At 37.9% G+C, this 242,565-nt stretch overlaps 1 protein-coding gene across 1 annotated transcript; it reads right to left on the bottom strand.

Annotated features, from left to right (window-relative positions):
• Window positions 1–545: 545 nt before the first annotated feature.
• On the bottom strand, window positions 546–217,882 carry LOC306883302 (netrin receptor UNC5A-like). The gene is made up of 16 exons (XM_079438470.1): window positions 217,390–217,882; window positions 106,704–106,925; window positions 76,773–76,916; window positions 70,926–71,029; window positions 69,813–69,993; window positions 66,653–66,820; window positions 53,791–53,955; window positions 37,797–37,985; window positions 36,787–37,086; window positions 35,097–35,184; window positions 34,387–34,555; window positions 29,270–29,503; window positions 6,497–6,646; window positions 3,959–4,123; window positions 2,936–3,114; window positions 546–857 (listed from the first exon to the last, which is right to left on the bottom strand). Exons 1-16 carry the CDS (start codon window positions 217,478–217,480, stop codon window positions 692–694), a joined length of 2,715 nt encoding a protein of 904 aa, XP_079294596.1. The 5' UTR covers window positions 217,481–217,882; the 3' UTR covers window positions 546–691.
• Between the last annotated feature and the right edge of the window lie 24,683 nt (window positions 217,883–242,565).

Genomic DNA, 242,565 nt, shown 5'->3' with positions numbered 1-242,565 from the left:
ATGAACACACACATTAAGTGCACAGGGGCAGAGGAACAAGTGATGGCTCTCACCAAAAACGCTTTACTTCCTTAAAGTTTTTTCGACCTGAAATTTAGCAAACGCTCTAAAATTTTAAATGCTTTGTGAGGTAAGAAACGTGTCGGCCAAAGGAAATTGTCATCGATATGCGTGTTTGCATATTGCTAAATGGTACACATTTACAAAATGCATGTCTCAAATCTGAATTAGCTTGCAAAATATTCACCTTACCTACATAGTGTACGTTTTCCGCTTGATATCTTTCAAACCGATTCGTTTTAGTTTCCAGTCTGATATTAATATATCAATGTGCCTAACACAAATGTGGTTAGAAAGTACATATTGGTCAGTGATTGAGGGCAGGACCAGAATCATAGAATCTGCGATTTTCTATACACCATTATTTTCTAAACAAATGGATTTTTGTTCTGAGAAAGGGGCATTAGTCTCAGTCACAGTACATCTAAAAGCCCTGCCAGGTTCCTCCTGAGCCTGGTCTTGTTTTCTTTTTTTTTTCTTTTATTCCCTATTCACTAGGGAAGTGGCCTCATATAGTTGGGTAAACCCTGTTCTTTGATTTGTTTCTCATCTATGGTGGGGCGGGCAGAGGGTCGCGTCCTTCCCCCACCCCATCACTCAGAGACGGCCGCCGTGCTCCAGTTTTAATGTGTCAGCACTCCCCGTCTGACACCAGGAATATCATGGCCTCCTGCTTGCCAATCTCAGCCATCACAGCAGCAAGCTGATTGAGATTACCGCTGTGGAAGTGCTGGGTCTCCCATAAGTCCAGAATCACTGATGTGGGGCTCGCTTTGGATGCAAAGAAACTCATGTGCCTGGGGAGGCAAACAGAGGAAAGGAGATTGTCAGTCCTATTGTAGTCTGGATTGACAGATTGAGTCTGGTTTCATATTAAAAAGTCTTGCAGTTTATGTCTGACTTTTAAGCATCATAAGATATGCATATTATTATATTGCAAAACTAGAAAAAATATATATATTACTGATGCACAGTCTCAAGTTTTACATTTAATTTTCCTTCATGCATTTAGATGAACTTCAGCGCTTTTACTTTAGCTTTGGTTAGATTTGTTGACATAGAAATTAGATTGAAAATATTTGTCCATCAAAATTAGTTTGAGATTACATAATAGTTGGGAAAAACTCGTTGCAATGGATTAGAAAATAAAATAATACGAAAAATTGCAATATCATTATATTGATAACACTACAATAAGGTCTCATTTGTTAACAATAGATAACATGCATAAAATAACATGAACTAAGAATGAACATTAACAAAAGTTAGTAAATGCTGTAAAAGTACAATGTTACTTGTAGGGTTATATATAGGGTTAACCTAACCCTAACTCATATTCATGTTAGTTCACAGTGCATTAACTAAAGTCAATGTAAACAGATACAATTTTTGATCTTAAAAATTTGTTAGCAGATGTTTGGATTAACATTAGCTAAGATTCATAAATGCTTTAGAGGTATTTTTCATTGTTAGTTCATGTTAACCTATTTATTAACTAACGCTAGCAAATCAAACATTATTGCAATGACAGTGTTAATGACATTTAAATTTCAAAATAATAACATGATAGCAAATGTTGCACTAAATCGAATATACAAATTAAACACCAAAAAAGCAATGCTTGTTGTCTATGCAAATCACACATACACACAAAATATTTTAAATTTAAGATGAAATATGATCTGGACATTTTCAGAGAGATTCACTCAGCTATAGACTTCTGTTTTTGCTTCATAACCAGATACAATAAAAAAAACATATTAGAAATGCAATGAATATGCTTCACAATGCATGGTTTGTTTCATTGTGAGAAGTAAATCAGGATTGCAGGAGAGTCATAAGTCATTACTCCCTGAAATGAAGTAAAACATTAAGAAGCTTATCTTGCATTGTAAACCAAATACATCAACCTCTCTGTCACTCCATTCAAAGCGAGAGTAGAAAACCTATGCATGCTGGTCAAGGGAGACACAATAGCTGGACATAGTTGTTCCATGGAGGAATATAAAACAGTATTATTCATTCCAATATACTAAACCAATGCACGAACGCTCAAGTCTTCCGAACACGTGCTTTACACCCTTTTGTTAACTCCTAGACTAAAGCAGCCCAGCATTTTCATTTGATGAATTATCTACTGTGGGTCTCAGTCCTCTAAAAGGGTAAAGCCCAGGTTGCATGTGACCTTTTCCATTGACCAGGCTGAACCTTTCGGATCAAAGCTGATCAATAAGAACAAAGCAACCCCTTTTTGCAGCGTATTAGATGTTGCGAGATGCATCTCCCAAAGGAAGCTGAAGTGGGTTGTTCGATCTAACGGCCTTTTTCTGTACCTCAAATGCCTGGGGCTTTAAGTATTGTTTTCTACATGGTCTCTGTTCTCAGTGAGAAAAGGTTTACAGTCGGGGTTGTATTCACTGGCAGCACTGCTTTCAAGTCCTAAAACATTTTCTGAGGACAGTGTCTTGAGTAAAAAACCATTAAGAACGTTTCCACCTGTGTGGATTCTGTGCTTTTCCTTAACTAAGCAAATTAAAATTGATCGTTTTGGGCTAGTGTGCTAATTGAACACACACCACAACACTTCAAATTGTAATTAATTGGAGCAAATAAACATTATTGGACAAATGAAGTCTGCCCATTATGTTCCATTACCTGGAGGAAGTTCAACGGGACAGTAATTAAATCACTGCCTTGTAATTTCCTGTGAAAGTCTATATTTAATATGCAAGTGGAGAACTGCACAATCTGCTCTAGATATCGGCACTCTGCAAAAAACAGTTTCCGCAACTCACAACAAGAATCCTCATATTTATTCAACAGGATCCATTCCAGACCTTAAGAGATAATAGCTTCTAGCACTGAGAGATCTTACCTGTCAAGCTTCAGTCTCTGGGCCAGTAGTCTCCAATCTGCTCCGTTGGGACAGGGGGTGTCCAGACTGCTGCAGATCTTCTGTCGGATGAGGTAAGGGATCTGGAATGCGCTCGGACCAGCCAGGGCAGGGGTGCAGTTGTCCATTAACAGGAAATCAGAGTCCAGTGGTCTGATGTCCTGGAGTCAAGAGTCATTTCAACCTCATGTGTTACTCATTCCAACGGCAGACAGACTTAAAGATCTATGGAGAAGATCTACATTTGCATGAGAACAAGTTTGGTAAATAAATTTGTGGAATGTGAGAATTAAATTGAACTGAATTCAAAAATTAGTTGCATGAGTAGACTATAGTTAAATTCAAAAACAGTCTACATGAGGACCACAGTACCAAGTCTATTACATTTATTGAAATGAATGAATGAATGAATTCTATGCCAAATCCAAATTAGCTAAATTTAAATTCCAACTAATAATTTAAATTTAAGTGAAATTTCAATTCCAAAATCAATTTCAATTCTTATTATAAACCAAATTCAAAATCCAATTGTTTGCAGCAGAATCGGTTTGGAAAATAGTTAAAGAGAATGTGACATTCATAGCTTTTTGAGAAATATTTAAAATATGCATGTGTAGACTACATTTCAATTCAATTCATATTCATTTCACATTGAAACTCCAAATTCAAATTATAATACAAAATTAATATGTGTGCATATGTTTATGTGCATATGTGCAGACCACAGTATCAAGTCTATTCAATTTAGTTACATTTTCAACATGTCCACTTAAAAAAAGAGTCTATTTCAATTCTGTTCTAAATCCAAATCAACTGACCTAGGTTTTGGAGAATGTCAAAAAAGAATCTTAGGTATGCACACAATACAACATCAAATCATTTAAATTCAAGTCAAATTCTCATTGTAAACCAAATTCAAAATCACAAAACATCTCGTAAAGGAGCTTTAATAATACTAATCTCTACTGTTTACTGGGATATCATACTGCAGGTGGTCTCAGTTACCTTTGAGATGTTGAAGTCAAGGGTGAGGCTTTGTCCTTCTCCTTCTACCTGCCACACACACAGCGTGCAGGTGAGATCACAGGTGCTCAGGCTCTGTCTCTCCAGTGTGAAGGTGCAGTGCAGGGTCCGCTGAGAGCCGCTCCAGATGTGATAGAACGGGATCTCCTAAAGGACCAAAGACATGTCACTGAATTGTTACTGTCCATAACAAATCACTTCTGAAATCTACTCTCAGCCTTGTCAGAACTGATTGTTTAAAAAACATAAGCCAAATAAATCAGCAATAAATATATATTCTTATAATTCTTATAAGACAATGCGAAATATACAAATATAGAGTTAAGTGAATAGCTTTATGCATTGCCACATTTCAGTGCCGTAGAAGAATGCAGTTACATTTTTTCAACATGAATTATGCAAAAGTTTCCACGTTTTGGCAACCTTCGTCAAACTTTGGATCTGACATAAACCAGAGAACAGTTCTGGCACTTGGTAGATAATCCACACCTTCCTTTTCATTAAAAGTTCTCCACTTGAAAACAATAGATACAGCTGAATTTGACGGTCAGTAAGAGATGCAGACAAAGAAAAAGTCCAACACCTGATGATTTATGATGCTGTGTCTGCCGGTGCGAGTCTATGAAAGCGCTTCTAAATCTATTGTTGGCAACATTTTCACATGAAGCAGCAAAATAGTTTCTTTGTCTCTGCCAACAGTAGAACGTTCTTAAAAGCTAATTGTTCACAACCGGGGATTTGGATTTAATTTATGAAGGAGCACAATTCAGGAGATAGAGCAGATATGATATGATATAGCAGTCAAATAAAATAAGGACACGTACTAAAACAATACATTTAGTCTGTCAAATACAACACGTTCAGCATGACAGTCTGATTAGACTTATTATTTAGCTTTATAACATGCTCTCGTCTCATACCGTCTAATTAATTGTGAAGAGCGACACAAAAAACAAAGATAAGATCACGTTATTTAAGACTACACATCAATCATGAACCAATCAAACTGCAAATCAATAAAAGGCAGCGTTATTAGTCAATATGCAGTACCTCAGCTTACTCAAATGGGGGAGCTGTTACACAGACTGAAAAACCAAGCCTAGCAACATACTTATCTAAAAAATAGGGGACGTTCAGGTGAGAAAGTGTTTCCTCTATGCACATTTGTGCTGTAACACTGTTAGCTGGCATCTCCAAATCCTCGGAGGAGCTTTTTACGCCAAGATTCCTCCAGAATCCAGAGACGTTCCTCTGAGGCCCAGCATGCATGATCCAGGAAGGGAAATACGAGAAAAATCAGGTGTTGCAGCCTTGAGCATTTACATATTGGTCTATATTTAATCTCCTCCAGTGGGACAGAGTCCTGAGATGGGCAGAGTGGGTGAGGAAGCCGTATGAGAAAACAGCAGCGCTCTCAATCCTTCTTTACTCAAGAAGCCGTTAACTCGTAGCCAAGGCCGTGCATGTTATTAAGAGCAGACGTTCTAGGGTCCCTGCTTGCCAATTCACTCTATAATGGGCTTCTTTAGCAGTCCCGCACGTTCAGAAATACTCTAATGAGGCGAAACCAAAGAAATTTCCAATTACAGCAATCCGGAGGACATACCAGATCACACACCCTGTTAGAAAGCTCAGAGCAGCCACAGAGCACAGCACTTCAAATTTGCCCCCAAGAAAAAATAACTTGGCTAGCTAACTCTAACTCGTTCAATTACGCTTCGAAAAGACTTTGACAACAAAGATCAAAAAGACAAACATAACATCCACAGTACACGTTATAGAGGCAAAGAATTTCAAACAGAGGGAAAACTTTTTGCAGCTACTTTACCCTTGACTTCTTGTCACAATGCCAGAACAGTTTGGGCGGTTGCTAGGGTGTCGTTATGTGGTTACAAAATTGTTCTGCATGGATGTTAGCAGATAGTCATGTTGCTAGGACTTTTGCCTACACTCTCAGTAATAAAGGTATAAAAGCTGTCATTGGGTACTCTTTCAAAAGATATTATTATTTACCATCCAGAGCAGACTTAGCACTGCTTTTGCTCTGTTAACTCCGCATTATGGTACTAAATATGTACAGTGTGAAACGATGTGGTGTTAGAAGGCATGACACAAGAAAGGGATATTTGCTAAGGTTATTTGAAAACATACTTTATTTTTGTAGTTCTGATGACACTAGTAGTGCATAAACTGCCTAATCCACCTTTAACTATTACATATGTACAAAGCCCTCTTATATGTAGGTACTAATATATAGGCTACTTTTTGTAAGTGTGCACATTTTGAAAGGGTTTCACCCCAGTGACATCATTAGTACCTTTTTTTCTGAGAGTATATTTATTGTCTTCCAGGCCTTTTTTTTAAATTTAATGTTTCATATTTAATATTTGAGGTTGTGTGTTTTGAAAAACCGCTAACTCCAAGTATTAGCGCTAGCAATAGAGAAGCTCACTGTAGCAAACACCATTAATACAAGAAGTGCTGCTGCTGCAAGAGAGAAGGTGTTTTATAGAAACCCACCTGATAGCCGGCGAGTAGTTTGCTCCTCCAGTGTGCCTGGGGCATGTCGTGAATCGAGAGGCGCAGGTTATGGTAGCTGTCTTTGAAGAGCAGGACGTGAGGCTCGTCAATCAGTCGACCTCCCAGCTGTCCTTCCATCTGCATCACCTCCTGTGGAGCAACACAGCACAGCACAGTCGGTCAGGCCACGGCCCTCGTAACCCGGTTCCTTTTCCCCTACGCTGCTTTAATGTCACGCCAAGGTCAAGACAACTCTGGCGAACGCATCCACATCCAAGGGTGCTGGGGCAATGAAGGTTCGAGCTGAGCTATTCGTCAAGCGCTCATTTTTCGTGCATCAAAGATCCGCTTAATTTAATTTCTGTGGTTGTGCCAGGAGAAATTTGTACTCTCACGTCTAATATTTTCTTCTCAGTGGGGTTGGTATGGCAAGGCCATTTGTTGCCATCAGAACGGCCATCTGGAATTAGGTAATAATATCCACGCAAATCCTGGCTGATCTATCAATTCTTTTTCAGAGAACATCTCTCATGCTAAAGGAGTGCGCAGAGCAGAGGTCTCTGAAAGCCGAAAGACTCCCATCAAAAACCTCGGCTCGCACAGAGGAACTACAGCTCAAACAACATGATGAATTGGATGCCGAGGTTAGAGGACTGGCAGACCTTCCCAATCAGGACGGCAATCTTTCATAATATTCAAACTTGCTAACAAAACAACAGCACAAAGGTAAGGACTAAAGGAAAACGAAACAGGTGAAGCGTTCCCGAGAAGCGAGCTGCGGTGTGTATAAAAGAAAGCTACTTGAACGAATAGACAACAAATGGAGGAGAGAGGTGGGGTTGCGGTAATTGCCATATGTTTGATTCTTTTCAGTATGAATGTGGATGCACATGAATTGTGTTTGAGAGCGCCTCTAATTAAGATGGAGAATCTCAGTGATTTTTATCTGCACATGGACGATTCAATTTTCTGCACTCTTTACCAAGTATCGGCAGGCCCAGTTTCAATTAAAACGGTATAGATCCTGTTAATTATTCATTTGCAATACCTTCTGTACAAGTACCATATTATCTGCTTAACTACAGTTTCAAAAGCAAGTGAGCTTCCCAATGTCTGTTTCTTACAAGGAGACAATTGAAGGCAATTGCATTTGAGGAAGCTAAGCTAAACTAAACTAAACTAAAATAAAAATACAATACAATATAATACAATACAATACAACACAATCAATAAAACAAAATAAAATAAAAATACAATACAATAATAAAATAAAATATATCTTGTTGACTGTCTGTCTATCTATCTATCTATAATTATGATCAAATGTTACTTATTTTTAGCTTGTCACAATGCATTATGTCTTAGAATGAGGCCAGAACAAAGTATCTTTATATAACAAACTAAGCTAAAAATAAAAATTCTATACAAGTTTTGTCTCTGGTCTCAGGCATAAAACACATTTTTATCTTTTTAAAGACCACGAGTGGTTTCATGGGAGATAATGAAAGTAGTTTTAAACATTTTTACTATCGAGAGTCGGAAAGTCAAGCTACAGTCTTTCTCCATTAGCACAGCAAAGATAGAGACGTTGACATCTTTCACGGTTCTTCAGCCCAACCACTGAGGTGAATTTTAAGAGAACTGAATAGGTTAGAGGTCAAGATTTATCTCATGCCATTAGGCCGTATGTCAGTCAATGGCTAAGCGCACTCTAATCAGAAGAGGAATATAATCTCTCCTTCACAACAAAAGACACTTTATTTAGGCTACAAGCATCTCATTTTACGTCGTTCTCTTAAATACAATCACAATTGGAGGAATTAGCATTGCAAATTGCTGCTTATGGACTTTGATCCTGATTCTGACCTATCAGCACATCTAGCTGCCTAGTAATGGGAGACACAGAAAAGCACGCCAATTATCCCATTTGAATAACTAAGAGCATGTATACCAATGCAGACACAGTCCAGCCTGTCCACCCTACGTATATTAACAAGGCCAGCTCGAAATGATGAGCAGAAACATGTCAGTCTTGGCCCGCCGCTGCTGCATCTCAGCCAAGAACTGAGCTTGCCATGTGTGTGTTTGCTTTCAACATATGTCTCAGGCTGAGCGAATATTGGCCCTGTTTACACCCCATTGTCTTGTTAATAAATTGTCACAGAATTTCATTAAAACAATCCAAACATGACTTCTTTCAATGAAAAACCACTTAATTGCATGCAAAATACACTTTAAAAACAATATATCATACAACATACAATATATATATATTTACACAGTAAAAAAATAAAAAAATAAACTACAATAATATTTTTTAAGCATTTTACACGAAAGGAGATCCTATATCAATTAATCTGCTTTACAATAGTATTTTTGAGCCAAAAATATAAACATAATAATAATACTAAATGAATATAGAAATAATAAAAAAATTATACATCACTTTTTATTTAATAAAAATAAAATTTATATTATTTATAATTACAATATATGGTTTAAAATAATAAACAAACAAACAAATAGGGGATTTGAACTCCCCTAGCACAAAAATAACTACTGATTTTTATTTATTTATTTTCTCTTTGGTCATGTCTTTTCTTGCTTGAGGCACCAAGAAAGCCAGAACTGCCACTTGTGCGTGTGCATTACACCCTTGACAAGAACTGTAGTAACTACACCATTTTGGCAGAAACTGGTCTCCACTGTATTTTTGTAAAGAGTCGTTTAAAGTATATAAGACAAAGTTAAGTTTTCATCGATGAAGACAAGATGGTGATGACTTAGCCATATAAAATACTTGGGAAAAAAAGGATTTTCTATTCTTTGACAGTGACTTTAGACTAAAAAAAACAACAACAAAAAATAGGATGAAGCCCACCCTCTGTCTTTTTCATACTCACTGGAAAACTAAGAACTGTAGGGTGAAAAAGAGAGCGAGCGATATAATACAAAAAACGAATGGAGAGGAGACAGAGGCAGCTTAACACTGGTGTCTTCGGGTCAGAAGAGTGGTAAGCTTTAGAGAGACAGATAACAGGATTATGGGAAGCATGGCCACAGTCCTCCGGAGCCCACAAACCCTTCATCCTCACAGGCCTGGACAGCTCCTGTGGTGTGCTGAGCAGGGGCTCTGACGGACTACTGCTACACTGCATTTGGGAATACAAGAAACTCTTCTATAGTTTATCTCCCCTCGCCGTCTTTGACAGAAGGAGGTTAGATGCTCTGCTACAACTCACACGCTACAAACGCTCCTCTACCAAACACACACAAGCTAAATATTTAAAAGCCATTCAGGCAAAAGGGCAATGTGTTTACAAAGTTCACAGTCACCCAAACGTCCATTAAGATAAAACACTTAATGTCAACTCTCAGAAGATTGAACCGCAGCGGTCAAAAGTTCATGTTTTTTGCTTTTTGTTGTGAGGTTGCTAGGGTGTTCTGGGTAGTTGTTAGGGTGGCCAAGTTTAGTACTTATCGTTATGGGTTTGTTCAAGTCCAAGCCCCCAAGTATGAGCAATAATAATGATGATGCATGCTTTAATAAATTCCTTCTAGTAAATCTATCTCAGAGCTATTCAAATAAAAATCTATTAAACATGAATGTGGGCAGAGTGGGCTCTATCCATTTTGTCCCCACCGGCTTGCCAGTAATAAGGTACAAAAAATAACCATCATACCATATAAAATCAAAATGAGCACGCCATAAATTAACAACCACGAGACAAGTTTGTTATGCAACATCTTAAATCAGTGAACTAAATAAAAAGGCTTTGATTTTAATGACAGTATAGATCTGCAGTAATAAAAGATTTCTTTCAGTCTGTTTTACAACTTAATCTCAACTGTCTCACAGCGCATAAAGATATGAGAGCATAACAACGTTGACTAATTTCCGCATGGCGTCTTCCGCGACTTCTCAGCCGTGAGAAAACAGACCTTGCACTTTCTGAGCTGATGAGCAAGTCAGAAAAGTCAGAAAAGAGATCTGAATGATGGAGGCAAACATTTCACAGATGTAAATCATCTAGACATATGTCTGTGAGTTTTCTCCAGCTGGTGACGAGGTTATTTTTCTCCTTTCCACCCAACACCTCAAATATTTATCTCCCTTACCTCCTCTCTCTGATTAAAAACTAAGAACACGAGCGATGTACGAGTAGCTTTCCAAACAAGCATTCCAGAGAAACGAATTTGACATACAGAGCAATCAGAGCAACACACAGGCTTTGTTTTGTCTCGTTCTCTCTCGTCGTCGGTTGATGAAACCGACTGTCTAGTTAAATGTTACGTCAGTGATCAAAGCCATGCACCATTTTTGGTTTCTCCCCCCGACAGTGTGAATGCATGCACATACGTGCAAATTATGCTCAGATGTTAGGTCAAATATGAGAATGCTTGCTCTCCTCTCTCTCTATTTGTTTCTAGCCCAGTCAGCAGATAGAAAACACCAGACGTGGCTCCTCAGACATTTGGCTGCTGGGTTGAAAGATCTGGAAGGAGAAGAGAATATCACACGGGTCTTGATTAAATGTGAACAACGTTTGGAAAGACCTTTGGCACCAAAGGTCATCGCTCATTCATCTCTGAAACGAGAGGATATTTTATAATCCACTGCCTGGTGACAAGCCAGATAAACCAGTGAACCCAAAACGTTCCTCTGCTGGTGCTTCAAACCGTTTTGCAACATGTTAGTGCACTATAATCTGGATCTTTATGCTCATTCTGCAGTGGATGCAGACACTGCCAATCTTGCTTTGTTGAAAGGTCAAATACTATGGTGAGATCACATCAAGAATGAAAGGGTCAGAGCCTTGGCGTAGTGGTTTGTGTGTGTCCAACACTGAGGCTCAAATAAGGTCAGCATGGTCTAATAAGGTCAGGTTTACATTTGGAGGTCATGCATGTTAATAAGCACTATAAATAACCATTTCAAAGGAGATGTCTCTTACAGGTCCTGTAGTTGAGCTTTAGGAAGGGCAGCTATGATGGGTCCAGCTACAGTAAAACCAGCAGTGGAAGCAGTTCTGAAACAGGCAGCTGTACATTAAATATTTATCTAATTGGTCCCATAAGACTCACAAACATATTGGAAGCATCTTTGCTGAAATGTCACTGACTCCCAAATGTCAAACTTATGATTAAAGACAATTATTGTTTTAATGTGGCTTAATTGGGAGATTAAAGATTTATGTTGTTTTAGGCACAAGCAAAGCTTGTGAGAAGGAAAGCGTGAATAGGAAAGAAACCGGAAAGGAGAAAAAGTATTTGTATAGTGTGGCAAGTTCTTAGCTTAACGGAAGAGAGACATCCACCAAAATTAATAGAGGTATCCTTTTCATTTGTGGTGCATTACCATTTCTCGAAGTAATGTAGTAGCCCTGCGGCAATCAAAATGCAATTAATATTCACCTAAGATGATGGTGGAGAAAGATGTATAAAAAAAAACCAATGCATCTTTGTCATGACCGATGCTTCTAATGTTATGCTAATTCCGAAATCCTCTTCTGTTATCAGCAACGATTAGCATAATAATTCCATCACAATAAATCAGCCTTGCATCTTTGAAGGAAAGTCAATCAGGGACTCAGATGTGGTTCTCAGGGGGTGAAACACCTGTTAGACCACAAACATCCCAGCAGGCACACAACGTCATATGACGTTAATATTAGGTTGGATTTAGGTCGCGACGTCAGGTGACCAAAATTCAATGTCAAGCCAACGTCTAATGACAACGTTGATTTGACGTCCAGGACCGACGTCAATTGACGTTGATATTTAGTTGTTTTCAGGTTGTGTTGGGAAGTAACCAAAATCCAACGTCGAACCAACGTCTAAAGCCAACGTCATATTGACGTCAAATACTGATATACAGTCGTCGGGTATGGCAACCAAAACCCAACGTCGCCTAGACGTCATAATGGTAACGTCCACACAACGTCAGATTCTAACATCATTTGACGTTGTTTTTAGGTTGTGGCATTAACTAACCAAAATCCAACGTCGAGCCAACGTCTTAAGCCAACGTCATATTGACGTCAAATACTGATATACAGTCGTCGGGTATGGCAACCAAAACCCAACGTCGCCTAGACGTCATAATGGTAACGTCCACACAACGTCAGATTCTAACATCATTTGACGTTGTTTTTAGGTTGTGGCATTAACTAACCAAAATCCAACGTCGAGCCAACGTCTAAAGCCAACGTCATATTGACGTCAAATACTGATATACAGTCATCGGGTATGGCAACCAAAACCCAACGTCGCCTAGACGTCATAATGGTAACGTCCACACAACGTCAGATTCTAACATCATTTGACGTTGTTTTTAGGTTGTGGCATTAACAAACCAAAATCCAACGTCGAGCCAACGTCTAAAGCCAACGTCATATTGACGTCAAATACTGATATACAGTCGTCGGGTATGGCAACCAAAACCCAACGTCGCCTAGACGTCATAATGGTAACGTCCACACAACGTCAGATTCTAACATCATTTGACGTTGTTTTTAGGTTGTGGCATTAACTAACCAAAATCCAACGTCGAGCCAACGTCTAAAGCCAACGTCATATTGACGTCAAATACTGATATACAGTCGTCGGGTATGGCAACCAAAACCCAACGTCGCCTAGACGTCATAATGGTAACGTCCACACAACGTCAGATTCTAACATCATTTGACGTTGTTTTTAGGTTGTGGCATTAACTAACCAAAATCCAACGTCGAGCCAACGTCTTAAGCCAACGTCATATTGACGTCAAATACTGATATACAGTCGTCGGGTATGGCAACCAAAACCCAACGTCGCCTAGACGTCATAATGGTAACGTCCACACAACGTCAGATTCTAACATTATTTGACGTTGTTTTTAGCTTGTGGCATTAACTAACCAAAATCCAACGTCGAGCCAACGTCTTAAGCCAACGTCATATTGACGTCAAATACTGATATACAGTCGTCGGGTAAGGCAACCAAAACCCAACGTCGCCTAGACGTCATAATGGTAACGTCCACACAGCGTCAGATTCTAACATCATTTGACGTTGTTTTTAGGTTGTGGCATTAACTAACCAAAATCCAACGTCGAGCCAACGTCTTAAGCCAACGTCATATTGACGTCAAATACTGATATACAGTCGTCGGGTATGGCAACCAAAACCCAACGTCGCCTAGACGTCATAATGGTAACGTCCACACAACGTCAGATTCTAACATAATTTGACGTTGTTTTTAGGTTGTGGCATTAACTAACCAAAATCCAACGTCGAGCCAACGTCTAAAGCCAACGTCATATTGACGTCAAATACTGATATACAGTCGTCGGGTATGGCAACCAAAACCCAACGTAGGCTAGACGTCCTAATGGTAACGTCCACACAACGTCAGATTCTAACATCATTTGACGTTGTTTTTAGGTTGTGGCATTAACTAACCAAAATCCAACATCGAGCCAACGTCTTAAGCCAACGTCATATTGACGTCAAATACTGATATACAGTGGTCAGGTGTGGCAACCAAAACCCAACGTCGCATAGACGTCATAATGGTAACGTCCACACAACGTCAGATTCTAACATCATTTGACGTTGTTTTTAGGTTGTGGCATTAACTAACCAAAATCCAACGTCGAGCCAACGTCTTAAGCCAACGTCATATTGACGTCAAATACTGATATACAGTCGTCGGGTATGGCAACCAAAACCCAACGTCGCCTAGACGTCATAATGGTAACGTCCACACAACGTCAGATTCTAACATCGTTTGACGTTGTTTTTAGGTTGTGGCATTAACTAACCAAAATCCAACGTCGAGCCAACGTCTTAAGCCAACGTCATATTGACGTCAAATACTGATATACAGTGGTCAGGTGTGGCAACCAAAACCCAACGTCGCATAGACGTCATAATGGTAACGTCCACACAACGTCAGATTCTAACATCATTTGACGTTGTTTTTAGGTTGTGGCATTAACTAACCAAAATCCAACGTCGAGCCAACGTCTTAAGCCAACGTCATATTGACGTCAAATACTGATATACAGTCGTCGGGTATGGCAACCAAAACCCAACGTCGCCTAGACGTCATAATGGTAACGTCCACACAACGTCAGATTCTAACATCATTTGACGTTGTTTTTAGGTTGTGGCATTAACTAACCAAAATCCAACGTCGAGCCAACGTCTAAAGCCAACGTCATATTGACGTCAAATACTGATATACAGTCGTCGGGTATGGCAACCAAAACCCAACGTCGCCTAGACGTCATAATGGTAACGTCCACACAACATCAGATTCTAACATCATTTGACGTTGTTTTTAGGTTGTGGCATTGACTAACCAAAATCCAACGTCGAGCCAACGTCTAAAGCCAACGTCATATTGACGTCAAATACTGATATACAGTGGTCAGGTATGGCAACCAAAACCCAACGTCGGCTAGACGTCATAATGGTAACGTCCACACAACGTCAGAGTCTAACATCATTTGACGTTGTTTTTAGGTTGTGGCATTAACTAACCAAAATCCAACGTCGAGCCAACGTCTTAAGCCAACGTCATATTGACGTCAAATACTGATAAACAGTCGTCAGGTATGGCAACCAAAATCCAACGTCGAGCCAACGTCTAAAGCCAACGTCATATTGACGTCAAATACTGATATACAGTCGTCGGGTATGGCAACCAAATCCCAACGTCGTCTAGACGTCATAATGGTAACGTCCACACAACGTCAGATTCTAACATCATTTGACGTTGGTTTTAGGTTGTGGCATTAACTAACCAAAATCCAACGTCGAGCCAACGTCTTAAGCCAACGTCATATTGACGTCAAATACTGATATACAGTCGTCGGGTATGGCAACCAAAACCCAACGTCGACTAGACGTCATAATGGTAACGTCCACACAACGTCAGATTCTAACATCATTTGACGTTGTTTTTAGGTTGTGGCATTAACTAACCAAATTCCAACGTCGAGCCAATGTCTTAAGCCAACATCATATTGACGTCAAATACTGATATACAGTCGTCAGGTATGGCAACCAAAACCCAACGTCGACTAGACGTCATAATGGTAATGTCCACACAACGTCAAATTATAACATCGTTTGACGTTGATCTATAGTTAGTATTAGGTTGTGGCATAAAATAACCAAAATCCAACGTCAAGCCAACATCTTAAGCCACGTTCATATTGACGTCAAATACTCATATACAGTCGTCAGGTATGGCAACCAAAACCCAACGTCTCCTAGACGTCATATTGGTAATGCCCACTCAGTGTCAAACTCTAACATCATTAGACGTTGGTCTTTTGTTATTTTCAGGTTGCGGTATTAACTAACTAAAATCCAACGTCGAGCCAACGTCTTAAGCCAACGTCATATTGACGTCAAATACTGATATACAGTCGTCGGGTATGGCAACCAAAACCCAACGTCGACTAGACGTCATAATGGTAACGTCCACACAACGTCAGATTCTAACATCATTTGACGTTGTTTTTAGGTTGTGGCATTAACTAACCAAATTCCAACGTCGAGCCAATGTCTTAAGCCAACATCATATTGACGTCAAATACTGATATACAGTCGTCAGGTATGGCAACCAAAACCCAACGTCGACTAGACGTCATAATGGTAATGTCCACACAACGTCAAATTATAACATCGTTTGACGTTGATCTATAGTTAGTATTAGGTTGTGGCATAAAATAACCAAAATCCAACGTCAAGCCAACATCTTAAGCCACGTTCATATTGACGTCAAATACTCATATACAGTCGTCAGGTATGGCAACCAAAACCCAACGTCTCCTAGACGTCATATTGGTAATGCCCACTCAGTGTCAAACTCTAACATCATTAGACGTTGGTCTTTTGTTATTTTCAGGTTGCGGTATTAACTAACTAAAATCCAAAGTCGAGTCAACATCTAAAGCCAACGTCATATTCATGTCAGTTACTGACATTCAGTTGTTAGGTATGGCGACCAAAACCCAACGTCACGTAGATGTTATAATGGTAATGTACACACAACGTCAAATTCTTACATCATTAGATGTTGATCTTTTGTTAGGTTTAGGTTGTCGCATTAACAAACCAAAATCCAACGTCGAGCCAACGTCTTAAGCCGATGTCATATTGACGTCAAATACTGATATAGTCATGAGTTAAAAAAATAAAATAAAAATTTCACAAGAGAACTGTACATTTAATGCTGTTTTTACAGTATTTTTCTGTTATTTTAAATTATTAGCAAAATTCTTTAGAACAACTTCTATAAATTAACAAATGTTATTTTAAGTAGCTATAATGTTATTAATCACAATTTTTTTAAGACAGGAAAATGGTTGTATTATTTATACTCTATTTTTTTCTGTTGTCTTAAATTGCATATAAATTAATGTAAATTCATACAAATAATCTGTAATATGTAGCTCATTAAAGGTTTATGTCCATAGCTGTTTAGCATTTTTCTTTGTAACTTTAAAGCACATCATATCAGTTTTATATTTAGGTGTTTTTACATTTAAACTCTGCAATTCTGAACACAAATATAGCTGACTTATTTCATTACATCAAAATATGCATAGTCTGTTTTTTAAAGCTGCACTACTCTCCAGGTTGAAACTTTCATGCCTCTGCTCACACACCAGCTAATCCAAATAGCTTTGCAATGGAAATTGTGAACAGAGAAAAGTATGCATAATCTTTAAAAGCTCAAACAAAAACAAACAAAAAAACATTGACTTCACAAACACGTCATACAGACATCGAAAAATATTGGTTTGCTATCTGATCAGAGTATGCATTTGTTATTTGTGTGAGAGAAACCCTATATCTACTGAGAAATTTGAAATGAGAAAAAAACAAGAGCATAGAGAAAAGGGTCTGAGAGGACTGGAATGCATACATTCCATGCAATGTGTAGAAAACATACTTTCAAATATGGAAAATTTAGAATCCTCAATTTGTCAAATGTGCATGTCTGCGTTATGGAAACACCTTGCTGTGAGGTGACTGCATAACCACGGAGTAATTTGCTGTTGCAAGCAATACAGTGATGAAATTAATAAGAGTACATTCATTATCAAAGGCCTCAATTATTGTTGAATTAGTCGCACATCAACATTTACAGTTTACATTTTCCCATACCACAAATGCTGTAACAGCATTGCCACTGCAGTCAGTGTAGACAAATGTTGCAATTATGATAGTGTTTGTAGTAAGTGTTACTGTGGACAAAGGAATAAACCTAAACCAACAGGTGGTGTAACACTTACAGCAAAGGGTCAGATATAGAAAATGCCACAGTTGTAGGCACAGCTGCATTTAGGCATAAGAGTGGTTATACAGTTGAGGCAAGGGATTTGTTAAAGTTCAAAAGGGTCATCATTGGTCATGTGAATGTAACTGTAATTTACAAGTATAGCCAGACATGTAAACACCTTCTCTGTACTCCTAAACCTAACCCTATTTTAACTATAAATTCATATGGAAATTATAGGTGAATAGTGAATGGCACAGATGTACCTGACCCTGGTTTTGAGCATAAGTGAAAACACAATTTTACCAATTACTTACATGTAACAGCCTAAAAAATAAAAATCAATACATATTTGCTATCTTTTGTTTAAAACATTTTTTTTTCTACAGTTACAATGTTGTTTGACGTCTCTCTATGTTGCTTTGTTCGTGATTGGTCAGATTCCTGGATGACATTCAGATTAACCAATGACAGCAGGGCACGCCTCCTCCCGCTCAGATTTGAATATTGAGCTCAGTCGTTACAGCAGCTCTGTTTATCTGCAGTCCTGCTCCGTTCAGTGCTCTAGGAATGGCTTTCACATGATTGTCTCATATCTGACAGATGAGTTATTATTTTGACCGATTTTGAGTTATGCGGTGTCGATTGAGAACACAGACACAATGGCTATGGACACATAATGGAAACACAGAAGGTACCTCTTATAATTGTTTTTTTGTTACTGTTAAAGTGATATGATAATCGCGATGACATAATCTGTTACTGTGTTTTGTGATTATGTTTTAATACTGTCCAGATAAGGCTGTGTGACGATGTCTTGGGCATGATTAAAAGTGACTCGTTGTTGTTGTTTTTATATCGCGAAATGTAAATATATCCGCGTAGCGTTAGTACTACAAGTTCTGGAGGTTTATGTAATGGATAGATATAAGTTACATGAATGACAGAATAAATAGCGGGAGCTTGACCTTAATACGAGTTAAGTACTGAAGGCCGCCTTTTGCTGATCTTATTTTTAATAACAGAATGAAATAGTAAAAATAACGATATTGTTATTTTATTGTAAAATAAAATGTCTCACTCTGGAACATGAACAACTGACGTGTTCAACAGAGAGATCATGAAAGCACCTGAAGAATACTATGCAAACCATGCTTTCGGATCCAACTTACTGCTAAGTGTTTGTATAAAGCTGGTGAGTAAGTTAGCCAAACTTTTTGTAAGCCTGTCTGTCTCTGTCAGTAAGTCAACAATTACTATTGTTTTATTAAACCTGTTAAATATTTGTGTGTGTGTGTGTGTGTTTTCCCTCTCATGGTCCAGAGGTTTTGGGATTGAAAATCTTCTGCCATATGATCTTCTGTAAAAGTGAGTATTCATAATGCTTTAATGATCATGTGCCGTTATATGTGCTGAAATGTGAACATGGGCAAAGCAGGCAAACTCTGCACCAAGGCACCACTCTGATTCAGACTTAATTCTTGAGTTTAGCTCACTCAAAATCAAAACTCCCTCATCATTTTCTAACCCTCATGTCTTTTTTAATCTTCTTTTGTGTTCCACAGAAAAAAAAGTCAGTTATGCAGGTTGGAAAAGACATAAGTGAGTAAATGATGACATCATTTTCATCATATCCACCTTATTCTTCACATAAAAATGGCCCATTTATAGATTTTATGGGTCTTGCTTCCAGATATTTTTACTTTTTTAGCTGTACAGAACTGCTCGTTTAGGTGTTTGATATTGCAAATTGGTTTGTCATACCATATTATTTTAGTGTATTATCTTAATTATGAACACACTGGTTTGTAATACAAACAGTTTTACTATTTACTGCATGTTGTTATTGTTATTTAAGGCTAATGAACTTGAAGTCTCGCCCAGGCTTACTTCTGCGTTTAGGAATAAGGTGGATGAAGTATGAAGATACTTGAGTAATTTAATGATCTCCTCAAGTACATTTGTTAGACATCACCCACGTGTGATAGAAAAGCAGTGTAAACAGATTAATAATTTTATTAGTTATAAATATACAGGTATTAGCATTTTAGCAATTGATAAAATATTATTATTTTTTTTTTAGTGTACTAATTGCCATTTTTTTACATCTGGGAAAAGTTGTTATTTGTTGTGAATACTCATTTCTTTATTTGTATTTCCTGTAGCTCAAATAGTAGAGCATGGCGCTAGCAACGCCAAGATCATGGGTTCGATTCCCAGGGAAAGCAAGAGCTGATAAAATGTAAAAACTGTAACTTGAATGCAATGTAAGCCGCTTTGGATAAAAGTGTCTGCTAAATGTAAATGTATTTACAATTACAAGTAGGGTTAACTTGTAACTTGCTCAAGGGTAACTCAAGCCCTGTTTACACTAGTGGGTTTCCTGCCAGGACTGAGACTCGAACCCATGACCTTCAGGCTACGAGTCTGCCTCTCTAACCATTAGGTCACAGCTAAATAAATAAATTAGTCAGAATATCTCATAATGTCAAATGTTGTTTAAAGAAAAGGTACATAAATGGAATCCTCCTTTTTAAGGACTTTTCAATAAATCTGTTGTCTTTTTTTTTTATATATTTTTTTTTATTTATTTAACCCCCAGATGCAGCAAGGATCCAGCTGATTACTTCAGATTTGGAGGACTGCTCTTTATCTACTGTGTCTGTCACTTCTGGTGCAGAATCATGGACCTTTATTTGTATGTTTTGATTTTACTTTTTATTACACTTGTGTAGCTAGTATTCAGGATTAAAATGCAATGTAATTTTTTTTCCACATATATTATCAGAGCTATATTGGAGCCCAAAAGGGTCAATCGAATATTGATAAAAACACTATAAACCTGATTGGGATAATACAAGCTAAAGTACAGTTCCCTGCACAATCTTTTTAAAAGAAAAAAATTATGATACTAACCCAAATTTTTTCAATTGCTTCTCAAGAATTCCTCTTCAGGAAATGTGCTTACACAAATTTACATCTGAATAATGAAACAGTTTTAAAGAGATACTCCACCCCAAAATGAAAATTTTGTCATTAATCAATTACCACCATGTCGTTCCAAACCCATAAAAGCTTTGTTCATCTTCTGAACACAATTTAAGATATTTTGGATGAAAACCGGGAGGCTTGTCAATGTCCCATTGACTGCCAAGTACATTACACAGTCAAGGTCCAGAAAAGTATGAAACACATCGCCAGAATACTCCGTCTGCCATCAGTGGTTCAATCATTATGTTATGAAGCGACAAGAATACTGTTTGTGTCAACGTAGCGCCATTTTGGAGATTATGCCCTGGACACAAAATGTGTACACTCTTCTGTATCAGCCTCGACACAGGGATGCGTCTTCTGCGTTGATTTATGCTTTGATTTGAACGCAAACAGCGCATCCCTGTGTCAAGGCTGATACAGAACAGTGTATGTGTTTTGCGTCCAGGGCATAATCTCCAAAATGGCGCTGTGCTGATGCAGAGGAGACGTTACGGTGCCTAATTGTTGAATAAAGTCATTATTTTTGTTGTATTTCTATAAAAGTATTCTCATCGCTTCATAACATTACATAACATATTCTGACAATGTGTTTCATACTTTTCTGGACCTTGACAGTGTAATTTACTTGGCAGTCAATGGGACAGACAGAAGCCTCCCGGGTTTCATCCAAAATATCTTAAATTGTGTTCCGAAGATGAATGAAGCTTTTACAGGCTTGGAACGACATGGGGGTAAGTGATTAATGACAATTTTCATTTTGGGGTGGAGTATCCCTTTAAGCCTGGAATACACTACACGACTTTTAAAAATCTGAACAGCTTTTTAAATCACCAGGCATCATACACTTACCGATTTTGTAAATAATGACAAAGGAAAGCTGGGCATCATATATAATTAGGCCTGGAATACACTACACGTTTTTTGTCCTGATTTTCCGCCAATTTACAGTCTGGAGAAGTTGACACTAGTTGCCGAAAGTCAGAGCCAGTCTGCAGATTTGTTAGTTGACCGATTCAACAGAAAATGGCATAGTGTATGATAGTCACAGACTCCGGTTTTTTAGCTTCAGACTCCGATTCTATCCAGTTGGAGGATATCAAAAATGTTTGATATTTTCAGCCGATTTTAGAACGCATATTGTTTCCATTTGTCACGCGTCTCCAAGGCTCATGTTTCTGAGTGAGTTTGTTGTGCTCGGAACAACTTTAAAGTCTGGTAGTGTATGATCCTCGGTCATGTAGTTTATGATGCCCAGTTTTCCTTTGTCACGATTTTCAAAGTCCGTATACAGCCAGGTCCATAAATATTGGGACATCGACACAATTCTAACATTTTTGGCTCTATACACCACCACAATGGATTTCAAATGAAACGAACAAAATGTGCTTTAACTGCAGACTGTCAGCTTTAATTTGAGGGTATTTACATCCAAATCAGGTGAACGGTGTAGGAATTACAACAGTTTGCATATGTGCCTCCCACTTGTTAAGGGACCAAAAGTAATGGGACAGAATAATAATCAAATCAAACTTTCACTTTTTAATGCTTGGTTGCAAATCCTTTGCAGTCAATTACAGCCTGAAGTCTGGAATGCATAGACATCACCAGACGCTGGGTTTCATCCCTGGTGATGCTCTGCCAGGCCTCTACTGCAACAGTCTTCAGTTCCTGCTTGTTCTTGGGGCATTTTCCCTTCAGTTTTGTCTTCAGCAAGTGAAATGCATGCTCAATCGGATTCAGGTCAGGTGATTGACTTGGCCATTGCATAACAGTCCACTTCTTTCCCTTCAAAAACTCTTTGGTTGCTTTTGCAGTATGCTTTGGGTCATTGTCCATCTGCACTGTGAAGCGCCGTCCAGTGAGTTCTGAAGCATTTGGCTGAATATGAGCAGATAATATTGCCCGAAACACTTCAGAATTCATCCTGCTGCTTTTGTCAGCAGTCACATCATCAATAAATACAAGAGAACCAGTTCCACTGGCAGCCATACATGCCCACGCCATGACACTACCACCACCATGCTTCACTGATGAGGAGGTATGCTTAGGATCATGAGCAGTTCCTTTCCAAGTTGATCTTGGTCTCATCTTGGCTTTTTTAGATGTCGTTTGGCAAACTCTAATCTGGCCTTTCTGTTTTTGAGGCTCACCAATGGTTTACATCTTGTGGTGAACCCTCTGTATTCACTCTGGTGAAGTCTTCTCTTGATTGTTGACTTTGACACACATACACCTACCTCCTGGAGAGTGTTCTTGATCTGGCCAACTGTTGTGAAGGGTGTTTTCTTCACCAGGGAAAGAATTCTTCGGTCATCCACCACAGTTGTTTTCCGTGGTCTTTTGGTGCTGCTGAGCTCACCGGTGCGTTCCTTCTTTTTAAGAATGTTCCAAACAGTTGTTTTGGCCACGCCTAATGTTTTTGCTATCTCTCTGATGGGTTTGTTTTGTTTTTTCAGCCTAATGATGGCTTGCTTCACTGATAGTGACAGCTCTTTGGATCTCATCTTGACAGTTGACAGCAACAGATTCCAAATGCAAATAGCACACTTGAAATTAACTCTGGACATTTTATCTGCTCATTGTAATTGGGATAGTGAGGGAGTAACACACACCTGGCCATGGAACAGCTGAGAAGCCAATTGTCCCATTACTTTTGGTCCCTTAACAAGTGGGAGGCACATATGCAAACTGTTGTAATTCCTACACCGTTCACCTGATTTGGATGTAAATACCCTCAAATTAAAGCTGACAGTCTGCAGTTTCATTTGAAATCCATTGTGGTGGAGTATAGAGCCAAAAATGTTAGAATTGTGTCGATGACCTGAATGTATGTATGATGCCTAGTGTTTTAAAAATCTGTTCAGATTTGAAAAGTCATGTAGTGTAATCCCGCCTTTAGAATTAATAGTCGTTTGAAACTTGTAGATATTTTGTATTTCTTGTGCTGAGAATATTTAATTCAACTCATTAACTTCTCATCAAACTGTTCTGTTAATTGGTACAGTATTTTAAATGTTGAAATGTATCTGAAATGTAATTCCTTTCAAATTTGCACTGTTTTACTTCAAAAACTGAATGATTGCATTTTCAGTTTTGTACAGTATATGTAGAGACTTTGTATTTTGTCTTTCAAAATAAAACTTTTAATTTACAATTGTCAGCATCCTTTAACACTATAATTTTTTGTTTTTTAATAACCTGTAAAATAAGAAGTCTTTCTCTATAGACTAGTATTTTACTTTTAGCACTTTATTGAATGCGTTTGATCATAATAATCTAGGAAAATCTGTGAAAGGACAGTGTTCCTCTGTACACGGTTTAGTGCTATCACTTTATTTAATTGGTCAGTAAAAAATCCATAAAATAACAGTTTTACACTGTTAAAAAAAAAACAAAGAAACGGTCAAATGACTGGCAGTAACGGTTGCCAAACATAAAACTGAAGTAAATAAAAAATGGGACAAACCACGCTCATATTGATGTAATGTGGAATACCATTCATATGCCTTAAATATGGGATGATTCTATGTTAATGTCAAGCCTTGTTTGCAAATATGTGCTAATATTGCCAACTTACAAAATAATGACAGACTGCTGATGTTACTGAACTCATAGTGTGAAATATCCAAAAACATTGCTTTTGGTACCATATAAGAGTCATAATTTGCTCAGTCAGTTGTTTGTTCTCTCACTTTTGTGTACATACAACAGACCCAAGTAAATGTTTAGAGATTTTTCCTCACTGCCTTTTAGCATTAACACCAGGAAGGTTTTAGGTTTCGAAATTGTGCAATATCAGTTTTGTCTTCAGAAGATAAAAGCATAGCAATTTGGGTGGGCCCATGATCTTCCATCTAGCACCACAGTAGAACCAATGTGACATCTACATTAGATATGACAAACATAACACAAACTACAACAAGCGGTTCATAATGTGTTATGTATAATTAATTATTTGGACATTTAACTCCTCTTCCTTTTGTATTCACAGGTTGATAACAAATGTGGTAATGGCCAGTTTCGATAGGGATGTAATGCAATGTTAGTCCACTGTTGGAGGCTGAAAAAAATCAGGTTGACATCAGAACTTAATGTAAGATTGACGTCAACCTCTAATGTTGGATAGATGTTGTATTTTTCATTCTGACGTCAATCTGACGTTGGGTTCTGACGTCAACCCGATTTTCATTTTCAACCAAAATACAACGTCTGTCCAACGTCGGAGATTGACGTCAACCTGACGTTGGGTTTTGACGTCAACCCGATTTTCATTTTCAACCAAAATACAACGTCTGTCCAACGTTGGGTTCTGACGTCAATCTGACGTTGGGTTCTGACGTCAACCCGATTTTCATTTTCAACCAAAATACAACGTCTGTCCAACGTTGGGTTTTGACGTCAATCTGACATTGGGTTCCGACGTCAACCCGATTTTCATTTTCAACCAAAATACAACGTCTGTCCAACGTTGGGTTCTGACGTCAATCTGACGTTGGGTTCTGACGTTGGGTTCTGACGTCAACCCGATTTTCATTTTCAACCAAAATACAACGTCTGTCCAACGTTGGGTTCTGACGTCAATCTGACGTTGGGTTCTGACGTCAACCCGATTTTCATTTTCAACCAAAATACAACGTCTGTCCAACGTCGGAGATTGACGTCAATCTGACGTTCGGTTCTGACATCAATCTGACGTTGGGTTCCGACGTCAACCCGATTTTCATTTTCAACCAAAATACAACGTCTGTCCAACGTTGGGTTCTGACGTCAATCTGACGTTGGGTTCTGACGTTGGGTTCTGACGTCAACCCGATTTTCATTTTCAACCAAAATACAACGTCTGTCCAACGTTGGGTTCTGACGTCAATCTGACGTTGGGTTCTGACGTTGGGTTCGGACGTCAACCCGATTTTCATTTTCAACCAAAATACAACGTCTGTCCAACGTTGGGTTCTGACGTCAATCTGACGTTGGGTTCTGACGTCAACCCGATTTTCATTTTCAACCAAAATACAACGTCTGTCCAACGTCGGAGATTGACATCAATCTGACGTTGGGTTCTGACATCAATCTGACGTTGGGTTCCGACGTCAACCTGATTTTCATTTTCAACCAAAATACAACGTCTGTCCAACGTTGGGTTCTGACGTCAATCTGACGTTGGGTTCTGACGTCAACCCGATTTTCATTTTCAACCAAAATACAACGTCTGTCCAACGTCGGAGATTGACGTCAATTTGACGTTGGGTTTTGACATCAGTCTGACGTTGGATTCTGACGTCAACCCGATTTTCATTTTCAACCAAAATACAACGTCGGAGATTGACGTCAATCTGACGTTGGGTTCTGACATCAACCAGACGTTGGGTTCTGACGTCAATCCGATTTTCATTTTCAACCAAAATGCAACGTCTGTCCAACGTCGGAGATTGACGTCAATCTGACGTTGGGTTCTGACGTCAACCCGATTTTCATTTTCAACCAAAATACAACGTCTGTCCAACGTTGGAGATTGACGTCAATCTGACGTTGGGTTCTGACGTCAATATGACGTTGGGTTCTGACGTCAACCCGATTTTCATTTTCAACCAAAATACAACGTCTGTCCAACGTTGGTTTCTGACGTCATTCTGACGTTGGGTTCTGACGTCAATCTGACGTTGGGTTCTGACGTCAATCTGACGTTGGGTTCTGACGTCAATCTGACGTTGGTTTCTGACGTCAATCTGACGTTGGGTTCTGACGTCAATCTGACGTTGGGTTCTGACGTCAATATGACGTTGGGTTCTGACGTCAACCCGATTTTCATTTTCAACCAAAATACAACGTCTGTCCAACGTTGGTTTCTGACGTCATTCTGACGTTGGGTTCTGACGTCAATCTGACGTTGGGTTCTGACGTCAATCTGACGTTGGGTTCTGACGTCAACCCGATTTTCACTTTCAACCAAAATACAACGTCTCTCCGACGTTGGGGTCCAACGTCAATCTGACGTCATATTGACGTCCGGTGCCTGCTGGGATACTGTACACGAGTTCACAAATGCTTGGCCAATACATTGCAAGACTGCAAACACATTGCTTTACAAGCATTCTTGCATCAATGAGGCAGTAAAAAAATGTATGATGGAGTTTCATAAATCATTGCTTCAGAACGATTTGCCAAAGAAGTGAGTCCAACAATACTATTCTTCTGTCGTTATTATTATAATTCTATCATGACAACTTTCTGAGAGTTTAGTCTTGGTGGAATAGATCTGCTAGACTTGCTACTACCAATACATCCACAGACATACTAGTGAGCATGTAGGAAATACTGCTGTTGCTGCACATATGACATTTGAATTCACCCCCATATATAACAGACATGAAATCACCCCATAGTAGAGATGAATACAGCTGGAGCTGGGGAAGGTGAAGGGTTTCTGAAGTGTGCTGCACCTGCTACAGCAAGCACTAGCCGAGTATTTGAATGTTGAGCTGCAGGCTCATTGGTTGCTGATACGAAAATGAACCAATCAGCTGCGTCATGTGAATAATTGTGTCATTATGTCAGATTAAGGTAGAACCTATCGGCCTGCACGATCTATTGATTCATGACAGAACTTTGGATTTGTAGTGTGGACTTTCCTATTCTCATAGAATTTTAACGATTATTAAAACTTTATAGTTACAGCTGGAGCAAACTAGAATTTTTCTTTACATTAATTAATTTGGCAAATTCTGTTATCCAAAGCAGCTCAAATGTATAAAGAATATAATTTAAACAATTAATTTGTGCAGCAACTCAAAACACCAAGATTGTTTAGAAGTACAAAGCAGAATAGGCATTTTTACAAATTTAAAAATGCACATTTCCAGGTTTGACATGATATTCAGGAAACAATCACATTCATGTACTTGTATACAGTATGTTTCTGGCTCTTGGAACAAAACTCTCCCTTTTTTATATGGACAAAGATCAGCATACAGTTCACTCGACTCCCCGCTAAAACCACAGAGTAAAAACTGCATATCCTATAAGGGCATTGTGGCTCACCGCAGCAGTCTGTGCATTTGAGGGGAGTGAAAAATGCAGATAGGGTAGATTCATAGAAAGCAGCACCATACGAGAGCATTGGATGACTGAGTCTGTCCACGTATGAAGATTCCCCTGGAGCGGCCCACTCCTGATCAAAGGCAAGGTTAGTATGAAAGGAGGTCATGGGTTAAAAAAGCATCTATATTAGAAGCTCAATGCCCTAACTATAGAAAATAGCACATCACACATCCACACCTTCAATCTCTAAATAACAGCAACTGCTGTAAAATAAAAAAATAAATAGGGCTTTTTTTGGGGGGCCAACAAATCACCACTTCAACACTTCACTTTAAAATGACAGAACAGTCAGCGTTCTTGTGAACCCTTTGGAGAGAATTGGAGGGGAGGTGTTCACATCCATCATACACTGGAGCACTTCTCATCTCTGCATGGCTAAGAGCTCATTTTAAACAAACCGGGCAAATTCCTGGCATCTCTTTCCTCCAATAGCCCACACTAGTGGGGCCCAGCGGGCAGCATTGGGTAGGGCAGATCATCTTTTCTGGCAGGCTCTCAGAGGCTGAAGTGGGCAGAGCAGGGAATGGACCCTCTTACTTTGAAAGTGAGAGCCGAGCCGAGCTCAGGGGCCATGGCCAGAGAGTCTCTCCTTTTCATTTACTAATTAAGCATGCAAATGAAATCTTAACAGTCTGCTCAAACGTGCTCCTCGAGGGAGGCTGCTTTGGCATTAGCTCTTGATTATTCCTGATCTTTGGGGAGCAAAAGAAAATAAGTGTAAGTGTAAAAAAAAAGAAAAAGAAAAGGGAACAGAAAAAGAAAAAGAAAAATCTGCATTTATTTTATTTTATTCTTATTTGTTAAACAGCAAGACATATTTGGTTAACCAGCAATTTAATGGATAGTTCTCCCAACAACGAAAATTATGTCATCATACAATTTACAAATTGATCTGAACACGTCTGACTCTTTCTTTCACATAAAACAAAACATTCAAAAACTTTTGCATGAAAACATAAAATTGTTAATTGAAAACATCCTCTAATTTTCTCCTTTGGTTTTCCACAAAAGAAAGAAACAACATGAGGATGAGTAAATGAGTAAATTGGGTGAACTAGTGCTATCAAACTTGTATAAGTTTGTTCTTTCAGCAGGGTTCAAGAAGACTGGGGTTATTTATGCATTTTTCATGGAACGTTTTTCAGAAACTTTTTTTGTTGGATATTTGTTGGACAAATGTTGGACAACATTTTTCAAATATGCTTATTTCCGAATGTTCAGAGGACATCTAATATTAACATTCCCATAATGTTTGCAAAATGATAAAATTGAATATTTCCTTAACATTAACACAAAACCAAGAAACCTAATGGCAACATTAGCAAAACATACATCATATTTTTGTTGGCTGGGTAATTGGCATAAGTATAGCTACTGTATATTCTGAATCAAAGGCCTCACCTTTAGCAGGTCCTGTGTGTCGTCCATGCAATAGACGCGGATGTTGTACTCTAGTGTAGAGCAGTAGGCGGGAGCAAACAGCAGCAGTTTTAAGCGTTTAGCAGCAGCCATGCTGAGGGACTCCCCAACCAGAGCAAAGCGGCCCAGCTGCTCAGTGAACACCCGGAACGTCTCCGCCTCCAGCTGGCAGTAGTACGGCTCCGAAACCACTTCCTCACCAAGCTGAAGTACATCCTGAGGAGCCAATGAAACAATGACACAGGGATCAGAGGGGAGGGCAGAGAGCGGCTGTGTCAGTGGAGTTATTGGAGAGATGGTCAGCTCCTGCCCTGAGGATGTTTCTGTGACAGATTTTAGATTCAGTGAAGCGATCTGGCTGAGCAGAAACGGAAAGATCTGCATAATGAGCTGTGTTCTGTGCGCTAATGAGACACTAATAGCAGGAGTTCATCCTGAATGCTTACATGTGGAAGTGCCCACTAAGTGATCAGGGCTTCCTGTTCTTCTGCTTACAAGCAGGGAATAAATCTTCTGAAATTTCTACAGCTCAGATTTACTTCTTATGTGAAAATACCAAAAGTTAAATACAGGATTAGCAGCAATTAAAATTAATATAAATTAATAAAAATAAAATTGAATGAATGAATGAAATGATTATATATTCCATTCATAAGCCTATATACAGTGCCCTCCAAAAGTATTGGAACAGTAAGGCCAATTCCTTTATTATAGCATTTGGGTTTGACATCAAAATATGAATATGAGATGAGAGATTAGCATTTCAGCTTTTATTTACAGGTATTTTCATCTGGACCTGATACACAACTTAGAAGATAGCACCTTTTGTTTGAACCCACCCATTTTTCATGTTACCAAAAGTATTGGAACATGTGACTGACATTTGTGTTTTGTTGCCCTGGTGTGTCCTATTCATTGATTATTCAAACAATAAATAGCACTGAATGTCTGCGCTCAGTTTCAGATCCGTGCAGACTGCATTTATAGTTAGTTAGACGTGTAACCAACATGAAAACCAGAGAGGTGTCTATGGGTGAAAAACAAGCAATTGTGAAGCTGAGAGAAGATGAAAAATCAATCAAAGCATTGCACAAACACTGGCAATAGCAAGTACAACCATTTGGAATCTCCTGAGGAAGAAAGAAACCACTGGTGTACTAAGTAACACACCTCAAACGGGTAGATCAGTGAAAACATCTGCAGTTGATGACAGAAACATTGTGACAGCTGTAAAGAAAGACCCTAAAACAACTGTTAGTGACATCAGCAACAACCTCCAGAGGGCAGGAGTGAAGGTATCACAATCTACTGTTCGACTTCATGAACAAAAGTACAGAGGCTACACCAGAAGATGCAAACCACTCATTAGCAAGAAGAATAAGAGACGAGCCTCAAACATTCTGGGACAAGGTTTTATGGACCAAAGTGATGGAAAGGCTAAAGTTTGGAGAAAGAAAGGATCTGCTCATGATCCCAAACATACAAGCTCATCTGAAACACAGTGTACACAGGTGTACATCATAGTAAATATTACACAAGTAATGTAATGGCTTGTGCTTTCATCGCTTCTTCTGGGACAGGCTCATTAATCTTCATTAATGATGTAACACATGATGACAGCAGCTAAATTAACTCAGAAGTCTACAGAAATATTTTGTCTGACAATTTACAGAAAGATACAACCAAACTGATTGGGAGATCCTTCATCATGCAGCAAGATAATGACCCAAAACATAGTGCCAAAACAACAAAGGAGGGGGCAAGAAGTGGAAGGTTTTAGACTGGCCAAGTCAATCTACACACTTAAACACTGTAGAGTATGCATTTTACCTGCTAAAGAAGAGACTGAAGGGAGTAACCCCCCAAAACTGAAAGAGGCTGCAGTGAAAACCTGGAAAAGCATCACAAAAGAAGAATGCAAAAGTTTGGTGATGTCAATGGGTCACAGGCTTGATGCAGTTATTGAAAGCAAATGATTTGCAACTAAATATGAAGTCTTTTTCACTTTAATCTATGTTAATTCTATCTGTTCCAATACTTTTGGTAACATGAAAAATGGGTGGGTTCAAACAAAAGGTGCTATTTTCTAAGTTGTGTATCAAATCCAGATGAAAATACCTGTAAATAAAAGCTGAAATGTTAATCTCTCATCTCATATTCATCTTTGATATCAAACCCAAAAATAAAGGAATCGGCCTTAATGTTCCAATACTTTTGGAGGGCACTGTATATAGCAAAGCTGAACTTCCAGCATCATTACTCCAGTCTTCAGTGTCACATGATCCTTCAGAAATTGTTCAAATATGCTGATTTGGTGATCAAGAAACATATTTTCTTATTATGAATGTTGAAAACAGTTGCACTGCTTGATATTTTTGTGGGAACCATGATTCTTTTTAAGGATTGTTTGAAGAACAGAAGGATCAAAACACTTTTTTTTCTAACTAAATGTCTTTACTGTCACTTTAATGAACTGATCAATTTAATGCATCTTTGCTGAATAATGTCTTAATCAACTAAAAAAAAAGATCAATCAATCAATCATGACCTCAACTGATCCTACATTTTTTAACTTTCTCCACAAAAAGCTGTATTGCTTATTGTTCATGTTCAGTGTGGAATAAGTTTCATACTTTGGAGGTTTGTTCAAATTTCAAATAATTAAGTATGACCATTAATAATTAATTTTAAGCCACATCCATTACTTCATCCATTGCAAAGTCACAATCGATCTTACGTCATTTTGCACCCCACTGTTTTGTGGTAATCAATTAGTGATTTTGACAGTTTGAGGTGCTTCTCTACTAATAACCATGACAATAAACTAATTAACAGGTTGCCATGCACAGTATGGAGCTCGTCAGGGCATGGCAAGATAATTACTTTAATTGGATGTAAGAATCCTGACAGACATCAGAGATGCCTTCAAGTGTGTCTCGTATATGCTAATGCAAAGAAAAATATCCTAAAATCAAGAGAAAAAGCATTCTGTCAGAAAACGTGACTCTAGCAAAGACCAAGGCTTTTGTGAGGAAACGTGCCATTTTCTCACCGTCTCTGGTCAGATACAATCACATAATGGCTCCCCAGAGTGGCTTTAATTAGAGAAAAGGCAAGTGGGATATGTGGCGACAGAACTTTCTACAGGAAGCTCATCAGAAAGATTCCTCGCACACCGTCTCTCTCTTTTTCTCTCGCTCACACCATTATCTAATCAAATACAGAGAGGCGGCCCTACTGTCATGCACCTCGGGATCCAGGCCAGGAAATTACATCCAGCAATCAATAAAATAAGCCACTATCTTCATCGGTGAAAGTAGTATTGGCACTAGCTGTTTTCCATTTGACCACAATGAAGTCTGTTTTTTTTTTTCTTTTCCATTATCATTTTTTTTTAAATGATTCAGAAAAAAAAAAATAAATCCTCCCGCAGTTCGATAACGACACAGACTATATTTCATTCTCTTCTGCACGCGTTTTGCTGATCTGCGTCCTCTGGAGAAATTAATTGCTGCGAGTCTGTCTGCCAAGGCTCCTTCCAGGACAAACTTCCCTGTGTTTTTCCCCCCTTTTGTCTGCTGTACCTGGCCAAGAATGGCGACCTGCCGCCGATGGGCTATATTTGGGGCAGGGGATGATTAAAAGTGCTGCTCTACCCTCTATCTAAGACAGGCCTATTCATTCTACTGCAGCCCCATTGCTGCCACACCAAGGAGCCTGAATAATTTATGCACAGTATCAAACATGAAAGAAGACCTTCACTCTCTCTTCCTCCGCCCTTCCTCTCTAGGTTCCTCCTCTTCCTCGTCTTTGAGCCTGATGTATCTCGCACCAACCTGATGCGGTTCAGAGGAGATTTGGAAAAGCCATCAGGTGTAATGAAGGATTCACCCCGGCTCGGTTTAAAGGTGGGTGCTGATGGCCATCGGATGGAATGAGCAAAAGATCCATACAATTAAATGGAGATTAAATGTGAAGGTATGAGAGATAGGTGAAATGAGGAGTACGCTGATGGAGACACTTCTGGGCTTTATTGTCTGAGAGGCTATTTGAAATGATTATGATGATACAGCCCATTTGCCTCCATAAGATATTCAATTCAGTAGCGGGATGATTGGAGAGAAAGAGATGGGAAAGGGCAAGAAAGGTGAACGTAAAGCATGAATTGCACCTACATACAGTTCAAAGCTAATTAAAATTAGGCACAATCATATAGAACAGAATCTTTATTTATGATGGAATTTAAGGCTTCACAGGAGAAACTTAAGTACTCACTCAAGTATGTAAATCTGGCAAAAACTTTCAAGAAATGTTCACCCCAAAATCGAACAAAATGAATTAAAACTATTTTATATAAAGACAATGGTGCCTATTTTCAATTTTTTTTTTGAAATAATTATTTTTGCATTGTGATATTATATTCCTGCATATTTAAATACAGTTTCGTCCCCGCACTCCAATTCTCCACTGTAAATCAATTTATAGAAAAGTAATTACTGTAAAAACACCAAATTTGTCAAGTACATTTGACAAGATTTCAAGAAAACATGATGGTAGTATTTTTTTATTAAATACATTTATGTAAATTATATGAAATAAATGCTTTACATGCAATTTTATATGTATTAAGGCCATTCAGATTTTAACTGCAATTTTCCCAAAAAGAAAGAATAAATAATTAAAAATAAAAAGTAATTTAAAAAATCTAAAATAAAGTATATTAATGTATGTATATTCATGTATATATATATATATATATATATATATACACATACATACATACTGTATGCCATTTTATATATTGCATTTGCATTTGTAATACATATAAATACAATAATTCTTTATATATATAAATACAGTATATATATATATATAAATACAGTATATATATATATATATATATATATATATATATATATATATATATATTAAAGCGTTATAGAAGACAATCACAATTTAGGTTTTCAATGAATGTTTTATATAACAATTTACATTTAATAAAAATAATAAATAAATGCTATACACTATTTACTAATATATTATTAAATAAAAATTATATAGCTGGACATTAACTCACAAAGACACAAACAAACACTCACCTCCCATGTTCCCTCATATGACTGCTTCTTGAGACGGATGGCCCAATTCTCCAGGCACGCATCAGAGCAATGTTCCATACTGAGGATGACCGGCCGGGTGAGCATCACACCGGGCGGTCCGCAGCTCACCACGGGACTCAGCAACGTCTGACACCCAGCCAGGGGCAATCTAGAGAGAGGCAGAGGGGGAGCACATGATCAGGATTCAACTAACAGGGCCTGGATGGATGGCCAATGTCAAGCCTAGAGCAGAGCCTTTAACAAGATGAGGTTCCACTATTAATCAGGGCTCTGGTGCTCTGATCTGACTTTTAACACTCTGCATTCAAGCCCAGTAGGGAGCTGGTCTTGAACACTGCATGAATGCATGAGCAAAAAATAGCCAGACCGTTACCTGGTGCTTCACTACGACAGGAAAATCTAAAACAGGAGAACATTTCCCTCTCTACGGCCCATGGCTCATTTACATATAACAGACAAGACACAACACATACACACAAGCTTTTGATATCTCAAGCCAGCATTAGTCATAAATCTGAGCAAACGGCTTATATACACACACACACACACACACACAATCATGCACACCAGCATGTGGAGATTGACTTCAATTACATTCGACCCTCTGTGCCGGGCCTTTTTAAAATTTGATTCAAACTGTGCATCCTTTCTTTGTGAGGCAGATCCTCAGATTGGTTCCAGGGACCTACCTCATGTCTTCGTTCTTCTGAATGGTGAGATAAATCTCATAAATCTTCCCTCTGGGGATGGCCTCTGGCGGGATGAGCAGGCTGATTCCTAATGTAGATAGGAACAAAAGAGACAAGGTAGGCTCATTTGTTCCGTCTGAATGCTGCTTTTGTCACAGCTCACAGCGGGTCTCTATGTGACAAAAGTAAATATGGTTAACACCATACAGATGCACTGTCAAGCTCAAAGATGTCATCTATCATGTGTACTTTCCAAAACTCTTTCACTTTATGCCCGGGAGATGTGGACAGTGGCAGGAAGTACCTAAACAGGGGTATTCGATTAAAGTTACAAGTTACATTGTTTCATAAGTCAATGTCAAACTTTCAGAAAATGTATTGTAAATTTACTTTCAGAAAATGTTTTTTCATTCGCAAAATACCTTAATAAAACTAAGAAATAATAAATCCTAAACAGTCTTATCTAAACTTGTATTTGACTGGAACTGGATTTGAAATAATTAATTCAAATTTTAGTAAATTCAAATGTATATAACAATTATAATTTTCCTAAATAAATAAAAACAAATAAATAAATAAATAAGAACAATGAGTTACTCTGGGCCATTTGTAACAGTGAAGATGATATAGATTATATTTTTTTCTTTCGCAAAATACCTTGTAAAAGTAAGAAATAATAAATCCTAAATCTAAACTTCTGTATTTGACTGGAATTGGATCTCAAATAATTAATTCAAATTATATTAAATTGTTTTCCAAAGTAACTAACTAACTAACTAACTAAATAAATAAATGTGAAGAAAAATGTAAATGTGAAGATGACATGCATGCATGCATGCAAAAAAAAAAATAAATTGAAAAATAAATAAAAAAAATAATAATATACTATTATATGCAATTCTAATTATTATATAATTAGCAAACCCCTAACTCTATACAATAAACTTTGCCATGTGACTTGTCTAAGTCTAAAATAATCGCATTTAAGATGAACGCATAAAAGCAGCATAAGCCATAAACCATCCTCAAAATAGTCACGGATAACAAGTATCAGGCATTATATTTTGAAGTCGAGGGAGCCCTGGTTATTTCATTTCCACTGCCTCGTGAGCTGTCTCTTTGACCGGGAGTGATTCATAATGTGACAGCCTGATGAACCCTCTATCTGTGATTAAGGAGACTAATTGGTTTGAATATACTCTGGTGGTGTCCTTGGAGTGGATAGAGTTGCAGGCACTATGAATGTGCATGCTGCATATCGGCTTACAGTGCCACGGCTGACAACTAAGTCACTGGCTCGGCACAGAGAAGATGCAGTGAGGTATCCTTCAAAAATAAGAATGGGAAAAATAAAAAGACGTTCCCCAATTACAGCTATTTTCGTAGAAAAAGTAAAACGGTCGTCATTGTCATAACACAATCATTAGTATATAAATGGAAGTGCTTCTTTGCCTGCTCTGGCTCGTTACTTAAAAAAAAAAAAACCTCTTTAGAAGGTGTTCGCATTCGCTCATGTTCCGATTTACATAAAACTGCTTGGATTACCGTGTAATTGGATCACTTCACCCTTCCATTTTGGGCCATGTCGGTATAATAATGTTGCAGTTTATTAAAGCTCCAGAGCTCTTTCACAACACTCCTGACTAAACACAAAAAACATTTTGTACTGTTTGCTCTCATATAATCTTACCAGTGCTTGGGAGGGTTAGGCGACCACCAAGGAAATTGAAAGTGCCGTAGGAGGTGTTGACGTTGTCTCTCGGTAGCGTTTTGAAATACGTCTGAGAGGACAGGCGGTTCATGAAGTCGTTGGGGTCGCTGGGCAGTTTGCCGTTGTGCAGCGTGTGGGAGCCGTTAGGAAGAGGCTCCAATAGGGGGCCGTTGCTCACGGAGAACTTTCCGGTGACTTCATGGCGAGAACGCAGCGTTCCCTGGTAGCTTGTCGTGGTGGTGGTCAAATCGGGCTGGATGGTGAGCAAATGAGAATTTTCTGTAGAAACAGAGAAAAAGAAACAAGTGAAAAACGATTCGAAAGGTCACAGTGGTTAAAAGTGCACAACACAAATTGAAATTCAGCGCAAATGCACAAATCCATGGATGTAGCCGGGCCTTCGGCGCTGAGAGAGACTCACTCGTAAATAAATCAATGCCTCCTCCTCCTCCTCTTTAACAGCCACAATCAATTCTATACAGAGTTTAAAGAAAGCCTGGCAGTCACAGTTTAATTTTTTCAGGTTCAAATCCCCAAAATCCAACTCCATATTTTGCGATTTCAGAACCGCTCTCATTTTTTTCAACGTTAAACAATTTACATATGTAAAAATAAAAGTGCACAGCAGTAGGCAGATTTGTTTCGTGGGAGGATTAATGGAAATCAGCTTAATGCTACTATTACCAAATCACTTCCCACGGTAGCAGGCGGACAAGTGAAGGTCTCCTCTCACTTATGACTTCAAAGATGATTTAAGTAAAACCACAACAATCGTTTGCAACTGTGAAGATGACACACAAAACTATGACTACCGCCATTTAACGTAAACATCGCACACACACGAGACTGTGAGTTGCTATATCCACAGGTGGCACAGGAACACGGGCACTGGGATGAAAGGATGGGTGTGAAACACCGTGACGAGGGGTGGATAATGTAGAGAAACAATAGCCTACTGCTGCGGGCTGCCCTGTGCGGTGCCCACACACCTGGCTTTGTGGGCTTGATGCCCATGGGCTGGAAGCCAGTGGTGAGGATGGAGGAGTCGGCCACATCTGCATCGAGACCTTCCTTCTTCCTGCGGTAGACCAGCACCAGTACGATCAGCAGCAGAGTCAGACAAAGAGCCACCGCTACGATCCCCACGTACAAGGCCACATCCTCAGCACCTGATGCCGCTGCGCAGAGACAGAAAAAGAGACACACGTGTCAGTAACAGTCACATAAAATATTGGTTACCATATTTTGAATATTAGCATTTTTGTATTTGTCAGCAATGAGTAGGAAGCCATAACTGAAATATTTTATTTCAAGCGTTAACTTCTGGATTGTAGATCTGGCACAGAATGTAGATCTAGTTTACAGTCATAATATTTATAATATCAGCAATGATGTTGGTTAAAACGGATATATAAAGAAGCTAGGTTCCCTCTGTAACACTTTAATATATATATATATATATATATTTTTTTTTATCAATTATTTATATTAAAAACATTAACATAATTGTGTTACATAATGCCAATTTCTATAGTGCTGGGCAAGGATTAATCGCATCCAAAGTAAACCACCCAAAACAAGTTTTTGGTTTATATATGTGTGTGTGTATTTATTATGTTTATATAAACACACATGCAGTATATCTTTAGAAAATATTTACATGTATATATTTATATTATATATAAATATTTAAACATAATTTTTTCTTAAATATATACATGCATCTGTTTGTATTTATATATACACATAAATATACACAGCACACACACATATATTATGTACAAAAACATTTATTTTGGATTTGATTAATCGTTGCCCAGCACTACATTACTCCAGTCTTCAGTGTCACATGATCCTTCAGAAATCATATGTTTTTTTAAGCATGTTTTTATTATTATCAATGTTGAAAACAAATGTGCTGCTTAATATTTTTGCAGAAACAGTGATAATTTATTTCAAGATCTTTGATTCTTTGAGCAGAAAGTAAAAAAAAAAATATATATATTGTATCTATAACTCTCATGTAACATTACAAATAGTTAATAAATAAAAGTATTAATTTCCTGTATGGCCCACTTAAATTGCCATATTGTGCAGTAAACAAAGGAGAACACTGCATAAAATACCTTCTCTTCTTGACTGGGGAAACAAAACATCCTGGGGATGATCATTTGAATCAAGCATACAACACAAAGAGGTAAATGAGGTCAACATACATTCTAAATATGTAATATGTATGCATTGCGTACAGTACTCGCCATGCAGTACTGCACTCCAAACATTTGCCTGAATAGATGATTTAAAACTGCATAAAGTGATAATCAATGTCAATTTAAGAATGAAATACCTGTTCTTCCCATGTATTACTTTGTAATCTGACGTTAACCAAATTTTGCCAGATGCCAGTGTTTTTTTGGTTTTTTTCCAAGCGTAAAATTGTTAGCAAACAGAATTACCTAAACCTGACTTGGCTTGCATTGTGCATAAGGGAATTAACTGCTGGGAAAACATTTCAGTAGATGTGCAGCTTCCCTACCGCCGCCTCCTTAAAAAGGTAATCATATCTGTGCTTCAGTGGGTTGTTCTGCAGTTGGAAAGATGGGAGTGTTTGCTGGCAGTCTGCTACATCAGCATTCTTCAAGCTGCTGAATTTATGGCCGCGATTTTTAAAGACACTTCCTTCCAAAAAGAGAGAGAAAGAGAGACAGGGAAAGAGAGTGTGTGTGTTTCTGACACAAAAGCAGATTTCCTTATGAATCCACATAATTTCATGGGCCCACTCTCGTTGTGGCCTGCAGCTTTATGGCTAAGTACCCAGAAACAATCACATCCAAAATTATTCTAATCAATTGTGTCGGTGGGAAATGGGATTTGTGAAGGTTGTCTTGCTGTGGCGTGCTGATTTGTTGGGTGGTAGAGGTGTCTGCGCTCACCGCTGGGACAGACCCAGTGGCTCTGTATTGTGATGAGAGGCTGCAGAAGCGTATTCAGGCCTATTTAGATGCTCCGTGGACTGACAGCTAAAAGCTACGAGGAATCGCTCAGCCAAAGCTCCTGAATGCTGGGGTAGAGTCACAGCTGTGCATATGGCCCATATCACTGAGCATTACGCCCTGCATCATAGTACAACCTCCAAGTGGGGTCAACAGGAGGGCAAATCAAGAATAAATGTGCACGACTTTAACGATCTAAAAACTTCAGGGAGAAATTAATGAGAAATTATATCTGCTATCCAGTGCTTTAGAGTAAATAACGCATCTTAAACTATATCCAAATATTATGGTAACACTTTAGTATAGGGACCAATTCTCACTATTAACTAGTTGCTTATTAACATGCCTATTATTAACACAGTGGCTGTTTATTAGTACTTATAAAGCACATATTATGTATGATCATATTCTACATTCCTAATCCTACCCAATACCTAAATTTAACAACTACCCTACTAACTATTAATAAGCAGCAAATGAGGAGTTTACTGAGGCAAAATTCGTAGTTAATGGTGTGTTAATGGCGAGAACTGTATCTATCTATCTATCTATCTATCTATCTATCTATCTATCTATCTATCTATCTATCTATCTATCTATCTATCTATCTATCTATCTATCTATCTATCTCATTAGATATATATTATCACATTATTTGTTTACCTTTTTAGAATAATTTTAATTAACAATATAAGTATTTTTGTTTATATTTACAGAAAGCAAAATCTACAAGGGACAGAAGTTCTATTTTACGAAATTTGTGTTAGCTTGTAAAATCATTCTTGTGTATATTGTGTTTAATTTACAATTTACCTTTGAAACCTTTTTTTTTTTTAGCCCTTAATTAGCCTTTTATTTACTTTTCATTAGTGTGAACAAAACTGCACAGGAAGTTAGAGTCACAATCACACTTACGTACATCCTCACACTCTCTGCTTGGTTTGTTTGGACTAAACGAGAGTGAGATTATCAAAGGAAATTATTCAGTTAGAATCATCCCAAAGCCCAAAATCACACAGACAATTAAAACAGGGCTGTCAATTACCATTATGCCAGTTCGTCACTCTAATTAAGCTGTCTTCTAATTGTTCATCACACTCTTAATCACCAGAGTCGCAATAAACACCCTCATTGCCATCAGTGGAATTGTTACTTAATGCAATCTACACTTTTTAGGACTACAGGTGCCTGGTCCGGCTAATTTCATCCAAATATAGCTCCATTATTCCGACGTGACTACAAAGTATTGCTAACGTCGTGCGGGGGTCATCGGCAACATGTCTTGACATGTTTTGTTGAACGCGTCTGACTGATGACTCTGTCAATACGACATGATACCGTGCAAGCAGGAGGGTGGCCGAGCTCCAGGAAGTGGCATTACATGAGGGCTTGTTTCGTGACAGCTGGTCAATGGTGAATGACTGAGCGCATGCAAACAGGAATTGCTCTTGCGTCTCTGTATCGGCGATGCATTAAGTATGTCTGCGGGAAGTGACTTTGTCATGATTTAAGAGGACTTATGATATCATAAACGGATAGTTGACGCACCAAAACACGATGGGGGCTGGGTTTGTGCCTGTAGCGTGTGCACTCCAGGTGCTGAACATAGCATGAAAAAAAGAAGATTAACAGGCTGAAGAGTCTGTAAAACCCTCCAGGACGAAAGCAAACTTACTCTCCACTGAATCATGAAATGCAGTTTCTGGGAGAGAGGGAAACTAAATAAATAATACAAATAATAATAAATGGAGTGAAATGCTAAAATGTTAAATGATTGAAAATATAAAAAATTATATGGTAACATATCAAATCTGACAACACTTGAATTAAAGTTTTTTTATTGATTTTTTTATAAATATTATTTTTGTGAATTTGTACAACAAAATTAACAAGTTGTCACTCATATAACCAAATCAAATAAAAACAAAAACTAATATTAATACTAAAATTAATGATTATGCATTTCATTTATTGTGTTTTTTTCCAGAGCAATCAAACATATTCAATATAAAATATTTATAAATATACTACCAATAAATTCACAACCTGTTGCTTGAACATGTAAGAAATACTGCTGCTGAACATATTACATGAATAACCCCCATACTATACATTATCACCCCGTAGCAGATCTAAACAGGTGGAGCTGGGGAAGGTGGAGGGCTTCTGAAGTGTGCTGCAACTGCTACCACAAGGATTAGCCAAGTATTTGAATGTTGAACAGCGAGCTCATTGGCTACAGATGCAGGAGAGAACCAATCAGCTGTGACGTGATAATTATGTCATTATGTCTCACTGAGATCTGTCGGACTGCACCATCTAGAGTTTCATGCCAGAACATAAATACATAGGCCACGTACACACTCCAAGTTTCAGGAGTGACAACCGCATTTAAATGCAGGAGTGAGTCCCGTAAATTATCGTTCCATGTGTATACAGGACAGCAGTCACGCCTGCATTTGTAACCATAGCAACATTTTGGCGTCTTGCAGGAATTTAGCCATTTGGTATCTTCCATTTTTTTGGCTAAAGACTCTTTTTGTCCATCGATTTTACTAAACTACCAGTGATAGACGTGCTATGCTCGGGAGGCTGCTTTAGGACGCTGTCTTGCAGTGTTGCCATGTCGTCATATTTACAATCACTTTTAGGCATGTTGTTTGGTCTTAGCTAAAAAAAAGCCACTTTATGGAGTTAATAAGTGGTCTGCTGCGGATATGAAATATATATTTTTTTTGTGTGTGTGTTGTAAAACATAAAACATTTGGGTGTTTTAGTGTTTTTTGTGCTTGTTTTGTTTTTTTTTCTATAAAGACCTGGCAACACTTACACTACCACAGGGCTCGTGAGCGCAACTCCCGTGTCAAAATGTGCTAAGGTTAAGATTTCTTTCATTGTAATTCTCTTGCATATCACATACAGATGAAGACACATTTCTGATGCACGTTCAAATACATCATTAACAACTAGTTGTTCAGTTCGATTCCGTAAGCACTGCGTAGAATTTCTGTAAATGCGGTTTTCACTACCTATATTTTTCGGGAGTTAATGCGGTTGTCGAATTCAGTTGTCACGGCCATATTTTAGTGAATTAAGTGTATACATAATGCGATTAAGGAGCAAAAGGTAAACTGACAACCAAATTTATCAACAGTGTGTAAGTGGCCATACATATATACAATACATACATATATATGTGTGAAATTTTAAATTGTATTTATTAAATAAATACATTTTGTAAATTTATATACCCAAATTACTAATAATTACTGATACACAAGCAAATAAACAAAAAATAATATAAATATAAACCTTAATACATTTTTGTATATAAAATATTATAAATGCAGATGCATGATCAAACACATTAAGCTGCAGTGCTCAGGGAAACCCATTCTAAAAATATAAATCAAATACAAATATATAACTTAATGTGTGTTATATCACTTAATCCAACCACAGCTACAAATGGTTAAATTATACATGTTTTTTTGTGTGTGTGTGTTTAGTTAACTATACACTTGCTGAAAAAAACAATTTCCACTTTATATATTTAAATGTTCAATTGTGAGAGATAGAAGATATTATATTACTTTATACTTATACTTATTTTTACTATATTCAATTATATTCACAACATAAAGAAGTGCTATAAAACTGATATATTTAAAGAAATAAACTGAAATATCATATTATATTGAATTAAGCACATCTTAATGTTCAAACTGCTGGCCACGACTCCTACAAAATGCTGGATGTGATTCGTCCCTTAAGTTTCTCTCCCCATCTCTCCACCTGAACCGATCTCCCTCACCCCCTCTCCCTGCTTTATTTCACCCTGTAACCTCTTTGCACTAATCAAAGCCTCCTTGTGAAAATTTTTTATCAGGTCTAACAGATGTATTGAAGTTGCCTATAGACCGGGCTGGCGTTCCCTCTGCCCTGCTCAATAAATGAACAGACATCCATCACGCTTTAATTGACACAGTTAATCAGCTTTATAATTGGATGGATTCTGCCTGATTCCGCGCGGCAGTATTCTGCCTCCACAGCACCTCATCTCTGCCTCGCTTTCAAGCGCCTTGACGTGGAGGCGGTGGGGAGAAAGGCAGGCGAACTGCTTTCGGTATCATATTCCCCTACCCTTGCTCCCTTTTTGCTGTAATCAACACAAAACAGAGCGAGCGATGTTCCTGCTGTTCCAGAGGCTGATGTAAGGTGTGTCGAAACACAGGTTTCTGGAGGTGTAACAGAGTGGGATCCGAACATATTGTGCTGTCTAACAGTGGGGTGTCAGGCCTGGCCTGAGGGGACCAAACTCCGCCTGTGGGTAAATCTCAGAGAGTGCCTCCCCTCCTCTCACGGTGGGATACAGCCGACAACCGGCAATTCTCCTATCGTGGCTGACAGAAACAGGTTCAGACTTGCAACAGTGACATTTTAAGATGGTAGTGATTCTGGCAGGTAGATCCAGTGTTGAAGTTTATGCTAGGTCTCTGTCTGTGTTGTGCTAGAACTGATAAAACACTAGTATTTGGTGTTATAGGGAATCGTATATCAAAGAAAGGTGGAAATTGATAGCAAAATTGGTAGTTATTTGTAGTTATTTATGAAAATAAAAATGTGGAGGTCATAAGGTCATCAAAAAGGTCTAAAATTGAATCTGTTGAATCTTATAACACCTATTTTTTCCATTTTCAATTTGTACAGCTATCAAAGAATTAGTCCCTTATTATAAAAGACAAAGAGCTGATTTGAACTCAAATGTTACAATGTTATTTCCATTATTGCTAAATGGCTAAAAACAAGGTGTTTTTAAATGTCTTAATTTACTCTATTCCACAAATTAGCCTGATTATCAGTGCAGGCTTCATTAATTCAGCAACATGACTTTTTCTTCCTATCATCACTTTTTACCCAGCAACACCTAGGTGTAATTTCACCAGGTGGCGATGCGCCAAACTGTTAATTATCCTGACTAGGTGAATGGAGGTTATGAGCATCCACACTGTAGTTATCCACTGATTTGTGAAAATCAAACAATAGACACCTTTAATAAAATAATATTTGGTGACCGTGATTTTGAATCAACACCCTTGTACCAGGAAAAATATTCCTTTTAACTAATTAGCCGTAAGCTCAATGCTAGTCTTTAGAAATATTAAAATAGATGAGTTATTATGCATCTTTATTTTCACTGGAAATACATTGGTATACTTGTATTGGTGTAAAAAATTACTTGTATTGTCAATTCATTGGTATAAAAAATCAATGTTTTCATGATATCAAAATATTACTATTAATTGGTATTTAATATTTTAAAAAGCAAAAATAAAATAGATAATTGCATAACATATAAAGTCAGTATTGCTATAACTGTCTATCCGTAAGGGTTAATCAATGGTTTGCCGTGCATTAAAGGATTTTAAATGCACAACGCAGAGGCAAAGAACCACCCGATGCGAATCGTGGAACCCTGTGGACCATGGAATCCTGCTTATTCCATGGCCATTTGCCAAGTCATAGACAAGTTAAAACTAGTATTGCTCTTTGCAGCTCAATATTTGACCGAATGGGTAAAAATGACAGTTATTTTCGTCAGTTATGACACATTAGCTCTGTCCGCTTCGAATCAGACACAGAGATGAAGTAGTGCAGTAAGATCACATTTATTTGAATGAATTATAGCATTTATTTAAATTAATTATCGAGAGAGAGAGATAACAGTTGTGTGCGCGTTACCTGCGTACTGCGTCTGCACGTCTCTCTCTACAAACAATTAATTACTTAAAAAACAGCAATTTTACCACATCGTTGCTGAGGAATATAATGTAGCAATCTAGTATCTAGGCTATTTTATTAATAAAAATGGCGGAGTAGCATTGACAAAAGGTTGTGTGTGCGCAGCACAATCTGTAATCTCTGACTTCTCTCTCTCTCTTTGTGTGTTTGTGTGTGAGTGATGTGTATTGGTTAGTCTGCATCAATAGTAAATTGGTTAGTAGCACATTAATAAAGAACGGTGATTAAACTTGGATTAAAATTGGAACTACCTGTGCATTAAACAGTTTTACTGCATACCTGCCAGCCAAACAGAATCCAGTATACAGTAGACAGACCATGGAATAAATATGGTAAATACATATATATATAAATAAGGGGTGGAACGGTAGTGGAAGTGACCATTCCTATCCCCTTGGAGTGGGGACTTTGGAGTGAACAGGGCACATTGTGTCATTATGTAGTCGTTTAGAATGCACTTGGCAAAGTGAGAGACGTAATTTCCTCATTATCTTCAGCTGGGATGTTCCCATGACATCCCGAGCTGCACGCAGGGTGGATCCCGCGAGATCTCATTCAACATTTCCCCTCCCCCACGCGCTGCATCGCGCCGGCGCCATTACTCACTAATTTTCTGGAGAAGACGTTTGCCTTCAGTGTATCCAAGGTAAGAATTTCAATTTTTAAAACTAAAAATGTAATTATATTGTTTACCAACCATAATGTTAACCAAAGTATAGTTTGGATTTTTGTCTCGTTATATTTTAGACATCATACTCCGATCGCGCCATATTTTTCCTCTTATTTCTGGCGCCAATGCCTGAACGATAATGCTGTATGTCTTGGTGTTTCCTACTCCCTCTAAAAGTAAAAGACTTAAAAAAGCTCATACTTAATCTGCAAAGTGTGTGCTCACGATACAGGATGATGAGGTCAAATGGCTGAAATAACAGAGAAGCTAGTGTAAATAAGGTATGTTAGCCTGGGACAGATCTCGATTTGAAGAGTAAACAATAAGGCTGTTGTATGTTTAATAATACATAAAATACAATATTACAACAATATTTAATATTTGTCATGCAAACAGGAGTTTCTGCCTTACAGAAATCTGCATCAGTTTGCATTCAGGTGTTATTACAAATCATACAAATTGCCTAAATGTTTGCCTAAATTAGAATTTAATGTTTTTTTTGTTTTTTTTTAAGTAATAAGAATTTTTCTTACAGAAAGTAATTAGACGGTCTCGGATGTTGATGCAGTGGAGCAGAAATTGGCATACCCCACCTTCCAGAAACAAGAGGTATGTTCTAACATAACCATTAGCAGGTTCACAGGCCTGAACTTTAACGGTTTTGAACTTACAGTACTGTGCAGAAGTCTAGGCCACCATTTTGTTTCTTTCTGTTTTTTAATACTGCCTATAAATAAAAAATAAATTTCCTGTATTTTTTGGTTGTATTCTAATAAAATGGTATAGTCATTATACCATTCCTAAAACAACAAATATAATGGTGGCCTAAGACATTTTCACAGTCCTGTATCTTTTCTGCTACAGAGGCAGAATGTTTTTGTACCACAGGCAACACAATTGTAGTACAAGTGTAAAATATCTGTTACAGAGGCAACTGCATAGGAATTATAGGAGTGTTCCATATGAATTGTGAGTAATATATATATGTATGGACTCGTTGCACATAGTAGATTACAACTTCCAGTGTAAAACAGCAGTGCACCATCGATTAACCTATGGCTGCATGATTTGGGGGAAATGTAATTGCAATTATTCAGGTTAATTATTTTGTGTTGTCTCCCATAATAATGATAATCTTGTTTTCCGTTAGGTTGCTGTGGTGGCAGAAATTGGAGGGAGTACTGTGGATGAAGCCACAAGAAGAATGATGGCCTTCCTTTTGGACCACCCCTTATCAAGAGAGTTCAATTTTGTTGGCTGGCATGGTAAGCGAGAGTTTCGGGGGCTCAAACTGCTTGAGGTTGTGGAAGGTATGTTTACTTGCTGTTGGATTATTTATAACATTCAGTTTGTTCTTCGTAAATCAGTGGAATCAAATGAGTTTGATTGTATGCAAATAATTATCCATACTTGGACAAACAATACCCCAAATTATGAGAATATGGACCAGGTGTACTGCTTATTTTAGTGATAAGTAACTGTTAATTTGTGGTGTAGCGATCACAAAACTCAGTTTATAATAAATAATAAAATTCTAACTTTATTTAAGAAAAGTACATTCTTAAAAAATGCTGGGTTAAATACAACCCAGCGGTTGGGTTACTGCTCAGAAGGTTGGGTTAAACAACCCAGCATGTGTTCTATCCAATATTTACCCAGCACTTGGTTGTATTTAACCTAGCATTTTTTTAGAGTGTACACTAATGCAAGTGAAGTGATACTAAAATAAGAATAAATAAAGACATCAGATGCAAAAACCTTCTGAAGTTTTCTTCTAAAAACATTTTTATCAGGCTCTTATGTTTATATTCAGTTTTTTCACTTTAATGGCAATGAAAATGACCTATATTTGCCTGATAAAAATGATAATTGTTTAAAAGAATTTCAGATGGACAGATTTTTACATTTGTGATTAAATGAGGCATTTAATTTTTGTGTGAACTATGACTTTAAATATTGCCCTGTGCCCTTGTTTACACAGAAATCATTTTTTTATGATAGAATATTATATCCGATACCATTATTGTATTTCCTGAAAAAAATGTAAAAATGGAGATGACTGCATATTTATTGCAAGGGCTTAAATATGGAATTTAATCTAACTTTGCTCTTTGTGTTTTACAGGAAGCTTGAAAAAAAATGTCTTACAAAGCAAATTACCAGAAAAGAGGCAGAAAAGTCAGTGTCAAAGTGGTTAATTGGTGACGGGAGGAAACTGTTCTGCGAAAACACATAGTGGAGAGCAAGATGGGTAAGTCTTAAGATATTCTTGATTTCCAAATGGAAATATAATCTTTAAAAAGACAAGAAACATCTGTTTTAACTGAAAAAGTGGCACAGTGGTTGATTATTTGTTGTCTTTTCAAAGGGCCGTTGTGAGAGCGAGGAGTGAGGAGCTGCACTGTTGGTTTGTTTGTTTGTGAAATGCATTTTAGGGTTTTCAGATATGAATATACAAACGATACAAGTTATGCCAAATAATGTTTGTCAGGAGCTTCACTTTAACTTTAAGATACTTATGTTTTGTAAAGTTGTAAATATACAACTTTTTACAAATATACAAAGCTTTAATGGTCATGTTCAAATTATTCCAACGAAACCTTGCTTAAATCGTTCAGAATAAGTTATATAGTTTTTCAGGAAGCTTAATTTTTATAGATACTTGTGTTTTATAAAGTTATAAATGTACAAGTTATGATAGTTTAAATTATTCTCAATCAACTTTGCTTAAAAGCATGGACTACTGTACTGGTTTCTGTTTATTGAATACCTTTAGCATTTTAGTGGATTTAATGTAATGTTTGTGTTTAGGGGTTTACTGTAAAATAAGGTAACCCAAGCAGACAAATATGTTAGCCCATGTGAATACCTGTTATGGCCCATAAGAGACCTACATAAGGCCTAGCTGGGTCCCATCACTAACCCATGTAGGCAGACTCATGTAGGCACAAAATGGGAGATACCTGGTTAACCTATATGGAGCCCATCATCAGCCCATCTGGGTTAACCCATGTAGGGCCACCTTGGAAACTGAGGACAAAATTAGCTGGGTCCCAGTTGGTTAGCCCAGGTGGGCCCCAGATATCGGCCAAGTTGCAACCCCTATGGGCCCCACATGGATGTGTTGGCTGGGACGGTTCGATACGCATACCGTTCCACCCCTGATATATATATATATATTTCTGTCATGACAACTCTCGGAGGGATTGGCATGGTAATGTACATGACAATGTTAATGTATTTGGTCTTGGCGGAATAGATCTGCTACGCTGCTGCTGCTGTGGCAGAGCAAGTACTGAGAGTTGCTACTGCCAATACATCCACGACATGCTGCTGTGAGCATGTAAAAAATACTGCTGCTGCAAATATAACGTACATGAAATAACCCTCTATAGCATACATGAATCACCTCGTAGCAGATCTATACAGGTGGAGCTGGGGAAGGTGGAGGGTTTCTGAAGCACACTGCGAACTGCTACAGCAAGGACTAATCATATATTTGAATGTTGAGCAGAGAGTTCATTGGCTACCGATACAGGAGAGAACCAATCAGCTGTGCCATGTGATAATGATGTAATTCGGTCAGACTGAGTTAGACCTATAGGACTGAGCCATCTAGAGTTTCATGCCAGAACTCTGTACACACACACACACATATACTCTAAAAAATGCTGGGTTAAATACAACCCAACGCTGGGTAAAATATGGACGAACCCAAAGATTGGGCTGTTTAGACCCAGCAGTTGGGTTACAGCCTAGAAGGTTGGGTTAAACATTTAACCCAACTGTTGGTTGAAAAGAACCCAGCATGTGTTCTCTCCAATATTTACCCAGCACTGGGTTGTATTTAACCCAGCATTTTTTAGTGTACATATAAAAATATTTATTGATAATGAATATTTTTATTGTGGAGTCATTGTTATGAAGTGAATGTTATTATAAAGTATACATAAAAAAAGAAAAAAGAAATTCAGTCCAAAAACATCACAGCATGCTTTGGTGTAAATTATATTTATGGAGACCTAAGATATTTATTATTAAAAACTCTGCCCCAACAGATACATCCATTATAAATATTTTAATTCCCCGGTAAAAGGCGGCATTTCTTGTTCTGCTGCTTGGTACATCTGCATTAACGGATTTAGATGTTTTTGCCCATCCCATCCCAAACAGTACATGAAATCACAGATTATTATTACACTAACAATTAGAACTCAAGGATTGTTTGAAAAGCTAATCCCTTCTTACGGCAATGTCTTTTCAAGGACCAACTTAAGAGACACTTTTGATTTAGAAACATAACATACCTACCAAAAACAGTAATTCTATTAGAGGAACATTATATGAATATCAACCTGTTCTCCTTGACCATATCCACATCCTCAAGTAAACAGTCAAATCACACAGATGCTTTGGATTTCTGTGCTTTTAACTTGCTTTTAACCCACAGCAGGTGCTCTAGGGCTAATCTCCACCTTGAATTACGAGGACACTAAATGCTACTTTTATTTCAACAAGAATTTCCTCTAACAACTAATTAAACACTACGAAGAAGCATTTCCTGTGCAGCAGAGTAGCCAAAGCAGGCAGTATTTTCTGCTCATTACTGTATAAAACAGGTCTATTGTCTGGCGAGAGACATCTGCTGAGAACAGATTGGGACAAGAATTTTTCTGCGGCCTGAATTCCAATTTTAAAGGATTTTTGCCTATTCAGTGGGCCTGTAAGTGTGGGCTTTAAAGAGTTTGAGCTGGTAAATGATGTGTGGGAGGGCACAGATTAAAATCTGAAAGGTGCAAAAACCAAAAGAACGAGGGGAAGGACTCCCATTTGACCCCAGTGCAAAAAAAACAAAACCCATCCTGGAGGTGGACTACTGTACTATATGTTTACAGTGCAGAAAAACCCTGAAATAAAATGCCAATCCCAACACTTTTATCGAAGAGAATGTGAATACAACACTTTGATGCCCATCTGCTTGGCCGGACCTCCAACTGAGCACATTTCCCCATGGCTGCCATCGTACCAGCTTCTGTGCTTTTAATTTGAGCAATATGGGCCAATTAATAACCTCCCAGAACAGAGAAATGTAAACATCTAATGATAACAACTAGGCTTTGGACTCGGCTGGTGGGTTGCAATATTCAGTATTTTCCTTCTTTTGTTGTTACCGTTTGCAAAATTTGGCATTTTTTGCACGTAAAACCTCAATGCTGCAGATATGCTGGGGAGGTTTGAGATGATGCTATGATTGAACATGCCTCCATGTGGCCCTTAGAAGAAAAGCTAAAGATTCTAGATCTGTATCGACTCACAGCATGAGGAATACAAACTCTTCACTCTTGACCTCTACTTCTGCACATACTAATGGGAGTGTTTGCTCACATTCTGCCTCTCTTTATCTCTGTCTCTTTCTGTCGACGATCCGTATCAGCAACAGTCGTGGCCGTAGCAAGATTAAACGGAATAGCGTGTGAAGTGAGTTGCTGAGACATGTCCCTGATTTCTGCTGGGAGTGAAACGGCCTCAAATTAACTGTTAATAAAGAACAAGTGTTCGGCTCACCACATTTCATGATAACCAGTGGGTAAATTACAGGGTGAGACATCAAAAGCGCAGCTCTTTTCTGTTGTTCTGCTGTCTCTATGGGAGGCCTTTAAACTGCGGTTCCTCACAGCTGATATCACACAAAGCGCTTTGGATGACAGACAGGGTAAATAATTCAACTGTGATATGGCCAAACATATGCAAGTAAGTCAATGCAAACACTTCATCACTGACTATGAACACGATTAATGTGTTAAAGGGATAGTTCACCCAAAATTACAATTCTGTCATTAATTACTCACCCTCATGTCATTCCAAATCCGTAAGACCTTTGTTCATCTTTGGAACACAAATTAAGATATTTTTGAAAATACGAGAGCTTTCTGACCCTGCATAGACAGCAAAACAACTACCATGTTCAAGGCCAGAAATGTAGTAAGGACATTGTTAAAATAGTCCATGAGACATCAGTGGTTCGATTTTAATCTTATGAAGCTACAAGAATACTTTTTTTGCACAAAGAAAACAAAAATAACAACTTCATTCAACAATTTCTTCTATTCAGTGTCAGTCTTTGATGTGCATTCATGAGAGTACCATGACACATATGATTCAAATTAGATTTTTGCTTTACACTGAATCAATTTGATACAGTACTACACAACTTATAGGAATTTTTAAAATATCTTAGGGAAGAAGAAGAAAGATGTACTAACACAAATTCAAACTGTTTATCACAATCCAAGCCACCCTAGAGAATATTGCTGAACTATTTATTTGCACTTGTAACAGAATTTATTTTAATTTATGTATATACACTACTGTTCAAAGGTTTGGAGTCAGTTTTTTTTTAAGAAATAGGATTCATTAAATTTATCAAAAACCACAGCAAAGACATTTATAATGTAATAAAAGATTACCCAAAATTAATTTTCAAATAAATAATACTGTGCCAAAGGTTACATGACAAATCAGCATCTTAGAATGATTTCTGATAGATCATGTGAGACTTAATACTGGAGAAATTTTGCTTTCAAATAAATAATAATAAACTAAATTTTTTACTGTTTTTATACTGCATTTGTTATATAAATGCAACCTTTGTGAGCATAAGAGAAAAACATAAAATCTTACCAACCCTAAACTTTTGGTGATGTAAATATAAATATAGTACACAAACAAATCAATTCATTCCTATTTTAGAACTGTCTGGCCAACGCAAACATTTTAAGATTTAAAAGTCATATTTCAAGCAGGATTTTTCTAGTTGCAACACTTTTAGCACATAAAGACTGTAAAGCTGAGAAAGCACAGCACCATTTGGTCTAGAAGCTCTTCTGCCCCCAGTAAGTCACACAGAACCATCCTGAAATCACACAAAGCTATGACGTCTCCATAGTCTGCCCTCTGGCATTTATTTGAATCAATTTGAATCAATCGTTTCTCACGGAAACAGTTGATAATGGCCACCAGAAGCTCTTATATAAAAAACAATCATCGGAAGAGCGGCAATAACGCTGCCACTCCCGAGGACGCCCATGTCAGTACTGCTGTGGTACCATGGCAACAGCGACTGCAGGACTGAGAGGTTTAAAATCATTAAAAGAACAGATGAACAAGAGGAACTGGAAAGGGTGTGTGAGGAAAGAGAAGCTGGAAAACAAACAGAGGGAACGCAACCCAGGGGACATCAAGATCTTGGACAACTCAAGATTCTCTGATCTGGAAAAGTGACCTTCCTGGGAAAAAACACGACCCAATGATACACAAACCCTGCCTGAAATACTAAACAAAGCGTGGTGTTAATGTAGACTTCCAAGGTGCCCTTCCCAGATTCTTCCCTCCTGTTGTGAACTAGTTAATGGGACTCTCACTGATGTATCCCAGGCTTCACGTCACATTTAGTGATCAATAAAGGAAGCCTGTGTTTAATCGATTGACTAATCAAGGGGCAGAGATGGTGGTACTCACTCTGTGGGCACTGCTCACTGGTGCAGTTGAGAGATTGGAGATCCAGCCCCTGGCATTCTTTCCCACCCGTGCTGGGTGAAGGTTGGGTACATTCCCTGCTCCTCCACATGTTGCAGTCAGCTCCGCATGGCGACCATTTACTCCACTCGCTCCAACCTCCATCCACTGAACACAAACATACATATACACATAGAGGAAGTATATTTAGCAATCTATCACACATTAGGGCACAAACATGCTCAAAGTTCAGTCTACAAACATAAATGTGAACACCTCAAATATCTGTATGTGCAGTAACAACACTGAAGGACAAAAGTTGTTTTTGAAAGATGTCTCTTATGCTTACCAAGTCTGCATTTATTTGATCACAAATACAGTATAAAGTAATATTGAGAAATATTACAATTTAAAAATATCTGTTTCCTATGTTAATATATATTTAAAATGTAATTTATTGCTGTAATGCAAAGGTGAATTTTCAGCAGCCACCACTCCAGTAATAAGTGTCACATGATCCATCAGAAATCATTATAATATGCTGATTGGTGCTTAAGAAACATACCAATGTTGAAAACAGTTTTTGCTGCTTAATATTTTTTATGGAAACCATCCCAGCAGGCACACAACGTCATAAGACACTGATATTTGGTTAAATTTTGGTTGCAACTTCGGGTGACCACAATTTTATGTCAATTCAACTTCTAATATCAATGCTAATTTGATGTTCAATACAGACGTCAGATGACGTTGATATTTGTTGTTTTTAGGTTAACCAAATTCCAGCGTTAAGTCAATGTCAGCTTGGCATCAAATACTCACGTCAACCTGATCTCATTCTTAACCAAAATGCAACATCTGTCTAACGTCATGTCCAATGTCAACCTAACGTTATATTGATGTCCTGTGCCTGCTGGGATGATAACCCAAACTTTTGAATGGTAGTGTAACTATAAAAAAATTTTTCAGCAACAGTGCAGAAAATTGATCAAAAGTGACAGTAAGACATTTATAATTTATATATATATATAAAAAAGAAAAATCCAACAAACTTCCTATTAATCATCAAAAAATCCTAAAAAAAAGTATCACAGTTACCACAAAATTTAAAGCAGCAAAAACTACTGCAGCCTTGATATACATAAGAGACAACGTTCAAAAACATGTAAACATCTTAATTATCCCAAACCTTTCGATGCCAGAGTATCTCAATACTCGAAGGGAAGATACCATTCAACTAGCTTTTGTTGTTCAGGTAGCTAGCCACAAATATTTCACCAGCTAACCTATCTCAGCAACACACGTGCTGTATAACATTTACGCATATAAACTCTACATACCTGTCTTCTGCTCATGTCAGTCACAATTTTTGACATTGCGATGTATTAAATAATGCAGCTTGAGCACTGTCATACTGATGGATGCAATGCCTGTCTCTATGACATACTACAACTACACGCAGACGTGCAGTTTCACATGCAGCACATCAACCACCACATTTGAAAACACTATTGCTAGCTTTTTAGTTAAGCATTAGAGACTTGAATATAGCTATGAAATATGATTTTTTTTTCACACTTGTGGCATTTAATTTCTTTCCCTGAAGTCCAATTATGTGTTAGTAAAGTTTTTTTTTTTTTCTTAAAAGTTCATAGTCACATTTCTGTTATACCTGACCATTTTCCACCTTCTCTCTAAAGATATCTTAAAAGCACAGTAGCAAACAATCTAGTTAAATTATGGTATTAAACAGATTGTTCTGCTACTCTGCCTTCCTTTAATAATATACCAACGTTGTTCAGAAGTTTGGGGTTGTCACATTTTTGTAATGTTATGCTCACCAAGGCTGCATTTATTTGAATAAAAATACAATAAAACAACAGTAATATTACTTTTTAAAGTAAAGTTCAAAAGAATAGCATATATTGGAAATGCAAATTTTATTATAAATGTCTTTATTGTCACTTTTGACATTTAATCAATTTAATGCATCTTTGCTGAATTAAAATATTAATAAAACAAATCTTAAATTATCTGGGTTGGCCAAGAATAGTCCAAGAATGGTCTGTGTGGTACAACAACGGAGCTTTGCATTCACAATTTTAAAGAACGTCTACGATAACCAGATTTCAAGTGTGAAAAGCCCATAGGAGGATAAAAGGCAGGTGGAAAATTCTGTATGTGTGTTTGTGCCTAGTCTAACGACACTCAAATGTCCTATTTCCTCCCAAGCCATGGAAGAAGTATTTTATTTCCATTTCTCATCCTCACATGGCCGCGTTATTCGTCAGCTGGACCGGAGGCCATTTTGGAAGTCTTATTCGGGCTGACGTTGTGCCAGGTTGGGGAAGGTTACTACAGGGCTAATGTGAGCAGCTCTGGTAATGAGCTCTCTAGGGGCGCTGAGCTGCGCCCTCACAGGACCAAGAGCAGGGGTGAATTATGGTACTTGGATACAGAGATACTGATGACTCCATTCGACAGACCGAGGATCAGACATGCTGGGCTGTTCATTAACCCCTGGCTTTATAGCATATTCACTGTGTAGTTCTGCTCCGCTAACCCGACCCTGACAGTACAGTGAGGTCACTGCTTGGCCAAACAACCAGCTAATAAAGTACTTGCGTGCCTTAGCGGTAAGAAAGATGAAGAGTCGGCCGTCATAAATGGCTGTGAATAAAGGCAATATTTAGTCAAAGCCTGCCATACGAGAGTGGGTTTTTCATATTTAAATATACAAAGAGATTATTAAGCAACACAGAATGATATTCATACTAACTAAGAATGTAAGGCGTGCATCTAAAAGAGATGCTGACACAGCTTTTGATCAAACATTTGGCAGGGAGAGTGGCGAGGCAATGAAATAATTGTCCTTGTTTGCCATTGAGTGGACTCATTTGCGAGCAAGGCAGGCTTATATCATCACACTAGCCTGAACAGGGAACTGATACTTAATGAATACATTACAATAAGAAGCATGTTCCTGTCTCTGATTCTCTGTATGAATTTTAAAAGGCAGGTGATGAGAGATCAACAGCTAAGAGATGGAAAAAAGATTCTCTTTCTTCTCTTGGAAAAACTGTACAAAGCAACTAAGAAGAAGTCTCTTGACTCATCTGAGAAGAAAAGAGTTGCAGATAAAACACAGCAATATAGCAATATAGACATTAAAGTCAACATAAAACGGCATTCTCAACCCATTTGACTTTGATAACGACATATTTTCAAATAAAATGATTTTTATGAAGCTGAAAAAAATAGTAGGGCTTTATTTAATCCCTTGGGAATTGATTAGATTATGAAAAGTGGACATTCTGAAGCAGAACAAACCTGGAAAAACTTGCAGTCGATTGTGAAGGACTACTTGACCACTTTTAAGCAACCTAGGCCCACTGGAAAAACATGCCTGCAGTGTCATTTGTTGCTTATTGCATGTTTTATTGCCACTTTCAGAGTGAAATGTTTAGTGAGTGGTGCTAAAATTGTGTTCAGTTTTACCCAAAACCGATAAATGTGAATCTGGCAATGTTTAATTATGCTGACTGCACTAAAAGGTTAATGCTCTATCACGCTTGAACATAACATACTACCTACACTAAACCCTACTCTAAATCTAACCAATAATGTTAACTAAAGCAAACGAGATAAAACACATTTGTTGAAGCAAATTCTTTAAACGCTTTGTGTTTCACAGAAGTTTTTCGTCGCAAGTGCAATGCTGTACCAGGTGAGCTACTGAGCAAGTTTACTACATCAGAACAGCTATAGATATGGAGCTAATTATATAATGGAAACATCATGTATTAGGTTACAAATCATACGCTATGATAAAAGTGTTTTGAGGTCATAACATTGCGCAAGGAACTGCATGAAAATACGAGTTTTTAAATGAATAATCTGCCCCTGTAATCATAATTTATATGAATAGTAATTTGTAAGTTGTTGGTGTTTTTTCTCTCCTAAAAATGAGTACCAATCCTGTCCCAATGAGACAAGATTTTATTTGATAGGTACATTGAATCTAAAGCGCAAAGTGCAACCTTGAAAGTCTCTTTGTAAAATGTGTCATAATTTGCTATTTTTGCGGTGAAATTTATTACATCAAATTATATTTAATCACTAGATCTACAGCAGCAGCCTAAAACAATGCTTAAACAGCTATTTGGTTATTAGTTCATATTTACCAGTTGGTTAGCACTGACCAATAACCTGCCATAAGTGATATCTGCCAAAAAGGAAATGCATTTCATAGGGCACTGCAAGTTATTGATGAAAGATCACAAATATTTGTTTTCCTTTATAATAACGTGCACTGATGAATCATGCAAAATAAGAGCAGGAACATTTGTTGAGAAAGTAAATAGGGTCAATTTTGATTTCATGTTGACTTTAAACATGAAGTGATGAGAAGCAGAAAAAGACAGTGATGGCCAATTTCCCCTTCAAAAAAATGCAACAATCATATCTTAAAACCTGCTTAACATGAGTGAAGTATGCAATAATAAGAAACCAAAGCCAGCAAATAATTGTCCATTCTGCTATTAAGATAATATCTTTGATTTGTGTGTGTGTGCGTGTATGTGTAGGGTGCCTGCAACAAAATAACACAGTGGCAGGTCTATTTGGACGTCTTATCAAGGGTACATTTAAAGGGCATCCAACTGCTCTTTACAAGGGCTGCAGGAAGCCCCATTTCCACTCGCCGTTGCACGAAATCACAATGGCCAATGCTGGACGCCTCCAGCTGCCTCGTCCTTGAGCAGGAGAGGCACACAATTACCTTTCAGATCAGCGGGGATGAGACAGAGTCAACAGTCACATCTGTAATCTCACCTGGACCTAAACATTCCATGTTCAATAAAACAGAGACAACAAGATTACTGGTGATTCAGTGGGCGGGGCCTGAGCGGGTCAGAATGATGTCACAATGCTCTGCTGCTTCTTTCTTGTATTCAAATGCATCATGCAACATTAACAAAAAGAACAGGTCTTGCAGGAATCTAAAAGGGTTTTGGGATGCAAAGGATGTTTTTTTAAGAAGCATACTTTTACATGCGAAACATTGCCTAGGCCAAAGTGCCTGCCAAAAAGGGGCTTAGGGTACTTTCACACCAAAAAGAGGTTAGGCACAACATCTTCTAAAAAATTCAGCAGTCTTGCGCCTTTGTATTGTTTGGAACAATATTTAAGTGTCCTGGACAACTTTATATGCTTACATCTATGAAGTGGGGTTGGGTCCTAGTGGGACCTTCCCAAAGACCTCCTAGACTCATGACTTATTACAAAAGAGACATTTATATGACATTTATCGTCATATAACTTATGACTTAACAAGTCTGCACATGTGCATTCTCTTCTTACAAATTACACCGTAGCTTTGAATCAATTCAATTGATTCATTCAAAAACAATGACTCACAGTTACTCTTTATGAGTGAGTCCTTGAATCATTCATTCAAAGCGCTGATTCATGAAACAATGGGTGCTACAGTTTTTTTTAAATTGGTTTGGTACTATTTTCATAAGGTGTACATTTTCAAAACTCTTAGTACAAAACTTTAAACTGATCACACTTGTAATACCACTAGTCATTCTTTCAAACCCTGATCTTATGATTGCATTATAGTTGCACATATTTTCATTCCACATAATCAATGATTCAGAACACAAGATCATTGTGATATGTACTGAAAACATTTGGCTTAATTACCAAAACACAACAGTAAGATCTTCTTTCAACTTAGTGCTTTTAACATTCAGTTAATCCAAGAGCCAAGAATGCAAGATACATGTTTCAAATCACCTTTGTTGCTGAAATAATTACAGTAATAGAGGCAATAACTGTCATGTTAGGAAATACATTACCTAGCTTGCATAACTCGCATAAAATGCATAATGTTTGTAAAAGTATTTATACAGTGTGTTACTGGATCAAAAGGTGTGATGAAGATATGATATGGCCATAAGGTTTCGTGCTAGACAGAGTTTACTGTCAATGCAATATGACATATGACTGAATCTACACTGTAACTGCACAGATGAGTTATAGTAATGCGCAGTCTCTACCATGGTAATGCCTCTATATACAGTATCACATGGCGTAATGTAATGTAAAATGCTGTATTTGATGCCATCTGTCTCCCTTCTTCTGATACATCTCTGATCAATCTCTGATCAGTTCCTCTCCCTTGTATACTGCTGTATGTTCACAAATTGCAAAACACACAGTTTTACAAATGAGGACGTCTGTGTGTGATTTTGTCAGGTTTTGCTCACCTCTGGGTAACAATTTGTCCCCAAAATATGGGTAAGTAGGTACACACACACACACACACACACACACAGGTATTCCTATCATTATGATGATATTTCATAGGAGTAATGGGTTTTACAGCATACTGTACAAACTGTATATTCTATCCCCCTACACTAACCCTACTCCTAAACCTACCCTTACAATTTATTTATTTTTTTCTCATAGAAAAAAGTCTCCCACAAGGAAAAGGATTTCAGATATTGCCATCTTTGAGGAACATTTTGTTCCCATAACATAGGGTTTACCTGAACCACACACACACTCATGTACAAAATAGTGGTTATCATCTAAGATAAATCACTTATAGTGCAATTAATTACAATAGTGCAATTAATTATTAATTACATTTGATTGCCCCTAAAACAAGTTCTTTAGAAACTATATCTATTGAATCTATATCTATAGAGATATATAGCTGCACCAAATGATTGACTGATTAACCATTAAGATGAGTTAGATTAAATAATAGACAAATGTATGAACCTGAATGAGAAGACATGCAAATGAAAAGTTTGATAGTAAGAGCGTTATGAAAAGCAGTTACTGTGAATGAAACATTTATATAGATGAAACAATTATTTTGTGTAGTGAAAAGGATACTTTGTGACTGTGTGTATTGTACTAAGACAATTGAAAATATGCTGAAATGTTTGAAAAAAGTGCACTTTTGATGATCTGTTGTGATATTAGTACTAAGAGTTTTGAAAATGTACCAACTGCTTGTGAAAATAGTACCAAAGCGAATAAAAACAAAACTAAGCGATAAAGAGCAGCGGAATAGGCTAGCATGCAGAGAAGAGGAAAACATTTGGTGTGAGTCCTGAGAACATACTGCAACGTAAGCTGGAAGGCCTGTTTGTTCTCCACTAGTTAAGACACTGGCATGGTTTCATGCTGAACACATAAGATTAACGATAATGCATCAGTGAAAGAGAAAACTGGAGCATTTTCTGATGTTAAGTTTTGTTTTGTATTATTTTGTATTAATATTTCAATTTCATGTGAAAAGTGCTAGTTAAGAATCCAAATTAATCTGCACTTGCTCTGAGTTTGTAAAAGTGCTCAAAATAGAAAAGTGTTGTGTGAAATGTGAAGGTGTCTGAGGGATTGCATTCTATATTAGACAATTTGCTCCTTAGAGACCATTAAAGTCACGAGGCTCTCCAGTCATAGGTAAGGATTGTCTTTGTTGTGCGTATGTGCTAGATGAGAAGTTTGACGTCTCTGACGTGTGGGGTTTAGATGAAATAGCCTCTTCACCGTGCTAAAGGTCTAACCAGCCAGTGATTCAACAAGAGCTGGTACAAGAGGCTCATCAGGGTCAATTATCCCTTTTAAGCCCACTTATTACATTAGACTCTTCACAGCTGAACTCATTCAGTTGATTGGCCAATTGTGTTAAGTTACTGGTTTGTTCCTTTTGAAAAGATTTGAAAGAAAAAAAAAAAGTACTATTGATTCTTGAGAGTATGGTAATAATTTCCCATGAGAAAAGGAAGGAGAGAGAGGGAGAAATGGCAAGCCAGCACATCATGCAGATGAGTCCTCAGGTTCAGAACTGAACTGTACAGTTTGGTTTTGGGATTATATGGACACATAATGCAATGGTGATTTAAACTGCAATATGATAAATATTTAACATTTATTATTTATCCTTCTAAGATATCAAGGCTAAATGTTCAAAAGACATAAAATTCATAATTAAACACACTGAATAGGATGTGCAAAACACTAAAACTCCCAATAAGGTTGTGCTCTGCTTCCAGTAGAAAGACTTAAACTTCAAAGGCTCTCTTTTCATTCACACTCTCCTTGAACTTGTGAGTGTATCTCTTTTTGATCTACTTTAGTTATTATAGTGTTTCAGTACAATTTTGAATTATTGTACTTAATGTACATTTAAATTTAATTTCTAAAACCCATTTAAATTGTCTTACTGAACAACTTCTTAAGATTCAATACTACTACTACTAATAATAATCCAATAATATAGTCACACCACTATAGATATGTAATTACATTCACAGCCTAATGTCGTTTTTGTGGTTAATAATAATCACATTATTTTATTTTAATTGGTTGTGCAGCCTTGGTGCTGAGGATAACATTTTGATCACCTTGGAAACATTAGTCCAACGTTTTCACATTACAAAAAGAATCCAGCTTCTTCAGCATTCACACGCCATCGCATGCTCGCCGCATTACACAAAGAATCACGTTACGTCCTTTAAAGTCGCCCTGTCCTGAGGATCAGTAGAACAGCGGCGATGGACTGTGTTCACATACAGAGTCGTTTATCAAAGCTCTGCTGTTTCTCTTTCTGTCTCCTGCTGTCTGACTGTGCTCTGGGAACACGCTGACTCTACCTGCAGCTAGTCAGTAAATGATGATTTATACCTCCTGCAGTCAGAAGTCACGTTTTGATAAATCGGGATGAAGTCTCAGATCTAATTTTTAGGGCCTGCAGTTGTCCGTGCATGTCTTTGTATAGTGATAAATGGAACGGGATGGTCACTCTCTCTCCTTCTCCTTTTCTCTCGCTGGATTTGGGGTCCTCTGGTGAGCACACTAAAGCAGGCAGGTGCTCGTTTTTGATTGGGAACACAACTAAGTCATCCTTGGCCAGGACACCACAGCTCCCTTGCTGCGACCCATGTCAGGATTAATCAGTCGGAGTGTGAGATACACAAGGAGAATAAAGCCACCACGGGAACAACGTCCAACTCGCTCGCTCAGCATGACCCTTTTCAAAAAAACCTGCACTGGACACCATTGTGAACCTCTTTTCTTCCGATTTTTTTTCACTGATTTTTTTCAGCTACCCTCTCTAAGTTTCCAGCAATAAGCAACTTATTTATCTGCTCTGAACAAATCCGAGGTGTAACTCAATACAATGAGAACCAATCAGAATGCATTCAATATAGCTGAGAAGCAGGACTGAAAACAAATCTTCGATGGCAGGTTACATTTATTAGTAACAACTATTGGAATAAACAATTATTGGTAACACTTTAGAATAGGGAACACTTATTAACTATTAACTACAACTTTTCCCTCAATAAATTCCTATAGATATAAATTAACAGTTCTAAAGGTAATAATAGTTAGTAAGGTAGTTGTTAAGTTTAGGTATTGGGTAGGATTAGGGATGTAGAATAAGGTCACGTAGAATAAGGCATTAATATGTGCTTAATTACTACTAATAAATGGCTAATATTCTATTAATATGCATGCTAATTAGCAACTAGTTAAGAGACCCAAAAATAAAGTGTTACCCAATTATTTTGAATGAAATATAGCTAATTTACTTTTGGCTTCAAAGCAAAAGCGGCATCGATTATAGAATACAATAGCCTCAAATGAGGCACATCCAGTCAGAACTTCTATTTGCACTTTGTTTGAATGAAAAATATCTTAATAATGAAAAGATTATTGACAAACAAATCAATTTCTCAAATAATTGTTGTATACTAGAAAAAGGTTTGTAATTTTAACCTTACAGTAAAAAAAACTTTTAATTTGTTAACAGTAAGTTCCCTTAATATATACAGTGAAAAGTTGTATAGTACTATAGTAGATCTAACATTATATTTTATGTAATTTTACATTAAAATACTGTTTAATGTACAGTTTGAATTAAAATGTACAGTAAAAACCATAAACTGTCAGGGTTCTGTCACTTCGGTCTAGTTTATTCATGGTTTTGTGACGGTGCCCTGACACTCCCTTCTTGTCTTGTTTTCTGGTGAGCGCGCGGCTTCGAGTGTGCTCGAGCTGCGCGCTCTCTTGTCTGCGTGCTCTGTTTCATGTTGGGGCGTGGTGTTCGGATCTCGGCACTCCTGTCTTGTTCAGACTCTGTTCTGGTTTCGTGTCGGGGTTCGGACACTCACGCTCCAGGTTTGTTCTTGCTGGGGAGCGTGCGATTTCGAGTTCGCTCGGGCCGTGCGCTCCTCTGTCCTCTGTGTGTGTGTTTTGTTCGGCATGCGGTTCGGTTTCGGCCGCGTGCTTTCTCGTTTTGTTTTGCTCCGTGTTGCACGCAGCTGGTGTTTTTTCACTGTCTGCGTGCTTTCATGTTTGTTTTTTGTGAACACGCGGCTTATGAGTCTTCTCATTAGCTGCGTGTTCGTGTCCTGTTTTGCACATGGCTAGTGATTTGTTTTGCTGGCCATGTGCTTGTGTTTTTGTTTTGTTTGAGCACATGGCTGGTCTTGTTTAGTTCTATGCTCTCATGTCAATTGTCTTGACCCCACCCACCTTGTTTCCTGATTATTGGTTAATTTGCCCCACCTGTTACCTCATTACCCTTCTCATTTGCTCCCCTTATAATTTCCTTGTGTTTGCAGTCCTGTGCCGGTTCGTCATCGACCTTACCCTTGTGAAGTCCTGTCCTGTCCTGCCTTGCCAGTGTGTTTTCCCCTACGGGGTAGTTCTTGTTTGTTTATTTTATTTTTTAATTAATAAAGCCCTATTTTCCTCCAGCAATTGCGTCTTCGCTCTATCCCTTCACTCAACCCTGACATAAACTGACATTCCCATAATTGTGGAAAGGCTACTTGATGAAATTTAATTCATCATGTGCCTCTTTTATCACTTGTATTATTATGCTAGTTATGTTATACAAGTACAAAATATCTTTTATTGCATTGCATGGAATACAAAATTATATCAGTTTTTACTATAAGTTTAAGTTCAGCCCTGTAAAACCTAAAACATTGCTATCTTATTTTTACGGTAATGTGCTGCCATATTTTTTTATAGTAAATTTTAGGGGATTATTTTTTATAGTACACTCTCTACTTCTCATCACTGCTTTCCTACAAAAATTCTACTTCCAGTGTTTCTCTTTAACAGTGTTCATACCTATATTTCCTTCCCCGTCTCTCTTCTCCCCCAAAGAAATACTATTTAAGTCGTAATCATGTGAAATCCATCCCCACAGAGCTCTGCCAGAAGCGTTCCCCCATGCTTTGTGTTTTTGCTCATCAAAAACGCCATATTTTGAGAGCACGTTACTTACAGAGCAGGGTGGCGTCTTATTAAATTTCACTGGATGCTTTGTAATGAAACAGGAGATTGGCTTAAGTAGATAAACCCTCTCACTGGAGAAGTGGAGGAAGAGAGGGGGCGAGCAAGGGAGACGAGCTGCATCTGACAAAAGCTTCGATTTCCTCTCCTGTTTACTAAGCGTGGATATTTTCCGCCGGTCAGCAGCGCCTGCATAATGCCATTTTTGTCCCTGCTGAAATACACTCACAAGCCTATCGCGGTAATCAAGAGAATCCCTTCCCCCATCTACCTGAGTCTAATGTCAGCCTGTAAATGAAGCGGCCTGACTTTCATTTTAAACTGCATGCGATCGATAAGCGCTGAGGAAAAGCAGCCGTGCTGCTTCCTCTTCCTTTCTCTGTTCCCTCTCAAGCCTTGAAAGTACTACTAACAGCAGTGAAGGAGGTCAGGGAAACAACTTAAGCAGCGACACAGCACGCTAGCATCAAATCATTTGCTAATCTTTGAATTTATAAAATGTGCAGTACTGTAATATCACTCTGTGCTGCCCTGTCTGACTGTTTAAAAGACAAGCCTTTTTAGTTTTCTGCCACCAGCTTTGAACAAGGGTCCAAAATGAACTATTTTTATATAGTTTTCTGTGAAATTTTGTTTAAACAACATTAAAACGTTGTTTTCCTAGTTAACATTTTAGTTTATTTAAATTTTTCTAATTACACTTAACATTTTATTTTCATAAAAAATTTTATTCAGCAAGGATGCATTAAATTGTACAAACAAATGCTTCAAAATATAATAAAATATAATCTATCAAAGAATGCTGAAAAATATTTATTATAAATATTAAACGATTTTTAATATATATATATATATATATATATATATATATATATATATATATATATATATATATATATATACATATATATATACATATATATAATAATAAATGTTTCTTGAACACCCAATTAACATTAAAATGAAGGATCATGTGACACTGAAGACTGACTGCTGAAAATTCACAGAAATGAATTACATTTTAAAATATAATAAAAAAGAAATCAGTTATTTTAAAATTATAATAATATTTAACAATATTACTGTTTTTATTGTATTTTTTTATCAAATAAATGTAGCATTGGTGAGCATGAGACGTCTTAAAAAAAAAATTCATACAAACCACCAAATATTTAAACAGTAGTGTACATTTAAATTTGTAAAACTGCAAGCTAAATATTGGACCCTGCTTACAACCGAACAGAAAAAGACCTCATGCAACAAAAGCGAAAGCAGCACAGGGCACAGCGAAATCAACATGATGGTCGGAATGGACACACAAGCACTGGTTTAGCTATGAATAATTCAAAAGAAAAAAAAACATGAAAAAGTTTTGCTTAAGCATAACAAAGCTAATGCCAATCAAGCTAGCCGTCCTATAGAGAAGGGGCTACTGGTGCCTTAGAGCAAGGGGACCGTGCAAGGGTCTGTGCGCTAATGCTAATCTAGCTCTACTCTGCAGTGAGCGACGCCCGGTGGACGTTACCTGGACAGGTGGCAGTGCAGGCACTTTTCTGGACACTCTGGCCCTCGCAGGACGTCCCACCGTTCAGGGGAGTAGGGTTGGTGCAACTCCGGCTCCTCTTCTGCCACCCCCGACCGCAGACAGCACTGCAGGCCGACCATGTGGCCCACGTGGACCAGCCACCGTTCACTGCTCGTGCGCCCAGTGCAAAGGAGAGGGGGAAACGAACACAGCGAGTCAGGATTACCCGACAAGCACGAGGATGATAAACAGCCACAAACATGAGCTCTGTGCTTAAAGGCAGGCCATGGGGACAACAGCAACACACAAAAGCTGTTAATGTCAAAAGTTATCGATGCTATGCTATCTCTACTGTTGATTTGAGGTAGTTGTGTAGCAGCTGCCATCTCTATTGGTTTTTTTTTTTCATTCAGTCTAAATTCATGTTCAATTGATGTTTACACAGTTTCTGTGTCAATGAAACAGCACTTATCTTACACTAAGAAAAAGCAACTATTTGTATGCTGCCACAGAGGATTCCTTGTCTATTTTTTTCTTTAAATGAATTATTCAGCCAGTACATAAAAAGCATTAAGAACTGAACTGATCTCTTTTAATTCAATTACCAAATTTTTAATTAAGGTAGCAAAAAGGATCTTGTAATATTTGTTTACATGTATTGTTAATTATTTTCTCATTCAAATTACTTGCTGCTTCTGAAAGAAAAAAAAAAAAAACAGAACCAAACATAATTTTCCCCGGTTGCCTTTGTCAAGTTGCAAGACTATCAGTCAATCACCTTTTATAAGCTGTATATTAATAAAAGTCATCGCTAAATCTACTGAGCAAACTGGGGGACACATGGGAGGTTGGATGTCTTAAAGGAAACCTAGATTTCATCTGGCAACGTTCACGCGGGGTGTATATTGGTTTTCTGCTTTACACCGATACACAGTATGGTTTTTATAGCACCAATATCCTGGCTCGTGAAATGCATAATCCTGCAAGGATTCCAAAATGATCCCGAGTCCAAAGTTCACGCAGGGTTTTTAATCAAGTTCCCAGCCTCCTCACTCTTGGTGGGAGAATTCAGAGCAAATCTGATTTCTTCTTCCCCCGGTAACTCGTCAGACTTGTTGTCCTGAAGCCTTGATCAGCGGTCAGGCTCTATATTGTGCCTGGAGCTGCTCCGTAATTCTGTTCTGGTCAGACCAAATCAATTCTTTAGCCTCTCTTCTACCACTGATTGCTCACCACGAAGAAGGAAATTGCGCAGCAACTCGGGTCCTGATTACCTCTTAGCACACCGTTGTGTCAAGTCAAGTCCAGCCTTGTTAAAATTCATCTCGGCCTCTGTCCAACAGCACTAATAACAGCTTTCACACCACCTATGGTTCAGCCAATAAGCAAGCTTGCAAGACTTCAAATTAGTAAACTGACATTTTAATGTGAAGCCATGGGGAAAAAAAGAATAGCATAAAGGACCATGCCTAATAGTTCTTTTGATCAAAAGGTATTCACATGGGATTTTTCTTTAATTAATTTCTACAATGGTAGCAAATTGCTTGGGGAACGTTGCACAATTTGAAACCTCCAAATTGTAAGGCACTGCACCTAGCATTCATGTGCCATTTCTCTTTTTCCCTGTGTGAGGGCTTTATTGATTGACAGCATAAAGAGCAAACAATAGAGTGAAAATGTTCTAGGCTCACTTTTGCAGAGCCTTCCGTCAAAAAGTTCCCAAATTAGGCAATTCTAACAAAATGCAACAACTTATCTAATCTCGCTTTGTCTGAGAAATAATTGTCAGTTTAGTTCCTCTATTAAACACAACACGCTGATTGCTCTGATTGACTTGCAGTCCCTGTATTAAAAAGCACGACCGCATTGATTCTTGTTTAATGCAAATCACACAAATGTCCCTTGACTTATTATCTTTAGGCTAGTCTTCATAATAAAACAAATACATTATCTCTGACAAAAGAGTTCAGATTCTCCAGTGTTAACATGTCAGTTAACAAGAAGTATTCTCAGTAGATCTGTCCCAGTACTGTACTATGTGTCGTGTGTGATTGATTCGGCCCGGATCAGTCGAGAGCGTGTACAGGGTTGTAATGCATGCTACCTTTAGAACGGCGCTTGTCCTGGGACCCCTCCGGGGTTAGCGATGCTCTGCCGCTGTGCATTTTAATAAAGGTCAGCTAGCTTATAAGCCCCATTCATTAGTCACTTTCTGCCATTAATTCAACAAGCCCAACTACAGTGTGAGTGTTTGTCAGCTCTGCTGAGATTTCTGAGACACTGTCTGGCTGCTTTGCTCCCAAAGAGATATGTTGTAATGTCGCTGCAATCATTCACAGCATGGACAGTTTTAGAGGAGCTAAGCTAAAGCTAATACGAAATAACAACAGAATGTGGCCATGCTATAATGCTTAGTTTTAAGATGGCTACAAGAAACATAATGGCCTCAAATGTATTTGGGCACTTAATCCACATCTACAAAGTGCATGTAAATATATGTTATAAAACGCAAATTAATTTATATTTATATTATGTAATAAAATATTAAAGAAAGTAACATTCACCTTCAATAAAATTATTAAAATAACAAGGTTCTCACACTTTCCGACCAATTGCTGAACATTTTCTTTTCTAGTCAATTGTGACTGAAGAATTAAATTTTTTTTTTAAAAAAAGGTAACACTTTCTAGATATTCTCCATATTTAAAGAAAATTATTCAAAAAATATATATAAATATATATATATATATATATATATATATATATATATATATATATATATATATATACGTATATATGTGTGTGAGTGATCTCACACACAACTTTCTTGACTAAACAATGGAAAAGATTGAATTAATTGCCATGTTTTTTCAGGCCTATAAATAAATAAATAAAAATAGATAATGTTTAAAATCCACTGAATGGAGACTACAGATAGTGCTGTTATAGTACAACACTGATAAACCTTCGCAAAGCAGTAAGGATTTTTTTTCTTAAAGTCTGATCAAAATAGAGTTGTCCATCAAAGCTAGCCTAACTGTCTCAGTAAATTACCCCTGACTCTGGGTCAAAACCATCCCAAACTTTTGTCAGGCTGTTGAAAGGTGAAGTCCATGTATCAGTGATTTAAGAATGGAACAAAGTATGAGAAGAAACACACCGTAGACAATCACAGTAGCCGAGGAGCTCTTTCGTCGAGCCACAATGTTCTTGGCCACGCAGGTGTAGTTGCCTGTGTCGGCCAGGCGGGCTTGTTTGATGATGAGATTATGGTCCACGGTGATGAAGAAATTGGGGTCAGTCTTGGGGTCGATCAGCTCCTCGTTTCTCTGCCACTCCACCTAGAGATATACACAAGAGAAAACATTTCACAGCTTCAATCTGGCTCAAACGGATGGAAAACACTCTTTATGCTCCCGGATACAGCGGCCATTCTGGGCAGCTCCCAAAGACCCTGCCTGGGCTGAAGATGTTAAATTTTGGCAGGCACTGCATGGCAGCACAGGGCAATAGAAAAGTGGATTAGCATTTTCCTGTTTTTCTTTCTTTTTCTTTTTTTGGTACAATAAAAAATGAAGAAATCAGAACATTTCTTTAGCACTTTGAAATGAGAAATAGAACTAAAAGCAGGAATTGGGATTATGATAATACTTTGCTAATAAAGAATAAATATTTGTGATTTCATTTTTACTTATCGTGATTTAACATTGATTATCACAAAGTAAAATTTATATAGTTTCATTTTTCTGCTTTTAAACTAGGCAACATTCATTGCAAGAATTAGCTTCAATTGTAACTATGATTTATAATTAATGATAATAATCTGATGAATTAATCAAAATTATTTATCATAGTAATTTTAATTATGCCAAAAATGCTGAAATTGTCTGAAATAAAAGAACGAACAAAGTCAAACATTATAACAGTATCAGTCACGCTGGTAGAGAAATTGGAATTGAATATTTAATATGACAACACAGCACAAATACGTGCTTGCTGTTAAGTTTGGATGGCCATTTTGAGCTGCAACAGCTGGTCACAGGCTGGTCTAGTCCTGCACCAGTGCAAAAATACATGTATTATTAATGGGACTCCCAGAGCTGCCAAATCACATTGTGTGGTTCCTCATCCAAGTCCAGCTCATGGAACAGACGGAATATGGTGAAATACTCCAGATCTCTGGCTCTGGCTCGTTATATTTGTGCGAGTACATTAATGAGAGGGATAATTAGCAGAGCTGTTGGGTGTTAAAATGTTTACTTGTTGCTCTCACCTCTGCAGGAGGAACACCTTCAGGAGGATGACAGCGCAGAAGGACTTCCTGATCCAGTGCCACTTCCTTACCCAACGGTTCCTCCTCAAAGTTCTTCCTCAGATCTGCAGAGCAAAATCATTTTATTTATTAGTTATTAGGTCCATTTGGAACATACATGTTCAAACTTACAAGCACAACTGTAACTAAAACATGTAAGCTTCCCGATGTGCATAATAAACTAAAGATAAATGTAATGGTTGCATATGCCACGCAATACACAAAAAAGCACAGAACTTGCAGTGCACAGTATAATTAATATTAAACATGTTTAATAATTAGTGTAACATCAATTTGGTTAGTATTCTCAGAGGAGTGGCATGGTGGGTAGTGTGTGTTCTGATATGCGGTGCATGATTTGATGCATTATGCACAACTGGAATGAGCAATATTCAGTTAGTTAAAATACATGAGACTGAAACTGCATGATAAATGCATGAAACTGGTAATTGTGCATTTAAAATTAAATTGTATTAATACTACTACTATTAAAAAGCACCGTCTTTCGGATGAGACGTTAAACCGAGGCCCTGACTCTCTGTGGTCATTAAAAATCCCAGGATGTCTTTCGAAAAGAGTAGAGGTGTGACCTCGGCATCCTGGCCAAATTTCCCATTGGTCTCTGACCGTCATGGCCTCCTAATCATCCCCTTACACTGATTGGCTTCATCACTCTGTCTCCTCTCCACCAGTAAGCTGGTGTGTGGTGGGCGTTCTGGCGCACTATGGCTGCCGTCGCATCATCCAGGTGGATGCTGCACACTGGTGGTGGACGAGGAGACACCACCCCTCACAATGTAGAGCGCTTTGAGTGCTTAGAAAAGCAGAAAAGCGCTATATAAATGTAATGAATTATTATTATTATTATTATTATTATTATTATTATTATTATTACTACAGAAATATTCAGTTTAATTTTTGCATCACTGACAAATTTGCATCAGGTTTATTAGTTTATGTTAAAACTGTGTAATCCAAATGTACATACATTTTATTTTCAATTCAAACATATAAGTCTTAAATTCAGGCCTGTGTGTGTATGTGTGTGTGTAGATTTGACATACAGTGCCCTCCATAAGTATTGGAACAGTAAAGACAAAATTGCTCTGTTGGCTGTGGAGTCAAGACATTTGCAAATATGATTGAAAGATTAATATGAGACAAAACTACAGAATGTCAAATTTTATTATTAGCCGTTTCAACACATATGTTTTACTAAATAAAAAGAACAGCACTTTTAGAGTTCATCCCACTCATTGATGTGAGCATAAGTATATAAAAGATTAAAAGCTATTATTTAGTTGCAGATCCCTTGCGCACAATCACAGCAGTGAGTCTGTGACCCATAGACATCACCAGCCAACCTTTGAAATGCTTTTCCCAGCCTTTAAATGCAGCCAGTTCCAATTGTTGCTTGTTTGGGGAGTTTCTGCCTTTACTCTCCTCTCCAGCTGGTGAAATTCATGTTCAATCGGATTTAAATCTGGAGATTGACTTGGGCAATCTAAGACTTTCCATTTCTTTGCCCTTATAAATTCCTTGACTGAACTGGCAGGGTGTTTTGGGTCATTGTCCTGATACAATATGAAGCACTTCCCAATGAATCTGGTGGCATTTTCTTGAATATTGGTAGGCAAGATGGTTTTATACCCTTCCAAATTCATTCTGCTACTGTCATCATACATTAAGTCATCAGTAAAGTTGAGAGGGCCTGTTCCAGATGCAGCCATGCATGCCCATGCCACGACAACACCTCCACCATGCTTTACAGATGAGGCTGTATGCTTGGGATCATTTGCAGTTCCCTTTTTTCTCCACATTTTTGCTTTCCCAACATTTAGATAAAGGTTCATCTCTGTCTCATCGGTCCATAAACACAGTTCCAAAACTCTTCTGGCTCACCTTTGTGCTTTTTTGCAAACTCTAATCTTGCCTTTCTATTTTTGGTGCTGGTCAGAGGTTTGCATCTTGCTGTGTAGCATCTGTAATTCTGTGTCAAAGTCTCCTGAGGAGAGTAGATTGTCAGAGCATCACCCCAGCTTTCTGGAAGTTGTTGGTGATTTTACAGACACGTCTTTTAGGGTTCATTTTCACAGCTTTTATGATTTGTCTGTCATCAACTACTGTTGTTTTCTCAGCCGATCAGGTCGTTTTTGGTTGCTGGTGGTTTCCAAACTGTTGATTTCTCCATGACCTTTGTTTTTGCTATAGCTCTAATTGACTTCCTCTTTTCTTTTAGCATCCAAATTTCTTGCTTTTCTCTCAAAGTCAGCTCCCTTGTCTTCATCCTGGTTTGTGTGTGTCATCATCAAATGCAAGATTCAGAATACAGAAGTAATGGATATAACTGATACGACACATTCCCTGTTTTTAATATCTGAAGAATTAATGCAACAGGACACAGCTGATCACTTAGAAAGACCTGTGAGGCAACTGTTCCAATACTTATGCTCACATCAGATACAGGGATGAAACTCTAAAAGTGCTGAACTTCTTAGCTGGTAAAACATCTATGTGTTGAATCACCCAATAATAAAATGTGACATTCTGTAGTTTTGTCTCATATTCATCTTTTAATCATATTTGTAAATGTCTTGACTCCACAGCCAACAGAGCAATTTTGTCTTTACTGTTCCAATACTTTTGGAGGGCACTGTAGACAGATTTTCACTTTGCCGCCTTTAGTTTTAAAATTACTGTCAGTGTGAAGAAGGTATTAGTCAAAAGTCTAGGGGAAACCACTGCGATTTTAAACGGATTGCATGTTTCTATTTTCTTCTCTATGGGCTCTCAAGCCAAAATATCGGCTAAAATCCTCCAGTAGTCATCAGAATGTGTACATGTATCACCAGGAAGGTAAACTGCCAAGCCATTTAATCTAACATTATCTCTGTCATATTTAGCAATGTGTTTTTTGGGCTTCAGAGCTCCTCTATATATAACTCAGGGCTTTGTTTGCACCATGTACGTTTACCAGGAGCCGTGAGCGGCCTTTCTCTCTTGGAAGGATCCATATCACAGACCCGAGCGCTTATTAGACCCTGCTTGGTTGCTTCAGAGAATGGTTGTCTGCAGCCCCCAGGCAAAGCATCAACAAATAGGAATTGCATTATCTTCCTCCGCTACTCAATGCCGCACCGAGGCTGTGGTATCCGCACGACCACCCACTCTACCTAAAACCCCTGGGACAAGTGTTGATGCGAGTCAAATTTTATTTGCTTGTCAAAATTGCATTACTCTTGATGGAGGGCTTTCTTGCCCTCCTGACTAGGGATGGCACAATTTCAAAACAATATTTGCATAAACATTTATAGCTGTTATGACACGAAAAAGCTTTTGGAAGAAGGTGTCCATTGAGACAGCGAACTCGTCTTCGGTTCAGATGCTGGGGAATAAAATCTCTCTCAATAACAACGGCACTGCCAGTCATTTCATTTCCTTAAAACAGATGTCATGCCTGTCTTCAACAATCAGGCCTTGGCAAACATTAAGAGGTGAAGAGGGGTCTTTGACATTCGATTTAATTAAATAGGATTTAATGGGAATAGGAGAGGCACAAAGGATTAGATGGCCATCAAGTCTTGAGATGACATTGTCATGACTTTGAGAGGAAAACTCTCAAAGTAAAGAGGTTTGATAAAAGAATATTTCACCCTAGTGGAATTACAATGAATAGGGACCAAGGCAAAAAAAGACTGAAGCACCATACAAATGACACAAAAGTGGTCCATATGAATCATGTGCTATATTGAAAGTGCTCAGAAGTTGTACGGCACTTTGTGTGGAGGAACAGACTGAAAGTTATGTTGCACACAAACCGTTTGAACCACTTTTATAGTACCTTTTCAGAGCCCCTGGTCGCTGTAATCATTCTTTGGTGAGCCGTTTTTTTTTTTCTTCTTCTAAGGGAAGCATTTCTTTAAAAGTCCTTCTCATTACCCAAAAGTGAATCGGAGGTGAATATAGATAAATATCCATTCAGAATATTTATAAGCACCATACTGAGACAAATCCCAAATCCAGTTTAATCGCACAATGCTTTAATCATTGTTTTAGACAAAATATATACTGTATACACATGACTGTATTGTATCTTCTTTTAGATGCTACTTTAAAGTAAGGACGTCTTCTCCTCTGTTTTGTGCTGACGTTTGTTCTGAGTGAGGCGGTGCGGTGGTTCGGTTTCCTGGTGTTTAATCACACAGAGATATCAAAACCACCAGGCCTCTTGAAGCAATTACAAAGTGTTACATTGCAGATTAGCAGATTTCCTTGCCACAGGCTCTTCCTGATCAAACTTCCCAATCAAATATTAAATAAGTCATATAAAACCAACTGAATCAATCAGCCTTGGGGAAAAATGGAACATAAATGGTTAGATTGATTGGCTAAATGGAATTCCTAAATACATTTTAATAGAAAGTATATCGTCCCTCTATGGTGGAGTGATAAAAAAAGAGCAAATGCTACTGTGATGTAGAGCACTTTAAAGACATTAGAGACAAATTAATTTGGTTAGTCATGCTTTTTACAAAACACACTGTTTACACAGTATTTGAGTATAAAGGTATTCAAATAAATGGAGTTAACCTCTATGGGAGGAAATGTGTTTTCCACTCACAGCACCCATAGAGGTCAGCTATTAATGTTATTTTGTCCTTTCAGGGTCTGATTTTTTAGTGGAAGATGGAAATTTGCTTTAAGCCGTGATTCTCAATTGTTTTGCTTTGGGACTTAGATTTTACATTGGGGATGAAATTATATTCACCAACATTTTATTTAATTCAGTATACAAAATAACTAACTAACTAAAATAAAAATACTGAAATTAATTATTATTATTTTATTATTAAGGCAATAACCGATGGCACAAAACATTTATCCATCTAAACCCATATATAATGTAGTCTTGTTTTGTGAAGTTTCTTTGAATGCACAAAATTAAATTTCGGTAATAAGAAAAATACTGCAAATGTTTTCTTCCAGTTTTGTTGATAATCACTCAGTATGTGTTTTTTTTTTGTTTTTTGTTTTTTAAGACATTAATACATTTATACAGCAAGGATGCATTAAATTGTAGTCTTAAAAGTAAGACTTTTATATTGTCATAAAAATACATTTTAAATAAATTTGATTCTTTCATCAAAGAAGCCTATATAATATAGGTATATCATAAAATTATATCATGGTTTTTACAAGAATCACAACTGTTCTCAACATTGATAATGTTAACAATGTTTCAGCAAATCCGCATATTAGAATGATTTCTGAATAATTATGTGACACTGAAGACTGGAGTAATGATGCTGAAAATTAATCTTTGCCATCACAAGAATAAATTAAACGAATAAGGATTAAAGGAAAAAGGAATTAAAGGAAAATTTAAGGAAAAAGGAATAAATTAAATTAAAATAAAACAGAATAAAACAAATGAACAATTATTCTAAATGCTAATATTATTTCACAATATTACTGTTTACTGTATTTTTTACCAAATAAAAATAAATAAATAAATAAAAATATTACCATCTCTCTCTGTAATATAAATATTTATTTTGGAACTGTATCTTTATTATCTTTTTATTGTATCCGCATTATGCTACATGATAAGTTGCAATTTATTATTTGCATTTAGCTTTTGCATTTATTTTTTCCCTCCAATCCAGATCAACACAGACCTGTGACCATTTTGGGGAAGCCTCCCTACCAGTTAAGAACCACTGTGCTCACATTTATCACACCATCACAGATTATAAGACAGAATTCAGTCAAAATGTTTGTGTTGTAAGATAACAGAGCTGAACTCACAGGCGATGCGCACATATGCCTTTTGGCTCTTCTGGGTTCCTGTAGTGCTCCAGGCCACACACTGACACCAGTAATCCTCCAGACCGAAGATCTTCTCCACCTGCTGTCTGGAGATGTCAATCTTCACCTGCATCACCGGCAGTCCTGGGACCAAACCAGACAAAGCAAACATGTTCAGCTCAGCGCCATTGACAGAGACAGAGAGAGGCATCCAGAAACAGTTCTTCAACTGAAGCGAACTGAGGACAGGCCCTTGTAAAAACTGTTTATTTGCGTCAAAGTTGGTTAATGTGTGGCAAATTAGTTGGCAGAAATTTGCAGCTCTTTCCTGGCAGTGGTGCATCAAAACTTTGGCAACAATGCAAAATGTATCACAGCTGTCAGACTTTTCACAGACGTGGCAAACTGTCCACTGTTTCCAAAGGTTTTTTGCAGGTTCACCATGTCCAGCGAAGAGCTGCCAACCATTTGAGATGAGGTCAAACAAATTAACAAACTAAGTTTTGTGCAGATAAACATTTTTGTTGCTTGGCTAATTCATGGACAATCATACTGACAGATGATTGAACGCTGTCACAATCATTGTTAGCTAAATGCAGGAAGTGTATGACATACGAAACCACCTCGAAATAGAAAATCCCAAACTCTAATACGCTTTCTGGGATGAAATAATAAATAAATAAACAGATATTAATATTTATGTGAGCTTCCAGTGGGAGATATTTTTCCTGGTTACTCAGTCTGTGCGTTTCCATTCAGACATGAGTGGCTAGGATTATCCCATCAAAGCTCAGAGGTCTTTTGTGAAAACAAAAATTAAAAGAGGACAAGAAAAAAAAAGAGGGATGAAGTGATAATTTGTCAGCTGCAGCAGGGTGAATAATGTCTATACAACTGGTGTGAAGTCATCCAACAAAATGACTCATTTTCAGCTGACAATTACAAATGAACATCATCAGAGGTAACCAACACCAACAACACAAACTGTGTAAAGCATAATAAAGCTCTCTTTGAGGATGAAGGGAGGGGGTTAGACAAAGATCATTTTTCTTTTCATTATCTCTGAACCATCTCCTCAACCCCTAAGCCTCTCTGATATTTTCTTCCATAGCTATCGCTCATCTCAACATGAAAGCGTGACCTTGAAGATGTCCACATCCCCCTCAAAAACCACCTTCCTCCTAATTTTTCCCATAATCTCTCTCCCTCCAAACTTGTTCATCCCTTTTTCTCCCTTTTTCTCATTTGGCTTGTAGGGCCCTATGAAATCAGTTGTATTTTTCCCAAATTCCCTTTCATGCTTTTCCAAATTCAGTTTTTTTTTTTTCCATTTAGATTTTTTCTAGACTCTTATTTAAATTTATTAATTAAAAAGCATGACTAATTAATTGAAATCACAAAACTTACACAATTTAACAGCAATCTATTTTAAAAGTTTAACAAATATTACATTTTTAAGCCCCTATGAAATACTTTTTTCTTTTCTGGCATTTATTTTTTATTTTTACCAAATTCCGTGTTTTCCATTCATTTTCTGGATTTCATTTGAATGGTTTTATTAAACGTTAATAATCAAAAGCATCATGTGTTCTGTATTTACATTTTTCTGGTAAATAAATACAAGTAAATAATTTTCTGGTAAATATTTCAGAAAAATGTATTATTTCTGGCAAATAAATAAAAAAAATGTTTCAGTAATAATTTTATTATTATTATTATAATTAGTATTAGTATTGTCATTATAATAAGTAATGTATTCCTGTCCCAGTTTCTTCAAGTTAAACCAAACTTTTATTTTGACAAGTTGTTGTGAAGACCTTTAACTCTGTTTATATATGATAATAGTTTTTTTCTCAAAGAAATGATTAAATGATCATGAAGTGACTCTCAGAGCAGTCATAGACAGTATTCATGTGTTCATGTACTCATATATTTTTGGCATCACGTTGTATTCAATTGTACACTTGTATTCAAATGCTTAAACAGATTTCTGGGCATTTCAAATCTTTGCCAATGTACCTTTGCAATTTTGCAATTTTTTGAATTGATGTTTGTGCATGAAATGAACATTCTAAATAATTTGTGGGTACCATTCTAATGTTTAAATACATTTTAGTGCATCATGTGTGCCTTCAAATGCTCAAACAGATTTCTACCCATTTCAAATGTTTTCTGTGCATCATAGTTGTGTTTGAACTCATAATTTGATTTCTTTGTGTATAATTAAACATTTAAATACAATTTAGCGCATCATATATGTTCTGACACTGAAAGTGCTTTTGGGGCATGAGACAAATGTTCAAAGCAATTTTTTTTTTTAAATGTTCAAATTGATTTCTGTACATAATAGGTGAGGTCAAATGTGTAAATCTATTTTTGTCTGGACATTCAAAATTGTTTCACATGTTCTTTGGTAGTGCATTATAGGTACATTTAAAAACATTCAAATCAATGTTTGGGTACAATTAAATGTTTGAATAGATTCTTGGGCATCATTCCAACCTTATAATTGTTTTTTTGGGCATCATTTGAATGCATTAAATAACTTCTTTTTTTTTTGAGCATCAGAGCTGCATTCAGATGGATTGTTGGACATCATTTCAATGTTCAAATTGATTTACATTTTTTTGCATCAATGAAATATTCATATTAAAAAAGTGTAACCCCCCCCCCCCCCCCCCCCCCCCCATGCAAGGTAGACCATAGGTTCTGAACTCATACTGCGCTGCATGAGCAGTCAAGCATTTAATGTCAATGTGTCATAATAAGCACAAAACATTCTGCAATTAGCTGTGGTGTGGTCAGACGCTCCGGCAATATGACAGAAATGCATCATCTCAAATCCTGTTGGTCATTTGAGTTCTTGCTCCAACCTGTCTGTCACAAATCAGTGTACACCACATCTATCACCACTTGGCAGAGAGTCTCTGGGAGGAAAGAAATAGGGCAGCACAGAGAGCTTGTGTCTCACTATCTTGGCAGACATTAGGAGCACATGCAATTACTGTTAGATTTAAACCACCCTCCAGTGTTACTCAGGGTGTCAACATCAAAATGGACCTCTCAGACAATCTCGCTCTCCTCTGACACAACGTCTGGACTTTAATCCTTGCTGATGGCTCGAAACACTTTTGCAACAGGTCAGAAATATGGGATTCAATGCACAAATCTCTAATCCAGACAAAAATAAGTGCACTGAAAATAACACACTCTCAATTAATTGCTCTGTATAGCATTTAATTCAGATTGCGTAACCAATTCAATATGAGCGGAAATAGTTATGATATTAGACCACTAAAAGGGGTGATTTTTTCAGAGAATGTAATTATCGTTCGCATTAAATCGTAAAATACAATTAAGGGAAACAGGCGTAGTCCTGAACTAGTCAGAGGAAAAGCTATCTTAAACACTGATTGTTTTATTAATTGCTTTTTGTTTCTTTTAGCAGCAATTACCCGGATTTCTGACCTCATACTCTCTCTGCGCTTCACGATGAACCTCTGAGTCCGCCACATTCGGTTTCATTCACTTTTGTGAATATGCCACATGGCCTGCACCGCTACTCAGGCGTGAAAATTCACTTTTCCTGCATGGCAGATTTAGCTGCATGATAGGCCAGGATAATACTATAATGCAGATTTGTATAATGAGTAATTAACCGAGTATGAAGTCTTTGACTAGGAACACCATTAAAACCTTCACCCCTGAGCCCTTGAGCGAGGTCGCTGTGGTAACCCTCCCTTTGGGGTCTGAGAGGTCACACGGTTAAAGAATAATTGACTCTTAGATCGCACACAAACACTTCCAATACTGTGTGAAACCCCCACAGACGGAGGAAATTATTCCAAAATGAAGTCACATTTATTAGACCCTCAAAAAAAAAGGCCCTGTGGAGATGGGATCGTAATTCTGAGTTATTGCTTTATGCTTTTGTCGTGTTGTGCGTCTGCATACTCAATACATGCGGCACACGTTCAAAATTAATTGTAAAAAATTCATAACCCATCCCATTTTTCTACGTTGACATCTAACAAATTATTAAATACAGACGTAAAAATTCAGAAAAAGAATAATAATGATGCTGCTTTCCATTCTGGGGTGAGCTGAACCGAGTGCATTTTTCATAACAGACCACAAGGTCAGCCAGTTCCCAGGCATTTCCCAGAATTCAATGCATGCATCATAAGGAATACTGAGAATGAATAAACACACAGAAATACTTTTTTCCCCATTTTGTTTCTTTTTTTATTTTAAACGTACATATACAGTGTTTTAAAAATTCAACACTGAGAGATGATGCAAAAAAAAAAAAAAAAAACAGTGAGACTATGCAAACATCAGTCTTTAACTCATGAAGTTTTATTTTTGGTGAGCTTAACCTTTTAAGCCAGGGCCCACTAGAGGGCTTCAGCAAACTTCCATGACTAAAAAGTAATTAATAAAATATTTTAAAACAATCTAACTCTAAATTAAAATACTAAAAATGTAAAATGAAATGTATTTTTCGAATAATATTATATCATAATATACTAAAAATTATATAAATAATAAAATATATATTTTTTATTATTGAATAATATTCTGTTCTTTAAACATAAAAAAACATAAAAAATATTCCTAGTACTCTGTACTACTTGCTTCTGTTGATGCAAAATTGACTAAATAAAATAAAATAAAATAAGGTAAAAAAAGTTATACATTTCCCAACACTTAGACCTATTGAAACTTACTATAATTGTTGCATAGTTACCATTCTTTATAGGGATACTTCACATAACCCCCCCCCCCCAAAAAAAAAAACAGCCATCATCTATTCACCCTCATGTTCTTCCAAACAAGAAAAGATATGGTTTGCAACCAAACTAAATAGTCTCTAGACAAAATTACACTTCTCAAAATATCTTTTTGAGGTCTGGAACAACATGAGAGCGAGTAAATCATTACAGAATTTTCATCATTTCGGTCTTAAACTATCCATTCAACTGTGGTATTTGTAGAAAGCCCAGAGTCTCACAGGATAAACCATTGATGAGATGTTTCCTACAGGGAACAAGCAGGGTCCTGGTCGGATTCGACGGTGCATTTACAGTAGAATCCAGGGATATGATAACATCCCGTTCCAACACACTACACCATAACTTTATCTCAGTCCCAGCGTGACTTTGCAGTGACTGCTCTACATATTATTGCAGCGGTGAACATCTGTTCCTTGTGACTGCAACAACTGTTCCCAAAAGGAGCGGCACACGCTGCTAGAAAAGCGACTAGGTGGCAAAGAGATGCATAATTCAAGTATGTTATCCTTCCAAATGTGTGAGTAACAGTTCTCATTACTGCTATAAAGGACTTTTATTGTGAGGAGGATGAGGCTGCTAAATCAAACAGCATGTGTGTGTCTAGAAATACAGACAAGACTCACGGACCTGCAGTGACATTGTTGCTCTTATTCTCTTGTGAGTCGATACGGAGGCTTGACTGGCGCAGAGACTTTATTTTTTTCACTCACTCTTGTTTTTGCTGCCGGTGACCTCAATTCCACAGGGGTCATTTGCTTATCAAAGGCGCAGCCCAAAACTGTCAGGTTGGAGTAAGTTTTCATTGTGACGGAGGAAATTCAATTAGGCCGCATCTAGAGTGCGAGAAGCTAAGATTCATCAATGGAGCTGGGATTAAGGGGGAACCGACTTACACTAGAACGACAAACAACTAGCAGTCAGAAGGTCAGCGTGTGGACTTTCTATTTTTCTATTGGCTTGAAATATAGTGTCATTCTCCGATGCGCTGAATCTTACAGATAATTGCTTCCATCACCTGTATGGACACACTAGTGGCAATAATGATGTTTATCATTAGTGTTGAATTAGAGAGGTAAATACGCATTTAAAACACATTAGTGTTTTGAACTGTGTTGAATAATGTAATGTTTACCATGTTGTTTGACAAACATATCACTCTCTTTCAATGCATTACGCTCTTTTCATTACCCGTTATCGCTTTTGGACGTCTGAGCCCTGAAACAGCAGCCAAAGCTTGAGAGGTAAACAAACAAATGAGTAATCAGAGCAATTCGAAAAATATCATTAAAACACTGACAAAATTCAGAGCTGTGCGCCGACACATCGAGCCATGGTGCTTATGAGGTCAACATGAGTTCACATCTGCCTCTTCAGTCTTCTCCACTCTTCTCTCTCCAATCTTATTCCAAAAGTAATTAAACAAATTAAGATAGATTACATTAATTTAAATATTAAATAAAATAAAGACAATAAAAATAATGAAACAATAAATACAATTTATAAAATGTATTATTTAATACACATGCTTAAGTTCGAATCTGACCAAAAATAAATAATAAATAAAATAAATAGATAGATTAAATAGATGCATAAAATTTTAGAATTAATACAAATTCTGAAACAATAAAATGTGATATTACAGTAAAAAAATATTAAAGTAAAAATTAAAGAAAATAAAAAGTAAATACATGAATAAATAGATCTAGGCATACAATAATAAAATTATTGAAATTAATAACATTTTTTAAATATAAAACAAACATTTATTTAAATTATATAAATGATAAAAAAAAATTCTTATTACAAATGTAATTAAATTAAATAAATTAAGATATATTACATTAACACAATTATTAAATTAAATAAAAAATAATACAAACAATGAAACAATAAATAAATGCACATGCTTAAGTTCAAATCTGACCAAAAATAAATAAAATAAATAGATAGATAGATTAAATAAATGTATAAAATTATAAAATTAATACAATTGTGAAACAATAAAATATAATATTATAGCAAAAATACTAATAGAGAAAATAAAAAAGTAAATAAATAAATTGATATATGCATAAATTAATACTACTATTAATATTTAAAAACAATTTTTAAACATAAAACAAACATACAAAAAGTAATAAAATAAAATAAAAATAAAATATTATAAAATAAACTAAGCCCACTTCAAGTATCAATATATGGTTTGGGTTCCTCCTTCACTAAATCTATGATAAAAGTAAGAAAGGAAAAAAACTCCAAATGTACCTGTCCTCAACAAGCCAGATGATTTGAGGTATCCTTCAGAGCATAAATGGTGCATAGAGGTAGGGATTTGAGCACCACTTATAATAAAAAGTCCCAAATAATGCCGCACACAGACAAAGAATCAAAACTAGAATCCATCCTACCCCCCAAAAAACCTTTCAAACTCTAAGTAGCACATTAAAAAAAAGGCATTGTCCTCAGGCGCTCTGAAGCTGGATGTGTGTTCCATGTGGACCAACAGGCAGGATGACTCAGTGAACGGCTGTCTCTTTTCCTGCACTAATAAGATACTGTAATCCCTGGCTCACTCCAGTGAGCAGCAGTCTATGAAGAAGAGAAGAGACAGACGAAGTCTGTTTCAAGGGCCACATTAAATCCATCAGCCACAGAGGGGCCTACGCAGGCACATCCAGAGACCTCCAACCAGTGCACTTTTTGGGTCAAGGCTTGGCTCAAGGATTTTAGTTATTACAGGAATATTTTTTTTGCTAGTTGTAATTTGATTGAACTGTCCATTTGCGACTGTGAATGTGCCGTTCAAGGCCCCCCACTCGCGCTCGCCGTTCTATTATGGATTATTTAAGGCTGGTGACCCAGCATGTGGCTGCGGCACCAATCAATCCAGTCTAGTTCAGGTCAATGCCAGCTCAAGGTGAAACGACTCACAGGTAGGTTAGAAAAACACCTGATACGCATGCTAACGTGTCAATCTGTGGCATAATAAAGGGAAAATAGACTAATATTCAAGTCTACAGAGTACTGAAATGGACTGTGACACGAAAAAGCAAGCTAGAATGATAATAAGCACCATGAAAGACAACACTATGATTTTATGTCGACTTTTATGTGATTGATATTAAATTAAATCCTAACTGTCTGTAACCTGATAAAGCAACAGTGAAAAATTTGTTTGTCTGGTAGACAATTTCATAACAGAACATGAAAACACACCTGAGTTTCCTTTCTTTATTGTAAGACTCCTTTGTTTTGTAAGATTATTTCAACAGGCAGCTATATTGAAGGTTACTCAAGGTGTAATTTGTCATTCGTCTGCTGATTGATTTTTTTTTTCTTATGGCATCAACACCCTGATCTGTGCGTAGCACCATATTGGCATGTCACTGTTTATTGCTGTTATTCATTGGATGTTTGATGCTAAATTGCCTCTGGAGAGACTCTGTTTGTTGTGATGTAAGATCAGCATGCGATGATGATGTACTGCAGCAGAAGGGGGCTCTGTTTTAACACTCGTAGCATCTTCAGTGAAGAGAGGACAGGAATTCACAGATCCACAGAGGCTGATGAAATGCTAATTTGCTTTAGTATTTTTAGAAAGTTGAGTAAAGAAAACACTGTCAACACATACTAACATCATTCGCAGGTAACAATTGTATCAAACAAAATGGTGCCGCTGATGGCAGCTATTGTGCGTTGCTCCTCAGTGTTTGTATTGTTTTTGTTTGTTTTTCCTGTTTTTTGTTTTTCAAATAAGATCAGCTTTACCAGGGATGATCTGCTGAACATTCGGCAGAACACACCACAAAATCTTCTACCGGTTTTTGATTTTTCGGACGTTTTGCTGGACATTGTAGTTGGCGGAGCCGTAGCTCTGGTCAAACGCTACATGAGGCGCAGACGGGGAAAGAGAGCCGGCGCGCTCGTGAAACTTCGTCAGCGCGGATTTAGAACGGCGTTACCTAGCATCCATCTGGCGAATCTCCGCTCTCTACCCAACAAAACGGACAAACTCCTTCTGCTCTCCCGGACAAACAAGGACTTTTCTAACTCTGCTGCTCTATGTTTCACGGAAACATGGTTGAATGGCGACATACCGGACAGCGCGATTCATCTGCCTAATTACCAGCTGATCAGAGCAGATCGGGACACAGAATCAACGGGAAAATCGTGCGGCGGCGGGACATGCTTTTACATCAATGAGAGGTGGTGTACAGATGTAACTGTGTTAAAGAAGATGTGCTGTTCAGATCTAGAAACGCTCTTCATTAACTGCGAGCCGTTCTATTCGCCGCGGGAGTTCTGCTCGTTCATTCTCGTGAGTGTTTACATTCCACCGCAAGCGCACGTGAGCACAGCTCTACAGAAACTCGCTGATCTGATCACAGAGAGTGAACAACAACACCCGGACTCTGTTTTAATCATTCTCGGGGACTTTAATAAAGCAAATCTCTCCCGTGAACTGCCAAAATACAGACAGCACATCACATGCCCCACCAGAGACAGTAATATATTGGATCACTGTTACACAACAATAAAGGATGCATATCACTCAGTTCCACGAGCAGCTTTAGGACTCTCTGATCACTGTTTGGTTCATCTTATTCCATCCTACAGGCAGAAACTTAAGTCTGCGAAGCCTGTATTAAGATCTGTTAAAAGATGGACTAACGAAACGGAGCGGGATTTACAAGCCTGTTTCGACCTGACTGATTGGACTGTTTTTGAAGCTGCGGCAAATGACCTGGACGAGCTCACAGAGACTGTAACATCTTATATCAGTTTCTGTGAGGACATGTGCATTCCTACCAGGACTCATCTATTCTACAACAATGACAAACCATGGTTCACTGCCAAACTCAGACAGCTCCGTCAGGCCAAAGAAGATGCTCACAGAAAGGGGGATAAAGTATTGTACAAACAGGCCAAATACACACTGGAAAAGGAGATCAGAGTGGCAAAGAGGAATTATTCTGACAAGCTCAGGAACAAATTCTCTTCCAGTGATCCGGCTTCGGTGTGGTTAGGATTGAAGGACATCACCAGCTACAAAACACCACCCCCCAGCACTCTGGAGAATCAACACCTGGCAGACGACTTAAACGAGTTCTTTTGTCGTTTTGAACGATCACCCCACACCCGCCCAGAACACCCCTCCACACAACCATTCACACCTCCAGCAACCCCTCTCTCCCCCACACCTACAATTCAAATCAGCGAAGACGATGTGTGCCAGGTCTTCAGGAAGAACAAAAGAAGGAAAGCACCTGGTCCAGATGGTGTGTCACCAGCCTGCCTAAAAATCTGTGCTGAGCAGCTGGCCCCCATCTTCACACAGATCTTCAATAGATCACTGGAGCTGTGTGAAGTCCCCTCATGCTTCAAACTCTCCACCATCATCCCCGTTCCAAAGAAACACAAAATTACTGGACTTAATGACTACAGACCTGTGGCCCTAACGTCTGTAGCCATGAAATCATTCGAAAGACTGGTTCTGGCTCATCTGAAGGACATCACTGGACCCTTACTGGACCCCCTGCAGTTTGCCTACAGAGCAAACAGGTCTGTGGATGATGCAGTCAACATGGGACTGCACTTCATCCTGCAGCATCTGGACAGACCAGGGACTTATGTGAGGATCCTGTTTGTGGACTTCAGCTCTGCTTTTAACACCATTATCCCGGAAACCCTTCAAAATAAACTAACTCAGCTCTCCGTCCCCACCTCCGTCTGCCAGTGGATCAACAGCTTCCTGACAGACAGACAGCAGTTAGTAAAGCTTGGCAAATTCACATCCAGCACTCGAACCATCAGCACTGGAGCTCCTCAGGGCTGCGTACTCTCCCCACTGCTCTTCTCCCTCTACACCAACGACTGCACATCTAAAGACCCCTCTGTCAAGCTCCTGAAGTTCGCAGACAACACCACACTGATCGGCCTCATCCAGGACGGTGACGAGTCTGCTTACAGACAGGAGGTTAAGGAGCTGGCTGTCTGGTGCAGTCTCAACAACCTGGAGCTTAACACGCTCAAAACTGTGGAGATGATCGTGGACTTCAGGAGAAACCCCCCTGCTCTCCCCCCACTCACCATCATGAACAGCACTGTGACTGCAGTGGAGTCATTCAGATTCCTGGGCACCACCATCTCTCAGGACCTGAAGTGGGATATTCACATTGACTCCATTGTCAGGAAGGCCCAGCAGAGGTTGTACTTTCTTCGCCAGTTGAGGAAGTTCAACCTGCCACAGGACTTACTGAAACAGTTCTACTCTGCCATCATTGAATCCATCCTCTGCACCTCAATAACTGTCTGGTTCAGCTCAGCTACCAAATCTGACCTCAGAAGACTACGGAGGGTAGTCCGGACTGCTGAGCGAATCATTGGTACAACCCTCCCCACTCTCCAAGAACTGTACTTTTCCAGAGTGAGCAAAAAGGCTGGTAAAATCACTCTGGACCCCTCACATCCAGCACACAACCTCTTTGAACTTTTACCATCTGGTCGACGCTACAGAGCTCTGAGCACCAGAACGACCAGACACAGGAACAGTTTCTTCCCTCAGTCAATACATCTCATGAACACTCAATAAATAAACGTAGAACACACAACTAATACATTATCCATTCACCACACTCACTTATTTAATTTTTATTTTCTCATTTTTAATTTGCACATACTTGACCTGTACATACATAGTCGCCTATATTATATATTGTGTATTTTTTTTTTTTTTTTGCTGCTGCTTTGTACATTGGTTATTGGCTATTTCCTGTTATTTTGTTTCATTACCTGTGTCCTGTCCTGTTACTGTCTTTCTGTTGCACTGTGGAGCTTCTGTCGCTATAACAAATTCCTTGCATGTGTAAACATACTTGGCCAATAAAGCTCATTCTGATTCTGATTCTGATTCTGAAATTGAAATGTCTAATTTAACCTGGCTTAAAAAAGTAATGTGTGTGAAAAACACGACAAAAGCATAAAGCAATAACTCAGAATTACGATCCCATCTCCACAGGGCCTTTTTTTTGAGGGTCTAATAAACAACCCATACAGTAATAGTAATCAGTTAATTAATTGGTGGACAAATTCCTGAATACTGAATAGTTCAGTATCATAAAAGATATATATATATATATATATATATATATATATATATATATATATATATATATATATATATATATATATTATGACTACCACTGCATAATATTATAATGTGCACTATATCAATAAACCTATCCCAGCTAAATATGGCATAACAACAAGAACAAAATAAATAAATACATAATAATAATAATAATAATAATAATTTAGTGGTCTTATTGTTATTTATAAAAATGAAAAGTTCCAAAACTATTTTATATTTTAATATTTAAGATTAATATTAACTTAACAAACTAATTAAATAAATAAATAATAATAATAAGTATTATTATTATTACTATTATTATTATTAGTAGTAGTAGTAACTAAATAAATAGTAGTAGTAATAATAATAATAATATTAATTATTATTATTATTATTATTATTCGATATGTCAACAAAGCCTCAAAGAAAATTCTACATTTTGTGTTTCTAATTATTGTGTGAACAATTTCCAAAGGTGTGGATGCATTAAGCTTAAACTGTGAAAACAATCAAATCATTAATCACAATTACATAATTAATCGCCAGGCAACATTTCATATAATCATAACAGCACTATATGAGTCATATGAGAAATATGATTATGTTTCCTAAGGGTCACAGACAGGTGGGCTGCACCTACAGTAAGATTTCACAGCAGCTTCTGTAAGCGTGTGTGTGTGTGTGGATGCATGCGAGTTGTTAGTTAATTCCTCTTCCAGCTACATTTTCTGGCCGCATGAGCCATGGTTGGCTGTAGCAGGCCAGCAACCAAGAATAAATCCAGCTCTGACAGAAGGTATTCCTCTGTTGACAATTTGCACCTCAGGTAATAAATTATCAAAGCTACAGATAAGACACTGAGACGGTCCATCTGCTAGCTGATAGCACTGGAGCTAACAAAAATCACATCAGCCTCATTAAACCTCCATTTCTGTCAAGCTTTTTAACCAGAAGGCATATCTGTCAGCAAGTAGCTGTTAAGGTAAACCAATTAAAGACTGAGTACGGCCAAAATATTCTAAATAGCTCCAAGCTAAAGACCTACCAACCCATGAAAACCAGCTGGCATCACACTATCTTTTGGGTTTATCTCTCTTAAAAATGTTTGCTAGCAGACAGGCGTTTGACAGCATTGCAAAATAAGTGTTTTATTAACCAAATGACAACTAAGACAACTAAACGAGTCTCCTGTGACCACTTGTGATCAGATTTTTATGAAGGGAGGGTTGTGCGACTATATACATCACTTAACTCATCAGAATGGCATATTGACAAAGCAAAAACAAAAACAAAAAAAAAAGTTGGTATACAGTAACAAGGTTGTTGGCTATGTAGGCTATTTAAGAAGAAAATGACCACCAGATTAAAAACTAGTAATTAATGAAAAATTGCAAGAGAATTGCTGCTCAATTATCATCAATCATTACTGGTGCTCAGTTATTAATAATCAAGTTTCAACAGATTTTTCTGATTAATATTTTTGTGAAAATTTGAATAGAAAGTTCAAAAGAACAACATTTATATTAAATAAAAATTTGGATCAATTTAATGCACCTCTGCAAAGAAAAATATTATTTTATTGTATTTTGTAATACTTTTTTTTTAAATATATATCTTCCACAAAACATTAGGTTGTAAAAATAATTTTGAACATTTATAACTGTAAGAAATGTTCCTTGGCCAGCAAATATTAGAAGTGACACTGGTGAAAATTCAGTGTTTCTATCACAGAAAAAAAAAAAAAAACATTTAAAATATATTGAAATAGAACACAGTTCTTTTAAATTGTAATAATATTTCACAATATTACTTTTTATTGTATTTTTGATCAAATAAATGCAGACTTTGTGATCTAAGAGACCAAGAGGGATGTCACTACCAGATGTAAACGTGCCGGAAACTGTTTTTAGATAACATGATTGATGAACAAAGGATATTTCTGAAAGCATGAATCTTTAGGGAGCAGTACACTGACTGTCACAACCGCTTTCCCGAATATCATGTGGCAATCTAGACCTACTCCAAATCTGTTCAGAAACCATTTCCTGTCCCAAACTACCTCCTCTGTCATAATCCAACATGTGATTGGAGCTCAAGCTGACAAGGAAGAGCCGTATGTTTTGATATTTGTTTGAGTGCTAAGTGAGTTTATACTGATTCGTTCCTAAGGGCTAGTGCACACAAAGCACAAACTGTCTGTCATCCACCCGGTTTCTCTACCTATCCAAAATCTTCACAGACTAAGCTGTCACGTCCCCTCCCTCCTCTCCCAGCGGCTGATCTATTTATAAAGCAACGTGAGCTGAACAGGTGTTGATCTGCATCAAAAATCATCTTTCTTGATTGGTGACAGTTAAAAATTGTCTTGGTGGATTGTTTATGTTTGGAAAGGCTTGAGTGACAAGCAGAACTAGTCACAGAAGCTTTTTTATTTGTTTGCATATATATAATGTATTACAGGGCTCCAGACAAAAAAAATCGAGTAAGGAGCCATTGGCTCCTATAAAAGAAAAACTTAGGCGCCAAATAATTTTTTTAGGTGCCACAGAATAAAAGTGGTTTATTTTATTATTATCATTTTATTTTTCCCCCTTATTTTAACATTTCAATCATTTTGTCATGTGTTTATGTCTTATCTTTTCTAGGCTTTATCAGCATTTTAATCCATCTTGTAGATGATCAGGTCGATCGGGGGACTAAGGTTCACTTAAAGTGTGAATTAAATGTCTTTTACAACTTGAAATATACAGTCACAAAGAATTGTTCGTTACACAGAATCTGTACCAATATCATGGACCATAAGCATCACTTGGCAACTGAGTGCAGTGCAACCTATAAATGTTGTCACATCTTTCACACATTCAGTCTGTTTTTCTTCATTAGTAAAATGCAATTTTATAGGAGATGAATCATGTACAACAGAATAAGTAAAATATGAATATGCAACAGCGCATAAATATAGCAAAACGCTCCTCTTTATAGTTATTTTTCTAGCTGACTGATGAGTTTATGGACACTGAGTGGTTATTCTGAGGTAAATGTATTACAATGCAATGTTTACAAGCTTTATACATTTCCTCAGTTTGAAACACTGAATGAGCTTTTACATAAAACATTTCAGTAAGTTGTACTATAGGCTTTCTTATTGCCTACCTTTTGATCATGTTCATTTCATACTATAGTAGTAAATCGAAATATATAATGGGTTCACTTGCTGCTTTAACTGAGGTGCTAAAGAGATCGCGCCTGAGCATTAAGTGCGATACTCTCCGCTCGCGCGATCCGGGCGCATACACGGACCGTGTGGACGCGGGGTACTGGTGTTTATATTACCGAAAGTGTGCGCTTGTGGTCCGCATTAAAGAGCACCCAAACCGCATAATTTGAATTTCGTAGCATTTTAAAGCTGATACTTTGTTTATTAAAAAGTAAGACAGCACAAAGCTTTTTGCGATTACTGGATGGCAAGTGCGCTTCAAATAACAGGAAGTCCATGCATTAACAGAACATAGACTAAGATCTCGATAAGAAGAAGCCATAGTAGTAATGATTATAAATGAGAATTGTTGACGATATTGCCAGTATCCACAGAGCTGACAGCTTTACCTGTTGAAGTTTGTTCAAGTTGTGCATGAAATAGACATGGCTTTTCTGCACTTGCACTTTGGGGCTGTTTACACCTGGTCACTTCATGCATTTTTTTCCTGATCGGACAGCTATCTGATCCTGAAAAGACCAGGTGTAAATGCCGTCCGAAACGCATTCGAGACGGATATAAATCCAATCGCTCGAACCACTTCAGGAGGTGGTCTGGGCGAAACCGGACAAGTGTAAATGCATCTGGTTGTTGAAACCACATATGGTAATTTTACTCCTCCCATAATATTAAAATAATAGACGTGTGAGAGCGTTTTATAGGCTATATGGCATGTTATAGTCAGATATGACAGCGCAATGCAACAAGCATCACCGCGGATGAGTAGCGGAGTATTTCTTCAGCAAGCGACGCGCAAACTGAATTAACCTGAAAGTAAGTCGCAGACGCTCAACACACAATCTTCTTCATTAAAAGTAGCGAGACTAGCCTATCTTTCCAGTGCTGATGCCGCGCGCTCTCTTATCGCGGTCTCTGATATTGAAATTAGCTGATAATTAATAAAATTATCCATTGCTTTCATTGACGTGAACTCCGTTATATTTGCATATGAAGCGGGAATTGAAGAACGGATTTATATCCGTTTTGCGAAGAAACATTTATGTGGCCAAGTGTAAATGGGGAAACGTTTTAACAAATCATATAGATATCCGATCAGAGAAAATGCATGAAGTGACCAGGTGTAAACAGGCCCTTTCAGGTCTCTCTCACTGCGTTCAGCAGACTGTGTGCGGCAGAGACGAGGACTGTTTGAAACTCTTTTCCAGTAAAACTTTGATGCGCATCGTCTTATGTAAGTTTAATACGTGAACATAACAAAAGACGTGAGCGCAAAACAATCGGGAAAAAAGTCCTTTCATGCAAATTATATATAGTCGCCAGTGGCGACCTCAGCAAAAACTTCACTCGCAAATTAATATTTTTGGTCGCAAATGCGACCATTTTAGTCGCAGTTTGGAGCCCTGTATTAACACCCATCTTCACCTGCACAATGCTGTTTTACAGTGTTTCTACACACTAAATATGAGCAAAAATATCAGTTTCGATCTTTCTCATTAGGGGTAGATGGTATACAAGATAAAGACAGAAAACAGTAGAAATTTCCAAATATTGTTTGCAAAATGGTCATGATGCAAAATGCTGTTACATGGAAGGGAATGAGAATTGCAATCAGAGATGGAGGAAGAAGGCGGAGCAGCAAAAGATGTCAATCAAATTATTCGCTGTTGCCCTTAGTTACAGCTGCAATTTCTGTAAAGATTTCCTAGTAGCATTTGTTCTGCTTTATGAAATATGTAGAAAAAAACAACTGGATTGACTGAAATAAAATCTCAAGTACATCAAAACGCTAAATCAGGCAGATCATTTTGAATCAGGTTTATCATTTTGAACTAAATCAAATTGAACTAAAAAAGAAAGACTCATTTTTGTTTGGACAGAAAGAAAATATATAACATAACATATATAACAAATAACACTTATTAATAATATATTTTAAAACAATTATTTTGATACAGTATACAGAATTTTGGGAGCCATTTATAAAAAAAAAAAAAAAAAAATCTGTATGATACTTTGGACTCTAAAAATGTATATGGCAATATCTTTATATATATTTGATTTATTTTTGTGTTTTACTATTATTATATATATATATATATATATATAAAAAAAAAATTCCCATTATAATTTTTTTTAAATCACTCATCCCTTATTATTCTTGAATGCTTTAAATCAAATGGCCAAATGGTTGATTAATAAAATAAAAAATAAATAAAATAAAATAAAATAATTGATATTATGACTTAAATATGGATCCAATTTAAAGCATAAAATTCAATGGCAAAACCTTCTTTCACCAATTACTGTGCTTCTGTGTACGCTACGGTGCTACATGGCAGCAAAACGACAAGCATCCATGACATGTGTCACTGGAAACCTCCCAATGTATGAATATTCCCATCACCGGCCCTGAGGATGCCACATACCATTTTCTATGCCATTCCATGAGCATTTTTCAAATCCTGAACTACATTTCCTCTCTTCACTCCCATCACTGCCATTTTAATTGTGAAGTAAACAGCTCTATGGTGTCAATCTTCATTTCCTTCAACAAAAAGCAACACATCTTAATGGTACAGTATTGATAATCCATTGATCTCCTAGTGCACAGTGAGAAAAAATAAATGCTTGAATCACTTTCACAGGCATGTTGTTAGTCTAGATTGCATTCTGTGCAACAACAAGGGCATAGCTCTTGATCAAAAAGTAATTACTTACTAGCTGTAAGCTATGGGCTGAGCTGAAATGGATTGTGGGAGTGCAGACTGTGTGTACTGAGAGGAGCTGTTTTCATCGTCCAGCAGGACTTCTGTTGTGCCAGACATTTCCTCTCAATGCAGAAGATTTTGGGCACATCGGGTCAGTGAATTAAGCCAGCTTGAGGTAGCCAAAACAGCCATAATCACATCTGAATAACTCAAAGATCAGAGCAGCCCTCTATAAACCATCACAGCATCACAAGGTTATTTAGAAAATGTGTATGTTAAAAAAGAAATATATTATTTTCTTTTTTTTTGTATTTGCTTTGAAATGGTTCAAAAGTGTGTGTGTGTGTGTGTGTGTGTTTTCCCCTCAGTCAAAGGAACCATGATTTCTTCTAAATAGCTATTGTAGCTAATTTGATTACAATCATTAAGTAGGCTATAATGGATTATTTAAATGATTATTTAGTTGGTCTCACTTTATTTTATGGTCCAAATCTCGCTATTAACAAACCATTAACTATGATTTATACCTCAATAAACTCCTAATTTGCTGCTTATTAATAGTTGGTAAGGTGTTAAATCTAGGTATTGGGGATTAGGGATGTAGAATATGGTCATGCAGAATATGTGCATATTCTATAACATTATTCTTTAAATTGCTTATATGGGCTTAGTCATAAATGCTTTAAATCAAATGACCAAATAGTTGATTTAAACAATAGATAAATTAATAAATAATGTATTTTTTTTAATAATAGGCATACTTATAAGCAACAAGTTAGTGAGAATTGATCCCTATAGTAAAGTGTTAGCAGATTTTGTCATTAAGAAACACTTATTTTTATTATCAATATTGAAAAAAGTAGTGCTGCTTAATAATTTTGTGGAAACAATCTACTTTCAGTATTCTTTGATGATTAGAAAGTGCAACATTTATTTGAATTGGAAACCTTTTGCAGAAACGTGAAAGTCTTTAGTGTTTTCTTTATTTTTAATTAATTAATTATTATTATTAGTAAATCATTATTATTATTTGCAGAATAAGTTTTAATTTATTTATGAGCAAAACGTTTAATGCAAGTCAAACTATGGCAAAACCAGAAAGTATTCCTTAGAAGCACAGCACACATTCCCCGTTTAACTTTTAAAAAGGAAGCACGGCAGACTAATAAAACCCCGCACACCCTGATTTCCTATAATTATGAAGAAGCCTGCAATCAGAGTTCAAATTTGCAAATTTGGTAAAAAAAGCTCTGGCATTTTAGTCTCAATCTACAGTGCAATCTAGTGCAATCTACATAAGACACTTGGTAAATGGTTTGTTTGTGGTCCATGGCATGCCATCTGAACCCAAGATTAATTTAGGCCTGAATCCAACGTTAACAAAAACTTATTCTCACAGATTGATGTGATTTGATCCTCAAGACAGCCTGTCCTTAAGGAAACTGATTTACAGTCAGCAACTGCTTGCGTGTGGTCGGTTTCTACAGTTCCTTTATGAAATATTCGCAGTAATGCAGATCCTCTCGCTGGTGCTGACCCGGCTAGGCCAGTTAATGGATCTGTCTGCTCGCTGGATTACTGGAGCTGTTGACCTTGCCATCTGCTCCTGATGCCTCAACGCCAAACACTCTCCCTCTTTGCCATTCAGACAGGATGAAATACAATTCCCATTAAAGGGAAAGTTGCTAATAATGCCTTATCAATTAGCCCCATTGCAATTGATTGATGTCTAGCAGGTGGCACGAGACAATTATGTTCATTTAGAGGTACACTGACTGTCCTCGCCTCCTACTCATTCTTTCGATGCTCATTATAGCCCCGGCTGTGGAGACATCAGCTACTGACTAAATCAGCCCTCTAACAACCCATTAAAGATTGCTTCATCACTGTTGAGTCTCATCTTTTTATTTCTACATTGTTAGCAAGATGTTCTCAGATGTGTGATAATCTTCATTTGTAGTCTTTATGATATTTGCTCTAAAAGTAGCTGTATAATACAAAATAATAAATGCATACTGCTCAAAAGTTGTTTTTGAAAGAAGTTTAAAGAAGAATAAATGCAGCTCACCAAGGCTGCATTTATTTGATTAGAAATACAGTAAAAACAGTAATATTGTGAAATGCTGTTACAATTCAAAATAACTGTGTTCTATTTCAATATATTTTAAAATGTAACTTATTCCTGTGATAACAAAGCTGAACTTTCAGCATAATTACTCCAGTCTTACTGTCACATGATCCTTCAGAAATCATTCTAATATGTTGATTTGGTGCTCAAGAAACATTTATTAATATTACCAATGTCGAAAAACAGTTGTGCTGCATAATATTTTTATGGAAACCATGATACATTGTTTTTCAGGATTATTTGATTGATAGAAAGTGAAAAAAACAGCATTTATTATTATCATCCTCTATAACATTATAAAGGTCTTTTCTGTCACTTTTGTTTAATATAATCCTTGTTTAATAAAAGTATATATTTTTTTAATCAATCAATCAATCAATCTTTCTGACCCCCAAAATTTGCATTAAATATCTTATAACATAACATTAATGAATGCAATTTTTTAAAATCTTCTCTTCAAATCACCATGCAGTCCAGATTAAACTCCTCCATGGTCATGTTTGACAGCTCTGTTAGACTTTTACGTTTAACGAAAAATTTATATTATTTAATGTCTTCACATCAAGTCTATAAGTGCTTTTTCCAGGTAGGCCTAGTTTCAATCCTGAAAAAAAAACAATGAATAATAATGATTTCTGTAAATGGAACCCTGTGATTTCTTTTCTTTCTGTTATTCAGTAAATGTATGACCAGGAGGCCTGATGTTTCAAGAAATATCCTAGCATGTCAAAGAATGGTTTCATTTAATCAAAGACAATAGAGTCTGCATGAACTTAATTACACTGTTCAAAAAATCAATAAATGAAGGCAATCAGATCCAAAGGAACTTAATTTACTTAAATTCATTTTCATTTGATTGAGAAAATATTATCAAAAATTCATGCTTCAAACTATAATTCAGATTTGACCAAGAATCTCATATAATCAAAACCAGGATTTCCAAGAAGTCAAAGAGGCTCATGGGAAAATTTTAATTTAATGCATATATACTAGTCAGTGAGGTATCTTTTGCAAAGAACTATCTCTAAAGAGACAAATATTTCAGATTTTTTGACAATTACTGTCAAAGTGTTGCCACAAATGACCGTATAAGTGGGAAATGAGATGGTGTCAGGTAAGACAGATTGTATGCAATAAAAGTGATCACGTTCAAAGCATATTCATCTCCTATGAAAGCCTTTTGGAGGCATCAAATCAAATATAATCAGACAATCCGAAGCATTTGCAATCTTTCCTGCCTATTTCTGAGACTGCAGTTAGTTAAACGAGAATATTGCCATAATGGATCAGCCGGCATCCAGGTCTGGTCCATGCAAATCCACTGTCATCACTGATTTCTCTTTGAATGGATATGTCTTCATCTCTCCCCTGTCTTAGCTTAGTTTCCTCAGACGATGAGAAACCTTTGTGTGTGTGTGTGTGTGTGTGTGTGTGTTAAAGCAGAAGGGAAGAAGCTTTGAACTGGCCAAAGAAATACAATTGAGATAAGTTACTGGAGACAGGTAATGAGAACCAATAGACTCCCAGGAAAGAATCGATAGTGGACACTGATACACTGGAGAGGAAGGACACATCGCAGCATTATTCTTCATTCGAGTAAATGCTGCAGATATAAGGGAAACGTGCACCAAGCAGACAGATAGTTGTCGATAACTTGATATTTGCAAACTAAAACATCCATCGATGAGATCAAACTGCCTCAAGGTACCAATGACTGAAACCCTGATAATAAAGAAGGACTATACAGTCTGAGTCTTAATGGTGAGGGCAGAAATATGATGAAGGCTGTGACATTTTGAAGTATTGATAGTAAATATAACATATTGATATTGTGGGGGGAATCTCATTAAGAAATATACAGATCATTTTTCACCCCAAAATAAAAAAGACAAATGCAATTTTTTTTTTTGTATTCTGATTTCTGATTTTCTATTTTTTTTTTCTATCTACTTTTTTCTATTCTATTTTTTTCACATTTTGAAACAATCTCATTACTGTAATACAGTAATAGTTAAATGATCCTGTCTGGAATCAATTTCTTAAATTTAATTATGTACTACAAATACTACCATGATGGGCAAATATTTTAAGCACCCTTAAATCATACTGTAGTGAGTGGGGCGGGGCCGAGAGCCGTGGGAACGGAGCGAGGCCGGTGGAGTTGATGATAATGAGCGACACCTTTTGTCATTTTTATTTGTTTTGTGTATTATAATTATTACTATTTAAGGTTAATTTATTATTTTTTGTTTCAGTTTTAGTTTTTAGTTATTTTAATTCCGTTAGGAATTTTAGTTCTTCAACTTAAATTAAATGAAAATAACTTAAGGTGTTTATTATTATCAGTTTTGGAATTTCAGCTTTATTTCAATTAACAAAAAATGTTTTAATAGATTTAATTAACGATAACCCTGACAGCACTTTTTTTGTAGCATTCCCTCAATTATAAAACTTTTTGCATAAAAGCATCATCTACATATAAAAATGTAAATGCCATGACAACTAAGGACAAAAACATGTTTAGCACAATGACACAACCTAAGACACAATATCCATATAACACTGATTTCCTTTGCACCTGAGCTGGCAAGACAAGAGGAACTACTTTGTACGCTCCGCTTCAAAGAGCTGACATATGTTTGAGTTGTTTTTCTATTCAAAAGGAAAAGTCAGGAGTCTAGTTTACTTCCCAGCACTAACTTTGAGCCAGACTTTTTGAAACTACACAGGAGACGATGCCTCCCGCTGCTCGCCTTTCAAAACACTGCTGACAGCACAATGTGGAAGTTGGGAGAGATCAATGTGGGTACCTTCGGAAACCTATACTGTTGGACATCTGTTTGTCCTTCATCTCTGGCCAAACGCTGGCCATTCATCAGCAACACACAGGCAAGAGGAATGGGGTGTCATGTTGAGACCTTGTACTGTCTCACTGTTGACAACAGACTGTATTTAAACAGAGCGACAGTTACCAAAGTCATGCAATGCTTCAGCTAACACACCTCAAAATAAAAAAAAAGAATCTTAATCACTTAATAAACGTAAAATTTCTAAAAATCCAACAACATGAATTTACTTGAGGCAAAATATAGTGACAGTTACAAACAAACTGCAAACTGTTCTTATATTAAAAATTGTTTTCCATTCATTTTCAAGTTTTTTTTAGTTTTCAGATAATATATTGAATCAAATATGTCTCACCCCATTAGTGATTTCTTTTTTCTAGTTTAGGCAAAAACCTCATTAATGTATGTCTCAGAATATAAGCCTTTTACATTTTTTTTCATTCATTTTTGAAGGATATTTATTTAAAGTATTCACATGATGCGATTTCAAATTTTCCTTTCTCTTTGGAGTGTCAGAAAGCTGTTCATGCATAGATAAGATCCCTGAAGTTGCAAAGACTAAAGTCTCAAACCCAAAGAGATATTCTTTATAAAAGTTAAAATAAACTTATTCAAAAAATCACTTTTATAAGGTGTTTGAACACAGTTGTGTGGCCACAGTGTGTGAAAACAACCAGCCTATAATGTTAAAAATCCACCAACTAATTTTTTTATAAAACCAATAAATCATAAACAGTCTCTGCAAAAGAGCTGTTTCAGATTCTCCCTCTGTTCACGTCACCGAGGGGAAAAAGTCCCGCCCATTTGTGACGCTCTCTACCCTATTAGCATAAACACAGCCCTGAGTGAGAAGCTGTGGTCCGCCATTACTGGAGATATATACAATATCAGCACCAAAGAGGCTTTAAAAGTGTTGTGTTTTGGGATTCACTAATGAACATAGGAGTCGCCATAATCTCCCCTCATCTGAGCCGAGGACACTGTGGTTAAATTTTACTTTGAAGGAAACATCCCGGAAAAAAACGGTAGCGTATGTGTTTAGGAATCAATACCTACGCTTCGTGTGCGAATGTCAGCTCTAGACAACGTATCACATGTTTGTTTCCCAAATTGCCCTTCTGAAAGAGCTTCTTGGCACTCTGTAAGGCTTATTGCTAAAGCTATCATTGTCTCTGCCTGTTTTCACTGCTGCTGCCAGAATGATCGTGAATAGGAATGTGGTAGTTAAAAGTTGCACATGAAAGCAATGTGAGTCGATCGGTTGAAGTTGTCGATCTCTCATAATCAGAAGTGGGACTTATAAAGTTTGTGATAGCATGAGACCAGCTATGTTGTTATTTTTATCCCACCGTGCTCCCCGTCTGTATAATTCATAAACGTGAATTTATTATGCACAGTATAATCAGATGACAGACTTTGAAACGTTAGTGATATTACGTTCAACATGGAAGCTCCGAAGCTTGTATCAAAAAAACAACACATTTCACATTGAAGCACTGTATCGGAGTTTGATTCGTTTTGAGAAAAGCACGTGATCTATGAAGTTTGAAGCTTCATTCCCCTGAAAACCACGTGACTGCTTCAGTATCTGGTTCAAACGAAGTGAAACTCAGTGCTGTTTTCTTTACATTATGTTATATTTTTATATGTATTAGCATTGTTGTTTTATTTTTTTAATTTATTTTTAATAGAATATAATATATATATATTGGGCTCAAAAATAAACTTTGGCTATGAAACAGTCTAAGGACTGAGGCAGAGTTAAAATAAACAGATCATAGGTTTAATTTATGAATTTATGTTTTATTTATTTTACTTAGTGCCAGTACATACCGACACAAAGTAATGACTTTGAAAATAACCATTATTTATATAGAATATAAAACAAAGAATCAGTTGTAGAGCCAGACGTGAAACCAGCGGCTGTAATGGAACATAACACTTTGGAAGTTGTTATTCATTTTTATGACCACTAGATGGCCACAGCATAAATGCATTTAAAGCAACATACTCAAATTCAGCGCGTTTTAGCTCATATTCTAAAAGTGGCAATTTTAACAAGCTATACAATTTATCTGTGGGTATATTGAGCTAAAACTTCACGTATACGGTCTGGGGACATTCGAGACTTATTTTACATCTTGTAAAAAGGGGTATAATAGGTCCCCTTTAAGACTTGACCAGGCCCACCTAAAACGGCTCATTCAAACATGCCCCCACGTCTATGTCACAGTGTGGGGACATTTGCAAAACACTGCCCAAACGTATACGCAAAGAAAGGGGGTGTGATTTTTATTCTCGCTGTAGTATTGTTGCTGCCATGTCCTGGAGACGCTGTGAAAGTGAAACTACTTTGTTTGGGCTTTCAAAAGAGGACACAACTAGAAATCAGTGGTTAAGTTGTATTTACAATACTGTTCCAGAACAGTTCAACCCAAATATTAGAGTGTGTGCAGCGCATTTTGCGGAGGACTATTTTCTGAACCTGGAAGAGTAGCCTACAATGCTGACTTGCTCAAAGGCTGTTTCTATAAAGTGGGGCAATGTCAACTTTGCAAGGACTCACAGCCTGTAAGTATGTGTTCTTATTTAAAGATATTGCCACTGACTATTCAAATGCGAGTTTTGAGCTGTGTAGAGTAGTGCTTGTTGTTGCAGACATTGTAATTTTTAATATTAAAAAGACAGTATACGTCATTATAATCAGTAATAAAGTCCCCACTGGATGTAACAAATACCTCGTTTATAATGAGTTTTATTGTTTTTGTGTCATCGCGCCGGGACACGGCATCACAATACGGTAAGGGGTGTAACATTTCCATCTTATGCTTGAGGTATTCGGCCAATCACAACGCACTGGATAGCTGGCCAATCAGAGCACGCCTCGCTTCTCAGAACGATGAGCTTTGTAAAAATCGTCGTGTTTCAGAAAGGTGGAGCATTGAGGAGCAACAATAATGTACAGTATGTGGAAAATAATGTTTTTTTAACCTTAAAGCACATAAACACATTGCATTACACCAAATACACAAAATAATGTTTTTTTTAGCAACGTCATATGACCCATTTAGCATGTTAATATGTTGTGATTTTGTAAACAGTTTCATAATCCTTCCAGGTGGCAAAATATACACTATGTAAGTGATGTACGACTGGCTCAGGTGACAGTCAAACAGACTAGCCGACTTCACATCAGCACATGAAGAATGTGCATGTGCATTCAAAATGTGACTCACAGCTAAATACATAAACAATGTATTGTCTGCCAAAAGAAACTGAATGTTAATAGTCTAGTGTGTGCATGTGTTATGGACAGATGACAGGAGTTTATGCCTGTCTGCTCTAATACCTAGCAGCATATCCTCCATCTTAAGAAATGCAATGTTCCCCTGAAAATTGTTGCAGCTCCTCCGCAGCATGTCATCTGCACGTCAGCTCTCCCAATCAGCTGTCATGCTGTGAATTGGAGGTTTTAAGTAACAGATCACTTCTGAATCCTAGCACAAGCGTGACGTGAATCCCTATGCCCCTACACTGCCTCTGCCAAGGAGCGTCAAACAAACACACAAACATCTGCTCGCTGAATGCTGACGAGCCGTTCCTCGCCTCCACCTCCCGAGAGAACGAGGGGAAGACGGCGAACGGGAGACACAGAAAACCCTTTAGGAAATTATTTTATTCTACTGACGCTAGGAACAATTATTGTAGAAAGCTGAGCTGAGTACTTGTCGGCAGATCCCAATCAATCATGAGACGGAGGAAAATAACAGAAAACACAGCATGTCCACATAAAAGCAGGTACAGCTGAACAAATTGGCTACAGCACCGGCTACATCTCTTAAACTGCTCTCAGAGGGGAGAGTGATTAAACCTCAGAGGAATTACAACACAAAGCTGCCTTGAAAAACAAGTAACAAATCACAAACTGCAGAGAAACCATGCTAAACTCGTTTGAGGGAACTGACACTAATTTAAAAAAAAACAGATAGTTCAAGCTTTAAAATATTATTGAGCAAGATTGCAAGACCTAAAAACCAAGTAATTTGGGACATGCGGCAGTGACTTATTCTTTTCATAAAATAGCAGCAAAGGCAATATGAAAAACCAATGTATATTAATAATAATAAACAACTCTTCTGCCGAGTAATGTAAGTCGTTGGACCAACCACAGGGGCTGTTTATAGTTGCCAAGCAACGTAGTATCTTTGAACATTAATATAGGCTGTCTCTATCCAATCTCTAGTACAATAGTATATATGCTGCTCAGGGAGTCAGTAATTTTTAGTCAGAATCGTTCAGTGAACCAAATCAATCCCTAGAAATCCCCAAAATGCATCGTAAAACAACAGTGAGCACCGACTATATTCACACCAATGTCTTGCAAAATTCCTCACAGTATCCCATCTGCCTCCCTCAATGCCTGATTATCTTCTTCAAGCTAATCAAAAGAACCTTTCTTAACCCATTAGCGCCACGCTAAACTAGTAGCAATAACCAAATGCTACTGAAAATTAGATTCTGCAGTGGATGTGATCTTGCTTTATGGCGGCCCAGAGGTTCACAACACAACAAAATCTCCACAAAACAACGAAATCGCCACAACACAATGCATAGGACTGATTTTGTTGTATTGTGCTAATTTCGCTGTGTTGCGGCTTGTTTCCATTGTGTTTTGATAATTCCATTGTGTTGTGGTTTGTTTCTGTTGTGTTGTGCTAATGTTATTGTGTTGTGGCTTGTTTCCGTTGTGATGTGCTAATTTCGTTGTGTTGTGGCTTGTTTCCATGGTGTGTTGCAGCTTGTTTCCGTTGTGTTATGCCAATTTCGTTGTGTTGTGGCTTGTTTTCATGGTGTGTTGCAGCTTGTTTCCTTTGTTTTGTGCTAATTTGGCTTCTTTGTGTTGTGGCTTGTTTTCGTTGTATTGTGGCTTGTTTCTGATGCGTTGTGCTAATTCCGTTGTCTAACCCTAACCCTAAAAATCAATTAAAGGAGTTAATATTAAACATAAAATGATAAATATGTGCTTTGTGATAATTTTTGTTGTGTAATAGCCTACCCTACACAATAACACATGACAACTTAAAGGAATAGTTCAACCAAAAATTAAAATTAGCCAAAGATTTAATCACCCTCAGGGCATACTAGGCTTGTCTGACATTCCTCTTTCACACATTTACATTTATTCATTTATCCAAAACGACTTACAATTGCTATACATGTCAGAGGTCGCACGCCTCTGGAGCAACTAGGGGTTAAGTGTCTTGCTCAGGGACACATTGGTGTCTCACAGTGGATTCGAACCCGGGTCTCTCACACCAAAGGCATGCGTCTTATCCACTGCGCCATCACCACCCCAATATAACTCTGAATGTGTTTCAGACAAACACATTCAGAGTTATATTCCATATTGCCCTGTCTGTTCCAATCTGTATTATTGCAGTGAATGGTGCCCTTGTTTCTGAATCCGAAAAATCCATCATAAAACTACTCCACACGGCTGAATGAATGTATGATGAATGATGCATTTATATAGCGCTTTGTGTATTGCTGTACACCCAAATTGCTTTACAATCATGTGGGGGGGTCTCTCCTAAACCACCACCAGTGTGCAGCATCCACTTGGATGATGCGACAGCAGCCAGACTACAACGGCGCCAGTGCGCTCACGACACACCAGCTACAGGTGGAGAGGAGAGAGAGTCATAGAGCCAATCAAGTGCATGGGGATTATTAGGAGGCCATGATAGACAAGGGCCAGTAGAGGGAATTTGGTCAGGACACCGGGGTTACACCACTACACTTTACGAGAAGTGCCAGGGGATTTTTAATGACCACAGAGAGTCAGGACCTCGGTTTAATGTCTCATCCGAAAGACAGTGCTTTTTGACAGTATAGTGTCCCCGTCACCGGTGTTAGGACCCACACAGACCACAGGGTGAGCACCCCCTACTGGCCTCAATAACACCTCTTCCAACAGCAACCTAGTTTTCACCGGAGGTCTCCCATCCAGGTACTGACCAGGCTCAGCCCTGCTTAGCTTCAGTGGGCAACCAGTCTTGGGCTGCAGGGTGATATGGCTGTGGCGTATGACGTAGGCATAACAAAAGGCGAAGAGGCGAATTCAGAAACGGACACCATTCACTGCAATTATACAGACTGGAACAGACAGGACAATGTGGAATATAACTCCGAATGTGTTCGCCTGAAAGATGATTGTCAGGAAAGCCTGCCCTGAGGGTGAGTAAAGCTTTGGCTACTTTACATTTTTGGGTGAACTATCCCTTTAATTTCAAACTTTTAATTAATTAATTTATTTTTAAAAATATATTATCTAAAAGTTATTATCTAAGCATTGTTTAGGTAACTCTAAAAACCTTGAATTTTGTGGAGCCACTCGACTTTCTCAGTTTCTCAATTAAAGGTATTGTTTTCAGTCATTGCACATAAGCTTCCTGATATGTCGATAAAGAACATCTGGCTTTCAATCCGTTTTCATTTATCATGGATCACAAACTCTTCATTAGGTGACCTTACATTATGTAAGACCAAAATTGTTCATTAGGCTATTCATAAAGAAACATCTGATGCTATATCGCCCCTGTATAGAGTACGACATCATCGTTATGTATAATATCTAGCCTAATACCTATATATTAGTTTGCCAAGTTTACAGAATGAACTTTGACCATAATGTTGCTTGGAAACCATGAACAGCCTACGGTTAAGCTAAATGATTACTATTAATAAATAGAACAGAACATTAGTCTTATATAATACTGCTGTTCCTGCAGTTTTATAAAAGCTTTCAGTGTGCATAGCAACATCTGGTAACTACAGTAAAATTATTATTCAATTATATTATTAATAGATTACAAAACTGACAGTTTTGCAATTATTAATATTGCTGCCTTTGCTCCAAAAACCAAGAAAGATCCAAACTAAACCGGCCCTTTATGATAGACAGTACACTAATGCTACAGTCCAATCCATGAGCATCTAGAAAGCATCCTTTATAGGCACTCCTGTTTTCCAGTGTCATTTTATAAATGCTGTGGGTCAGCCGGCTTTATTGTCAACCTCAGAGAGAGTGTTGAGAGGGTCTACCTGTGGCAGGGTCCACGTCACGCTCGATCAAGTGCTGATCTTGGTGAACCCATTCGCTGTTGCACTTGAAGTAGATCTGAGTGGCAGGGGTCGAGCGGCAGGTGAGGGTCACTGGCTTGTTCTTAACGATATAAACATCATCAGGCTCCACCAGGAAGTGTGGCAGCAGGTCGGAGAAGGCCGCAGGAAGTGGATGTGTTACAGTGGCCGCATGCTCTCCACCTGTGAAAGCAAGTGAGATAAAACTTTAGGGACAGGTTGTGGTTGTTCAGATGCCTGACACCTTTTAGTAGTGCAAAGAGATAATGAGTGTATCTGATTTAATTTCACACTCCGAACCCTGTGAGCGGACAGATTGCTTTTGACACGCACCTGAGTGCAATACTAATTTTGTGCATCCGTATTTGGTAGAATACAGATATTCTGCCAACCACAGCTGACACAACGTCTCCGCTACAGCAGGTCTGGGAGATCATGCTAATGGCGTGGCATTAAAAGTGCTTGCTTTTGCCTGAGTGACATGGGATTGTATTTCTAGACAAAGAAGGTTCATAAATATATAACAAATGACTTTAATAAACTTCAAATTTAAGTCACCATGACAACATGCATTTTATTTGAGATGCTAATGAATAAAAGTAATAACAGGAATTTCAAAATAAAGCTATTATTTACCAATCAAATCAAATGATCAACCTGTCTTTTGATTTAGATTTTAAAAACACCTTGGAGTATCTTGGATTTAAATATGTTTTTAGATTTATAAATGATCAGAGTTAATTTCTGTCAATTTTAAGACAAAATTCAGTTGTTATGGCTTAGAACAGATTTAAGAGGAGCTGAATAGGGTCTTATTTTATTATATTACAGTCAAATTAACAGCCAAATACTTAAAATTAAATACTCTCTCTCTCTCTCTCTCTCTCTCTCTCTCTCTCACACACACACACACACACACACGCACACACACACACACACAAATTTATTACATTTAATATTATTTTTACACCTGGAGTCCCTGGGATCCCAAATAGTTATAACTTTTTTATGACGGACAAATGATTAAATACATTAGTTTATAATTCTCACAAGATAAAAAAAACAAGTTATTTTTATATAGATTAAAATAATTATAATTAAATATCAGTAAATTTCAAGACAAAATTCAATTGTTAAAAAAAGGTTCACATTGGGTTAAAAAAATAGGTTCAAGAGCACCTGAATAAGGTCTCATTCCATCCTGAAAGAGACATATGCTACTATCTTTCATTCCCCACAGAAAAACAATGTGTGTGTGTGTGTGTAAGAGAGAGCAAGTCCCCGTGTTAACAGGCCGAGTAAAAAGCTTCTGAGTGGTATGGCCTTGTCAGGTTTGCCTACAGCGGTGCTGAATCCCATCTCTACTCTCTCTGCTGTTAATCACAGCCTTTTAAGATCAGAGCTGATGGACCGCAGGTCATAAATCCCTCTTGCTGAATGACCACGGCACTTCAAAACACGCTCGGCGGGCCCTGTATCCAGGGCTTTAACTCAACTCTTTATTACACCCGGGCTGAACACAGTGACGTGACTGCCAGCCATTCACTGACTGACAACCGCCGTCACAAATAGGCCACATTAAACGTGAGGCGAACTAGCTCTTTATTCCGACGACCCCCGGTAACGTGGCAAGATTAGGTGGGGTGCGTGGCGCTGTTTACGGATCAAAGATCTGCGTGCCTTTGTGGGCGGAAATGTTTCTCCCCTGCGTAGATTTATAGAAGGAGCGCCGAGGCGGTTGGATTCATAAATGTTTGGAGAGATTCAATGAGAAATCATCATTAATCAGAGCTTGGCCCTGCGACTTGCGGGAGAACAATTCTTAAGCGTGGCACGGAAACAGAGCGCACCCCTATCAGTAATTGTGTTGCTTCATTTGTTAGCTGCAATGTTTTTCTGGTCTTTGTAATTAAGAATGAATTGCTAATTTATCCTTTTCCACCCACAATCCAGAGCAATCAAGCAGCCTCGGCTGGCTGTTTATTCCCTCTCCATGCTGGAGGTCCCACACCATTGTGCATCAAACACACACACACTACATGTCTGATAGCCTTCAGGGCTGAACTTAGTTTTTAAAGTGATCACTTTTGCCAATTAGTTATTCCCTCTGCATGTTTCTCATTACAGAGTTTCACTCTGTTTTTAGACACTTGTTGCCATGCCGCATAACTTGCCTGCATATAATGTAGACTAAAATCCCAACAACTTTGATCTTGATTTTATCAGAATTGAACAATGTTGTGCAGGTGCAAAACATCAAACACATTTAGAAAAGGGCCAGTTCTGGGTGCAAATTAGATTAAATTACATTAGATTGGAAGTTAAGAGTGTGTATTTTCACCTGCCACCACAAACAGATGTTGCATTTGGCTGAGGAGCTAATGATAGCAATGAGAGACTGCTTGGATGCTTTCTTTGAGGATTAACACTGAATGATACATCAAGAAAACACATAATGCTGTAGATTTACATATCACAGAAAGTTTTGAGATTCTCAGCATATTACTCTATTCCCAGAAAATTACAGATAGAAACTGCCACCCCGATCTCCCGGCAATTCGTACATATTTTACGAGGTGGCTAATTCGTACGAATTCGTACAACCTCACTCGTACAAATTCATACGATTTTTGCTAAATCGTACGTATTTTACGAGTTGCCAATTCGTATGAATTTGTACAAATGACCTACACCTAACCCCGGCCCTAAACCAACCTGTCACTGGGGTTTAGACAAATCGTACTAAATCGTACGAGTGAGGTCGTACGAATAGCCACCTCGTAAAATATGTATGAGTTGGTCGTGAGATAGCGTTGAAACTTCTGGTTGCATCTGGCCAGAAGAGAACAGCACACTATTTCCCTGTTTAACACTCTAAAGCTGCTTTGACACAATCTGCATGGTAAAAAGCGCTATATAAAGACTTGACTTTGATTTTTATATTTTAGTAATGTGCTGTTGTCATTGACATTTAATTTTTTTTTTTTTTTTTTTTAGTTTTAGTTTTAATCATTTTTAGCCCTTCAACTTTTTTACTTTATTTAGTTCCACAACATTTCTAATTTTCATATTTGTTCAGAAGTTTTTCATCTCATTTATTGTATTTCAGCTTTCTACAAAATATTTCTATTTTAAATAAATTCAGCTCTTTTTAACTTTTTAGTTTGTGAGCATAACAAACTTCTTTAAAAAAAAAAAAAAAAAAAACACATTAAAACGCTTACTCAGGGTGCTTGACATGTCCACACAATCATCTCTATACTGTATATACAAACATACACACAGAAATCACTTACATCATCTTTAAACAGCTATACTCCTCGTAGAAAGGAGATCACAATGTCACAATCACATAATTAAGCAAATTTTTCTGAACTGTGATATTAATTCACAAAGTAATAGAAGACTGGCTGTTTGAGACATTTTCTATCACAACTGGACTGTGGCACAGGACGCAAAAAGCACATCTCTCCTAATGAAACAGCAAGGCCAACGCTGACCTTTCCAGCACCTTCCTCATCTCCCCCTGCAGAAAACCACAACCCGGGTAACACAGGTAACATTAACCAAAGTAATAAACGTCAAGCCTCCACGCCAAGACATTACCCAGCCTCGCCAGGCCTAGTGCAACACGTCATAATAATGCTGCTCTGCTCATTTCCTTTTGTCATTTTACGTGGTGTTCTGAGTTGCTAATTCATCAGAGTGAAATACAATGAGAAACAAAGCTACGGCTATTGAACCTCCACTAATGTATCGTGTACGTGTTAAACTCTTAATAAAAACTAAATGTTCTGTGTCCAATGAAGGACATACATCACTTTCTAGTTTCACCCCCCAACTGCTACATTACAGTTTGTGCTACGACAGACAAGTAATCTATCTTACAGGGACATTCATTTATTAAAAACATGCTCAAATGAATCGGGAATTCAAGCCGTTCTGTTGCAAGCAGAGGATGGTGCAATCAAGGCAATTATTGCAGGTCAAAATGGCTTTCTTTGTGCTGATGTAAGACCGAGCGCCCACAGGATGTGGTCCGTCTAATGAGCCTTAATTTGACACAGTGATGATGGCCATTAGCTCCTCATGGTGACCTTTTCTACAACATGAGAGCTCAGTAAACCAGTAGGCAGAACTGGCCCAATCTGTCCAGGTGGGATCTATGTAAGGCTGAGGTGAGATACGACAATCATAAATGAGCTTTCAAACTGTTCGTGACCGTCTACATCTGTTTTCCTGAACAGTCTCAAAGGTTTCAGGCTATGTTGGATTTAATAGAGATGAATTCATTTTTGTTGAGTATTTCAAAGTATTGCGATATGTTATTCTCACTATACTGAATTGATATTCTCACTGCAAGAGTCCATCTTTTTCCTCATAATTTATTTATTTATTTAGACACTGACTGCTAACCAAGGTGCACTATTCCCATGGTGCAATTTTTAGGTTATATTTTTGGCCTTGCTGCCTTTTATTATGAGAGGACTGTTCAGAGAAAGACAGGAAGCAACTGGACAGGAGAGAGGAATGGGATCGAGAAATGACCATGAGCCGGAACTCAAACTTGGGTTGCCTGAAGCGCTATTGCGCCATGTGTCAGAATCATATTATTTTTACTGGAATGTGCCAATGCTCAACTCTATTTTGAAGGCTCTGCAATGAGGTAAAGCAGGAAATTCAGCACAAGTTGCACATTCAGAAATGTGTGAGAATAATATTGCAATACATCAAATTTTCGAAACACAATACAATAAACTGAATATATATCTATTAGCCTATATCAGCGCATTAACACATATGTATCATATTTCATATGCAATTTCTTTAAAGTTTATCTTTAATAAACCTAACTACTTCATCTTATTCGTGCATTCTGTTGTCTAATTGACAGTTATTAAGCAAGTAAGCGCATAACTAAACATATACACCCTCAAGTTGTGATACACGTGTCTTTTTGCTGTAAAATCTTTACTGATTTTTATAAAGTAACCGTAAGAATAACTTTTATGTTGTTAGTAATATGTCAAAATTCTTTTTTCCCTACATGATAAACGGCTTGCGCCTCAGAGCGCAGATGAAACACAATAAACTGTGTCATGTTATTTTGCGTTTGAAGGCGGATGATGTTTGGGAATTAAATAGTATGAGACAGTTCTGGGAGGTAACTACCAAATCGTTTTGATGACAGAATTTAGCTCAGGCATTTTAGAATGATTAAAACAACATTTGAGATGGTGTGCAATGAGATTGGTGCAAGAAGATTTGTTGAGGCGAAGTCACATGAGAGTTTTTGTTGTGCATCAAGGAATTCATATGGTAAATGTCTTTCCGATATATTTTATATGCATGTTCTCTTATTGAATTACAACAAATTACCCACAACAATTGGTCACACATTTAGTGTGCATATTGACATTTCCATCCAGTGTTAAACAGCTACTATATTGCAACTGCACTGCATTTTTTGTCTCCCACAATAACCAAATAATATAATTTTTTTTTTTTTTCTAGGTTTAATAAAGTTCCATTTCTTTTTTTCAAAAGTCACTCCACAAAACTAATAATTGGTCCAAAAACAATATAGACTTTAGATTTTTTTTTTATGTTTAGAAAATATGTAAATTAATGACCACTCACTTTAAAAAATATAACTGCAATACATTTAAGCACATTCACAATTTTACAAGTGATGAGAACAATCACAACTGTACATTTAATTTAAATAAAAAGAGATATGAAACAAAATTAGAATAAAAAAGTCCATCTCAATTAAGAGAGAAAAAAATGAAATTACAGGTCATGTCAGCTGCCCGTGAATGTTTTAAACAGCTGGCTCGGAAGAGAGCACCTTTACATCCTAAACGGACAAACTGCGTAGGATGTTTGCACGTTCTGTTAACACACGTTCCAGCTCATGACAAAGTTGAATCCTTTATTCATGCGAGCATATTCTAGCCATACAAAGCTTCAAATTAAAGTCATTCTGTAAGGCTGACTGATGAGCTTCCCACGCTTATGTTGTTATAGAGTTTAATATATTCATCACTCTCTTTGCACTTATTTCATATGCATGCATGCACACACACACATACAAAGAAGAAAAACAACTGCCCATCCGTGCTTAGCGGGCTCCTCATGGATCAATGCACAAATGAAGTAAACACTACATAATGGTTAACATTTGAATTTGAAATCTGATATTGCACACAACTAATATCTAATGGATACGATTTTGTGTGCAATCTGATAATGCAGATTCTCATCCCTGAACATTATACGAGTGATGAAACATACAGGTACATCTAAAAAAATGTGAATATTGTGAAAAAGTTAATTTTTTCTCATAGCCCAGCTCATTCTTATTTCAAAAAGAGAAACTTTCATATATTTTAGATTAATTACATGTAAAACATTTCAAAAGTTTTTTTGTTTTAATTTTGATGATTAGAGCTTACAGCTCATGAAAGTTAAAAATCAGTATCTCAAAATATTAGTATATTTACATTTGAGTTTCAATGAATGACCACCCCTACAGTATAAATTCCGGGTGTCTCTTGTTCTTTGAAACCACAATAATGGGGAAGACTGCTGACTTGGCAATGATCCAGAAGATGAACATTGACGCCCTCCACAAAGAGGGTGAGTCACAGAGGGTCATTACTGAACGGTGTGGCTGTTCACAGAGTGCTGTATCAAACATATTAAATGCAAAGTTGACTGGAAGGAAAAATTTGGGTAGGAAAAGGTGCACAAGCAACAGAGATGACCGCAAGCTTGAGAATACTGTCAAGCAAAGCTGATTCAAACACTTGGGAGAGCTTCACAAGGAGTGGACTGAAGCTGGAGTGCATCAAGAGTCACCACGCTCAGACATCTTCAGGAAAAGGGCTACCAAGCCACTTCTGAACAAGAGACAACGTCAAAAGCGTTTTACCTGGGCTGTGGAGAAAAAGAACTGAACTGTTGCTCAGTGGTCCAAAGTCCTCTTTTCAGATTAAAGTAAATTTTGCATTTCATTTGGAAATCAAGGTCCCAGAGTCTGGAGGAAGAGTGGAGAGGCACGGAATCCATGTTGTGAAGTTTCCAAAGTCAGTGATGATTTGGGCTACCATGTCATCTGCTGGTGTTGGTCCACTGTGTTTTCTGAAGTCCACAGTCAACGCAGCCATCTACCACGAAATTTTAGAGCACTTCATGCTTCCTTCTGCTGTCAAGCTTTATGGAGATGCTGATTTCATTTTCCAGCAGGACTTGGCACCTGCCCACAATGCCAAAGGTACCAAAAGCTGGTTCAATGACCATGGTGTTACTGTACTCGATTGGTCAGAAAACTCGCCTGACCTGAACCCCATAGAGAATCTATGGGGTATTGTCAAGAGGAAGATGAGAGACACCAGACCCAACAATGCAGATGAGCTGAAGGCCGCTATCAAAGCAACCTGGGCTTCCATTATACCTGAGCAGTGCCACAGGCTGATTACCTCCATGCCACGCTGCATTGATGCAGTAATTCATGCAAAAGGAGGCCCAACCAAGTATTGAGTGCATAGAAATGAACACTTTTCAGAAGCCTGACATTTCTGTTTAAAATAATTGTTTTTATTGATCTTATGTAATATTCTAATTTTCTGAGACAATGAATTTTGGGTTTTCATTATCTGTAAGCCATAATCATCAAAATTTCAAGAAATAAAGGCTTGAAATTTTTCACTCTATGTGTAATGAATCTATATAATATATGGGTTTCACTTTCTGAAATGAGTGACAAAAAATATTCACCTTTTTCACGATATTAAAATTTTTGGAGATGTACCTATATTTGTGAGAACAAGATATTTCTGTCAGTGCCACAGAAATGTGTCAGCTCAATAAAATAAATACTAAAATTACATTCTCATGCAAGCGCTGTCAACAGTAGATGCAATTCATAACGTTCCCAAACCGTGAATAATGAATCCAAGAGAACAAATTCCTTTAAAAACACTACACGAAAAGGCACAGTTGTTTGTAATGCTAAGAATGAAAGGCTTGTATCTCTCCAAATACTGCCATTTTGAGTAAATCTACAGGGTTTTGCAACAGCTGAACATTGACCAGTCAAAACCACACCACAAAGCACCAAAGAGATCAATCAGAACCAGATGCCACCAAAAACAGATGTCCAGCAACAGCCAATAAATGTCACCCATCAACCACTTCCTTTCTCTGATCTGATGCATGACACAGCGCTGGCATTTGACTTCAGAGGAAAAATCTTCTGATAACCAGAAGCAAACATGAAGACTCTATCAGCTAAATTGGAATAAATCGTTGTCAGACTGTAAATACGGGTCCAGGCGCATACAATGGCAGAGGAAGGTCACATAAGGTCTCTCTTCATTGGCCACTCTTACTTCGCCTGCCCTTTCCAAGCCAATTAAACTCCTTTATCAGTTATTTGTCCCTTCAAGCAACGCATCATAGAGCAATCACTCGGCATAATTTAAAATCACAATGATGAACGCGGCTGTAATGCGTTTTATGATGTCATCACCTCTTTACAATGTCTCCAGAAATAAATTTTATTACAATTATTATACAGATTATTAAGCCATTTCATGTGCCAATAATTTAACAACATAACCATGGCGATGTTGGCGGTTACAAAGTGTTGATACGGCCCTACGTTTTGAAGGAAATTAATTTTCTCAATTCCATTTATCATTTATAGTTGAAATTACAGTAAGGTCACAAAACAGACATCTGCACTTCCGGATCCTCCAGGCAAGAAGTTTTCAGCAGCACTGCATGTCTAATGATCTCTTAAGTACTATATAATGCAATAAAGTTCATTCATTTAATCAAAGCTATTATGAAGTGATGCATATGTTCCTCTTCAGGAACTCTGCTGCGTCAGGAGACGCTTTGGGGAACGCCTACAGCGTAACCGGCTCTGAATACCAATGAAATCTGTCCAAAGGATGGGAGGGACGTCACGGGCGAGGTGACGTAATGACCAGCTGGTATAAAAGCACGTGCGGTGAAACCGGCGTCAGCTTTTTGTCATTCAGCAAGCGCTCTGTGTTTCTGTCAGTCTTATTTACTGTTGTCTGTCTTTAGCTATGGCTAATAAGAGCCAGTTTAAGGCTTGGAATATGGGAGAAGCGCAATACGAGCTGTGTGTTCCTCCCTGCAGATGTTTTTTTGTGTATGCGGGGGATACACACAGCTTGTGTGTGTTGGTGTTCCCCGCGGCGCTGCCCGCTTCCGCTGAGGCGGAGCGGAGGCGGCGCTCATGGGGTTCGCAGCAGGATCTGATGGAGGGATCGGAGACGAGCGAGTCTCTATCTCCATCCTCACCTGTCAGATCCCATGACCGCTCCTCGAGTACGGAAGCCCGTCTCGCGGTTACTTCCCATCGGGCAGCGGCGTCAGTGTTTCTCGTGTCTTCCTCCGAGGAGGTTGACATGGGAAGCGTTGAGCATGTTGGACCCACTCTGTCACCCCAATATGTGGAGCTTGTGGAGTGGCTTGTCGAACCGCAGAGAGGGTTTTCTGCGGTTTCAGACTCGCCTCCACATCCGAGCCTGCCTTTTTTTCCCCCGACCTCCACACTGAGGTGTCGAGGTCGTAGGGAAATCAATTCGGCCCGCCTCTTCGTCCCCTATTGATTACTACGGTATGTGATGGGGACGAGTGAGCGCGATCAAAGAGCGATGCCGCGTGTGGAACAGACGCTTGCGAGCTATCTGTCCCATGACGCTGCGTCGTCTCTGAAGGCAAGGGGTACGCGGCAGCAGGTCGGGTTGGCTTATGTCTGCACGCCATGGTGGTGTTGCGGGCATGCCACGCTGACCTGCTCAAGGAGTTGGATGAGGGCGGGGGCTTCTCCCTCGCCGCTCTCTAGCTCACTGGGCTGCTGGGTGAGAGCAGCCCCTGCCGCGTGCTGACTCCTCATATAGGCAAGCTTGGTCTTCGGCCAAGAAGCCCTGATGTGAGTGGGATCAGGGCTTATGAGGGTAGCCCCGCTGGGGTAGAGCAGGATTCACCGCAGCATACGGTGCTCGTCTTCCCCCAGTGCCCTCAGGAGATCGTTCTGCCAACCCTGCCACCTACGGTGCTTCAGGGCGCAGCGGTCTCCAGCGAGCGCACGTCTCAGTCTCTTCCGCCCGGTACCGTAGCGGAGCTGAGATGCTCGCCACCCCTTCAGGGGTCTCTAGAGCAGCTGGTTCGGTCGTTCCCTGCCGGTTCGCCGCTTCAGGGCACCGAACTAGCCGCTCTGACTACACCAGAGGCCAGTCTCGAGGGACTGGTTCCCTTAGACTATTTCACAGTGTGTAAGCTACTGCCAAATGTGTCTAGATGGGTCCTGCGCACTGTAGAGAGAGGCTACATAATCCAATTCGATTCTCATCCGCCTCAATTCAACAGGGTGAATTCCACATTAGTGGGCCCCGAGCAGGCTCTGGTAATGGAACAGGAGGTACATACTCTCTTAAGGAAGGAGGCCATCGAGGTGGTTCCTCCTCACGAGACAGTCCGGGTTCTACAGCCGGTACTTCATAGTTCCAAGGAGAATGGAGGATTGCGTCCCCTTTTTAGATCTGCATCATTTCAACTGCTCAGTCTGTTAGACTGAAGTTCAAGATGCTCAGGTAAGTATCTCAGATCAAGTTCGAGGACTGGTTTGAGACGTAGATCTAAAGGACGCATACTTCCATGTCTCCATCCTTCCCACTCACAGGAAGTTCCTGAGGTTTGCTTATGGGGGCGAAGCTTACCAGTACCGGGTACTTCCCTTCGGGGAAGTCACTCACTGTCAAGCAGTTTCAGAGACTGCTGGGTCTGATGGCGGCTGCGTCCAACGTGTTACCTATTGGCCTGCTGTACATGAGACCCCTACAGTGGCTTCGCATGATCAAGGTCACGCGGCGGTGCCTACGTGCCTTGGACATGTGGTGACAACCTTGGTTCTTGTCCCTGGGCCTGGTGTTGGGAGCTCCGTGTCGCTGCGTACGCTAGCGACGGACGCATCCTTCACCAGTCGGGGAGCGGTCATGAGTGGCCGCCCTGCCCACGGTCTGTGGAGGGGTCATCATCTCGCTTGGTAAGCGAGATGCTGGCCGTGTTTCAGGCTCTGAAATACTTTCTCCCAGACCGAAGAGGTTGCCATGTGTTAGTTCACACCGACAACACATTGGTGGTCTTTTATAGCAACCACCAAGGAGGTCTGCGGTTCGCGCCCCCTATACAGGCTGGCGCACCAGATCCCTGCGTGGGCTATGAGGCTGAGCTCTCCTGGTTGGTTGAGCTGACTCCCCTCAACTTAGAGGGTCACCTTGAGCATGCCGCTCCCTTCTGAGCATCTGGGTTAGCATGTGGGAGCAGACACCCAGTCGAGGCAGGGGCTGTTGCTTCACACCGAGGTGGTGAAGTAGATCTGGAGAGTGTTTGGCCAGGCTCAGGTGGACCTCTTCGCCACTCAGACAGCGCAATGTCCCCTCTGGTACTCTTTACGTCATCTAGCTCCGAGCGGAGTTCTGGAGAGAGTGCGCCGGGACGGACTCCGGCTGCTATTAGTAGCCCCGTTCTGGCCAGGCCGAGTATGGTTCTCAGACCTGATTTCCCTCCTCGACAGCTTTCCATGGGAGATTCCAGTCAGGAGGGATCTCCTCTCACAGGCAGGAGGCACCCTTGTGCACCCCCGCCCAGAGTGGTGGAAGCTGTGGGTGTGGCCCCTGAGGGGGCACAGCTCATAGCTTCCGGTCTGTCAACCGAGGTTGTTGAGACCATTCTCCAATCCAGAGCTCCCTCTACGAGGAGACTGTACGCCCTGAAGTGGAGACTCTTCACTTCATGGTGCGGAGATCGCCAGCTCAACTCAGTTAACTGCCCGGTTGGTACAGTGCTGAAGTTCCTGCAGGCTCGACTCTCCGCAGGGTTAGCCCACTCCACCTTGAAGGTCTATGTGGTGGCAATCTCGGCTTACCACACCCCTCTTGGTGGACTGACAGTGGGCAGACAACCCCTAGTTACACGTTTCCTCTGTGGTGCACTGAGGCAGTCGCCTATGAGTCTTCTGACCTCCCCTCGCTATGGGAGTCAGAGCATTCCATGAGAAGTGTGACGGCCTCCAAGGCCTTTCTCGCAGGTGTCCCTATCCAGGACATCTGCAACGCTGCGGGATGGTCTATGCCCTGACCTTGTCAGGTTTTATGGCCTAGACATACAAGCCACTCCAGGTTTTTCGTTCTCTCACCCTAGCTGTGCTCCGTTGGATACACACAGGGCAGGGACTTGGAAGTCTGGTGCCGTGGGTATCTCGTTCCCCAAAGCGTCTCCTGACGCAGCTCGAGTTCCTGAAGAGGAACGTCTTAGGTTACGTATGTAACCCCAGTTCCTCAAAGGAACGAGACGCTGCGTAGCGAGGCCACACTTCCGGCATCCCTGCCAGCGCTTGCTTCATTCTAGAAGCTGACGCCGGTTTCACCACACGTGCTTTTATACCAGCTGGTCATTACGCCACCTCGTCCCTCCCATCCTTTGGACAGATTTCATTGGTATTCAGAGCCGGTTACGCTGTAGGCGTTCCCCAAAGCGTCTCCTGATGCAGCGTCTTGTTCCTTCGAGGAACTGGGGTTACATACGTAACCTAAGACGTTTTATAACGAAACTATATATAGTACATAGGCTTTTTATAAAGGTGCATAACAGGTCATGACAATCTTAAAGCTTGACAAATAAAAATAAAAAAATTAATTATTGTCCAAATGCACATTTAACCACATAAGTAATACAATTTGTAAATAATATTCTAAAATTATATAACTTTTATATATTATAACTCAAATACTGAGTCTAGATCAAGGTCAAAACAGTACTTTAATTAATAAATCATTCCATTTAATCAATAAATCTGCAATAATCAATGTAAAAATAAATATCATTCCAACTGATTTTTTTTTTTTTTTTTAAATATTGAAAGTCGTATTCTGGTGAGAACTAGGCTGTTTTTTTTGTTTTTTTGTAATGCTCCTAGTGATTGATAAAAGATATTGGTACATAGAAAGCACAGACTAGACAGGAAATGGTGTTGTCTGAGGCCCTGACTGATGCCTGTTTACCACCAGACAACAAATATTTGCTCTGCCTTGAGTCCAGGTTTAGTGAAAATCTTTCCAGCCACAGCCTCTTTTCTTTTCCCCCAAACAAAAAACACACCTCAGTTCACATCACAGTCTACACACACCTCAGCTATGAGTCACAATCAGAAAATATCCTATTTTTGCACCATCATGCACAAGGTACAGTTTGTGTCAAAAGAGATTCACCTCACTAAAACTGAAAACGTTAAATCTCAAGGGGAGCATTCCTGGGACAAACTGTTACCAATTTGAAAATTTATAATTAATCTAAATTCTACTTGGATGCTTCAAATGACAAATCATAGACTAGCAGAGCTTTTTATGGAAGCCTGTTTCCACCACTGAATAAAAAAACTAAAAAAGGAAATTGCTATTTTTTTCCCTCACATTTCTGACTTTTTTTCTCAGAATTGTGAGATATAAACTTGTAATTCTGAGAAATAAAGTCAGAATTGCGTAATATAAACTCGTAATATAGAATTGCGTAATATAAACTAAATTCTGAGAACATAGTCTTTCCCCCCCTCAAAACTGGACTTTATAACTCGCAATTGCGAGTTTATATCTCACAATTCTGAGAAAAAAAACAAAGTTATAATTGCAAGAAAAAAGGCAGAATTGTGAGAAAAAGTCAGAATTGTGAGATAAAAAGTTGCATTTACCTTTTTTTTTTTTTTTTTTCAGTGGGGCAGAAACGGGCTTCCATAGAAACCATAGAACGGGCTTCCATAAACAAGCACCCAGTATCTGGGTGTTTCAGGTCACTTTGGAGAAATTTTACTTAGGCCAGGGTTGCATTTTGTCATTTAAGCTGCATTATAGGTATATAATTTCTAGATATATAAAATAAAATAATAAAGTATCTGTTGTACATAATTTAAAGGGATTTAAAACAACAACAGTAAATGAAAAATACATATAACCTATAAATACACAAACCTATAAAATCTTATGGCATAAAAAATTACATTGTGATGGATTAATTACATTGCAAGCTTTCAGGAAGAATTCTGGGGTAACGTGAATAGAAAAGACAAACATTCACAAGCGACCAGCTGGCTTCATGCAGGGCTGATTTAAAATAGCCAAGATATGCAAATTAAGAGAGAACGAATGAAATATAGTAATGGGTTTGCTTTTTTGTATTTAACAGGGGTCTGTCTTTCTCTCTCTCTCTCTCTAAAGCAGTGCAGAACCATAATGTTGAGGAATGGTTTTGATTTACCCATCAAAACCAATTTGCTCATTAAGCTCATTTGAATGTGTTAAAAGGTACAATCTGTAATTACCAAAACAGCACTGCGGTAATTGGTCTGCTCAACATACAAATCAGCTATTAACTGATATTTGTAAACAATGGAAGAGGTCAGTATAATACGGTATCACTTATATGTGTAAATTTAAATCAATTGGGGGCATATATTGTACTATTTTGAATGGTGTTTAATAAATAGGATGTCACACATAATAATAAGACCTAAAAATTAAATAAAGTTACTTTATTTTGCACCAAAAAAGGCAAAAATGTAAATGCATTCATTTATTTGCTATTATAGTATTTCAGTAAAAGCCTCTTTGCACAATAGTTGCGTTGTGAAATGTGTCACAAAAGCGTTTAAAGTCAGACTTAAAAAAAAGAGGGACGATGTTAAAAATCAATTTCAGCTTTTCTTACATCTTCTGGAAGGATGTGCAGATTAAGGGTCCTCTTTCTAAACAATAACAATAAGTATTGCTGATGTGAAAATGTGGGTAGTCATGTTTAAATGTAAGTTAAATAAAAAAAAAATGGTCAGCAGTTACAGTGTGTTTTCATAGCTTGATGAATTCTTAAAAAAATCAAGGCAAAGTAGATGACCCCTTTAAAAAATTCCCTTGAAAACTACTCATATTCAATAGCGATTCATAGGAGATTAAAAAAAAGCCAACATATCTTTTAAATTTCCGATCAAAATGAGTCTTTACACCTTTCAGTTCTCATTCTAAATCCACATTCACACCACATTTACACTAACTCAACCCTGTGAAAATCCCAAAATACCATCACACTCTTCTTATGAACTAATCTAATCCAAAAACCCATGATCGGTCAACCTGCCCCCAACCCTCTACCCAAAGGTACTGTGAATCTAAAACGACACATGTAAAACAGTCATGCCAGCAGTGATCTCGGCCTTAAATGTATATAATATGGCAGTTCATTTGTTCACCAACTGTCGAAGTGAGTGCCGCTGTTAAGGTGTGAAGTCTTTTAATGAGCATTTCTGTGCTGTGAAACAGATGTCTCCAAATTTCAGATTTGATTTGCTTTTTATCGTTTATCTCATTTATAGTCTCCTGTCTCAGCACGAAAGGCCTGCAAGAGGTTGCAAGGTGTCAAACAAATCCAGTTAAACAAACCTCTACAACCTTGCAACCTAACCTGCAAGTGACACGGCAGTACAAGAAAGACATTGAGAGTTTGAGGTTAAAGCTAAGTTTTCTTTCCCTTTCATTCCCCCTTTAGCTCAGTCTCTCACACACACACAAGCACGATAAAAGAAGAAAAATGCACAAGACAAAAGGACATATTAAAAGAAAAGATTAGTGAGCAACTATAAAAAGACTAGACTATCTTCTCTCCTTGGACACGCAGACAGGAACCAATATGTTTTATCTAGTTTCTTGTCCAGATATGTCTAATCAATATCCAGGGTCTCTCGAATGTTCCTTGAAAGGAATAAGGGCTTATTTTCCATTGATTCAATGCCCCATGTTAACACGAAAAATGGCACAAACTTTACTTTTAAATACATATACGGTAATGGATGTTTCAAACAAGGGCTTTGTGATTGTTCGCTACCCCCTCTGGTAATTGCCACTTGCACAATATGCACTTTGTAAGAAAAGTGCATGCCGTGAACGTAAATGTAGATGTAAATTATTCATTTTCTTATGGTTGTCATTAGGAGCCCAACTTTCCTTTAGAATAACTTTAAAAACGAGACAGGGAAACAATAAAGGGTGATTTGCCTAACAGAGAAGATCACAGGCTGCCCTCTAAAGGCACTAGAAATGAAAGACCAGACTTACAGCCTTGTGTTACTGGGGGACTTAATAGCTGTTGAATTGAGTGCGATACACAGGGCTAATAAAGCATGACATTTCATTTAGCTTGGGTCTTTAGGTTCATACGAAACATCCCCTGAATGGAAATGTTTAATATAGGAAGTGTGGCATCTTAAGCTAGTCAATTATCTGACCTACACACAAAAACAACAACAAAACCTTTAAGTTTTTTATTTTCAATCCAATAAAATCACACATTATTATTATTATTTTTAATAATAATAATAATACATATCCTTTACACACCCAGGTCAAGTCAAGTCAAGTCACCTTTATTTATATAGTGCTTTTTACAATGCAAATTGTGTCAAAGCACTGCACAATATCAAAAAAGGAAAATAATGTGTCAATAAGTTTAAATAGTGTCTTTGCAATCAGGTCGACGATATCGCTGGAAATGAAGCGTCCCAGGACTTTTTCAATAGCAAGTTGAGTCGGAACCATCATTGTGGTAATTTTCTATACAAGGCATGCTCGGCTTCTACTGATCGGCGACTGATCTGACTTGAAGTGTATGTTGTTGCGAAAATTTGTCAACGTGACGCATGTTATTAAAATACTGTAAGTACAATTCAAGAGCAGTCGACTGCCTCATTCTGCACAGGTTTGATGAAAATACAGCTGCTTCACCATTCACCAGATTCCCAGATGACAACGATTACGTGTTTTCTGTTTATTCTGACATCTTCAGTTCTGCAAATGCTCACAAAATCTGTGTTACAGTAAAAACTCATTTTCATGTAATCTTAATAGAAATTGCTTATGCTACACTTTATTCTTGCATATACAACCATAGTACATAAATTACATTCATTCATACATTAAAATGTCTAAAGCATCTGTGTATTTGACAAATATTGCATCTAATCCACTTTATGTGCGACAAAGTATGCAAACACAGCGCTAGCTTTACTACGGAAGCAGGAAGCATCCAAATTCTAATCTCGGTTTTCAATTCCTCCCCCAACTGGAAGCTGCAAATCTCGCCAATCGGTTACATTCAGTCACAGAGAGTTATTGGTTTTCAAGCTGTTCAAACTTATATATATATATATATATATATAAATAAAATGCACAAAACCAACATTTTAATTTTAATTTAACTATTTAAACTATTAATGTAAACTTTATTACATATTAGACTTATTTTAAGACTTGCAAACCTCAAATTCCTGAATAGAAAACCTTGTTTGACTGTAAACAAATTTCACTGAGCAAAATTAAAAAAAAAGGTTTCATACCCTATTGCATATCTCAAAATAACTAAAGCACACACAAATTCTGGAGACAAAAAAATTATTGAACCTTTTGGAATGGATGTGAAAGGGATGAGTGTGGTAAAAAAAAAAAGAAAATAGAAGAGGCCTTGTGAAAAAAGAGGAAAGTCATGAAACAATTTAGATTAACATTTTAAACCCTTATCTAATTACCCAGCTTCCCCAGAGAAAAATAAATTTAGTTGAACTCACACATTTTTTTACAATGCAGTTCTCAAATTCCAGAAACAAAATGCCACAGAAATGACACATTCATCTGCAGAAATGTTCTACCCCAAACATTAAACACAACATTATCTTTTTTGCCGGTATATAAATGTTAACGTGAGAAAACTATCCCAATAATTAGCTAATTACGTCTGGAGAATGTGCTTCATATTATGCTTTTTTGCGACTACACCAAATGATAACCAGAGGGATCCTCTTGCGACTTGTCAACTTGTTCACCTGAAATCCGCATCCTCCTCCACATGCAGGCCTGGCTGAGCTTTGAGGAGTCTGACTTCAGCAGTTTAATTAGCGTGACAAAGAAGCAAGGCAAGTACACCAGAGATTCCTTTTAAAAAGGCACATAATATAATACTTAACAAGAACAAGACAAAGCAGCACATGAGCACCTGCTCGGGCCTAATTATAGCCAAGCTATGCTAATGCAAAACAATAGAGTGCCACATTACTCTTTTTCCTGTGCTTGCACAGTGAATTTAAAAGGTAATGGAACTTTTAGAAAAAATAGGCACTAAAATATTAACCAGTTCCACAATATTGAACCTGACAATGCACATGAAGTTTTCGTCACCACAAGTTAATGAACCTTCAAGTGTTGGAGTCATTCTGGGCTCTGCAGTGATTTTCGACATGATCTACTGAGGCAGAATTTCCATGATGATCCAAGCCAGAGTAAAAGCTATCCATCAGCATTCCCATTCATCTCAAAGACTCTTTCTCAGCGGTAATAATATCAGCATGTAATGGAATGAAGACTTTTCTTCAAGAAGAAAAACTTCAGTTATATGAGAGATGGAGACAAAACATTCATAATGGTTCAATGTTCACATCTGGTCATTAGGAAAGCCATGAAAGGTGTTTGACTTCAATCTTAGATTCAGGATGAATACATTTTGCAGCATGCAGCCACATTATCATCCTGGAATATTGGAAGATCACTGGGGAAGAGTGTTCGAACCCTAGGGTGCACTTGATGCTGTCAAATGACCACGTATTATTGGCCGTTACAGGACCATACAGTGCGATGATTGGACCTAATGACTCCCAACAGACGGCTGGCCATGCCATTACAGACAACCTGCAATGCTTAATGGGAGGCAATATTGTGTGTTTAAAGGTATAGTTCAACCAGAAATGAAAATGCTGTCATCATTTAATGTCACCCATAAAATGTCATACTGCCTTGAAACCCTATTGATTTTTTAAAATACCTTTTAGCTGTGTTTCACAGAAGAAAGAAAATCATGCAGGTTTGGAACAGATTTTTTGGGGGTGAACTATTCCCAGAAACTGATAAAAGAGTTTACATGCAGACATTGGGAAATGGATTTACCATTTGAAACAACACAGTTTCAAAGTGTTTACGCAACATGAAACATTGTCAGTTTATTAAACATAATTGGTGTAAGATATACATGTAAAAGCACTATAAAACTAAAATGATTAAAGAGCAATTATTGCTATCAGAGCGTCTGCAATTAAGGCACCAACCGCTCTGCTTGAGAAAACTCACATATTTAAGTGTTAATTGTCAGACTCCTGTTATAACAGACACATTTTAATTGGCAGCGCATGTAATGTGACTAACTTTGGAGATGCATTTGAAATTCATCTGTAATTGTAATTTAGCAAAGGGCAGTTAGTTTATTTAGTTTCCAGAATAATCAATATTCAATCTCATCTGTCCTAGACAGTCAAATATGCCTATTAGAGCTGTAATGTTTTCAGATGATGTGACATTAAAGCTCACACCCCTAAACGTTTTAATCTGGAGACTGAGTTCAGGTGAAAGACAGACACAGAGAGAGACTAGATACTCACATGAAAGTGAAAGGCAAAACGGGATGTCATGTGATAAGAGTAAAGCACGTCGAGAAATGAAAGACAAAGCAAGAAATCCGATCCGAGTTTTCCTCGGAGTCAAACAGACAGGATCAGACTCGCACGCATTTTTAGGATATCAGCCCTCAGCAGCTGAGGAAACTCAAGCTCCCCTCAAATGCCGTTCTGATCAATTCTATTCATTTCCCCCTGCAAACTTCCAGACGGATTGCTCTGATTTCACAAGCGACAGACATATCGTGTCCTCTGACTCCGACCACGCATGAATACAAATGATGTAGAAAGCACATCTTTTATGACTGGAGACCACCTCCGGAGCGTCCCGTCCAAAGCCAGAGATCAAAGATAAGCCAGAGTGCGTAGTACCCCGTGAAGCTGCTTTGTTACGACATGAATAATTACATAAAGGAAATCCGCACACATAAAAAGCTCTGCTGCATGAGAACATCACATCTCTGATGGATGGGCTCTGGGTTTAATATGATCGTATTATCTAAGTATTTTCATTGCCATTTATTACGCGCTCCCATTTTTTGCTCGCCGTTTGGCAGCACGTGTGACCTCTGGCGGTGCGGCATGATTTATTTTTCACAATTATTAATATGAAGTTATTGAAGGACAAGAGTTCCTTGCGTATAATGAATTAATGAATTGCTAACTCCAGAGTCGATAAATTCTGTAGATTATTGTTAACATTTCATTGGTGTTTCTCTCTTGGAAACTTGGGCGAGCCAAAAAGTGACTTCACAAGTCGTCCTTTTCAAATGTTGTAGCTAAAGCTAATAAAGTGGCTCAGCAGCTCCCTCTCAAACTGTGTTTATGCCTGGCAAACCCACGAACGGTAACTATGTCAAACAATGTCTTCTTTTATTCATAAGGACCTCATTTTAAAACAGGGAACGTTCATTATCAGACTCCATAAGAGACATTCTGGCAAGGAACGATCTATATCTGCTTAAAACGTGGAGAGACTTTCAAACTACCTCAGCACAATAGAGTTTAACAGCAAATGCAGTTGCTATAGTGAGCTAGGAAATGGCAAGAAAATGGCAAAATATATGTGCCTGCTTGAGCTTGAATGTGTGTGGGTTTACTTAGCTATATTTTGGGGACATAAATGTCCCGGAAGTGAGCTAAATCTGTCAAAATGTTCCAATGGGGACGTCCTCTAAATGTAAAAATTATTCATAAGTAGGTATTTAACGTAAGGCATCATATTTAACCATAAGGCATTTAGCGACTTTAAAGTGATTCTTTAAGTCATGTGTGACTCTTTTGGTACTTTTGATGAAATCAGATGCTCTTCAACATAATGTTAAACAACTTTTAACATACAGTCACAAGCCTCTGGTAAATCAGTGCGGTCTGTCTGATTCAAAGATTAAGTGACTCAGTAAATCAATTCAAGCCAATAACTCAATTTGAGGCTGATTTGAGTCATTAAAAATGCATGGAAAAACTGCCTTAGTGACATACATCTGATTCAGATTTAATCAGTCACGTTTTAAGTTTGTGTATTAAAAAACAAACTAACTTCAAAATACATATTTATGTTATTTTATATATATATATATATATATATATATATATATATATATAGAGAGAGAGAGAGAGAGAGAGAGAGAGAAAGAGAGAGTATATTTTCATAAATATATTTATGACAAATTATATATTTATACTAAACGTACTACTATAATATATAATAAAACAATTACTATTTTGCAAATGACATATTACATAATATCTTGATAACATACACACAAACACGCATTTTATAATACATTTGATGTATTTTTACATTTTCTATGTAAAAATTTACATTTTCTAATTTTCTATGTAAAAATTACTTCTAAAAGCATACGGAAATCTTTATGAAAATGAAATGCAGAGGGTAGGAACATTTGCCATGGCAGGAAGTGTTAGGAAGGAAGAGAAGTTTACAATAAAGTGCATTGCGAGCATCTGTTGATTGTGATCATCCATTCATTTAGATTCACAGGAAGTAATAGCACACTATGAATTATGGAAATCTAACAGAAGACTACAGAAGACACTGCAGACAAGATTACATGGCAGAAATGTCCCCAAACACTACCTCAGATCAGAGGGAGAGAGAGGCACATGCCGAGAGACAAGGTTGCATGGGAAAATATACAAATGAGAGAAGAGAGACAGAAATGAAGAAAAAGAAACCACACATATCACGACAAGCAGTGTGTGTGTGTGTGCGCGCACATGCGCGTGCGTGCGTGTTCTCATTTGCTTTCTGGGGCTGATGATTCTTTGACAGGCATCAGTATGGGGTGGGACAATGTAGCCTGTTAATGACACCTTACTGCAAATTGGAGCGAGAGGACAAGCTCTGGCCGATAACAAGGAAACAGGTCCCTGAATGTCTCTGGAATTTTCTTTATCACCCAATATTACCTCTCTCTCTCAGTCTGTCTCATGCTTTCTTCCTCTCTCTCCATCCCTCTATCACACATCCACTCCCTCTGGGACAAGCTTATCTCTCTGCTCAGCACAGAAAGAGACGTTTCTTAGTGCTGAAACACAATTTATTTATTTTTTCACCGCACAGCTGTCATGTCAATGATGGGTAATTTATGGCAACTGTGCAGGCTAACTCACCCAATAAGATGATTTTTCACCAAAAATAAAATAATATTAATAATAGCTTCATCCTTTGGGGATATGGGCAGCAAAGTGTGGCTGAAATGAGTGGTGGTTACGTGTTAGATTGTGGAATTAAGCTCCTGCCTGAAGAGCAGAACGTCTCCAGACGCAGTTATGTTTACTATGGTGTTTGAGGTCAGAGTTGCTCTCTATAAAAGGGTCACTCTCAATGTTTCGGATAAAGAATCAATATCACTTTGCTTGTAATAATAATCTATGACAGTAAATGAAAGTGAATTTATTAGTCCATCCTAGAGCTTCATAATATGAGCAAAATCTTACACCAATATATGAGTGGTCTTAAAATCATGATATCTCACAGTATGACAGTTGTGTTAACAGATATATTATGTTGTATTTACAGAATTCCATAACCATATATATTTGTTATATATATTTGTATATAACAAATATATGTAATCTAGTAAACATTTTACATATTACTATTATAAATACATTACTATTTACACAAATATACTATTTAATATACTAAATACTATTTTATACACACACACACACACACACATTGTCCATTTGTTAAATGTTTTATGCACTAAATTAAAAAATATTATATACTATAATATAAAAAAATATTAAATTAAATGTATTAAATTTATTTAATTTACTATAATATAGGTTTATTATAAATATATAATAAGTTTTTATTATAAATATATTTACAAAATATTCAATAAATATAAATATTTTATTCATTGTATGATCTAAAAATTATATTATAGCTCCAATTACGAATCTACAAACCGAGAAACAATAAAACACTAAATAAGTCCCATGCTTTGGCAAGTGGGGCTGTTAAAATTTTTATTTTTTTTTAAATGTTTCAACAACTTGCTATTTAAAATCTTCTCCAACTTTCTACCCTATGTTTTCCTCATTTGATGGGAGTGTTGTGAAGTCTGCGCTGCCAGTGTGACTAAAACCGGACCTCCTGTGGCTGCGCAGGCGAACACCCAGTGTTACCGCCTGCAGCACAGACTTCATACCACCATCCTGGTCAGTAGGGGGCCTCGCACGTATCACTTACACGCTGTCCTCTTTTCTTCCTCATCTGAATTTTGCACTACACCCCAGACGACTGGTGATTAGCACAATTTGTTCCCTCGCATAATACTGTGCTTAAAATAACACATGAAAGACTAAACTCAATATGTAGCAGAACGTATCACAAAACTGCTGGTTTTTGTAACGAGACAGCACAGACACAGATTGGGAATACAGAATCTTTCTGGCTTGTGACCAATTCAGCTATTGCTAAAAGGAATTGGCAGAAAGAGAGGGGAAAAATATTGACTCTCACTCTGTCTCTGTCAATGAATGGCACTCAAAGTCTGAAATCCGAATGGCTCATGGATGTGTTTACTGTTAAACAGGTTTAAAATTTGTCTAGACTCAAAAGCAGTAATGCAGGGTCTAGGATGGGTAAATATATTCAACTAAAATAAAAAGACTACTACTATACTACTACAGCTACTAATAACAATAATAATAGGCAATATTAATATGAAACAGTAATAATTTTTTGCATACATTAATATATATAAATATATTTATGCATGTACACACACACACACACACACACACACACACATATACGCACACACAAATGTTATTATTATATTATTATGTGGAAATAATATGAAACAATTCTTTTAATTAATCACATTTTGTAATTTAACTACAATTCTCAATAATGTAACATTATGCAAATGTTCGCATTTACAATCAATTTGTTTTAAATCTCTAACAAACAAATTGGACAGCCTACAGTCTTGTGGACTTTCACGCATATCCAGAACCCATTGCAAGTCTGCAAGTACATCAAATATAAACAGTGACTGTGTAAACATTTATCTCGAAAAAAACTGATGGTCTGGGGTGGGCACCATAAAACAACAACGACAACAACAAAAAGGTAGTAATTAAATTTCAAAAGGTGAAAGAACAGTCCAAACAGGCCAGGCAAACAAAAGAATTCTACTGAGCCACCGAAGAACTGGTCAACAGAGAGCCTTAACAACAACATAACATTAGGGTACTCCATTTAAATATTTGAAAAGCACTCTAAAACAAGAGAGAAGAACCTCTGATTGTGGGTTGCCAGGGTTTGAGGCCATTGAGAGCGCAAAAACGCAACTATCGCCTTGGCATAATCCCTAAACAGATTTGGTGGAGGGGAGCAGAGGACACGGGAAGAATACAAATAGTTTGTGTTGGCACACTGAACGAGGCTCGCCTACTGACTGAGGGAAAGCTTATGTTTAAAGTGTATTTGTCAAAAGTAAATGCTCAGCCTCTCTCATCGTTCAACGTGTGTCTGCCATTTGTTAGCCTCTGAGCTAATGGCAGCCTGGTAAAAGCAAAAGCTGCGGTCGTTTTCCTTTCAAACATTGATGGCTAGATCCATCACTGAAAGAGTGAAGGTCTGAGCCCACAGAAAGAATGGTTGGTGCTGGTGCTGAAATGTGCCACGGTGACAAATCTTGGTCCTTGAGGAGCCCGTGAACATATGAAGCTCCTAATGCTAGCATTGACAGCTATTTACAGTGTGCTAGCGTGACAGCGACTCCCTGGGAGTTTACCACAGCTCTCTAATCTTCTCATAAATATATTTCGCAATCTCTCACAGCACGTTTTAATGCCAAAATAAAGATTATCCTTGCAATAGTCCCCCTTCGTAAAACAGTCAGAAATATATTGGCATAAATAAACAAGCATTTATATAGTGTGTTGAAAATTAGTAAGTGTCATACTATAAAGATGTTATTTAAATTTTTTGTCATTGTATTGAGGGAAAAATAATGATTAAAACATTAATCATTATCAAAAATAGATTTATAGAGTAAACTGCCTTACAACCACCAGCAATGCATGGCTTTATAAACATACTACATTCATAGAGCTGTAGACTAAATACTAATAAAACAATCAAATGATCAAACAACAAATAACTAATTAGTTGTGTGTACGTTAGTGGGGTAAGTTAATGGAGTAGGCTTGGGCCTTTGTTTAAATCATATTGAAATCCAGAAAGTTTTAAAGCCAAACAAAGTGATACAAATCAATTGTTTGATGGAATTAAACCACAAAAGGCTAAGCGTCTCCTTACATGGATTTATTATGCACATAAATGTATACATGCCCAGAATGCTAATTCCTTAGAATGCTGAAGTATGTTCAAAACATCTCAGTGCATCAACCATAATATGCCTCCTGTTGGGAGGTTTATGATTCCCCATGAACAGATTTAGACTATAGGTTCCCATTTCATATCTGTAATTAAATTCACATCTGTCCTGGATGCCACAATTATCCTTTCTAGAGATAATCACAAAATTACATAATTTGGATTTTCAGGGCAACATCAGAATGATTTATTGAGCATTTTTTGTTGCCTTTTTTCCATTATAATTCAGACCGTTCTGCGCACGACCGGATAGCAAACAAACAGTGAACTGAACACCCTTTAAGTGTTTATTTCCTCATTATTATTTGTTTTAATCAATTAATTAGGGCCACAATGCAGAACTTTGCAGTAGGCATGGTTTGTGAATCTTCCACATTATGACAGGCTTTGTTTTTATTTATTTCATCAGCCCGTTTATTGATTTATTCATCAAGTGATTTGAGTTTCGTGAGCCAGAGCCGGGCAGATTCAGCATAATCGCAGGCCCGCAATATGAAGATTTATACTCTAGCGCGTGCTCCGTGAGTTTTTGTAACAGATGCACAAACAGACTCGGAGCACAACTGCAGTCTGTTTATATATCAAAATCCACACAAACTAAGCGGTCCGTGGAGAGTGAACGAGTCTTATGGCTGTATGCGAAAGCTTTTGCAATGCCTATCATTTGGCAACGGCATAGAAGCGTTTGAGAATAAGGGACTTCTTTATGGCTTCCTCCCGCTCTCTCTCTCTCTCCCTGCATCATTCTTTGGCGAGATGGGCGATTTGTTTTACAGATGCCTTTGTCCGACACCTGGGTGAATAGTGCAGTGCAGAGTGCTCTCCTTGGCTGACGTATGGCCCTACTGATGCGGTCTGACTGAACCTCGCTGATAGCATCCAGCACGCATTAGCTTCAACCGCATGGCCTAATAAGTCTCCATACATCCCCAATATCCACTGACAGCCCAGGCATCAAGCCTTCCCGTGCCCTTTAAATGCATGTAGTATCACAAGCTCACTGCAAGCCTAATTTGCTTCCTTATCTAAATTAAAGTAAAAGCAGTCTGTTAATTGAGTTGCATGACCTATCAGGAAAAGGTTGAGCCATTATACACTAATTACGATCCTTACTAGATAACTAGATAGGTTGGCGAGTAACGTGCATAATTTTGGCAGTACGCAGGCAATGGGCTGTTTACCACATGAGAATAATCGAAAGCATAGACAAATGTGAAGTTTTAGAACCGATGGGGGCGTTGAGGTCAGTAGAAGATCATGATGATATTGCGTATTCCCCTCAGAGTGTAGGCAGTCAATGGAGGGACGACGCTTTTCAAAAATTCCCTGCTTCTGCCCTGGGAAAAGGTCAAGGCACGGTCTTGCCTGGAGCAATGAATTCTGCTTTCATTCTTCATCTGTAATGTGCTGCAAATGATGTATGGAGTCATATTTATTATAGACCACCTGGCTGTTCTGTGGCAGCGGTGAAATTAAAGGAGCTGGTGTAGAGCCATGGGCCTGCGTTTCTGCAGAGACAAGGAATATGAGGTTCAGCAGGATGGCGTTTCAGAACTGCAGTGTATAATTGGCACAAATTTGAAAGGCGCCGATTCAACAACCCTAGGTTTTTCATGACGCGGAAAACCCGGTTGGAATACGGTTGTAAACATGGAACATACTGTATAACGTGGAATGTCACGGAATTTGGCAAATTTTGGATAAATAAATCAAACGTAGCGGTTTACAAGTAATCGCATTGCGATATGAACTTGTGTCTGTATTAAACCACAAAAGAGCGCTATTTAAATAATCTGCATGTCTCTGCCTGAATGAACGCTGCAGTTTCGACTACATAATCAAGTATGAATCATGCTTTTTATCATTTCACCATTCCATTTAATAAAGTTATCATTGTAATTCTGATATGACTATATTATATATATATTAGGGGTGGCACAGTACACCGATGTCACGGTTCGGTACGTACCTTGGTTCGGGGGTCACGGTTCGATACTATTTCGGTACAACAGGAAAAAAAATCTACTAGGCTCAGTTTCTTTTAATTTAATTTATTTTGAATAGACAGTAGTGCAAATTACAATTTTTTCCACCAAGATGTGAAAATACTAAATATTATTACATGTTATATATATATAAAATCTGTTTTGTTTTCATTGTGAGTGTACACAAATAAAAGCAGACCTTTATACAGTGATTATTAATAAGACAATAAGTGTTTAAAGTTGATTCTGCTGATACAAGGAAACAGTTGAAGTGATTGCGCTGCACACACACACAATTCAGTTCCAGAATTGCTAACTTGACAGCGCAGTTGGTACTTTTTTTCAAAATAAAATACAGTTGAGAGCGCAAGCCTTTAAAGTATACTCCTTTGTCAGTCTATGTGAAAGACACATTTAGAATCAGAAAATGGTCACTGTCTAGTGGGCTTTGTTTTCAAGTGCGCAACTCTAAGGCTAGAAGGGATACATATGATGCTACATGGCATTCGCTATTCTTCTGCTGGCGGTTATCAAACAGCATTGCATTACTTATATTAGAGTTACAATTTTATGAATCCAATTGATTAGACATGTTATTTGATTATTAAAATAATTAAAGCATTAAAAAGCCATCTGAAAAATGAAAACACAATTTTGAAAAAACAAAAACAATAATGTAAAACTGAGGCCCTATGCATCTCTGACACAGTTTGAGTCTGTTTCCTGTTGGCCTGTTAATCTGACAGACGCATATGATCAAAACCTGCCGTTGTTTAATCTCATATGCATTCATGTGTTGCTGACGTCTGTTAAGATATTACTCACGGAGCTCTTCAAAGCCTGTTTATGTCATGATGCACTTTCAATCCATACACTGATAAAATCAAACGAAGCATCATTAAATTACGGATTGTTTTTATTGACAGAACAATAAAATTTCTTTCATCAAAAACATCAAATGATTTGTTATTCAATTGCAAGATGCCAAACCATTGCTAAAGTTATGAGCATATCAACCATTGCAATCTCAGTAGTGATTCCTGTATTCTGCACAAACGCTTCTGCATTATAATGCGATTGTTACTCCCAAAACATCACACCTCGTACGTGGCTGGTGTGTCAGTCATTTTAGATTATTTTTCTTGATTACATCTATGTAATGTGAGCTAAATCCCACCGCTATGAACTGGGAGGTTGGATTAAAGTGCCATAACATGAAAGCCTTTATCTGTAAAACAGCCTCTCGGTCAATACAAAGTGGCATTTAGACGTCCACGTCAGATAGCGAGTCCAAAATGACATCATAATTGACATTTATTCTCAATCACATGCCATTAGCAATCAATAACAGCCTAAATACATCCTGAACTATCTGCACTCTGCTTTGAAGGTTTAGGCCATAACTGTCAATCAAGAAAAATATATGTTAATGAGAAAGCTTTAACAAGATGAAATGGGGAAAGGAATGTTTCTCAAATACTGCAAAAATTCAAGATCTGGGAGTAAAAAGCATATCCCGTTCTTCTAAATCAGTGTGTTCCTACAAATCTGTGATTTGTTAAGGTCCATACCTCTACTAGAAAAAAAAAAGAATTTTAGAAAAAGAAAATAGTTATAAATTGACAATGACAATCAATTAGCTGTAAGACATGAGAAGACAAATATTTCCAATTAAAAAAAAAAAAAGTGCACATCGGTTTCGCTTCCAGAATTAAACATTTCCTTATAATTTACTCACCTCCATGTCATCCAAGATGTTCATGTCTTTCTTTCTTCAGTCGAAAAGAAATTAAGGTTTTTGAGGAAAACATTCCACAATTTCTCGCCATATATTAGACTTCAATGGGACCCAACGGGTTGAAGGTCCAAATTTTAGTTTCCATTCAGTTTCCAAGTGCTCTGCTACACAATCCCGTCTGAGGAATAAGGGTCTTATCTAGCGAAATGATCGGTCATTTAAAAAAAAAAAAAAAAATCGATATACTTTAACCACAAATGCTCATTTTGCACTAGCTCTGCGATGTGCGTCCACAACTTCACATTGGAAAGGTCAAGCATGACGTAGGTGGAAATACCGACCCAGTGTTTGCAAAATGAACGTGCAAAAAAAGGCAAATGCCCTTGACAAAAAAGGTAAAAAACGATGGATGATTTTTAGAAGTTGGGAGAGAAAATCAGATGAAGTTGGGTACTGCCTATGTAACGCATGACCTTTACAACGTGACTACGTAATGCACAAAGTTGTGGACGCGCATTGCAGAGCTAGTGCAAGATGAGCATTTGTGGTTAAAAAATATATACATTTTTATTTGACCAATCGTTTCACTAGATGAGACCCTTATTCGTCAGCTGGGATCGTGTAGAGCCGTTGATCCCAGTGGAAGTCCACTAAATGGAGAAATGGAGAATGTTTTCCTAAAATACCTTAAATTTATTTTTGAATGAAAAAAGAAAGACATAAACATCTTGGATGACATGGGGGTGAGTAAATTATCAGGACATTTTTATTCTGGAAGTGAGCTAATTCTTTAAAAGATTGTGTCTGCTCACTAAAAATTAACTGAGTTTTGGAGTCATGAGTAACTTTTCTCCTCTGTGCTATATTTTCTCACAGCTCCTCTGTGCTATATTTCGCACCACACCGCCTTCAACTGCCTGTCTGTCTGCCCATGAGAACGTCTCAGCACCTGCCATGAGCCAAAAGCAAAGGAGGAGTGAACATTAACGTTGAGAGAGGCCATGTTAGGTCAAAGGCAAATTAAAACCTGGTTTTAAATAACGGAGTGTCTATTTACACTAAGTGCAAATAGCTGCTGCCTTTAAATAAATTAATAAATAAATAATGTTGCTTATTGTAATTTATTACATGGAAGGAAAAGCGCATTCCTTATTTTGCCTAGAAGACCTCATATGAGACATCGATTTGAGTCAATACAAACCCTAGATTGATCTTAAAACATAGTCAATATCCAACACAGTTTGCATCACATCAATACCGGAAAAGCCAACAGTGACATTCCTGTGCATTAATCAGTCTTAATAAAGTTAGAAACAGACGAAAAAGGCAACAGTCACATAACCTTCATAAAGTCATCACTGTGTCCGAATGGTGTTGTTTTTGACAACTTTAAACAAAACCACAAATGTATGGCTCTTACGAGTACAACAAATCTGTTGTGGCAAGTTAATGTCTAAGGAGGGCCAAATAACACCATAAGGAAGCCTGTTTGTGTGACTAAGCCATTACCTCTGTGGGACAAACAAAGCCAGAATCATTTCTGAAAGAGGTGGTTACACAGATCCATTTGGACCCATTTGGACCCGAAAGAAATGACTCATTTATTCAATCTTTAGCAGAGTGCTGTGTAGCATTCTGAGCAACCCACCTATGCTTATTTCAAATAGCAGCTACTTGCAAAATAAATAAATACTAATCTGCACCGGCCAGTGCACTGCTTTTTCATAGGCAAGAGAATTGTCAGTTTTTCCACAGGAAATTATCAAGGCAAATTGGAGACAAAATGAAAGATGCGATGTGGAGAGTGGCAAGCTGCTTCAATGCATTCAACGCAGCCGAACAGGGCAGAAATTGCTATGCGGTCACTATTTAGGGTTGTATTTAACAAGCTACGAGTGCAAGCGTTTGACTCGGGAGCTAAGGCCCTGAACAAAATCTATGAACAGAATTGGAAGTTTGCCATGGTAAAGTGCAAAGAAACTTTAAAAAAATCGAATCTGCATATTTATACAAAACGCATATTTCGTGATAACATTCATCTGAAGCAGCATGTAGGCGTCAAGACACTGATATCACAGCGCTTTTAGCCTTTAAAAGCTTCTAAAAAGTAAAGTTAAATGCTGATAAGTCATCAGCCCACCTATATAAATTGAATGCCTGCACATAGTCGAATTGAAAATGAAGGCGGAAGATGCGAAACATAATCAACGTTTGGTTTTGCAGACCCCATCTAAATACTCCCACAGATGCTGTAGTTCAAAGACGCTTTGTTGAGTATTCTTGTGGTACCTGCTTGCATGTTTGTGTTTGGATTCGGATTCCGGTAACAACGTCTTTAATGATGAACATCTCATAAATATTTTAACAATTGAAACGCATCTGTAAACGTGCTGAGAGATCGGCCGCCCTGGGAATTAAGTATTCAAATATGGCTTCTGCAGCGAGCGAGGCCCCAGACTGCATCTTTACACAAACTTCTTTGTGAGGCGACGATAGCCTTGTTATGGAAATTCTCTTCTCTGTGTTTAAGACAAAATGTCTCTCATGGTTTAAATGGCCCTGCAATTGTGATTGCGATAAACACGCCTTTGTCTCAGCTTACGGGTGAACGCAGGTGAAACACAGATATATTGTAATTACAGAAGACATCTGGAAATAAATTCTGACACTATGGCAGAACTAGTGACTTGCGCGTGATGGGCACCTCTGACACGTGGTAAACGGTGACTATAGAGTACTGTCACAGTCGAGCAAAAACACAGTTGCACTTTCTCGCCGACATGCTGCGTACGTGAGAGACAGCGAGCGCTCTTTGATCTCTGTTCCACTTTTACTTCATTCCCTCAAGTATTCGTTGTTATCTTTTTTTATTTTCCACAAGAAAATAAGGAAAGTGCAAAGGGGGTAGAAAGCGTAGTATGAAAAGCTTCTTTCCAGCCGAATGTTCTCATTTAAAGTCACAATACAGAGTTTATCGTTAAAGTCACTCAAAGTAAGATGGAAGCAGAAGCGAAGAGCATGTCTGTTTAAAGTCTAAGTCTGCCTATCCATTGCAAAGAACTCTCAGTGTCAAACTGTGGCAAAGGAACCGCATTTATAAAGTTAAGCACTAGGCTAAGTGACAAAATGCATAAGAATTGAACAGCTTGCCTGTACAGTTAATCCATGTGTTGAAAAGACAACAGCCAATAGAGATCTCAGTTCTGCCAACAGTCCAGTGGCTTCTCTGAAGGCTGTGGTGACATATGTGCAGAGACTACAACTCATCAATGCATTCATAAGCAGAAAAAAAAACTAAAATCTGTATGCATGTGGATGGATGCATGTGTGGTATTTTGTTTTTCACACAGAAAACCCAATAGGAACTTGTAAAAGTGACCTTAATAAACTCACATTCCATGTCACCCCACTTACTGTTTATTTTAAAAGAAATAATTCATGTTATAAATGCATATATTTGAAAAATGAAAATAAATAAATAAATAAATAATATATATATATATATAAACACACACACAGGTGGTCAAAAGTTTGAAAGAATTAAGACTTTTTTAATGTTGTTGAAATTTGTCACCAAGGCTGCATTTATTTAATCAAAAATATAGTAAAAACTGCAATATTGTGAAATATTATTACAATTTAATATAAGTATTTTCTATTTGACTATATTTTGAAATCCAATTAATTTCTGTGATGGCAAAGCTGAATTTTCTGTGGTCATTATTTTAGTCTCCAGTGTCACAAGAACCTTCAGAAATCATTCTAATATGCTGATTTGGTGATAAATTATCATCAATTATTAATTGGTGCTCCATTATTAATAATGCTTCTTATTATATTCAAAGTTTAAAACATTTTTTGCTACTCAATATTTTTGTATAAACCATGATACATTTTTTTTTCAAGATTCTAGGATTAATAGAAAATTTTATTAGCAACATTCACTTAAAATCTTTTTTTTTAAATAGCATGATAAATGTTGCTACTGTCACTTTTGATCAATATCCTTGCTAACTAAAAGTATTAACTTCTTTCTTTTTTCATGAAGTTAATCTTACCCCCCAAACCAGAATAATTGTAAACATTTATCATGAAAAAAAGTTTTAATATTATTTTTATTGTTATCATTATTAAACTAAGTTTTTGACAAAACATAAAATAAGAGCTTTAACTGAGAGGTTAATTTTCAACTTAACATCCACATTATATATACAAAAGCCCTTGCAGATCTTGGCAAGCATGCACCTACTATTAAAACATAAGCACATACTAAAACAATTTTCATGAAGTTAATTAAAAGCTTTCCCACAGCACAACAACATAATGAAATGAAACTCTGCAAACAAAATAGCTGTCTAGCGAAAGCCATGCGGACGTTCCTTTGGGCTGGGCTATTCTGAGATTTCACACCTTGTTGAGTTAGCTGGCCCACGGTAACTTGTTAGCGTGCTTGCAAGGAGCCGGGCCAAGTTGTGTTCGTGGATTTCAGAAACATCTGGCGTTTATCACCGCACATAAAGCTCGCACACAGCACTGGATCAATGTGATATGCAAATCTGAGCTTATTATGCATGACACCACCTCTCCGCAAGAGAAGACAAAGGACTGAGTAAACATTGTTGGCCATGATTTGTGCAATTGTACAAAATCCCGTCTGGGTATCCTGTGGTTTCTCGCCACATGTGTGGGAAGCCTTCTTCTTCAAAGCTCCTTAAGTGACAGTGATGAGCAGGAGGAGAAGAGACTTGTCTCTTCATCAACTGCTTCAACTTGATCAGGAGGGGATTCATTGCTCCTTTTAACTGTCAAGAAGGTAGAGAACAGGAAAGTGTACTTAAACCCCTTCCCGCCATTTGTTACGTCCAAAGCTAGACAACATGCGGCTGGGTGTAATTGCGGTCATACATCTCTGACCCGCAGACAACCAATCAAGATGGATCCCTTTCTCAGCACAGGGCCAAGATGCAGTGAATTTGGGTGAATTAGAGATGGGACATTATTTAACGCCCACCCTGAGTCACATTAAGGTGCATTAGGTTCCATGGCGGTTAAAGTGTTTGTCACACTCTAATCAATAAGTAAGTAATCTACCGCAATGAGAACAAGTGTGGTGCATTACTCACCCGTGCCCAAAAAGAGGCAGCCACCCGGGGACATGGCAGCTGATGAGCAGCCCGGTTTGTCCCGGCAGATGCTTATCTATTGCCTGCCCATGACAATATCGACAACGCGGGACTCCAGGCACGTTCTGTATCAAAACTACAATGACTGCTCAAAAACGACAGACTTTCATTGGATTCCATTGCTCCTGGCCATTTTCTTTCATTCCTGTTTGGTTCTAGACACTCCGTCAAATCTGAACTTTAGCAATTTGCTCGCTCTGAGGACAACTCCGATGGCCAATGGAAGAGGGACTAGCACGATATCTCAAAAAAAAATTAAAATAAGGAACACTAGTGCTAGGTAATTAATGATTAAAAAACTTTCTCTTTTTTTTTTTTTATTAGTTTATTCGTTTTATTTTGTATTAGATATTTTAACACTTCGTTAAACTAAATATTATAATATATGCCATTTATTAATTTTAATTATATATTATGTATAATTTAATTAAAAAAGTATGGTCACACGTTATTTTAAGGTCCAATTCTTGGTATTAAACAAACCATTAACTACAACTTTTGCCTCATTAAATTTGCTGCTTATTATTAGTTAGTAAGGTAGTTATTAAGTTTAGGTTTTGGGTAGGATTAGGGATGTAGAATATGGTCATGCAGAATATGTGCTTTATAAGTATTAATATATGGCCAATATATTAATAATAGGCATGCTAATAAGCAACTAAGTTTATAGTGAGAACTGGTCCCTATACTAAAGTGTTACTAAAGTACAGCAAAAATGGGAAGAAAACAAAAAACAAAAAAATACACTGGCTGTGTTTTGCTCATTTTTGTAGGAATGATGCCTTCATGTGCTATCAGAGTTATCGTAAATATGAGTTTCCTAGTCAGAAATTGGACGTGAACTGCCTCTCAAACCGTATTTACTACTGGCAAATTCAGCAATAATTTTGATACCAGAGTTTCAGAGTTGGGTGGAACATAAACTTTAAACATGGTGGAGGGGACAAACATTACTGCTGTCAATGCTGTTCTCACAACAACTATATCCCTTTGTCTTGTAAAGTAGTGTATTTATAGACTAGATATGAACGATAATTCGAAGCATATTCTTTGTTTTATAAGCAGTGAAATCATTTTGGTATTTGACCGAAATTCCAGAATGTCTGGCAAACTGCATGTAGGCTATAGCACGGTGAATGTTTATATGATTGTGAACCAAAGGGATGCTACATTTTATTCTTTCCGACATTAAAGCACTTGAATACAACAAGCTCGTAATCACGACTTCATTAGTGGGAAATAGGAATTTTCCGATAGCACGTGAAGGCAGCAGAAGAACATGAGAACAACTCAACAGAAAAATAAAAAAAAACAAATTCTTGGAATTACTTTGCAGTACAAATCTCATATTCAATTCAGACTGAAACATGCACAACATGGAAAAACATATATATATTTATATACTAAACTGACAATTACAAACATCCTCTGTGTAAAACTTTAGTTAGATATTTAACTCCCCATGTCTTGAACATCACAGCTCATGCAATAGCCTTTCAATTATTCATGACAAGGGTTTGTACTGTATCATTTTCTGAGAAGCAAGACATTACCATTTTCCACACGTAAAAGAAAAAAAAAACACTTCTAAAACCCTATTTAATTGACAGAAATGGCTCCAGTGGTGGCATTTCAGTGTGACATTGAACAAACCATGAACCAGTGTTTGTTTACACAGCTCTTGTCTTTTACCACTTTTCATCATGTTCTCAAATATCTCCACATTCTGAAGTCATAGCCCTGGTAATCTACGGTCTACAGCTGACATTTTGAGTGAGGGCCAGATGATGTTGGGACATTCTCCATTTCCTGTTAGTGTTCTCTTTGATAGTGTCGAATACGACCATTTCTCTAGTAGATGTGCGCAAACTGGCCCTTAATTCAAGTTACTGATGTCTACATAATTCTGTGTTGAGTAACAGGGTGGAAGGTTACACATTCAATTTAATAAGCAATGTGATATACATGATTGGCATTGGTGATATTTTATATATTATTTTGAAATAAGTCTATTATTCTGACAAAAGCTGGATTTATTTGATCAAAAATAGAGACAGTATCTATTTGGTAATGCCAAGGTCATGGGTTCAAATCCCTTGGGAATGCATGAACTGACAAAAAGTTGCTTTGCATAAAAAAGCATGTGTGAAATGGATAAATACTAATGTAAAACTAAACCACAATACAACACCATAAACCAATTGTTTCATCTTCTGTCATCATGGATTAAGAGAGATCTTTTGTTTAGTCTAGATTAACTGACAAAACACTTGTGTAAATGGCCTGTCAGCTGGACAATGTATTTAGCATCCTAGACAAGCAGAAAAAACAAATAGACCACCCAACGTAACGCTACAATTGACAGTTTCAAATTGCTGTCTAGATTCGTTCTCTTCATCCTCTCAATAGTGGAACATCATTCACCTGCTGACTGTGCGTATTGATTTGCAGTCACAAAATGCACTTAATATCAGTGAGGTGCATTCATTTTTGTGTAGTCGGCTAGTAAGGATCACCTCAATTAACATATTAAATCTTTATTCAGCTTTATAGTTCTCTGGCTCATATTTAGTGACTTAACACAGATGAAAAAAACCGCTTGAAACTGCTTCTGGTTTTAGCACTTACTAAACTTTCTTTCTGCTAGTGTTGCTATTGTTAACTAAAACTAATAAAAAATTGTTTTTGTTATTTGAAATAAAGTTAAAATAAAATAAGATACTTACAAAATAAGTAGGATAAAAAAAATACACACATACACACATATATATATATATATATATATATATATATATATATGTATGTGTGTGTGTGTGTGTGTGTGTGTGTGTGTGTGTGTATATTTATATATATATATATATATATATATATATATATATATATATATATATATAAATAAATGTAAGTGAAAAACAGATATTGCCTCGGCAACTAAATTAAATAAAATACTGTAGGTTGAAGTTGAAAATTACTAATACCGAAATTAATTGTAAATTAAATATAAATATAAATAAATTAAAAAAAATGGCAAAAGCACATAAAATGACTAAACCCTAAATTAAAGTATGAACAGAAACTATAACGGTAAAACATAAAAAAAAAATACAATAGTATATAAATAATACTAAATTAACACTGTTTTCTGCTCAAAAACATTCATAATATGAAATTGTTTAACAATGAAACCCACATGAAACAAAACTGTTACCGCATGGTAAGCCTGACCAAGCTGGTTTAAGTGTTTTGCATCAAGAAACTACTATAAAAATGGTGACAGTATTTCTAAAGTTAACGTATCGGCTTCAAAACATTAACAACAGTCCTGAAACAAGGACATCCTGAATTATACTGAGCACTTTATGATTTCTTCTTATTCTAAAACAATGACACAAGCTATGAATTAAACGTTAGTGTGGCTCACGGTTTCATACATTGGAGAAATTCAATTACGCTATCCTTTCCACTCCATTAATGTGAGACCGTGCTGCACTCAGAACTAATGTGCCCAGAATGATGTGTGTGACAGAGCACAGGCCTCACCGACACCTCGATTATACTTGATTCGGTCAAAACTATTGGCTTTCAGAGCACCTGCACAGACGCCAGCATGGAAAAATAGTGGCTGATTCCATTCTGCAGATAAACAGAAATTTCTGAAAGCAAGATGATGTGCTAAACTAGTTCTGCCTAACACTGATTGGATAAACTGAAGCGGAGATCGCTCACGTTCGTATTCATCATAATGGCTCTTGATGTAGCATCTGCCGCAAACAAAGGTCTTTAAATAAGCTCGCACACAGCTGATGGCTTTTCACGTCGAATCTATGAGCATTCATCAACTACAGATGGCGGTCAACCGTATTAGCGATAGGATTACATTCATGTCTGATATTCCGAAATTATTGTTATTGCAAAATACTGGACTTTTTAATTGCTCTCATCAACGGGAGATTACCGGTCTATACAACTGCCATCAATAACCTCACAACGGTTTCCAGCAAACTCCTTCTGAAATTATGCAGGGCTTGTCCGTGCTTTTTAGTCGGGCATTTATGAGCTAAAGCTAGCAGGAATAAACAGGATTATTTCTGGCAAGAAAAGACTCAATAATTCATACAGAATTAGCCGAATCCTCTCAGAAGATAATCTGATGCACTAGTCAATTATTATTGAGGGAATTACAAAGCTAAGAAAGGGGAACTTCAAATTGTGTAACACGAGGTACAACTCTTTTCTTTCCCAAACTGTATGTTTCTAAATCGATTCTGTGTCAAAAGGAACACAGTGGATCTTCGCAATACTCATTTGCAAATTTAATTCCACAGATGGACCCCAAAGCTGTTTACTCAAACGGGAGCAGTCTGGCTGTCGAGAGCTCAGAGAAAGCATCTCTTTTCTGTGCAAGAAGGTTACGCAGCATACACTGGAACTTTTAAAATGGTGCAACATGCTTACAAATTGAATTCCTCTGCACCGCGGCTTTCCAGTGTATGCTTTCTCACCCACGTATCGTATGGCACACGGGACTCTGGCACATTGAGACAAAAGAAAGCTTGTGGCCTCTCCGATAGTTATAATCACAGCTGAACGTGAAAATAGGTCAGTACGATGGGCGTGAAGCCAGGCTGTGCTGGCTGTGCCAGCTTTCACAGTCCCTTTTTTAAACCCAATCGCAAAAACTCAGTGATAATTGATGTGAGGTGGCTGCTAGGTTGGGAATCAAAATTTGCAAACCCAAGCGTGGCCCCATTGGATAAATTGTAAACACTGGGTCTCATTGGTGGTTTAGAGTCTCCTGAATTGTGAAGTGAATAACAGGTGAAAACGCACATTTATAAGTGTGTACCTGATGAATGATAATAGCTATTAAAAACCAAGAGAAATAATTATAGCTTATTATGTTTTGTAGCTAATAATTAGAGAGAAATATTACAGCTTATTGTGATCTCAGTGGGGTACAAACAGCAACGCAGAGCTTCAAATCACAACCTTTGTATAATAAGATCGAGTTGTGCATGCCATACTTTGCAAAAAATACTGTTAAAACAAACTTAGATAAACCGGAGAGTATAGGAGTATAAAAAGGTTAAATATTAAAACCACATAAAGAAAAATGGACAGGCGCTCAATATGGCAGCTATAGTTAATATAATGCAGAGTTAAACGAGCCAAGCAGATTGTTGACAGACGTATTGCTTTATTTATTAGCTTGATGTCTTTTTACTTTTTTTTGGGATACTGCATTACAAGAATCTGGATGGAAACTAAGATGCAAATATATTATTTCAAAATGTGCATAAAAATATGTATACTTTGTCTTGAGGTTGATCAATCTTGTGGGTAAAGTACAATTATGCACAATAATAGCAAATAAATAAATAAATAAAACAATAATAGCAATATAGCTATAACTATTATTAATATTTATATATTTTTTTCAAATTGGATGGAAACATAGCTACAGTATTAAAATAACTAAAAACAAAAACTAATATAATACAAATACATTAATAATATACTGTAATTTATAAACAAAAAAAATTATAAAATAAAATAAAAACTAAATTACATTTGATTTAAACAAATTGGAAACACCTGTTTATAAGAAACAACAGCAAAACAAAAAACAAACAAACAAAAACATAAGCAAACAAACAAATAATTAAATAAATAAATACATTTGAATAGAGCTCATTTGAAATGTGTGATTGAAACATAATCATAAACATTACTGAGATTTCGGTCATTCTCCATTTCAGTACACAGGAGCTGTACTTGTATGCCAGCTTCCTAGAAAATAGCTGCCTGAAGGTGTTGCCAAGATGGTCGCCAAGTGAACTGACTTGCCTTAAAGAGGCTTTGACTATGCTCAACCTTTACAAAAGTCTTAAAAAAACAATCAAGTGCTTTGACAATATTTCCCAGAGTTTAATAAAAGGAGCTTGGAGAACAGCCAGTAGACCTCATTCCACTCTCCAGTGGAGAGGACAAGAAGCTGAACCTGGGTCACACAGTAGGACTCTCCAGATTCACCCAGTCTGCCCTCATCCAAACCAGATGGATTTGGCAAGAACACAGAGTTTCTCTGAGAGTGAGCGAGTGAGTGAGTGAGTGAGTGAGTGAGTGAGTGAGTGAGTGAGTGAGTAGAGTAGAGTGCAAGCAAATGATGAGAGAGGTGGAGGTGGTGTTGCTAAGAGATCAGGGAAGCAGAGAAGAAGTGACGATGGCATTAGGGACCCCATTCTGGGCTCTGCAGCACTCCGAGCCTGATGGGCCATAAAGTGACCTCTGAGAGGGAGGAATCTGCAATAGCCACATCCGCTCACCTTCTCAAGATGTAAGACGAGCCCTCAGGATGAGGAGAAGGTTGTAAATGTAGTCCCTGCTCTTCATACATACATATGAAATGACTCTAAATCTAATCTCAACCTATGAAATCATTAAGTATGTATAGTCAGCACATGGTACATCTCACTGCAGCTATTAGAGGATCCTGTTTTTATGACTTCTCATTTGGCTGATGCTTTTTACACTACGCCAAATAAAGGAGCATTTAAATGAATAAAAAAAACTGGAATCAAATTAATTTCAGGACATTCGGTAAGGTTAAATACTCTTGACAGTGTTTCCTGCACCACTACAGCGGCACAAAAACAAAGTTTGTGGTCTAAACTGAATGCATTGAGAAAGGCACCGTGAAATAAAAAGACAACAAACAGATTATGCATTTTACAGTTGCATTGCAGTTGCACACACAAAAAAATATATATCTGCCAGTAAAAATAGTCAGTCTCAATCCCGTCCCGTTTGTTTTAATCGGTTTCATGACTCATATTCACTGAATTAGTCACCATAAAAATGTGCTTTGTGTGGTAATATGTACAGTATATTAATAATAATAACAATAATTCATTTAATTTATAATGTGCTTTTCTATTGTTCAAAGCACTACAAACAGTTGCAAATAAAACAATCCAAATGCAAAAATTCTGTAGCAGTAAATCAATACAAAACATTACAGTAAAGCTAACAATACAATAAAATATAATCATCTCAATCTATGCAGGTCATTTTAAATGCATTAAGCTATTTTATTCAGATGTCAATAACATCAATTAATCAGCTAAATACATTACACCAACAACATTTAAGAGTTTTATTATTTAAATGCTAAAATCACATAACCTGAAATGGAACTGCAATCAAAACCAGAATCATTAAATTCTTAGCATTCCCACTCCTAGCACATTCACTGCATGCACAGTTCTCTCAACTCAAGCTGGGGTCAGTAGTCTGCCATAGGCACAGCGTTGCCATCGGCTCACATCTTTAACCACTCAACTTGGTCATAAAGAGAAATTTCCTTTTTGAGAGAGGAAGTTAAAACTCAAAATGCACGCAGGGTTAAGCACCTCGGTCCTCTGCGGTTCTGTAGGCTTCACTGATTGATGGAACAGAAGCTTAGTCATTCAGTCACTTGGCATATAGCAGGCACTTTTCATCCTGAGTGACCCAGGCCAAGGGCCTTGCTGAAGGGCACAATGCTTATTGAGCAGAACTGCAATCTCAGTAGCTCTCCAGTTCCTGGGTCACCTCTACTTGAGCATGAACCTTCAGTCTCAATTCATAAACTTAAGGTTAGAACGACCCCAAGCTGAAATGATACGCTACCTAGAATCCATTCTGCTTATTTAAGGAACTCATTGACAAATTACAATGAGTGAATTAATTTACTCTTCTCTACTCTTCTCTGGAAACGTATATTATGATTTTAGTAATTGCTATTTTCTCCAAATTTATTGTGGCCTAGTGCTCTTGTTACCTTCAATTACAATCCATTTAATCGTCTTTCAAAACACATTTTTGGACATGCTGACAGGGGACTAATGCGATCTCATAACCGTTTTCATTTTGACGCATGGGTGATTTTAACATGACAAACGTTACTCCGGGACTGTCATCCTTCAGGTTCGAAATTATCCAATCGATGATGCTAAAAGCTCTAATCTGATTGTTAAAACAGCTGATTTGGCAAAGCTGTTATCAAACTGATTTAAGCATCAATCAATATCACATTACGGGCCTCTTTTCTCTCACTGAGCTGACGCAACTTTTCTAAGGACTCGTTGGTCCTTACAGCTGACCTACACATGCACACACACACACACGTGTAAGCATATTTGTGCGGGTGAGCTCAAATTAATTGGTTTGTTCGTGTACAAAGCACGCATTAGAGAAATAAGACTGAGGTCATTTAATGGAAACACACAAAGCCTGCTGAAACCACAAGAACCCTGCATTCATTTCTGCATAGTTTACAGAATATTTGACTAGCTGTAGAAGCCTCATAATTCCAAACCATTAATGCTTGGGTATTTATTTAACTGTTCCTGCAGTGAGAGATTATATTGGTTTTCTGCTCCCTGAAAGTTTGCACTTCTGGTCCACAAAAATCTTTCTTCTACAAGCAAACTCAAATTCAGAACATAAACATCTAAAATAACCAAGCAACGACTTCATGATAGCCTTTCTTTGGCAGATGCTTTAAAGCAACACTGAATTTAAGCTGTACATTTTATCAGTAGTGCATATTATCTACATTCCTAGTTTCTACTCCAAGTACACTATACTGTATATCAGAATCAGAATCAGAATGAGTATTATTGGCCAAGTATGTTTACACATACAAGGAAATTGTTGTAGTGACAGAAGCTTGACAGTGCAACAGAAAGACAGCAACAGGACAGGACACAGATAATAAAAGAATAATATTCAAATAGGCAATGTACAAAGCAGGAAAATATATATAATATAGACAACTATGTATGTACAGGTCAAGTATGTGCAAATTAGAAATGAGAATATAAAAATAAAATAAGTGAGTATGGTGAATGGATAATGTATTATAGTTGTGTGTTCCACATTTATTGTTGAGAGTTCATGAGATGGATTGCCTGAGGGAAGAAACTGTTCCTGTGTCTGGTCGTTCTGGTGCTCAGAGCTCTGCAACGTCGACCAGACGGTAATAGTTCAAAGAGGGAGTGTGCAGGATGTGAGGGGTCCAGAGTGATTTTACCATGGTGGTGCCCAGGAATCTGAATGACTCCACTGCAGTCACAGTGCTGTTCATGATGGTGAGTGGGGGGAGAGCAGGGGGGTTTCTCCTGAAGTCCACAATCATCTCCACAGTTTTGAGCATGTTAAGCTCCAGGTTGTTAAGACTGCACCAGACAGACAGCTCCTTAACCTCCTGTCTGTAAGCAGACTCGTCACCGTCCTGGATGAGGCCAGTGTGGCGTTGTCTGCAAACTTCAGGAGCTTGACAGAGGGGTCTTTAGAAGTGCAGTCGTTGGTATTGAGGGAGAAGAGCAGTGGGGAGAGTATGCAGCCCTGAGGAGCTCCAGTGCTGATGGTACGAGTGCTGGATGTGAATTTACCAAGCTTTACTAACTGCTGTCTGTCTGTCAGGAAGCTGTTGATCCACTGACAGACAGAGGTTTGGGACGGAGAGCTGGGTTAGTTTATTCTGAAGGGTTTCCATGATGATGGTGTTAAAAGCGGAGCTGAAGTCCACAAACAGGATCCTCACATAAGTCCCTGGTCTGTCCAGATGCTGCAGGATGAAGTGCAGTCCCATGTTGACTGCATCATCCACAGACCTGTTTTCTCTGTAGGCAAACTGCAGGGGGTCCAGCAAGGGACCAGTGATGTCCTTCAGATAAGCCAAAACCAGTCTTTCAAATGATTTCATGGCTACAGACTTTAGGACCACAGGTCTGTAGTCATTAAGTCCAGTAATTTTGGGTTTTTTTGGGACGGAGATGATGGTGGAGCGTTTTTGAAGCATGAGGGGACTTCACACAGCTCCAGTGAGCTGTTGAAGATCTGTGTGAAGATGGGGGCCAGCTGGTCAGCATATATTTCCAGACAGGCTGGTGACACACCGTCTGGGCCTGGTGCTTTCCTTCTTTTGTTCTTCCTGAAGACCTGGCACACATCTTCTTCGCTGATTTGAATTGTAGGTGTGGGGAGAGGAGGGTTGCTGGAGGTGTTAATGGTTGTGTGGAGAGGTGTTCAGGGCGGGTGTGGGGTGATTTTTCAAAACGACAATAAAACTCATTCAAGTCGTCTGCCAGGTGTTGATTCTCCAGAGTGCTGGGGGATGGTGACTTGTAACTGGTGATATCCTTCATTCCTATCCACACTGAAGCAGGATCACTGGAAGATAATTTTTTCCTTAGCTTGTCAGAATAATTCCTCTTTGCCACTCTGATCTCCTTTTCCAGTGTGTATTTGGCCTGTTCGTACAAGACTTTATGCCCCTTTCTGTAAGCATCTTTTTGGCCTGACGGAGCTGTCTGAGTTTTGCAGTGAACCATGGTTTGTCATTGTTGTAGATTAGATGAGTCCTGTTAGGAATGCACATATTCTCACAGAAACTGATATAAGATGTTACAGTCTCTGTGAGCTCGTCCAGATCGATGGCAGCAGCTTCAAAAACAGACCAATCAGTGAGAGAGAAACAGGCTTGTAGATCCTGCTCTGTTTCATTAGTCCATCTTTTAACAGATCTTAATACAGGCTTTGCAGATTTAAGTTTCTGCCTGAAGGTCGAAATAAGATGAACCAAACAGAGATCAGAGAGTCCTAAAGCTGCTCATGGAACCGAGTGATATGCGTCCTTTATTGTTGTGTAACAATGATCCAATATATTACTGTTTCTGGTGGGACATGTGATGTGATGTGCTGTCTGTATTTTGGCAGTACACGGGAGAGATTTGCTTTATTAAAGTCCCAGAGAATGATTAAAACAGAGTCCGGGTGTTGTTGCTCACTCTCTGTGATCATATCAGCGAGTTTCTGTAAAGCTGTGCTCACGTGCGCTTGTGGTGGAATGTAGACACTCACGAGAATGAACGAGCAGAACTCCCGTAAAGTGCTGTAAAGTTCGGACCTCTGACTGAACGGATAACATGTTGATTTATTGATGGGGTTGAGAAACAAAGCAATACCCCGAGCAAGGACAGTATCTAATTGGTCAAAACGTCCAGATGGGACGGTCTGAAAGCCGAGTTTAAAAACTCAGGACACCATCAAACTCTCTCTTCTTGAAAATGCTCTGTTGGCCCTCTTAGTCACTCTCTCTCCTCTTCTTCTCTTTTGCCACCGCGTTTTGACGCTGCTCTTTGAGTGTGCTCTGGCCCACGTGCCAGCTGCTACCATAATGAGAAGAAAACCAACCTAGTCTTAACATCCTTTTATTATTTTAATTTATTTTATTTTCCGTTGTGAGTTTCATGTACTCGGTTAAGTTTTGCCGCCACGCCTCGTCTCCGAGTTCAACTGGAGTCTGTGACCGCCTCAAAACTTCTACCAGCCACAACTCCATTGGCTTCCCTGTTGGAAAATGTCACTCTTACTAGAATGGTTATTGACTTTTGTGTATTTCAGTTAAAGCTGTTAAAGTTACTAAGCTGCCTCTAATGTGTTTTTTCTTTTTGGGGTTTTGATGGTGTGACCACTGGGGGGAGCTCTGGGCATATTTTTTGTATTCTGTTAGCTAGCATTGAAGAAGAGCTGTATACGTTTTGTCTGAACACGCAGTAAAGGAGAACGCACTTTTTGTTCTGTGCGTTTGACTAAAAATGAGTACTCTGAGTCTTTATTAAAAACCAACAGGTTATGGGCCCAGGACTCGAACGCTACAGTGACGCTGCTGAAAGGCTTATTGAAGATATTGACCGACTGTGAGTAAAAAAAAAAAAAAAATGACCTCGGATTCCAAGACGGTGACAATTGTTTCATTAAACGGAGCAAACTATCCCACGTGGAAAGTGCAATGTCGGATGGCATTGATGAGAGATGGACTATGGGACTTGGTAAATGGTACAGAGACTGCTCCACGATCTGATCCAAGTAAGTTAGCAATTTATATGGCTAAAAGTGATCGTGCGCTGGCTACCATTGTACTGTCAATAGAACCGTCTTTGCTCTATTTGATTGGAGAGCCGGAAGATCCTACTGTCGTGTGGAAAAAATTGTTGAATCAGTTTCAGAAGAAAACTTGGGCGAATAAGCTAGCACTGAGGCGTAAACTGTATTCGTTAAAATTGAAAGATGGAGACTCAGTTCAAGAGCACATTAAGGTGTTGACTGAAACGTTTGATGCACTGTCAATTGTGGGAGATCATATCGACGAGGAAGATCGTGTGGTGCACCTGCTAGCCAGTTTTCCTGACTCGTTCAACGTGTTAGTCACAGCACTTGAAGCAAGTGTGGATGTACCTAGAATGGAGGTTGTCACGGAACGATTGTTGCATGAAGAACGTAAACTAAGAGAACGCGATGTTGAAAACACCAGTGATTATGTTAAAGCTCTGACTGGAAAACAGTTTGTGAGAGGAAAAGGCCCAAAGTGTCACTATTGCGGAAGGTATGGACATATCAAGCGTGACTGCAGAGAGTTCAACAAATATTTTGCAAGCACAGACTTCCACAAAGAGAGTAAGGTGAGTTATAAACCCAAAGCAAACAAGGCACAAGTGAAAAAACAGGACAGTGATTCAGATAGTGAGAGTGTTGGACTAATGGTGAGTCATGCACTATCATCAAGTTCTGATGAAAGAATGGATAGTTGGATTGTAGATTCAGGAGCAACCTGTCACATGTGCAATGACAAGAAACAGTTTGTTGAGTTTAAAAGCCTGGAATCCTCACAAGAAGTAACACTTGGAGATGGTTACTCTGTTGAAGCAATAGGACGTGGAGATCTTCAACCTCTCCCTGGAACAGTCCATAGTCCCCTCATGCTTTAAGCAGTCCACCATTGTTCCTGTCCCCAAGAAACCGCAGCCCACCTGCCTAAACGACTATCGCCCTGTAGCCCTCACATCAGTGGTGATGAAGTGCTTTGAGAGACTGGTCAGAGACTTCATCATTGCATCACTACCAGACACACTGGATCCACTACAGTTTGCATACAGACATAACCGCTCCACGGAGGATGCCATCTCACACCTCCTCCACACCACAACAAGTCACCTGGACTGCAGAAAAGGGAATTATGTAAAAATGCTGTTTGTGGACTACAGTTCAGCGTTTAACACCATAATTCCCTCCACACTCACCTCCAAGTTGGAGGTCCTTGGTCTCAGCACATCCTTGTGCCAATGGATCTCCAGCTTCCTGAAGGACAGACAGCAAGCCGTACGGATGGGTAAACACACCTCATCCTCCATCACCCTAAGCACTGGAGCCCCTCAAGGTTGTGTTCTGAGCCCCCTGCTGTACTCACTGTACACTTATGACTGTGTGGCCACTTCCAACTCCACCACCATCATTAAGTTTGCTGATGACACTGTTGTGTTGGGCCTGATCTCAGACAACGACGAGACGGCCTACATACAGGAGATTAAGAACCTGGAGAGTTGGTGCCAGGTGAATAGTCTACACCTGAACATCAGCAAAACTAAGGAGCTGATAGTGGACTTCAGTACGAAGCAGGAGCGGTCGTACCAGCCGATCACGATCAGCGGGACTCCAGTGGAGAGAGTGGACAGCTTCAGATACCTGGGTGTTCACATCACGCAGGACTTGACTTGGTCCTGTCATACCAGCACCCTGGTGAAGAAGGCCAGGCAGCGTCTGTACCATCTGAGACGCTTAAAGGACTTTAGACTTCCCTCTCGGGTGCTTAAGACTTTTTACACCTGCACCATCGAGAGCGTCCTGACGGGCAGCATCACTTCCTGGTTCGGGAACTGCACTATGCAGGACAGACGAGCCCTCCAGAGGGTGGTGCGTTCAGCGGAACGTACCATTCACACCGAGCTCCCTAACCTGCAGGACATCTACAGCAAGCGGTGCCTGACCAGGGCCAGGAAGATAGTGAAGGACCTCAGCCATCCCAACAATGGACTCTTTTCTCTGCTGCGTTCAGGGAGACGCTTCCGCTCCATGAAGGCGAACACAGAGAGAATGAGGAGGAGCTTCTTCCCGCAGGCCATTCGGAGTCTAAACCACTCTCCACTCTAATCACATCACCCCACACTTCCACTTTGCACATTTTTCAAGTACAATCTGCACTAATTTGTAGAAGGTACGGAAGGATAAATGAGTGGGACTTACATACCATTTGTCTTTGTCTTTAGTATCCTTTTACTCACTTATACACTTTACTGCACTGCACAGCACAGCACACGGACACTTTATCACTGACATACACTTTACTTTTTATAGAATCTATATAGAATCATATTCTATTTTTTATTCTCATATCTATTTGTTATTTTATTTTATTGCTAGTTTATTCTGTATATATGGTTACTGTACTTTTTCTATTTGTATTTTTGTAAACTTGAGGTTTTTCTAATTTTGTTGGACAATTTGTTGGACAGTCGTACAATACATTTCACTACATGTCGTACTACGTATGTATATGTATGTGACAAATAAAATTTGAATTTGAATTTGAATTTGGAGTTGTGCAGTCTCTATTATGTGAACTGTAGAGAAAGTGATCATTTGCATGTAACAGAAAATGGGAATTTGCATAAAGATACTAAGGAACAAACCTGGCACCGACGTTATGGTCATCTAGGTGTGCAGAATCTGAAGAAGCTGTGTAATGAGTGTTTAGTTGATGGCTTTGACTTTGATGTGTCAAAAGATATAGACTTTTGTGATTCATGTGCTGAAGGAAAGCATCATCGCAGCAAGTTCAAAAGCAGTGATCGCAAAAGAGCTGTTGAACCACTTGGCTTAGTGCACAGTGATGTATGTGGGAAAATGAATGCTAAATCCTTGAGTGGAGCTGAATATTTTCTGACATTCATTGATGAGAATACTCACTATTTATGGGTGTATGTTCTGAAGCGGAAAAATTAAGTTTTTCAGAAATTCCTAGAATGGAAGGCTATGACAGAAAAATCTACTGGAAGACAACTGAAAGTCTTACGCACAGATAATGGAGGAGAATATACCTCATCTGAGTTTCAAAACTTCTTGAAAAAAGGAGGAGTTCGACATGAGCTCACAGTACCGAAGACTCCTGAGCAAAATGGAGTAGCTGAACGAATGAATAAAACACTGACGGAGGCAGTGAGATCAATGTTAGCGGATGCAAAGCTACCCCAGAAGTTCTGGGCGGAAGCACTGTCAACAGCTGTGTATCTGAGAAACAGAAGCCCAACAAAATCAGTGAAAGGGATGACTCCTTTTGAAGCCTGGACCGGTGAGAAACCAAAGGTTGATCATTTACGTGTATTCGGATGTACTGTACATGCTCACATACCCAAAGATGAACGGAAGAAACTAGATCCCAAAGCAAAGAAATGTATCCTTCTGGGTTATGGAACAGAAACGAAAGGATATCGGCTCAATGATATAAAACTCGCAAAGGTGTTCTACAGTCGAGACGTGCTATTCAATGAGTCTGATCATGAAATTGAGAAGGAGTCTGCTGAAAATGAGGAAGACACTGTGAAACGTTATGTGCAATTTGACTGCCAAGAATCTTACAGTGAGGGCTCAGCAGAAGAAGAGATTCAAAGATCAACAAGAGTGAGAAAACCACCTGACTATTATGGAGAGTGGGCAAAACTTACTAATTATCAAACAGCTGAACCCAAAACTCTAAAAGATGTTTTTAGTAGTCCAGACAAGGAGAAATGGAAGGAAGCTATGAAGAATGAAATAGAATCTCTGTATGCAAACAATGTGTGGGAACTGGTAGAACTACCAAAAGATCGAAAAGCAGTGGGCAGTAAATGGGTGTTCAAAGTCAAGGTTGATGCTGATGGAACATTTGAGAGACACAAAGCACGTCTAGTAGCACAAGGTTTTTCACAAAAGTTTGGGTCGGACTATGACGAAACATTTCGTTCTAGATGAAAAGCTGAAGAAGATGGGGTTTGTCCAAACTACAGCTGATCCCTGCATTTACACTGCAGCAACTGGTGAGATGTTCATTATTGCAGTGTATGTTGATGACATTCTTCTGGCTGGATGCAATGATAAATGGATGATGGAGGTGAAGAAAATGCTTTCAAAACAATTTGAGATAAAGGACATGGGTGAGCTAACTCATTTTCTTGGTGTGAAAATTGTTCAAAAACCAGAAGCTGGAGAAATCTGGATTGGTCAGACAACATATATCAAAGATGTGTTGGAGAAATTCAGAATGGAAAATTCAAAGCCAGTAAGCACACCAGTAGACATGAACTCGAAGCTCGTCAAACTCTCTGATGACAAAGAAAAACTGGACACAATTAACACATATAATAAATTGTGTCGGAATCTAAATAACTAGATGTGAGTGGTGAAATTAAAAATAAGTTTTGAAACACGTACTGTTTTTTAATACTGCATAACATGCAGTATTCAGTGTATGCTGCAAACATTATGCTACTATTCCATTCCAAACATACAGTAACCTATGTGTGTACCAATCCTTGACCTTGGTGTTGCTATCAGTGAACAGCTACAGTTAACCAAGAACGCACATTTGAGACAAAGAACACACACACAAACAAACACACACATGAAGGCATCAGAAATCACGGTACTCATTATGAATTGTAGCATAAATGAATGCATGACTTTAAATATTCTCTTTTCCCGTCTGGAAGAAGGACGGATAGTGTTCTCTCACCTAGTCCTGTGCCTGCATGGGCAGTGATGGCCAATTAGGCTCTCTCTGATGAGCAGTCCAGGGGCTGGGCGGCAATTAGGGGAGCTGGGAGAGGCATCTCATTACCAGCTGCAGCCGGCTCTATTATACCGCTCCTGAAGTCTACAGCGCAGCCTTCAGATTCCAATAATGCTCATTAGAACGGCCCATATTGTACCTGCATCTGACTCAAATTCCTATCAATCGCTCTTTAAATCGTTAAAGGCTGAATAAGGAACATTTCTCTTGGTTTGGATGTGGTAGTGGGTGAGTAATGCATTAAGTTGTCAGGGGAAAGTCTATAAACTAAGACTAATAATGGAATCAGAAGCAAATTCTTTCATTAATCCTATCTGGATGCAAACGAGTCCAGAGCAGGAGACATCAAAATGTAGTTTTTAAGCTCTGCGTGTTCAATCTAATTCAGTGAATGCTCTACGCTTCAATCTTTTACACAGACAGGTTCCTCCAATACAGATAACCATACTCACTTTACTGCAGCAGTGCTCCTGCCATTTTGCTGACGCTGCCATTTTTCATCCACAGCCATACTAATTACAGACACAGTCCTCCCTGCAGCATTGTGGGACAGAATAACTTTCTCATGGGCACAGTGGTGAATGAGCAGGACTGTGGCTTCAGCAGTGGCTTACAGTTTTGTGGATTTAACCTACAGCTGCTGATATAGCTCCATACTAACACCACCAAAAACTACAAACACTACCGATTAAGTTTGGTGTCAGTAAGATTTTTTAAAATGTTTTTCAAGAAGTCTCTTAGCTCACCAAGGCTGCATTGATTTGATCAAAAATACAATATAAAAACAGAATATTGTGAAATATTATTACAATTTAAAATAATTGTTTTATTTTAAATTGTAATTTATTTCTGAATTGTCAGCAGCTATTATTCCAGACTTTCGTGTCACATGATCCTTCAGAAGTCATTTTAATATGCTGATTTGGTGCTCAATAAACATTTCTTACATGTATCAGTTGAAAACTGTTTTTCTCTGCTTAATATGTTTTTCAAAACTCCAATTAATTATTTTAAGGGTTCTTTTTATCAAAGAAAGTTCAAAAGTACAGCATTTATTTGAAATCTTTAACATTACAGATGCCTTTCAATTTTGATCAATGCATCTTTGCTGAATAAAAAGTTACCATATTTAATAAAAAATATACACACACACACACACACATGTAGAAGATAATCTATATGATTGTCGTATGATTTGAGGTATCATTTATGTCTGTTACAGGATTGCCAGGTTTTCACAAAAAAAACTTGGCCAATTGAAACTCAAAAGTTGCCCAAAACTAGCCCAAGACTAGCCCAACGGTGGTTCGAGGGGGATGCCCCGGTAAATATTGCATTCTGGGGGGTAAAATACACTTTTTTTGGTGGGGTACCCCCAGTAAAATTTGCATTGCAGGGGCTAAATATCACGTTATTGGGGTTGCTTCAACATGAACTACAAAGAGCTGATAAAATGTAAAAACTGTAACTTGAATGCAATGTAAGTCGCTTTCGATAAAAGCGTCTGCTAAATGCATAAATGTAAATGCAAACTTGTGGCAACAGTGTAAAAGAAGCCCAATTCCACGTGAAAATCGCGGACTTGGCAACACTGGTCTGTTGACACAAATGGGCGGGATGAGTTACTTGCCAAACTCTAAAACTTTTGGTTTGCAGAAACAGTATTTTTAGATTCCAACATTAATTTTCAAACGATAACTGGTTAGTAGTACAAAAAAAAAAAAAAAAAAGTGGTTAATAAAAGCTTTACCAATGTGAATACACATTACAGTTACATCACTAAACATGTTCAAGCATTCAGTTCTTAACAGGTCTAATTTGACAGAACAAGTACTTACAACACTTTACAAGAAAAGGGTAAGTTTTATTTAATAGAAGATACATGCAAAGGCATAGAAAGGGTTGCAGATGATGAATTCTGCATTGAATGGTGCACTTCCATTGTGTGCTTTACCTTCATAATTCATACCTGTTTTGCATATGAAATCTCCCAAAAAATATTATTTCACTTGCATAAATAAAAATATCGTTGCATCTCTGCAAAGCTGCGGTCAATAAACCATGCAGAGAGGTTGACAGACAGCACGTTACCCACGCAATGAATAGATTTAGTTCGAAAATTCAACAGTCCTTTAGGTACCTTGAATACACAACACATTGTTTTTCTCTGACATAAAGTAACTAACTCCATCTGTTCTCCTCTGTGAATTCATGGCAATCAATGTTACAAAGAGAGGAAATGCACATCGCTGTTCTGAGAAAAAACAAAAAACTCCTGCCAAACAGAAAAGAAAAGTGAACGAAAAATAAGGGCACATGCATGTACCGCTCTCACCCTGTTTTGAATAAACATACATATGCACCAAATACTTTCGGCTTCCAGAGATGTTTGTCAGGTCTAGAGGCACTGAAACAGGGGCGCTGTTCTGAACCGCAGTATAACGGAGGCATATCTTGTAGCATCAAGGGTTGCATTTTTTTATTATTTTGTTATATAAACAGAAGCCTGTGGGAACCCTCGTAAAAACACAGAGCATGAGAGTCAGGATAAACGCCTGTGAGAATCTCTGCTCTGCCATGAGCAACGTTTGCATTCATTTATGACTATGTTCACATATTTGTATTTACAATCACAAACACGCTCAAAGATAATGCACATGAGCTGTCGAGTAACATCCAACCTTACCAGAACACCACAAATGACAATGTGTTGAACCACAGTGCATTAAAAACGATGAATCGCGGTTCATCACCTGAAACAAAAACAAATGGTATTTGCCATCTTTGCTGCAACAAAAACACAAATATTTGACAACTCATAATGGAGGACTTCTAAGGTCAAGTGCTCAGAAAATTAGTATACAGATTTCTTTATTAAACCAAATGTCATTCCGAGACATTTCTCATCTAGAAAAGGCAGATAATTGCATTTCAATTGCAGCACAGAAAGCCAGTGCAGAAAAGGCTTTCAGTTCCTGAAAGTGAAGTGTTTCTGCATTTTTTTGCTTTTCGCTCCCAATATTCATCTAAATATTTAAGACTGCTCATGGTGCATTCATATTAGTTCACATTTCTGATTTGTTCTCATGAATTCATGCTCATCCATGTGGAAACTCACAAATATATTTAAAGTAGGGGCCTAACAAACCATCAAGCATTGCATCTAGCATTAGATGCAAACATCTCAAAAGAAACAGGATGAGTTGGCCTTTTTTCAAATGTCTCCCTCAATGAGTTTTCCCCTCAATATTCCAGAGTAAATTGCATTAAAATTACTTTTAATAAACTAGGCATGCAAACAGCACCCTGGGATAATAGAAAGCCTTAGATTTCCCCCAAGTGCGTCTATCACATTAAAAGAGTGTAAAGGACATAGTTTTTCTCATAAATCTAATCTATTTGTGCTAATTTTACGCAGCTTACACCTGCTCCACCCTCTAGAGGAGAGCTGTTGAAGAAAGCGGGTACAGATCAGATGTAAAAGAGACGAGCTCCATTCTGCTCATTAGTTGATTCAAGGTGATGTTGCTCAGTCTTTGCCAAACTAAAATCAGGCTGCCACTCCACCTCACCTCCAAATCCAACAACAACACCGTCCAAAGGCAGGTGGCATGAAACCCTCGCCATATGGCATCTGCCGAAAAAACAACTGTGAGGAATTAGCCCGAAATGGCTCTGAGCGCTCAGTAGATGGAGATCAATGATGGCTACTTATCACCTCAGGACACGAGTCGTGTGTTATTTATCTAACAAAGAGTGACTGCCGTGTTATGCCCTTCTCTTGTCTCTGCCTTCAAACTAGGGTCAGGATGGTCAACAAGTCATGATGTTAGCTAGTTTATCTAGGTTTTTTCAGCTTTGAGGTTTTAAGAGAGATAAATTAAGAGATGCCACTTCTCAGAGAGGGTTTTAGTGTGCTGACAGCGTGTTGTGCTTTGGCGTGCTGTTTGACTGTCAGCACACTAAACCTCTCTGAGAAGTTGCGTCTTTAAATCAGCCCCTCCAAAATATCGCTGTTAGAGCCATCAAAGCAGCAGTTTTGAAACAAATTCACCATCTAAAGATATTTCAAGATAATTACTGTCAAAACGTCTAATCACTTGCTGTGAATCGTGTTCTTGTTATTATGTTTAATCCACAGGTCTGAGAGGACTATGATAATTTTGTGCAAAAAATCTATCTATCTGTCTGTCTGTCTGTCTGTCTGTCTGTCTGTCTATCTATCTATCTATCTATCTATACTGAATAAAATACTTAAATTGATTAAAAAAAAATTGCATTTCAAATAAGTGTACACACTTGTTCTTTTGGACTTTCTATTCATCAAATAATCCTGAAAAATAAGTATCTTGGTTCCACAAAAATTTTAGGCAGCACAACAGTTTTCACAATGGGCACAAGTTACGTATTATTTTCACATTTCCATAAGTTCCAACATTTTTGTGGACAGATAATTACAGAATTTCACTAGATTTGTACTGGAGACATATTTGCAAATTTGTTTTCACAGAAACTGCTGTTTTCCACCAAAATAAAAGCTCATACACTTTCAAGTGAAGATATTAAGACAACTTCTAAATATTGAGTCATTTTCATACAGTGGTGTAGAGTTAACCTCTTAAAATATAAACTCTAAAATATACTTTTTTTTTGTGCAGTTGCATTACAATAGTAATATTACTTTTTAAGGCATAATAATAATAATAATAATAATAATAACAATTATTATTATTATTATTTTCAAATTGTTTGGCTTTAAAGTTTAAAGTCCAGGGGCCTGTTTCATGAAACAGGTTTATCAAATAAGCCAGGTTTATTTCAGTTAGTCTGACTTATTGTCAATTGATTTGGTTAAAAATAAATCAGACTAACAGAAATAAGCCTGGCTTGTTTGGTAAAATTGTTTTATGAAACAGCCCCCAGGTAGAAGTCAATACAAAGACTTTTTACTCTGTTCAGTTTGGGCAATGAAAATGCTCTGGAGCTAATTTTAAACTTTCACAGTTCATCACTTTGGTGCATTTAAATACACACATTTTCTTATATAATAATAATAATAATAATAATAAAATGCATAGACAACCAACCAACTACTTTATGATAATTTGGAGCTGTGCACATCCCTACTACACCACTTCAACCTTGTTGCTCCAAAAGAAGAAGAAGAAAAAAAAAAAGAGAAGAAGAAAAAAAAAAAAAGAGAAGAAGTGACTCTGCAGCCCCGGCCACCATTTCCATCGAGGAAATCCTTTGCATCTCTCTGGCCGCACTGCAGTTGCAGGAAGCACTTTAAAGCAGAACCTGTTAGGTACATCTCCCTTCCTGCTGAGAGAGGGGCAGTGTTGCCCCAACACTCCATCACTGCGCTGACACGCCAACAGCAATTCATAATGAGCCGAGGCTGTGAGGGACCGGGACCCGCGGGGGGGTGGTTTAGTGCAAAGTGAGAGAAAGGCAGAGGCAGAGAGGCCCCATGGAAGAGTGTGGTTTCTTCTACAGGAAATCAAATCAGGCCAGTTTATTAGGAGCATGGCTCCAGAGAACAGAGTTTACAAATAGAAGCCGGTGGGAGTGCTCGAGTAAGGAGGAGAGCGTGGGAGCCGTCATGAACGCCTCTGAAACACGCCTCCACAGTGCTTACCCAACAGCAGGGAAATGCCACATGCATGGGGATAAACGTTTCTATGAATAATAATTGACAATATTCAGATATTTGCATTTATGATTTGCAATGCATCTATGCAGACAGAGAGCAGCACTCTTTCGGTAAACTGTATATATATATATATGTGTGTGTGTGTGCGCGTGTGTGTGTGTGTGTATATACACGTGTATATATATATATATATATATGCACATATTCATTTGAAAGTATACATTTCACTCTCTATAGACATATTTTCACGTCTGTAAGTTAATGATATACACAGAGTTTCACACTCAAGTTCACAGAGACCGAGACGGCAGAAAGCGCATCCTGTTTGCTTTCATTATTTTACAAAAGCGCATTTTGTTGTTATTGTGAGTGCACACAAATGAACGTAGAGTCTTTACAGATTTGAAAGATGTATTACTCTTATCTGTATGAGCAAAAATGAGGGAGTATTTTAAGAGCAAGAGAGTGCACCGGTGCCTCCATCTGTCCTGCAGCGTGCGCGCTACTGTTCAACTTCCACTCTGCACACGAACACTGAATAGCGCACATTTCTCTAGGTTAACATTAGCCTGAGCGGCCATGTAAAGCTGCTAATACTTACATATTTAAGATGACAAGCCATATTTGAGGTTGATGAATGATAAGCGATCGTTTGGATGTCCTGTCTAACGTACTGTATTAGACCAGCCATTAACGATCTGTCTGCCAGAAACTGTGTGACTTCGCCTGTGGATTTTTTTTTTTTTTTTTGGCGACTAAACGACTAATAACATTTTGGTCGACCAATCGCCTCTGGTCCACTAACGATTAGTTGACTATTAGGGGGCATCCCTACTTAAAACAACTTTTCTTCTAATAAACTGATCTCGTTTTTCAATAAAAATATCGGTACAAATATTTTTTCATCCTTAAAACTATATAAATTTACTTGTGAGAAAGTTGTGCAAGAATTTGTTATAAATTTTAAAGGATAAATGACAATTTGCTGAGGTTTATGCTAAAAGGTAACAAAAACAAACAAAAATAATAATAAATAATTCTCTAAACAATTGTTAATAAAAAGTTTTTTTACTCTAAAAACATTCATTTTGCTTCAAGTTAATTGTCTTGTTTTCCAGTAAAAATATCAACATCTTTTTACAACAAGACAGAAATACCGATTAATAAAATACATTTCATCCGAACATGTTTTTTAAATAAACATTGAGAGCATTTTGTTTTGTGCTGGTGGTTGTCACAATTTATCTTTTGCTCAATGTTTAATTTTGTTTTCATTCTTTGAGTGGAAAAGAGGATAATAAAAGAGAGAGAAAAAATGACTAAATGTCCAAATGTCGCCAGGATTGATGTGTTATTGAGGTGGGACGTGCCGTGTTTTGAGAGTGAGAGAGATAGGGGTGTTTAAAGTGAATGGGGTGCTTTTTGTTTGTCTCGGACATAATGTAAATTCATCTGTCAGTCAAAGCAATTGTACATATCAGTGCCACAATCATTCTAACACTCAGAATGATAAACAATGCAACTGTCAAGCACTGGTATTTTCTCAGTCAAATGTTCAGAGAAAAATTAAGGAAACATGGAAATAAAAAAGAATATGAACGAGGATCTATGTAACAAAGTGTTTCATGTCCTAATATGCAATTAGTGCTCTTCCTGCCACTTAACAGCATTCAGAGAAAGCTACTTTCTCCAGAAGGTGCCAATGACAATGAAAACATCCATCCTTGAAATGTCCTTAAGAATCACAGACAATTCAACCTGCCGTAGTTCTGTTTGTTGGTTTGAATACCTTATATATGTGAACGCACAAACAGAATGTGTTTGTGAATGTGCAAAGGCAAGGTGAAATAATCAAGCTTGAAGATGAAAAAAGGTGAAACATCTTCAGGGTTGATGTAGAAGTGTCTCACACCACCGTACTGGCAAAGCTCCAAGAGCAATCCGCTCTGACTGCATGCCGATGGAAAAGGTAATTACACAACACCTTGAAGCTCCGGCGTGAGGCTCAGCCCTTTCATCTCCATGTTTGGAAGAAAAAGAAAAAAAACACATAGGAGATTGGCTAAACCTCGCCGAGCGAAACGTTGTGAACTATCGCTCCTTTTCTAGCATCTCCCCTGGCGTCGCCCAATTCAATTGTTCAGTTCCACATACAGATGTCGCAACCCATCGCCTCGGCACAAGGGTGTCATTTGATGAGCACCTGCACACTACACGCTCCGCCAATGCATTACAATTGTATTGTACAGGATATGTCGCCCTGCCCCGCACTGTCTCCGCCATTTACATTTGATTTAGCAGCTTGATTGGGTCCACCTGGCCTATGCACCCATCCTTACCTCTACGCCAGCCATCTGTGGAATGGCAGATTGAGAGCCACTGACTGAAACTGGGAATGATGAACACGTCTTGTGCCGCTGTCTCTGAATAGCATCACACTAACCTGGTAGAAGTATGAACGTCTGTGCAAAGGGAGAAAGTTCAGAATGGAATACTAGCCTACTGTATATTGCAAAATATATACTGTAAACTGCCTAGTGTAGCAGTATATGAAATGTTAAACATTAGGCAACAATAAATGTTTCAAACCAGTGTTATTTTAGTATCATTGAGATACTATTATAGTTTTTATTACAATTTTGAAAGTTTTTATTTATTTTATTTTCATTTTAATTTCAGATAAATATTGACATTTTGTTGTGTGTTTTTGTCATTTCTATTAGTTCCTGTTTTATATATAAAAATAGCAGCTGGCTGAAGCAAAGTAATTAAGTTTTTAATGTTTTATTTAAGTTAACATTTATTTGATTTCAAGTAATATCATAGTTTTAGATTTAGTTAACTTTAATATCCATGTTTTAAACAGTATATGTGTCAGGGAACTGTCGTGTGTGTGTCATGTGTTCCTGCCTCTTGTGCCCTTATTTGGTTTGTTTCCTGTCCTTGTCATATGTAATCATCAGTTAATTCTTGTCTAGCCGTGTTCGTCTCATTAGCGTGTGTATTTAAGTTCCTGTCTGTTGAGTTTCGTGCTGTCTGGTCTACTCGTTACTCCCCGGTGTTCCTGTCTGTGTCTTGCTCTGCCTTGTCTTGCCCTGCCTTGATGTTTTAAGTAAAGTGTTATTTGAGTTTATATCCTCGTCTGCGTGTTCCTGGTTCCTCCCTCGTGTGTGCACCATGACAATATGCTACCTTATTGACATGATTGCATAGCATTATCTTCAGTTCATCAAGACGTGGCTTCTGCGTTTATTTCCACTTCTGGATCAAAATTAGGGATGCAATATATCAATATCACATGTCTGGCCAACGGAGATAATGTAATTAACATTTAAATTTATTATTAGTTACTTTCATCTTAAGGCAGATACAATACAATAAAATAAAATACAATAAAATACAGATGTTGTATCTAAAAAAAAAAAAAAAAAAAAAAGTTAAAAGTGAATTTTGGCATTACAATATAATGCATGAAAAATAAATGCTTATTTTAATATGACATTTAGCAGTGTTATTAAATTACTAGTATTTTTCATAGATAAACTTAACTGAGTTTCAGAGGACAGCAAAGAACTGAGAATTCACAATTAAACGATCATTACTGACTAAAAAAGCAATAAAATGTTAATATCCCCTAGTATAAAAATAAATATACTAAACTGTATTTAAAATACATTTATAAAATAAAAATACCCTGCAACTGTATTGTACTTTTAGTATACTAAACTGGTATACTTAAAATCTGCTAAATTGGGACACCTAATTTTGTACCTAATGCACTTTAATTGTGCAGAAGTAGTGCTGAAGTCCAACTAAAGATATGCTGAAAAATATCTGATTGTGCTATTGAAAGTGGAGCTATTGCAAGTATACTTCAGGTACACTTTAAATATCTTGCATTTAAAGACCGATATTATTTAAAGATCAGAAAATCCTCATCGATAGTGACATTAAAACACATTTTAGGCTTAATATTAAAAATGTGCATTGTGCACAAGTAGAACTCCAAATAAAGTTTAGTTATATTTTTTTATATCAGTAGGTCTCGAGCAATATGTCAGTATATATTTTAATAGATTTGAACTATACATAGTATGAAATAAATGCATTTTAAATATATTTATTTTTTAACTTTAAAAAAAAATCTATTTGTGCATTCCTAATCAAAATGTGGTAACTTTTGACAGCCAATTATATAGTGTCAAGAAAATATGTTGAAATCTTCAGCTACAACCTCCGGTTTATTCTTCACACTGAAAAAGGAATTGAGTGAATTGCATTCTGGGATATCAGAGTGCTCTGTTGCATTCTGTACATTTTACAAGGTGGCAAGTAACTCCATGCATACAGAAAATGTTCATACAGAGAAGAGTATACAAGCTTTACACTGCAGAAATAGCATGAGTGATACACTGTTGATATTGAAGCACAGCCACTGAAGCCGTATGCTAACAATTAGACCTCACCTTTCAATACAGCGACTACACAATGTGGCATATGCATAAATATCCCCCGTAAGCTCCAAAAACCAATTAAAGTTCTAAAAATAAATATTTTGAAGTCTAGGACAAAATGTTTCAGTGTATTTAGCTGCAAAACCTGGCAAATGTATCCTGGGTAGAAGAAAAAAAAGCTTTCCTCTAGGAAAACTCCAGCGGATAACAAAACAAAATTGCATGCATTTTCTACCTCTATTCTTGTAGCAAACAACCACTGAATCAAAGAACATACGTGAGGCAGCAAATGCTTTATATATAATTATGTTATTTTATCACATTTCGCTTATGTTTAGATTGTATTTTCTGAATGGCCACCAATTTTCACTGCAGAACAACATAGTGCGTGCCAATTACAGGATTATACTATCCATCTGTCAACAGTGCCTTAGACTTACATGTGTCAGTCTGTTTGGCGGCAATTCCTCTCGCCGCACTTATTTCAGATGAATGCTTTTGCTGCTAATGCTTTATGCTACTCGCAACTACTATCCTATGAGACTGTAGCTCAGAACTCATCTAAACAGTAGTAATCTGCTAAATAGGCTGAATCAGTGTCCCACGCCAGTTAATCGGGAGATTTAGCATTTAATTAGCATCATACCTAATTTTTATGCCTTAACAGGGTCAATATACTGTAGCACGCCAAAAATGTTTTGAAGGTTAGCACTCCAAATCAGTGATTCATTCAAGCGTCATTCATTCAGCATTCACATTCATTACTGCCTCTGCTCATCACTGATTATTTTCTATTTGGAGAACAGCAGACGCCCAACAGATTGTCTTCCCACAGTCCTTTATCCAAGAACATTATCATTGGGAAAACAGACGATTACTTCAAAAATGGACAACTGTTCTCATTTTGGCTCAATTTTAAAGGCACGAGTTAGCATAAGAAGACGGTTTCATATTGAGAAGTATCTCAACCAATTTATCAAACAACAAATTAGCACCATATCACTGTTTGTGAAAGCTGGTGTTGGCTGCAAAGAGCCTATTTGCATACAACTTTACCCTATAAAGACATCTCTAGAAGTATTGAAAACCATTGAGAGTGATAAAACAACTCTGTTGAATTCCTCTCTGAAGGTTTTTCTTGGTAGGTCTTTCCTAAAGCATTGCTGTTAATGTTGTTCCAACACCGCTGCTAGCAGATGGTAATGAAGAATGCTCCAGTGAAACAGAACTTCGGCTAATGGCGCACAGCATCCGATACTGAACAGAAAGGCTGCTGTCCAGCCTAGCTGTTGCCTTGAGATCTCAACAGCACACCGTACAAACACAGTAGCCTCTTTTGAATGGATACATTTGTTATATTATTTCATTCTAATTGGGCACATTCTACAATAAAAGTGCCAATATTTATAATGACACTAAATAGTTTAATTTACAGCTGTTTGTAATTTTAATGGTAAAATACTTTTAACTGGTTAATAGTAAATGCCAAGTTCTGTCGTGATAAAGTTCTGGGTCGTTAACGCAAACCGATGATATTTACAGTGTTAAACTTGTACGTGGCATGTTGCATATGCCGCCAATGAGCTTACTGATTTACATTTATGGCTTAAAATTAAACTTTGTTCTTCCATAGTAGCATACATTTATATCATGATAACCAGAGTTAAAACCACACATATAGCACCTCAATACTGTGGTAAAAATGTAACTATGGTTTCAAGGTAGCCATTTTATATGTAAAACAGTAGTTTAAATACATTTATTAGTTTAAATATTTTTTTTTTTTTTTGACTAAATATGGCGCCGATGATGGCAGCTATTGTGCGTTGCTCTTCAGTGCTTGTACTGTTTTTGTTTGTTTTTGCTGTTTTTTGTTTTTCAAATACGATCAGTTTTACCAGGGATGACCTGCTGAACATTCGGCAGAACACACCACAAAATCTTTAACCGGATTTAGATTTTTCGGACGTTTTGCTGGACATTGTAGTTGGCGGAGCTGTAGCTCTGGTCAAACGCTACAGGAGGCGCAGACGGGGGAAGCGAGCTGGAGCGCTCGTGAAGCTTCGTCAGTGCGGATTTCGAACGGCGTTGCCTAGCATCCATCTGGCGAATCTCCGCTCTCTACCCAACAAAACGGACGAACTCCTTCTGCTCTCTCGGACAAACAAGGATTTTTCTAACTCTGCTGCCCTGTGTTTCACGGAAACCTGGCTGAATGGCGACATACCGGACAGCGTGCTACATCTGCCTAATTATCAGCTGATCAGAGCAGATCGCGACGCAGAATAAACGGGGAAATCACGCGGCGGCAGGACGTGCTTTTACATCAATGAGAGGTGGTGTACAGATGTAACTGTGTTAAAGAAGATGTGCTGTTCATATCTAGAAACACTCTTCATTAACTGCAAGCCGTTCTACTCACCGCGGGAGTTCTGTTCGTTCATTCTCGTGAGTGTTTACATTCCACCGTAAGCGCACGTGAGCACAGCTTTAATGAAACTCGCTGATCTGATCACAGAGAGTGAGCAACAACACCCGGACTCTGTTTAAATCATTCTCGGGGACTTTAATAAAGCAAATCTCTCCCAAAAACTGCCAAAATACAGACAGCACATCACATGTCCCACCAGAGACAGTAATATATTGGATCACTGTTACACAACAATAAAGGACGCATATCACTCTGTTCTACGAGCAACTTTAGGACTCTCTGATCACTGTTTGGTTCATCTTATTCCGTCCTACAGGCAGAAACTTAAGTCTGCAAAGCCTGTATTAAGATCTGTTAAAAGATGGACTAACGAAACAGAGCGGGATCTACAAGCCTGTTTCGACCTCACTGATTGGAATGTTTTTGAAGCCGCTGCCACCGATCTGGACGAGCTCATATAGACTGTAACATCTTATATCGGTTTCTGTGAGGATATGTGCATTCCTAACAGGACTCATCTAATCTACAACAATGACAAACCATGGTTCACTGCAAAACTCAGACAGCTCCGTCAGGCCAAAGAAGATGCTTACAGAAAGGGGGATAAAGTCTTGTACAAACAGGCCAAATACACACTGGAAAAGGAGATCAGAGCGGCAAAGAGGAATTATTCTGACAAGCTCAGGAAAAAAAATTATCTTCCAGTGATCCTGCTTCAGTGTGGATAGGAATGAAGGATATCACCAGTTACAAGTCACCATCCCCCAGCACTCTGGAGAATCAACACCTGGCAGACGACTTGAACGACTTTTACTGTCGTTTTGAAAGATCACCCCACACCCGCCATGAACACCTCTCCACACAACCATTCACACCTCCAACAACCCTCCTCTCCCCCACACCTATGATTCAAATCAGCGAAGAAGATGTGTGCCAGGTCTTCAGGAAGAACAAAAGAAGGAAAGCACCAGGCCTAGATGGTGTGTCACCAGCTTGCCTAAAAACCTGTGCTGATCAGCTGGCCCCCATCTTCACACAGATCTTAAATAGATCACTGGAGCTGTGTGAAGTCCCCTCATGCTTCAAATGCTCCACCATCATCCCCGTCCCAAAGAAACCCAAAATTACTGGACTTAATGACTACAGACCTGTGGCCCTAATGTCTGTAGCCATGAAATCATCTGAAAGACTGGTTTTGGCTTATCTGAAGGACATCACTGGACCCTTACTGGACCGTTTGAACCATTACAGTCTACGAGCCTGAGATCACTCTCGTTTTAAAAACGCCCTGCTGTTAGCACTGGTGTCAGTTCAGCGAGTAGGAGACCTACAGGCCCTTTCCGTCAACCCTGCTTCCCTGGAATTCGGGCCTAACGACTCCAAAGTCGTCCTGAAACCAAGGCTGGGTTATGTACCTAAGGTGCTCTCCAATCTGTTCAGAGCCCAGGTAATAACGCTTTCTGCGCTGGCCCCTTCGGTGGATGACCAGGAATTGTCCCTGCTCTGCCCCGTTAGGGCCCTCAGGGTATATATCGAACGTTCCGCCTCATACAGGAGATCGGAACAGCTTTTTGTCAGCTTCGGTAACCGCGCTAAAGGTCGCCATGTTACGAAGCAAAGACTTTCCAGGTGGTTAGTGGAGGCTATCTCCCTAGCATACTCCTCCTTGGGTTTGCAGTGCCCCATTGGAGTCAGAGCCCATTCCACCAGAGGCATCGCCTCTTCCTGGGCATGGTCCAGCGGGAAATTTGTCCATTTCAGAAATTTGTGAGGCGGCCAGCTGGTCCTCGCCGTCCACATTTATAAGGTTTTACAACCTGGATGTTCCTGCCTTGCAGGCCAGAGTCCTTTCCACTTAATTCGCCGCCTCCGGCTGGTTAAGCGGTCTTAGAGGTTCACTTGACCAACATTGCTCAAGCCCCTCCTTCTCTTGGGCAGTCCATGTTATATGGACACCAAGTGTCAACTATACAGGACGACACCCAGGCCACAGACAACCCTCATGGCTCAGCCTGTGCTTGGTGTATTTTTATCTCCCCTGGGTCTTCTCCCACGCGAGTTATGGTTTTGAGTCGTTCCCCATCATCACGGCGTGATTGTACTGGTTCCCATACAGCGTCTTACGACGCAGTACGAGTGAAATATCGACAGGGAACGTACTCGGTTACTATCGTAACCTCGGTTCCCTGAGATATGGGAAAGAGTACTGCGTTCCTGGCCGTGCTATGAGCTGCACGCCTCAGTTGCTTCAGTCGAAGAAATCCGAGATGCGGCGGCGGATATAATTAATGTGTATAAAATTTGTGTATAAAATAATGCATTCTTTTTAATTTAATTTAATTATTTTTAAGCAATGTACAGTACAGTCACTGATCATTACATCCTATGAGACTGTAGCTCAGAACTCATCTAAACAGTAGTAATCTGCTAAATAGGCTGAATCAGTGTCCCACGCCAGTTAATCGGGAGATTTAGCATTTAATTAGCATCATACCTAATTTTTATGCCTTAACAGGGTCAATATACTGTAGCACGCCAAAAATGTTTTGAAGGTTAGCACTCCAAATCAGTGATTCATTCAAGCGTCATTCATTCAGCATTCACATTCATTACTGCCTCTGCTCATCACTGATTATTTTCTATTTGGAGAACAGCAGACGCCCAACAGATTGTCTTCCCACAGTCCTTTATCCAAGAACATTATCATTGGGAAAACAGACGATTACTTCAAAAATGGACAACTGTTCTCATTTTGGCTCAATTTTAAAGGCACGAGTTAGCATAAGAAGACGGTTTCATATTGAGAAGTATCTCAACCAATTTATCAAACAACAAATTAGCACCATATCACTGTTTGTGAAAGCTGGTGTTGGCTGCAAAGAGCCTATTTGCATACAACTTTACCCTATAAAGACATCTCTAGAAGTATTGAAAACCATTGAGAGTGATAAAACAACTCTGTTGAATTCCTCTCTGAAGGTTTTTCTTGGTAGGTCTTTCCTAAAGCATTGCTGTTAATGTTGTTCCAACACCGCTGCTAGCAGATGGTAATGAAGAATGCTCCAGTGAAACAGAACTTCGGCTAATGGCGCACAGCATCCGATACTGAACAGAAAGGCTGCTGTCCAGCCTAGCTGTTGCCTTGAGATCTCAACAGCACACCGTACAAACACAGTAGCCTCTTTTGAATGGATACATTTGTTATATTATTTCATTCTAATTGGGCACATTCTACAATAAAAGTGCCAATATTTATAATGACACTAAATAGTTTAATTTACAGCTGTTTGTAATTTTAATGGTAAAATACTTTTAACTGGTTAATAGTAAATGCCAAGTTCTGTCGTGATAAAGTTCTGGGTCGTTAACGCAAACCGATGATATTTACAGTGTTAAACTTGTACGTGGCATGTTGCATATGCCGCCAATGAGCTTACTGATTTACATTTATGGCTTAAAATTAAACTTTGTTCTTCCATAGTAGCATACATTTATATCATGATAACCAGAGTTAAAACCACACATATAGCACCTCAATACTGTGGTAAAAATGTAACTATGGTTTCAAGGTAGCCATTTTATATGTAAAACAGTAGTTTAAATACATTTATTAGTTTAAATATTTTTTTTTTTTTTTGACTAAATATGGCGCCGATGATGGCAGCTATTGTGCGTTGCTCTTCAGTGCTTGTACTGTTTTTGTTTGTTTTTGCTGTTTTTTGTTTTTCAAATACGATCAGTTTTACCAGGGATGACCTGCTGAACATTCGGCAGAACACACCACAAAATCTTTAACCGGATTTAGATTTTTCGGACGTTTTGCTGGACATTGTAGTTGGCGGAGCTGTAGCTCTGGTCAAACGCTACAGGAGGCGCAGACGGGGGAAGCGAGCTGGAGCGCTCGTGAAGCTTCGTCAGTGCGGATTTCGAACGGCGTTGCCTAGCATCCATCTGGCGAATCTCCGCTCTCTACCCAACAAAACGGACGAACTCCTTCTGCTCTCTCGGACAAACAAGGATTTTTCTAACTCTGCTGCCCTGTGTTTCACGGAAACCTGGCTGAATGGCGACATACCGGACAGCGTGCTACATCTGCCTAATTATCAGCTGATCAGAGCAGATCGCGACGCAGAATAAACGGGGAAATCACGCGGCGGCAGGACGTGCTTTTACATCAATGAGAGGTGGTGTACAGATGTAACTGTGTTAAAGAAGATGTGCTGTTCATATCTAGAAACACTCTTCATTAACTGCAAGCCGTTCTACTCACCGCGGGAGTTCTGTTCGTTCATTCTCGTGAGTGTTTACATTCCACCGTAAGCGCACGTGAGCACAGCTTTAATGAAACTCGCTGATCTGATCACAGAGAGTGAGCAACAACACCCGGACTCTGTTTAAATCATTCTCGGGGACTTTAATAAAGCAAATCTCTCCCAAAAACTGCCAAAATACAGACAGCACATCACATGTCCCACCAGAGACAGTAATATATTGGATCACTGTTACACAACAATAAAGGACGCATATCACTCTGTTCTACGAGCAACTTTAGGACTCTCTGATCACTGTTTGGTTCATCTTATTCCGTCCTACAGGCAGAAACTTAAGTCTGCAAAGCCTGTATTAAGATCTGTTAAAAGATGGACTAACGAAACAGAGCGGGATCTACAAGCCTGTTTCGACCTCACTGATTGGAATGTTTTTGAAGCCGCTGCCACCGATCTGGACGAGCTCATATAGACTGTAACATCTTATATCGGTTTCTGTGAGGATATGTGCATTCCTAACAGGACTCATCTAATCTACAACAATGACAAACCATGGTTCACTGCAAAACTCAGACAGCTCCGTCAGGCCAAAGAAGATGCTTACAGAAAGGGGGATAAAGTCTTGTACAAACAGGCCAAATACACACTGGAAAAGGAGATCAGAGCGGCAAAGAGGAATTATTCTGACAAGCTCAGGAAAAAAAATTATCTTCCAGTGATCCTGCTTCAGTGTGGATAGGAATGAAGGATATCACCAGTTACAAGTCACCATCCCCCAGCACTCTGGAGAATCAACACCTGGCAGACGACTTGAACGACTTTTACTGTCGTTTTGAAAGATCACCCCACACCCGCCATGAACACCTCTCCACACAACCATTCACACCTCCAACAACCCTCCTCTCCCCCACACCTATGATTCAAATCAGCGAAGAAGATGTGTGCCAGGTCTTCAGGAAGAACAAAAGAAGGAAAGCACCAGGCCTAGATGGTGTGTCACCAGCTTGCCTAAAAACCTGTGCTGATCAGCTGGCCCCCATCTTCACACAGATCTTAAATAGATCACTGGAGCTGTGTGAAGTCCCCTCATGCTTCAAATGCTCCACCATCATCCCCGTCCCAAAGAAACCCAAAATTACTGGACTTAATGACTACAGACCTGTGGCCCTAATGTCTGTAGCCATGAAATCATCTGAAAGACTGGTTTTGGCTTATCTGAAGGACATCACTGGACCCTTACTGGACCGTTTGAACCATTACAGTCTACGAGCCTGAGATCACTCTCGTTTTAAAAACGCCCTGCTGTTAGCACTGGTGTCAGTTCAGCGAGTAGGAGACCTACAGGCCCTTTCCGTCAACCCTGCTTCCCTGGAATTCGGGCCTAACGACTCCAAAGTCGTCCTGAAACCAAGGCTGGGTTATGTACCTAAGGTGCTCTCCAATCTGTTCAGAGCCCAGGTAATAACGCTTTCTGCGCTGGCCCCTTCGGTGGATGACCAGGAATTGTCCCTGCTCTGCCCCGTTAGGGCCCTCAGGGTATATATCGAACGTTCCGCCTCATACAGGAGATCGGAACAGCTTTTTGTCAGCTTCGGTAACCGCGCTAAAGGTCGCCATGTTACGAAGCAAAGACTTTCCAGGTGGTTAGTGGAGGCTATCTCCCTAGCATACTCCTCCTTGGGTTTGCAGTGCCCCATTGGAGTCAGAGCCCATTCCACCAGAGGCATCGCCTCTTCCTGGGCATGGTCCAGCGGGAAATTTGTCCATTTCAGAAATTTGTGAGGCGGCCAGCTGGTCCTCGCCGTCCACATTTATAAGGTTTTACAACCTGGATGTTCCTGCCTTGCAGGCCAGAGTCCTTTCCACTTAATTCGCCGCCTCCGGCTGGTTAAGCGGTCTTAGAGGTTCACTTGACCAACATTGCTCAAGCCCCTCCTTCTCTTGGGCAGTCCATGTTATATGGACACCAAGTGTCAACTATACAGGACGACACCCAGGCCACAGACAACCCTCATGGCTCAGCCTGTGCTTGGTGTATTTTTATCTCCCCTGGGTCTTCTCCCACGCGAGTTATGGTTTTGAGTCGTTCCCCATCATCACGGCGTGATTGTACTGGTTCCCATACAGCGTCTTACGACGCAGTACGAGTGAAATATCGACAGGGAACGTACTCGGTTACTATCGTAACCTCGGTTCCCTGAGATATGGGAAAGAGTACTGCGTTCCTGGCCGTGCTATGAGCTGCACGCCTCAGTTGCTTCAGTCGAAGAAATCCGAGATGCGGCGGCGGATATAATTAATGTGTATAAAATTTGTGTATAAAATAATGCATTCTTTTTAATTTAATTTAATTATTTTTAAGCAATGTACAGTACAGTCACTGATCATTACAGAAAGACAAACTCTTTCAAAAGTTAATTTCTACAACAATAACCGGATGACAGTGCATTTTCCTTACAAATACTACAAGATGCATGGGAAAAAATAAATAAATAAATTCACTCTATCCATCTTTCTGTCACAGATATGTTCAGTTAGTTTCTGTTTTCATGGACTTTCAGTTTGCTTTCACCAGTCGCATTTGTTTTTTTCTCTTTGTTTACCACCACTCATCTGTTCCCATGGACACTAACCATTCATCGCAGCTTACCATCATTTAGTTCATCTCCACTGTGTATTTTAGTTCCTCCTTGTACACTCTTCAGATGTCAGTTGTTGTTACTGTAGGTGTTTTACAAACAGCTACGCTTGCTTCTGAACTAAACCTCATTATTATTTTTTAACCTGCCTTCGTCCGCTTTATCTTCATCTGGTGACACTTTCTTAGCCATTAAGCAGGCTATTCAAGCTCAAGCTAACTGTGGTACCCAGGTGATGATTATGGAGATGACAAAGGATCTGTGTACCCCAAAGTCATTGCCGTCATAGTCCACCGATTGTCATCCCACATCCACACTCACAACAACAGCGAGTGGCCAAAAGGAGGGGAGTGACAACAGAACCCCTGCTAGCAACATGATGAAGCACAGCTTATGTGTGTGTTTGGTTGTCTGTGTGTGCACCAGGTGTCCTTCGGGTCCAGGTGCAGCGAGTCACAGCCGGGTTACCGATAAGGTGACCGCCTAACCTAATGCCTCAGGATCAGTCACCCTGTCTTCACTTCCCAAAGGCACTGTCACCATTGATCTCACTGTGTATATATATTTATTAATATATGAATTAGGTTTTCTCATTTTCACTGATTTATTTCATTTTAAATATTTTTTTTGCCACCACTGTTCATTTTAAATGGTCCTGCTGTGTGACTTTTTTTTTTTAAATATACAACTATTCCTTGTAGCCTTTTAATAAATAAGCAGTCATAAAATCTGCATGCATAATCATTGAAGAGTTGGAAAAATGCTCTTTAAAGTAGTTTTAGATCGAGTATCGCATGTCACACTGCATGGCGTGTCAGCTTCCCGTTCCCTCCTAGCCACATGGAGGACTGCACGTGGCGTGACCCCAATTCCCATGTTGAATCCCCCATATTAGAGTGTTTGCAGTTACCAATTACCCCTGCCAATGTTCAATATGATTAAATACAACAGCCATCACTGACTATTATTCATCAGAGGAAAATGACGAGTACAAGTTGCTAGATTAATTAAAGTGTCACATGCAACTCTCCGGTGGATAGTTTGAGCCGTAATTAAGTATCTTACATCATTAGTTAGCGGTTCATTTCTCTCTCGCTGCTTAGAAAAGGTTAATCTCGCTTCGCTTCTTTGATTGAAAGCTGTAACGCTCATTCTTTGTTGGGTCAGTATAAGAATATCACTTCATAAATTAAGTGTGAGCCGTCAGAGCTGAAAGATGGGCGTGAAATATTGTTCAACAAGATTTTTTTTTAGCAAGATTGCTTTACACCATGATGATAATGCATATTGTTCTCCCTAACAAAGCAAATGTGCTGCCAGTTCTTAGACGAGTCACAAATGCTATAGTAGAAAGCAGGCAAAGCACCTCTGTGCAGGGTACAATATCTACACTCAACAAGCTGGAAACGTTTGTTTTAGTGAAACAATTAGCAGGAAATAGCATTACGTCAACATAATACATGGTTTAAGATGAATTGTAAAAATAAATCAATGAATGAATTAAACTGTGCATTATGCAAGTGACACAATGACCTGCGCTGATTGTCCCAAATACGCAGGTAAAAAACATTAAAGATAATTGTGCTAAGGACAAAAATGTTATCAATTATTCAATTAAATACATTTATTTAATTTATTTTAAAAACAAAGGGAAAGAAGAAAATAGCACTATACAGTTTTATGGCCAGTGGCTTGTCAATACATAATACGAAAATGTAATTTAGTTTTTCTCTAAAAATACTTTTGCATGTTATTGCAAGTTCATTAAAACATTTTAATTGTTTAATAAGAAATGTATGGAAGTCTGTTTCCAGCACAGAATAAAATAAATAAATAAAAGAAGAAGAGAAAATGGGTAATTGTGACTTGTTAAATGGGTAATCTCAAAATTCGGACTTTCCTGCAATTCTTAAAAAAAAAAAAAAAAAATTGCAAGACATGAATTCTGAATTGTGCCTTTTTTCACATTTCTGAGTTTAAATCTCACAATTCTGAGTTTGAATATCAAAATTATGAATATATCTTTTTTTCCTTGCAATTCTGAGAAAAAAGTCAGCCTGAAAAAATGTTTCTAACTAAATGTCAAGTTCAGGTTGAAATTTGTCTTCAAATATTATTTAATTCCAATTTACAAGGTTTCACAGAACATTTCAATAAGTGTTGGCTGAACATCCATTGGTCAATCTTGGACAAAGCACACAATTGTTAGCATAGAAGAACAGTTTGACTGGTCTATTTCCCTCAGGAAGAGCAGAGAATAGGGACATATCCAGATAAGGTAAATAATGTGTCAGGGAGCTCTCCAAATAAAAACATTTGTTTCCACTTGAAGTTGTGGTTATTCGTTTCCCTGGCCTCTCAATGCTGGCATAGAGCCCTGCAGAGAAAAGACAGCAACAGATCCCACTGGTCTACTGTAGCTAAATGAAGCATCCTGAGAAGAATATTCATCAAGATATCTCCGGAGTAATTATAACATTAAGCTCCATATCCTTGAACTCATTCCAGTAGCCTGGGGTGCAGTACCAGCAAGGGTCCGTGATCTGAGAGCCCCAGCTGTTCGACAGGTGAGCGGTTGGGTTGGAGAACCTGGGTAAATGTTTGTCTCCGCTAGAGCAGAGAGGCCGAGCTCCATCCTGACCTGCCTGCATTAGGAAAGCTCTGATTTATGACGATGCATTTGCTACCTATTGAGCGCAATTACACAGAGCAAGAGCGCATACAAACAAAGCCTCAAAAAGAGGCCAAACCACATTCATGGGGTGCAGGGGTGTGAGAAAAAGAGGGCGTCCCTGAACAGAACGCTTGGGAGAGAAATTTATCACTCCCACTGGCTCTAAATCTAATCTATCTACGATTTGGTTCGTGCTCAACAGGAAATATACACCATCTAGAGAGGATCTTACGTAATCGTAAATTAGGCAAAATGCTCCTCTCTCTTTCTCTCTATTGTTCTTACAACTACTTTTAATATCCGAAGGACCTCCATTCAAACTATAGGCCTAATTGTATTTGTGATAACTTCTGGCAACGGTACGGGTTGCGTTCCTCTATTTGCATTACGCAAGAGACAGCGAGAGAAATATGACAACCGGTACATAGGCTGACAGATTACCTCAGTCATTTGTTAGTCTGAATAAATGTTGAGTTTTACTTTAGGGCTGAGTCTTTATCCACTCACTGGATTTGCATACAGCCGACATTGAAAAGTAACAACAGGGAAAAGCACAAAAACAGCTTAGCCAGAACAGATGCTCAACACAAACACATTTTGTCCTCACTACTGTAGCTCTATTGACTCACTCAGACATGCCTGAATTTCAACAAGATTTGCTGTGAAGGTAAACGTGGGACTGCATAGCTTTCGTTATTAAAGGTGAAGTGTGCATTTTTGTTTCCACCAAGAGCTGCACCATATGGAATTACAAAAATAAGTACACTTGCTACATATTGCTATGTGGTTTCTAAGGTCTTTTCAGTGGTTGCTAAGTGGTTACTTATGGGTCAAAGAAGCCCAACCACCAATATATTCTGATCCCTAGATATAGACTTATAGACAATCTCACTCTCCATCAATGTCAGCCCATAAATTTTTCCACCCATTAGCGTCTGCCAGTCAAAATAAGCAAGCTTTAAAATAGCATATTTCTCCGCAGCATATTTAATACTTAAATTAAGAGCCTTTGAAAGTACAGAAGACTGTTTTTGTCTCAGAGTAACTGCAGTTTTTAACTACTTATTTTAAACTTTAACTCACAATTACATATGTATTTTTTCAGCGGGCCTGGAAAATAAACTCACACGAAGTTGACATGTCAGACTACTCAAATACTATACAAAGGTTGTGCAAAATTCAGAATAAAAGATCTGGTTAGAATATCTATCCATCCATGCATCTGATAAACTTTCAAACTTCAAGTTTTTAAAAATTTAAAAAAATTTTAAACAAGGTTTTGTTCAGAGTTGGACAAACTTTGCTTTTATGAATTTCAGCTCATTTTAAATTCCTTACATTTAAATTTGAATTACTCAAATCATGTTCAAATTGAATCAATTGGAAAGTGCAAAGCATTCTCAATTTAATTCTGACTAATGCATTAATTTCTGTCAAACACAACAGGTTCTGGAGATTTTCTTTTTAGAAGCACCACAAATTCTTCATGACAAGAAGTCAAGCTCTGAACATCTTTCTTATGGCCTTAGCACATTAAAATATTAGAAAATATAGATTACTTTAACAGCACAAAAAAAATTACACACTTTGTCTTGAAGTGTGACTAAGATATGGGCTGAAGAGTGTTTGGTTAAAAAAAAAAAAATTTAGAATATTATTTGAAGTAGGAGGATACCAGTTCTCAATCATTAATGATTATAATGTTCACTCATTAGTGAATATTCAAAATGTGTGAATCAATTTGCATTGTGAGGAAGAAATAACCGTTCTAGCTTTATTCATTTCTGAGAAAAAATCTGAAGCCGAGCGTCATTACGTAGCCAAGATGAAATGTGATAGCCATTCACACAGGAAACAGCACTGAGGTATGACGAAGGGTGGGTCAGCAGGGGGTAGAGCAGTGAAAAAAGGTGTTGAATATGCTAAACGTGTGGAGACTAACAAAGAAATGGTGCTCAGAGTGGAAGATCAGCACAAGTCTCCCTCATACATTTTATATTATTGCCAGAGGAACCAAAACCCTCAGAGTCCACTAAAGGCAATTAATATCTCCCACACAGATCCAACACAATCCTAAAATCCACCACATCATTATCTGCATAAAAATGCCACATGTTAAATATTTCTTGCAAGCTCTTAACCTGCGTTTATGTATAATTAGAAGGCTTTTTTCATTGTAGGCTTCATTGGAGAAAGGGCATGGTTACGGCCCTGTGGTAAGATGCAAGTTAGACGTCTTAGTAGGTAAGATGACAAGTTTTTGTCTGCGATGGCAGATTTAAGACTTTTTAGATCTCTTCAATATGTTGCGCACTCCATATCACTTTAAACCGGCACAGCCTTGATTCTGTAAGAGCCGAGGTAAAAAGTAGTAAGAGAAGCTTTTTATTTCCATAAAAAAAGTGAACTGCCTGTCAAAATGCTCTTTGTATTCATAGAGACAGAGATGGAAAGGAAGAGAGTAAGAAAAGAGGGTTGGCATGATTTGTTAGAAACAGTAGTTGCATTTGACAGTTACACATCACTGTTTTCTTCCCCCGATAGTTTTTCTCACAGTAGCATCGTATACCTTCCTGATTACAGATTTCCAAAGGGTTCATTTTTGCAAAAACAAAGTCTAATTTTACAGAGTAGGTGTTAGAGACTGACAATTGTATTTTCTAACAAATATGACTCAGTGTATGAACAAGTAACTGAAACTTATTCCGTTTTCATGATAGTAATATAATTCTTTATTAGAACACATTTGGAGAAATTTAGAATTATATTGTTTGCTCCCAAATGCACCCACTGCAGTGAATGGGTGCCGTCTTAATTATGGATAAAAACTGACAGCACTCATTCACTACAGAAGATCCCCTGGTGACCAAGTAAGTGATGTAATGCTAAATTTCTCTAAATGTGTTCAGATGAAGAAACTAACTCATGTATACTTGGATGCCCTGAGGGTGAGTACATTTTCAGCTATTTAAAATTTTTGTGTGAAAATAAAATAAAATAAAGTAAATTAAAATAAAAACAGTAAATTGATTTTGACAACAGTAAATATCCAAGACTACAGCTTCTACACCAGAAAGGATTATGACAAAACACAAAACAAAAAAAAGTTCAAATCGTATGTGTTTCCGCATCCATTTACACAGCACATGCTAACCAAGCTCACTCTCAGTCTGATTGAGACCTGAAAGGTGTCACTTTTGTTAAAGAATCTGTTTGTCAATGTATTCATAACCAAACAGTATGTGTGAACAAGATTTCACAGTGTGCTCCAACAAATGCATGTTCACAAATGAAGTGCTCCATTATTGGCACTGTCCTGTAATCCAAGTTAAAAATACATCAGAAAAGCAGCTAGAGGCCAAAACCGCAGTCTGCACTTCTCTCTAACTGTCGTGATTTGTTTATCATTATCTTGTGGTCATTTTATACTCCGGTCCTTGATTAATCGGCCATTTAAAGTGAGTGGTAAAATGAGAAAATCCTTCACCCTCCCCCATCTCTCTCTGTCTTTCTCTTTTAATTTGTTTAATGCAGTCACTTAAAGATATCTCAGTCAAGTCATCCAATCAGTCTTGATGGAGGGCTGCCGTATAATCAGTCTGATAATGGTCTGTAAGTGTGAGTTTTAGAGCAGGGGCATTTCAAGGTTAAATGTGAGCATTCAACTGACTCTCATTCAAAATGGTGGCTGGTACGTCATGTGCTGATTAGAATATGGTAAACATGGAGGGATACGCAAGCTTTAGATTGATCTCCATTTGAGCTCTTGTCTTCAGACGTTAGTCAAAGGAGGCAGAAGCAGATGTTTGGAATTTAATAACAGGGAGTTCCCTTTCAGGAACGTCGAGCTGCGTCCGAAGACGCTATGGGAACGCTCTCAGCGTCATTCCGCTCTGAATATCGTATGCAATCAGTCCAATAGAAAGGGCGAAGCGTCACGGGCGGGGTGACGTCACGACCAGGAAGTATATAAGCACGTGAGGCGGCACCCGCGTTAGCTTTCTGTCATTCAGCAAGCGCTCTGTGTGTGTGTCAGTCCAATCTGTCTTGTGAGTCTTATTTACTGTTGTTTGTCCTGAGTGAAAGTGACAAGAATGCCTAAAGCTAAGACCAAGGCAGGGGGTGATCTCAGATCACGTTATAGGTTGTGTGTTAGTCCTTGCCCGCGTTACATTACGGGTGAGGACACACATGATCTGTGCGTGGTCTGCCTGGGTGCGGAGCATGCGGCAGCGGCTCTCGAGGGAGCCGTTTGCCCGCACTGTGAGCGGCTCTCGCTGCGCACACTCCGCACCCGGAGGGCTCTCTTTGAGAAGGGAGCCTTTGTGAGCGTCCCACGCGGTGCTGGCCCCGCTTTTGCCGATGCAGAGCGGCGGCTGCACTCGTGGGGTTCACAGGCTGATTTGGCGGACGAGAGTGAGACGGGAATTTCCCTATCTCCTCCCGTAACCGCCAGATCTGGTGCCCCGTCTCTTGAGGGAGCGGTTCCTTCCTCTCGAGGCGAGGGTCTGAGGAGGCTGAGGCGTCGAGCGCCGACGAGGGTTCGCCGCCCACACCCCAGTACGAGGAGCTTTTAGAGGTGGTTACTAGGGCAGTGGCCAAGCTTGACATCAGTTGTCCCCCCGAAAAATCAACAAAGCCGCAGCCAAGTCTATTAGATGAGCGTTTTCTGCGCTCGCGGCAACCACCTCACCGCAGGAGCCTTCCATTTTTCCCCGATCTCCACGCTGAGGTGTCGAGATCGTGGTCGAGACCGTTCTCGTCCCCCCCGTTCGTCCCCTCATCATATTATTATGGCAATGTGCGGGACCTGGACGTGTGCGGGTACAGGACGATGCCGCGGGTTGAACGGACGCTTGCGAGCTATCTGTCCCCGCTCACGGCATCGTCCTTGAAGGCTCCTACCCTGCCTACTAAGCCTCTGCGCACGACTTCATCCTTAGTGGGCAGGGGGTATGCGGCAGCAGGCCAGGCCGGTGCGTGTCTGCACACCATGGCGGTGTTACAGGCGTACCAGGCCGAACTGCTGAGAGAGTTAGATGAGGGCGGCGAGGTTAGGCCAGAAGATATTTCTGAGCTGAGGAAGACCGCTGATCTTGCCCTCCGCGCTACCAAGGAGTCGGCCCGTGCCATCGGCCGCTCCATGGCAGCTATGGTGGCGACGGAGAGGCATTTGTGGCTGACCCTGTCTGAGATAAAGGAGAAAGACAGGGTCTGCCTCATGGACGCCCCGCTTCAGCCTTCTGGTCTGTTCGGCGACGCAGTCAGCTTGGTCGTCGACAGATTTCAGGAGGCTCGTAAGCAGGCGGAGGCGTTTCAGCGGTTTCTCCCTCACCGATCTCTAACTCGGGGGACTGCTGGGCGGGAGCAGTCCCCTCCGCATACCAGCTCCTCGTACCGGGCTGCGCAGAAGCAGAGCGTGGCCACTCGTGCTCCCCCGCGGCGGAGCCGAGCGCGGCGGCGCTCTGCCCCGAGCAGGCTCTGGTTCTGGAACAAGAAGTCGAGAATTTAGTGAGGAAGGAAGCCATCGAGTTGGTTCCTCCTCACGAGACTCGCGCCGGCTTCTACAGCCGATACTTCATTGTTCCAAAGAAGGATGGAGGGCTGAGGCCCATATTGGATCTGCGAGCTCTGAACCGCTCAGTCAGAAAGCTGAAGTTCAAGATGCTTACAGTCAGGCAGATTGTGTCTCAGATCAGGTCCGATGACTGGTTTGTCTCGATAGATCTCAAAGATGCCTATTTCCATATATCCATCCTTCCCTCTCACAGGAAGTTTCTGAGGTTCGCTTTCGGGGGCAAAGCGTATCAGTATCGGGTTCTTCCTTTCGGCCTTGCACTCTCACCCCGCACTTTCACCAAGTGTGTGGATGCGGCACTGGTCCCGTTGCGACTGCAGGGCATCCGCATACTCAATTACATCGACGATTGGTTGATTCTCGCTCAGACAGAGCAGTTGGCGGTTCGGCATCGAGATGTCGTTCTCGCCCACATGAGAGAGTTGGGGTTGAGACTCAACGCCAAGAAAAGTGTGCTGTCTCCAGTTCAGAGAACCACTTATCTAGGCGTAGTGTGGGATTCGACCACGATGCAGGCATGTTTGACCCCTGCTCGGATCGAGTCGATTCTCACGGCAGTCAGGAGAGTGCGTCAAGGCCAGCCATTCACTGTCAAGCAGTTTCAGAGGCTGCTAGGGCTTATGGCAGCAGCGTCCAGCGTGATTCCTTCTGGCCTGCTGTACATGAGGCCCCTACAGTGGTGGCTCAAGAACAGAGGGGTCTCCTTGAGGGGAGACTCTCTCCGCGCTGTCAAAGTGTCACGCCGTGGGTTCCGTGCCTTAGACATGTGGAGAGGTCCTCAGTTCTTGGTACAGGGCCCGGTGCTGGGAGCTCCGTGTCGCCGCGTCTCGCTAGCGACGTACGCATCCCTCACCGGTTGGGGTGCGGTCATGAGTGGCCACCCTGCCCGTGGTCTGTGGAGTCGACGCCACCTATCGTGGCATATCAACCAGCTAGAGATCCTAGCTGTGTTCCGTGCGATCAAGCACTTCCTCCCGGACCTAAGAGACCGCCATGTGCTGGTGCGCACCGACAGCACGGCAGTAGTCTCGTATATCAACTGCCAATGAGGTCTGAGGTCGCGCCCCTTGTACAAGCTGGCGCACCAGATCCTGGTGTGGGCCCAGGGCAAGCTCCTATCCTTGAGAGCTGTTCACATCCCTGGGCATCTCAACGTGGGAGCAGACGTTCTGTCGAGGCAGGGGCTGAGGCCCGGGGAATGGATGCTTCACCCAGAGGTGGTGAAGCAGATCTGGAAGGTCTTTGGCCAGGCACAGGTGGACCTCTTCGCCACTCGAGAGTCAGCGCAATGTCCCCTCTGGTTCTCTCTAGCTCCGCCAGCCCCGCTGGGTCTGGATGCTATGGTGCAGACGTGGCCGAGGCTGCGTCTGTACGCCTTCCCCCCGATCGTTCTGCTCCCGGGAGTTCTGGAGAGAGTGCGACGGGACGCGGTCAGTCTACTGCTAGTAGCGCCGTTCTGGCCGGGCCGAATATGGTTCTCAGACCTGATTGCTCTTCTCGACGGCACCCCGTGGCCGGTGCCTGTCAGAAGAGATCTCCTCTCACAGGCAGGGGGCACCATTGTGCACCCCCGCCCGGAGCTATGGAAGCTGTGGGTTTGGCCTCTGAGGGGGCGCAACTCGTAGCTTCCGGTCTGTCAACTGAGGTTGTTGAGACCCTCCTTCAATCCAGAGCTCCCTCTACGAGGAAACTGTATGCCCTGAAGTGGAAACTCTTCACTTCCTGGTGCGGAGACCGCCCCAGTTGGTACAGTGCTGGAGTTCCTGCAGGCCCGGTTCTCCGCAGGGTTAACCCACTCCACGATTAAGGTCTACGTGGCTGCCATTTCGTCATACCACGCCCTTATCGATGGCCAGTCAGTGGGCAGACAACCCCTGGTGATACGTTTCCTCCGCGGTGCGCTGAGGCTGAAGCCTCCGGTGCGACCACGAGTCCCTACGTGGGACTTGGCTGTGGTATTGGAGGCTCTGAGTAGGGTGCCTTTCGAGCCTCTTGAGGAGATAACTGATAGACTCCTCACTATCAAGACTGTCTTCCTGTTGGCCATCACCTCTCTGAGGAGGGTGGGGGATCTTCAGGCTCTTTCTTCGGCCCCTTCTCACATTGACTTTGCGCCCGGCATGGCGAAAGTATTTCTCTACCCCCGTCCGGGGTACCTTCCTAAAGTCCCGACAGTCGTACCACAGCCGGTCGTACTGCAGGCCTTCTGTCCTCCTCCCTTCAGGGAGCCTGACCAGGAGAAGCACCACTGTGTGTGCCCAGTGCGAGCACTGGGCGCATACATCCACAGAGCTGCCCTGTGGAGAAAGACGGACCAGTTGCTGGTATGCTATGGTCCGCCTAAGAGGGGTCTTCCTGCTACGAAGCCCACTCTTAGTACTCCGTCCCCATAGCATCTTCGGACGCAGCTCGACGTTCCTGAAAGGGAACGACCTAGGTTACGTATGTAACCCAGGTTCCCTAAGGGAACGAGAGCTGCGTCTCGCAGCCATACTTCCGGCATCCCTGCCAGCGCTTGCTTCATGACATGGAGCTAACTCGGGCGCCGCCTCACGTGCTTATATACTTCCTGGTCGTGACGTCACCCCGCCCGTGACGCTTCGCCCTTTCTATTGGACTGATTGCATACGATATTCAGAGCGGAATGACGCTGAGAGCGTTCCCATAGCGTCTTCGGACGCAGCTCTCGTTCCCTTAGGGAACCTGGGTTACATACGTAACCTAGGTCGTTTCTCTAACATAGCTGTTTGCCGTTATTACAGATGCATTTCAGGCCAAGAGTCATGCAAATGTCCATACACATGGAAACACATGTAATGCTTGTGCATATGCATATTGCATGATGATTTTGCTGGATTTTTCGTAATCCAAAGTGTTTATGATTTAATCTCTAGCAAAAATGAATGAATGTAAATTCAATTATTTATGAAGTTCACTCAAAAACATTCTCTGCATGACATTTTTCATTTACTGAGATGTTTTAATAAATGTGTATGTGGGTAAATGATAAGGTATCATTAGTAAAAATAAATAAAAATGCTTCCTTTTTTTCTCTTGTATTCAAGTGGTACAAAATGGTGTGGAAAACACGCGTTGGTTATTTTTAACTAGATGTTTACTCTGTTTTTGCTCTTACATTCAACATTATTTCAGCCAAACAGCCATTGGACCCAATTAGATTCAAAATATGTAAAGAGATACTGAACAACATGAAAAGAAAGAAAAATAGAGAAATGCTTCACTTCGCCAAGCCCTAATGCACATAGAACACACAATAAAGAGAAGCCCAGACAAAACAGGCACTGAAAAACACACACACACAGACAAATCCAGACAATTAAAGAAATGCTTTCCAGACAGAAGGCTGATTGTTTATCTGTGTTGTAGCATAGAGAATTGAAATCTTCTGCGTCAGATAAGACATCAATCTCCCTCTGTGGGCTGCGTACATAAATCTGATTAGGAGCAGAATCATTTCCCCTTCAGGACCGTTTTATCTGTCCGCTCCATGCCCCGGCGGCAGATAACTCTGACGGAACTCACAGCCAGAGGTTGCTGTTCTTCACTCACCACTGAGATGGCGCACCAATCCAAATGATGTTATATTTGCCAAACAGGAACATGTCCATCAACCGTGGGCGACTGCTGGTAAGCTGACGCTCAGTTAGCAGGAGAGGATACGTTTGAAATTAGATTTTCCAAATTACGCTCGTTTAAATATGGACAAAGGCACAGTTTTGTGTATGGCTCATTTCTTGGTTTGATTGCACAGAAAAAAAAATTTTTTAATCACTTCTTTCCCCAGTAAAAATAGCTAAACATACTTGAGAGGCATGACGGCATGAGATAAATACTTGCAGGGGAGATATTTTGAATTAATTGCATTGTTCGTAACCCATTTCATGACGTTTGTGATTTTCAAGTGAATGCATGTTGTTTTAAGGATGTTCAGTCATTTTTCCTGGAAAACAAGACAAAGAAAATTATATTTGCAATGTGAATACTTTAGATGCACATTATCAACTTGCCATTGCACTGAATAGTGCGTCATGGAAGAAATAATTATTTGAATAAAATTAGTGCCAGGCTGTTGTAGTCAACAAAACTATAGTTTTACCCCTGAAGATGCATGAGAAGATTTTTGAAAGGACTGCATGGGAAAATGAAAAAAGTGGGAAATAACAGTTTTTTTTTTTTTTTTAAATAAAATAAAATAAAATAAAAATAATCGATAAGACAACAAGACCCCAGCAGAAAGAAAAAGGAAATCAAAGATAATGAAAATATGAGTAATGCCTCTGATCTGTGCAGATGGGGGTCCACCCCCATTGCCATTTACCTCCTCTACAGAGGGAATAAATCATCTCTGCGAAGGACCACAAATAACTGCTGAAAGCAATAAAACAGGAGGTGAGTTGGGCTTATCAGCACCAAATATTCTTTGAGGGAGCTTTACAGCAGTGTTGCCCTAAAGGTACCCCTTCAACAACAAAAAAATGTGTTTCTTTTAACTTGTACAGTATTATTTTGAATGTCATGTAGCATTATCAAAGAAAATTTAAATAAATAAAAAATAAATCACCAGAGAGAAGCAGAGATGGTTTAAAGTTAGAATGCCTTGATAGATTTATTACAATTGCACAGCTTTTCGCTTCACAAAACATTAACTGATGGACTGCATTCATGTTGGTTACTTGTGGATTATTGTGATGTTTTTATTAGCTGTTTGGACTCTCATTCTGAAGGCACACATTCACTACAGAGGAGCAAGTGATGTATCACTAAATTTCTATTCCAATTATGAAATAATCTTGGATGGCCTGAGAGTGACTAAATTTGGTGCAAATTTATTTTTGGGTGAACAATTTCCTGAGTTACCTGAGCTTGTGAGTGTATCACAAGTTTTTAGCACTGTGGTGGCAATCATTGAAAAACTTTTTCTGATAAACACCTACTGCAACAGCAAATTTATTTAGAGATGAAATCCAAATGGGACATTAACAAAGGAAAGCCATTTAGACTTTTTGTATGGTAGAATTTAAATACCATAGAAGCTCAATGGGTTTGAAATATCACCCACAAGTGAATACAATATAATTTGTTCATATTTTAATGAGAAGTAAAGACTTACAGGTTTAAAAATGAAAAATTTTCCAAGTACCCCCTCATGTACTTGCATCCCTGCCTGGGAATCACTGCTCCTACAGTACTTCATAGACAATAAATAAAGCATCATAAGTTGGCACAGGCATACCAAAATAAGCCCTGCCACATTCTTGGATGCAATAGACATGGCTTTCAACAATTATCCATCATGTTTCTCGTTTAAAAGAGCATGCAAATTTCTGAAATAGGAATGGAAGGTTTTCTCGGTCAGACCAGATGCATCAGGTTATTTCCAGAGGACAATGAGGTTCTGGCATGAAGCGCAATGGATGAGCTAAAATAAGATGATTATGATGCATTGCTAACAGAGCTGCTGCCGCCAATTATATCGGCCAGTTAAAATGACAGACCACATTATGTGCATTTCTCTCCAATCACATTGGGAGGGATACGGTTAGTTTACTGTAATTCCCTGCATGCGAGTGCATCAAAAGCACACTAGACTATCGAGACAAGCTCTTTTTTCTCCAGGGTTTAATTGTCGTTAAAGAAAGATAGATCCAATGCAAGCACTCTACACTGCCATGAGTGCATGAAGACACTCCAGATCATAAAAAAAAACTGCATTTGCAGGAAATATGTCTTTATATTTTTCCTTTCAAGGTCTTAATAAAAGCAACTTAAGTGATATGGAGAGTATGAAGGCTATTTATTCACATAGCTTATTATTGATGAATGTTTCTATGGGATTTCTGATTATGGTGAAATGTGAATAATATGAACATAACACATAATAATTGCTCTGAGAAACAAGAACCATGGATCGACAGAGGTTAGTTAGTTTTAGATTTACAATTAGTTATTTTTTATTTTTTTGCATATTACAAGTTAATCTTTATTGTTAGCATTTGCGTAATAATGCAAAATTATTAATTTGTTTTTATTATTTCACCTAACATTATTTATTTAATATTGCCACAAGATGTAAATGTGTGTTGTGACATGGTCTTAGTGTTAAAAAAATATATATATAAATAAATTTTACAACTTTGTTGCCATGACAATGCAAGGACACAAACCCTAAAATGTATCTGTAAAAATTATTTAAGCAATTTTACAGCTCAAGTAATACATTAGTTAGTTTAAGCTTCACAATTCGGTTTAAATACAAAAACTGGCTTACTTTACTTCCACTGTAAGTGCTTCCGTGACCTGCATTTTTGCTTTTTGACATTTTTATTTTATTGTATGGCAATGAACTTTACACCGCAAAAACCACTTCTACTGAACCTAAAAATATTAATTTTAGGGACTTGTTTAGAATAGATTAGTTGACTAGTTGAGAAACCCACTTGCTAGTTAATTTAGAAATATATGTTGACTTCAATCAATTAAAAGCTCAATTCTCCTTGAAGCAATTTACATTAAAGCATTCTACTCACTATGACACACTCTTCATAAACCTAAAAAATAGGCCTATCTTTCTGAAACTGAAGATTTACTGGAAAATATATGAATATACAGAGTATAAATCTGAGCAGCAGTTTCTAAACCCCTAGCTATAACACACATAAAAGCCCAACAAAAACAAAAGAATCCTCTAAAATGTTCTTTAACAAACTGGACAGCAGTCGACATGGGGAAAAGAGGTAAAGTGGATTATTTCCCGGTGCTGAAACTCATCTTGTCGTTAGAGCACAAAGTGAAAGGATGGATGAGCGAAGAGAGGGGAGGATAGAAAGAGAGGAGCGCAATGGAACTGATAGCGCATCATTTATCCTCACCGCAGCCTTGGCCTCTTGTGAAGTATGAAAACATAATGCTGATGAAAATCCTATTGATTCCCGTCGATTCTGCTTACATAAATTGCACTCTGCCTCCGCGCTCCAGGCTATTAGAGAGGAAAAGTTTGTTGCATCGCTTAGAAATAGCTGTACTGACGGTCAACAATGACAAGTGGCAATATTGAATGCAAACAGATGCAGTTTTACAGCTCAACAAAAGGTTTGACCTTCAGGGCATTACTGAACAGTTCTGCTGGTCACATTAGATCTTCCTGTTCAATGTCAAATCAACTTTTTCTTTTTATCAGAGAACGGCCAAGAGCGGTTTATATTGTAAGATTTATTAGTGTTTTAATTAATTCATGCACTTCCACAAAGCCCTTTGTTTCAAAATGTAGGGCAGAATACTTGTGTTTCTTGCTTATTTTTGTGATAATGAATTCATGAATGGAAAATATTATACAAAATTCAGTTCTACCCTGAAAATGAATTGATGTGGAAAAAGTTGCTTACTTTCAGGAAATAAACTTGAATTTATGTGAACTCAGTTGACAAAATAAAAGCAAATATACAGTGCCCTCCATAAGTATTGGAACAGTAAAGACAAAATTGCGCTGTTGGCTGTGGAGTCAAGACATTTGCAAATATGATTAAAAGATGAATATGAGACAAAACTACAGAAAGTCACATTTTATTATTAGCCATTTCAACACATCCATGTTTTACCAAATAAAAAGAACAGCACGTTTAGAGTTCATCCCACTCATTGATGTGAGCATAAGTATTGTGACAGTTGAACATAAGGCAGATATAAAAGATTAAAAGCTATTATTTAGTTGCAGATCCCTTGCGCACAATCACAGCAGTGAGTCTGTGACCCATAGACATCACCAGACTCTTGGTCTCATCCTTTGAAATGCTTTTCCCAGCCTTTAATGCAGCCAATTCCAATTGTTGCTTGTTTTGGGGAGTTTCTGCCTTTACTCTCCTCTCCAGCTGGTGAAATTCATGTTCAATCGGATTTAAATCTGGAGATTGACTTGGGCAATCTAAGACTTTCCATTTCTTTGCCCTTATTAATTCCTTGACTGAACTGGCAGGGTGTTTTGGGTCATTGTCCTGATACAATATGAAGCACTTCCCAATGAATCTGGTGAGATTTTCTTGAATATTGGTAGGCAAGATGGTTTTGTACCCTTCCAAATTCATTCTGCTACTGTCATCATACATTAAGTCATCAGTAAAGTTGAGAGGGCCTGTTCCAGAGGCAGTCATGCATGCCCATGCCACGACAACACCTCCACCATGCTTTACAGATGAGGCTGTATGCTTGGGATCATTTGCAGTTCCCTTTTTTTCTCCACATTTTTGCTTTCCCAACATTTAGATAAAGGTTCATCTTTGTCTCATCGGTCCATAAACACAGTTCCAAAACTCTTCTGGCTCACCTTTGTGCTTTTTTGCAAACTCTAATCTTGCCTTTCTATTTTTGGTGCTGGTCAGAGGTTTGCATCTTGCTGTGTAGCATCTGTAATTCTGTGTCAAAGTCTCCTGAGGACAGAAGATTGTCAGAGCATCACCCCAGCTTTCTGGAAGTTGTTGGTGATTTTACAGACACAGAAGTAATGGATATAACTGATACGACACATTCCCTGTTTTTAATATCTGAAGAATTAATACAACAGGACACAGCTGATCACTTAGAAAGACCTGTGAGGCAACTGTTCCAATACTTATGCTCACATCAGATAGAGGGATGAAACTCTAAAAGTGCTGAACTTCTTAGCTGGTAAAACATCTATGTGTTGAATCACCCAATAATAAAATGTGACATTCTGTAGTTTTGTCTCATATTCATCTTTTAATCATATTTGTAAATGTCTTGACTCCACAGCCAACAGAGCAATTTTGTCTTTACTGTTCCAATACTTTTGGAGGGCACTGTATATAAGCAGTCAGTGCACGTGCATATATTAAGTAGGGGCTGTTATGCCTAATAATTTCCTGTCAATCATCACTGTCTGTCTTATAAAAACTTCAAAATAAAACTAAACGAAAAACAAAGGCTAATGTATGATGAGAAAACAAAGCTAATTAGAAAAAATAATAAAAATGTATTATCCGTAATGATTAATAAATAATAATGAATTAATAATTAACAATAGTTAATTATTTTTTATTGTTTACAAGTTTTACTTGATCTTGTTGTTGTTGTTAAAAATATTAAATAGTTCAGCTAAAAAGGACTTGGAGTTAGTGGAGTCCAAACAACTAACTTTCATTGTATGGACAAAAAAAAAAAAAAAATTCAAAACAGACAGTTACACATGTTTAAACAACATGAGGTTGAGTAATGACAAAAGTTATGACCATTTTACATTTTAGGGTGAACCTTTAATATGCAGAGCGAAATTAGAAAATGAACAAGAAAACATTCATTCATTCAACATTCATTTGTCAATTCTGTTCAGAAATGAAACACTTCACCTTTAAATAATTTCCAAAAGACTAACCCCTTCACCCTGATGCCAAAACATTAAAAGTTGAGTAGCCTCATAAAGAAGTTCATTCAGGCCCTGAAAACAGATTCTTGAAGCATCTTGTGCTGATCCGGTTATATTTCTTTCACGGTATTTGGGGTGTGTGGAGGAGTCCCAAGACTGTGCTCCAGAGCTAAATGAGTCTGCAAACCCACCATTATGTCTCTCTCAGCTCTTCTCTTCATCTCTATGATGAGCAGAAGTCAATCAGATGGGAACAGCAGAGGAGCCAGTGGTGATTTAAAGCCCAGAGGTTAAAAATGAAAGGGCATTCGACAAGACTGAGCAACATGTATATTGAGACAAGACAGACAGACAGTCCTGATATTTATCTCCCTCTCTAGCAGTCCTGCTGCATTTTTAAATTAAAGATAGTGAGATAACAGCAGTGGGAGAGTGTTTGAAACCCTGTGATCGGATGGAGTAATGAGAGATGGAGAGGGGGTTAGTATATCAGCCCATCTGGCCTCTATCATGGGGTCAAGGGTTCCTGCAATGCTGTTCCATTATTACCAGCGCTCAGTCTCATCTTATCAGCCTGCATTTCCAGCAGCAGAATTACCGCTGCCAAGCTCTATGATTAACAGCGATTATGTTTTGATTGTTACTTCTGTCTTGATGTAAAGACATGGGGTATTAGGGGTATTCACATTATCAAAAATCATATCGGAGTTATACAAAAAAAAAAAAAAAAACTTGCATATAAACATTCGATTACATTCAGATTTATAGCAATAATATTTTTATTAACAACTATATAGGACAATACTAGGCAACAGTTCACTGCACTGCTTTTTATATTCAGTGTCACAATCTGAAAAATGAAGATTCTGCCAGTGCTGTTCTGACAGATCCTTGACAAATCATTTTCACAGAATTCTGATAAAAAATATTTAAAATGAGACAAATGTACAATGTAAAAAAAGTATAAAATATTAAGATTTATTTTTCACTCATTAAATCTCTCTTTTTCTTTGAGCTGTGGTTCTCAAATGGACAATTTCATGTCATTTCACGATCCTGTTCCGCCACACTATTTCCTCCCATCTACAGTCAATAAAATATCAAAAGGCCTTTCTTTCCTTTTAAAAAAGGAAGAAAGCCAGAGCAGAGCATATCAAAGTCTCATGTATTTATTTATTTATTTTTTAAATAGTTAATAGGTTATAGCAGGGGTACTCAAGTTCAGAGGCCAAGCGGGCCACATTTAAACTACATATGATGCGAAGGGCCACAAATTACAATTTGCATTATCAGACTTTATTTAAGACAAAATTAGCAGATTTACTGATTTAGAAATACAGTTTATTACTTATCTAAGTCTTGCTTGTCCTTGTCCTATTTAAAATAAGACTGAACAAAGTTTGATTAAAAGTTTGTTTTGCTATATTGATGCAAAAAATAAATTTGCATTCATACTCAGAGTATTGAACAAACTCAAAATGCTAAAACTAAAAACATTCTTGAGCAAATATAGTTCACAAAGTACTTTAGAAAGAAGTATTATTTGTCATATTTATATTAACTATATTGTATCAATATTGTTTTTAAATAGATATTGCTATTCTCCCACCATGATTCTGAAAAAAACAGACAACTAAACAAAATAACATGTCATTTACTAGAGTTTCTAGAAAAAAATACTGCAGTCTATTTATAGAATACAATATTCAACAAATTGATAAAAAAGTTAATATTCATGACTTGCTCATAAAGACTTCACTTGTTTCATTCCTGAATGAATCAATGTTTTTTGAATGAATCTCATTTTAAGTCACTTTTCTTCACCTGCTGGCATTACGTTGTAATTGATACAATCTTTATTTGAAGCATTGCCACTTTCAAAAAGGTGATTTATTCTGTTTTGATCGCTTTTGTAGACAGCAGTGTTTATATCTGAACTATAAACTTTTATTCCAGTACTTCTGTGATTATTTGAATGTTTGTAACACAGAAATAACGATTCAAAAGACTCTGTAAAGATGTTTCATATACGTAAACTGCTCTCTCTGGATCAGCTGCAGAGCGAGCGCAGATTTGAACTTTACATTGTAATTTAAGGCTTTAATAGACAAATGAATCCTGTCATTTATGAACAAGATTGCGTGGGTGATTGAATCTGTTCGCGATCTGGCTATTTATTTAAATATCCAACAGTATACGACAGTAAACATACGACAATATATGGTTTAGCTGTGTTCTTCAAGCCATCTCTGATATTTTCATAATAATAAATTATATTTAAAATCCAATGATAATCGACATTGTCTTTACCGTATAGAATATATTACCTGCCTCGTTCTGTGACAAAAACCGCACATCAGCTCACAAAATGAAGTTATTTCAAACACTCGACTGATGTTGTAGAGTAAAATCATGTTGTCCTCTTTTGTTGAGATGGTCCTCACTGCAGAACACAAGATCCAGGGGACGTGGTTGGATCTAGATCCAACTCCTCCCACCTCACATATACCTGAACCTACCCGTCTCCACCCCCTGATCCCTAAACCCACCCATCACCACCCCTAAACCTACCAATCTCCACCCCCTAGATGTGGATCCAACTCCGCCCCCTGGATGTGAGGGACTACTGCTTTTGTTGGACAGCGCTTCACTTTTAAGTTGTTTGGCGGCGGGCCGCCTGTTGAGTACCCCTGGGTTATAGTCTACATCACAACTATGAACCATGATTTGCTAGTCAAAGGTATATCTGTTATCTGTTACTAGCAGGGTGTGTATTCTCAATCTAGACAGCACTGTTATGAATAGTAGAATTGTCAGCATTATTACTCCTGTCTTCAGTGTCACATGATCATTCAGAAATCATTCTAATATGCTGATTTGATGTTCATGAAACATTATTAATATTATCAACATTGAACAGTTTTTATTTTATTTCAATATTGGCTTTTTTTGAGGATTTGTTTGATGAATAGAAAGTTCAAAAGAACAGCATTTATCTGAAATAGAAAGCATCTGAAATTAAATGCATAAATCTGTAATAATAAATCTGTAAAAATATTTCTGTAACCATTTAGGAGTACACTAGCACATACTGCATATGACCTCAAAACTAACACAAAGTTAAAGGAGTCTTTAATGAAGCCAAAAATCAATACGCTTTTGGTCTCCAAAGTACCATATAATCCAAGAACTATATTTCTTATTGCTCTGTTTGATATGGTAAAATAGCATAATTTGAGTTGAACAAAATTCTTAAAATACTACTCAAAAGCACAAGGATGCAACTGGGAATACATGACCAAAAGCACAGACAGCATAATTCCCCTCACAGTATGTTCACAAACAATGAAAATGTTAAAAAACGAGATTCACATACAGATGGGCCACAAAGGCACAAGGAGGAGAATGTGAATAACACTTCAGAAACATACTGAAACACCAGCCATCAAAGACAGCCCAGACGCTGATATAGATACACGAGCACAGCAGGACCACACTGGGCTGAAATAACACGATATGTTCCAGCTATTGAGGGTATTACTCGGATATTAAACATAAACCAGTAGGATTGGGATGAACTGGCACATGTGTAGCCTCATGTAGCCAGACCTTTGACTAAACAAAAAACATGGTCCACACTGAGGTTATTCTCGCCAAGAAACCACCCACTTAAATCAACATGTTAAAGTGACTGACCACTGTTTTGTTTTGTTATCTGAAATAGATACAGCACAAAAGCAGAATGGCATTATATATATTATTCGTGTAGTAATTACATAGAATTAACAAGTATATCATGGAAAAACAAAAAGATTTAATGCCAGTAACCTGACAAAATTCAGCGATTAACCTCAAAAGTGTTTGTACCAACCTGGTACCTTGCAAACTGTACTTATTTTTCAGTGAACACAACTTTGCTTGCAGGGGAATTTGGGAGGGGGTGGCTGAAGCTGCCCTGGAAATTAAATTCATATTCAAGTTTGCAAACAAGTACAAGTTTTATGTCCATTATGCATCAGATTAGAGCCCTGCATTTCGGCCCGGGCCCTAAATTTTCTACATCAGATGACCAGCAAATGGGTGGCTCCATGGAGACTTTCACAAAGATTCAGGTTTGTAGATGCAAGATGGTAATTCCATGCCTCGATCATCTCGGCAGAACAGAGGCGACACACTTTGTCATTGTGACTTGGATGGGATGTGACACGGGTGGCAAAAGCTATAAGCGTATAACCCCAGAAAAGTGCTCACAATGCAAAGTTTTTGTGCTGCTGTTCAACGCTTGACAATCTCAACACACATCTAAATGGCAGATCCCATGTCGCTTCAGCAAAGCCAGTTTGAAGTGTAGGCCACCGTTAAGCTTACTTTCTATCCATACAGAATTCCTTACTTCTGAACCTCCTTTATGTTTCTAGAGTTCTCGGGATTAAACAAGATATGGAGATGTCTGGAATTGGAATTTCTTATCTAGAGCGCTCATGCCCGACTCGCTCTTTACTTTAACTATGAAATGATTCAAAGCTTTCGCAGGAACTGTAAAAACGGCACAAAAAAGTTGGCAGCTGCATTAATTCAGAATACGTGAATAATCTTAGCATCTGCTTACAGTGTAAATCGGTTATGAGAACTGAGAGCAGATTTCAAATACGAAAGCAGCTGACATCAAGCTTTTTTATGAGATTGATAACATCCATACATATATTTGATGTTGATGGGTACAAATAGATTCTATCATCTTAATATGTACTTTCATGACTAAAGAGTTGCCAGCAGTCACAGTCATATGCTGGCATAAATTGAGGATGATTAAATTCATACATGTGTTTTTATTTGTTTAAATCATACATTTACTGGAACATCAGTAACAACAAGCATAAAAAAAAGTGTTCTTCCCACATTTCTCTGCATTATGTACTTATCCTCATGTTGTTCCAAAGCCATATACTGTACTTTCTTCTGTAGGAAAAAAAAAGTAGAAATCAAGTTGAATCCTTATGCAATTCGTGCATCATTGTACTCTCCTGAACGCATGGCGGAGACTGACATGGAAGAGAAGAAATTGTTGAATAAAGTTGTTATTTTTATTTTGTTTGCACACAAAAAGTTCTCTCATAGCTTCATAAAATTAAGGTTGAATAACTGATGTCACATGGACTATTTTAATAATGTCCTTACTACATTTCTGGGGCTTGAACATGGTGGTTTCCTTGCTGTCTATGCAGGGTCAGATTTCATCAAAAATATTTTAATTTGTGTTCAGAAGATGAACAAAGTCCTTACGGGTTTGGAACAACATGAAGGTGAGTAATTAATGACAGAATTTTCATTTTTCGGTGAACTATCCCTTTAATTGCCAAGTAATATGAAAATCTTGTCTTTGAAACTCTATGTAAAATCAGTCGTACGGACTACTTTCATAATACTTTTACCCCCGGTTTCACAAACAAGGCTTAAGCCTAGTCCTAGACTAAAATGTAAGTCTGAGCTGTTTCTACTGACAGAAACTTGCACTGACTGATCTTAAAACATATCAGTGCCTTTGTTTTGTCTTTAGATGCACACCAGCAATGTTTTTTTCATAGGCATGTTTATAAAAATGACTTAAATGTCCTACTTGAACAATGGCCTAATCTTGGCTTAGTCTAAAACCTGTCTGTGAAACCGGGCCTTAAAGTGTTTTTCATAATTTTGAAGCCCATATGAACTGATTCTTGTCAAAATTCTACATTTATGTTCCATGAGAAAAAATACACGTTTAAAACAACATGACTGTGAGTAAATAATGGTATAACTTTATTGCTGGGTGAACTATTGCTTTAAATTAACGGAAATGTGGAAGTCCTCTTAGGCATCACCATCACGTTAGCAACTCATGCATAAATGGAGATTACAGACGTTTTCAGATACTGAAATCAAATGACGAGCGGATAATGCAAATGGGGTTCGTTTATAACTCATTTACAAACCTGCATTAATGTGATGATATTCAGAGCTCTCGTTGTCATGCAGAGACGAGAGAAAGAAACAAATGAGACAAGTTGATTCATTACTTTTGTGAGACTTCTTTTTTTAAGCATTCATTATTCGAAAGCCAATTAGCAACAAACATTATGCCATTTATCTGGATTCTCTCCAATCACTCTTAAAAACAGAGGCAGAAAAATTGCTGAACGTTTTTTTTTTCATAACAGGATTGAGATTTTTTTGTATCTATTTTGAGATGAGCAAAAAGTGAGGGAAAAATATATATTTTTATTTTTTTCATATATATATAGCAAAATAGCTCTAAAATGGAAAGTATGAGTAAACGGCATCAGATCAGACCGTGTGATACAAATGTGTACCGGAATGTAATGGACCACATGCGCTCACACTAGACCATTTATTCAGCAATTACGTTTCATTATCCCAGTTGTAACAGACTAATACACTGATCCATTAATGTGCAAAAATACAGTAACATGTTGAGCAAATGAGCTCATCTTTTCATCCAATTAGCACAGAGTGTGACATCTATTGTGGATCAACATAAAGAGTATCATTAAAAGAGTGGAGAGCAACCATCACGATTGTCCACTACACAGGCATCAAATGTTCACTGTGTGAGATCATTACAGTTTTGAAATTCAATTGTCAATGAATGTTGAATGTCTCGTTACTCAATACATGACTTGCAATATTCAGATTGACCACAGATTGTAGTCTATTAAGTGTACATCGACATAACGCCACAGTATGTTTTGCTCTCTCACAGACTTACTGTGAATGGCTGTCAATAAATTAACCCTAAAAATGTGAATGTGAAATGTGAAAATGTAAATAAAAACATTGTTGTCATGAGAATAAGGAAAAAGCTTCATGAAGTAAAATAACAAAATATTTTAAAATCTGCAATTTAATTTTATATATATATATATATATATATATATATATATATATATATATATATATATATATATATATATACACACACACAAACAAATTTTTAAATATTTAAATGTATTGTGTTTTTTGTTAATTATTATTCTTAAATATTCACAGAGATTTTTTTTTTTTTTTTTACTTGTACAAGAACAGTCTGCTTATATCACATATTTTATTAACAGAGAAGCAGTGAACAGCACCACTAGTGGCACCATGGAATTGCTGTTTATTTGATAGCTTTGTCTCAACCAGTGGTTTTAGAGGTTTCTGAACAATTCACAATAAAGGGAAACGGCTGCTATTGCTGCATAATTTGCACACTTCATCTCTAAAGTCCCGCTTAGAGAAAACACTTTGTCTTAGAAAATGTTCTTTAACAAAAAAAATAGCACTAATGCTTTGTTTTCCACGCCCATGTTATTATTGGCTTGGCTGCACCTGCATCCCTGCGCTTGAGCTTTTCGAGACATTCAGCTTGTGGGCAAACTGCCACAGAAAATTAGAGGTTGAGCCCGTGCTCCTTATTTCCTGTCCGTATCTCTCTCGTACGCTTTCTCTGTCCCCGTCACGTCTCCATGTCTGAGGCCACACCTTTGTGTGTGAGCACAAACAAAGGCGGATGGTCTAATAGAGAGGGATCTTTGTGATTTCGCCCCCTGTAAATCCGACCTTTGTTCCACCCCACACTATTAGGAAATGCCATTAGTGCTGTGCCAGACAGTGATGGGTACTGACAGCCAGCGACTTCTCTGGTCAAGAGAGCAGCCTACAGCCATAAGTGTGTCACCAGCCTTCTCACATGTCACTGCCTCTGACTCTGGCTCGCAGGGATCACCTTTGTTCTAGCTCTTTCAAACAGGGCAGCTAATTGTGTGACCGAGAGTCGAGGACAGAAGATGGGCGAAGGAGAGGGTAGTCCAGACGACCCGTAGTTTGCTTAATGTTAGCTTCACTTGTTCAACACAGTGAGGGAATTCAGGCAAAATTAGAGACGTGTGCCCTTTCTCTGTATTGACAGGATTTTTTATTTATTTATTTCCGTACACAGCCTTTGTCGGGAAAATGAATGCAATGTGAAAAGTACACATAGGCAATTTTGTCTAGTGGCTGGCTAATATGATAAGACGGCTTCTACAAGGCCTGGAAAGAGGTGATAGCAAAGACTCAGCATATATCACACACCTCCGAGTTGATTAATGTTTTGTCAAATAACACCGTCTCATGGAGCGATCTGCAAGAATGAAAAATTCTAGGGTGAGGAAAAAATGGCATATCTCAGCATTTGAGGGATATCGCACCATAGACATGTTTTAGTCGCTCTTTAGGGGGAAAGACTCACGTTGACTCCTGCTGTCCTGAAATCTGGAGGGAAACGTGGGAGGAAATGGACTGGAATATGACTGGTTTTTGTTCAACCAGGCAGACGGGAATGATATTTGAGTGGCAGAACAACACTATACTATCCTTTTGCCACCTTAAAGGTTTTCTCTGTATCAAGCGATCCAGAGTCTCGAGTGATTGTGCTTCTGCCAAAAGTGCTTCTTGTCTTTATAGTAGAGGATTAGCAGTTTCCAGGAACATTCACGTACTACATAATCAAATGATCATATTACATCGCTCAACATTAAAATCACTGTTTAACTAGAAGAAAAAGATATAATCTAATGTTTTCTTAAAAAGACACACATTAAAGCAGAACATTGGTTTTAATTAGATCGCATTTGAAGATCTTCAACTCCGTGACAAGATAACTGCAGATTTGTTATGAGTAGGCACAAATGCAATCTGAAGACATTTCTGTGCTAATTTTTCAGGAAAATCTGAGTTCTGCAGAATGGATTTCAACATTGCAAAAAGAGTTCAAAACTCTTATTGGTATCTAAGATCAGGATCAAATTAACCAAAATAATTAATAAACGATTAGAATAATGGGCATACGGCTGTTTCCTGGAAATTCCGTACAGAGTTCTGATTCTGTTTAAGATTCAGTATGATGAAAATACAATGTCACATTAATATGTTAAACATACAGCACAACATTATACAATCAAATGCACTATGGTATTATCATCTGATCCCATCCCTGAACCTTGTAAGTATAACTAAGAAACACCAAAAATCAGGAAAATCTTCAAATCAATTCCAACTCCAATCATACAACTCAGTATTTTTGCATCTAGATAAAACTACCAGCCAAGTAATAACAGAACTGAAGACAATCAGAGGATTGTATCGATGCCATCTAACACATTTAACGAGTTGGCTCTGATACGGTCTTAGAAATCTTAGAAATAGTGTTGGCAAAATCTTATTTTGCAGCCAAAATCTTAATGGATATTGATTTGGAAAAAAACAAAAACACGTAATTTTCCTCCAGGTGAAGCTGTATACCTTTCATTAAAACACTGATATGCTTTGTAAGCAACTGCTTTCATTGAAAAATGGTCTTTAATGAAAGCACAAAATGGCTCAAGAAAAGAAATATAAAGCCAACTATCCTACATCTCTCTTCCTCTCTATGAGACACCGTCTCGTCTAATACATAAGGACAGCTAATGTATGGCATAGATTAACTTAATAGAATCTGAAAGGTAAGACGTGCTTGTTAGACTAAGACCAAAGCTTGTAGGTAAGAGAGAGGCCTATGGGGAATCGTAAATCATTTATAAAAATGACAGGGTTTGCGTTTCATTCCTGCTTGTTTCAGCGTCCAATTTTTAATTCCTTATCCTTTAAACCCAGAACAAATCTCTCACGTTTGGCTGAGACAAATCCTTTGCTACTTTCTAGTAAATCCAAGTAGGAGAGTTGTTGAGGGTACAAAGTGGCCCATGTAAATAGTTCAAAAAGAGAGGAAGAAAAATAAGCAGAATTAATCAAGAATGTCATTTATCATTGCTGGCAGTGTGCTGTTTAGCCAAACAACAACAAAACTCCTGCAGCAAATCTGAATCAGTCATACCATACCTCTCAGAAATGTCATTTAGATTTTCCATATAAATAGAAATTGTGGCTGTTTTTAATGAGGCGAAAACCCATAATGACAGCATTATAAGTCTATAAAATGTTATAAGAGCCTACTGGGTAAAAATTAAGTCTCAAAACCCATAAACAAAACTAAGAAAATATGACTTAAACAACATTAAATAAGTTACAGGGTCACAGGTTAAAAAAATTAAAGATACTAGTGAAAAATAAGACATTTTTATAGCTTGTGTAGCATTACTACTGTTTAAAATTTTGGGGTCAGCAAACATTTTTCATGTTTTTGAAAGAATACTATTATGCTAAACCAAGGCTGCATTTATTTTATATGATGATATAAAATACAGCAATACTATGCAATATTAATACAAATTTAAATATATATTTTTTCTACGATAACATTTTAAAATGGAATTTATTCATGTGATAGCAAAGCTGAATTTTCAGCATCATTACTTCAGTCTTCAGTGTTACACGATCCTTCAGAAATCATTCTAATTTGCTAATTTGCTGCTTAAGAAATATTTCTTACTATTTTCAATTCTGAAAACAGCTGTTTTGCCTAATTTCTATCTATCTACCTCTCTATCTATCTATCTACCTCTCTATCTATCTATCTACCTCTCTATCTATCTATCTATCTATCTATCTATCTATCTATCTATCTATCTATCTATCTATCTATCTATCTGTCTATCTGTCTATCTTCAGTATTATTTGATGAACAGAATGTTCAAAAGAATTTGAAGTAGTAAAGACATTTATAAATGTAACAAAAAATTTGACACTTAAACAATTTATTTTCTTGCTAAATGGAAAAAAAAAAACTTTTGGTAATGTAATTTAAATAATTAAAAATATGTATAATTATTGCTCATTATAAATAAAAGCTGCTATGAACACATAAAATGTGAGAGACAACATACATCAACCAAATATAAGAATCTCACTGCGGCACTCAAATGCTAGACTCAAGACCCGAGTTTTCATTTCAACCAATGGCAATGGAGATTAGGATGGGACAACTGTCAAATCTGCAGTCAAATCTAACATTAACTGTGTTATACATTTAGCTTCTTTAGCTAAAATAACAAAACAATAACTATGGCATTGATCCATTTTTCTTTTTTTTTCCAACTAAAAGAAGGGGCTTTCATTCTACAGCTGCCACACTTAGCATCACAATTTCCAGTACGAGCAAACCATCCTCCTTATATTGTCTCTAAAAGTGTTGAAAAGGCTTGACTAAATAAAATGCAGCCAAGTCTGCTTTTGAAAATGCTACACTTAAACCACATTAAAAACCTTAACACAATCTCTGCAAAGAGGCAGAATAAAGGCTTTTCACCATAGGTCTATCTCAGCCAAACAGCAATAATAAAATACATTTGTGAAGCACCAGTGAATCTCAAAGCTCTTTGTACTTTGGGCTAATTCATGAAGAGAGGCTAAGATTGTTATCACCTGAGCTATACATAACCTGATTTGGCATCAAAACACCTCCTATCCTGAGCGTTTGACTATTTGGAGAAACGTATGTGTCTAAGTTTAACAGTGCAAGATTTATTGTAATGATTCAGCGGGTGAAGTCGCATGCTTACCAGCTCTCGGCTGGGTAATTAGGTGACCCAAGCACTGAGACTGAGACAATGCCAAGACACCTCTACTCTTCCCAGCATGGTGAAGTCTTGAGTAACCACAGTGAGTCAGGGAAAGAAGAAAGCAGATGATTCATAGAGCTCTCAATGAAGGCGCTTTGTTGAGGAAAGCAAGACACTTACACTGGGAGCTGTGAAAGTCTGGGCTGAAAATTTAATTGTTTTTAAAAATAGAGGCAAACCACGATCTGCAGGCAGGGAGTCTGCCTACTTGGGTCATGGTGGAATCCACAGATATTTTTAGACACACTTATAGAAATAGCTCACCCAAAATTGAACATCCTGACGTTATGTATCCACATATTGTTCTAAACCTGCAAGCTAATATATTTGTTCCATAGAACACAATAAGAGAAAGTCTTTTCTATTTTATTTTGGCCTCAGAGTTTTACTATGAGACACACACAGGTTCATAATATCATGACTGGTCAAACCAGGACAAATATATTTCTAAAACAGTAGTCCAGATTACTTTTGTGCTATATTTCTTCTGAAGCCATATGACAACTCTGTGAATTTCAGTTATTCACAAAATCGTTCTTTTGTCCCTGCAGCTCTGAAATATCATTATCCATTCAAGATATTCAAACTGTTGAGTTATTTCAAAAGCAAGGTACAGTTGGCGTCAATGACGTCAAATGATGGTAATAACTTTTTCCGTCTATTTCTGACAAAAAAAGTGACCCCAAAAAAGAATAGAATCTAAAAACTACTTCATCATTTTATTGTAACTCTTAATAACTCTTGACTGTAGCATAACGGCAGAAACTGTGGTTAACATGTCAAAGTCAGACTAAAATCTCCAAAAAATCAATTTCTACCAAGACCTAAATGAACCAAGTGAACCATTTCTACCAAGACTTTTATTATTTTAAAAATACAAAATGTCAAAACTAAAGTTTAGAGTGTGGTTACAGAAATCGCTGGTAGCCTTTTTTGGATTTCTAAACTTTAGCCAAGGGTAAGATTTTGAGTAAATAACCTCAATTTCAGCCTGTTCTTGACACAAAAGTGAAGAGCTATGAACTACTTTCAAAGTACTTTTATGGTGACTTGTTTCTTATTTTTTGGTGGTCACAATGAAACTTCAAAACTCCAATTTTTTTGTTCAACAAAAGAAAAAGAAAGAGAAAGTAATACAAGTTTGGAACGACATTAGAGTAAGAAAATGATAACTGAATGCAAACTATGCATTGCTTTAACACTTGAAAATATCTTCAAAAACAATATTGACCTTGCTGAGGTTAGTTGGAAATAGCTTCACAGACCTATAAAAACAAACTCAAAGAAAAGACTTTTGTAAACCCGTAGCAACTTCTTGTGTATAGACCATGACTGAAGCTGAAGGGAATATTCGGGGTTAACTACAACTTAATGCCTAAAGACAGCATTTGTGGCATGCTGTCAATTACCATAGCAATAATTTCATCGTAATGCACTTACCGAAAGCCTTGCAGGCGAACTGACAGCGGCACGAATAAACAATTAAAATAAACATTACATTGTAAATAAGCAAGAATATTCCTTTAAGGCTTTGAAGTTATTAAAAACGGCAAAAATCCATTTACATTGGCAAACTCTCTCACTTTCTCCAGTAGGCATTAATCATTATTAACACTCAATTTCTGTATTGCACTTAAATATTTTAATTTAAAATGTGCTAAAGATGTATGACAATCACTTGAGAAGGAAGATGGCACACTGTCCTCTAAGGACAGGATGTGACATAATGAAACATTTGGCACTGTAGAGCCTTTTATTGCGGTTACATCATATCCTCGGGTTACAAACACCTTACATAAAGCTAAGAAGAGGTTCACTTCCACAGCAAGAGCAGAAATTAACAGAAGGCCTTGTTAATTTATATGATCCAGCTCTCAAATCCTTTTGCCCCAAGAGACTCCTGCTGAACACGCAGTATCTTGGCTGGCCATTCCTGAAAACGTGTGTGAATTATGCTGCAAATCAATCTGATATGTTTGGCTTTGTTTAAGTGAAGCCAGGAGAGGCAGCAGCACTCAAATTGTGTTTAACCACTCTCAAGAGCTGAATATGTAAGAATATCTCAACGTTATACTGAACAGGTTTTCAAATCAAACAAACGATGTTGCTTGTTTCCTCTCAGTGCTAAAAGACACCGCAAATGTCCTTCACTACAGCTCATTCAACATGCATGAGAGCCAAATGCTAACACGAGCTCATCATTTTTTGTAAATGAAGCAAAAAAACATGTTTTATGGCTGAAATAATATGATCAAAGTAATTTTAGACCACACACACAAACACATTTACTGTAAACACATAGACCGACTGTCTCCGTATGCCATTTCACGGAGGCACGAACAGTCAGATCTCTAAAGAACGCCTGTATGACTAATGAGCCCCCTGGGTTACTATAAACAAAGAGAAAGCGACGAGAGGACCACCTTTAAAGGTCTTTCAAATGTACTGAAATCCTGCGCTTTCAGGGATTAAAAAAAGTATAGGCTTATAAGAAAAAGCAAATGACACATTTACAGTATTCATTAAAATCCATAGGCTGTGCAAAGGCCCAGAATGAGCAATTCTGTCATGATTAATTATACAAGCATGAAGTCTTAAATCTATTTCAATGGCTTCATTGCTCTTAACGTCCTTACCGAGAAATGTTGCTTCTCCATTTCAAAATCTAAAATCTTGTCTGCTACGACCATATTTCACACGCATCCCGAGCTTAACGCAAAGGGCTGGCATCATTTTATTCTCTGTTAAAGTAAAACGAAGAAAATTAAATGTTTTACCCACACACTTTTCACAAGCTAGAGGCTGCTAATAAAAATGGTTGCCAAAGGAAGTAGTAAACGTGCTACTTTTGCCAACCCTGAGTCTTCCAAATGAATATGCTGTCATTACAAATGCTAGTGTGATGCTGACATCTAACCTCACAAAAGATTTACCATGGTAGCTTCTGCCAAAATACCAGTTACAACTGTTATTGTTCTACTGATAAATCATAATAAATGAACCTGCTGTGCACATTTTTTGGACTATTGTACCACACATAACATGTTAGATATCATTAAAATTTGTGTTATAAGAAAGCAAATTTATTTTTGTGAATGCCCTATGCTTGGGCTTATTCTTAAATAGAAAATAGGCTAAATGTAAGTATGAAACCAAATACAGAAATAAAAAACCCCAAACAAAACTAAACTAATATTCAGTGAACACTTCATATCACATTGTAACATTTGTGACTAATCGCCCTCTGCAATACAGATTTTTATATTTTTTCCTATTAAATTTGTTTCTGTAATAAACACTGCATTACTGTATATTATTAAAATGATTGTTTCCCCTACTGCCAGATATATTCTCAAAACAAACAGAGCCATGAGACTATTAGTTTTGGCTACTGCTTGTTGATTCTGGCAAACATCCGAGTGATCTGACAGGAAACAAGGCGGCACTGATTGTCATGACAACAACAAATTTTAATTTTATGCGACATTGCATTTTTACACAGTATCTGGAGCTGGCACAAAAGGCCCTTTGTAAGAAGCTTTTAGATTCCATTTTATTTATTGGTTTACTTACGACAGTGGTAGCTAATAACCAAATTACAATCGTTTACTGAAAACAATAACAGAAAGGTCATTTCTTAAGAATTCTATCATTTTAAAATCACAAAATGTAAATACTCAAATACGGAATGAGGTTACAGAAGCTCGCAAAGTGTAAAATTAAATATTCAGATTTTAAACATCTTTCGTGTCTCTGAAAAGAGTGAGCAGATGTTTTGAGCTGGCCGTTGCATTCCCTGATGACTGCTGAGTGAGGGCTGAGCTACGGCCAGTGTTGACTCAGTTGAATTGCCAGCCTGAGGCATGGAATCTGAACGTAATGAGCAAAGGTCAATAGGTCTCCTTCCCTGTCAACATCATCACTTCAAGAGGACACGTTTTGGCCAAGCCGCCCTCAAATATCCTTGCCATTAGAGAGCTTACCACCTCCAGCCTGCCTGAAGTACTTTATATTGACTTGAGACATGCTCATACTCTCACACATTAATGCTAAAACACACATGCCAAGATTTAGTTTATGTGCTACATAAGCCACATGGAAATCTTTCATACACAACAAAGAAATGAGCTGCATTTTTTTCTTAAGAAAATGTCATAAAATGCCATGTGTGCTGCTATGCAGTCCCAAAGTGTTTCTTAAGCGTGTTGCTATATGCAGTTGCTAGGGTGCTTAAATAGTTGCTTACTTGTCCAAGTTTAAAAACCTCACCCTCTTTATGATTTATGAAGGAGGAGGAGGTAACCATAACAACAAGTACTGTCATTATGTATCGCTTTATTATAGATTATTAAAAGTCACAAATATAAACCCCCCCAAAAAATCTGAATATTATCATTAAATAATTCAGCAGACATTTGAAATTCCTTTGAAAAAGCCACTTTCGGGTATCATTCATGTACTATTCATGTATCATTCATTTAGTTTAACAGTATTTTTATACTATTCTGATTTTAAATTCTCCAACCTTAAGCAATAGTAAAAGAGATGCTTATGTATGTAAAATGTAAATATTCGCGTATGGTCAACCTCTATACTTTCCAACTGTAATATAAACAAAGTTCACAAAGAAACCTCAATCATATCCAATATCAATATCTCTTAGTGACCAAATAGCTTTGCTTTGATACCCAGTGGTCTAATAACTGAAATCCCTGATGTTTGCCTTCATGATTATAAGCAAGCAGGTTTTGAATTGAGGCTAGCCAAGAACAGCAAAGACAATTTTGCACTTCAAATTCACAGAACACGAGGATCAACCGAGTACATTAAACTCAACAAAACTCATCTAGATCAGCCATACGTAAAAGAGACAGGCTGAACTCGAGAGTTTCATTAGCCTTGAAGTGGGCAAATATCAATATGATGTACTGTCATTCCTTTTGATGCTGGATCAGTTATGCAGTTCAAAAGAAAGCTCAGCCCTCACTTGTATTATGGGCTGGCAGAGTGTTCAATCTACATCACGGTAGTAGTGAAGACAACGCTCCCTCGTGGAAGCCCTCTGGAAGTCTCATGTGCTGCTGCCACTGCTGCTGTGCGGCGCATACAAATAACAATATTCTGGATGTAACTTGGACAAACTTCAAGGCTACAAAAGGACCCAGAGGACTTGCATAAAAGGCGGGGATTGAGCACCTCCGTGTTTAACAGTTAGAGGGTTATTGATCACTGGAGAATGAAGAGCATCCCCAAACAACCTTAAATATGCTGGGTGATGAACCACAGATGGGCTGAGAGCAAGCGGATCTCCACAGCAAATTTTTCATGTTTATGTTCTCCGTCGCCACCGAACAAACCCTATGGAGTAATAACAGTTGGAAGAAAAAATTACCCCTTTTGTTGCATTACTATTGCAGGACGAGGCAAAGTGCTTGAGTCTATTGAGTATTCAAGCAGATGGTTCATCATTAAAGCGGACAGATCTTACTTAGATTTCGCAGGCTGCGAGTCAAGTCAAAAGCACCTTGGGAAATGCACTCTTATCTCTTCGGGGAGGGGCATTCACCCAAGGCTTTCATAGACTCTAGTGCTCACAATGTGCTGAGAAGCAGTGTCTGCACATTAAATGCATCTGCTCTCAAGGTCAACAGTACTCCAGCTTTCTCTGGCCACTGACAGCACCTCGGGGAAGAACACGATTAGTCTCTCTGGTGACAGCGCTGATCTTTGGTTCATCCTGCAGACCGCATCCTTTCTGAAGGGCGTCGTCATGCTGCTTGCAGGAGGGAGCAGGTGCTGAAGCCCCGGACGGGACCAAAGAGGTCTACAACATAGAATTCCTCATTAACTGTTCCTGTATGCAATATACTTAAGCCATCCACCATATTGGTCCATTGAGCAAGTCTATATTGTCAATATTCAAAAGATTCAGTCTATTATATCTAGGTGTCAATATCTATGGTCTACACATTTTTAAAACCCTGCCATAATGAAATGAGTCCTGTAAGACATCTACTGTAGTATTATATTAACAATACTGTTTGCAAAAAAATGCATTTAACCATGCTAACCAGCCAAACCTTGACCCCTTGAATGGCACAATGGCCATTTCAAAAGGCTAAGGACCCACCTAAAGCCCCGAGTCCACCCCATAATCATTAGTCTATGTGCTTTACTGAAGCAAAAGGGCACATTTCTGATATATGATGCGGTTTGAAAGGAGATTTCCCCCACCCCAAAGGTTCGTGTCACACTTTCTCATGTTCTCTGCCTCGCCTCTCCTTCTCCATTTGCATTTGACACTTATGGAGAAGACATATATAGCAGTGTGAGATAAGAAAAGACCACATTTGTCATCAAATGGAGCATGCTCTTGGATTATGGAAAGCCAGCTGCTGTTGACTTACACTGTTTGCCTTTTCCTCATCTCTGTTACACCATTTCACGCCTCTCCATTCATCAAACTCAAATACGGCTATACATATATATGTGTGGAAACTGTGAGAGTGGGAGAAATATACAATCTATTTAAGAAAAAAAAAAACATGTTAAAATTGTTGTGAAATTGCAATGCGGCCGGTGTCGGGTTAAACGAAACACAACAAAAACGGATTTAGTCACGTTCCGCTTCTGAGTGCTTGCCGCAACTCCAAATAACTCTGCTCTCAGACATTAATCTGTTAAAATCTTCAATTTTTCTCTGAAATTCTTCATTGCTTGATTCTTTCGGTTCTTGTACTGTACATCCTGAAAAGTCATTGGTTAGCATCAAAAGCCCAACATGACAGCAGAGTCCTCTCTTTACATGCATCATTTGAGTTTATAGCTTACAAGTAGAAGGCCAAAAATCTTTTTCCACATTTCTCTTTTTTTTGATACTATATACAGTGAAAATCTGGTATGGTTTAGTGAAAGGTACGGTGGCCGAGAGAGCTCAACGCACTGCAACTTCAGAAAACACATGCAAATAGAAAAAGCACCAGCAAATAAAGAAAACATCTTCATCAGTTTGACAGCAGGTGGTGCAAAGGCTCACAACACAGACAAATAAAGAAACGCACTGCAAATGCTCACAACACAACCAAATAAAGAATTGTATTTGCAGCGTGTTTCTTTGTTTGTTTATGTTGTGAGTATTTGCAGGGCGTGTGTTGTAAAATTGACGAAGTTGTTTTCTTAATTTGCAGATGTTTTTTTTTCTATTTGCAGCGTGTTTCTTTATTTGTTTATGTTGTGAGTATTTGCAGAGCGTGTGTTGTCAAATTGATGAAGTTGTTTTCTTAATTTGCAGATGTTTTTTTTCTATTTGCAGCGTGTTTCTTTATTTGTTTATGTTGTGAGTATTTGCAGTGTGTGTGTTGTCAAATTGACTAAATTGTTTTTCTATTTGCAGTGCGTTGAGCTCTCTCGGGCACCGTAGTACGGCCTAATTATTAATGTTAAACTTTAAAAATTCAATTAAAATAATTTCCCCTCAACAAAAAAAAAGTAGAGAACACCAAAACGCTAGCTTCATCCTAATTGCAATAATCCAAATGACGACAGTAAAATCACGTCTCAAGGGTCTGAGGGGCCTTTGAGAAGCTTCTTAAACACATAAGAAAGCTTTTGAGTTTCACTGCACCCCAAAACCCATCCCTTTCAGTGAACAACCAAGCACACTCACAGCAGTGCCAAAAATCTCTGAAACAAGCCCACCACAAACTCCAGCCACAAAAATCCCTTGCCTCTTTCTCACACACACAGCGAAAACAGCAAACCCATTATATCACTCCTTTTCCAAAGAGATGGGCACAAACAAGAAACCATACTTTACTGCAGGGTTGTATTGATTGCATGACCGATTCCTTACTTTAAGAGTGTGCACTGAATTTGATGAAGCTGAAGTTGTGTAGATATGCAGGTGTGCATCATAAACACATTCCTGGAAATACGATTTGTCATGTCTGACGTGCGTCTGTGTTTTTTTTTTTTTTTTTTTTCCTTTGACATACTAAATACAAAAACTAAAATACTAAGGTTGGAGGATTGCAGATCTGTTCTGATAAGACCACAGACAAAACGTGGAATAAAATGCTCAATGCCATTTAGAAAATGGAATAAACCATATAATCTTGTTTGGTTAGGATAGCAAAATATTTAGGCTTATTAACATTAAAAATGGAAAACAGCATTTCCATATCCTTTGTTATTGACGTCACTGGCCGTGCGTCTAATCAGAGTTTGTTTGTTTGATTTTTTGATTTTGATTTTTTATGCAAGTTTATTCATACTACTTTTGTATAATACTATGACAGTACGCAGTTCGTTGTAATTTAAAAAGTCTAAAATTAAGGATTTACTTTCTTACAATAAATAATTTTAGTTCTGTACTGGGTCAATATAAAATCCTGAAGCAAAACAGAGCCACTAACACAGGCTATAGTATGAAACACACACACTCACTCACTCACTTACACATCACAAACCCAATGTGCTGATTCCTTTTGTCTACATACTGATGAAAACCCTCCTGTTGGCTCAACGGTAGATCATCTCCCTGAAGGCACCACATTGTTCGAGGAAGAGCTCTGTTCTGTGTCTTGTGTTCTCTCTGATGAAGACTGACAGGGCGACCTTTATTTTTGACCGGATTATGTTTCAAGGGAAAGACAAGTTGGCTGTTTTTTTTTGTTTTGTTTTGTTTTATTACAAAATGCACCGTCAGCCCGTTTCTCCCTGGCGAGAGCACCTTGTGTGATCTTTTATGATCTTTTGGACTAACAATGTCTGCGAGCACACGTTTCCATTATTTCCCCTCCATCCAATTTACATTTCCACCTCTTACAAGAATAAGAAAATTCCTGTCTGATCTTTTTTTTCATTTAGAAGTGAAGCAAGATATGTGTCCTTGACAAATTAAACAGAACATGTGAAGATGGTAGGAATTTAGGACATTGTTCATGATGCCCTGCAATCTACTTAAAAAAAAAAAAAAAAAAAAAATGCTTGAAAAACCTCAGAAATGCCACTGTATTTCTTATATGATTCCCCTGGGTATGACTGTTTACCTAATCTTAATTTATGCAAAATCCTTCACTAATTAATGCACAAGAAAATACCCTCTTAATTTAGCTTTCTCATGCAGAGTTTCCTAAAGCAAGACAGATAATTGCACAACTTTTAACAAGTTAGCCCTCTGTCCACAGCAGAGAGGGGGCAGAACAATATAGGCCAAGTGTGAAATTCTGACGGTGCTCTTCTGAGGATACTCATCAGCGGTCCCCAGCTGGGCTCTATGGTGATGATTACTATAAAACCTCCAGAAACGTTCCCACAGTCAAGTTTCCCACAGCCAAGGCCGTCCTTACTCCTCTTATACTCTCTTGTCACAATGTAATACAGATCTCGGCAAGCCCAAACTGGTCCACATAAACACATTGTGGGTGGACTAGGTCAGTATTTCCCAACCTTTTTTTGTTTTATGGACCTCCACAGCCCAAAAAATGTTTAAACGCCCTTTCACCCATACCAAATGCAGCCTAGAATAAGTTATTTTTAGCTGATATTATGCTGGATATCATTTAAAATTATTACTAATATTATTAAAATGGTTATTTAAATTACAGTGCATAAGAACCAATCAAATGCATTTATTTAATCTATAGCCTTGAATGTCTGGTTTACAGGTTTTGCAAAGAAAAAAAAGTTAAATCTCTATAGGCTACACACACCCCTGGTTGGGAAACACTGGGCTAGGTGACTGTGATTCTGTAACTATAATTATGTCAAAGCTTGGACAACAGGTTAGTGTTATTTGATGTTATAATATGCAACAAACTTTATTTCATTAGTTTTACAGTATGAAGCTGGGGAAAACAACTAGCAGCACAGTAAACAAAGGTTTGCTACACAATATGAAATTTCTCCCATTAAAAATATGCCATGAATGAATCTTAATATGCATATCCACACTGATTCTTAAGTAAAAACACATAAGCTTGGCATTTTGAAAATGATATGGTCTTAATTTTGGTTGTGGGAGTAATGACAAGGAGTCATTAGCAACCAGTACTGGCGTGTCATATTGCTGGCTTTGCAAATAAATACAATTATAAAAGCAAAGTAATTCATAATGAAAATATTAATTTACAATGTTTAATAATTACTGCAGCTTTACACGTGTAGTAAATCTTCGCTTCTTTCCTTGTAAGGCTATAATTGGTAACTAACCAAGACAAGTGCACGATATGTGATGGGAGGAGAGCACGATTATTTGTGCACGTTTTTTTTTCCTCTGAGCTGACCACGAAGGCATGTTTACCTCATCTTATAGGCTATATCTGCACATAACAAACATACCCTGCACCGCTCAATGACCGTCGGAGCTCACTGTACTTCTAAAAGCTGTCAGAAACACTGTCAATGCAGCAAGAACGGATGAATGTCTGCGCGTGGAAATGTGCGCGTGTCGAGTACTTCATTCAAGCTGACGCTCACAGAAATGCAACGCGGAATACAGAACGCAATATTCAACGATATTTATTGGTTTAACCCCCACGGAATACATTTCAAGTCATTTTCAATTAAACAAACCCTTGGTTTCCTATATTCATATTCGTTTAAACGGTTCGTCGTAGTGTCTCGTGCTCTCAGATACACGTCAATCAAACTTACTGCACGTTCAAGTTCCTGAATAATGTCTCTGCGCGTTCTGGTTATTCAAAGTAACAATAATATGAACATTTGGAGCAAACTGCTCATTTCGCATTCAAGTGAACCCCGTAAAATATCATGGGTTATTATTCGGAAAATCACATCACAAAGGGAGCCAACTGCTGTGTGTAAAAGCAATTACGCATGGCTTACACATGGTTTTATCAGTCGTAACAGAAGGATGCGTTCCGAAATGAATGAAACTCACCAGTGAAGGTAAATCCGGACGAAAACAAGCAGATCCATGTGAGTACAAGCCCGGATCTCCAGCGGACAAAGGGACCCAGGTGTAACGGCATCTTTATCACCTTCTCGTTCAAGTTTAAGTCAGTAATATCTGCTGAATGAGCTGCGAGGAGTATGTGCTGTGTGTCTGGGTTTAGTTTTTGTAATATTACACCGATCAGCGCATTTAGAAGTCCTCTTTCAACACGTATCCTCTTCCTGTACCTTGGCCATCAGTGCGTCTTCGTTGCTCAGAGACAGCAGCGCATCACAGGTGTGGTAAATAAAGAGGCGACTCTAATTTCTTCAGCTCACTCACCCACATACACACACTCCAGACGTGTGAAGAGAGAGAGCAAACGTCCTCACTCCTCTTCGTCTCCTCGCTGTCCGCTGCAGAACACTTGCTCCGGTAAAGAGAACAGTGGATATTGGCTTCAGCGCGCGAACATCTGCTGCTACAGCAATGCAGGAGTGAGGAGACGCGATGTATAGAGCAGTGAGGGAGCAAAACCCGGAGCAGAGTCTCTCTTCACTGGAATGGAGTGCGGAGACCCTTGGAAACGACGCGTCATGTAAGCGAACAAGTAAATAAAAGCGCCTTTAAGTGTTTTAGAATATACGAGAACGGGGCTAATTGTCACACTTTTCCCAAAGTGAATATGTTAAAAAAAAAAACAGCTTCTTAACATTCTCACCGTTACTGCCCGGGAAAAAGATAAAGTTCATTAAACACGTTGGCATTTCGTGTAAACAGCGTTACATGTGGTTTAGGTTGTCATAATATAACCTTCCATTAAAGAGACTATTCTAGACTTTTCAGCACAGTATGAAAAATAAAATTCAGAGGAAAAATTATAAAAAGGTTACATGGAAAAATATTCGGTCATTGTTTTGGCCAATGAGTAATAATAATAATAATAATAATAATAAATGTATTATTATTATTACTAAGCAGAGGAAGAAAAATAAGAATTATAATATTATTAATTATAATAATAATAAATATTGTTGTTGTTATTATTCAAATATTTCAAATTAATAACTTAAGAAACATTTAATTCCCCCTGTAACAACTAGCCCATCTCCCTTGTATAGTATATTTTAAGGATACAAATGCACAATCACTGAATCAACAAAATTAATAATTAGTTTGATATATCTAGCTAAGATCTCTTTCTTCATAAAATGTTTGCTTTTTTTTTTTTTTTTTTACATCAACAAATATGCTGTCTGTCTATTATTGCCAATGTCTAGTTAGAGATATTAAGGGCATTGTCAGATTAAAAAGGTTACAGGTTACAGATTCCCAACTCTATGTGTTTTGTATTATTACACATGAAATTTAAATAAAAAAGAGCTTAGCGCTTTCCACCCAAACATTATCCTATTCCACATATCTGGATCATTCATTTTAGATACTTCACCAGATTAAAGAGATGTAAGTGCAAGCAATATAGCATTAGGCCTAAATGTAATCATTTCAGTATATTGCACATCACAATTAGATTTCTGACCAACAGCAGGGCTTGTTAAGGTTTACTTGATTTGAATGGTTTAGTAGCAATATTGACAGTTCACTCAGGTTAGTTTAAGTAGCAAACATGAACACTGCACTAAACCACAGTCTGGGCTGCAAATGGACTACACACACACACAAACACACACACACACAAAAAAATCTATTCATAACACATGAACTGATACTTGCATTGAGTATCAAGTTCAATTTGTGTAAGATGAGAGACTTCAAGACAAATTAGCTAATTAGCAATAAGGGCATTTGAATTGTTTGTTTATTGATCTCATGTCCATCGACTGAAATTAAAACGGTACTTGGGTGTTAAGTTGGCAAACATGCATAAAATACCGTACTTCTACACATCTGGGCCTTTTGAGTTGAGTTTGATTAAAGATTTAGAGACACCACCTTTATAATGAATTGTGCAGGCCGCTGAAGCTGTATCCATTGATCAATAACAGCATTCCTAGATACTTTGCCAGCAGCCTGTTCCTTAAGGTGTTTTGCATCTGTTCAGTCGATGTTTGTATCAAGGTAGACGTTACTTCAGCCTTGATGTACTTTTCAATACTTTTCAAGATAGGTTTCTCTGAACTGGCAATATTTATTTGCTCCCCAAAGCAATTAGCTGAGCGGTAAGAAGCGGTCAGCATGACTCTTTGTATTCACTGGCTGCGTTTCCAATTTTCCCTGAACCTCTGCTTAAGATGTTTCATGGCAGTAACTAGGGCATTCAGTAAACAAAATTACATAATTGCTTTAATGTAGTGCTCTATTTAATAGACATGCTCATCCAATTAAATTGAATAACATCTAAAATTTGTTTAATTCTGTCTTTGTTTGCTTCTTATATATTTTCTTTTGTGCCAGCATGCAAAATGATGAAATTATTCTTCTCAGAGGGTCACAGAACAGGGAAAAACAATGCTAAATGCAAATAATAAAATACCATTTTGTAATAATGCATAGTTAGAACAGCAGAATAGTTAGATTGGCTTTTCAACTTTTCAAAGAAAGAATAAATCGCTTCCAATATCTTTAGATATTGCCATCAAAGGCCATGCAATATGGTATTGCAAAATAGAAAATTGACCCAGACTACATAAAATAAAATAAAAAATGCAATTTTCTTATAGATGCACAAAAGATGCACAAAATTTATATAATTTAATTTTAAGAATTAAATTAAATTACTTTCTTATAAATATATATATATATTATATATAAGTGAATTAAAAATTATACTATATATACTATGCCATCATTTACTAAATTATACTATCATTTAGTAAATGATAACAGATAAAGCAAAAATGCAAAGTAAATTCATTCTGTGACTTATATACAGGCTTGTATATTGAATATTTACATATTTAATTGCTCATATTGTAATTGAAGATATGTCATAGTAACAATATGAATGCAAATTCACTGATTTCACTCAATTAACCTGTAGGTTTTATAATGAAAAGCTGAAATGTGCATCTAATTCATGGAAATACTGAATAATAACCCTATTAATTACAATAATTATTAAATTAGAAAATTATAATAATTTACCTTCTGTGCCAATTCTGAGGGGCCCATCTTTTTACTTCAAAATTAAAACTATCATTTTTACTCCAAAAATCTAAAAACATGAATGAGTCCACCAATCCCCCATTAACAAATATTCATAAATAAACATATGTCATAGATCACTTTTCCACACAATATTAGATCAGTTAACCGCAAAATTGTTTTGTACAACTAAATTTCACAAATTTTGACATTTCTGATGAAATAACAGAGTTAAAAACTGCATAGCCATTCATCAAAAGCGCTGAAATGATTTTGTGCCGTCTATGGTCAAGAGAAAGAAATTAAGGTGGGGGAGTCATCTTACCCTACATTTGAAATAATATGTTAGAAATTGTATTCTAAAACTTTTTGATCAAATAAAAAACAAAACAAACAAACAAACAAACAAAAACCATGGAAACCACAGGAAAACATGCACAGCTTTGCTTGGGTCTGGGTAACATTTCCCTTCTAAAACAGGTATAAAAAGAAAAGAACACCCACAGAAACACCTAAACACACACACATACACACTGATCACCCTTAAGCAAATTAGCTGCATCATATCATCTTCTACTGCGCTCGCAGATTCTCAGTTTGAACTTGTGTTTTATCAAATTAGATTTCAGCGCCACGACGCAGCAGCTGAGAGAGTGTGTGATCATAATAACTAGTCAGTGGATTGCACATCGTAGTGAAAGTCACTTAACCAGACTGCAGGAAAATGATGGGTTTGAATTTACATACTTCCCTTTTACTCTCGTTGTGCGCCGTCCTCGAATTAGCATGGGTAATGTGTAACTACACATTAGCATAGCATGTGTAATGTCATATAAGTGTTGGATTAAATTCCAAAAAAAAAAAAAATGCAGCAGAGATGTGAATACGAAAAGGGGCGAAAGCAATAAATAAACCAACAGAAAGTAGATATGTATGCAGCCTGCCACAGATTACTCCTGCATGGACATTAGCATTATCTGCACAGAGTAAAAACAAAGCGCTAATATATATAATATATATATATATATATATATATATATATATATATATCATTTATAAATGTTCTAGTTTTATAAATATTTGACTTCAGTTTTTTATACCCTCAGAAGGGCTATAAAAGATTACAAATTGATAGTTATGCCCTCTTATTGCTGCCATTATGAAGACGTTTCAACACCATTACATCTCAGAAGGCATGCAATTTACCAGTATCCAATAACAAAAGACCTCACATGCTCTGCCTTGATCATGGCTGCTCTAGAGCACTTTTGAAGTCTGGAGATTGCTGATGAGACCATATTCCAATATCCCATCATTCTCTACTACAGCAATTTATCACTTTCACAGATACGGACATGGAATGGAAAAAAGGGAGAAGACACTGGGAGCAACAGTCTATGGAAGATAATGCTAGAAAAAAAAAGACTAAAGTATGTTTTATGTCATGCAGAAGAGTATATTTTCAGTTGTTGTTTGCGGGTCCTCATCTCATATGTTTTCTTTATGTGGTTCCTGGTCATTATGCAGAAAAATCTATATCAATATTTAGCATTTTAAATAATTGAAATGCTCAATCAGGGTCCACAGTTTATAAATAAATTAAGAATATTTACTGCCTGTAAGTTTCTATCCACCATTTAACTGTATTTTGTAGTAATAATAATAAAAAAACTCACTCACTCACTCACTCACTCACTCACTCAATCAATCAAATAATAAAATATAATTTTAAAAATAGTTAAAAATAGCAGAATAGTTAGAATGGCTTTTCAAATTTTCAAAAAAAGAATAAAATGCTTCCAATATCTTTAGATATTGCCATCAAAGGCCATGCGTATAATAAAAAAAATATATATGGTATAGCAAAATAGAAAATTGACCCAGACTACATTAAAGACATAAAAAAAATGCTATTTTCTCAGAGCATCTTTAATAGTGAAATGGGACAATGACTTAAATGTTACTTGGTCAAAGAAGCTTGTTTTCCACTCAATAGGGTAAGATAGGGTAAGATGCACAAAAGATGCACAAGATTTATAGCACAACATGCACAATTATGTAAAAATTAAATTAAATAACTTTATTATAAATATTATATTTTATATATAAGTGAATTAAAAATGATACTATATACTATGCCATCATTTACTAAATTATACTATCTACTTTACTTTAGTAAATGATGACAGACAAAGCAAAAACCCAGTAAAAGAGATTCATCTGCAAGGTAAATTTATTCTGTGACTTAATATATAATATATATATATATACAGGCTTATGAATATTTACATATTTAATTGCTCATATTGTAATTGAAGATATGTCATAGCAACAATATGAATGCAGGGGAAGTCGTGACCTAATGGTTAGAGAGTTGGACTCGTAATCCAAAGGTTGCGGGTTCGAGTCTCGGGCCGGCAGGAATTGTAGGTGGGGGGAGTGAATGTCCAGCGCTCTCTCCACCCTCAATACCACGACTGAGGTGCCCTTGAGCAAGGCACCGAACCCCCAACTGCTCCCCGGGCGCCGCAGCATAAATGGCTGCCCACTGCTCCGGGTGTGTGTTCACGGTGTGTGTGTGTTCACTGCTGTGTGTGTGCACGTTGGATGGGTTAAATGCAGAGCACGAATTCCGAGTATGGGTCACCATACTTGGCCGTATGTCACTTCACTTCACTTCACTTCAAATTCACTGATTTCACTCAATTAACCTGTAGGTTTTAATGAAAAGCTGAAATGTGCATCTAATTAATGGAAATACTGAATAATAACACCATTAATTACAATAAGTATTAAATTAGAAAATTATAATAATTGGCCTTCTGTCAATTCTGAGGGGTCTATCTTTTTACTTCAAAATGAAAACTATATTTTTTTACTCAAAAAATCCAAAAATAAATTAAGAATATTTACTGCCATTAAGTTTCTATCCTCCATTTAACTGAATTTAATAATAATAAAAACACTAAATAATAAAACACACTCATTCAGTCAGTCAGTCAATCAATTTATTTAACTGAAATATAATACAAGGTTATATGAACACTTCTTTCTTTTTTTTTTTTTTTTCTTCTTTCTTTGAGAAATATGCCTCATGTATGTTGCCCTAATCTTATCTGGTCAACATCAACACCAAAGAATCAAAAGCAATAAAGAATCAACACCAATATTTAGCATTTTACATCACTTCAGGTGCTCAAACAGAATCTAGAATTTATAATTAAGAACATGTACTGGCCTCCTACACACCAACTAATAAAAAAACAAAAATCAACTTTTGTAACTGCAATGTAATTTAGGTTTTAATAACATTATTTATTATACATAGCCTATGTATTTATTTACTTATCTTTTTTTTTTTTTTTAGAAATATGCCACTTGGTGTTCTGACGGGGGAAAACTTACAGTATAAGCCTCTCACTATTGTAAAAGATGTTTTCTTTACTAGACAATTTGCCTGTGCTTTGTCAGCCTACCATTCTACAACCTTGTATTCCAATGCGGTTCCTAATAAAGTTACCTGCATGTCGTTAAAGCAAACCTTTACTCATATTTGGCACTTATCGGGTGTTCATTTTGGACCCTTTTCACACATCAGTCCTGCTGAGTCATAATACATCATTTTACATCCTAAAAGCTTGTTATCCTTTGAAGCGATCTTATAATATTTTCAGAACCAATTTAGCACCACCTCCCCCTAAGGTTTAAATTCCATATATAAGGTTTAATTAGATTCTTTAGCTGCAGGGCCTAAAAAAATAAACACCAAAATCGGCTATTTAAAGTTTTCTTTCATGCTTTAAACTTAACACACAGTGCATATTCTTCCTTAAATACATTGTGTTAAGTATCTTTTCCCACTATTTTTATAAGTAGACTTAACAAGAAAGAAACATATTTCATAAATACATTTTATAAATAAAGCAGGTTGAATTCTTGTTTATGAAATGGACTTCTGAACCAGTGAACTATGAAACTCAATTTACAGACCTTATTAAATTTGTTCTCCTTTATCTAATCTTCAGGCCATTGACCTTCATAGAGTGTTTAGCCTGCTTGTATAGTTTTGAAGGCACTATGACATCAGTTCCTGTGTTGGGTTGACTGAACTTGGTTCAGGGAGTCAAACACAGACTTTTGATTATGAACTATCTTAATTTCCAACTCTGTCTTTCTTTATAATAGACTCCAATTACATTATTTGAACAACGGGGCTAACAATCCTTTCAGTGAATGCTCATCTATCACAAAAAAAAGATTTCTTTACTATTACACACCAGAGGGTTGTTTTAGAAGATATGCTGATTTAATTTTCTTTCAGTCTTCAGTGTTGTAAATAAATTTGCATCTGAGAAGAATGAAGTACCAATACCTCTGAATTCATCAAGTTCACTGTTGGTGATGGTGTAGTTCAGCAAGAGGTTACCACATCAGGGGGCTCATGATGTTCCTAGTCCTACTTCTCAGCTCTAAAATATCCTATAATCAAGTAATAACATTAGAAACGAGTGCTGCTATACAACAGAGACAGAGCAAACAGATTAATCCAGTGTTTCCCAAGCTTTTTTCTTTTTCTTTGTGTGTGAGTGTGCTATTACAACTCCATCTACACCAAACTAAAAATGGGCACACTAAATATTTATATACTATGCACAATCATTAATAATGCAAATGATATAATATTAAAATGATTCCCTTTTAAACATAAAAAATATAATTTTATCGTTCATTGTTATGCAGACACACAAGCACACACACACACAGACACACACATATATACACACACACACTTGAAAAAAATGTTAACTGAAATAAAATAAAATATTTAAAAATTAAATAAATGTATTTTATTTCAGCCAGTTGCCATTAACATTTCACATTTTTATTTAAACTACTAAAATAACAAAAACTAAAACTAAAACCAATAAATAAAAATAACAAACATTTAAATAAACATAAAAAGTACAAAAACACACAACAAAGTAAAATGAAAGTAAAAACAGAAAATATTAAAATAATTATTATACTATTATATTATTATAATAAAAATAATGATATATTATTTCACAGCCCTTTCTCTCTCTCTCTCTCTCTCTCTCTCTCTCTCTCTCTCTCTCTCTCTCTCTCTCTCTTTCTCTCTCTTTTACTGCAGGTTATAATTTCTGTTTTATAGGTTTAACAAAACCAACAAACAAAATCTCTTCAAGTACCCCCTGGGGTGCACGTGCCTGGTTGAGAATCACTGGATTAATCAGATTTTCAATTATAGGGCAGAATACGAAAAAAAATACACCTCTATTTCTTCCTATCTTTTCCTCTACATTTGGGTGATTTTTTTTCTGCAGTTAAAGACAGCAGCATCACCCTACCTCCTGTGAACAGACAAAAAAGGTGCCTTTCTCTGAAACACACATGCTCATTTGTGACAGTAACTTCTGAGAGAGACAGAATAAAAATGTCAAGTGCTCAAGACGCGTCGCCTGCAAGAACTTCATTGGGATCTTTCACACTCCAAGCGGTGACATCACAACGCATAGAAAATGTAACACAACATGTCAACGCTTAAGCAGGAACAGGTTTGGTGACAGTTCCTTGCCCAAATCAGTGGGTAAAGACACACATGTTTGTGTATATGTGTGTGTGAGGGGAAAGTAAGAGTACTGACAGTCGATTGTTACTGCATGTGAATCCAATTCTCTAGTCGCTGTGCCTCCTCGTGTTTTTGCAATAGGATTACAGTAATGACAGAAAGTGTCTTTTGGCACAAAAGACGTAAATGTCTTCATGAGCTGATACTAAATTTATGGTGTTTATGTCGGCCTCCCTGAAACTGTTCAGAAACCTAGAAAGTTAACATAGCGTTTTAGTATTTACCATGTGTTTCTGGATAGGTTGAGGTATTGGTTTTATACTAGAATGATACTCCAGCAGAATAGTCCAATTCTTGAGCAAGCATAGACCTTGGGGAAAAAAAATAGAGGCATATTTTATTTTTAGAGGTTCCTCGAACAACTGAATATGCTTTAATAAGCAAAACTCAACTGAAGACGGTTGCTTCGGTTTGCTTGCTTTTCTGAAATTGTCCTGTGGAAAAAAAAGCATGCAAGCTTGTAGAAGCTCTTTTTCTGTATTCTATACACTCTCTCCGGTTGAAAAAAATACGTATTTCCTGCACTATAGGTTCCAAGACAGTGTTGCTTTGTTTTCTAAACAATCCTATTGTGTAAGTGCGGGCATAGACCTTGAGTGATGTTGAATGTTTTATGAGTTTGCAGCATTCACATCCACTGACTGGGAAAGGAAGGGCTTTAGGAACCAGCGTGATAAAGTGTGTTGAAAGACAGAGAATAAAACAAAAGAAACTTAGAATAGACAGTTATGCATTTAGTTTAGCAGCAGGCAGAGGTGGAAAGAGTACGAAAATATTCTACTCAAGTAAAAGTACCATTACATTAATGAAATTTTACTTAAATACAAGTAAAAGTACCAGTCTAAAAATCTACTCAAGTAAAAGTAAAAAGTACCTAATTTAAAATGTACTCAGAGTAAAAATTACTTCGTTACATTTTAACTGCGGGAGGGGGCAAAACTGGTCAAGGTTGTCAAACTCAGCTCCTGGAGGACCACAGCCCTGCACAGTTTAGATATAACCCTAATTAAACACATCTGATCCAGCTAATCTAATCATTTAGGCTTATTTGAAAACTACAGGGTACGTGTGTTGGAGCAGGGTTAGAACTAAACTCTGCAGGGCTGCAACCCTCCAGGAACTGAGTTTGACACCCCTGGGATAGGCCTATAAATCTCTAACTAGTTGTTTTTAATTAAAGGAATCAGTTATTTAGAATAATAAGACATTTGGGCTGCTACCAGGCAAATTAAATCAGTATCAACAAAATTCATCTTTGCAATGCAGAGAAAACAGAAGCTGTATCTGAAGTGGCATTTAGACATACAGTATTTACACACTGTTTACTTAAGGACATGAATGCATTTAATCTGCAGCTACAAATGCAGAAATAATGTTTTGATATAGTCTATAAGACATAAAACATTGAATACTGATATTTTAAATTATTTAAATTATAAAAGATACTTTAAATGATAAATTAAAACCGCCAGTAGGTGTTAATAAGTGAGTCATTGCGATTGAACCGAATCATTTAATCAGTAGATTCATTCAGGAACTAAACACAGTCATGTTGCTCAAAGACCAAAATTGTGCTATGGTGGCTGTGTTTGGAATTATTTTTGTTGTCGAAATAGAGCAAAAACAAGCAACATGGTGACTAAAAGGCAAGTCTCTTAATTAACCTCTTGTTTATTGGCCTGTTGTAAAAAATGTTTTATATGTAATCATGCTGATTTTTGGAGAGAAAAAAACGGCACTCTTCGTGTGATATTGATTTACTATATGAAATGAAATAAATATATACATTGTCTGCCCCTATATCTTTAATTTTGTGATCATTTTAAATGCATTTTAACAGACTGAATCATGCAGTGAAAGAATGCACTCTAAATGCGCACACACTGGTCTAATCTACTTCACAGCACTCTGTAGGAGTGTTTTGTTTGGTTTTTGGCATAATACTGATAATGTCAAATCATACATCATTAAAACAATAATTACGATATTATTGCAGATGATATATATCACACACCCTGCTGGTAATTAACTTACTGAAATTGTATTTAAACTACTACTTCTTCTTATTCTTATTCTTCTGAGACTAAAATTATCAACTCTAACTCCTCCTAGAACTGTCAAAAGTCAAACTTAAACTCCCAGAATCCTTTAAGGCTCAATCAAGCTTCCCTTCTATGTACTATTTCTAAAACATTCAAACTCATTCAAACTCATCTATCTAATATTTCTAATCTATCTATCTACAGTATATATATATACAACTCTATCTATCTATCTATCTATCTATCTATCTATCTATCTATCTATCTATCTATCTATCTATCTATCTATCTATCTATCTATCTATCTATCTATCTATCTATCTATCTATCTATCGATCTAACTCTACCTATCTATCAATCTAACTCTATCTGTCTATCTATCTATCCATCCATCCATCCATCCATCCATCCATCCATCCATCCATCCATCCATCTATCGTCTGTCTGTCTGTCTGTCTGTCTGTCTGTCTGTCTGTCTGTCTGTCTGTCTGTCTGTCTATCTATCTATCTATCTATCTATCTATCTATCTATCTATCTATCTATCTATCATCTGTCTGTCTGTCTGTCTATCTATCTATCATCTGTCTGTCTGTCTGTCTGTCTGTCTGTCTGTCTGTCTATCTATCTATCTATTGTCTGTCTGTCTGTCTGTCTGTCTGTCTGTCTGTCTGTCTGTCTGTCTGTCTATCTATCTATCTATCTATCTATCTATCTATCTATCTATCTATCATCTGTCTGTCTGTCTGTCTGTCTGTCTGTCTGTCTATCTATCTATCATCTGTCTGTCTGTCTGTCTGTCTGTCTGTCTATCTATCTATCTATCTATCTATCTATCTATCTATCTATCTATCTATCTATCTATCTATCTATCTATCATCTGTCTGTCTGTTTGTCTGTCTGTCTGTCTGTCTATCTATCTATCTATCTATCTATCTATCTATCTATCTATCTATCTATCTATCTATCTATCTATCTATCTATCTATCTATCTATCTATCATCTGTCTGTCTGTTTGTCTGTCTGTCTGGTTTTTAATGTGTTTTAAAATGTAGCGAAGTACAATACTTCAAACAAAATATACTTGAATAAAAGTAAAATAACAGATTTAAAAAATTACTTTAAAAAGTATAGAAGAACATAAAAAAGCTACTCAATTACAGTAACGCGAGTAAATGTAATTCATTACTTTCCACCTCTGGCAGCAGGTCCTTGTTTCTTTGAATTAAGTCATGTGTGAATGCTTTTAGCTCGTGTAAAATCATTGGCACACTGGTGAGTTTGTTTACTTTGTCCTTGGATTTGGTGTCACGGCTATGTGTGCTTGAGGAAAAACAGTTTCTAGAGTTCTCTATCAGCTTTATGAAATAGTAACATGTGTTTGGTTCTCCATTCTGGTTTACAAGCCAGGCACTGCTGGAAAAAAAACAGGCCTGTTATCCTGAATAAGCAAATTCACAGTATTGCTGCTGTCAGATTGATTCTACGGCTGTCGGGCTTCTTGGGATGACTCTTTTGATGACTCAAAGTTGAAAAAAAGAATGATGCTTCATGCCTGTTCAATGCCTTCTCAGATATTAGTTCACGTGCTTGAACTGTGATCTTAAAGGCACAGTTCACTCAAGATTGAAACATTCTGTTATCCTTTCCATATGTCGTTCAGAACCCGTATGATATCTTTCTGCTATGGAATACAAAAGGAGAATTTTGAAGAACATACTGGCTATTTTTCCCATGCAATTACAATGAATGGGAATTGCTGCTTTCAAGCTTCAAAAAAGGACACAAAGAAACCATAAAAGTGGCCCATACTAGTCATACACTACTATACACTCTTAAAAATAAAGGTGCTTCACGATGCCATAGAAGAACCTTTTTGTCTAAATGGTTCCATAAAGAATCTTTAACATCTGAAGAACCTTTCTGTTTCACAAAAGGTTATTTGTGGTAAAAGAAGGTTCTTCAGATTATAAAAAGGTAAGGAAGAGATGGTTCTTTAAAGAATCTTTGATTGAATGGTTCTTTGTGGAACCAAAAATGGTTCTTCTATGGCATTGCTTGTTGTATATGCCAAGTCTTCTAAAGCCGTATGAAAGCTTTGTCAGAGGAACAGAGCAAAATTTAAGCTGTTATTCACTCATAATCTTTCTCGTGACGCAAAAAACAAGAGTCCGATTCATGAATAAACCATTCAAACCAGATCAAATCACTCATTGAATAGATCCAACTCAAAAGAGAGATTATTTCAAGGCATCACTTCTTCTATCAATGTTTTGCTTTTCTCACAGATCTATGTATATTTCAGTAAATATAAGATTTTATCAGATTTCAGTCTGTTTCTCGAACGAAGACTTGAAATATTGCTCTCAAGTGGCACTTTCACTTTTATTATATTGACAACAGTGACAATGATATTCATCAAACGTTCTTTTTTTGGGTGTGTAAAACAGAAGAAAGTCAGTCATGCAGGTTATGAAAGGCATGAGGGTGAGTAAATGATGATAGAACAGTCATTTTTGGATGAACTATTCCTTTATCTCAAATAAGATTTTGAAACTCTGGCAGTGTGCATGTGGTGCAAAAAGGCTTGACAAGGTAACCGCTAATTAAAATCTATCTGATTCTGTCATATCCACTCAAAGCCTGTCGCATCAACACTTCAGAATGAAAACAGAGATGTCATAAAACCACAAAGAATACTTCCCAAGCTAAATCCAACTGTTGTAGTGTCAAGAGACCTCCGAATTTGTTTGAATATGGCAGGCCAATGATCTCCTAACTAAAGGGAATAATTAACCAGCATGTACAAATTACATTCTATGAGCAGCAAAAGAAAAATTCAATATTCAATATGCCAGATCAGAGATGGACCAAAAGGAAGGCGACCTTCTGTACATCACTCCTGTTCTTTATAGTTTGGCTCGCACAATTCTTTTTGCAGCTTTCATATTTTTTCTCTTCTTGGACCCTGTCCATTTATCTGACCACATTTCCAGAGACATGTCAGATGGATATCGACAGAAAGCCCAATCTAGTGACAAGTGCAGATATTGTACGCTCCACACATCCTGCTCATTCAATTCTGGGAAATTGGTCTCTTTGAAAAAAGCCTGTCATTATTTTGTCACGCCTTGTCCCAAGTGACATTTACAGCAAATAAGTCTACCAGCCAAACGGCACAAACAAGGACTACTGTGAAGTCATGGCAGTTTTGTTGTTTCTCTTTTGTTTCGAAAAGAAAAAAATTGTATTGGGAGATTTCTCTAATCTCGTATATTTACTGTAAGAAACAGAGAGGTCATAATTCCTTCTCACTTCTTTGTTTTGTGTTATGACTCCGTTTAGGTTTGAATCATATCTCAGGTGCAGAGTTAGTTCTTTTCAAACTTCCTTATCGCTGTCATTGTCTTAAATCAAAACTCATGAGCCAGTGCAATTGGACAGGAACGTTATTGGCCTGTCTGGTTGAACTCATGCGCTGACTTTATCTACCCAGAGTGATCGTACAGCTGGACGCTGTAACTCTTGTGCTTTAAATCATCCTGTTTGCTTTGATTCTTTATTAGATTTATGTTCAAATAATAGCTGGAGAAAGTTATCTGTTAGTATTACCCCCCCCCCCCCCCCCCCCCCCCCCATTTCATCAAAGATAAGGAAATTTAGACAGAAAAAAAGTGCATTGTGGTGATAAATGAACTATTTAAAGTAAATATAAAAACACTACACAACTTATACAATAAAAACACTTTCAGATATTATTCAAATGACAAATCTTAAAAAATATTTGAAATAATAAATATTAAAAATTAGCTAGAAAATAGGTTAGTAATGTAAATGCACTAATAATATTTCTGAAGAAGCAAAATCAAGAAACAAAAAAAGTGTAATCCAATCATAGCTAAGCACCAAAACAGTCAATTAATGTCAAACAGTGAATGAAGCTTTGCTTCAGTCAAAAAATATACAGGCCTAAATTTAAGATTTATGTATTTGAATTGCATATACAATTTTAATTAATTTGGTTTAATGATTCATTACAGTTTAATCTATTTGTTTTCATTTTAAAAAATATGGTATGGTAAAATGGTAAAAATATTGGTTTCACAGAAATGCTACATAAAATTTATTTCATGTATAACTCACAAATATGTATCACATTAATATTTATTAATTTATGTTGAAAATGTGTAATCAAAATATTTATATTTTATATGCAATAAATCCTAAATTTAGACCTAAATATTTGCAACAGGTTCATTAACTCACCCAAATGCATCCTATACATATGAGAGTTAAACAAATGCGCCAGTATCCAGAATGTCACACCACTGTCACTGCTTAAAATGTCATGCCAGCCACCCCTAATGTCGTGTTGTCAATATTGGTTTGCTAATGCTAGTGCCATTGTCCCCCTCTAAACCCTTCAAGGCAACCATTATAAAGTCTATTACTCTTTTTCATCATTCGAAGTCATCTTAATCCAGATAAACAAGAGCATGTCATGCCACAGGGACTTAATATCCAGATGCCTGTCACGTAAATCAAAAGCCTGTCTTTAATGAACATGCTGGAGAAATCTTGTAAAGGAGATACATTACATCAGTAAACTGAGAGAGGAAATAAAAGGCAGCTGAGCTTCCTAAAACCTTACAGCATGCAGTATAATCTTTCATTGTTGTCAGGGCAGTCACAGGTGCTAAACAGTAAAGAGTAAACAATAATGACTCTGATAATAAGTTTAAAAACACAAAGAGGCCCCAAGTGGTGCTGTTTCAGCAGCTACATTATTACATTTCAGTGATGCAATTTATTTCCTTGGGCTCTCTTTCACTTCAAAATATATTTAGTATATTTCCTTAAAATTTGCGAGGGTTTAGATGGTACAGTAAAAGCTGCAGTATCTCACCATAATCAGATTCAGACGTTGATATCAGACGGGGGAAACTGCATCCCCCAGCAATTTTTAAAGAGCGCTCATGCTCGTGTTGTTCTTCCTTTGCTGCAATTGTTGAAAACAAGTCCGTAAAAATAGTTCAAGGAGCCATTGCAGTGGTACTCAGAGATTCCTTTCATCTTCTGAAGCTCTCCATCAGCAAAACATCCTCCCGATCAATCTCTCTTCACTTAGAAATAAGGCACTGAAATACATTAACCACTGGATGCTACAATTGCCCAGAACTGTGAAATGATAATATAGCACAGATCATTTTAAACCAAGACGATCTCTCTTGTGGAGCACATGAATGAGTGAATGAACCCAACGCTTGTGCTGCTTGATACTTGAAATGATAAAAAGATGGAATTGGAAAATTACACAAACTGGATTCAACAAAGACTTCCAAGATAGCAGGCCAACATAACAGGGGAAAAAGAAAAGCCCTTTCAAACTTTGCAACCTATTTTACCTTCATAATATGAAGTATATTATAGTGAAAAAGGACATGTATAACAAGAAGTAATGTAGGGCGTGAAATAAATTTCATCCATCATTGATTTGATTGTGACTCACTTGTAATGTCATTTGTGTTACACAGTCTCTGACTGTGATTTTTTGCAGTAGTTTCTAACAATCATTGAAGTCAACATAAAATACAAATTGACCCTTTTTGCTACAATGAAATCATGCACAATGTATTATTATTGTTTAAATGTTGTTGTTTTTTATTTAAAGAAATTAATACTTGCAAGGTACATTAAAATGATCAGTGACAGCTCAAATTTTACATTCTTGCAAAATAGTGATATTTCAAACAAATACTGTTCTTTTGAACTTTATATTCATCAAAGAATCCTGAAAAAGATATTATTAGGATGATTTCTGAAGGATCATGTGACACTGAATATTGGTTGCTGGGAATTCTGACAATTTGCCTTCACAGGAATAAATTACATTTGAAAAAATATTAAATAGAAAACATTACTTTAAATCACAATAATATTTCACAATATTACTGTTTTTACAATATTTTCTAACCAAATAAATAAACAAACAAACTTTTTTTCTATATTTACACCCCGTTACAGGTCTCTTATTTTGAAAGTTTGTGTTGCTTTACTACTTTTGTGGTTCATTTGTGTTTTGCTTAGTTGTTTTGGAGGTGGGGGATGGGGTCTTGCATCAACTGCATCTGAGATGAATGGGAATGCTAACGAATAACCATATATTGATCTTTTCAGTCAAAAAGTTTTTAAGTAACTATTGCAATAATAGGATTTAATATCGCTTTCTTTTTGTTCAGGGTTTTGTCATGAAAATGATCTACAGATCATCTTGTAAATAAAGCTTCACTCAGATGCACAAGACCTGCATTGCAATAACAAAGAAATGTTGCTAACTGCTGTATTTCATAGCAGACGTGCACGGCTGTTCTGAATGTCAAGCATCCATCAAGTTCAGCGGTATTCAGATTCTATGTACTGGATTGAAGTTGATTAATGATGTATCTGTAAAAGATCTGCTCAGATTTGACTGAGAGAAGGCATCCCAGATAGATTCTGGGGGAATCAAATATCAACAGGAAATAGCAATACACTTACAAGCGCGAAGGTTGAGTGTGTCAGAGAAATTTTATACAGCTTCCTGACGGAGTTCATTTTTCTCCCCTCCGTGTCCTTTTATAGTATTTAGTGAAGATGCTGCAAAACAAATTAGACCCGTGGCCTCTCGTGACCTGCCACTGCATGGCTTTAAAGATTGATATGTATCGATGAAGTATGGATATCAAGACAGCGACTGTCTCCAGTTACCCTCAGTTTGAGTGACTTGACTTGAATGCCTGCCCAGACAAAATCTATGCTGAATATATTCAAACACGGTTTATGCTATCGCAAATATAAAACACAACCTGAAAAAGATCACACTCTCCGATGAAATAAAGCCTTTAAAATAAATATTCAATTACTCTCACTTTTAAAAAACAACAACAACTAGACAGTGGCATGTTTTCAGCCATAGTTCTCGTTCTTTTATATGTATGAAGCCATAGCAGGTGTGCAGAGCACTTCGGCCGACCCTTACATAAACCAGCTGAATGCTGACTTTTATGAACATTTTATGGTGTATTAAGTGATAGTATGGTAGACAGTGTTCGATTCACAGCTGTGATTGTAGAGGGATATAAAGACAGCACTCCTAAAGATGTAGTGCAGAAGGGATGGTAATAAAAACTTACTTCATTTCCAACATCCGCAGCTGTCAGAGAAGCAACACCTGAGACTGCAGCAAAATAAACAGTGCCTTTAAAATGAGAAACTCAACTCCAAGCACAATTTTCAGTCTATTACAGCTAATACGATCCACTTAGCTCTTAATTTACAGTCCATCTGTGAAGCATTTACTTTGTCACCATCTCAGACCCTAATAAATCACAGTGTTAGTTCTACATGCCACTGATACATTGAAATGCAAATCCTTTTAACATTTACACAACCATGTCACTCACCACCAAGAAAATCCTGAAAGACCTGATGAAACACTTTTGTAGGCAAATTAAACCAGCAGAGAGACAAATGTATGCTTATTGTTTGAGGTCACTAGTGTGAGCTATGTACAGTTTGTATATTTAATTTTACAAATATATTTCAATTAAACAAATACACCAAGTACCAACAGCATTTTATTTTAAAATTTGTACAATCATATCTAAATATTTAAATGTATATTTAATAATCCAATATACTGTGTGTGTATTCAGTCTTCAATTAAAAACACAAAGTATCATTAAGATGGATCACTTTGCATTGCATTTACATTCAAATATTTAAATTTATATTTTAATAATACTATATGTATATATCATTGTAATAAAATAAAATTTATATAAAATTGTTCTCATATTTGTGTGATACAATGTTGTTGTTTTTCTGAGTAAAACAAAAATTATTAGATTACATTTTAAAAGAACAATTTCACTTTTTACTGAAATTTTAATAAACTGTTTGAGTTTTTCTATGCTTTAAAATTCCATGTTTAGTTCAACCTGTTTTTTATAATTGTTTATGAAATTTATTTGCAATTTCTGAGTGAAAAATATTTCTACGCCATTTTTTTTTTTTCAGTCTGTGTATTGTATATATATATTCGTGCTGCACAAGATTACTTTAGTAACATGCTCAAACATAAAAATTGAGTCAATTATGAGTGACAAATTTGCAGGGGTTTTTTTGTATGGACCACAACAGTTGCATAGAGTTGCTGCCTATGTAGAGCATTTCAATTCAAATCAGTGTATTTTGAGGTTCCATGTTGGTTAGGATGCTGTTTTAGAAGGGAACTGCCCTTATAGACAGTAGACAGCAAAGAAGTGCACTATTAGGTTTTGAAACCAAGCTTATGTTGCTTCTTTGTGCATATTTCTACAGGCTATGCAATACCTATTGTTATGGCAACTGTTCTCTAACACGCATTTTAATTCTTTGGCTTAAATTCACTGACAGATAAAGCACAGTATCCCTTTTATGTTTATAGAGCCAGAACCATTTCCACTGTTATGAGGTAAACTTATTCCTCTGTAAAACACAGTACAATTAAATCTCTCAATAAAACATGAACTATAAACCGCTTCCTGTTTTTCATACCTTCAAACAGAGTATATTTTGGGTGTTTCCTTTGATAAACTGAATGCCCTATAGACCCACAGGAACATCCTTGCTTTCATGCACAGGCAACTTAGACAAAAAAAAAGGCTTTACAAATGCTGGGAGGTGCAAATGAACCACTGGGTTCTGCATACAAACTCTTTACCCTGATTAAGGAGAAATTAAAAATTATAAAAAAATTAGAAATTATAAAAAAATTAATGTAGGTGAAATCCCCTTAACTGTTTTAACTCTGTCCACAGTGTCCGCTTCAAAAGAAAAGCTTAAATGAGCCATGGAGCTAACAAATGGCTTTAACGTGTTATCTCACCATACAGATTCTGGCCTGCATTTTACAAATTAATTAATTTTATAAGTACAAATAATTCAGGAAAAAGTTATTTTAGCAAAAAAAAAAAATCAGTTTTAAAGACATGCAAACAGTTGGTGAAAGTTTAAACTGAGTGCAACTCAGAGGAAGACAGAAGGTAGGCCTACTTTATACTTGAAAGACAAGAACACACTATTAAATGGATTTGATTATGCAAGACTTATTTACTTTCCATAATTCCTCATATGCTAATTTACCAAAGATTGTGAAGACAACTAATTGTTTTGAGTAATACTATCTCATCTTTCTCAAAACAATTTACTTGTAATTTGCAAGATCAGGTATTTGCTGTGCAAACATTCGAAGCTCTCTTGGCTCTTTAAAGTTGAGAACAAAGATCTCAGATCAAACGATGAAAAACAAAAGATTCATTGTATGTATGTATGTATGTATGTATGTATGTATTTATGAATGAATATGTTTGGTTTGGACCCTCAAATATTCTAAGATATCAAACTAACGATTTTTGCTGTATACCTGTAGCTCAAACGGTAGAGCATGGCAATAACAACATCAAGGTCTTGGGTTTGATTCCCACACAAAGAGAGAAAAAAGGTATAAAAGTAGTTAGTATGGTGGTACCTTTTCGAAAGGTACACCTTTGTACCTTATTTAATCCTATAGGGTACCTGTTGGTAGCTTAAAATCAGTCAAATCCCCCTAACCTTAAAATTCCCATAATCCTAACCCTAAACTTATTAGTACCTAAATAGTGCACATTAGTACCTCTTGTCATCCCGATATTAAAATGCATATATTGAATGCAATGTAAGTCACTTTGGATCAAAGCATGTGCCAGATCCATAAATGTAAATGCCTTGTAGACAATTAAAAGTGTGGGAAAATCCCACGGATACTTATTTAAGAAGCAAACTGTGTCAAATCTAGGGAAGAGAATGACTTCTGGGTGGATATTTTGATTTCGCAACCACCTAGAAACCAAAACATCCCAGCAAACATCCAGCACTCTCAACACCCTAGCATAACCGCAGCAAGTTCTCTAAAAAATGTCAAATTATATAGTAGACTTGAAAAGTATTGAAGAGCAATATCTTTCATTCAGAGACCCTACATTACAAAGAACGCACTTTTTTTCTTTTGATCTTTTCAAGTTTCGAAACGCCTCGCTCCTCACAAAAGGCCCCTAATCTTCTGTTATGAGATGCTCCTCCCAGTTCCACCAGCGACAGCCACTCGCGAGTGCTGTGGCAATTCAAGCAAATGTATATTTTAGGAATTACACTGTTGGGAAGAGTCTTGTAAATTACATCACTGCAAGGCATGGTGTCTTTGTGATAAATATATATAATAGAAGAGAAAAAATAAACAGTGTTCAGCAAAAACAAACATCCCCAGTAGCTACGGGTAGTGTTGTGCTGTATTTGGCGGCAGTGAAAGCTTAGGAACAGCTTGTGAAGGATGCGCTCTGCACTTCCCATCGGCACCACAATCTGGCTGAGTGTGTCCCGACGGACACCATCCACAGCACCACAACGCAATCGGCTCACACCTATACGCTTACGTGTGCAAACTTCCCTGCTGTGCTTGACCTTAAAAAACAAACGTACACACACAACCACAACAAGCCTGCAGAGAAATATATCCACATCAGGCTCTGTAATTTCATTTTAATGAACAGAAAAAGGCTGATATTCAGGACTTGTGGATGTCAATCATGAATTTCATCAGCAAGAGCTTATGCCTGCTTAGCTGGATTAAATGAATGAATCTCCACCCAACGCTGCTTTGAGTCATTTGAGTGACAGTGTTGATAAATCATACATGCTTTTTCTGACAAACAATGTACAACATTGTTTTTTTTCTATTCGTGGCATTTTGTACTATTTGATACTTCTTAAAATGTGTTAAAGATGTTGTGGAATAAAATCTGATCCAGTGTAGACTACGTGACAGTTTAGATTTTTGATATTGTATTCGATGTTATGATATTTTTCAGATTTTGAAGGGGAAAATATTGGCCTTGGACTTGTTAATTCAATAAGTTAACTAGAAACAAAGTTAGCAAATAAACTTCAAACTTTGTGCCTTCCTTCTCTTGTTCTTTTTGAAGACCTGGCGCATGTCATCTTCTCTTATCTGCAGTGCAGGTGTGGGGGAGAGGGGGGTTGCAGGAGGTGTGAATGGTGTTTTTTTTTTCAAACCTGCAGTAGAATACATTCAGATTGTCTGCCAGTTGTTGATTCTCCACAGTGCTGGGGGATGGTGTCTTGTAATTGGTGATGTCTTTCAGACCTTTCCACGCTGAAGCTGTGTCACTGGAAGAGAATTGGATCCTTAGCTTATCGGAATAATTCCTCTTTGCCACTCTGATCTCCTTTTCCAGTGTGTATTTGGTCTGTTTATACAAGACTCTCTCCCCATTCCTGTAAGCATCTTCTTTGGCCTGACGAAGGTGTCTGAGTTTTGCAGTGAACCATGGTTTGTCGTTGTTGTAAGTTAGATGAGTCCTGGTAGGAATGCACATATCCTCACAGAAATAGATATTACAGAGATGTATTACAAGATATTACAAGATGTTACAGTCTCTGTGAGCTCGTCCAGATCGTTTGCTGCAGCTTCAAAAACACTCGAATCAGTGAGGTCGAGACAGGCTTGTAAAACTCGCTCTGTCTCATTAGTCCATCTCTTTACAGTCCTTAATACAGGTTTAGCTGACTTCAGTTTCTGCCTTTATTAACGTCCCCTACAATGATTAAAACAGAGTCCGGGTGTTGTTGTTCTCTGTCTGTGATCAGATCAGTGAGTTTCTGTAAAGCTGAGCTCACGTGCGCTTGCGGTGGAATGTAGACACTCACGAGAATGAACGAGCAGAACTCCTGCGGCGAGTAGAAAGGTTTACAGTTGATGTTTACATGTCAAGAGCAAATCTCTTACTCCCGTTTACATGCAATTTCCATTATTCTTATTATTCGCATACCCCACTGGACAGCACAAATGATGGACTCAGAAAGAGCAGGTGTGTTACTGGCCGCTGTTTTAATTTAATCTAAATCTAATGCAAAACCCTTTTATATGATTGTAATTAGGGCTGGACAATAATTCAATATCAATATGTATCGCGATATAATTTTTTTTTTCAATAGCGTTGGTATGATTTTTAAACACATTTCTGATATTTCGATATACATTACATATATATTGTTTCCCATACATTGATTTATTTGTGGCGTTTGGCTTCGTTGAATAAACATGAGCACTGCATGTTTCAAAATCAAAACGTGGCGCGGATGATTTATATGAATGCATCTCTGAAGGGAATCGACTGTCTTCAGAATAGTTTTGATGGCATTTTCATTTTATCTGATAAAGTAGTGTTCATGAGCAGAGCTGCTTAGATTACAGCCATTACTGAGGAAACCACTAGTTCTACCGCTCTCAAAGTGCCTCCTACTGGCAGAGTATCAGATTGCATTTTCAATAATAAGCCCGACTCCAGCAACATGTTTTTGTTGTTACTCTTTTTTTTTTGGGGGGGGGGGTTATAGAAATTAATGTTTTTTGAGCAGCAAATCAGCATATTAGAATGATTCCTGAAGAATCATGTGATTGGAGAATGATGCTAAAAATTCAGCTTTGAAATCACAGGAATAACTTGCATTTTTTTATTATTTTAAATGGTAAATATTTCAAAATGTTACTGTTTTTGCTGTATTTTGGATCAAATAAATGAAGGCTTGGTGAGCAGAAGAGACAGAAAAAACTAAAATCTCACTGTTCAAAAACTTTTGACTGGTAGTGTATGTTAGCAGTTTGCCTACGCTGCCATCGCGTTCTACTCGCGGTTTCTGAATGAGGGTAAGGAACAGAGACTGGTGGCAGCAAGTTTTATTTTCTCCAGAAATGCGACGCTTTCTTCACCGCCATCGTTTCTAATCTCAGTATAGGTGAGCGTCACGTCATTCATGTATGTCACGAGCTCATGCACACTTTGGTCAGACTTTGGTACTGTGATTAAGGTGTTTACATTCCTGTATATTTAGATTAAAAACGGCGTACGCCACCTATGTTAATACGTAGGCACGTGCACACAGACATAAAAGGGGGCTGGAGCACCTGTCCTTTTTCTTCCTCGAGAGAAAGTGCCCTTTTTTCTGGGGATTTTTTTTATTTATTTTTTTTATAAATGAATATAGGCCTATATATATATATATGTATGTATATATATATATATATATATATATATATGTGTGTATATATATATATATATATATATATATATATATATATATATATATATATATATGCGTGTGTGTTTCTGTTTGCGCACAGCTTTCCCTGTCAAACAAAAAAAAAAAATCCAAATATCAGGTCGGGTCAGAAAATGTTGAGACTCTGTCGAGTTCCGATGCCTTTCTCCCCTTCGTGTCTTGGCGCAGGCACGCGCAGCACAGCAGCGTAGCACACATTGGCTGTATCCGAACTCGCCCCCTATACCCTCAAATAGTGCACTATTTGAGGGGACAGCGATTTTAAGTGGTGTTCTAAACCATAGTGGATGTTCTCGAGTGCATTCATTCAATCCCACAATGCACCGCAATAACGAGTGTACAACCGATGTACACTCAACGGCTAGAGAATGCCCAGAATGCACTGTGAGAGTCGTGCGCCGAATGAATTCCCGCGTCTCGCCAGAAGATGGCACCCGCAGCTGAATCATCCATTCATTGATTTTAAAAGCGCTCGTCCACGGCGTAATACAGCATAATACAACACAGGTAAAGTAAAAAAAAAAGTCGTGGCGTATTGTCAAGTATGGTGACCCATACTCGAAATTGGTGCTCTGCGTTTAACCCATCCAAGTGCACACACACAGCAGTGAGTAGTGAACAAATGCACACACACACACATACACACACACACCGTGAACACACACCCGGAGCAGCGCCCGGGGAGCAATTGGGGGTTCGGTGCCTTGCTCAAGGGCACCTCAGCCGTGGTATTGAGGGTGGAGAGAGCGCTGTACATTCACTCCCCCCACCTACAATCCCTGCCGGCCGGGGACTCGAACCCGCAACCTTTCGATTACGAGTCCGACTCTCTAACCATTAGGCCACGACTTCCCCCAAAATTCATTGTAAATTGACTTAATAATTTCCGTGACAGAGTTCAAGATAAATCCTTCAATCTTACTACTGAAACCGCCCGTATCAAATGATTATTAAACAGCAAACAAACTATGCAAAAGCGGCAGTCCTTCCGGTGCACTCAGTGTCCAAATTCACTCAAGATATGGGGGCAGAAATGTATATATTTATATCATTTCATATAGTTAATCAGTATCACGCGAAGACTTACCAAAAAGCAACATGATTACAAATGTGATGTTGATTTTATAAAGCAGTTAAATAAACAAGAATTTAATATTAACACACTAATGTTTTAGACACAATATTGACTG

The sequence above is a fragment of the Barbus barbus genome (assembly GCF_936440315.1).
Source record: "Barbus barbus genome assembly, chromosome: 17".
Taxonomy (NCBI): Eukaryota; Metazoa; Chordata; class Actinopteri; order Cypriniformes; family Cyprinidae; genus Barbus; species Barbus barbus.
The sequence above is the reverse complement of the archived record's forward strand: the minus strand, read 5'-3'. Positions and strand labels throughout refer to the sequence as shown.

Coding starts and splice junctions, on each gene's coding strand:
- LOC306883302 (XM_079438470.1), bottom strand. CDS start 217,480: ATGCCGTTACACCTGGGTCCCTTTGTCCGCTGGAGATCCGGGCTTGTA. Junction 76,917..106,703: donor TGACGTGGACCCTGCCACAG/GTAGACCCTCTC, acceptor GTTTGGTCCCAG/GACTGCCGGTGATGCAGGTG. Junction 6,647..29,269: donor ACACACAGGACCTGCTAAAG/GTGAGGCCTTTG, acceptor GTTGCTCCACAG/GAGGTGATGCAGATGGAAGG.